General features: G+C 43.0%; 27 protein-coding genes and 1 long non-coding RNA gene across 55 annotated transcripts; 15 read left to right on the top strand and 13 right to left on the bottom strand.

The window, feature by feature from the left end:
- Positions 1-7,964: 7,964 nt before the first annotated feature.
- Positions 7,965-14,259, bottom strand: mesh (sushi domain containing 2 mesh). 2 transcript variants are annotated; one of them, XM_089598196.1, is made up of 13 exons: positions 13,781-14,259; positions 12,382-12,626; positions 11,806-12,309; positions 11,549-11,717; positions 11,230-11,487; positions 10,959-11,152; positions 10,744-10,889; positions 10,392-10,673; positions 9,557-10,301; positions 9,218-9,492; positions 8,981-9,132; positions 8,706-8,888; positions 7,965-8,405 (listed from the first exon to the last, which is right to left on the bottom strand). In XM_089598196.1, the coding sequence occupies exons 1-13, from the start codon at positions 14,064-14,066 to the stop codon at positions 7,972-7,974; spliced, it is 3,873 nt and encodes a 1,290-aa protein (XP_089454322.1). In that variant the 5' UTR covers positions 14,067-14,259; the 3' UTR covers positions 7,965-7,971. The 2 variants fall into 2 exon arrangements, with proteins under 2 accessions (XP_089454322.1, XP_089454323.1); XM_089598197.1 differs by having other exon boundaries at positions 12,382-12,639; positions 13,781-13,851.
- A 441-nt stretch (positions 14,260-14,700) lies between these two features.
- Pop2 (CCR4-NOT transcription complex subunit Pop2) lies at positions 14,701-17,427 on the bottom strand. Of its 4 annotated transcripts, none has more exons than XM_089598244.1 (7): positions 17,292-17,427; positions 16,852-16,956; positions 16,400-16,594; positions 16,151-16,307; positions 15,796-16,072; positions 15,576-15,716; positions 14,701-15,512 (listed from the first exon to the last, which is right to left on the bottom strand). In XM_089598244.1, exons 2-7 carry the CDS (start codon positions 16,865-16,867, stop codon positions 15,384-15,386), a joined length of 915 nt encoding a protein of 304 aa, XP_089454370.1. In that variant the 5' UTR covers positions 16,868-16,956; positions 17,292-17,427; the 3' UTR covers positions 14,701-15,383. The 4 variants fall into 4 exon arrangements, with proteins under 4 accessions (XP_089454370.1, XP_023246366.1, XP_014210528.1 ...); XM_023390598.2 differs by having other exon boundaries at positions 17,315-17,427; XM_014355042.2 differs by having other exon boundaries at positions 17,320-17,427.
- Positions 17,428-47,626: 30,199 nt separating this feature from the next.
- Positions 47,627-161,090, top strand: kug (FAT atypical cadherin kugelei). The gene is made up of 30 exons (XM_014355057.2): positions 47,627-48,220; positions 92,546-93,508; positions 93,810-94,584; positions 95,580-97,241; positions 97,332-97,611; positions 136,411-136,517; positions 136,868-137,072; positions 138,763-138,824; positions 144,222-144,377; positions 145,549-145,662; positions 146,786-146,938; positions 147,027-147,240; positions 147,325-148,463; positions 148,541-149,004; positions 149,075-149,636; positions 149,705-149,876; positions 149,964-150,188; positions 150,447-150,470; positions 151,394-151,971; positions 152,065-152,800; positions 152,891-153,009; positions 153,085-155,013; positions 155,099-156,043; positions 156,124-156,924; positions 157,006-157,362; positions 157,463-158,227; positions 158,402-158,747; positions 159,021-159,170; positions 159,347-159,493; positions 159,571-161,090. The coding sequence occupies exons 2-30, from the start codon at positions 92,664-92,666 to the stop codon at positions 160,197-160,199; spliced, it is 14,661 nt and encodes a 4,886-aa protein (XP_014210543.2). The 5' UTR covers positions 47,627-48,220; positions 92,546-92,663; the 3' UTR covers positions 160,200-161,090.
- Positions 161,091-161,773: 683 nt separating this feature from the next.
- Positions 161,774-164,864, bottom strand: Trap1 (TNF receptor associated protein 1). Its single transcript, XM_014355041.2, has 12 exons — positions 164,674-164,864; positions 164,445-164,546; positions 164,264-164,346; positions 163,976-164,203; positions 163,747-163,913; positions 163,559-163,668; positions 163,428-163,501; positions 162,863-163,357; positions 162,671-162,798; positions 162,410-162,591; positions 162,049-162,338; positions 161,774-161,981 (listed from the first exon to the last, which is right to left on the bottom strand). Exons 1-12 carry the CDS (start codon positions 164,801-164,803, stop codon positions 161,868-161,870), a joined length of 2,103 nt encoding a protein of 700 aa, XP_014210527.2. The 5' UTR covers positions 164,804-164,864; the 3' UTR covers positions 161,774-161,867.
- LOC106640861 (exosome complex component RRP43) lies at positions 164,691-166,319 on the top strand. The gene is made up of 6 exons (XM_014355039.2): positions 164,691-165,012; positions 165,093-165,129; positions 165,205-165,342; positions 165,411-165,705; positions 165,779-165,899; positions 165,981-166,319. Exons 1-6 carry the CDS (start codon positions 164,996-164,998, stop codon positions 166,204-166,206), a joined length of 834 nt encoding a protein of 277 aa, XP_014210525.2. The 5' UTR covers positions 164,691-164,995; the 3' UTR covers positions 166,207-166,319.
- Positions 166,226-167,053, bottom strand: LOC106640830 (uncharacterized). Its single transcript, XM_014354991.2, has 2 exons — positions 167,036-167,053; positions 166,226-166,872 (listed from the first exon to the last, which is right to left on the bottom strand). Exons 1-2 carry the CDS (start codon positions 167,051-167,053, stop codon positions 166,366-166,368), a joined length of 525 nt encoding a protein of 174 aa, XP_014210477.1. The 3' UTR covers positions 166,226-166,365.
- Positions 167,054-167,440: 387 nt separating this feature from the next.
- Positions 167,441-169,415, top strand: Elp4 (Elongator complex protein 4). The gene is made up of 5 exons (XM_014355056.2): positions 167,441-167,716; positions 167,815-167,850; positions 167,923-168,551; positions 168,627-168,839; positions 168,931-169,415. The coding sequence occupies exons 1-5, from the start codon at positions 167,596-167,598 to the stop codon at positions 169,036-169,038; spliced, it is 1,107 nt and encodes a 368-aa protein (XP_014210542.2). The 5' UTR covers positions 167,441-167,595; the 3' UTR covers positions 169,039-169,415.
- A 665-nt stretch (positions 169,416-170,080) lies between these two features.
- On the top strand, positions 170,081-171,976 carry LOC106640829 (tetraspanin-4). The gene is made up of 7 exons (XM_014354990.2): positions 170,081-170,281; positions 170,369-170,587; positions 170,700-170,882; positions 170,987-171,054; positions 171,296-171,440; positions 171,547-171,817; positions 171,903-171,976. Exons 1-7 carry the CDS (start codon positions 170,216-170,218, stop codon positions 171,974-171,976), a joined length of 1,026 nt encoding a protein of 341 aa, XP_014210476.2. The 5' UTR covers positions 170,081-170,215.
- Positions 171,977-173,743: 1,767 nt separating this feature from the next.
- Positions 173,744-175,320, top strand: Pex12 (peroxisomal biogenesis factor 12). The gene is made up of 6 exons (XM_014355033.2): positions 173,744-173,818; positions 173,895-174,028; positions 174,109-174,217; positions 174,292-174,458; positions 174,536-174,907; positions 174,984-175,320. Exons 2-6 carry the CDS (start codon positions 173,909-173,911, stop codon positions 175,179-175,181), a joined length of 966 nt encoding a protein of 321 aa, XP_014210519.2. The 5' UTR covers positions 173,744-173,818; positions 173,895-173,908; the 3' UTR covers positions 175,182-175,320.
- Positions 175,321-175,340: 20 nt separating this feature from the next.
- Positions 175,341-179,120, bottom strand: Mer (ezrin/radixin/moesin family protein merlin). Of its 2 annotated transcripts, XM_014355032.2 has the most exons (9): positions 178,617-179,120; positions 178,400-178,529; positions 178,115-178,320; positions 177,813-178,040; positions 177,507-177,716; positions 177,292-177,398; positions 176,745-176,874; positions 176,320-176,655; positions 175,342-176,231 (listed from the first exon to the last, which is right to left on the bottom strand). In XM_014355032.2, the coding sequence occupies exons 1-9, from the start codon at positions 178,725-178,727 to the stop codon at positions 175,854-175,856; spliced, it is 1,836 nt and encodes a 611-aa protein (XP_014210518.2). In that variant the 5' UTR covers positions 178,728-179,120; the 3' UTR covers positions 175,342-175,853. The 2 variants fall into 2 exon arrangements, with proteins under 2 accessions (XP_014210517.2, XP_014210518.2); XM_014355031.2 differs by having other exon boundaries at positions 175,341-176,231; positions 177,292-177,716.
- A 413-nt stretch (positions 179,121-179,533) lies between these two features.
- Positions 179,534-181,206, bottom strand: LOC106640828 (uncharacterized). Its single transcript, XM_014354988.2, has 5 exons — positions 181,031-181,206; positions 180,460-180,815; positions 180,188-180,379; positions 179,927-180,114; positions 179,534-179,854 (listed from the first exon to the last, which is right to left on the bottom strand). The coding sequence occupies exons 1-5, from the start codon at positions 181,032-181,034 to the stop codon at positions 179,680-179,682; spliced, it is 915 nt and encodes a 304-aa protein (XP_014210474.2). The 5' UTR covers positions 181,035-181,206; the 3' UTR covers positions 179,534-179,679.
- On the top strand, positions 181,201-183,446 carry Fuca (alpha-L-fucosidase). Its single transcript, XM_014355007.2, has 6 exons — positions 181,201-181,791; positions 181,873-182,118; positions 182,180-182,542; positions 182,672-182,890; positions 182,948-183,174; positions 183,230-183,446. The coding sequence occupies exons 1-6, from the start codon at positions 181,548-181,550 to the stop codon at positions 183,323-183,325; spliced, it is 1,395 nt and encodes a 464-aa protein (XP_014210493.2). The 5' UTR covers positions 181,201-181,547; the 3' UTR covers positions 183,326-183,446.
- On the bottom strand, positions 183,356-185,489 carry Cndp2 (Cytosolic non-specific dipeptidase 2). 2 transcript variants are annotated; one of them, XM_014355006.2, is made up of 6 exons: positions 185,346-185,489; positions 185,230-185,277; positions 184,691-185,141; positions 184,178-184,606; positions 183,632-184,105; positions 183,356-183,569 (listed from the first exon to the last, which is right to left on the bottom strand). In XM_014355006.2, exons 2-6 carry the CDS (start codon positions 185,262-185,264, stop codon positions 183,525-183,527), a joined length of 1,434 nt encoding a protein of 477 aa, XP_014210492.2. In that variant the 5' UTR covers positions 185,265-185,277; positions 185,346-185,489; the 3' UTR covers positions 183,356-183,524. The 2 variants fall into 2 exon arrangements, with proteins under 2 accessions (XP_014210492.2, XP_089454272.1); XM_089598146.1 differs by having other exon boundaries at positions 185,230-185,489.
- Positions 185,490-185,878: 389 nt separating this feature from the next.
- Positions 185,879-188,255, bottom strand: wkd (TBC1 domain family member whacked). Of its 2 annotated transcripts, none has more exons than XM_089598340.1 (6): positions 187,976-188,255; positions 187,615-187,861; positions 187,368-187,537; positions 186,725-187,292; positions 186,377-186,646; positions 185,879-186,305 (listed from the first exon to the last, which is right to left on the bottom strand). In XM_089598340.1, the coding sequence occupies exons 3-6, from the start codon at positions 187,526-187,528 to the stop codon at positions 186,189-186,191; spliced, it is 1,116 nt and encodes a 371-aa protein (XP_089454466.1). In that variant the 5' UTR covers positions 187,529-187,537; positions 187,615-187,861; positions 187,976-188,255; the 3' UTR covers positions 185,879-186,188. The 2 variants fall into 2 exon arrangements, with proteins under 2 accessions (XP_089454466.1, XP_014210494.1); XM_014355008.2 differs by having other exon boundaries at positions 188,015-188,255.
- Positions 188,256-190,659: 2,404 nt separating this feature from the next.
- LOC106640827 (uncharacterized) lies at positions 190,660-191,369 on the top strand. The gene is made up of 3 exons (XR_016293709.1): positions 190,660-190,758; positions 190,832-191,019; positions 191,092-191,369. It is a non-coding gene; the product is annotated as an uncharacterized LOC106640827 (long non-coding RNA).
- A 138-nt stretch (positions 191,370-191,507) lies between these two features.
- LOC106640867 (uncharacterized) lies at positions 191,508-194,885 on the bottom strand. 2 transcript variants are annotated; one of them, XM_089598300.1, is made up of 5 exons: positions 194,741-194,885; positions 194,429-194,649; positions 193,719-194,057; positions 193,520-193,646; positions 191,508-193,450 (listed from the first exon to the last, which is right to left on the bottom strand). In XM_089598300.1, the coding sequence occupies exons 3-5, from the start codon at positions 194,031-194,033 to the stop codon at positions 191,694-191,696; spliced, it is 2,199 nt and encodes a 732-aa protein (XP_089454426.1). In that variant the 5' UTR covers positions 194,034-194,057; positions 194,429-194,649; positions 194,741-194,885; the 3' UTR covers positions 191,508-191,693. The 2 variants fall into 2 exon arrangements, with proteins under 2 accessions (XP_089454426.1, XP_089454425.1); XM_089598299.1 differs by having other exon boundaries at positions 191,508-193,646.
- A 790-nt stretch (positions 194,886-195,675) lies between these two features.
- On the top strand, positions 195,676-197,365 carry LOC106640826 (tRNA:m(4)X modification enzyme TRM13 homolog). Of its 2 annotated transcripts, none has more exons than XM_014354986.2 (5): positions 195,676-195,929; positions 196,010-196,203; positions 196,286-196,471; positions 196,552-196,791; positions 196,870-197,365. In XM_014354986.2, exons 1-5 carry the CDS (start codon positions 195,769-195,771, stop codon positions 197,265-197,267), a joined length of 1,179 nt encoding a protein of 392 aa, XP_014210472.2. In that variant the 5' UTR covers positions 195,676-195,768; the 3' UTR covers positions 197,268-197,365. The 2 variants fall into 2 exon arrangements, with proteins under 2 accessions (XP_014210472.2, XP_089454634.1); XM_089598508.1 differs by having other exon boundaries at positions 195,899-195,929; positions 195,999-196,203.
- Positions 197,366-197,631: 266 nt separating this feature from the next.
- wrm1 (wurmchen 1 transmembrane protein) lies at positions 197,632-198,950 on the top strand. 2 transcript variants are annotated; one of them, XM_014355053.2, is made up of 3 exons: positions 197,632-197,784; positions 198,349-198,566; positions 198,719-198,950. In XM_014355053.2, exons 2-3 carry the CDS (start codon positions 198,371-198,373, stop codon positions 198,916-198,918), a joined length of 396 nt encoding a protein of 131 aa, XP_014210539.2. In that variant the 5' UTR covers positions 197,632-197,784; positions 198,349-198,370; the 3' UTR covers positions 198,919-198,950. The 2 variants fall into 2 exon arrangements, with proteins under 2 accessions (XP_014210539.2, XP_014210537.2); XM_014355051.2 differs by having other exon boundaries at positions 198,346-198,566.
- Positions 198,951-198,994: 44 nt separating this feature from the next.
- wrm2 (wurmchen 2 transmembrane micropeptide) lies at positions 198,995-199,940 on the top strand. The gene has a single exon (XM_014355054.2). It carries the CDS (start codon positions 198,996-198,998, stop codon positions 199,173-199,175), a length of 180 nt encoding a protein of 59 aa, XP_014210540.1. The 5' UTR covers position 198,995; the 3' UTR covers positions 199,176-199,940.
- A 1,284-nt stretch (positions 199,941-201,224) lies between these two features.
- Positions 201,225-222,893, bottom strand: LOC106640854 (uncharacterized). Of its 3 annotated transcripts, none has more exons than XM_014355027.3 (5): positions 222,563-222,893; positions 204,713-204,871; positions 204,066-204,245; positions 203,784-203,939; positions 201,225-203,701 (listed from the first exon to the last, which is right to left on the bottom strand). In XM_014355027.3, exons 2-5 carry the CDS (start codon positions 204,858-204,860, stop codon positions 203,667-203,669), a joined length of 519 nt encoding a protein of 172 aa, XP_014210513.2. In that variant the 5' UTR covers positions 204,861-204,871; positions 222,563-222,893; the 3' UTR covers positions 201,225-203,666. The 3 variants fall into 3 exon arrangements, with proteins under 3 accessions (XP_014210513.2, XP_014210516.2, XP_023246374.2); XM_014355030.3 differs by having other exon boundaries at positions 204,072-204,245; XM_023390606.2 differs by having other exon boundaries at positions 204,716-204,871.
- A 4,447-nt stretch (positions 222,894-227,340) lies between these two features.
- Positions 227,341-233,454, bottom strand: PAN3 (Poly(A) specific ribonuclease subunit PAN3). 6 transcript variants are annotated; one of them, XM_014355021.3, is made up of 9 exons: positions 232,555-233,454; positions 230,773-230,879; positions 230,315-230,599; positions 229,812-230,181; positions 229,627-229,743; positions 229,302-229,541; positions 228,934-229,216; positions 228,505-228,859; positions 227,341-228,416 (listed from the first exon to the last, which is right to left on the bottom strand). In XM_014355021.3, exons 2-9 carry the CDS (start codon positions 230,848-230,850, stop codon positions 228,288-228,290), a joined length of 1,857 nt encoding a protein of 618 aa, XP_014210507.2. In that variant the 5' UTR covers positions 230,851-230,879; positions 232,555-233,454; the 3' UTR covers positions 227,341-228,287. The 6 variants fall into 6 exon arrangements, with proteins under 6 accessions (XP_014210507.2, XP_014210511.2, XP_014210510.2 ...); XM_014355025.3 differs by lacking the exon at positions 232,555-233,454 and adding an exon at positions 232,437-232,458; XM_014355024.3 differs by lacking the exon at positions 232,555-233,454 and adding an exon at positions 231,744-232,078.
- Positions 233,455-234,810: 1,356 nt separating this feature from the next.
- On the top strand, positions 234,811-236,183 carry Rpb10 (DNA-directed RNA polymerases I, II, and III subunit Rpb10). Its single transcript, XM_014355055.2, has 3 exons — positions 234,811-235,107; positions 235,706-235,850; positions 235,917-236,183. The coding sequence occupies exons 1-2, from the start codon at positions 235,013-235,015 to the stop codon at positions 235,812-235,814; spliced, it is 204 nt and encodes a 67-aa protein (XP_014210541.1). The 5' UTR covers positions 234,811-235,012; the 3' UTR covers positions 235,815-235,850; positions 235,917-236,183.
- Positions 236,184-236,739: 556 nt separating this feature from the next.
- path (solute carrier family 36 member pathetic) lies at positions 236,740-251,746 on the bottom strand. Of its 3 annotated transcripts, none has more exons than XM_014355035.3 (10): positions 251,408-251,746; positions 241,827-241,869; positions 241,640-241,725; positions 239,329-239,427; positions 238,463-238,613; positions 238,227-238,348; positions 237,767-238,131; positions 237,480-237,663; positions 237,230-237,396; positions 236,740-237,145 (listed from the first exon to the last, which is right to left on the bottom strand). In XM_014355035.3, the coding sequence occupies exons 2-10, from the start codon at positions 241,827-241,829 to the stop codon at positions 236,853-236,855; spliced, it is 1,470 nt and encodes a 489-aa protein (XP_014210521.2). In that variant the 5' UTR covers positions 241,830-241,869; positions 251,408-251,746; the 3' UTR covers positions 236,740-236,852. The 3 variants fall into 3 exon arrangements, with proteins under 3 accessions (XP_014210521.2, XP_089454654.1, XP_014210520.2); XM_089598528.1 differs by lacking the exon at positions 251,408-251,746 and adding an exon at positions 249,997-250,114; XM_014355034.3 differs by lacking the exons at positions 241,640-241,725; positions 241,827-241,869; positions 251,408-251,746 and adding an exon at positions 239,608-239,852.
- A 4,755-nt stretch (positions 251,747-256,501) lies between these two features.
- On the bottom strand, positions 256,502-257,977 carry LOC106640823 (uncharacterized). The gene is made up of 4 exons (XM_089598826.1): positions 257,786-257,977; positions 257,412-257,705; positions 256,870-257,343; positions 256,502-256,813 (listed from the first exon to the last, which is right to left on the bottom strand). The coding sequence occupies exons 1-4, from the start codon at positions 257,975-257,977 to the stop codon at positions 256,502-256,504; spliced, it is 1,272 nt and encodes a 423-aa protein (XP_089454952.1).
- Positions 257,978-258,348: 371 nt separating this feature from the next.
- On the top strand, positions 258,349-259,442 carry LOC111643189 (uncharacterized). Its single transcript, XM_023390599.2, has 3 exons — positions 258,349-258,468; positions 258,558-259,266; positions 259,354-259,442. Exons 1-3 carry the CDS (start codon positions 258,349-258,351, stop codon positions 259,440-259,442), a joined length of 918 nt encoding a protein of 305 aa, XP_023246367.2.
- Positions 259,443-260,615: 1,173 nt separating this feature from the next.
- LOC106640822 (short spindle 6) lies at positions 260,616-264,992 on the top strand. The gene is made up of 8 exons (XM_089598825.1): positions 260,616-260,804; positions 261,972-262,082; positions 262,158-262,388; positions 262,458-262,721; positions 262,840-263,106; positions 263,230-263,499; positions 263,843-264,257; positions 264,556-264,992. The coding sequence occupies exons 1-8, from the start codon at positions 260,616-260,618 to the stop codon at positions 264,912-264,914; spliced, it is 2,106 nt and encodes a 701-aa protein (XP_089454951.1). The 3' UTR covers positions 264,915-264,992.
- Positions 264,993-265,516: 524 nt separating this feature from the next.
- Positions 265,517-266,281, top strand: LOC106640881 (uncharacterized protein KIAA1143 homolog). Of its 2 annotated transcripts, none has more exons than XM_023390604.2 (3): positions 265,517-265,707; positions 265,796-265,937; positions 266,006-266,281. In XM_023390604.2, the coding sequence occupies exons 1-3, from the start codon at positions 265,594-265,596 to the stop codon at positions 266,167-266,169; spliced, it is 420 nt and encodes a 139-aa protein (XP_023246372.2). In that variant the 5' UTR covers positions 265,517-265,593; the 3' UTR covers positions 266,170-266,281. The 2 variants fall into 2 exon arrangements, with proteins under 2 accessions (XP_023246372.2, XP_014210549.2); XM_014355063.2 differs by having other exon boundaries at positions 266,000-266,281.
- Positions 266,282-267,227: 946 nt separating this feature from the next.
- On the top strand, positions 267,228-279,646 carry MEP-1 (zinc finger protein MEP-1). 8 transcript variants are annotated; one of them, XM_089598620.1, is made up of 11 exons: positions 267,228-267,968; positions 273,831-273,921; positions 274,409-274,987; positions 275,421-276,155; positions 276,249-277,166; positions 277,417-277,508; positions 277,773-277,910; positions 278,559-278,744; positions 278,828-278,950; positions 279,030-279,134; positions 279,222-279,646. In XM_089598620.1, the coding sequence occupies exons 2-11, from the start codon at positions 273,855-273,857 to the stop codon at positions 279,534-279,536; spliced, it is 3,258 nt and encodes a 1,085-aa protein (XP_089454746.1). In that variant the 5' UTR covers positions 267,228-267,968; positions 273,831-273,854; the 3' UTR covers positions 279,537-279,646. The 8 variants fall into 8 exon arrangements, with proteins under 8 accessions (XP_089454746.1, XP_089454739.1, XP_089454745.1 ...); XM_089598613.1 differs by having other exon boundaries at positions 274,409-275,134; XM_089598617.1 differs by lacking the exon at positions 267,228-267,968 and adding an exon at positions 268,782-268,933 and having other exon boundaries at positions 274,409-275,134.
- The last annotated feature ends 2,089 nt before the right edge of the window (positions 279,647-281,735 follow it).

Raw genomic sequence — 281,735 nt, 5'->3', positions numbered from 1 at the left:
CCCCCTTTTTTTTTTTTTTACTACTACCGTTTGTAGGCAGTCGCGTTTCCCGGGAAATCTTTGAGTCGAAAAAAAAAAAAAAAAAAAAAAAAAATGATGCATAGGTCTCCGGGCGCGAAAGCGAATGCGGGTATACCCATACAATGTATATATACACACAGGGGCAGAGGCGAGGCAACCCGAGTGGAAACCGAACGAGCTTTCACCGACAAACTCTCCGGTAGGAAGGTGCCCTGTATATATACCTGTGGAGCTAAAGGAAAAAAAAAAAAAAAAAAACAACCCACCTCCTCCTCGGCGTCTCCTTCCATCGGTACGTGGCTGTTGGGGCGTCTCGGGTTTCGAAACTCTCATCCTTGCCCCCACCCACCCTACTGTTCTTTGGCCTGCACCTTTGAGGAGAGACGACGAGCGAAAGTACCGAGGCTGCTTACGGTCCTTGATTTCCGCAAGGGCGGAGCTGGGCTCGACGTATTTTCTTGCATGGGTACGCGATGGGTCCACCACCACCCCAGCGACGAAGCACAAAGGAATCAGTTGCTTCCGCTCGCACGTCTGGAAGATGGCAAACTCCCGACGGATAAAAAGAAATGGCACAGACTCGAGGAAGACACCCACACGTACGATCGGAGGGCCGCGTCAAAGCAATCGAAGAAATAAGAATAACGAATGAGGGGTGGGGGGGGGTTCGTTTCGCTACTTAAAAATCTGCGAGGAAAAGGTGAGAGCCAGCGGCGGGGGGGTGGAGGAAGCTTGATAGAGACCGGAGCGAGACAAAGGCCGAATCTAAATGCAATTTGGCCGGCAGAGGGAGGAAATAAGTCCACGGGGGGGGGAGGAGGGAGGGAGGGAGCCACGTGAGCCGCGTGCGAGCCAAGGCAACCACGTAGTGCCATTTCGGCGTCTCTGTCTGTCTGTCGGTCGGTTGGTTAGTAGCTGAAGATGCATGCACCGGCGACGGCGGTCTCTGTGGTCGGGTGGCTTGCTCGCCTACCACCACCGCTATACTCTATCTCTCCCACTCGCTTTGTGCTCGCATAATTGAATTTACGTTCGGGGTATATACATTGGGGATAGTGCAGGTGCCGCTGACGCGCGCGCTCCTCTCGTTTCTTCTGGTGCCGAGTACATAACCTACCCCATCCCTCTTTTCTCTCCTATCTAATCATCTATCCACCCCCCCCCCCCCCCCACTGTATACCTTGGCCGCACTTTTTGTCCCCGTTGTCGGTGGCTGCAACTTTCTTTGTGTGGCGCGATGCCGCTGATGCTTACTTTTTTCGATTCGTCGATGCACTTAATATATATATATGTATATACCCTCCCTGCAGTGTGTTATCTACTTTTGACTTTACAGTCAACGCCGTCTTTGTGAATCACCCGAACGATTACTTTGACCCAAAAGAAGAACTTTACATTGGAATTTGTCGCCCATCCCGGTTTAAAAGTTTTTTCTCTGATGCAGCGGGAAATTGCTTGCACAACAAGAAAACAAAAGTATACGGACAATTTGAATCTCATCTTTGTTTTTTCAACTTTCGTTCTCTTACTGTTACTCAACAAAATACGTGATTTCGAGAAATTTAATATTTTGTTGTTTGAAAACTTGAACCTTCGTTGTTTTCTTTGTTAGATCGTCTGTCGCTAGTCGAGTTTTTTTTTTTTTTGTGAAAACTGACTGCGTCCCCGTACAATTAATTTTAATGCTGGAAAAATATCAAAGGAACAATTTTTTTCCTACCTGAATACCCTCGTTAAATGCTGTAAAGTTAAAAGGCTCTCCACAGGATAGTGTGCTAAAGGGTTGGAAGAGTGGAACACACAAAGCTAAGTGACGTGATATTTAATTAATACCATAGAATAGAGATGGTAAAAAAAGGGTCTCTTGACAAACTTGGAGGGTAAGCAAAAAATTTTAAAGCTTTAGCGAGGTTTTTTTTTTAATTTTTAATAAATAACAACATTTTTAAATAAGCTTCATGACTTGATAAAAAAGCTAAATGGCGTGATATTTAATTAATACCATAATATAGAAATGGTAGAAAAAAAGATCTCTTGACAAACTTTGAGAGTAGGCAAAAAAATTTTAAGCTTCAGCAGGATTAAGTTTTTCAAATGTTTTTAGTTAATAACAACATTTTTAAATGTGTTTTTCTTCATCAAACTCCAAGGTAAAAATGAAATTTCCCAATGTCACCAGAGAAGGACTATTTATCAAAGCTTTTGGAGCTCATCAGGTTTAAAGTGTTTGCAAAATTGTCAAGAAAATTCTGCGAAAAGTCAAAAACGACTATGCAATCTTTGCTTGTCGTTACTTCACGGATAATTTCCTTTAAGATTTAAACTGATAAAGCTACTTGAAAACTTTGCTTCCATAATATTTATCAACATTAATTAAGCTTTCCATTTATAAATCATCAACACTCGAAAATACTTCTAAGAACGTGATCGACAACTTGCGTTACAGTGACGGTTACAAAAAATGCGAAAAAATTCCAGTTACGTAATTACAAAGCAACACTTTAATTAAAAAGACAAGCTCAAATAATTCAGGTATAAAACTAAAAAACATTGAAAACCAGAGCGCCCCAAGCTCTTCGATACACCCACGAATTGGGTGTACTCTAATTGATGTGCGAAAGCTGGTTTAAAATACTTTTTTTTTTTCCTTAAATTCTCAAAATTTTCCACGCTCGTTTATTTATAACATTAATGCAATCTGCTTCGACTCTCTTACAGAAATGAATCGAAAAGTGTCAAAAACGACCCGACTCGAAAATAAAGTCAGCGTAAACTCGATTCATCCACTTACTCGCGGTTGGGAGCAACTGTTGTTATTTTCGTTTTTGCACCAGGTTTAAAAATTAACCGAAAAGGAAAAAAAAAAAAGAGACACGGATCCACGGCAGGTGAGTTTATTTCGAGGCGTGCATGTGCAACCAGGAAAATCTTGAAGCTCCGGAAAAATAAAATTACACACCAGCAGCAACGCGAAGAAGCCGCGCTCTCTCTCTCTCGAGATGAAGCAGTGCAGGGGTAGTTAGACAGGTAGGTAGGTAGCCTCTCTGCCGCGCGAAAACTAATTATTTTGCAGCTGCGGCTCTCCCCCTCGACCCAACATTCGTTTTGCAAAGGGTGTATGTATATGTATACATATAGCGTGTGAGGAGTGTGTTTTTTTGCGGTCTGCTGCTCGGGCCTAATTAGCACGTGACTGGTTGTCGTTGTTGGCGCACACCTACCCACATTTTTACCCCGGAGCCCGACACGTAACGCACCCCGTGCACCTCGACGGCGAGGAGAGACAAAAATAAGGCGCGAAACTCACCCAGTTTTCCAAGCAGCTGTGTTCTTTCCCTCCTCGCTTTGACAGAAATATATATATATTACGACAAGCTCCCCCTCCCCCCTTCTTTCCTTCTCCACTCGGTCGAAGAGTCGTTAAATAAAAGCTTGGCCGAATTAACGAGATTTACAAGCACCTGTACTCCGCGTGCGAAGCCTCGTAGGAAACACTCGAGAGGATCCGTATGAAAATTAAAGACGGGCATTGCAGAGCGCAAAAGGATACGAAGGAGCTTGCACTGCAGTCAAAGAATAATCGCAGCAGCAGAGAGGCAGCCTCGGCTCGTGGGATCAAATGTACATAATGCCGGTGTGTAATTATCGTTAATTATGCGCCGCTCGGGTCTGCCGTGTAGTCGGTCGGTGTCAGCATCTTACTCGCGAGATCAAAGGCTGCAGCCTCTACCGGGCTGTTATTCAATCGTATTTACCGGCGAAATAACTTAATTCGCCTACCCCCGCGTTAATCGCATTGTGCATTAAATGTCACAATGGATGGATGGGGCACCGGAGGAGCTTCATTTTTTTTTCTCCCAGAGACAGCTTCTTTCTTCTGTTTCATTCGATTAGCAAGTGACATTTAAAATCCGAGACAAAACCAACGCTTCGTGCCCCAATTGTCCGATGAATCTCGCGACTTGTTACTCGTGTGATTCAATGCAGTTGGGGATTTATTTTTCCCAAACAGAATGGCAGTGGAATTGAAGGGGGGGAAAAAAAAAATAGGAATACTTTGGCCATCATCGGTGTATCCAATACCGAAATTCCATCGAACGTTCGATTGTTAAATTCCTTTCATCAGCAACCCTTTCGAGTTGTATCATTTCGTTACGAGCAATGGCATTATCCTTGTCGCACACTCGCGCGCATACCCGAAATTCATTACAATTTGACGTCCGTTTCGGAACGAAACGCGCTATCTATCTATGTCTGTCTCCCTGCTCGTATCGAACAATAATGTCACGGTCAAGTTTCGCGCGGGCTTTCAATTACATACAGCCTCTGTTATGAAAAGCTGCGAGTGTGTGTGGGTCGAGAGCCGTACGTGTATATATTATATACAAAGCCCGAGAGCCGAAATAATAAATCAATGAATCGAGTCAAATCCCCGGCGCACTTTCGTAATTGCCAATTAAGTGCGCGGACACGCGAATTCGATCGACTTTATATATGAAAACCAAGCCGCGCCCGCGGCATTGTGTGTGGGTTATATCACACGCAAATTTTCAGCTGCTGTGGCAAGAGCGATTCTACAATTTTTTTTTTTTTTTTTTGTTTCCCTCCCTCTCTTTTAATCAACGATTCAATTACTTTTTTTTTCCGAAGCAAAAACACGGATTGTTTTGATCCATAGCTTTGTCGTGCACCTGATGTTGTTTTTGAACGCTGGTATAGTTATCGTTTTTCCCTTTTTCTTCCAATTTCCATAGACCCGATACATGTTAATCCTCCAATGTATGACAATATATATTCCAGAGGTGCTCGACGCGCGATATCCAAGCGAGCCAATAATTGGTCGTTCCGAGACGTCAAGAGAATCTTGGAGGAGCGAGCGACAGGCCGTGCGGAATTTTTACCAAAATGCAACTAGAGTGTGCATGGCGCTGGAAGTATGAAAAAAAGAAATAGAGTCACCGACACTATGTACGCGTATACACAAATATACATGGACACGTGTGTCACGGGGAGTCGCGGGTACACAAGTCACGCGAGCAAAATTGCCTGTACATGTATAAGACGCGAAATGGAAAGGTTCCGACGGGCGTCCCCAGCGAGCCGTCCTCCTCCGGTTCTTGGCTCCGTTGAGTGGCAGTCGCCGATAGAAACTCCCTCTCTCTCTAGCCTCGGCGATCCCCCCCGAGGAGGAGCGAAAAGGAGTGTGCGGCTTGGCGCGGGAGTCCGGCGAGCTATGTGTGTGTTGGCAAGTCGGACCGGAGGAGCTGTCACCGCAAATCGACAGCCCCCGTATAGATGCCACGCGAAAGACAGGCCCCTGATGCTACTTTCCTCTATTTTCAGCCGCCCAGGAATATCGTATACCCAACGCGGTGTGTGTCCTATATCCATTTATTTATTTATTTACCAATAATCGGAACAAAACGGAACAATGGTTTTTTTCATCGATTTGTTACGAAGTGGCGATGGATCGGTAAGACGGAGGAAATACTGATGACGTGCCGGGGGTGGGCGGAGGAAGCCGTTTGGCTCACCAAATATCTTGGACCGGTTATTCTTCCCCGGCGGGGTAGGTCCGGAAGGAACAGCCACATAGGACTGCGGGGGCTGGGGGTTGTGCTGCTGGTTGCTGCCAAGCCTTTTTGCCGCGACAGCTCGGCGGGGATGCCTGCAACCGGACCGGATTGCCGGAGGGGGTCCCACCAGCTGCTGAAATAAGGAGAGCGCAATTATCGAATTCTTCGTGCTCGCTTTGCTTTTTCTCTCCGCGGTCGACTTTGGTGTATGCTTTTTTTTGTTCTGATTGTCGGGTTCCCTCTGTTATACCGATGCTCGCTCTTAAGCGCCCCCCGTGTCTTTTTTATCATCCGCCATTAAAAGCTACCATTCCCTCCATGGCCTCGTTATCGTTTTTTTTTTTTTTTTGTTTTTGTACAAGTATATACAGAGGAACATCGTTGCCCTTTTCCCATGTTGGTATGTATTTAATTAACAGCAGCACACTATACACGCTCTATGACGTACCTTCCTTGGTGATTTATTCATATACCTACGATGAAACTTCGCTTTAATTGATAAATGTCAAGTTTTCGGGGTATACAGTGCTGCTTTTGTGTATAATTATACGTACGGGAAACCTTCACTACAAGTGCGTAGTATATTATTATCAGGTGTGTTTTCAAGTACACGTTTATTGGTATTCTATACATATACATCTAACGTTCGTTTGAATCGTTTTACAACAACTACGTACATACAAAAGTGTAAAAATAATACCACTAAGGTATTCGCCCCTAAAATTGTTTTCTTTTCTTTTCTTATTTGTACACGGGATAAATAAATGTATTTTCCTTTTTTTTTGTTTTTATATATAAAATATCTTAATACAAATGTCTATACGTTTATAAATAACGGGACGTATCTCGTGTTGGCCCAATTACTTGTCCACTGATACCCGTATGACCTACTACTATTCGGGCCAACCAATTTATAGCCCTATAAAAACATGTCAACATGCATGGTGAAAATCAAACATCCTCGCCTGCCTTGGTTTCGTAGATCACGGATACCGGCTGGTCATCGTTGGACTTCTGAATTCGTCGCATCTCGTTTTGCCGGCTTCTACATTTTAATCGTTTGAATAACGCATATAATATATACGTACAGAGTAAGCAAACGACAGAGCCTCACCTGGCCATGGATTCTTCCTGTTCTCTTTGGACCTTTTGACTCTGCATGCCCCGGAAAACGACGCAAATCACGATCAAGAGGATGGGCACGAGGATGCCCAGTATCAGGGCGAAAGACTTTCCGGCTTGGCGTATACTGTACTCTTGTTGACCTGATGGATTTTTCAAATTGACCATTTTTAGCTCGCACTCGCGAGTATACATGTACTTGCAAATGACGTATATATTATACGTGTGAATACAATGGGGAGAGGTGGAGAATGAAAATTTCACAAAACAATTAACTGGGAAATTTCCATTCCACGCATTAAAAAACAAGTCAAGCGTCTCATCTTTATTCGTTTTATAGCTTAGGTGCTTGTGTATATTTTGGCTTTTGGCAATCATATTTTCATCGCAAAGCTTTATTTTTTTTAATATGTGGAATAGAAATTTCTCGTGTCTCGTTTAGGAAATTAAAAAAATTCTTTTATTTGAATGAAATACGTATACAACAAACAATACAGCGAGCACGTGGTATCATGCATATGTGTGTCGAACAACGGAGGTGCCTCTCGTGGCTCGTAAAAAGTCACCTTTACTTGCTTCACGGTTTTGATCAACGAAAGCGCTTCAAACGTGCGTGTTTTTTTGTACGAATATTCATACCATGATGTTGATTATAACTCGACTGTTCCACCAAGACGCTACTATATTTCTATTCCACACAATCTAGCTCGAGAGCGCTCACATGCAGTTGGAAAGTAAGTACATTGAGAGAAGAAAAATGGAAAACCTTCAATCGGACGAAAGCTCGAGGGGTACCCGCTGAAGAGGGGGGGGAGGGGGGAAACACGCATGCGTTGGAAATGTAAAAGGTGAACTCTAAAAAAAATGGTTATAACAAGCCGTACAAAGAGAAGATAAAAAAAAGAATAACGTTTGCTCCATAATACACGACCCGTGATGTATATATACACATTTGGATATGTGGCAAAGTCACGCACGCACGCGCGCCATTCTCTGCTCATCCGTATGTATGTATTATGTACTATAACGAAAAAAAAAAAAAAAAAAAAAAAACCCAGAGCACGATGAAACGTGACGAGATGTAGATGGACGGGTGATAAGTAAGTGAGTCACCAGAAGCGCTCGTTGAAATATGTAGGAAAGTAACGTGCTCGTAGACCGTATAGAAAAAAGCGCTAAGGAGTAAGTAGTTTTGAGTCGAAATATAAAAAAAAAAAAGGCGTGGTAGGAGGGGGGGGGGGTGTCGGAGGCCTCAGACGTCGCTCTGAGCGATGTATTGCAGGGGCTTGGGCATCTTTGCTCGCGGGTAGTCGGAGCTGCCGGTGGGACTGGCGGTCGGAGGCCGCTCGTCGAGGGTGAGGTCCCACTCCTTGTCCTCGAAGTCGATGTCCGGCTTGCCGGGCAGAGGCTCGTGGGTTCGGTAGACCGCGTCGTACTTGCGCTTCTTGTAGGCGTGCGGGCTCGAGGACGAGGGTAGGCTACTGGAGCCACTGGCCGGCGAAGCGGTGCGCGACCTCGGTGACCCCCCCGCGACGCGCTTCTCTCCAGATTCGTCCTTCCTCTCGTCCAACTGTTTCCCGTAGACGTAAGCGCAGACCACCCCAGCGAGGAACAGCCCTGGCACCAGTACCGCGGCCAAAGCCACTATCGCCTGCCAGATGGTCCGCCTAGAGTACTCGACTTGACCTACGCCCGGGCGATGCATCATGCTTTTTTTTTTGCTTTGCGATAATATAATGGCCTTTTTTTTTCATCGTCTCCACGCGCAACTGTTTTCGCACCCGCGAGCCTATTTTTATTGTCAGTCGGTTGCGAAAACAGTTGCGCGTGGAGACGATGAAAAAAAAAAAAAAAAAAAAACAACATCCAAACCAGCCAAAGCCATAAATCGAATTGGACGCTCGATCGTTTTGAACAAGCGTCGCAACGAAGTACATAAATACCTGTTGGTTGAATCAAGGGTAAAGGGGTCGAGGAAACACTTACGAAGGCACTCCGTGTAACCGTTCTCGGACAAATCCCAACGACCTTCTGGTAAACAAGTGCGCCTCTGATCGCCGATGAGCACAAAGTTTTGATTGCACTCGAAAGTTACCTTCGTTCCCGGGGTGAAGAGGAAGTTGCTCTTGCGCCCGAAGCGCGGCGTTTCAAGGATCCCGCAGCTCACGGCTGCACGGCATCACAACAACGAAAATCATTGTACAACTTACACCCACCCACCCACACACGCATACACAGGTGACTGCGTTAAATGTACTCACTCCTCTTGCTGTTTGTTTCCCGTATCGTGGTGTAAGAGACAAAGTAGTTGGTCGTGAAATGCGCGAGATCTCGGTTCAAACTCATCGCGTAGTCGTACTTGCACTGATAAACGTCGCCGCAGAGCTCCTCGGCGCGAATCACGTCGTAAGATCTAAAAAAAAAAAAAAAAAAAAAACATTATATTGAATAAAGGCACTGTATGGATGCACAGAGTATAATTATATGTAATGCCTTACCTGTTGGCGGGCAAAAAGTCTCTGGGATCGACGCGCCACTCGGGCTCGAAGGTCCTGTTGGCGTAGTAGCTCGACGTCCGGCTGAACTCGTGCTTGAACAGGGAGACGCCCTTCCTCGGGTCCTCCCCGCTCTCGAGCAGCCAATTGATGGCAAACTCCTCGTGGACGGATCTAAAGTCGTTGATGTTCGGTAGCCTGGCTATTGTACCGTCCGGGTTGGTGAGGTCGTCGAGGATGTCGTAGCTCCAGTTGCCCAGCAAACCCCTAGTTTTGTTCTTCCGAGGCATCCAATCGTTAGACAAAACCTCTGCTCGTTGATCGTACAATCAAACTTCTTACCATGTAGGTCCAGGGTAGGTAGACCCTGGTCGTCATGAAGCCCTGGTTCTCGATGACCTCGACCCCGGCGCCGGTGTCGAACATAATGATGACCTCGCTCTGATTGAGTATGTAGCTCGGCGTGTGGACCACCACCCCGGCAAAATGTTGCGATTTGAGGGAGGTCCGGTCAAAGTAGACCCGCTCCTTGTTGGCGAACACGTCGAGCCGGTAGCGCCACTGGGCGTGCTGGGGCCTCAGCCGGACCTCGATAACGGCCGAGTTGTTGCCCTGGACGGCGATGGCGGTGAGCTGGGTGGCGCGCACCTCGCCGTGCACGTTGTCGGGCAGTTGCTCGAACCTCGCCTGGACGTCGAGCTTGTCCTTGATGTCGTTGACGCGCACGAGGACAAATTCGCCCTTGCCGTTGAACGTGTACGCCAAATTGTCGAAGGTTATCACGTGCGGGTCGCCAAAGACGGTGCCCACCGCGGGCGCCTGGTAAGCTATGCAGTCCTGCGACGGCCGGCGCTCGAATCGGTACGTCTCGCAGCCGACCGCCTGCTCCTCCTGCCAGAGGCAACACGTGTACATTGGCACCACGTCGTGGTACCAGTGCGAGAGCGTCGGCACCTTGTTCGCCTCGTTCCAGGGCAGGTAGCCGAGATTGTGCGAGCGCCGCGGTCTCGAGCCCCACTGCTGATCATACGTCAGCATCAGCATGTTGTTCTTGTCGTAGCAGCACTGCTGCTCCGACCCGTCGAGGCTATAACGAATTAACCGTGTCGTATATGTTACTATTTTTCATATACATCATAATTGTTTGTGTCGTCATGTATATGATTTATGCACTCACTTGGGCGAGCCAGTGGTGACGCAGTGGACGGCTCCCTTGTTGTAGAAGCAGGAGGGATTGGAGTCGCGGTCGCAGTCGTAGTCGGGCTTGAAGCGGCCCTTGTCGTTGAGCGCGTGCTCGAGGGTGCAGGGGCACAGGGAGACCTCCGCGGCAAAATTTTTCAAGTACCTGTCGTTCATGATCCACTTGTCGCAAAAGTATTGGGGCCAACGGTGTCCGTACATGCGCTCCCACTGCGGCCCAAAGTACCAAGCCAGGGGAATCGGCTTGCTCCACAGGACGCTTAAATTTTACGTCAACAGTGTCGCTTCTTTTGGTCGTAGGATTTTTTAAACAAGTATTGGCTACTCACGGGCTTATGTCCAGTCCAAAGTACGTTTTGGGATCCGTGAGGTTGATCATCAGGAATCCAAACTGCATGTCGTTGGTGTAGGGATTTTTGTTGTCCTTGTAGTTGGCCGGGGTCAAAGTGGCGTATCCCGAGTTTACCAGATTGGGCTGCAAAACAATTTTATTAATTATTTGTGTCACGGAAAAATCTATCGAGTCAAAGGTACAAACACCGACCTCTAGGAGTTGTATGTACTCGAGCTCGGGCCTGATGGTGGTCTCCCGGTAGCCCCACAGGGATATCTGCACGGGGGCGTCGGTGTTGATCGTCAAGTTCTGGGCGTTCCACGTGATCCTCAGCTCGGCGGGGTCGCGCTCGTGCACCGCCATCGTCTGGAAGAATATCCTCTCGGTCGCGGTGGCCGGTGTTTCTACGCGAAACATTCAAAGTTAACGAAAATACGGCACGTAACAGCAATAATCCAACAGCTGTACTTGGTAGTATTACCAATGAAAAAGAATCCCTTCCAGTCGTATCTTCCATTGTTGACGGCCACGGCGAAGCGAACGTAGCCCTCGACATTGACGAATGGCTGAATGCAAATGGCCCGATTCGTGTCGATGATCGTCCCGGTGACCTCCTCCGTGTCGAAGCGGCACCTCACCTTGTCGTTCGGCAGGAAGCACGGCCCCGTTATGTTAACGACCGTACCACCGAGCATGTTGCCGCTCTCCGGCGCAAAGACCAATGGCAGGTTCGCCCCAGCTGCGCGTGTAATTTTCGTTATTTCTTTGTTACTACTTATTTATACCGATTTATATCTTACCTATGTCCTTGTTGCAGTTGCCGAGCATGATTTTCTCGTCAATGCGGAAGATGTGCCTGCCGGGGAAGTTGTTCACCCAGCCCCGACTGGTCAGATCGCGCAGCGTCGACATCTGCGAGTACGGCTTGTACTCGGTGCTGTGGGTGCCGTTGCCGGCATTGAAACCGATCTGAAGAACCGATTTTTTTTTTTTAATCAAGTATGCTTATCAACTACAGGTGCATCAATACGAGTGATGAGGATATATCTATACTGACAAAAGCTGGGGTGCCGCCCTCGCCGAGGGTGGTGTCACCACTGGCTTCGGTGTGGGTGGTCCATTGTAGCTCGAGGTAGTTGAATATGGCGTAGGTGTACACCTCGTCGGTGGCGAGTACCAGCTGGAAGGTATTGGTGCGGGTGAGGGTGATGTCGATACCACCGGCGAACGACATGTTCTTCCACGTGACGACGACCGCGTGCTTCGGGATAAAGTTGTCGGCTCCCACGATGCCCTCCCTTATGTCCCAGGTTAGTCGCTCGCGCATCTCGACGCCAAACTGGTCGGTCCTCTTTTGCAGGTCGCGCTCCATTCTGAAGTAGACGCCGGGCTTCCTCTGGTCGATGTCGGTCGGCCGGAGCGTGCCGATCCGACACTTGCTGAAGAAGATCCCGATGAACGAGGGGTCGTTCGTCTTGGGCCAGTCCTTGATCGGGAACACCAGTGGGTAGGTGTAGTGCCCGGGGGGATCGCTGAACTCGAGGTAGCCGTTCACCGACACCTGGAAATCGGCACTTTTTATTACAACATAATACATGTACGTTACATCATTGTGGACGCGATGTATACCGACCCTCGTGTAGTTGAATCGGAAGCCGTAAAATGGCAACTGGAAGTTGAAGTTTTTGTGGATCTGGGGCATGGAGTTGTGGATGTCGCTCTGGTAGTCACCGGTGCCGCTCTCGCCGCCCTTGTCAAAGTACCAGTACATCATTTTCGAGCGTATGTCTAGGAGCCGCTTCTGACTGAGGACGAAGATTGGGTTCGTCTGGTCGGATGGCCGTGGGGCATAACGGTCCGCCTCCGGCTCGTTGGAGTCTGTAACAGCGCCCTCGTCGTTTTATACATGTGAATAGCTTTCGTATCGACCGCACTGCTCCGGTTTTTGGTGGTTTAATGCGCCAATTCAATTAAATCCTTCCTTCGTCGTCGAAACTTTTGGTATTATTATACAACTTAAAATTTTCGCGTTTTCTGGCACAATTATTACGCGGCAACTTTCTTCATTTGCCATCGAATTTAATTTTCTGCAGTTGGCGCGCGCGTGTCTTTTAATTATCTCGGGCGTTTGGAAAACTGTCCGCAGAAAACTTAATGACCATAACGATCAAAAGTATCGTCATAATATCCTTAAGATTTTTTTTTTTCTTTTTTTTTTCAACTTACGAAGAAGTATTCGAACTTAAATGAATCATTTTACGTACAAATTGATGAAGAATAATGTTTAAAAGTAAATCAAATACCATTTGTATGATCTCATTTCCGGAAACTTTTTCACGATTGCACAGTACCGTTAAAAAAATATGCTTGGGAAGGGCAAATAAAAGTTCGAGAAATCGATGTACAGTATAAATAATCTTGACGAAATGCACAATCAACGGGATTCAGCACGAGTTTTAATAAAACAAAAAAGAAAAAAAACTCGTAGCGATTTTCAATTAATTTTCCCAAAGCTATGAATGAAGAAATATTACGATTCATCGTATTATTAGGAACGCCAGCGAGAGTACACGGGGCATAGAGGACGGAATCGATGATTCAGAAACGGATTCTCACGCGTCGATCGCGAGTGATAAAAACCCCGATGTGCCCAACCGCGAGAGATACCTATAACGTACTGCGAGGTGATAAAAAGACGGTGACGCACCGCAAACAACGCGCTGCCTCATATGTATTGTGATTGCGAGCGCAGGTGCATTTTACATTCCCCTGCGATGCACACGATGCATGAAATACACCCATTGACGTAATAATATAGCACGATGTACGAAATAACTGCTCGTGATACATTTTGTAGAGCGTCACTTCCTGGTACACCTGAGGTATAGGTAACTATCGAATGACACACGCTTTCCAAAAAAACAGACAAACTTGTACGAGGGAAGGCGCGGCCAACAAGACATCCAAGACGATAAGAGGAGGAGAGGATGTAGTTGCGCGACTCAACGCGCGTCCGTATGTATATACATTACCATATCTCACGTATTTGGCGTTGGCCGGGTCGTCAGCGAGGAACCTGGGCGAGACGGGACCTCGAGTGCCCTCGGGCTCCGGGGGCGCGTAACTGGGGATACCGCGGGTCTCGCTGGCCAAGCCCTCCTCGGCTTCACCCAGATCCTCGAGCTCGCCGGACTTGTTGGCTTCCCGGTCCAGCCCAAAGGTGCTCTCGAAGGTCTCCTGTGCGTAAGTGCCGAGCACCAGCAGTACCAGCAAGCCGAGCACCGACTCGCCGGCCGCTCCCCACGTCCGGAGCCGCATTGTGCCAACTTCCAATCGAGCTGCGGTTGCACCGAGTGCCCGAGTTTTGCGTACACGGGAGGACAAAATAACAATAAATGGCCCAGAAAAAGGTCAAGCTGGACTTTCCATCGACGACGCCTGAGCGCGATCGGTGGGCTCGAAGGTGCGATCGCTTGTCGCAGGAGTTCGAGGAACAACTGAGGAGACGTAGAACCGCTCGCCCAGGTGTACTGGGCTACAAGCCGCAGATAATGCCTGCACAGATAAGAGAAGTATGCGAGCGGAGGGCCGTGTACAAGTGATGATTCCCCCTCGGCTTATCTCCGTTGTTTCTCGCGAACGGCGGATATGTATATGCTTACATGGGTGTGCTCGACGAGCCAACAGCCGAGATACAATATGATGTGTATGATACAGAGGCGGAACCTGACCCAATTTACCGGAGCAACGGCTCTGTACGTGTGGCATACGCCGGTCGCACCTGTGTCTATTCTTGCTTGTTAATACTGATTTCTTCACTCGCTGCTGAGGCAGTTTGATATGGGTATCGGTAGCCCGCCAAAGATGTTCCACATGCGGTGGAGAGCTAATTTACGTGGATTGATGTTTTTGCATTAATTGTTGTTTATTATGTGACTAGGGTACAAACGCATCGATCGAATGAAAAGGCTTTTCTTTTTGTTTTTTTAATCGGAGTAAAAAATATTTGTCCATTTAATTTGAAAAAAACATGATAAATCACTGTTTGTCATTCGTTTTTTTATAAACGTTGATGACTGGTGATGTACAATTTTGTTTTTTGTTTTTTTTTTCAACATTTGATGAATAGTTTTGAGAGGAAAAAAAACCAATGTTTCCATCTGATTTAGCATCATATACATCTCATGTATATACGTATGTAGTGTATTCACAATATTTTTTCACAAAAAAAAATAATAATCGGTGTTCAAGTCCATACAGTTAAAGAGTATGATGTTTAGAAATTGGAGAAAAAAGAAAAGTAACAACAACAGTTGTATGAAAGAAAAATTACGTCTCTTTAAGCAGAGAAAAAGATAAAGGTATTAGTTTACAAAAGTTCATTTTTTTTTTTTTTTTTCAACTATGTGACATTTTTTTCACTAAAATTGCCGTTGGGATGTACACTTTTTAATTGAAGGCTCGTTATTGTAATAAAATTTTAAAAAAGTAAAATTAAACAGGATATTTTTTCAAAAAAGAAAAAAATTAATCCTATGGTGTGGATGATTGTGAGCCAGCATATTATTTTTTTTTTTTTTCTGTACGAATTATTCACAAAAATTATTCAGGTAAATATAACAAATAATGAGTCTATTACGAAGATGATGCATTGTCTCCATTAGACTCGAGATAAGTTCCAGAACCATTAACGACAAACGACGTTCCTAATCCATAAAGGTGACCACAGTACTTGGCATCGTCGATATTGTCCTCAAAAAACATCTGAAACAAAATTTTTTTAATTGAAAACTATAAAACGATTTACTTGATGACAAAATTACTCACCTCTCTCATTTTAAAGAACACCATTCCTGTCAAAAGTGAATCCGAACCAGCTTGATGCTGTGGCCCCACTCTTTGCAATTCAAGTTGTTCTGCGACTTCTTGTAATCCTCCTTTCAAGTTTTTGCAAGACTTCATGAGGTACTGAAAATATAATTTTTAATGGTACTGTAGCACTTGGATCTAAATTCCTTTTTTGATGAAAAACTTATGTTTTTTATACCTTGACATCATAAATTGTTGGAAAATATATCCTCAAAAGTTCAAAGAACTCGCTTTCTTCGTGTGGCAAATTTGAATCTGTCAAAAGTTTTAATAAGTAGCCAAAATCATAACCAGAGTGAAAAGATAACCACTTAATGTCATCAACTAGTACAATTCCTGAAGTCATTAGGAGCTCAGCAAAGTCTAATGGGTCGATTCCTTCTTCTTCGTGTTTTTTAAATTGGATTCCACTATTCTGCAACATGTCTATACTGTCTTGGGCATACATGTCCTCTCTAAAAATCATTTATAAATTACGCTCAACAGTAAAATTAATTGATACAATACTTTTGCGATCATAAAAAAATACTTACTGAAGATTGAACTTGAAATTAAACTGCCACGTCGTGTAACCTTGTGGTGTATTTCCACAGTCATCAAGAAATGTGAGACCAAGTTGTATGATTCTCAAAAGATCTACATTACAACGTAACAACTGATATTGGTAATCCGCACTTGTTCTGAACTCGCCTGGACATGAAAAAGGTATGTGTCAACAATTTGAATGCAACAATAGAATTGATAGAGAATAGAATTGATTGTATATACAACAAAATAAATACCTATTGGTCTTGCAACAACTCCTGGGAATTCTGTATCCATAGCAATGAACTGATACTGCTGAACAACTTGCCGAATGGTCCTGAATTCCTCTTCAAGGTTATGACACCATACATCTCTGATCCCACATTCTTCATTGCTCGGCATATTACTATTGTTAGGCCTACCCTTCTGTTGACCCGAAGGGTTGGCCGCACCTAAATGGTAGGTTTTCACTTTTAAAAATTTGTATTCTCACAGCATATGCAAATAACTTGTCACCTAGTCACCTACTACTATGCTTTTAAATATTGAAACATGCATGAATATTAAGAAAAATATCTATGGAAGCTACTGTATTCGGCAAACATAATAATTGATCAACTACAAAACAACATCGCTGAATGTCAGTATCAGCAGGTATTCTTATCAAACATTCGAGCCAACGCAATCGTGAGCAGCATATTGTTATCACCTGTGGCGGAAGGCATGGAAGTGTTTTTGTTTACAACGGCTTGACGAAAGACGGTCCAATCCAGTTGTCGTTACTTTCGCCACTGTATGCCAACACCTCACATCACTGGAATGAAAAGTTGAATTTAAAAATAAAAAACTGACCTCTTTAAACGACAGGTAGGTAACGTTAATGACGATGGGCTATGAAAATTTTGATTTCGGAGCACTTGTCGAAAGCAAGATAACGAATAAGGAAATGCCTGAAATGATTTAATTAATCAAAATGTTTTCTGAATTTCAAGGTTAAGTTTACATTGGGTGTATAGATATAATACGCGAATTCTCTTGCAAGCAGAGCTTGTAACAGGTACACTTGCTTATTCTTAAAACTAATTGTTTTTTCTCACAAAAAAAGTCTGTGAGCGATCGAATAAAGTGAAAAGGTGGCACAGGTATTACGTTATTTGCTTTATAAATCTTACTATACTTATAAGATCTCTTTAGTTGTTGCAAAAGTTTTGGAAAGCGCTCAGAATTACAGACACTAAACTACCACACACAACGTTATATGTATTGAGACTATTGAGCAGTTGAGCCAAATCAACACTGTTGACACTCTGCATATAAGTACAACATACAAGAAGTGATGGCGTTGATGCTGAATGCGCATGTATATATTAACAAGCGTTATTGTTGGTGATGTTTAATGATTGATGACTTTATGTGGTCATATAGGAAACGTATATGCACTAATTGAATATTAAATAAATTATAAAGATGCCGTCAAATATAATCTCTGATTTTGCTCTTATTATAATTAATTATATATTTATGTTGTCATTAAAATAAAACTACAATTTTAACTATTGTCGTGTAAAAGCTGCTTGATCAAAGCTTGATTAATTGTCAGTGTTGCCTATATTGCCATACAGTGGTAACACACACAACCGACCGTCGGTAAGTGTGTAAAATTCATTTATTGACTCACTGAAAGTAAAGAAGAAATCGTACTTACCAGAAGGTGTCAATAACATGTTCGCGGGAGATAAGTTATCGACAGAACAACTCAATAACAAACACACGTGCATGGTTATAGTCTATGCCCCAAAACTGCTATGCAAATAAAATTGCTCCAAAACTGGCTCAAATACTTACACAAACAATACGTAACACTATCCTACTTACTACGGTTTATTTATTTAATTCTACTTGTTACATTTCTGCACGTTTGTGGATAACGTAATTTTTGTGTACTCTTCGTGCGTAGCGATGTCAATATTGATAGGTAAGTAGATATTATTTTATCTTCAATTGAAAACAACTAAAAAGTAATAAAAACTTCTTAGTAGTCGTAAAATTTTGTTTGTGGAAATAATACCGATGGGACAAATTAATGGATCGATCTATATCCAGTCAACTCCTATCCGTCGATTTTGGCAAATATTATATTAATGCCTAAATCGATATAATGCACCCGTTCCTAGAGTATAGTTGTATACATTTGTGGGTGGGTACTTATAACGTATAAATACCGATGTTTACCTTCTGCATGCATCTCATGCATATACAAGTATAGGTAAATTTATATGGGTGAAGCAAGAGAGTAGTCGTATATAGCCGGCAAGCTTGGTTAAATAAGCTCGTATAATGTGAGGTTGATAAACGTAGGTATGTAGGGTATATAACTATTGTATACATGATGGGCCAGAGACACGTATCTTATGTACTCTGTGCTTCCTGAGATACCTGCACTGTCCACGCAACACGAGGAAATTCAGAGACCGCACCAAAGTACAAATACTATATCCTTTGCGGGGTTGTAAGGTACACGTTTACCTAAACGTGTATATAATATAATATAATATATATATACATGTACTGTGGTATTGTGCGCAGGTAAGAGTAACAGAGAGTGCAGTGTAAGCGCAGGCCATCTCGTTAAAGTGCAGTGTATCTTGTTAATTGAAATTCAATTATACACGTCGGCAAATGCATTCCTGGACGTTCCTATTTCCTATGGACCTGATCCTCCGGCCATATAGGTATATGTACACCTTTACGTATATCCGTATACACACGCATGTATCGGATATACCTGATGGTATAGGTATATATATATATATCCTTCCTTCTATTAACGGTATATAACGTATAGCACAAAGCTCGTGTCCGAATACCTAGTGCACATATACGTATACACATCAGCACTCTCAAGCGAAGCTGGGTTTGCACGCCCAAAGCTGGGTATATAATATATATATAATATCCTTAGTTTATGGGAGCTGCAGCGTAGCGGGAAATCAGGTCCTTGCGTTGCAGTACGGGCAGGTATACAGGCTCCCCCGAATATCACTGCAGGAGCACTGATTGGGCAAAGTGTCCCCTCATCACTCCTATATAAATATATACATGTACCTGCGTTGGTGTAATTATCGGTCGCCCAAAATCCCCGGCGGCTGTTTCATTCTGCCTCGCGCGCCGTGGGCCCATCCAAGGGTACAGGTATAGCCTCGAACAATATACGATAAGCTGTACAGAAGCGCGCGATCGGCTATCGAAATAAAAGGAAGCACCTCAGGCACATACATTTTTGACGTACAATAGGAGGCAATGTAATATATTATATCTGCGCAAATACTACATAGGGGGATGTTGTACCTACATCGTTGGGGTATAATGTATAGAACCGAGGCGCGGGAGGGAGAGAGAAAGCGCCAAGTTGTCCGAGCCGGACGCCACCAGTGCTCGGACGGAAGAGCTTTAGCGCCTCGCGGCCCTCCTGATTTACGGCATCTTCCGGTTATACGTGTGTGTACCTATATACGCCCAAGGGTGGAGCAGCGGTCAGCGCGTCTATTTGCACCTCGGCCCAAGCCGCTAATTGACGGCCTTCCTTTCTATTCTCTTATGTAGTATGTATATACATATGCGTATGTGTATTGTGTTCCTAAATTATTTATTGTAGATTGTGTACACGTGTGAGCATGGCCTTTTTCGTCTCGATTCCCGGGTAAGCCCAAAGTAACCCGACACGTTAATCATACAACACCCCCTAAAACTTCGGACGGATCGAGAAATAATGGCAATAATCTCGGTGCACGGTGTGTTATGCAGGGCAAGAGGGAAGAAAAACAAAAAAAAAAAGAGAGAAAGTGCTTCGCCCGGACCGGGCCGTCCGATCGTCTCTCGCCTGATTGAATTTCCACGGCGGACCCGTCAAAATATGCCAGGGGGTTGATACGAGTACACGAGCTGCCGTGGATGGAACAAAAACAAAACTCGGGCACGAGTCTCGAATTTCGTTGTACATTATCTACACATGTGTGTGTTATAAATATATGTAATACTATAGCAGATATGTGATGTTACCCAACACCGATTAGGTGATTTACACTCGGCCAGTCGCTGTGTTATACGGCTAAAAAAAAACCACCCCTTACAGAGCTGTTTCTGCGGAAAAATGACCACCAGGTATGATATTTTTCTTTTTTTTACAAGTTGAAGAAATTTGCGCGCGGCAATTGATGTGTCGATCCCACCGCGTATTATGTATATAATTATGTATACAGTCGTGCCCTTGGGTGTATTGTATGTGTGCACCGTGGCTCCTCGGCCCCCGTTTCGATTCGCTCGCTCCGGCGCAATCGACCCGATTGACTTATCGCCAACATTTACCCGACTCGGCTGCCTCGGGATAACGGGATCCTCATTTCCTTGCCGTTTCTCAACTGCTAACTCTTATTTATCCTCGGCTCCGTCGGCGAGCGGTGAGGGATCATTCCTTTCCGTTCTGCCAATATTGTACCTACACCCTCTTTGGAGTCGGCAGGGCGGTGCACGTATCCACCGCCCTCCATTTGAATCTGGCAAATTCATCGATACAAAAATAAATAAGGCAAACCCAACGTCAGGGAGAGGCAAATGGGAAAATACTGTGTATGGCTTATTTCGATCTTTCGTACGACCCGGGAACTACCCCTTTTTTTTTCTCGTCTCTTTCCGTGCCTAATTAATTTGTGACCTTTTAAGCATATTTTTAGTATATACCTCGAGCTCGGCTGGAAATAAGTGTGATTAAAAATTAAAAAAGCCGTTCCTGCAAAGCCTATGCCAAAGTGGAGTTTATGTAGCCAAGAGGAGGGCATTAGTATAATGTGTCAGGGTATAGGGTGAAAGAGAAAATAAATTATAAAGTATTGTACGTGCATGAATTTTGTATAAAACAGTATTATGCATTGTCCTATGTGTAGAGAAAATTGTGATAAAGTGACTTTACACGCCGTTTTCGACGCTTCGACGTTTAGTTGGTTATTCATCGGGCAACCCTTACATAAATTCACCATCCAGACCTCAAGTATATAATTATCCGTATGATATACTTTCCAATTATTTGCATGCGTGGAGTTACAGTATATCCCTGTGTCAATAGTGTAATGTCGCTCTTAATCCGCAAGCGCTTTACACGCGCGTATCGTATTAATTCGCGATTGCGCTTCAATTGAAATTCACACCACGAAACTCGTCAATTGCATGAAATAACACGGCACGTACACAAGATCAAAACGTGAATTTCCCTTTGAACCGTATTTATCGAAATTAATGTCGATTTCCTTTGAAGTAACGATTTAACATAAACTTACACGTGATACAATGTCGCCATAGCCACCTTCATCAATTTATCATAAAATCTATTACGCCACTTCACGTGATCGACAAATATTCGATCGGTATAATATCGCCATCCATAATTTGCTCGAGCGCACGTGCCTTTCATTTCCAAGCCACTTGATACGTTACTCTCGATGAATTGCTAATTAAAATATACTTTTTCCTCGTTGTTGCGAGTTATCACACCTCGCAGTCCATTGGATGGTCGTCCAAGCTGCTTCTTTCGCTCTATTGTACGAAACGAAGCGCCCGTCCTATAGATTTTCTAGGGAAAAAGAGCTCTCTGCAATTAAATTTCAACAAAGAGCCAACCTTGCCCCTGTTTTATTTAAGACCAAAAAGTGCCAAGCCCCCTCCCTGACAAAGAAGCGCCGCTGTATAGTTTTGACTTTCTCGGTATAGGGCTGACGGGCCGGAGGGATACACGCGCCCATTTTGCCCCGCGGAAGGCCTCACATTAACTAGACAAATCAAGATTGATACAAGCCGCGAGGAGAGCTATGTATATATGCCCGTCATTTACATACCTCCGTATAGGTATATATATGCGTGCCATCAGAAGCTGTAAGAGCCTAACTTGGGTCGAACAGTCGTTTAGCCCGCCCGATGACGCATAGACGCCGCGAGCGAAGCGTGGCGAGACAGTCGAAAAGCACGTTTACGTGTATGTGCGCGACTCCTTCCACCATACCTATATCGAGTCACACGCGGGGGGTGAGAGAGAGAGAGAGGAATCCAGGCGGTGAAGTTTCTCTCTCGAATACCCCCGTGCATATTCGTCTAGCCGCAAGTTGAGTCGGGGGGTACTGGGTGCAGGAAACTCTGTAAACTACCTAACAGAGGCTGCAGTAACAGCTCAAAGTTACGGCGGAAATTCGCCAAGACGAGCGCGCGCGCGCCTCTTTCTTACCCCTCGTTCGCCACCACCTACTCTCGGGACACTCTTCTTCCGTTGTGTAGGTACGCGTGCACACATACACGAGTATAAGGATCTATAAACCAGTCGATTAATCGCCGGCCGGCTGTTGGGATAAATCTGAGACTCGCCTGTCACTGGGATCCGATGCCTCGGTTTTCATATACATTCATCACCATCCCTTCCTCCTCCTTTTCATACAAATTCCAAACTTATGCTGCAGCTGTAACTTTGAGTTCATCGCTTTGTTTCAACTTTTGCTAATTGAATATTTGTCATTCCGGCGTACCTCCGCGCCTTCATTAATTGGGCCCTTGCGAATCTCGAATATATACAAGTTGGTGCACCCTCCATCGAGCGAGTGCCATTTTTGTTGGAAAATAATTTTTCCGCGTCTCGCAACGGACGAGGCATGTACAGGTATGTGGAGGGGAAAAAAAAGGGTTATTTGGATCTCGTTGGCGAAAACAATGGGAAACGGTATATATTAATATCAAAAGTGGGCAGTGCTGGGAGAGGATATATATAATCCGGTTGGAGGCGCGATCGCGAAACGGTATACGTGATATACACTGTACAGCCTACAGACGCGGGTGTGACTCTGACAGCGGGGCATTAGTATATGGCCGGGTGCCAAGTTCAACCGTACACCGGCCGCTGCCCTTCCACCACCGTACAATCCCGATCCATTCGGCTCCCCCCCCCCTCACGAATAACTTATTATATGGCCTATTCTGTTTTCGTATATACACACATCAGACCTGTCTGGATTGCGCATTTTTATGGGTACAGGAAAGACTGCCCCACCAGAAAGTGCAACTTTTCTTACAACACACCGTATGCGTCTGATTACTCGTTGGCGTGATACGGATCATAATCATCACATATTTAATACTTGATGCAGGATAACTTTTTGTTGTCATTTTACTCAAGGGTTTTGTTATTGTTATTTGATTTGTATGTTTGTTGGTATAATTTTTTTCTAAATTTTAATTGTAAATTTAAAAAAAAACATAAATAAACAGAATGGCTATACATACTGTTCTTTTTTTTTTTTTTATGCAAAATTTGGATGTACATTTAGTGGCAGACTTTTCTAGCCAGCTATGACTTCTAAATGATAACACTTATTCTTTTCAATCCCGGTGCTATACACCCCCATCAGCGGGATGATGGTTAGCAATCAAAAAGCAAAGGGGGAAAAAAAAATTCCGAGTTACGATGGAAAAAAAAGTGTTCATCTGGCTGATGCTTTGCACAAAGCGCGTTCCGAGAAAAATGTATGAATATCTTTTGAAACGCAACTTTTTGGTTTATACCTTTTCCCCGGGGGAGAAGTCAAATAAACCCTCCGAATGTATAAAAGATATAGTTAAAAAATGCGAAAAGTTCTTTCGAAGTGCAATTTTGGTTTTAAACTTTTTTTTGTTTTTTCTTCCGTAAAGTGACGAAAAATATAGGAAAAGATTTATTTTATCGTTATCAATAAACGCATTGTATTATTTTTCGCGTATTCAGGCCGCATTCAATCATCGACAAGCCGTAATATGTTTCCGGACAATCGGCCGCTGCAGCGACGACAATCGAAATGTATATATACAGTCGAACCATATACCTCGGACGGCTGGGCGAAACCGAAGGCACCAAACTCCGGGGTATCAATTGCCCTATATCCTCCTCCAAATAGGTATACGGTACAAGAAAGCTCGGAGAAATGTCTTGGCTTTCTGGAGGCAGATTCGAATTTACGACTCTACTCTCGTGTGCGCTCTTGTACGTGTTACATTCTATACACAGGCCACAGCTCGATTCCAAGGCTACTAAGTTTTTTTTTTTTATTTTTTTTCATGTGCATACATACATTGAACGTAGGCAAACTTCCTTTCCTTTTTTTTCTGTATACTTATCGATCTTTTGGTTTTGTTTGCCTTATGTTCACGTCCAACGTATCGCTTTTCTTTCCATAATTTTCCGTTTAAACTTTTAACCACCGTCAGTTGTATGCGCGTATAGACGACAGGTGAGCAACAATGGCGAAGTTGGTCAAGGAATTTATGGCCAACAGCGGCACGTATAGAGCACAGGTCAGCGTTTATCACGGCTCGTATAGACGAGGCGGGTGAAAGCCCCATTGTTGCTCTCCCTCTCGTGGAGAAAAGTCGCAGAAGACCAAGTCCGATCGGTACACGATATATAATAGCCATCGCGGGTATTATATACCTGCAGGACAAGCTCGAAGGCGCGTATATACATGTATACCGCACAGGCGTATCTGTGTATGATAAAAGTAGACACGTGCGTCGGAGTCACGTGAATGGCCCGATGCTCTATACCCCTCGCCCGCGTCCCTTTTGTTTGAATAAAACTCGAACGCGCATCAACATCGGCAACAACAGCGGTGGCAGGGAGCGTTACAATGGCCGGGTGCGATTGTGCGCGTCTTCGTCTATACCTACGCGTGTATAATATATATATGTGTGTGTGTGTCGCGCAACTCTTCTGAATCGTCCTCGAGAGGAGTGAAAACAATAAAGCCGTGTACCCCATGTATAGAGTTGCCGACGTAAATTCCTATACACGCACCTATATACAGGTCACACAAAGTCTTCTTTCCTTCCCTCCACCCACCCCCGAGCCACCTTGAGGGTACGTATACACGTATCGAATAGAGCCTCGACAGACAAAAGGGGTGACAAAGGGGTAGAGTTTACAATATCCGTGTCGATTTATTTCGCGTCGAAAAATCGGTGTGCTTGCGCGTGCCTTATTTTTACAGAACGCGGAAGGTAAACGGAGCTGCAAGTGTAGGTAATGTACACGTGTAGGGGCAAATCGATGTAGCCAATACCAATCGCAAGGAAACAGAGAGAGGACCGAGAAATAGCTCTTCGCTACTTCGGTGTATCTGTAGTGGGGGGGGGGGATAAGCGTAATTACGAGCCACAGAGTCGGTGTACATCGAAAGAGAGCGATAAAGGAGCACATACGTGTACACGACTGGTGTATCGTCGATAATCGCGAGAGGGGGGGGTGGAAGAGCATGGAAATAACGATCAAGGCGTCCATTGGTCCGAGAATTTAATTAAGCATCAGCGACGCGTGGCTATACAAAGCTCTCGCGGAAGCGTATGGACGATTAGAAGAAGAGAGGAGAAATCGGCTCCAGAGCAATGAGCGGACAGTGTACTCTCGTTTTTACACAATGGGACTCGAACGATACCTTTGGCTGATGGTGACAAGCAACACCAATGCACGCAGAACCAAGTCAATCACGGGGTCCAATAAAAGCTTATGCTGCAAAAGTGCAAAAATAGCTGTACAATCGAACAGTACTTTCAAAGAAAACTACAGCGATGATGTGTTAGGTGTGGGGAAAAAAAAAAAAAAAAAAAAATAAAAAAAAGAGGTGTTCAAGTTCCTAGTTGGCGCGACAAGGTGGGCTGCAAACGCGACTTTTGTGCAGACCGCAGCGCGAACCGTATAAAGTTTGTCCCCGCGTGCATACACACACACCTGCGACGCGGGAGAGAAAATTTCCTCTCTCGAGAGATCGCACTTTTGCACTCTCTCGCGAACTCGTACAAGACACATATATAACGTATATATACGTATAGTGCCGGTGCAGTTCCGCTGGATTGTGATTGGGTCGAAAATTGTGGGGCTCTCGCGCCGATGTATATACTCGCACCTATCTCATTCCCCCTTAGAGGTGAAAGTCTTAATCCTCAAACTTTGGGGACGTCGTCGGCGAACCCCCCCGTTACTCAAGCCACTCCGGTCTGCCTTCTCTTTCGCGTTACCCTCTTGATTTATAGCCACCTCTTCCAGACGAGCACAGAGCAACATCATACCCGTACATACAAGTGCATCTCTATGTAAACAAGAACGTGTGTAGAAGAAAAATGAGACATGGTTGGTGCGATATATATTGGTATAAATCCGAATATGTGTGTATTATAGAAGTGCAGGATTAGTTGTGTCGGATGGGAAAATGGGAGGATCGGCAGAAGCGGATGAGCTTCGGATTGTTCACCAAAACCACGTACGGTATAAAAATACACGTTGTTCGCAAGAATGATGCACTTATACTCCCTGTATATGCTTCAATGTACGTTCACGTAAATCTCAACTCCCTCGTTTTTACACGCGTTCGGTAACCCAACCGATGAACGATACACTCACTTGCAATCTTATTTCTTTCTCTACGTAAACATAATAAAATAATCGTGTATCATGTACATGAAATCCATTATAGCTTTTGCAGTAAACGAACGCGTAGAATTAATAACAATTAAAACGAGGAAAACCAAGAGATGAAAGGTAATGTCGTGTACACGCACGATACTGCACACCCATATACGTATATTTATACCGTATAGGCGCACCTTCCAGATACACAAGGCACGCGGAGGGAAAGTCGACAATAAGGGTATTAATGTATACGCTGCAATGTGAAAGCAAACGCACAGTGCATGCAAGGAGGGATGTGAATAACCGCAGTGCTCATCCACCCGCTCTGCACACGTATACGGGTGTTGCTCTGTCTCGTATCATATACACATGTACACACATTCGGCGATAAGATATATATATATATATTGCAAGCGCAGAAAGCACCTATAGGTCGGGCTTTCGTTTTGCCGGCTCGACGCTCCACACGGCTTAATATATACCTCGTTTCATTACACCTATATGGTACTCCTCTCGTTACATAAGGCCTCCTGCATCGCTGTACTTTACATAAGCCCCCCCGACCCGCCTTTGCGATGCTAAAGCGACGGCTATATATGTATATACCTACTTTACACCGTACCTGCTACCTGCGTGCAAGCCTTCCCTTTGACTGTAGGCATTATTAGAATACGATACGCTACTATTATACAGCGCATGAACTAGTTTACGCATCCACGGTGTACATTATGATGATACACCTACTCTATCGTATCTCTCTCTATTAATTATACAATGCGCAGCCGTATCCTTATTATATGCGTCTACCCCCTTTATCATGCTCTCACAGGGGGCACCGATGTTCTGCTGCTTCGCGCAATGCACCTATATCTATGTACGTTACGTTGTCACTCGCGGGTGATGTATATTCCACGGGTGCGTAAATCGTCCCCGCAAAACTGAAGAAGAAGATAAAAAAAAAAAAAAAAAAAAGAACGAAACGTCAAGTTGACGCAAGCTGTATCCCCCCCCCCCCAGAGGCCACAACAAGTTGAGCGCTTCTGTCGGGCGCGCTGTATCGGCCTTTCCCTGCTCTTTCGGCGAGAATATTTACGATAGAGCCTATTATACTCAAAGTCGAGAGCTTGCAAGCCCATACCCACCCGGTGTTCCATGCACGTGCGGGTTATATCAGCTCGCGGGGAGGGGGTTGATCCGAGGTAACGCGTTGTGCTGTACGCGAGCACATTATACATACCCCATCCCTACCGTGTATACGCATATAGATAGAGCTGTAGCGAGCACATCAGGGAAATGAGTTCCGGTAAAAGTTTTCCACCCTTGCAGCAAAACCCGAGCGCGTACACCAGCGCTGCAGCTGCGCCACTGTCGCGCGACGAAGATTGATTAATAGCCCAACCCCGCGAGCAGATATAACCCTCCCCCTCCCCCCTTCTCCTTCGTCCCGTATTTTTGCGCCTTTGCTCTGATTTACTTCCGCCGTCGCTGCGCTTCAAAGGCTTTTTTTTTCGATTGCTCCCCAAAGTGCAACGATTCGGTAATCAGTGGAAATTTGCCCCCGGCTCGTCCCTCTGATGCGCAAAAGGCCTTTGGAAAAGTTAAACAGGTATGCACTGCCCCGTTTTCGTCTCTTCCAGTGTCTCTTTGTTTTTTTATCCTTGTACTCTGATGCAAATATGTATATATATAGTATACTGCATAGCGCGCGGTGGACGATACGATAAGGGAAACGCGCCTCGTATATAAAGTACACCCAATACGAGGGACGCCGCTGGAAAAATAATGGAAGAAAACTGCGGCGCTACTGCATTGTAACCCCATATACTCGCCATCGTATGTATATGTATACATTTACACACGAAAGGCCAAAGAGAGAGAGAGCAAAAAACTGGGGGCAACTACGAGATTTGCAATAACTCGTTTCCACCCCCCACCCCCTTGTGTACGTGTATACCCTGGTATAGGTGCCTTTTTTGTTCGGCCCTGTACGTCTCCAACAGGGCGCGAAGAGAGGAAAAGAGGTCCTCTCCCTGCAACGGCAAGCTCTTGGCATTTTGTAAGTTCCGCTCGCGGCTGAGATTAAAACGCTGCCAGATAATGAGAACTGCCGCGCGAAACCGCACTTTTTCCTTACTTCCTCTTCCTTCGCGCAGCAACCAATTTCGCCCCCCCCCCCCCAAACCACCTTCTTCCGGCGATTTTCAGCCCGCTTGTGTCGCATCACACGGCACTTGTGTCTGGCGCCTTTTTTTTTTTTTTCCACCCCCGAAATGCAGTATCCACGGCGTCGCGAGCTGAAAACAAGCGGCCGGCCGAGATCACCGTCGTAAAACAATTCGAGCGGCCATCAACGCACCTAACACACCATCTCTCCGCCACTTCCACCCCGCGCTCGTAAAACTTATGAATAATAAAAATAACGCGCGGGGTGTGTCGAGGGAAGGGGCTTTACAGAGGGTGTAAAGAACAATTTCGAGTTTGTCGGGTGATGTGTGTCGTGCCCTGTATACAACTCTCGAGATGATAAATCCGCGCGTGTGTGCAAAAGAGTCTTGCACTTTTCACTTTAACGTCTTTTAACCCGCGGCTTTTTGCGAACAATCGCCCGCCCCATTTCGTGGGTACATAGAGAAAGAAAGAAAGAAAAAAAAAAAAAAATCTTTGATAAGAATTATACGAGGGAGAGAATAGTGGTGCACGTGTATATAGCTTTGGTGGCCGGAACTCAAAAGCCGAGCATAAAGGGTATCGGGCCATCGAGATCGGCCGCTCGAAAGCTGTTTCTCGTCGTTTCCGCGGCATGTATATATATTATATACGTACAAGGAGGCAAAGAGCTGCCCCTCGTAAGAGGCCAAATGCATATGCGCGCGGCACAGAGAGGAACTCGAGTGGAATGCCAAGTACGGGCGTTTAGCGCCGCGTTGCACGTACCTTACGTACGTTCATCTGTATACACAAGTACACGGTTGTACATATATGTACATATAGGTACTTGGTAAGTTGCCCGAAAACTATTAGTCTCAAGAGTTCGACGCTGGCGATCGATGCGTGCGTACCACGACGAATTATGCTAATGCACCTGTATGTGTTTTTTTTTTTTTTTTTCAACTTTCCACAGCTTCCGCCGAGAAACTCGGAAACTTAAACATATACAGATATACCAAGAGATGCCTGGCAGAGTCGTGGAGTTGAAGCGGAAGAGTCGTCGGAAAGGAGGAAACGAAGCTTCTGCCCGTGAAAGTATTTCACTTTGATGCTGCTTCAGGTGCTTCCGAAGACATTATATACGTATAGGTGCAGGCCGATCGTTCGCGTATAAGTATTGTATGATGAGAAAAAGGCAAATAAGAGAGAGGGAGATCGGTATGTTTGAAAGACCCACCGGGGGGATGGAAATAGTTTCGGTGCCGCTTCATCAGCTACAGTTCTTATATATTATACACTGAGAGAAAAAAAAAAAATAATAATAATAATAGAGAAATCCTAGCAAATATTAGGTACCATTCTGCATAGTAAATAGGTTGTTATTATTTTTAACGGTTGAAATTCGGATTCAAAAGGTAAAAATTGTATAAGAATTACTCTATGGTGGAAAGTAAAATTCATTAACCGATCCTTTCAAGCTTTACTGTTCCAGCATAATGAGTAATTTTTACCGTTTAAATAAAATAAAAATTTTTTTCTTTTTTCGCCAGCTTGCATACGATTTACCGTCCAGAATAATAATTTTCGCTAGGGTTTCTCTGTAATTTTTATTATTTTTCTCTCTCAGTGTACTACTACTCTTTCCCGCATCTTTCCAAAAGCTCCCCGTATCAAAGCTCGTCTCTTCATCATCGAGTACCGCTGTTGTATGTAGAGGTATATAAGTAACGACGATGGCGATAAGTTGTTTCTCTATATACTCGTCGCTCATCAGAGATGCATCATGTGCGTACACCAACGGTGCCAAGTTGCCATTTTTCCCCCAAAGTATAAGTAAGTGCAAAGAAACAGCGGCGCGACAAAGTCTGCGATAATTGAACGTCATATGCATGGATGTTACATAATTCGCGGGCACACCATGTACATGAGAGGGACGCATTATCTCGTGTCGTCGCTCGTCATTCGCTCGCTAAACAGCGTCGCGACTTCAATTACGCTCGGGGCAAACAGCCAGCGAATTCTCCTGCTAAACTTTCCTGCAACTTTGTACGTCTATGCCTACATGCATATGTGGATGTATCCGAGTGTATAGTTCTATACACTCCATCATGTTATACAGCGTATAGTTGCGCACTCGTCTCACTTATCTATCTCTCGCGCTCGGCGAGAATAACCAACTCGTTTGAATTAAATGTCCATATGCGCCGTATCGGCGAGTACCCCCCCTTTTACTGACAATGTTTTCCGTTCATTGTACGCATTTTTAAAAACTTTGCTGCAACCAAAGTCAGCAGCTACTGAGCGATATTAATCAATTAGTAATATTTTTGCGAACTCGTAAATATGTAAAACATTTAGACGGTTACGTATCGGCTGCGCAAAATAATCGATGCAGGAAAATTATTGCAACAATAAATTGTGAAACTTAATATTCACAAATTTTTAAACGCATCGCGTTGGAACCGTCGAGTTTTAATTGAAATGAAGCCAAAGAGATTCGCGGCAAATGATCGGCGCACCTGCCCGTACCTGAATATATGGTACTTATACATGTGGGGGGTGGGGGGGGGGCGCTTCGTTAGTGGAAATTCGGGACGCGAGCGGGCTTTCGGTTAATTAGCATGGAAATTAGTCGTGGGCCAGGAAGGGTCGGGAAGGGCAATGGAGGAGAAGGAAATTCGCCTTTTGGCAATTATCGCCATTAATGGAAATCCACGGGTTCGCGCTCGACTACCGCGCGAGCAAAGAAAGAGAGCCCCGAAACTTGTAATGGCTCATCCGTACCTTTTGAATATTCCGTATGTGTGTGGATGATGCGGGTGATAACGTGAAATTCAAATGGGAAACACGTGAAGTGCATATCTTGAGTCCCTGTACAGCATATAGGTAATAATATACTTACGTATCGCAGGAGCGCATAAATATAATTATATAGGTGGTATAATCGGCATAAATAAATATACGTCGAAGGGAGAAAAGAAAAGGATGTGTTGTACCAGTAAAAGGAACGATTCAGAGCGAAATTTGAAGATGTTTTTCTTGGGCCCGACATATATACTTACGATGGCAAATGCACATTTGAAATGAGACTCGCTTTGCCGACCGGCTCACCCACTTCGAGAGAGCCAGTCTCGTCTTTTTTTTTTTTTTCTCCCCAACATTCCACCGTTTCATTTATTATGCATACGTCACGTATAGACCTCACCATGTATACATATAGTGCAGGAGTTTGCCGACAATCGTGTCTCTCCCCCGAAGAAATAATTAATACCAGGGAAACGGTGATTCTACCTCCCCTATACGACTATTGCTCGCATGACAATTCATGTAAGTACACAATATATACAAATACTACGTATGAATTTCCACGGAGAGACGCGCCTGACCTTGTCCTCGCATTTTTATTAAATACCAGAGAGACGATTTTTCGTGGAGCCAGACACAATGAAAGGCCAAATAAAGATCTTTACCCATATACACATATGACACCCTCACCCTTCCACTTACCTAAACATTAAACCCTCAAAATCGAGCTTTCCAAAAAACCTCGCGTCCCTTGTTTCTGTCCGTTTAGTATCGAGTGAAATTTTATTTTTTTATCGTTTCCTCCGATTAATGATACCTCGATTAAAAGCTCCCATGTCGCTCTGTGTCGTCCGCGGACGCACGTTGTGCGGCGCGTGATATCACATTACGTAATTAGCGTCCGTTAGAAGCATCGGGCTGATAAGCACGCGGTGGACGGCCAACTCGCCCGTGACAATTAAGTTACCACCATGTAATGACATTATCATCACAGGAGTCGGGGAAAATCCAAAAAGTTGATTAATTAGGAGACGGGCGAGACGCGTGTCTTACATCAAACTCGGCTCGATCACCTTCCGCATCCTTTACCGAGATGCATGCAAGGTTATCTGCGCAACTACAAAGTCGACGACGCGACCAAGGACCTCCTAAGACGCTGTGCACCTATATGACCGTATAGCTTTGTTTCCATTGTTCGAAGCGCATCCGAGTTCTGATGCGACTCGACGATTTCCAGCAATCGTAGATACGTCTGTTATCCGATGCGCAGTTAACCAGTGTCCTCTACTATATACACTAACGCATCAGCTCCAATTATCGAATAAATTGTACTAATAGGTAAGTATACCACCGTCTACGTCAGCTGAACTATATACCCTTAGTGGAGGGTTGGCATAACTAGCCTGAACTTTCTCTCGTCGCTCACCGCATCGTCGACTATATAGCGTGTCACTTTGGGTATTACAAAGTAGCCCCCAGCAGCTAGTCCATGTAATAAGTACACCTGAAGCGTATATCATCTGCTATTCCGAAGAGGCTTAAATTAGCTCATCCAACGGCAAGTTGGTATGAGGCTCAAGCTTACGAAATAAAAATTTGTTTGCAACGCTATTATTCTATATTATGCAGCTTTGTGCCACTCGTTCGTCGCGGCAAACCTTTATGCTCCTCTCTCTTGGAAAGGTCTATCACGAAAAAGCCGCTCCCAGGTATTATAAACGATAAAGGAACTCGTAGCTGTTGAGTAAAAATTGTTGGGTATATATACACGCCCTTTGCCAGCCGGCCACTCGTATACAAAACGCAAAGACAAGCGACGGGGGATACTTTTTCACTCCAAAGCTTGGCATTGCAACTTTTTCTCCTCCCTCTCGCCTACCGCTTCCGTTACATCAGCTGCTACGCTGTACAGTCTTATAATTAGCCAGCGTTTCTCGAGATCGCTGCGATACTGGGCGCGTAGGTATGTTTGTTTTTTTGTTTTTTTTTCCCCTTAGCTATACGCTTCTCCGCGTGCAAACGGGTATACATTACGGTGAAACTGCGAGAGATCAAACGAAACGGCAAGAAGAAGCAAACAAACGGAGGACGAAAAAAAAATGCAGCGACAACGTCAGAGAACCGTGCACATTTTACGCAACACAGAAGGTACATTGTAAGCCGTCAAGAAAGACTGTACTTTTTTTTTTTTTGCAATTTGTGCCCCAAAACGATCACGCGTGCTTGGGGGTTGGGTGGAAAAGGGTATAAATGATAATCGGTGGTAAGTACACGTACATACACGTACCCAAAATGCACGAGGCTGGATGTCTTGTGGCACGCGAGCTGATGCACATATATACGTATGTATCGAATACATCCCTCGAGCCGCGCGAAGAAGGAACCCTACTATAGGCAGCGGCTCGCCCGAACCGAGGGGGCGAGTGAAATTTACTGCGGCGACGCCGGCGCTTGGCTCAGCCGTCCGTGCACCATCTCTCTCTCTCTTCCTCCCACCCTCCGCTGATTCTGACGTTTCAATCTGATTTAGGGGATGGTATGGGCGGGTATCGCGGATGAAGCTCATTGCAGCAGGCAGGCAGGTAGGTAGGTAGGTAGGTACACGTATATATATAGCAAGTATTATACGCGTTACGGGCCCTGGAAAACCATCTGCCTCGTGTACTGTGCACTGCAAAATTACCGGCCGGGTCCTCCCTCGTGAAATACCGGCTGCCTCTTGCTCCCGTGGGAATTTTGCACGCGGGCGTGTTACGTACATCCCACCTATATACACCGCCGCAACGTATACGTACAGGTACGGAAAACGTCGTTTGGACCCACGTCCCAAAACGAGTCGCGTATCGCTTTGGCTCTTCTCTTCCGTCTCGGCTCGTCAATTAAATGCCGCGCGTGCACGCAACTAATTGCTTCGGGGTTTAGCTGCCCATCCGATTGCCAACCCGTGTATACGTATATATATACACACGTATGCCGATGCCGATGCCATACCGATGGAAAACTTGGCCCCTATTTTTCCCTCACTCTCCGACTATACATACATATACCGAGACCAGTGTCTTATAAATACACAACTCCCTCAGGTATATGTATGATTATGGTACATCAAAACGTGTTTTGTAATACCGATCTCCTCTCGTTCAAGGTGCCAAGGATATTGCGCAAATCGTTGCGTCGTGGTTTCATTTTTCGTCCCCATTGATTTTTTTTTTTTTTTTTTTTTTTTTTTTTTTTTACATAAGAACTTTCGTCTCACCCCGTGCAAGAGGCAATAATCATCACATGAGCAAATGCTCAACTCAGCCGTTATGCTCGCGCGTACCGGGAGCTTGCATCCATAAAAGAGGGACAAAGAGTCGAAATAGAAGCGAATAAGAAAAAAAATAGCGGGAAAATCGTGGTAGTTCACAAACTCTCGGTACAATAGGTACCCCCATTACGTGTTGTGCACATCGACAGTGCCTCCAGCCATCAGCAAAGGTCTGCCGTCTGCGTCGTCGCCCGTATATGTATATACGTAATGTACTTAGAAATGGGTGCGTATGAGGGAAAACGGCTCACCAAGAGGCCGCTTGGCTTTGAGCTTTCACGTCCTCGAGTATATATTATACGTGTACGTGCATATCAGAAACGGCGCGAGCTCGCGCATATTTTTCGAACACGGTTGGAAATAACAGAAAGGTGGAGGGCTGCAAAAAGGTTTCGAAGTAAAAAAAAAAAAAAAAGGGGGGGGGAGCGAATATGCGGGCAAAAGACTCGCGCTCTCTGCAGAGCTATACCACTGCGCATATATCATTATGCCGGCCATACAATATGATGTACCAATGCACTTTATTTTATTTTCACCCTATACGACTCCACCCCTTGCGTCACCTGTACCCCAATGCAATATACCTTGCATATAATACATATAGGTAGATGTGTATAAGCAAATACATATGCGAACGACTTTGAATCGCGTCGTGCTTTTGTGCTTGGAAGCCGTCGAGCTTATGCAATGTGTATATATATATATAAATATATATAATGGATATGTGCATGCAACCGGTGCGTACATACACGTATACGCGTAACCGTGCCAAGACATGTGTCAGCGATATTGGCTTTTGTCGGGAGCCGCTGGCTGGCGTTTACGCGCTGGTATTGCTCATATAACTGCTACCTAGCTCTATATTGTATAGGTACCTGTACATACACTTGGGCACTTGCACCGCGACACATCAAACGATCAAACGGCAGTGCTGGTGTTCGACAGCAATATGGGTTATTGGGTGTACATGCGCGCGGCTTTTACCTTTAAACGTATACCCCTTACATCTCGCTATACGGGCGATTATGATATCGCAGCGTTGACAGGGCTACACGAGAGAGGAGGGAGAGTCTAAAATAAAAATATATCCATTGGAGGAAAAATTCCCATTGTCATCGACACTTGTGGTGATCGGGTTATTGGCAGTTGAATCAAACAACGACGAGTTTTCTCTCCTCGTCACCTTCGTTGCAATAAATTTCATACTCGTGCGTGGCAACATTAAGAAAATTGAAGAGCGAGTTTATTACTGCCCTATACAGCGCCAAACAATACCTATGCATATCGATCGAAACGTCCTTCGTCTTGGTATTCTTTATGCGCGCGACTCGCGTTATAATAATGTATATGATGTATTGTTTGCTCGTCAAGTGAATCCGTTGTTGTCGAAGGACGAGTGGATGCAGCATCTGGTGCAAAAAGAGGACAGAGAGAGAAATGGAGGGAGGGGCGAAAAAAACACAATTAAAATGCAATCTTGGAGCTCTGATGTATTTGCGCGGGAAAAGAAATCGAAGGGATGTGATCGATTTTCCCGCTTATGTACTTCTTGGGGAGGGGGGGGGGAAAGGAGGAAATTCCGAATGCGTATAAATATAAATGTATACGTATGGACGATTCGTAAAATTTCGAAGCCTCGGAGAAGCGCGAGCCCTTTCCCCGAGGAAGACGGAACCGTTATGGTATACACACACACACATATATATATATATATATATATATATAGTTACAGAGTGCACAACAACGGGCACCGACGGCCGTAATGTATGTTGAAAAATCGACGACTCGCATGTTCCATTGAAATCTACTTGCAGGTATACATGTATATAGATACGGGTAGGTACACACGCACACATGAAAGCATATAATATTATATAAAAGTTTCAATAGCACGTATATATAATACGTACATGTGCAGAGCTTGCAGCAGATCGTTGAGATTCTTGCGCCTTTTGCGAGCGATACATACCTACGTGTATAAAACACGTATATTTTATATTATATATATATATATACTGAACGTGAAAACAGCCGTTATTGCTCGGGAGGATCGGTAACGCGTGCACATATACATATACAACACAATAATAGCGATAAAAACGGAGTACAGGTATATGTACCGTACACCCAGTGGGCATATATATGAACCGGCTCTCGAAAGAAAGGGAGGATACGTATTATATACTGCACACTCGCACGCTCTTCCTCTCTCATATTTATACACGTACGACTTTGGCGGTCGAGAGGCTGTAAATTTATATTGTTTCGCAAACGCCCGCTGCTTGGTATATATGTTTGTATATGTTACCTATATAGGTATGGGCAAGCCCTCGGTATGAGATCGTTTCTGCCGATTGTATGAAAATCGAAGCTATGGTCTATCATCATCATTTCGACGCGCCGACTATCGGTTTGATACCACCTCCTCTTCGCGAGTGCGAAAGGCGAATCGTTATCATCATCGGGAATGTTTTGCTTTAGATAAAATTAGATGAAAGCGCACCGACGAAGAATCGTATGGGAATCTGTGGTTACAACCACATATAGATTACGAGTGAATATAATATATCGATGGAGTGAAGGGTGCTTTGCCTTTGGTGCATGTATAGATAGTTGCAAAAACCAAGAAGCACATAATGACGATTATACATCCAGTTTCCTTATTCCACCATTACCACTTGAATAACTCGATCGCGCGTAACTATTTCTCATCTTATATAATATTTGTGAAAGTTTAAACATGACAATTTCAGTTTCGCAGCTAAGGTGTACGTATCCTCTCTTTCTCGGCACGTATAACGTTCACACGTAAGCTACTGCAGAGTTTGCGAGTCGCGAGCCAAAACCCATATCGAACGAGAAGACACACACATATAGGTATATATTTATATGCCCGCACGCGTACAGAGCCAAGCTGTTGGGGCGCAATCGAGCGATGAATATTTATCGCCGAAGCGCGCCCGGAAAACTTGAAGGCCCCGCGCTTCGCACCCCCCAAGATCGCGACACCTTCGATCATGATGGAGTATAGGGGATATCTCTTACGTATAGGTGTATGTATATATGCTCTGCTCGTGGGGGCAAAAGTCGAGCTCGAAATGAATTTATGGACCCGCGTATATATGCACGGTCGGACCGGGGGGAGAGCACCGCGGAGAACTTTGCCTTCGCGCGTGCCCCGCAACAATGGAGAGAAAATTGGCGATAAAATGCAACAACAAAAAATTAGAAAAACCAATACTCGTGGCAAGAAATTGGCCAACGAACCGATAGATACACGCATAGCCACGGCTACAAATTTTTCAGAAATACATACGCAATGAGCCACCCGCTAGGGGTTGGTCAATCATACGCATTGTTTTCGGTACACACTATACGATGACTGCCGAACTATTGTATAGTTTATACAACAATGCCGAGCTTCGCTTCGACGGCTGATGAGATACCTTGTTCGGCAATCATTGGCGCGACGAATGGATGGGCGTGCATATACGTACCACAACCATATACCTATACAGCGGATTTCGCGCGGGGCATACATCCTTCCGTTTTAACAATTATAGATCGGCAATTGTTTCCATATACCGATCGGAGTGTGCGTTATTCATGACGGCAGTAGCCACGGGAGAAAAACAACACAGCGGAGCACGAGTTGTTGTATAATAGTGAAACAGCTCCGTAGCTCGCACATCCCGTGACCTCTTGGGCGCACGGGGCCAATTGAAATTACATACGACGAGCCGGAGGAAGCTCGACGATCGCAAGGAAGACGAGGACGATTCATTGCTCGCTGGATGAGAGCCAAGTGGCTCCTTTGCGATGATTCCCTCCCTCGAGTCCTCGATGCAGGAACACGTGCGAGGGTCGTCACTGCGGGAGGTATATAAGTAGTACACCCGTTAAAAGGAGGGGAGGCTGGGAAGGAGATAGAGAGAGACATACCTGCCTCTCGGCAAAATTGCGCCAACAAGTCAAGTATTCATCGCGCCCGAGTGAGTGTATACATAGGCATTTCGCCCGAGGCATCACAATCGAGAATGCAAGGGAGGGAGGAAGCAGCGGCCAAATGGTATTTTAAACTTGGCAACTTTACGGGAATTTCTCGCGTTAATGAAGTCAACCTAATACCTATGTGTACCACGCCAAGGAAGAGACACACACACGGAGCATCAAGGTGCACACCAGAAAAGGGAGGGGGGGGGGTGGTGGTGAGTTTAGGAGGTGGAGGAAAAGCAGCTCCGAGCAAATAGTTATAGCTTGGGCGGGCATAGAGGAAAATTAGGCGGGCGAGTAATAGAGAGTGAACGCGCGCGAAGAAGGAAGGAAGGGTGGGAAAATAAACTCGAAACGGGGTGCGGAGGAGAGCTCTGAATCCACAACGCGAGAGCTTCCTCCGTCCCAGGCTCTCTATTAACCGAGCCCGCGCAGCATAGTTCTAATCTGTTTATAATTGCCCCATCCCTCCCCCCCACGCCTCCCTCTCCGCGAATCCAATTAGCGGAAAATCGTTAACTCGAAGAAGAGAGACTCGGCCGGGATTGCAGCTACCTATCGATTGTGCGTGTGTAGTCTTGCCGTGAGTTTATTTGCTTCCTGAGTATCCCCATTTCCCCGTGTACCTTCTTGTCCGAGGATTAAGACGTCCGATGCTTACACCAAATATACATTGACTTCATGGAAAGGCTTGCGATGAAAAAAAAAAGCTTCGATCGTCGAGTGACTAAAGCTCGCTTTTCATTAATTGCGAGTGTGGCGGATCGTGTATGGTTTTTTTTTTTTTTTTTTTTTTTTTTTTTTTGACTAATTTGTTGAATGCATGAGCAAGTTTTTTTTTTTTTATCCTTATATGGCACACTTGTACATGCGAATTAAATGATTTTAAAAATGTGAACAAAAGTAGTGCCAAGGAATGAAAAAAGAACAAGAGGTAAAACCAAAAAATAACAAACTTCGAGTAAATAATAAGCTTTGTTGATCCGAGAGTAAACCACCCTTGCGGATCGAATTCTAACGAGAGCCATGCCGAGCGCTTCAGAAACGCGCCTAATCGAGCATCAGCGATTTCGACGGGTTGTTCCCCACCGACAGCCTCCAGCATCTGACCTATACGTACACCTACATGGATACCCAAACGAATAACTTGCACGGCTGAGGGCTGCTCGTACATATATATATATATATAGGCATTACACAGGCTTCGCGCTCGACTGCCCACGACGCATTGTCACGGCGTTATTTCCCTATATATATATATACAGTGCCTTTGCATTCTATACGTGCACTATATAGTACACGGTCTGTATATACCTATGCAGGCGGTTGCAAACTGTATATAATAGGTATACCAAGTTAGCAACGCTCGGACTTTAACGGGCCAACACCTGGACCTCCCCCTACCCATTTCCAATGCATGTACAATAAGTATACATATTGTCTCGACCCACGAGAAATATGATCATTACAAAGACTGTCCGTTACCGATCACGAGTGTTTTTCTTGTTTTACCTCGATATTTTCTCCATTTTTTTATGACATCGTCGAAACTACCGACCATACGTGGGTATACCATTTTAATTTTGCCGCGGATGAGTATAAGGAACAACAACTATAGTTATGACCTTTACCTGTGTGGATGAAAAGAAGAAATATAGGTGCTCCATTACTCACACGTGGGTATACATAGAGAGGAGGGCAAGTGAAAGAGTGACGAGAGGGGTTGGGGCTGAAATAAAACCTTGACAGAGGGGAGAATAATTGTTAAAAGGACGGGGTAGGAGAAAGGTACGAACGAAAAGAATAATGGAAAGAGGAAGGGGGGGGGGAAATCGCCGACAGGGTGTGCAGAGTTCAATCGGGAGAGCACTCCTGGGTGGGGGGTGGGGAAAAATAGAGCGAGGCGGCTCAATTCGTTCCGTGACAGATGGGGTGGCTGCGGGGGTGATGGAACATTGATTAAAACCGCGATTATTGCCGCGAAATCCGATAAAACTTTTTCTCAAGCGTTTGCTGCGACGGGAAGTGGAAAAGGGAGGATGAATGATTATATTGGGGGATAGCTGTATGGGTCCCCCTCTCCCCACACCCCCGCGGGTCCCGCATAGCTCCGATTTCCGATTTTGTTTTCCGACGCGCGGGCGGCGCTCTGTTGGACAAATCGAGGGCGGTGATGTGGCCTCGGAGCACATGGGGTATATATGGGTGCTTGCGCGTGGAAGAAAGACAAATTCTGCAGGGTGTGTGCACAAACGAGGCGACCAGTTCGACGTTTTGTCTATCTCTTCCCGCGCCTTTCCCGTTGAATCGACCCAGCAACTCTCTTGGTGAAGAATAGTTGTTGCATTCTACTGACGTTTTCAACGATAATAACTATTCATATAGTTCAGTTTATGAAAATTGGTACATTTTGAAGGCAATAAATTGCACGAAAGGGTGTGCGATTTTATAAAAAAAAAAAAAAAAAAAAAAAAAAAAAATTGTATTTTTTTAGTGATCAAAATAAAACATGACTTTTAGGACATCACTGAAGGAACATTTTATAATATTAACGTAACGAGCAGTGCTATTAAATCGTCGCGAAATCGTATTTGTGACACACCCCTTGTACTTGTTTTGGCAATTTCTTTAGCCAAAAATTTTATGTAATGCCATGGCTTTGTAATCATTCGTAGTGCTGTAGTAAAGTATCTACATAATTAAAAATTTTATGTAATTACCTGACTTACAAAAATGAAACTTTAAAGTTACGTTATTTTTCAATTACATGCAGCGCAAAAATGATTAAGAAGCCGTATTTTGTTGTGGCGTCGTCAAAGGTAAAGATTTTGGAATGGGGCACAAGCCCGTGATTTTTTTTTTTTAAATTAGCTCTTTGATAACTCAATTTATGTTGTTACTTAAGCGGAAAAATGCTTTAAATTATTTCAAAAAAGTTTTTAGACCCACGCCTCCATACAACTGACATTTAATTGACTAGGATGTACGAAAAATTCCATTTTGTGTGTAAAATGAACCACATATTCACGTAAGGTTTGAAAAATTGTTCGTTCCTCTCACCGTATAGTAGAGTCAATTCGACATGCATTCCATGGCGTTTCTGGTTTCTGCACTTCATATGCGCATTTAGTTGCCAATTTCCATGCGGAATTTCATCTGTTAAAACAAACATTGTAGATTCATATTAACTACTCTATACGTACCAGCAGTACCGGGAATCCCGCCCTTGTGTCAAAGCGAAGAGTTTTTTTTTTTCTGTTCGTCACACATTTTCCAGCCAACATCCCGCAATAGAAAAACGCGAAATATCCAGCAATAGTTTCAACACGGCATCGAAAAAATGTCGAAACAAAGCGTAAAATCATTTTTCCTGTGCTTTTTTGAAGCATCGCGCGTCCGCGTTCATTCCAAGAAATCACCTCGCGACTCCAAGAAAATTCCAGAAGCAAATTTGAATGACCGAACAATTCCACGAATCACCCACGGAATTGCTGCAAACACGTACTACGGGAAGATGACAGAAAGGGAAAAAAAAAAAAAAAGGTGAGGCGGAGAAAAGCTCATGGACCAGTACTGGCGTATAAGCCCCTCGTTTCCCGGGGGGGAGAGGCTCGGCATTTGCGAAAATCCAAGCCAGTTCTGAGAAAAATTCAAGGGCGGATTATACACCGTCAATGCCACTATGGGAGAAAATTAATTTCCAACCGCGCCGCACTCTGCGCCGTACCGATCTGATGGTGGCTTTGATGCGCGTGATGTACATATTGTGATAAACATAGGCACTTTTGGAATAACGCGCGCACACACAACAGGTACACACGAGAGTTAATTTCTCTGTTATGTACCTATATAGGTATGTCGTATCAGTGAAAATAGAGTTCGCGGTAACATGATATATTAAATGTACGATGCACCTAAATTTGGAAAATGTTCCCACGGTGAGGGTATAGGGTCGAGGAGGACGAGGAGCAGAGAGTATTAGAGTCATGCATATACGCGAGACCTCAACTGTATATATATATACACACGTCCCTTTCTATCTTTCCCTCTCGGGGATATTAGTAGGCAGGGGGTAAATGCGACATACTCTGCTGGGGCGCGCCAAAGGCATCACCAGAGAAATAAGAGAGAAACGTGTATCTCGGTGTACCTATACATATGTATGTGTAGGGGGAGGAGGAGGAGATTGGGAGGCTAATTTCGCAGTGCTGGGCCGCCGAGCGGAAACGCCATCTCGTTTGCACGGCTGATTATTGTCTTGGGCTGGCGCCCTCCGCCGGCTGTACGCTGCATATATATATATATGTATACGGGGTCTCGCGGCCGTGCAAACTCGCGTTACTTATTCTGTTTATCTGAAAATGAAGTCAAGCCCTCGAGAAATACGCCCCCCTGACTTATTTCGCTTTCTGCTGCTGCAAAATCCCCGAAACGACATTCCAAACGCTAGTCGAATTATCCCACGAGGCTCTTCTCCCGGAGAGACGGGCTGACTTTCATTATCTCCCCTTTGCCGCTGTGCTGCTCTCGTTGTTTTCGCTGTTATTATCCCGTCTTCTGTATACGTACACGTGTATTTATGTATATTTTTGCAAATTTGCCAGCGCCCTGATTTTCCCCCGCCACGTAAATTAGCTAATACATACTACTGTGTAATCGCGAAATTTCAAGCAATAAAGAGATCACAATATATTGGGTACGTATACGTGTTGTACACAGGGTAAAAAGAGCCTCCAAAGACTACCCTCTCGAATGATGAATTGCTCGGAAGTATAATGCATCAGAGTCAATAGGGTAGTCGAATATACATACATATATATGTATACCAACTTTCATCCCTCGTTATTTCGCGCTGCTTCTATATTATATGTGTGTACTTGTATACATGTGGTGGTTCTGCATCGATTCGAATACACTTACAGAAAGCGCACAGCATCTTCATAGATTGAAGTACCTTTACGAGCGCCCTTATCGAGTATGCGTATATACATGACATGCAAGGTATATTTATATATATCCATATACGCAATACCTCATGCATATAGAGTAATGGGGCTACGCGTATGCGTATATATGCAATATATATTTTGCGGAAATGAGAAGAAAACGAGTCCGCCTGGCGTTCATCAAGCCGTAATTGCACTCGCTTTTATTGTGCGTTATAGGTAAATACGTCTACCTGTATACTTTTTATCAAAATGCGCGTGTAAGGTGGGAAAAGTACCCGAGCAAATGGGCGTGTAATCATAAGTTATAGGAGGAGAGAGAGAAAAAACAGAGGGGATGACGAGCGTAGACGCGCGCGTATGTATATAAGGCTCGAGGCGAAAAAAAAAAAAAAAAAAAGACCCAATGGTAAGGAACATCAGTGATACATGTAAATTGGCATGCTCGTAAGTACCTATATTGTATAGGCGAGAATGGCTGTATACTTAATATATACTTTATGCACGGGAAAGGGAAAACCCACGCACCGAGGTTCGATTAATAAATTTCGAGGCACGCACGGGACAAATGCATACATGCATATATTTATCGATAAAGGCCGTGGTGAATACCCGACAATTCGAAAAGACCCGCGAGATTAAATACCGTTCATTGGCTAACGGCTCTATATATACTGCATCACTTTGTTTTTTGTGCACCGGGCCTGTACGTGTGTATACACCGCGGCTATAAATAACCCGGAGAAAAATAATTGTCCGCGAGCTGCGCGGATTTGTAATGGGGGGGTGGGGGTGGGCGAACAAAAGGGGCGGCCAAGCGTGGGGCAGGGAAAAAGGAGGAGGAGAAGGGTTGGAGGCACAAAGGGCGCAACCCCCCCCACCTCCCTAATATATGAGGCGCATTAGCCCACACAAGTGCATTTACAGAGTGTGGCCGGCAATAACGTAATCCGCGGCACGTAGTACCACCCCGTCTATCCTATACATATATATATATATACACACGCGTCCGCCCGCTGGGAATCCAAAGGGGAAGGGAGAGACGGCCCGAGTGATATTGCGCCACGGCGGATGTGGATTGCAGTCGATCAGTCATCCGAGCGCCGGACGAGATAAGATAGCGCCCGCGCCTGCCCCGCTCCTCTCGTCTCTATATAATACCTACCATGTGGGTGTGTATATAATATATATGCTACGTATATGGGACAGTTTTACCTATACCACCTTGCCGTCGCCCAAATTATTTTGCTCCCTGATGCTTTGCTTGTATAGGTATGATGTGCCCACCACCCTCTTCTTAGAGCACGCGTCTGTGTCTTTTGTAGTATATAATATTATGTGCGTGCTACAATTTCCCCTTGGCGATCTTCCCGCGCTTTTGCACGTCTTATCTCTTTGCAGTACAGCTTGCGCGACTGTATATTTATATAGGTGGATAACTCTCGGCTCTACCGATATGTATCTTGTAGGAAAATTAAAAATGGCCATTTTTCAAATGCGGTGTACGCGACGCGGATGGATTATAAATAATAACTTACGTGGGGCCAACGAGGCCCACATCCTCGGCGAGGCTTGAGAAAACATACGTATCTCGCGATCAGATAAACGCAACCATTCTATTTTCCATTTGACCAGACGTTCATACATTCGCCGGTTTACCTACTCGTAACGTTGTTGCAATCAATCATCTCTCCAATCGTTTTCACCGTAAATCGGCTTTTTAATTTTCAAAAGGCCGTTTATTAAATACCGAGTTTCCTCCATACAATTTATTATTAATTTACCCCCATGATATTGTAATGTATACGTATATCACTTTTCGAGATAATCTCGCCGTACAAACGTCGATCTATGATTTCATTGGTGAATGAATTTCGTGCACTATATGTAAACCGTGTGAAATATTCAATCGCGGACGAGTTTCGAATTTTCCGAAATATATGAAAATACGAATGCGTATATAACGTCATTCGCGGAGTGAATAAACCGGTCGAGCGTAAAATTGGGTGTTGCAAAATTTCAAAAATATAGAGATCGTCGCGCGTGCGAACGAAACGGAAGAAATATCCACGCTCCGTGCATACACCTTTTTTTTGTATATGCTTGTGCGCCATTACATTCTCGAAAGTTAATATTCAACTTTCCCGCGAAATCAGTCAATTAAATAAATGTGAAGCGTCACCCAATTTATACATGTATGTACACTTCATCCTTCATAGATGATTGTTATTATTGCAACAATTATCGTAATTGCAACATGTGGCCGATTCGCCCTCGAGCAACGACGTCAGCGAGGCTCTCTTGTAACGTACGAAAGCCGTCGAGGCTGCAGATATATACACACCCATACGACGCGTCGAGATTTATAGAATGCCTGGCGGAGCAGGAGGCATGAAATCGAGAGGAGAGGAGGAGGCAAATAAGTGAGCGGCGCAACGAGGCATGCCGGCCGGCGGATCGCTGCAGCCTCACCCCCCCCCCCTTTAAATGGTGTCTGCACCACTTGGTATACACGTATATATTATAAGCCTGTGTACCTATATATATGCATACGTGCATGCAAGGAAACCGGGAGAGAAAGAGAGCTACTCTGAGCAGTAATGGGAGCACGAGTCGGAGAAAGGCTCTGCCGCCGGCACCGGAGGAGGAGGCTGCACTCCTCTCTGGGCCTCACGCCTCTCTCCGTACTCTCCCGAACCCACATAATATATACATTTATATGGTGGAGGTATATGCGCTTGCTTTCTTCGCCGGGGCTGATTTTTCACCTCAATTGTATATACCTGCATAGCCACTTAGATGGGGGATTTTTATCAGTCCCGATGCCTGTCTCTGGATACCTACCTGTGTACCCTTTTACGATTCAAAGTCGAAAAGTTTTCTCTCCGGGGCGATGTGTTTATGGCTTGCACCTGCGCGTCGGGATGCCGAGAATGCCCGGATTCCGCTTTCTATATACGTATAAAGGGAGCCGAGATGTACAAAATAACACTATACGGTTTCCTCCAGGCATGTATGTACCTACAACGTACAAATGTGTGTACATATACCTATATATTCCAGGTGTACTTTATTGGACGTAGAAAACTGGAAAAGGATGAAACTCAACTTTGCTTATTTCACGTCCACGAGGGAAAATAAACATAATCTCCCCGTTGAACGGTTTCGAAATGCCGATTTGGGAATTGCGAGCGCGCGTGTAAATTACATGACACTTATGCCGGCGCATTCGTTGGGCGACGCGGGGACAATATTATATACTTTATATGCGGCGCGCGTCGTCATCGGGGTATTATGCAAATTTTCAAAAGTGGAGCATCGAACGCAATAGAAAACGTTGCCCCCCGCACCTGCAGTGCTTTTGTAAAACGTTACAACACTTGTTGCGGATCGAATCTCCTTCTATTCCAAATATCTGTAATGTAATGAACAGAGAGGTGCGAAAAAATTACGGTTATAAAAATGCACCAACCGATTTTTTGCCAAGAAAAAGGCCCTTGAACCGTTATTGGCCAAAAGTCACGAAAAATGAAAGCTGTCAAAGCCGAAGGTTAAGCATAATAGCCGGCCGGTCGAACACCGAACTCCGTAAAAGAGAGAGAGAGATGTAAAGGGGCCGTGTATAGGCCCAGCATGCATGCATCAGGGCACAGCTGCGGCGGCAACAACGCGCCGCTCTCCTCGATCGCAACCTACGCTCGGCTCGGCGGCTTGTGGCGGCGCTCGCTTTTCCTCCCCTCTTTCCTCTCTTCTGCCGTCTGCCGTGTTCGAAGCGCACCCGTCGCCCGCACGTCGCCAGTCGGCATTCGGCCATTGAACGGGTCGCGTTGCTATTACGGTGGATCACCTAGGTCCCGACGAACGTATACATCGGTATAGAAAACGCGATACATTAGCATAATATTACGTATATACTATACTAGGGCGTAATTGCACGGTCATTTAATTACACTTGACTTACTGCTAGGAAAAAGAAAAAAGAATTCGTACATGCAGCAGTGAAGCTGCGTGCCGCCGCGATCCGCGATCGAGAGTGTATTTAATGTGTAACTGCCGCCACCGCTCAGGCTCCTATTGCTGCTCCAAAACAAGTTTCCCCGTTGATATTGGAGTCGACTATTTGTATACATGTGCGCGCCACCAAGTGACTACAAAGTTAATAATTAATCGAATAGTGTGCAGTGACGTAGTTTGTTGTTAAATTACCCATACATATCGTTTTCCCTTTTACACGTTTAGTGTGCACAGTTTTAGAGTGATTTTGTGCCTGGCTGACCACTTTCTGGTGCCTGTATAACGCAGCTGTCTTGCAACTGCAACGCCGCACGACCAAACCGATATATAGTATATACCCAGCAGGGGCCCACTCGCGACCATGCACACACCGTTACTGTACCTGTAAAGTTCTGAGGTTCGTTTTTTACTTGAGTCTACCCTACTTGTATATATACAGCTTCTTTTCTCGTCATTTCGAGGTTATGCTCCATGTAAACACAAACTCTTGTGTAACTGCTCCCGCAGACGCGGAGCGCACGTGAGGAAGTACAGCCACACGACTAGATAAGAAAAATTAGAGCCTTGCTCCGATTCTCCAATGCTTGTTTATTTCCAAGTATACTCTTTCCGATGTACTTGATGCAAGGTAAATTCATGTTTTCCCTTAGCATGTAACCTTAGAGGTATGTAAAATGGTGCTGCTCGTCTTAGTGCCTTGTATTATACTTTCTCTTAGATGACTGTATAGCCTCATCTGCTCGTATACTTATGCTCCAATTCCGTAGCTTTGTAACGATAATGAGCAGTGCACGAGCTCAATCTGTACTTGCGATCGTTAAATTTTAGCGGTCGTAAAACTTGATATTTATGGACCTCGGAAAAGGAGCACAAGTGACCGGTCTCGAGAGCTTTAAGTATAAACATTCCCTGCAAATCGTTACCTTTTTCGGTTTTTTTTTTTTTTTTTTTTTTTTTTTTTTTTTTTTTTTTTCTTACGCTTGCTTGCATACCAGGGATTATGACTTGGTTTTTACAAGTCCCTCCCGCAATCAACTGCTCATGGGCTTTATGGCTACCACTCCCATTACTTCAATTAACGAAAGATTTGAAAATTTCAAGTATACGCGACTTTATCAGGACCAACCGTTGGAGCAATAGTTGCACGTCGAATGTACACCCGTTGTAAACTCTTGACACGCGAAAATTCACAGACAGCTTTCAACAACAACAAAAAAAAAAAGGTTTCCGGTCGGCGAGCGCTCCGGGGTGCCAAAATTTTCGTGCGCAGTCGAGTGTTTCAAAAGGCTATCACGTTCCATTTGAAATCACATACCTACGTATGCTTCATATATATAATAACGTATTCTATAACAACCTCGCAATATTATTGGATTAAGCGCTACCTACGTAGAAAAATCGAATAAATCCCAAACTCGATAATTAACCTCTCGTAATTTCCTTTGCCCAACAATTACCGCGAATTACCGTATCCGCAGAACGAGCGAGCAAATGGTGATTGGTGATAAACGTGATAAAAGACCAGGGCGTGAGATAGAGAGAGGTAAAAGCGATTGATTGTCAAAGCAGAGATAGCCGATGTATATACATATGGAGTTCAATTTTTTATCACCGGCTCGATTCGACGCGCGGGGCTCTTTGAGCGCACTGTACATAGAGAGAAAGTAGCAGGATTCGGGGGGAGAAAAGGGGGCGCGATTCATCGACTCACGGGATTGCCGCTCTGTTCACAACGCACACACACGCCCGGTGCATATGTATGCATTCTGGGAGACAGTGTACGTATATATATATATACATATAGGTACGAGCCGAGGGTAGAACACTAGACGAACTGCCGGGGCTATTGACGACGACGACTGCGGAGGCGGTAGCGACGCCCTTCTCATCCGAGCGCTCTCGAGCGAGCGTCGGATCGGCAGAGACACACTGCAGTGCAGAAAGAGAGAGAGTCGCGCAATTAAAGCCCCCTTCGAGTTCAACCAACTCCCCAGGGCGTTTGATTAATGAACGGGAGATAGAGAGCTCCGCAGCAACTTATTCTCGATAAACTCTAAATGCTCTAAATGCTCACTTTCCATTCTGTATACTTGCTCGTTGTTTTTGTTTTGGCCCCCGATGATCATCACTGCCGTACTGTGTTGTACATCGGTGCACGCGCAGGCTGTGCGGGTGAATTGACCCTGAAAATCTACGAGATTCCAGCAAGCACTTATATATTACTCCTCCCCTTGGCTGATATGTACGTGCATTTCGAGGTACATTTACAACAGCTCCGCAGACTTTGTTGTTCCGTTATATATATATATGTGTGTAAATGTAATGCCGGGTGAGCCGCGGCGGCGGCAAAACGAGTTTGCCTCCGCACACACCACCGGTTCGAGGAGCGAAAAACCAGTTCTGTTACTTACTTTTATCTCTTTTGCGAGCGCGCGCGTTTTTATAGCCTTTCACCCCTGCGCGGAAACTAATTTTAAAAAAAAGAAAAAATTATTTTTTTGATGGAAAAAAATTTATTTCACCTCGACGGAATTCAAAGTCGAGTAAAAAGACAGCGTTGGCGGGCAGGCTTCTTCCTCGCTTGCGTGTATGTGTGTATAGAAAATTGCTCCCAGTCACGTGAAAAAAACAGCAGTCAAGGGAAGAGGGATAATGCGAGGAAAAAGGAAGAGCGCAGAAGCAAGGTCTCTTTTTTTTTCTTTTTTTTTCATACTCTGCCATAATTTTCGTTGGCTGTGCGCCGTTGCCTCTATATATGTATGCACTGATGCACGGTTCTTTTTCTTTATGTGCTCCCTCGTTTTGCACACTCAACTTAGTTATAGGTACAAATAAAGCCTCTCTGCGGCAGCAGACGAGAGCTGTATAGAAAATTTCATCCTCCTCCTCCTCCTTTAGCTGCTTATATATGTATATATATCGTATATGCAAATAATGGCCAGGCTGCTCTGTTATACCGCACGCATTTAAACGCTGGCTCGACTCCAGCCGGATTTACTTTACCCGCGCTTCGAGGGCTCTCACACTTATGATAGGTATTTTAAGTTTTTATTTATTTTATTTTTTTCGAACCTGCGATGAATTGTCTTTGAAAAGTGACCGATCACGGCTTACTTGTGTGTGTATGGATATTATATATCCCCCGAAAAGCCGGGCCAATAACCCCGGTAATCCGCCAGCAACAGCGGGCGCAACTGGTCTAAATTTATTGGTCCGTTCGTGCGATTCGAGCAGAGAAAAATAAGAGAGAAAAACGCACGCATATTACATCCTCCCATTGACAAGTAAATAATGCCGTTACTCTCTGCTGTCGGGATGTTTTTTTTTTTTTTTTTTTTTTTTTTTTTCTCTGTTCAATTATAAGACCGAATTGGACAGGCATGTTGAAAAAAAAAAAAAAAAAAACTCGATACCCACTCAAATTCGTGCAGATTGCATTTCAGTATCAGAGTTATCGATTTTCCGTACCCGTTGGGGAAAAAAAAAAACGTACATTTTTCCACTGCTCATCAACGATCGCCTTCAAATAAGCAAACTATATTGTTGCTCGCTGCAGCGACGCAATCGCGCCCGATTTTTATTCCTCGATAATATCGCAAAGGAAGATTTGATAAATTTCACTCGCTATAATGTACACCCCCCCCCCCCGTTTACAGCGAGAAAAAGAGCTTTTTATTAACACAAAAGAAGGAAAAAAAGAGGGAGAAGAGGCAGCGGAGCAGAAAACGCGCGCGCGCGTCATTAATAGAGAGAGAGAGAGAGAGAAAAAGAAGCTCGTAACGAGAAAAAGAGGGAGGAAGGAGCGCGGGTAAGAATAAGTAGAGAAAAAGTCGTGAGTCGGGTCGGTGGAGGGGGGGGGCAGGAATGTATAAGCGCATCATCAGCGAGAAAGAATGCGCCAAGTGCTCTCGGGGGCGCTACACACAGACGGCGTACTGTTGGCTTGTACCCCTCTCGTAGACGCCGACGCGCGTCTTATCACTTTTTTTTTCTCTCTCTCTCTTCCTCTCGTCCCACCCCCCCCCTTTTTTTTTTTTTTGCCGCCTCTGTGTGGCGAGGAGAACGCGAAATAAAAGTGCGAGTGAGGCGTGCACCGCGCGCTCGAGGGGAATGGAATGGGCGCTTCTTCCGTAACTTGTTGCTTCTTCGCACGCCGGCGTCGCGAAGCTGAGCGCAGCTATCAGCAACAACGAGGTGCACCTACGTTACACACAAAATGCATCGACCCCTGAAATCGTCGTCGTTATACATGTGCAGCCAACGGTGAGCATTGCTATCTCGATACGTGTGTGGTGTGTATGTATATGTATATTTGCGTATATTTGCACCCACAGAGACAAAAAGGGTTGCATATAAGCTTATCGCGGTAGTGTCAAAGTACATTGCACGTGAATAGCTGATGCTGGCCGTCCCCCCTCTCGAGGTAGGTATATTTCTGGAAAAGCTGCACACACAAGCTGCACTCTCCATACGCTCGGGTGTAACGCCACGGAGAGCAGCTTCTTACATATTCTCTCTCTCCCTATAGTATGTGCATCTCCGATGGTGTTCTCTCTCTCTGGGCTCTGTACGTATATATATATATACATATGAGCTGACATTACCAACGGCCCGGAGAATTTCTCTCTCTCCTCTCCGGTTCTCGGCTGCCCTTCTTCTGCTTCTCACCGCCATCACCGATGTATATATTTACTGTACCCACCAACACCACACTCGAACCACATTTCCTTGCTGCCTTGTTCTCGCGTGGAAACCTCAGCCCTTGTCTACTTCTTCTCTCTCTCCTTCTCCTCTGCATTGTACATCTTGTATGCCGCTGCTTCACGAATAAAGCTGGGTGTGCTCATACGTACAGCGAAAACACTTTTGTGTACTTTCTCTCGGTGCTCTCATGCAATTAATCTATTAGTTTACATAAAATCATGGCTGTCTCATTCGACCTTTTACACTCGCGAATGAATGCAGTGCAGAGGCTGCGTTTCGTTAAACCGAGAGCCAGTAAACCTCTAACCGATACACCTTCATTTACTGAAGCATATTATGAATGTCAACTATAAAAGTTCGTTTTGCCTTTGACTCACAGTGACAAATAATTACCTGCTCTATCATTACACGAATTTATTGTTGAAAATGTATCAACTTCAACGTGCATTACAGTATAACAAAATATATATATATTTCCTTTGGAATACACATTTAACTGTCGTTTAATTGTTATCTCGTAAATCACGTATTGTTTATCAATTTTGAAATTTTTCAGTCATCATAATTAAAAAAAATTCTCCTTTGTTTATTTATTAACTACGTAAATTCCTTTGATAATACAAAAAGTTTTTGATATTGTTACAATTTGACGGTATAGCACATCTAATCGTAAACATCGTTTGTTTATTGTTTGTCATGATTTCTATTAAATGACGCAACCTTAACGATACGTTTTTTTAATAGGCAATTGTTTTTTGGATGCAATGATTTCTTTCTCTCCCTATTCGAGGAATCATTTGTTTGCACATTTATACCCGTGGGTCAAACATATTTTGTCATTTGCGTTGTGCTTCTGCATTATAAGTTTTCCCGATTTTCGAGGCAAAGTCTCGCGTTGTTTTCCACTTTCAGAGAAAAAAAAAAAAAAAAAAAAAAAAAAAAGCTAAGTACGGAAAACTAAAATGATAAGCAAGTCGAGCAGCCTGCCGCCCGCGACTTCTTCTTCTTATTCCGTTCACGCTCCAATTGCAATTTTGATTCCGAAAGCAGCAGACGGCGTGTTTACAGGGTCGTTTGACAAGCGCCCGTACTCCCATTCGGCTAGTATAGTTCATTAAATATTCATCGTGGAGCGTGTAGCTCGGACCGACCGGGACTGCACACTCAGACCTTACACTGGACGAGAGGGCAAGGAGATGGAAAAAGAGAAAAAGAAAAAAAAAAATTCCAACCGAACAGGAAAGTCTCGTGTCTGTCTATAAGTCGGTTCGTACACAACAAAACAGGAGAGGCAGCAGATAAGAGAGCTTGTACATTATAGTGTGTGGTAGTACATGGAGGGTGTATACATACACAATACACAATACAGAACTATTTGGAAAAACGAAAAACGAGCGGGTATAAATATATATATATAGAGCTCTTTTACGCCAAGGAGAGAGAAGTATGGGCCTGCTGAGTGTGCGTCAGCTGTTGGGCCGCTGCATTTCAGGGAAAAACGCCCATGCGGACCATCAGTTCCCCTTTGAGATTTTTTTCCTCTTCTTCTTTCACCAACCCATGACACATTTTCCTTCCTCATTCACCAATATCCTGCGTGTACCTGCACACACAACCTCCTCTTGCTCTTATGTAGGCCTCTCCTTGGCCCAACGACAACCCCCCACACGGAGACCGAGAGAGGAATCGACACAAAAGGTCTGGTTTACGATGTTCGCGTCAGCTGCCCTTTCTCTTTTACCACCACCAGCAGAGGAGGCAGTTTAAGCACCGCCGTGTTTTAAGTACGTGGAGAAGAAAAAAAAAAAAAAAAAGCACATAGCTCTGTTGTACGGCTAAGGGCAACGCTGTACTCCAAAATCACCTATAATATTATGCATGTTGGTGCAGAGGACAACATGGTGAAATTCGCACTTTCCTCTAGGACCTACGTGTGGCTTATCACAGCAGCCGATACAACAGTGGTGAGCTACTGTTGTTGAGATGCTGTGTTCGTTTCAAAGTAAGCACAAATACAAATTGTGACCGATTATTTGGATTCTTTCTTTATCGCCTTGAAAATGCACTCACCATTTTCCTTAACTTTGGTACGCTTTTGTGGGCATACTATAGACGTCAGAGTCATGATCCACATAAAATGTAGAAACTCCATAAGCACACCATAGTGTTCAATAATCTCCGCTACTAGTTATACACCAGAGATTACTTATCACTCAGAAGTAAAATCCAAACACCGGAGGGAGATCACACCACAACTGGTTGACTCATCGACGCTGCATAAACTTTCGCATCCTACCGTTGACTCATTTCAAGGGAAATCCAAAATCCCGCACCCCATACGTATTTAAAGAAAATCCTCATTACATGGACAGTTAGGAGGTCACTTGAGGATAAGTCGCAGCTTCTTTTATTCCTCCAAACTTCAAATACGAAAAAGGACTCCACGAGTATGTTTCTGCAAAAATCTCATTGACGGCCAACAGATGCGTACACTTAATTACATTGATGGAGCAGAAAGTGAGCTGCAGCTGCTACACGATAATCGTTCGCGTGTTTCTAATAAGTAGTGCCGATGATGGTGTTGCTGCCGTTGCAACAATCAAGACGAGGAAGAGAGAAATTTAATGGCCAGGCTAGGCCGTCGGCACTTATCTCTCCTCCGGCCGTGGCCATTTTACCCCCTGCTCTCTCCTCCACTCCATCGTCGGCATCCTCCTCCCATCCTTTGGCTGTGTACTGTATATATAGCCCTCGGGACAAGCTCTGGCTCGTCTTTGTGCTGCTTGGCTGCCCGAAGGCCAGAGAAAGAGAGATACAGGCAGTATATTATCGGTCCAAGAGAGGAGCACTTTTATGTCAGCACACACGTATATTACATATAGATAAACGCTCTGCTTGTCCGAACCTGCAGGGCTCGTCGGGGCTCGTCGTCCTCTGGGCTGGGCTGCGGATCCATTTGCTTTGACGTGTCTTTGCCTTTGCACACACGCGCGACCGTGACTCCCGTGCTGCTTTATATTTTAGCACAGCTTATATATATATATACACGTTCGTGTACTAGCGAAATCCAATTTCATGGTCTAATCAAATTTTGCGAGTCGAGGCTGACTCGAAAAAGATCTCTCTCTTTTTTTTGTGTGGTGAAACAAAAAATCAATTTTCCTCATAACTGGAGTTTAATGCGGACGCAATTTTCATTTTATTACTTCGCCTGAGAGAAAAACTCCCGGGCATTATTATTCGCGCAGCCGAGGGAGTATACAAGAGTATACGCGAGGCGGGCCGAAGGTTGCGCGAAGGAGCGATTTCTGCCATTTCTATTATTATATAGCACACAGTTGTTTTCGCATTTTCAACTAAAAAAAAAAAAAAATTAATAAGAAACAAAAATATCATTTAACGTTACAGCGATGCTTATTCACCATCCCGCTGTCGCTGATCTTATTGATTAAAAAAAAAAAAAAAAACAATTAAGTAATTGTGCACATTATTACCGCTCCAGTGTTCTCTCGGTACATTTTCTAATTATTGTAAATTTTTTTTTTTTTTTTTTTTTTTTTTTTTATGTTGTGCAGACGTTAATTTCTCCTCTCAAAATTTACCATGTTGCCAAAATAATAAAGTGCATCATTCAAGTTAAATGCATGCGGTGTGTGTATATAGCAGCAGCTCAGAGCACCAGTGCGTTAATTTATATTTTTGCATTAAAACAGTAATTAAAACAAACGACACGCTGGTTAAGCGAATAATATATACTCTGGTGTTGTAGTGCTCCGCACTATACTTATACTCCTCATATGTTTTCTTTTTTTTTTTTTTTTTTACATGTAGATTATTTTAAAAGATTAGCTTGACGTCTAGATTCGCTAAAATTTTTTTCACACGCATTTTCTTCGTGTCCTTAGCCGATATAATATGTACCCGGGATATACAGGCACAGTTACCCATGGTGTAACTGATGGCAAGGAGTAGAGCCAGTGTGCGTATCAGCTTTTCCGTTTTAATAACGCGTTTTCTCTCTTGAGCCAAGAAAAACAAAAAAAAAAAAAGGGAACGAGAAAAAGTAACAAACCAAGAGAGAAAAAGAGAGTCCAAGCGCCGGGGCTCAAACGAGTGCTTAACTTTTCCTGTTTAGACGTTTAATTTCCTGTTTTCTCGGGAGCATCTCTTTTCCGCAGAACCAGCAGAAGAAAACACCACCACCAGTGCCGCTGTTACCTGCACCGCACAGCGGAACCGAGACAAAAAAAAAATTTCAACTCTCGCAGCGAAGCAACCTCGTGCACTCCCCGAAAAAAAAAAAAAAAAAAAAAAAAAGAAGAAAGGAAGAAACAAACACCAACTAAAAGTTCGCAGCAAGTGGATAAATAGTAATGCTCATACATACACGCGCGCGCCCAAGTCTCGAGGAGAATAAAATTAAACTTTTACCGTAGGCTGCCCTGGACATTAGGGCTCTTCAAAGTGGAAGTAAAAAACAGTCGTATACAAAGTCTCTCTCCCGAGCCTTGCATCGCGTGGTGGAGACGTACATATTCTATACTTATTGCTGCACACGTCACACTCGAGCGAGTAATTAATTTACCGAGACAAAGAATTATATCATGGAGTGCCAAGTTCTTGTTTTCTTTACGATTATAATATACCTTCTTCTCCCGGAACTTGTCATCCGGTGCACGACAATCGTACAGCCTATGGGTGAATTCGAGGTGAATTTGCATTATAACGCACTCGCAGCTTTCAAGTCCATTAAGCCGCGGGGGTTTAACGAACGCAATGTGTATTTACGCGCACCCACATATTATTATTGTTATTGTTGTTTCGCACCTGGTTTGCTCCAAACGCGTATAAAATACCTGTTCGCTGGTGGGGTGGGGGGGGGGCTTTAACACGGCTATTATTTACGCTTTTGCCGAGAAGAAACTTTAAAGCTTTTGCCCGACTATACTCCACTTTCGCGTGGATAGATAACGTGCAAAGTTTCGATTAACGCGCTGAATCTCGGAGGACTCCCTTACCCCCATCCCTCCTCCCCCCCCCGGATATATCGTATTGCTGCTCACGTCGAGATTTATTTCGTGCCATTTCTTTGCGGTTACCTCGCTCTTCCCCCCTTTTTCTATACGTGTTTATATACACACATTGTACCCACTATACCTGCTGTTTGTGTATCGGTGTATATGCGTATATAAATATTTGAGAGGAATACATATATAGCATATATACACACAGATCAAACGGACGCCTGTGGTTTGCGTGTGTAATATTATGTACAATGTACGTACCATTGAGATTTTATTACGAGTTAACTTTGACAATGTATATATATGTACGGATGTACAATATATCCGCAGGAAGCCCCGGCGTGTGTTTGCTCAAATTACGGCGGGGTTGGCTGCTGTTGTTTGTATTTTGTTAAACACGCACCTCCTCGCACTGCATCATATACCACCTCCCCCTTCCCAACACCACGTATACCATATATGTATGTAGGAGCGGGTTGTCTCTATCTGCTGCAGCTTCGAGTGCAAATAACAATTCTCTTGGGTGTGGTGTGCTATGTGTAGGGGGCTCTAAGCGTCAAAATGAGGATTTGAACGGGGGCCAAGTTGTGCCGTCCCCGGACTTTCGTTATCTTGCCAAAAACTTTTCCTCGTCCTTTTTTCCCCCTCCCCTATCTTTCTGGCGTGTTGTACACCAGCGCTAACATTTGTTTGCTGCCGCTGCTACTACCCCCACCGGATAATTCGATCGTTTAGTACGTGTACCTGGAAGGAGGCGCAAAACATTTGTTTTGTCTCTTTTTCTTTCCCCCGGATCATCATTATCGTCCAAATTCCCGGCAACTATTGTTTTTGCTCCAGCATATTTTATCTATTATCATATATTACGTGCATTGTGTAAGTTGGTCTGTTTTGGTGATTTCACCGAGACTACCCGCACGAGCTTCTACTAAGGAAAATTATACGTATCTAGTTGATAAATAAATTGTTTTGAAAGGAGCAACGCCAAAAGTTGATGAAAATGATGCAGCTGATAAGACGAGAAATGGTGGAATTGGAAAGTTAAGAGGAAATTAAAAAGGAGTTCCGCCGCGTGGCATATATGGCGTGGGAAAAACCTGTGTGTGCTACCACTTCAGCCCCAATGTAGGTTCGCACATATACCTGTATACACATCCGACGTACACTTATTGACAGCGAGTGAAAATAATTTTTTTTTCTCGTATTTTCTCTTCCACTCTCCAATCGCGGGGGAAAAATCACCCTCCCTCCCTCCTCGTACCGCACACCCTCGTATCTCTCTCTCTCTCTTCGATAATGTAACTCTCCTCCGATGTGTTTTCTCCCCTGCTCCCTCCTCACCCACAGCTGAATGCTTTTCTTTCGCACCCCCCTCCCGTTTCTTTGCTTTAATCCGAGCTTTTTCTTTCTTCCTTCCTTGCTCTCTCGACAGCGGTGCACCGGTAGCAGCTACACAGCCCGAAAAACACCGGTAGGTTTTGTTATCATCATTATTTCTCGACTCGAGAGATTTTATTTTATTTTATTTATATTTTTTTTTTTTTTTTTCTTTCGCGCAAAATGCGAGAGCGAAACACGTGAAAAGGGCTGAAAGAGAGAGATACTGCAGCGATGTGCTCGTGTAGCGCGAGCGTCAACACGGCATTTTTTTACAGCGCCGTTTTATATATCAAGCAGCACCAGTTCAACAAGAAAAACACCGAAACTACGTGACGTCCGAGAGTGAGCGAGAGAGGGTGGGCGGAGGATGGGGGAGAGGGAAAAAACCTCCTAGCTCTTCAATTAAAGCTTATATATATACGTGTTCCCGGAGCTGCTACTGGGGAACTATGGAAAAAAAAAAAAATAGAAAAAATCAAACGCAGCTACGCGAATTTTGGTATTTTCTCAGTCGTGGGTATAGGCACCTCGACTAAAAAGCTGACTACAATTACGCACACGGGGAGAGAGAGAGAGAGAGAAAAAACAGAAACTGAAGAATGCCTAGCCTGGCGGCTTGTGTAACCATGTAGTTACCATACACATAGGCGGTGGGTATATAGGTCGAGGGTTTCAGGGATTTTACGCAGAAATCGGAGGGGACTGTAAGTCCCGGGGGGGGGGAGGGGCTCACCACGAGAGCACAGCTGCCGCTCGGTATAATAAGCTCCGCTAATTCGACGGTGTGTGCGGTGTTTCGGCTCCGTACAAATGTATATGGAAAAAGAGAGACCCGTCTCAGTGGTGTGTATAGTCCGAACTGAAAGAGAGAGATCTGCTAATCTCATATGGGCACATACACACATGTACCATCGTTTTCTCTAGCCGCAAAGGTCCATACATATAGGTACACACATGCACATGCGCGCTCTATATTTCCCATTTTCGGTCTATTTTTTTTTTTTTTTTTTTCCCCCCGTTCCCTTTCGAGTACGTACCTCGTTCAGCCCTCTATAATTTAATAGGGTTACCTTGGCTCGAGCCACAGCTCTAAAACACTCAGCAGCCGGAGCTGCCTTCCAATTTTCGATACATATATTACGTTTAACGCACCCATCCCTCACACTCGGACACCATTTTTCTCTCTCCACTTCGGCTTCTCTGTGTCTTTTTATATTTCTATTTTACAACGCTCGAATACGAGCACATGCACACGCGTATATACACATATCCACGAGAGCCATCTCAGATATTATATACCGATGTAGAACCGATCGATCTTCCGCACCATCTATATTTAGGTTTTATTTTATTTACCCTATACATTATATGTGACAACCGTACACACCGGGAGCATAATATATCACACCCACAAGTACATACAAGCAAATGAAACACAGTAGCTTGCACTACTTCATTCGTGTCCATAGATCTTAAATATTATTTTCGCGTACGATCTCTCTTTTCTTCATATCGAAACGTATATTTACGCTTGAGTGTACGGGGTATCAGTTTACGGGGGGGGTGACAAATCAAGAGAAACGAGGAAACGCAGCCACAAGTTCCGAATCCGTACCTTCTTTATCTCCATACATGTATGAATATATGTGCCATATCAGCCCCAGGTACGCGTATATATATAGGTATCCCAGACGCAAACACAGTTGGCGATAAGCGAATTTTCTCGTTAAAACCTTCAGCCGAGACGAACGAGCTGCCGCTGCTGCTATTAAAAAAAAAAGTGGCTCTCTTTTTTTTTTTTTTCCTGCTGTCGCGCCACAGATTGAGAAAGAAAGACGGAGAGGGTCTAGGCTGCACCGCTGGGCTTTAATTGATAAATCTCTCGTGCCCCAGTGCACACTCGCGGCACCGGACTCTAATCAATAGATGGAAGAGAGAGAGATAGCTCATATATATATATATACTACACTCACTCTCTGCACGTCTGGTGGAGTAAAAAGTTCAGGAAGGACTGTAAATAATGACGGCATCGATGAGGAATCCAAGAGAGAGAGACCGCAGCCAGCGGCCGACTTCTTCCCCGTCTACTGATGGTATAACTTGGTACCTATATATACGACGCACGTATAATACGGCAGCTGATTATGCCATGGTGCCTTATTTTCCGTCTCTCTCTCGGCTGGTCTACACACATCACGCTCGTTCGCAATCTAGCGTCATTACGAGCATTACCGTGCTCGTTAGCCTCGTTTAAAATTCACGAAGCCCACTCCCCCCGTACCCACACATACATCTCGTGTGTACGCGATGTAGAGAGAGAATCAGTCTGATATAGCCGACGCTATATAGCGCTCCCTATATGTACATGTATCGCATTAGTATAGGAGTAACAACACCGTATCATAGCTCCCGATAGTTGTTGCACGGTGAAAAAGTATAGCGGTTAGCTCAGCATCTCTGATCCCTCGTGACTGATGTCTACAATACTTACGTCCGCTTGTGCCCGCAATATATATACAATTATGTGTATATTATACAATACACTCGGCGCGCACAATCACGTGTCGTATTTTTCTCTCCATCTCTGTCCCCATAGTGATCCTATCCATCTCTCTCTCTCTCTCGTCTTGATCTACTACTGATAATACTGTTGCTGCTATATCGTTAACGCCTGTACGAAAAACAACACGCCATCACACGCCCAATCGCTGGCGATGACCCCTTTTTTATTGTTATTATTCATCTTATCTCTCTCTATATATACTACTGCAGAGTTGGCCTGATAAACAATCCTCCATTAGACAAACAGTGCACGCAATCCGTTTCTTTTTCTCGACGTAGCGTATGATGTTATCATCAACAATCACCTGGTCATGGACACGAAGAAATGAAATTCATCAAGCTTAACCACACGTATATTGTGTAACAGTAACTGGGTAATCCGCGGATACATTGGGATCAGAAGGAGGAGAGAGAGAGAGAGATAAGAGCCGTCAAAGTCAATTAACGCATAATTGAATCGGTCGAAAGTTCGGGGTTGGGGGGGCGTTGGGGTAGAAAATTCGAGTTTTTCCCGCTTCCGTCTTCTTCGGGAATAAGACGCCGACCTTCTTGTTTCTTTGCCTCCCGGAGGCTGAGAGTCGAAGCTAAAAGGGAGAAAACGTCGGAACACTTACAAATGACGACAGCGCGCGGGACGATGCTGGAACTTTCTCTCCTATAAAGGGAGGCACGTCCAAAACAGTAACGATATCCGTGGGGGCGGGGGGGGGGGCTTATCTCTCCTCCTCTTTCTTCTCGCGTGCGCAGTACAAGATCCGGAGAGTATACGGTTAAAGGCGCAAAAGTGAAATGGACGAGGAGGGAATGTGGGTTAGCTGCTGCTATTCCTTTCTTTCGGGGGGTTGAACTTCTTTTCGATCTGTGCCCCCCCCCTCCAGCCCCCCACGCCCACGCATCGGTCGAGTTTCATTATTCGGCTTGCAAACGACGGTTCGATTTGCTCCGGTGTTTCCCTGGCAATGACCAATAAGCGGATGGAAGAATGCAAGCGCATGCATGAGAGCTGTAAGTGCTGGGGGGTAGAGAGACAGAGAAAGCTCGCGCTGCGAGAGCGAGAATTACGAGCAGGGGTCGTAAAAACGAAGGGAACACGTGTAGAGGGAGAGAGAAGGCCCCTTCAGCCAGTCACCCTGGAACACACGCGTGCGGGGAATGAGAACACACGAGAGCGATTTCTGGCAGCAGGGAGCAGCTCTTTGCATGGACCAAAAAAATATATATATATATATTATGACTTTACAAGCCACGGACGGCGCGTTCTAACCACCCCCCGCCCCTCCGTCCTTTACATTCTCTCCCTCACTCTTCTTTTTTTTTTGCCTCCTTCTCGAGATTAACTTCCCCAATTTGCTTTTTTTCATACACGACACGCGTACTAATTAATAGCGAGGCACTGTTCTAGCTCGGGGGCAATTTATTCGTTGTACGCGATGGCGTAGGAAGAGGACGGGTCCCCACCCCCTTTTTTATACCACCGCGACTTTTAACAAATGCTGGCACAGGTGAAGAAAGAAAAAAATCCCCTCTCCCCCCCATTACAGTAGCGACGACGACAAGTACGAACAGTTGGGGGGGGGGGAGGGAGTGAGCGAGCATTGGCAGCTGTAAGCGAAAAGAAAGAGAGAGAAACGCGGAAAGCAAGTCAGCGAATTGTCAGGCGCGATCGATCACTTGTCCGACCCCCTATACTCTCGCGTGTACTATACTCTGCTGCTACAGCTTCAATAATGTCTTTTCCCCCGAGAGATTAGACAGGAGATTATATTGTACACGCAACCCACTCGAGAGATGCTAGTGCAATGCTTATACTTGTCAATGTTGGGACATGATTTTTTTTTTTTTTTTTTTTTTTTTCTCATACAGACAAGTTGTCGAGCGTGTCGGTGATAATGAATATTATAACAATAATTCATGGTTGCGTGACGACATTCATTGGAAATCAAATTGGATATTTTATATACCTGTTTAATCGGCTCAGCAACGAGGGAATGCAACGTGGAATTTCATTCGAAGGTAAATAAGCACATAGCCGCGCGGGGGAGGGTTTAACTCGGAGTTTAAATATACCATCGGTAAGCAACAGCAGTGGTAGTACGTAGTGCCAGCGATGACACAACGATGAAATATACACATAGCGGCAATTGGGGGAATGGCACAAAAGCAAGTAGCAGAGGATAAGAAATGGCTTGGCAGTGGTATAAGAGCTGGTCGTCGACGACGTTGTCGCGGTGGGTCATAAAAAATAGCGTCGTTGCGCCGTCGTCGTAAGTACTTGTAATAGGTGTATATAAATATATATATATGTGTATACATACAGACACCGAACGAGAGTCTGCTCGCGTGCGCGGCATTAAGCATCGGAGAAAAAGTAGGGAAGGGGGTGGGAGCACTCTGCTGTACTAATACACGCGTAGACGACGAGCACGCGCCGCTTGACAATAATTCGAGCCTCATCACCCCCCAATGTACCCTCCCTTCTGCTATATGCCTACCTTCACGTGCATGCGACGGTATACAGAGAGCGACGGCCCCATTCCGTGCTCTCTCTCTCTCTCTCTCAGCTATATGCTAGATGCTTTCGTGCATTCCCTCGCGTGACGACCCCATGTATATTTATACACCAAGTACCGTAAGTACGGTCGATCAGTATAGAGTATACGAGCCATGTGTGTATATGGTGCAGATGTGGGGCGATGTAGGCCGTGCATCGACGGCTGACCGATGGGTGCCGGCCGGCTTATACTCGCGATTGCGTACACAATGCATACGCACACACACACGGACACACTACTACACGCAGAAAAGAATTGCAGGAATTTTTACCGTAAAAGCAACGGTAATCTTGTGATAATTTGTCATTACGTAAATTTTTACCGTAGATGTTCATGAATTTTTACCGTAGTTTACAGTAATTTTTACGGCAACGGTAAAATTTCCCCTGAAAGTGCATATAGCTATAGGCTGCAGGGTCACGTGGGCTGGAGGGAAGGGCTGACAAGATGTCTACAGGGGTCTGATCGGGGCATTCGATATCTCGCTTAAATAAGCAGTTTTTTCGATAATCCCTATAAAATAACCAAAAATAACGATAATGCGCATGCGTAGTTTAGGGATTATCGAAAAAACTGCTTGAGCCAGATATCGAATGCCCCGATCAGACCCCCGTAGTGGGCTATATAACCTGTATGAGAGAACGAGATAGACGTAACATCTGTATTACCGAAATCAACCTACAGATGAAAGTACGGGTATCTTTTATAAATGGCTATAAGCAAAGGAGTACTGCATCATGTGTCCAACAATTCGTTAAGTACTAATTCTATTAATGCAAATATCCGCACAGGTCTACAATTTATAGGTTAGTCCGCGCTTTAGCAGACAACTGATTAGGTGCACCGGCCTTCTCCTCCAGCCCACGTGACCCTGCAGCCTATGGCTATATATACTCTTTCAGGGGAAATTTTACCGTTGCCGTACAGTAAAAATTATAGTGAATTTGGAATAAATTTTACAGTTACTATAAAAATTACTGTAAACTACGGTAAAAATTCATGAACATCTACGGTAAAAATTTACGTAATGACAAATTATCACAGGATGACCGTTGCTTTTACGGTAAAAATTCCTGTAATGCTTTTCTGCGTGTACGTAACATTACCTAATCACCTATGGGCGCGAGATGCGCGCTCGTAAAAGCCCGTGAAATATGTATACGTGGGGAAAGTGCTTCTCTGGTGTCGAGCTTCTATACATATACGTATCATTTTCTGCACGTGATTAAGTAAGCAAAGTACTCTCGTGTGCGTATTAAGTGGGTGCGTGGTGCACTGCAGAGAGCCGGCAAATCGAAACGCGGGCGTCCGGAGCCACCGTATATACCGAGGATTTTGTGTTATCATGATACGTATAAGCGAGTGCATTGTATAAGGGAGGAGGGCACCCGCCGAGTCAAAAGGGGATCGAGGGAGACGACGTACGTGCGTTCGGGGCTGTAGACACAATCATACTTTTTGAACGGGGAGTCTGAGTCTGAGTGGCCCTGCAACAGCCGACGCGTGCGCCACTCGTATACGTGAATAACAGCCAGTCTCTCTTTAGCGTGTGTGTGTGTGACCCTTTGCCCCCTCCCGGTGTGTGTGTGTGGGTATGGCTAAAGGAGCACGGAATAATAAGCAGCCGAGCGGAAAGAGAAAACGAAGGGTGAATTTCTCTGTTTCGCTACCTCTATTGCCATGTGTGTACCGCCCTTGCTTGCCTCCACCGCTGCTCTGCTTCTAATGATTCATCGGGAAAGGGGATACACAGCTTTCTCCCTGCTCCGCGCGCTCCATTGAATCCATCGTACATACGCGATAGTGTACGTGTATACGTATAGGACTTTTGTACTTACACGGCTCTCCCCTCCCCCTCTCCGCCTTTTTTTTTTTTCTTCGTCTTTCAATACATAATGTCTTTTTTTTACATTTTGCTGCTTTTAATTAGGTGCATTCTTCTTTCGTAGAACCGGTTGAGCGGAAATTTCAAATCCTGACATTGTCGTGTCATTTTCATAGGGGGAGGGAAAAAAAGAAAGAAAATTATAATACAGCCCCCTTTGTGTGGTTCAAAAAAATGTGCGGAATTAAAAATTTAATTCCACCGTGGAATATTGAATTTTTCTCATTTTTTGAAGCACGGTCTATTTAACAAGAAACGAAATTTTTTTTTTTTTTTCCTCATTGCTCTTTTACAATATTTGATCCTTTCAGTAATTTCCGCTTCCGTGAAAATCAAATAATAAGTGCGAAGAGCGGAATATGAAAATCCAAGGGTTTTGTATGACCTTTTGTACGCACGTCTTTTTAAGCAATGTTTTTAATTAAATAGTTGAAGCCTTTTCAAACTCTCTGAGTTCTGAAATTTTTAAAAACCGGCCAATTGAAACAAAACGTCCGCCCATATTAAATTCTTGCAAAATTACACGGAATTCTCGTTTAATTGTACCCCGTGTGCTTTGGATGTCTAATGACGAGGACACAGGGAGAAAGAAAGCACTCAAAACGTGATAAAGCTATCACCATTGCAGTACGTGTGTGCATAATAAAAATGTATACCCTCGCGCGCGCTCATGGTTCAACAGAAAAGCTTTTGTCAGCGGCAAGCTCAACAAAGACTTGCGAGGAAATTAAACGGCCAAGTGTGAGTTTCTGGGTAAGCAAAGGAGATTATGTACCCGTAAGCGACGTCTGTGTGCACTGCTCGCGTTTCAACGCACTTATGACACACACCATTGCACACACTTAATTTACTCTCGTACATACCATACCATACACGTACATGACGTATATAATAGCAATGAATCCCTCTCTTTTGTCATTGTTGTTGCTGTTGCACAACTCATTCAATATCGTATTATTGTAACATAAAGGGCTCTATGCACGCGTGCATGCTTTTGTATGGGTAATAATAATAATGATGATAATAGCGACAACAACAAGAGTCATCGGAATAATTGCTAATTTGTGTTTTGAATGCAGGAGCAAACTTTATCGGGTGTACACTTTAAGCGCTAAATTCTCTCCAATTACTTATTGTTCCACCCATTTCTCTCTTAACATGTTTTGCATAACCGAAATATTGTTACCATAGCCGTATGCTGCCTATACGGCATTATATTTATATTATGTACATCGTTTCGAGCCCAAGTGCGTTGTTGCGTCCGCAACTTTTTCATTTAACTATACCCATTGTGCAACCCCAGCTAGATCGCTCTGTTGAAGGGTACACGCGCATATATTATGTAGTGCTTCGAGGAAGTATTTTTAATCTCGTTTTTAAATATATCGGTGTAGGGCTGCTCCACTCTCCCTCTTTTACCACTTTGATCCGAAAACTCATTTTCATTCTTTGGTTTTTTTCCTTTTTTAACACGCGCCGCACGACTGAGGTATACAAATTTTAACAAGACTCATCATACAATACATATTCGGAGGAGCGCGCATCCTTCGACTTTGTAGTACAAGTAGGCGATCATCCATCGAAGAGGAGCAAAGGGCGATTTTTCTTTTCATTCGAGTTCCATGTCAAAATTATCCATGACGTGAGCACTGCGCAAAGAAAATTGGAGTAGCTCCAATATTAAATTTTAAAAGAGCTGATGGTAGAAATTTTTTTTTTTTTTGCGATTCTTTGCAATATAATTAAGAAGAAAAAATGAAAAAGTTATCTCGAAAGTAATTAATGATTTACAATTTCAATGAAAGGTCTCTGGTGGTACAGGGTATCCTCCTCCTAGTTACATTTTTAATTTGGTGTATTTCCGATCCATTTTACAAATTATCTCGACGTTTCCGTATTTATACAATTCGTCAAAATTGTTGGATCTTCCTGCAAATAACCCCACTTTCCAATTATTATTGGAAAAAACCTGAAATTTCTTTGAGCAGCGCTCTTGGATTAAGTGAAAAAAAAAAAAGAAAAAAGAAAAAAAGGGAAAAAGTAACAAATCGATAAAAAGAAAAGAAAAGGAATATAAGTGGAAACGACGTGAGTGTGGGGAAGGTGGGGGGGACCGCAATTGTGGAAGAGTAACTCCCGGGACGACGTCGGGGTTTATTGTATCTAACATCCGGATAAGGCTGGCCTCGAGCCAAACACCTCGACCGCCACGGGAAGGAAGGTCCAACAGATCAATTGACCGAAACACGAATGAGTCTTGTCCTGCTCGAGCTACACATTTGAGAGCTGTAAAGTAAAAAGAAAAAAAATGGAAAAAGCCGATCATGAACACGTAACGTAACTTTGTACAATTAAGCTCGTGTGTCACTCTCAAAATGTGCGAATTTCACATGATGGTGGTTGTACTCTCGAAAAAAAAAAAAAAAAAAAAAAAAAAAAGTACAAACCCATGGCAGAACTTGTGTGAATGGGAAATCATCGCCAACGGTGGACGTGCGAGGTGACACGATTCGAGCACAGCCGGTGGTGGTCGACGCGCTCATTAACCGGCAATTTCGTTTCGATTCCGTTTCAGCTGTAGCAATTTTTCGCCGTTTCGGGGCGCGCACCAACGGTAGCTAATTGAGCCAAGAGCAAAGTGAGGCCTGCAGAAGCTGACACAATATCATCATCTCGTCGCTGATGCTGTACGCATCGACCGACAGCTCAAATTGTTTTTTTTTCTTTTCTTTTTTTTAAGCTTCACAGCCATATTCCTTCTTGCAATTATGTTTGAGGTACGCGACTTTTATTTTTCTCCTATGGCGGGTTAAAATTAACAACAAAATTACATTATCAAAAAAGAAGGAGCCCTGTCATCCCGCCAGAGCATCATCTCTCAAAAAATTGTACACTATATCTCGATATCTGTGTATATACTACCATAAAGACGGTCGTGCATGTTTATAACGATGTACTGCAGCGGAAGTAGCAGCAGAGTGTAAATTATGTATAGGTAGCGCAAGACCCATGGGAACGGAGGGAGGTGGAGGGGTCTCGTTGAATTCTTGGGAGTAGAATTCGAGAAAAAGAGGGAGAGAAACGCCGAGGAAAAAAAGAAAAAAATCGCGAGAAGGAAGAATAAGTCGGCAGGCAGCGCGGAGTGGAGGGAATGCAAGCCGAGCGACACAAAGCTCGCCGCCCGTGCACTCGCGCCCGCGTGGCTTTAACTCCATACACAGTGATTTCGGCTTTGTTTCTCGTGCACATATATATATATATATATATATGTATATATAAGCGACGGCCCGTCAAGGTCAACACACACGCGCGCGACACGCCCTCCTTCTCTCCCGTTTCCTCCTTTGCTGTATATATAGTTTTGATGAGTCAACCGTGATGTATCGTCTCCGTCTAGCCAGTTCGTCTCGATGGACTCCCTCCGAGTTGGTTTTTGCGAATCACCACCCTCCGATGTACATAAACAGTTTAGTTCACCGGAGCGGCATGCGGCCCTGCCATTTTTATACCTTGTAATGTTCGTGTTACATATATATAATATATACCGATATATACATGTACAAAATCTCCTTTCCGCAGCATCAGCAGCTCGACTAGTCGAGCGCAAGTTAAATCGAGAATTGCCATCGCCGAGGAGAAGCCGAGCGTTTCATCGGGATCGCGTTACTCACAATATTTTACCTCGATCGTTCTTCTCTCTCTCTTCCTCTTCTTCGTGTAACATACGCTATACGCCACGATGGTCGCCTTACTTACTCGACTGATAAATAATTCGCTCTTTATTTCTCCGGTGTCATTTCGCAGGCGATCTCGGCTGTATCGAGTGACCTCCTCCTCCTCCGTCTCTCGCGTGTCACGTTTTCTGCAGCTGCATAAATTTGACGCGCGACTCACTCTCTTTCTCTCCTATCGCTGAATGCACAGAAATGGAAAAATATTAAACCTATATAGCTATTAAGAATATTAGTACGATGAATAGCTGTGAGCAATAAAAATATATACAACTCGATACATATTATACGGAGAGGGAAAAAAAAGAAGTATGATAAGTATTAAGTAAATAAACAATTAAGCGACTCGCAGTTTATCTTTATCATCATCGCAAGATCTGATAATATGTGTCGGGGAGCAGGGAGGGGGAGGTGTTTGCTGTTGTTGTTTGTTGCTACCGTTGTCAGCATCAGAGAAACAGAGCTATTATGCCCTTGTCTCGGCCAAGGGGGGGGGGGGGTCGGAGAAAAAAATAAGGGAAAAACGAGGAAGAAAGGGTTGGGAGGTGGGGAGAGAAAAGCCGTGGTTGCCGGTGCTGCGGGTCCCGATGGCGTGCCAAGAGTACATGCAGGCAGGCGCATCGTTAGCGAAGGTAGAGAGAGAGAAGCGCCGAGCCCGAGAACAGCAAGTCTAAGCACCATCTGCCCCGGCGAGTAAGCAAGCACTCGGAGGCGTCATTACTCGGGTCCGGCTTACGTATACATGTACAGCCGAGAGTGGCCGCGGCATCAGCAGCCAGCTTTGTTTCTTCTTACCCCCCCCCCCCACATTTACTCTCTCCTCTCCTACTTTAGGGCGAAGAAAGTTGCTCTCCCGCCGCCGAGACGGAAAGCTCGAAGATAAAAGCTCGAGAGCTACGCTAACTTGACTGCGTCGAAGGAGAAGCTCTCTCGCTGAAAGATAAAAAAATCACTCGATGGTTTTGATTTTTTTGTTTTTCATTAATTATCCGTGAATTTTTAACAGATCATGGGATCAAACTGCATTGAATTCGAACGAGAACAATCGCCAACTGTGAAAGGTGATGGGGGGAGGAAAAAGCTTGCGCGCGTACACCTACGAACTATTCAATATCTTCGGAGATTACTTACCCGCGATTGCGGCTGGGTTGGTACAATACTGCATGTACCGTATATATGCGCTCGCGGTGTGTCAGACGCAAAAAAGAGGGGAAGGTATTTCTCGAGCGCGCGAGCTAAATTTACCCTCGCACTCCGATCGACTCTCCGAAAAGCATAGGCGCTGCATCGAGTTCTTTTTTGGCCCCACGTGCTGCTGGTTTTCTATTCTCCGTTAAACAGGAGAGACCCGAGTCTAAAATTACGTTAGTGTAGGCACCGTCGGTGGAACTCTACTTTTTTTTTTTTTCTTTTCTTTTCGGGCCCGATGGGTTAGAGCGCGGATTAAAGTGCTTTTCTCTCTCGAGCGCGTCGTCGAATAAGTCACGTCGTCGAGAAATAGTCACAGTTCGGTTGCTCGCCCTCTTCAGCCGGTGCGCGTCGGAGTTTTTTTTTCTGGACTCGCAGTCCTTTGCTTATACCCCTTTTGTTTTTCTTCATCCGTGATAAAAAGCTCCAGACCGGATGAGTCGAGTGTATCTTTTAAAATTTCTTTTTTTTTCCTCCATGCGAGTCGGATAATAGAGGGACAAGGGGCTTGAGTCTGGATCCATTTATCTTAGTCGGGGCTTCAACCCTGTGTGTACTAGACGAAATGAATAAATAATACTACAAACAAAGATATGTAACTTTAAGTAAAAAATGCTAAATGGAAAATTAAGTTTTTTTTTTCATCAACACCTTATCCGATTACCTGTTCCAAATAAGATGTACATTTCATCAATGTGAAACGACTCGCGTATCTATACAGATCTCGACAGATCTGTCAATATACGGTAACATAGTAGTGTGGGTATATACCCGAAACGAAGTATTTGCAAAAGATCGCGGCTGCGCGATTGTGACAAGCGTTTTAGGGAAAAAAGTGCGCATAGGTTCGACTTTACGTTGAAAAAATATATATATATACCCGAGAGAGAGATTCCCTCTATATATAGTTGCATTTGTACCAAGAGGGGCTGCTGCAGCTGATGCGCTTACACTGCACACGCGCGCGTACACAATAGACGCCTCTCTCCCCCCCTTCCCCCGTGCCATTCACTCCCAAGCTTTTGAGAAAATCGTCAGAACAAATCTGCCAAAAGCAGCTCCCGACGATCTTACCCCCCTCGCTTCGTGCGCACTTTTTCCTTGCATTGTACACCATGTCCCCACGAAATAAAAATAAAACTTTTTTTTTTTTTTTTTTACCCCCGTTGTTTCTCGTCTTTCCATTGTGTGCATCGCACAGATTTGTCGAGAGTATCAGATATACTTCACATTAAATTTTTTTTTTTTTTTTTTTCTTTCAACTTTCCGTAAAATTACACCGTCGTTGTTATGTACACCCCGTTTGGGGACCTTGTCACGCATATACCATATCACGTCAAGCTATTTATTCGGATATCCAATATATTGCCAAAATTAAAAGTTTCCTCGAGGAAAATTGTTTACTTAAAAGGATGAGCGAGTTATTAAGCGTCCCTGTGTATATTATGCAGCAGCAGGAGGTACCATGGATTACATATTTATATAAAGGCACGTCTTTGGATTAGGGCGACCAAAAGAGCGGCGTGTCACGAATGCAATTTTACTTTGAGCGACGTATCGACGGGGGAGGCAAAAGACCGTATAAAATGTAATATGCAGGTAGAAGCGATGCCTTCCTCGTCTACGTGTCATATCACGCGCCTTGTACAATATAATATACACAAGAACCACGTATGGATGTCATCTGCGCCTTGTGATCGATACACACGCGCTCCTTACGTAATATTATTTTTCAAAGAGCACGCAGCTTATACATCCACGTGTATCGGAGCTCACTGATAACAATTGCAATTTCTTTTTTTTTTTTTTTTTTTTTTTATAAAAACGACAACGCACAATAACAAGATGTTTATAACACCGATGGTCTTTTTGTTTTTGTTACAGGTGAGTTAAAGACGACGAGGAGTAGGAGGAGGAGGAGGAGGAGGGAGAAACTTGTCAGTATTAGAGTAAGTCCGAGATCAAAAAGACATCACATATAACATAGATACATGCATGTAAAAAATAATAAATATGAAAAGATGACAAGATGATGTGACGTGTAAAAGGTATACACATACATATACAGGCGTGAGAGGGCGATCGTGTTTGTCGTCGAGTGATCGAGTTCGGATAGCCGCGCCGGGAGCGAGAAGCTTGTAGCCGGCGAGCATCGGGAGAGTAGGTGTCGAGTTACTTATCGATACGAAAGCTGATGAGAGAGAGTCGGGAGTTACACTGCACGTGTTCACACATACGTGCGAGTATAAATAAATGTGTGTGTGTATACGCATGCAAACACGTACGTGGACACACCTGGTGTGCGGTGGCGTTGGGCGCCGGTGCCGCAGCTCGTTAGAATCAACAACCACGCGCCAGACGACTAACCAACTCGAGCCGGCGATTAATTAGCGTCAGAGCTAGGCTCCGTGTCGAGGACGACAACGACTAGAGGCGAAATAAACGCTCTTCTCCCCTACCCCACGTGTACACGCGTACCGCTTAAAAATATGTACAGTTTCGAGTGGTCAACTCTGCACGCGAGGATACACCGCTATACTATACGTGTAGGGGGTGGTGCTTTTTTCTTTGCGCCTAGCGCACTTTTGACCGCAAATCCACCATTGCAGCGTGTACACGAGTTTAGCCCCGTGCATGTAGCAGTAGTGTGTATAGGCGCTCGAAACGGAATCTCCAACGTTTTGGCCTACCAGAGACGAGGGTGGCCGTAAATTATGCCAACGCCAGAGAGCCGCTGCAGGAATTATATAAGGTCCGAGTAATGTCGCTGCTGGTACTTCAACGTGGCGCAGCTATACTTACATTATACTATACCACCCACCACCTCACACACAAGCGCGCGCGTTCGAGCTAACTCGCGATGATTTGCATTTCGCGCGCCTCGGTCTATGCCTTCGGGTCGTCGACTATGTGCTGCTGACCACCACCAGCTTGGGCCCTCGGTTGTATATACGTATACGCGCGATTTGCGATTGTAATTCCACGGCTTTTGGCCGCTGGCCACACGTACAGCGTCTCGTAGTATGTGTAATACCCCCTTGAGCGCGCGCCCCACGCCTCATTACCCGATTTCATAATTTATCACCTGCCTTCTCTTTTTTCTTGGGTTTTTTTTTTTTTTTTTTTTTTTTTTCGAGTGTTTTCAACCTTAACCCGTTCTCGGTGAGAATTGTTTTTTTTTTATAAACTCCCTACCCGCTCGATTTTAAGTTTGTATTTACTCGCGGTCTCTCGTATAAGGTGTGACTGATACCTGCAGTTGAAGACAATCGGTCATTTTTAATGAAAAAGTGCGTCTTTCTCCAAACAAACCCTACCGCGCGTCCTTTTTCTCCCGTTATTTTCGTGTTTTTGAACTCTCTACCGAGTTGTCCGCTCGCAGAAAAAAAAATAAAAAACAAAAAAACAAAACTCCACTACCGCTGTTTCTTACTCTCGTTTCTGTCAACACCGCTAGAAAACCTGCATCTGCCGCGTAGGGAGGGAGAGGGAAAAAGGCTCTCCAATGTTTTTTCCCTAAATTCCGTCGCACTAAAACAACAACTAACCTCCGCGAGGCTATACATAGCGTGAAAATATCCGCGACCACACCACCGCGTCCTTGATCAAATGTGTATACCCGATGTTGAAATCGTCCTTGCGGATAATGATGTACTCGTTGTATCGTCTATACAGCGCAGTGATTCAGACACAATACCGAAATGGGATGAGTGAGAAAAATTCAGAGAAACAGCATCGGATCAAGAGCTATTTCGACATTGAGAAAGAGAGATACATGATGGGCATACATTTTCCAAAGTATAGCGCGTACAGAGAAACTGTATATGATACCTATGTTGTACGTGCGAGAGTTATTTTGCCTCGTAACGTATAGCACAAACACACCGAGGCTTTCGTAACTGGAATTGTACGAGATGGGTACTTACGTGTATACGTTACAACGATGAGTATACATATATACACCACTTGGCGAAAACCTCAAATGACTCCCTCACCTCGACACGTACGCGTATAGATATTTATTTATAATGCCGGTGCGGTGATAGCCTTGTTCGGATGAATCGCTTCGCGTCTCTCATTGCTCGTGTTATTTACTTTTCTGTATTTTCCGCGCTTCCCGTATTCTTTTTTTTTTTTTTTTTTTTCCTTTCACCGCATCAGGAATATATTTACGCGGTTTGTGCCACGACGGCAGCAAACCGTGCGTCATCAAACCGAGATGGCACGGATTTTTTTTTTTCCTACCGTCATCTCATCGCTGGTTAGGTAAGCCGATCTCGGCGAAAGTTAGTCCGAGAGACGACAACCTACCGTAAGTATAAAAAAAAAAAAAAAAAAAAAAAAAAAATATCCCAGCCAGTTGGATACATAGAAAGTTCACCCGAGTGCATCAACAACAATGGGGGGTCTCTGTTTTTACATTTCGAGTGTGCCGAGTCGAGCGTGTATACATAGAAGGCGCACATGCGAAACACCACGCGAGGGGAGGGGTATCGCGGACAACAATGCGGGCGTTTACACTTTTCTCACGTCTACTCCTCGACACGCGCGTGCGTTGCACTCCTCCTGTTTCTGACTGCAGCTTTCATTTGTACCTACATTATATATGACGAACCTTACGTTGGACTCTGCGTGGGTGTGCACACGAATATATATATATATAGGTTCTTCAGCACCGACCGATGGCCAACTCTTGTTTCGCAGCCTTGATTTTTTTTTCTCGTCTCATTTCCCCTCTTCTCGTTTCAACCGACACCCAATGCACGCGTATATGATTCGTCGAGTGCATATCACCGCCGTGGATGCTCGAATAATCATCGGATGTACCTATACATACCAGTCGTACGCACGAGTGAAACAGAGGTCGAGCGGAGGATACGGGGATGCTCTGCCCCCGTAACAGCTTGCTAATACAATGCCGCTTACAACACCGCGACGAGGAGGAGGAGGAGGTGAAGCAATTGTGTGTGTGTGTGTGATATTGGTGGCGCAGAGCTTTTGGAAGATCCGGTTGTTGTGCGGATAGCGTTGTCCTCCCCCCGACAAATTAGCATTTCCGTCTCACCCCCAATAACCCAGCCCCTGGTATAATTAATCCTAGGAGCCAGGAGAGCAAATGGAAGTCGCATCAGCATCATCATTATCATCATCATCATCATCATCGTTGTCGAGCAAACACACGGGTGCGCGCAGTTGTTGTACCTGTACTCCTCCTCCGCCCATAGGGAACATTTATATACACGTATGCCCACGGTGCCCCGGTGCAATATGCGCGTGTGTAGGAGTACGTCCTCGGCCCCGGCTGCTCCTATTATATACACGGCCAAGAGGGGCTTATATATCGCAGAGCCCGATGATGATGGCTCTTCTCCCTCCCTCCCCTCCGCCCTACGGCTGATATTGGCTGCGATAAACTGTCCCGGCGCCTCCGGGCCGTACCATGTGTGCACACCTCCTAAATATCGCTTGTGCTCAACTCGTCTAGGTGCTCGTAGGGAGTTTTCATCATTTGTCTCGTCGGTTTGAATATTATTTCAAGCGTATCGAGTGTGCATTATCTAGAAGAAAAAAAAAGACGCGTGGAAGCAACAAAGCTGAACTATGGGGAATTTTTGTACTCCGAGGTGCAAAAATCTGGATGAAAAAATACACAAGTGCCAGAAGGATATTAGTGCCGGTGAGAGAGAGAGAGAGTTTTAGGGGGAGTGAATGGAGTTATAAGCGTAGCAGCATTCGAGAGAAGCGAATACACGAATTATGCGCTATGAATAAGAAGTAGGGGGAGGAAGAGGGAAATATTTGTAAAGGGAGCGGTGATGTAGAGAGAGAGAGAGAGAGATCCGCGGGAGATGAGAGAAGAAGAAGAAAGGGCAACTTTTGAACAATATTTAAGAAAAGACGGCCTACTGCTGCTATTGCCGCAGCTCATATATATACATATAGAAGCCGGGGAGGCCGAGTTCTTAGGCTCGGGGAAAACTTTTGGTTTTCCGAGGGATGGAGTTGGGGGTGGCGCGAAAGAAAGCAGCGTCAGCTCCTCTCGCCGGGTCCTCCTATTCGCTCGTAATAATATACGTCCAAGAGAGTTTTCCGTTTGAATGGAACTTTTGCATTCCCCCCGAGCCCCACCCCCCCCCCTTCCCCGGAGTCCGTCCATACATAATACGTATACGCTGCTGCGTCCCCTTCGTCCTGCCCACTGCAACTTTTCCCATCGCGAATGCTAAGAAAAGGTAATCTTCCGCGGGTCCACCTCCTGGCGCTATATATATATACATACTTTTGATTCAACCTGCTGCAGTGAGCTTCCCCCCACCCCGTGCATGTAATAATGTATCCTCCTCCCACTCGCGGACCTTTTGCAACTTTGGGTCTCCTCGCGTTATTTGTTCTTGCGGATTAATCCGCCAACTTTCGGAACGCGTGGCGCGGCGTCCCACTTTATTCACTACCTCGTGTGACCTATACACATTTGTGTACCTACACCTACATACATTATGCGTCGCGCGAGTGTATTGTTGTACACCCTCCGAAAGTAACATGACGTTCGTACATTATAATCTATGCAAAGCGTCCGTCAATCGTCCTCGTCGTCTTTTGTGTATATATGTATATATCATGTGTCCGTGCATTAATAGATGCATAATATATATTTGCACGGGAGCAGGCGGTGTCACGTATAATATACGTGTATTGAAAAGGAGGGTGCAATGTATATAATGTATACTATATATTATTATAATGTACCAGCGGTACCAGTAGTGGTGGTATCACAACAGTTGTACGGGATGCGGGTGTATACAAAGTATAAATATGCGGTTGATGGAAAGAGGGTAAACGGAATACGATATATTGATAGTGTCGTATACATGGAGGAGTGGGTCGCAAGTATAGACAGGCAAGCGAGCAACTATCGCGACGTGTATACATATATGTATAATATAATACACCCACCGAGCCACACTATCCGCCCGGCATGAAGCGGTGCAATGCCGCGGGGAAATGGAACGAAGCGAGAGGCGGCGAAGAAGAAGAACCCAGGGAGGGACCCTCCGTGTCACGCCCGAGGCTGAAATTTCAATGAGCAAATCGATGCCTGCCTGCCAGAGTCCCGTGCCTCCTCTCTCTCTCTTATCGTCACGTTGACGCGCTTATTCCCTCATCTCGTCTCATTGACGACGCCTATATGTGTGTGTACTTGTCTGTATATACCTAAACCTCGAAATCCCCAAGATGATCCCGTCAACTGCGCAATTACGGAACGCTCGACGACAATATTGCCGACACTCGCTCTTTCTCGGCATATATTTATCACATTGTACTGCCGTCGCGTTCGACGACCCGGAAACGGGGGGGGGGGAAATCAGACGTGTTTTCTTTGGTCGATTCGTCCGTCGAGGTTTGTCTTCCGAACCCATCGGCTCACTCCTCTGGTAGTCTCGAGGTATCTTCTTGCTTGACTTTTCTTCCCCCTTCGAATGGCTTTTTCATTAGACTCTCTTTTGCCACCGCCGCAAACCAAGTTTGACTTTGCTCAAGAGAGAGAGAGAGAGCTCATGCAGTTGGAGTTCAAACTTTGCTTTAATTTTTTCTTCCTTTTCGATGATTCTTCCCCGTCGAAGCCAAGTTAACTTTTTTTTTTCTTCTCCAAACATGTTTTTTTTTTTTTTTCAGTTAAAGCGAAAAAGATATGCACAATCTTCATTTCACGGGAACGATCTTATCCGCGATCGAGCTATTCGCATTTACGTGCGTACCGGTTCGAAAAAGCTCGATGGTGTATGGAAAGAAAAAAAAAATTGCCTGGATATGTACCATTTGAGTTGCCGGAAGTAGGGGGGGAAAAAATCGGCAGGCCTACGTGGATGCGCCCGTTGCTATTCTCCGGGCATTCGACTGACCCAGATAGTAGGTATATATATATATACCCCGCGCGCTCCTTCAAACGGTCCACTCGTGTATACGCCATACTAGCGTTATTTCCCGTCTCTTTGCTCCATACACTTCGGCGTCCTATTTTTCCCCTCATCCGCGCGCCCATTTGCATTCGACTGTGTGCATGCCTGCCTGCTTTCCATGCTCATTCTCCTTCCCTTTTTATGCGCCACCCCCTGCGAGCACCCAAGCGCGACCCGACTTTCTGCAGCATTCAACGACACGAACCGCTGTTGCTGCTTAGCCAACCCCACCACCGCCAATCCACTTCTCGCTCCCTCTTTTTTTTCGCCTTTTTCATTCATCCGTTTCCTATACACGCGAGCACGTGTGTATCCAATATATACAAATAACCATTCGTTCACTTGCTCTTTGCATATTTTTCACGTGCTCCAATTTGCTGCCATTCACGCTGTCGGTGGTGGTGAAGGGTAGGGAAAAATGAAAAAAAAAAAAAAAAAAAAAAAAAAAAAAAAAAAAAAAAAAAACTTTGGGACGAAAGTTACGGTGGTGCTTTTGAAAATATTCGCGAAAATTACAATTTTTTTTTCTTCTTCTTTTTTCCCAACGCATGAACCTAAAAATCACACACTGATCGACGGCTTCGTTATACCTTTTGAATGGCAGCGCAATCAATGAACGAAAAGGGGTGCATTCGTCACTTCACAACTCATGAGACAAGATTCTTTTTCTTTTTTTTTTTTTTTCCAACGCTCGGAATAAAAAATGTTTGGAGCGAAAAACAAAAAATGATGTTCGTAGGTAGGTTGTGGAAATTTTTCGTTTGTCCAACAACCGCGGGCTTTCACGTAAATCGGCGTATCAAAATTAAGAGCCACCAAAGTTGAGAGATCAAATGAAAAAAAAAAAAAAAAAAAAAATATGTAGAATTAATTACGACATGGGGAGAAAAGGAGTTTATCCTATTAGGAATTACGCGCGTGTGTCTATGATCGTGTATGATCCGACAGCAACTAAACAAGAAGGCAATTTATATGTATAATATAAAGGATACATAAATACCGCGCTCTCACGCGTCAGCGCAGGCTCTTAACCTGGCATTAGGATCATAATGTATATAAGCAATATGCCATGGGAGTCATTCGAGCGTGTAACAGGAAATAAGCTCCGTGTTGGGCTACAAGTATACGCTGTGTGCCATGTAATATATATATCATGTACCACCCGTGTATAATATATATATAGAGTAACAGGCTCTATCCGTGGATGCAATGCGCGGTGTGGGTCGCTCGCGAGGTGTGCCGGCTTGGCTCGCGTGTCGCTTTCTCTCGCGGCTGCAGTGCCGATCATACACATCGGTATTAAACTATGAGGTAAGCAAAAGGAGAAGAAGAAGAAGAAGTAAGAAACTCGAGTAGGTACCTACCAGATCTAGCGTGAAAAACGTCTAGCCGTGGCTGCTCTCCTCCTCCTCCTCAACAGACATTGTCCGTGGTCGTCGACTTACACACACAGGTATGTACCCGTGTCTCGGTTTGCAGACATCGCGAGAGCCTTGAACCGTGGCGGCTCTCGTCTTTTTGCCTCGTCTGGTTGGTCTGCCCTTACTTGAGCCAAGAGAGCTATTTTTCGCCCTCAACCGCGGCCGGGACGCGTGTAAACGCAAATAGAAACTGGAACTTGGAATCTAAATGTTGGCTCATATGGGCCGCCGTGTACAGATCTCGGATAATGTTAAAGGCATCTTAAAGGCCAACTCGCTCCGTTACCCAGATACATATATATACATATACCCGCATATACCTACCTGTGTCTGAGATAAGACAACTCTGCCGATTAATTTTTCTTCTTCTTCTTCTTTTCTTTTGTGTATACCTATGTATAAGGTGTACGTGTGATGCTCGAGTGCTCGTGTCCTCACGCACCCACACGTGTATATAGACATACCATACTCTGTGAATCTCCGAGCGACATTCCGTTCTGTATACGCGTCTTTGTTCTTTTACAACAACTCCCACTGACACGTTTTTTCTTTTTCTTTTCTCGAGGTGCATACCTACAACAGCCAACGCACGTCCTCCTGTCCGCACTTCAATTTATTTCGAGTGATTTATTGTTAACTCCGGGGAATAATTTTTTTTTTTTTTTTCTTCTTTTATTTCCTACTTTCGTTACTTTTTCCTTTCACTAAGAAACAATGGGAAAAATCTGCTCAACACCTTCGAGGCTAGCGTCAACGAAACACAGGAAAATTTTCTAATCTCCCGAAAGAGTTTCGATACGAGATATCCAAGTCATTTTTCCACTTTACAAAATAAAGAAGAAAAAAAGAGAGGGGGAGGGGTACCACTGGTGCATCCCGCAACTTTGGCTAAAATATATGCAAGCGCGTAATGGAGCGATGCGCGTAGAGCTGATTATACGGAGAGGAGAGAGAATAACGTATGCGATCGCGAGAGAGGCGCGAGCATGAAAGGGGCTGTATGTACATGTATATGAGCTTGGTATAACGGCAAGAGGTGAACGAGCGGCCAGAGAAAGAGAGACGAAGGGAATATATATAGTTGTATACCTATACACGCACATATATATACAGTATACAAGAGGTAGGTGTACCGGACCTCGGAGAGTGTTGTAGGTATACCTTGTTGCACAGCTTTCCCTCTCTTCCTCGCTCTCGCGTCAACTGCTGCATGGCATCATACATATATATATATGCGCCTGCCTGCGGGTGCAACAGAACTAACTTGCAGAAAATAGGGTGTATACACACGACGAAATATCCGAAAAATCACGAGTCGAAAGAAGAAAAAAAAAAAAGGGGAGACCATAAGATGACGAGCCAAGGATTTTTGGAAAATCCCCCTTCCCGAGATTGAAATTCCCACGTCCTCGTGCGTGGGTGCCGTCATTGTCCTTGTCCTCGGTTTAGTCCGACTACACGAGTATTTTCAAAAAGTGGAAAAACCCCCAATGTCTCTTGTCCACCTCGCGTGTAATTATCGGTAATTATATACCTATTCGATTGTGACCCTATACATACTACAATATTTTGACAGTATGTACGAAGGGCACGCGAAAACCTCGCGAAAACCTGTGTTTTCCTCGTTTTGGTGGGTATATATATATATACATTTCCCCCCTTGGTTTCATAATTTTTCAGGGATTTTTCCACGCGTAGGTGTGTATATATGTAGTACACGTGTGTACCGCTGCATTATATACGATAGTGTACACGGCACACACAGCGAGAGAGGCCAGGGCTCTTTGCCCGTTCTCCTCCTCCTCCCCCTCGACACTCGTCAAACCAGTTTTGTATACCACTTCCTTCGAGGAGAGCCGCTCGTGCATTCTGCCGAGCTTGTGATGAACCAACCAACGCGAGAGTATACCTACATTATAACAAGCCAAGGAAGATAGAAAGCGCGGTGGACGACAGGTACAAGTTGCTGCTCCTCTCTCTCTCTCTCTCTCTCTCTTATACCTCAGGTCTCTGGTTTCACCTTACCCATGTATACATATATACATGTTCTTACCTCTGCAAGCTCAACGCTCAAATCTTCTGTATGTGAGTCTACTGCACCTATATACATGTATACATCATGTTTACCCTGCACTCAACAGGTCGCGATTTACCTGCATCGAACGTATATAACGCTACTCTCTTGGGACTCAAAATTCATGTGTATACCCAAAGAGGAAGGGAACAACAAGAGCTTCTCTTGATTTATGTATATATAAATCTCGTAAATCACGGCAGTGCGAAATCATCATTCCTCGATTGATTTAATCCAAAGCTCGAGCCCTTATTTTAATTAAAATGCGAGCCACCGCTGAAAAGAAGGAGAGGTCGGTATTCAAGGTGACGGGTCCGAATAGCCGGTGCGCCCGGCCCGCGGTCCGGAAGAGCCCAGGAAAAAATAAAAAGGCGCGAGGAGGAGGAGGAAGCAGCACCGGAGAGGCTAGCCGATGGAAAGAGAAAGGCAAGCAGACGCCGTTAAAACTCGAGCTGCTCCCGAGGCTGGTGCTTCTTGGCTCTCGGGCTTCCGTCCTTTGTTCGAGAAAAAAAAAAAAATAGAATACGCTCCTCAGCGAAAGAAGAAGTAGGGGCAGTATAGGCGTCTCGAATAAAAGAGCAAATTACGGGGCAAAGAAGAAAGAGAAGTAGAAGGCTATGCTGAAGACGCTCTTCCCTCTCCGGACACTCGAGAGAGAGAGAGAGCATAGACGAATAATTGTCATGACTGCTGCCCCTTTCGTCGGCGCTGGAATCAAGGACTCGCGAGGGGAGAGGGGTCATCCGTATACGTTATATTTATACTCGGGTGGACAGTAGCGCTCTCGTGGAAAGGGGCTGGCAAGTGGCGAGTGCGAAAATAAAAAATGAAGGAGATAAAGGAAGGAGGCTGCTGTTTCTCCCCCATCTCGGCTGACTAATTGGGCTAGCTGGAAAGGAGGTACCGAGCAACGACTGTCGGTCGGCTTTCTCATCTTTGGAGCGGCGGTTCTCGCTTTTTACCGGCGAACGCAGCTTCCGCTTCCTCCTCTCTCTTTCTCATTCTCTTCCATATATATATACGACAGATCACTTTGAGAGGACGCGCTAATTGCTGTCATGCGCAGCCCACGCTGTCTATGGTGGTTTTTTTTTTTTTTACTCTTTTCTCGGCAAGTCGGCATAGGTAGTTTTTGTCCATCATCAATACAGCAGGTGACATAATATACTATTAACCCGAAGGGGGTCAGCGCGGTAAATTAAATGAATTTATATATTTTCTTTAGTATTTTTCACAGTCAAGCTTATATACTCACCTAATTGCAGGGATTCGCATGTGTATATATTATATCTTTTGTGCAACCCTGGCGCACCTGCACCTGTGGACGTAGATAACGCGTAGTCGTTTTTTTTGTTCTCTCCTTCCATTCTTGCCTTTCTCTCTCTCACGCTTGCCTCTTTCTTTTTCTCGATGCTCCTTTTTTCTTCGCCGTCGCCCACATGCTTGCGTAGACCTTAGCCTCGCGATCCAAAAGAGAGAACGAGAGGTCTGATAGACTCGGGCGCCTAACATACACTTGGCGCCTGGCTGGTTTGATCATTTTTTTTTTTTTTTTTTTCGGTATTTCCGTCCGATCAGTGTTTGTACAACCGTGTACCCAAATTGCCGCAAATTGCTGTCTTAGTATATTTCGTAAAACGTGATATTGGTACGACCAATAGGGGATTAGCTTGCCTTTGCTCTCACAAATGTACTAATCGTATAAGACGAGATCTGGACCGCAGGACCGGATTTTCTCGAAGAAACAACACCAAACAAAGCACATTTGAGGATGCAAAACCATAAATTGGAAATATGAAAAATTTAGCCAGGTGCAGGTATGTGTACCCGTAGTCGGCGGTGCAACGCGCGCCAACAAACTTTTCATTCTCGTGCAGGGCAACTGGGGGAAAATATTTTTTTTCCCGCCACCACCACCACCAAGCGTCCCTTTTTTTTTCTCCACCATATAACCGGGGCACCTACAAATGAAAGTTACTTAGCGCTGCCGGCGTATTACGAGATTTAATATCATCCAACTTCAGCAGCAGTACGGCAATTTCTTGCAATTTTAGCCTCCTCTTTTTTCTCTCTCGCGCGTCGTCCCTTCATCCTCAAGGCAATGCACTTCTGAAGAAGAACATTGACCTCGCGCCTCTCTCCCTCTCTCGCGCAGTCATTTCGCTTCGAGAGTGTGTATACAGCGGTGGTGCAGCAGCCTCGTCTTTTTGGCCTCCATTTTTCCTGCATCTTCCCTAATTTTACTTCCCTCTCTCTGTTGCTCGACCCTTTCCTTTTGACCCTTTTTTTTTTTTTTTTTAACTTTGGCCCCTATCGGTACCCCCCTCCCCCCCACGAAAAGCATACGTCCTCCCTCGTACAAGGGGCACAAAAACCAGGTGGCAGCTATTTACGTATACATGAGCGTCACTCCTCGCCCCAAGTGTTGATGTATCCTCGTTTTTGCTGCCAACTTTTCAAATCGAATATTAAACAGCAACAGGATCACCACCACAAAAAATACATACCCGATAGGTAGGTACACCCGTTCTTGTATGTATATATAATACACGTGTGATGTTGTTGTCGTGTATTATCAGTTTTCGTCCTCCTGTTTTGTCCTATACAGAGTAAGAAGAGCAGAACCGAGCAAAACGTACCCAAGTAGGATCGGGGCAGGCAGGTACACACACACACACACACACAAGCAAAAGTGGGTCAAGTAGCGATTAACCTCAGCTGCCAGTAGGTACAGAGAGAGAAAGAGAGTTTCTTCTTCTCCTCGGTATTGTACACTTGCAGGGAGTTTATCATCATGATGATTACACATCCAACGCGATAGAGAACCAAAAAGAGAATGGCGAAAGGGGGGGGGGCGTAGAAGAGGGGCAAAAGTACTCTTCCGCAGTTGCGCCGTGTAATTGTGATGGAGCATTTTTTCACGCGCCCCAGCCCTCGAACAATGCGACTCTGATTGAATGCACCGAGACGAGATGACGGGGAGGCGTGTGCAGCGTGCTTTTGTACACGCACCTATACACATACATGTATATACAGTACGTATAGGAAATAGCTCTCCCGTCCCTGCCCCTCTGTTTCGTAAAATTGAAGCGGCACTTCATTATAGGGTAAGCGACGATCGAATAACATTATCGAATTCCCCGTGAAAAAGTAATAGGCGAGCGAGTGCAGTGCGCGCGATAATTACGTCCATTGGACGCGTGGCATGGAAAACGCGACAGAGGGGCCGCTTTGCAATTCAAACGACCAAAGTTTATAACGCGTGCCTGTGTGTGGATAACACACAAATACATGTATAGTGCATATAATAATATACTTGTATGTATTTGATCACTGGGTGCGTGCTAAGCGAGATTAAAATTATGTGTGTATGTATCACGTTGTATGGAAAATGATTCTTTTTTTTTAACGTGTTTTTAACACCACGATTTTTTATTTTTACACTCATTGCAATAATAATAATAAATTATGTTGCTTTCTGTGATTCAAACCGAGTACGCCTTGATTTCTCAGTCTTCCCCGTGCGCGTGTGAAAGGTATACATATACGAATACGTGGAGGTGCGCGGTCAGGAAGATACGCCGAGGAAAAGAGTATACGTTATATACATATATACACGTAGAGGACAATGAAGCAGTCCGCGTGCGGATAGATGATCTTTCACGGTTTCGCGGTATATAGTATACATATACCACGTGGTGTACAATGGCAGAGCGTCCGTTCCGCGCGAGTGTGTATCACATCCCCTCTCGTTGGCTCCTCCAAGCCCCCACGTACATTTTTCATTTTCCACGTCTTTTGTTTTTTATTTTTATTTATTTTTTTTTTTCCCCTCCTTTTTTCGCTACCCTGCCCTGCTTTGCGCATCAACCGAGGTTTCTCCCCCCATCCCTTCCGTTAGTTCTGCTCCTATATATACTGCTCCGATCCTCTCGTCTCCGCCTATGCACTCTCTACTGTATACGACTGTACTGGACCGCGAGCACTTTATCACGCCGTTTTATATATATATTTTTTCCTACCCCTATACACCGCGCGTATTTTTATGACTTGTCCTCGTCTATAGTTTCCCTCTCTGTCCTCGTTGTCGAGGGAGATAGAGAGAATATACAGAGGCCGGGGCGCGCGTGATATTTTTCTTCTCCCGGCTTTTGTTTGACCCATCATTCCACGGTAAATAGGATCAAGGAAAGAGGCGTCGGATGCCTATATATATAATATACGCATATATATATTGAGCGCGCGGTGGCTCATGTCGGCTAGATCGTGGATTGGCACGCGGGAGACCGTGGTTCGATTCCCGGCCAGTGCGACTTTCGGGCAAGTACCTCTGTGATTTTTCACATGTGCTTTTTCACCACGCAATGCTCCTCGAGGAGGGTTTAGGCGACCTTCTTGCAGCATAATTGCCTAATTTCCCCCTACCCCCCTCCCAGTAATGGAAGGCCTCCTATATCCCTCTTCCCTTCCTTCTCCCAAGTGCTAAGTGCCCATAGTAGTGCCCTTATCAAAGGAGCCGGACGTAGAGCACTCTAATATATATATACCTATTGGATTGCACCAGCAAAGCACGTACATGGTGGTAGTATAGTCAGGAATGCAGGTGTATGTATGTACGAATGGGTATATGTTGTATATACATGTATAGGCGGTATAATCGGCTAATGTTATTTTTCCAAGCCATGTAGGTGTATACATTCGCACAATCTGCCACCAGCCGCTCGCTCGAATGAGAAAAAACACACACACACACCCACGCGCGTACGGTATAAATATATGTATATACGGTGGCGTGCAGTGTCCAAGGTATACATATATGTATGTGGGGTCTGAATAAAAAGGATTAGCCCGCAGTGGTGCACGGAGGGGGAGAGTCCAAAGCCACGTATGCGCGTACACACGAGCGGAATACATATATAGGGCGGCTGGCTCGATAACGTGATTAACGGCGAGTGAATTTTCTCCCCCTCCTGCTTCTTCTTCTTCTTCGATAAGCGCGCGCGACGATTGACCACGCGCGGCCTTATTACTGCACCAACCGCCACTGACTTTTCGCTGAATCAGACAATAACTCACGGTTATATCGTCGCCGTTCTCTCACCCCTCGCTCCTCCACCCTCTTTCTTGCGATCATTTCGTTATTTATATACGGGGCGCGTGACACCCCTCCCCCCCCCACACACCTATCGGTCGATGGGCTGTACAAACTGTGTATTCATATGCCGGTCGGTCCGACTAGATCCCCTCTGTGATTTACTATGCTCGTGGGTGGATGACGATGACGCCCCGTGTGTGTATATACATATACCATTTATATGCACGTGGAGTTTATACGTTTCACGCACTACCCATGTACGTGTACTCACGCATCGACGGCCGGTGGTGGCTGACAAAAATCGGAAAAACTCGCCCGTCACAGGGAAAATGGGAAAAAGTGCGTATATGTATAGAGATTTTTTCGGATGAAATTTCAAAGAGATCGTTTTTTGTAATCTTCTACAGCTCTCTCTCTCTCTCTTTCACCGTGAGCGGGTCCCTCTTTTTTTTTTTTTTTACCTGCCAAACTTGTCGAACTCGTCGATTAGATCGGTACAGATGCGATGACAATTTTCTCGCTGGTCATTTTTTTTTGTCTCTCCTTGTTTTTCACCGACTAAACGCAGGAATCGGAAGAATATTGGCGCCGCGATTTCGTACACGTGCCAGTGGGTATACCGACAGGTTTGGCGGATGGAAACGAGCTCCCGTCGCGCGTTAAATTCGCCCGTAACGATGTACAGGAGTGATTGGAGGGAGTAGCAACAAATAAAAAAAACAAAAAAAAAAAAAACATCTGCAACCAACAGCAGTCGCTCGCGCAACCCCCGGTATATATTAACGGGCTCCAGGGTACACAAATGCAATGGCATGCGTACGCGTAGGAGTGGGAGGAAAAAAAAAAAAAAGACTCGAAAAGCCCTTATATTGCTTTTCGCTCGAAGCTTCACGCGGGACGTGTCGAAAACTTTGTCAATCTGCGTAACGGAGAATGTAATATGTGTATGGTCGACTTTTGGGTTGGATGTACAGCTCGAGCAAAGTGCACCCTCTATATTATATACGTGTATCTGTATACAGAATGGATGGAATACAAACATGCATCAATCCACGGGCGTGTGTACATGGGGCAGAAGTAAAGAAGTGACGGACCATCGTCGCACTAGGTGATGTGTACCTGTATCGTATATATACACGGCAGTTAATACTTTGTGCGCGCGAGCTCGTGAAAGCCCCTCTGTCTCTCCCTAAAGCTGATTAGTGCACGCGCGGAGCCGACGCCTGGGAAAGGGGTGGCGGTAAAACTGTCGATCGCCTCCACCCCCTTCCTCCGCAACTAGCTCGGACGCTCGAGGTGGTTGGTCTTTGAGTTGCTCGGAAACTTGTGTATCGGAAAGCAGGGCAGCGTGTCCGGAAATTGATGGCATACTCGTGTGTGCAATATATATATATATATAAGTATCCCGGTTATTTGGTCGTGGGGGGTGGAAAAGGAGCTGCTCACCGTTGCTGATTCGGGCACCCCCCCCCAATCAGTGCCCCTGGACACCCTGAGCACAAACAAACAAACAAACGACGGCGCGTGCGCGTCTCTCGAGAGGGATTATGTGCTCAGTCGAGGCTATACACAGGAGCTCGTTATGTCGCCCCTTTGCTCCCCATATATACACATACACGCGTATGCACGCGAGCAGACGTAAACTGAGCTACGTGGAATTTCGCACCTGTGACCCACTCGATGACTATGTATACGTACCCACAAACAATTACTCTTTGGGGTCGATAATTGCTTCTTTTTTTTTTTTTTTTTTTTTTTTCCTCTCTCTCTTTCTCTCCATGGACTCGTGAAATAGTTTCTGCGTCAGTTGTTCGGGAAATTACGTTGAATATGCCCCGATGACGAAATACTGTATATATCAATTGAGCCCCAGATTATTGTCAATTACCGTCCTCTGTCCGCGCGCACACGAGCGTCGAATATATATTATATTCCCACTCCAGCAACCAGTTGGCAATTAATCACGCAAAGATTGAAAAACGTGGCTAATGAATGTGAATAATTTTCCAACGTGCAGTTTCATCCGAGCTTTGCAGTCCTCCTCCCTTTTCTGCGACTCCCATGGTATAAACTCGAATGTCGATTAAACGAGCTGTGACTCCATGAGAAAAGACACGCAAACCTGGGCCCCCGAGAGCTTTGCTCTTCGCTTATTATTCTTCTGCTTACTTTACCTCGATTTCACCCCCGATTGGGAAAGGTTATTATTAAAGGCAATCCGTCTTGAATATGACAATGGCCCTTGCGGAAATCTCTTTGTATTTCATTATACTTTTTCGCGTTTCCCAATTCCTCGAGTGGGTTATTTAATATTTACCGACTCCTTTTTTTTCTTTTTTTTCATCCAATAACCCAAAAGGTATTATACCTCCTCCCCCGCGTATATTTGAGCTTGATATTTTGATTCGGACCAAAAAGCTCGGCGCACAATGAGATGTATAGTGTCGCTGTACAAATAAGAGTAGGTATTCGAGAGGCGAAGGGTCCGAAGGAACAAATTGAAGTTTTTGAAATAGCAAACAGGAAAGATAGTATACCCATGGACTAAATGAAAATTGCATGCATATTCAGTGCCGGCACTATGGCTATCGCGCCGATAGCGCGAATTTTACGGGATTCGGAGAAGAATAAGAAGAAGAAGCCATTGGAATGAAAATGAAAGCAAATTCTCTCAATTGAATTAATAACGAGGATCCCTTGAGGAGTCGGCCAATCGGCAATGTAGATGTATGCATGCAGCGCGTAAGTGGGGCCCTCCCCCCGAGGTATACACATGCATACATACAGTAAAAGAAAAAAAAAGAGAGAGAGAGAGACACGGAGTAGGTAGTGGAAGCAAAGAGGAGACGAAGTTTGTTGGGTGGGTATGTTTATTCATTGCGCGACGCGCGGAATGGGTCGTGACGTGCGGGGGGAGGGGGGAGGGGTAGTTGAGGGAGTAGCTGCTGACGGGCGGCAAGAGAACTCTGACGCTTTGAGCGTCACTACTTAGTCTCGGGCAGGGGGAGAGAGAGGAATAGATGGTGACGAGTTTTCGAGTTTAAAATGAGGAATGCGACGCGGGAAAGGTAAAGGCAGTCTCTGGGCTTAGCAGTCGTCTCGGACACCGCTAGTCGATTTACGGCTGCAGCACCGGTGGCCGCAGCAAATTACCAAGTTTCTCATTAATCCGATGCTGGTCGCGCAAATCTGATGCGACTCGTATGGGAGTAGTCGTAGTAGGTATAGTCTGTTGGTACAGCAACGAGCGGGTTGAGGAATTTCGTACTGAAATTGGCGGCTCGAGGTGAGCTGCTAGCTGCTCCACACCGGCATTATTATATATAAGCCTTTGATAAAAAAGATTCGACGATTACTGCTGCAGTCGTTGATTTGCCAAGTGCGAGTCTTCAGGGCGTGGGAAAGGCACGGGGCTCAGATTTCTTTGACCACCACCACCGAGGAGCCGCTTCATCGACAAAAGTCTCGAAAAAAGATTTTCAAGTCATGTTAAAAGTCACCCAAGACTCTTTTGATGACCTTAAAGTCTCACAAAGTCTTTCGAAAGCAGTAAAAGTACCCTATACACTGCTCGACATAATATGGAGGAATTCGCATGGTCCAGCATCAGTTGCGAGTGGCTCGATTTAATTGTAGCCGTGTTTTCACGTACCTCCGCACTTCCGCGACAAAGGGTCAAAGGAGGATTTAATCCCCGCGACCAGGTGGAATCGGGAAATGCGAAAGGTACTTTTTGATGTGATTTTTTATTTGTCCCCCCACCGCTCGAACCAATGACGACGACGCTCCGTGCAAAGCCAAAAGAGCGGGACATACATGGTGCGTGTGGAAGAAAAATAAAAGGGGAGTACAAAACTGGTCCGCTCGAAGAATCGGAGCAATAAACCGAAATAAAGATCTGTGCTTCCAGCTCGTATAACGTATATAATATAGCAATCGCGTCGCGAGGGTTTTCCTGTAGATTTGGCGCCGGTTCATCTGACCTGTACATTTTTTCCTCTTCCTCGGGCGATAACCCATATACTTGTCGATCCATCTCATTAAACGGCGCTAATGATCCCGTTGGGTAACCGCTCGGGACCTTTAAATTGCTTTTTGATGTATAATATATATTTTACTTAGTCAACGTCTCTCTCTTCTCTCGTTGCGCTTTATTGAGGAAGTTGACGTAAAAGAAAAAAAAAAAAAAGAAAAGGATTTTAATACCCGTTAGCCGCCTCATTGCCCCTGTCCGTCCGTTTGACTCTTGTATTCGATGTACAAATGAAAAATGTGCAGTGGTTGGCATCATCGTCGTAACGGTGGCAAAAACCAATTGGACGAAGAAGCCCGTCCCTCCACGGTTATGGATGGCACTTTTTTCTTCCGATGCATATATTATTAAACGCTCTCCCTATTATTTCTCTCTCTCTCTCTCCTCTTTGCACTACATCCAATTCTTTTTTTTTCATTTCCAATGAACGAACGAATAAAATTACGTACATATACACTCGGTCTGAAACAAATTAGTACCCCGACGTGTGTGCAACGATGAACTCTGGTACACGGGAGCTAACACAGCTGGGTATGATACGTGCGTATGTAGATATAGGTATATCTCAAGAGACCATGGGCAGTAAGAGATACACCTTCTATGTGTACATATGAGCGTCTGCTGCCGGTACTTTGTAGTCGCGAGGCGTGAACGGCATCTGGAGATCGGATTCGGCCGGTGTTGCATCGACCGCGATGTACCTATGACACAAGGCAAAGGAACCAGCGTGACTTGGAAACCATCCGCGGGCCGCCCTATTGATGTTATATACACGTCGATACAGCATACACAAGAGAGAGAGGACATCCGATAACATTACATAGACTCTCTCACGGTTGCGCTATCTCAGCCACCACCGGGGCCTCTAATCTCTCGCTCGCGTGTCGCCTTCGGCGCCGGCTACACGTATAGAACCGCTGCACGTATCGTTTTTCGATGCCTCGCCGAGCGCCTCCATACCACCCACACGATATATATTATACACGTCATTCCCACCGATTTTCAGCTCCAATTCCGATACTCTTGCTTTACCGCCTACATATTATACACATCAAATCTAACACAACAATACCCCACGTCTTAAGTAAAATCATGTTTCCTTTGTGGTGTTGCAGATGCATCCGGGTGGGGTGCCCGTCGGACCAAGAGGACCAAGGGCGCAATTGTGAGTAGAGGAGGCGTTGAGGATACAAGGCGGGGTGTCAAAGGGCGAAAATGAGCTAGCGTCCAACCATGAGCCGGCTAAAGCAGCAGCGGGGCCAGCAGCCGTGGCTACTCGGCGGCTGGCTCCTGCTCTGGCTGCTGCTCGGCACCTGCCGTGCCTCCGACCTGCCCGACTGGCTCGACGACGAGTCATCCGCCGATCCACGGAACAACCTCGCCCTGCCGAGCCGTGACCCCGAGACCACCACCAGTACGATCGGCACGTCGACGGTGCCAGCGAGCCCACAAAGGACAGAGGATGACGACGATGATGAGGCTCGTGGGCACAAGGAGCTCGAGTTCCGGTTCACCGCGGGGGTGTACAACGTGAGCATCCCCGAGAACTCGATGGGCAAGACGTACGCGGTGCCCGAGGAGAAGATGGGCATGGAGTTGGGCAGGGCGGGGCTGCGTAGCCTCGAGGAGATCAGGTTCAGGATAGTGTCGGGGGACAAGGACAAGTTCTTCAAGGCGGAGGAGCGCGTGGTGGGGGACTTTTGTTTCCTGCTGCTGCGCACGCGGACGGGGAACGTCGACGTGCTCAACCGGGAGCGGAAGGACCGGTACGTGCTCGAGGTGAGGGCGAGCGCCCGGAGGCGGGGCACGACTGGCGCAAAGGCCACCCTCCTCGAGGCCCAGGCCAGCGTGGTGGTGAGCGTGCTCGACACCAACGATCTCAGTCCCTTGTTCTACCCGACCGAGTACGAGGCCAGCGTGCCCGAGGACACGCCCACGCACAGGAGTGTACTCAAGGTCGCGGCCGAGGACGCGGACCTCGGGAGGAACGGCGAGATATACTACAGCTTCGCCGAGAGGACCGAGCAGTTTGCCGTGCACCCGGTCAGCGGCGTCGTCAGTCTCACGAGGCCGCTCAGGTATACGCTCGCGTCTTACTTTTACGCTCATAAGATTTTTTTTTTTGAGATGTATTGAAAATTATCGAGAAGTTCCAGCAATAAGTAACATTATGAACTGCAAATCGAATGCAAGGCGAAAAAAAAGGATCGATTTTAATATATGCATCCGATTCGCAATGCAGATTGGTAAATTTTGCTGAAATTTCTCGATAATTTTTATTATTCTCTACAAGTGTTACGAAAAGGGGGTTACTAGGGTTATTAAAGGGGAGAAAAAAAAGGAAAAAAAAAAATAAACCCAAAGGTCCGTTGGTTGCAGGTACGTGGAGCGGCCGATGTACGAGCTGACCGTGCTGGCTCGGGACCGGGGAGGCGAGCGTAAGGGCCAGCTATCGCGCCCGGCGAGCAGCGCCCGCGTCACCATCCACGTCCGCCAGGTGAACCTCCACGCGCCCGAGATCTCGGTGCGCCAGCTGCCCGAGATCCTGGAGGAGTCGAGTGGCGCCGAGACCTACGCCCTGGTGCGCGTCCGCGACCGGGACGCCGGCCCCCACGGCCAAATCGCCAGCCTCGAGATCGTCTCGGGCGATCCCGACGGCCACTTTCGGGTGCGCCGCTCGCCCCGGGGCAACAGCACCAACTCCGAGGGCGTCGAGTTCAGCGTTCAAGTGCTGAAGCTGCTCGACCGCGAGGCCGCGCCTCAGGGCTACAATTTGACCTTGCGCGCCCTCGACCGGGGCACGCCCCCGCGGTTCAGCTACCGATCGCTCCAGGTGCGCCTGGCCGATCTGAACGACAACGCGCCGGTCTTTGGCCGGGAGCTTTACGAGGTGAGGGTGCCCGAAACCGCCCCGCCGCACAGTCCCTTGGTGAGGTTGCGGGTCACCGATGCGGACAACGGTCGCAACGGGCTGGTGTTCCTCGAGATCGCCGCGGGCAACGACGGCTCCGAGTTTTACCTGAACGCGGACTCGGGCATGCTGTACAGCGCGCGCTCCCTCGACGCCGAGAGCAAGGCCTTCTACACCCTGGCCGTCTCGGCTGTGGATCAGGGTAACGCCGGGAGCCGCAAGCAGAGCTCCGCCAAGGTCAAGGTAGGTTGCTCGGGGCACGTCCTTTGTTGTTTTGTGTATAGTATAAGTATATGCACGTGAATCAACGTCACGGAGCAAAAAGTATGTATATACAAGGTGGTACGCGGGAGGTTGTTGAATAATTACTCGAGTTGACGCGTCGGTGCATAGTTCAAAGTACTCGGACCACCCTTCAACTTTTGAACTACAGGTTCGATATTTCAGCTTCCCATACCTTTTGGTAATACCTGTATGGCAAAACTTTCTCACTTTTTGCTCTGGTTACTATATTACGCGCTAATATAGATCGGTACAGTGCATGAAAATAGTTGACAACTCGAGAGATCCTCTGCATTCTGAACGGCTTTGATACGTGATAATAATCATTTAGATAGTTGAATATAACTCGGTATTTCGAGGATACGAAATCATATTATTGGTTTTTAAACTATGAGTATTTTTTGCAATTTAAATAATTTGGATTAAACTTATTTAACATATTTGAAAATTATTTCAAAAAATTTGTTTAAAATTTAATTGATGGATTGTTGAAAAGCATGTAATCGCCCTGGAAAGTGGTACACTTTTTGTTTCTTACCTGGACGTTGTGAGTACGAAGTTGTATTTTTCTCTCGAGATGAATTTTATTTTGAAAACCACCAATACGAAACATACTAAAACAGGTCGAAAAGTTATTACCCATATTTAATATTTCATGAAATTATGGACTAGCAAATGAGTGCATGATTTCACTCGTGTTCATTCGTACGCGGTTGAAAATAATTCTACCATTATCGACTAAAAGTTACAACGCGCTGTTTGAAACTTTCAACCTGGTGAGTCTGTTCAAGTGGTTCCACCTGTTCGTAACGCTTTAGATTGTTTCTTATTAAAAAAAAAAACTATATTTCCAAAGGTGCCCTTCTTTAAAATGATGAAGTATTGATCTATGCGTCGCGCGCAAGTATTGAATGAAATTCGTTTCAACGTTGCTTTGCTTTCCCTTGCACAAACAGGTCCACGTGCTCGACGCCAACGACAACGATCCAGAATTCGAGCACTCGGAGCTCGAGGTGTGGCTGGACGAGAACGAGCCCGCCGGCGCCTCGGTGGCCCGACTCCAGGCCCGCGACCGCGACTCGGGCGAAAACGCCTACGTCAGCTACAGCATCGACAACCTCGCCCGCGTCCCCTTCGACATCGAGCCCTTCTCCGGCCTAGTCCGCACCCGCCAGCTACTCGACTACGAAGCCGGCCGACGCGAGTACCTCCTCCGCGTGCGGGCCAGCGACTGGGGACTGCCCTACCGCCGCCAGAGCGAAGCCCGCCTCCGCGTCCACCTCCGCAACGTCAACGACAACAGGCCCCAATTCGAGCGCGTCGACTGCACCGGCCGCGTCTCCCGCCGGCTCCCCGTCGGCGCCGAGCTCCTCGCCCTCTCCGCCCTCGACCTCGACCCCGGCAGCGCCATCAGCTACCGACTCGTCTCCGGCAACGCCGACGCCTGCTTCGCCCTCGACCCCGCCACCGGCGTCCTCTCCCTCGCCTGCAGCCTCGCCGACCTCGGGGCCCGCGAGCGCGAGCTCGGCGTCACCGCCACCGACGGCACCCACTTTGCCGACGTCAACCGCCTCCGCATCAAACTCGACGACAACGAGCCCGCCGACGCCCCCAAGGAGACCACCCCACCGGCACCCCGGTTCGACTGCCGCGAGACCGGCGTCGCCCGCCGCCTCACCGAGGCCATCGCCGCCGCCGAGCGCAACAACACCCCCGAGCCAGAGGACGAGGCCCTGCCCAGCCGGTACGGCGACAACCTCCACGCCCCCGAGTTCCTCGACTTCCCCGGGGAGATCCGCGTCAACGAGTCTGCCCCCGTGGGCCAGCTGCTCGCCCGGCTCCAGGCCCGCGACCGCGACCTCGGCTACAACGGGAAACTCGTCTACGGGATCTCGGCGGGCGACGGCGACTCGGCCTTTGGCCTCGAGCCCGACACGGGCGAGCTACGGCTCATCGGCCGGCTCGACCGGGAGCGCGAGGCCGAGTACTACCTCAACGTGAGCGTCTACGACCTGGGCAGGCCCCAAAAATCCGCGTCCCGCATGCTCGCCGTCACCGTGCTCGACGTCAACGACAACGCCCCGCGCTTCGACCGGCCCCTGGCGAGCGTCCGTCTGTCGGAGGACGCGGCCCCGGGGAGTCTGGTGTTCCGGGCCAGTGCCACCGATGCCGATCTTGGCCTGAACGCGCGCATCTCTTACGCTCTGCTGTCCGACGCGGCCGATTTTACGGTGGACGCGGAGACGGGGGAGGTGCGGACGGCCGGGCCCCTGGACAGAGAGCGCCGGGCCAGTTACGAGCTGCGCGTGCGGGCGAGCGACAGGGCCGGGGCGTCGGGGGAGGAGGCGCGGTTGCACGCCGAGGCCCTGGTGCGGGTGGGGGTGGACGACGTGAACGACAACGCGCCGAGCTTCGCCCTGCCGAGTTACACGGTGAGGGTGCGGGAGGACGTGCCGCTGTGGAGCGTCGTGGCGTTCGTGGAGGCGCTGGACCCGGACGAGGGCCCGGCCGGGGAGGTCGAGTACCGCTTCGCCGAGGAGGCCGAGGGCTTCTTCAGCCTCGACGGGCTGAGCGGGACCGTGCGCACGGCCCGACCGCTGGACTTTGAGGAGCGCCAGGTACACGTGGACTCTGTATATTTATACACAGTTCAGCTTGGAAATACCTAGGTGTATGTATTTATGTGTATTTTTTATGCTTTTTCCAAGGTGCACACGCTGACGCTGGTGGCTAGTGACAGGGGCGAGCCGCGTGCTTTGAGCTCCGAGGCGGTGCTCATCGTGGAAGTGGTGGACGTCAACGAGAACCTGCACGCGCCGCAGTTCGAGGATTTCGTGGTGTCGGCCAGCGTCCCGGAGAACCGGCCGCCCGGTACTTTCGTGACGCAGGTCCGGGCGAGGGACGCGGACCCCCCGGGCCCGGACTCCAGGGTGGAGTACAGCATCCGCGCGGGTGACGGCGTCGGGCTCTTTGGCATCGACGACGAAGGTGAGTCCCCTGTTGTTGTTTTTATCTCTCTTTGTTTGGTCATATTTCGTGGGTCAGTGGGTGGTGTTGGGTCGGAGCGTCGACCCGAGCGGCCGGATATCGATTTTCCGAGGCTCGAGCAAAAATAATAAACCCGAATTGTCAGGCTTCCATGTATGAATATTCAGCTGTCCCCCCCCCCCCGTAACTATTCATAAGTCAGCGACGGTGGCATGGGTGCTTTTTTTTTTTTTTTTTTTTTTTTTTTTTTTTTTTTTTTTTTTTTTTTTTTTTTTTTTTTTTTGATAAGTACTTCCACGAGTAGAATTTCGTCTCGTGCGTGCATACCCCCTTTTCTTCCGAGGTGTATTTAATGCATCTGTTGGTGTTGCGCTCGGGATCACGAGGCGTCAACATCGGCGCACACGCATACGTGGACAGGAAGGAGCCGTCGGTGTCCCTCGGGTGGTTGAACTGCTGCGCGGAATTTGCGTGTATAATTAAAGCCTTGGAGGATGTGTACGTGTATCCACCCCAGGAGGAGGAAGAAAAGTCGGCGCGCATTTAAAAGCTCCGAAGCACAAGTGTATATGTACGGTCGAGAGCTGATAATCTCCGAGATAATCTTTCGCGTATACATACTCGGCTATAACGCGGCTTTCGCTTGAAATAACAGCTTTTCTCAACCCCTCCCCTTCCCTCCCCCTTTTATGTACACTTATCCTCGGGGATTTTTCGTTTGAGCGGCGTTTTCGCATAAATTCGTTATTAGCGGCTTGTTTGCCCGTTCGCTGGAGAAAAAGAAAGGGGAAAAAAAAAATCTACTCTACGGGTATAATACGTGTCATTTCCTTGGATGCACTTGATAGATAATAATAATAATGATGATGATGCCTAATAATCGGCGGATCGATAAACTTTGGCAGCAACAACAACAATAATGGCTATTCCTTTTTTTTTTTGCTTTTTTTTCCTTCCAATATACTTACGTACAAGCCCGACGTTGGAAGCTTTCATCGGTCGTATAATAAGTAATAATCGTAAACGTAGGGGGCATCAGCAGCGCTCGCGGCGCGTGTATATATATACGTGTATACACTCAGGCTTTCGTAGCGAGTTCGTGGAAGCCAGTTTATGTTTGCGAGAGAGAGAGAGACGGTGGACTGGTGGAGGCGGTCAAGGAGCAACGCGCCGCCGCGTGCATTAGCGAGTGTAGGTCGACGACTGCAGGCTATACATTATTATATATACATACAGCATGCATAGGCAGACTTGGTGGTCATGATTAGTATTTTTTTTTTATGGATTTTTAAACGTCACTTTGAAAGAAAAAACAAAAAAAAAAAACAAAAAAAAAAACGTTTTTTCCCCTTCATACTTGTAAAGTGATTTTATTTTTATTCATCACTTTTCACACTACAACATTGTGAAACGCGTTTTTTCCCCTGACATATCAAAGTGCGCAATTCATTTTAGATATTAAAATTTATATTTTTTTCTTTCAAATTATTACGCATCGTTTTTGCTGGAAGTGTAGGTAGTTGACAAAAACATTTTATGAGTACAAAGAATCACCTTGAAATTTTTAGCAAAAATTGTATTCCAAAAAAATTTTAAATGTATGTACGTAGGTACAGTTGCTCTCTGTGTATACATTACATGATCGAGTGCATTTGCAAGTTTCCTCGACTTTACTTATACTCGACAAGTCACACAGTAAAAGCGTATAGGCATACTTATTACGTACTGCACATATACATATGTACAAGTTCTAGTGGTTTCGGGGTCGTTGACCTCTACACATAATATATATATATATATATTTACTATCGCCCACACCGGGTATTTATTGCCTCTCATATTTACGGATTGGGGAGCTTATACAATGCACGTTCGCGCTAATTAATTGCGGAAAATTGTTATGCGCAAAAGTCCCTATTTCCCCCCTCGGATCGCGCCTTCGATGTGATTAACCCAATGCTGCAAGGACTTGCCAATTACTTCCCTCCCTACATATACCCGCTCTGTTGTTGACTCGCCCGCGCTCGCGCGTGTTGTTGCAGCGTGTTTTTACACAGGCGTCGGATCGATTGGCTTCGTTCGCCTGCTGTACCACCCTTCCTCTCTCTCTCGTTTTTTTTTTTTTTTTTTATTTGTTTGTTTGTTTTTTTTTTGGTTTTTTCACGCTTTTTGCAGCCCAATTGAGCAGCCGAGCGCGCCTTGTACAGGATTACATCGAACAATGAACGAACGAGCGAAATTAACCAATCAATCCCCTCGGCCGAAATGTACATAAATATACACTTTTCCGCAAACGAAACGACGCACGATCGTCACTCTATACGATTATATTGGCCAAATTGATCAAAGCGAGTGCACTCAACACGGACTGTGCGAAACTTTCCTCCTCTCGGCGGACCCGAGCACGGGAGGAGGAGGAAATTCTCCAGCCGTTCAGTGTCCAATTACAAGTCACGTAACGCAATGGTGTGTACAAGTATACGCCAGCTGCTGAGAAATAAGAAGCAAAGAGAGAGCCCCGCGTCGCTGCCTGCGTTGCGCGTATGTATATATAGGTACATGCAAGGAGTTACATGAGGTATACCCAACACGCCCCGGCGCTTATGTGCCTCCCGTTCATGAATGTTTAATGCAGACAACATTAAGCGGCATATGGTTGCTTGCCGGGTGAGTGAGAAATAAGCCTCGTCCTCCTCCGTAGGCGGGAAGGGGGTGGGATGAACAGAGCGCACCCCTCGCTGCGTAATGTTCTAATTTCCCGTTGGACCTCCCTGTCTCTTTGGCAAACTTTTTCTCTCCTCACACACCCGTGCGTGCGTAACATCAAGTGTATATAGGTATGTGGATAAGGTATATAAGTATAGGTCGAGTCCGCACTTGTTGCCCAGGTACTTTTCTTTTCGCGTGTACCTATACATATTTGGTCCTTGAGACTCGGAAGTTCCTTCGCCCGGACTTTTTTCCCCGTTCCTCTCTCCGATTTCGATTCATTTGCATCGAGTCGACGAGCCCCGAAGAGGATTAAACGGGGCACGAATGGCAGGGACGACAACCTCCGGGTTTGAATATTCATGTCAGAGGGACGCGCGCCTCGCTGATTTTTTTTTTTTTTTTTTCGTCCCTCCAGCCACCGTTCCTCGGACTGTAATACCCACTTGTACGCCTTTTGACTTTTTCCCCGGCCAAGTAAGCTGGCGAATCAGCTTTTGCCCGGCCGGGTATTGGCGCACCGAAAGAAGATGACTATGAACGTATACTTGATAATAAAATACATGCACAGCTTGATGAATCAAATTCACGCCCACGCAAGTGCGGGGGTTCACCTCTCAAAGGCTTGATCGTAAATAGGGGGTAATATGAGCCGAGCGTACCACGTGTTTGCCCGACTGATGCTCCTCGCAAACAGCTCCGCTCAAAGCCAATGTATGTTCAAAGGATACGGAGATGAGTTTGTTGTGTACTTTTTGTTTGTTTTCGACCGATTGTGGGTGGAAGAAAAAAAAAAAAAAAAAAAAAAAATGCTTGAAAGATATCGGCTCGGCTGATTGAGTGAAAAGCGGAAAATACCCAATGTACTTCTGTCCGATATAAAAAAGGGGATTTGATCGCGGCGATTGATACACGATGAGCGAAAACTTTTGCACGCGCATCACGTACGTATCACTGGGGCGATTAACGATGACGAGCGGCGGAAGGGGGGGCGTATAATCGGCAATTTATAATTCTTCGAGCGAATAATAGGTACACACGCAACACCGGCGATTTCGGGCATTTAGCGCATTTGCATCGTCGGTGCAGCACGGGGCAAGAGATAATACGATAATATCGATAACAATGAGGTAACGCCGGCAAAACAACACAGGCCTGCGCCTTGATTCAGGGGCGGAAGCCCGTATAATGTATACGTATTCGTATAATCTGCGGCTCATCTACGTTATATATATATATACCATATTATATACAACGTGCGTGCGAGTGCGTGCAGCTAATGGGGGGTGAGACTCGCGCGTACATGATGTGCACTCGCGTGAACTATGGCCGCGAGGCTGTTCATGAATCACGTAATAACGATACGCGTCGCGATTACGCCCCGCCACGGCAATAATAATTATTGTTTAACGAGATTCATAATAACAAAAGTTATCTTGGACTCGCGTATAACGGGCAATTGATCGCGCTATCGCCGGCACGAGCTGTATAATGTATACACTTGGATTTTTTTTTTTTTTCGCGCTTTTGATCGCAGCGAAGAAACCAAATGCTCTTTCATAGCTCGAGCGAATAGGCGGATATAACGCGCCACTCCAATTATAATACAACATTTCGAGCAAGTATATGCAAAAGAATCTCCTTCTCCGACGAATCAACCGTATATAGTATAGCGATGGAGTGGCTGTTGGTATAGTTGGTATAGTTGGTAGTGGTAGCGCGGGATATTTAATAAAATCCAAATGAGAGACGAGAAAACAGCTCAACGAAAAAGAGAGAGAGAGAGGTCGGGGGGATGGAAAAAAAATCGGGAAGCTCATCGGAGTAAAGCGTATTCGCTCTTTGACGGGAATTCAATTAAGCTAAAATCTCGGCGCAACTGTATACATTTGTGCAGACCCACTGAACGGTCATTTTTGTATTCATTTTCCCATTGGTCCAAAGTCCTCTTTAACAAAGTACAGTATTTGTCCCTCGTTGGTGAAATATCGTATCGTAAACGCACATTCATTATCGCTACATTTTTCACACCGCACAAATGATGAAAGGAAAAAATCGAGTCCTGCTAGAAAAAATTATCCCTCGCGCTCCTACGGCAGAAGCACATACTATAACGCGCAAGCGTTTGTAAAGCGGCGAGAAAGTTTGCCAGAGAAAAAAGGAAGGAAAAAATGGCAAGTTTCTAGTTGACGGAGCAGCGTAGGTGTTCATGGGGGCTTTGAAGTTGGTTTGACGCCCCGAGGGTACGCACAGGCAAGAAGCATGTCAAAAGGCAAAACCCGGACTGAACTAGCGTCACCAGTGCAGGGGTTTCCTCGAAAAACGTTGTCCTCGCGGCAGTCGGCTATTGTCATCCGTGTGCACAGGCATCTCCGTGAAAGGGAACGAGGAGGAAAATTTTTTCTTTCCTCGTCGTGAAATTCATAAACGCGCCCTTGCGCATCGCTTACGTCATGGCAAAAACACAGTTGGATAATAAAGTCCCTCGTTTCGAGTTGATGAAAAAAAAAAAAAAAAAAAAAAAAAAAAAAATCCATCGCATCACTCGGTAAGTTTGCAAAAATTTATCCATACACCTTCCCCAACTTTTTTCATTTATAATTTCCACGCTGCTCTCTCGGTGGCAAAAGGAAGCGGAGGTCAAAGGGCGCGCCAATGGGTCCGCTAATGAAAATAAACACAAAATTAAACGCGCCCGCGAGAGCCATAAAGTATACGGCGGGGCAACGGAGAGTTTTACTTTATACCGGCCGCTACTCTTACTTTGGATCCTTTGCCGCGGGGATTTTCAAGTTTGCCCCCCAGCCCCTCGCGGCGTCATCCCGGCTTTTCAATCAAATTTCCGTCTCCTCTCCACCGTAATGCACCGCAAACACAGACGTCGACTCTGACCAACTTTCGCAGGCGAGCAGTCCAGTGCGAGAGTAAGTAGTTTGGTAATTAGTGTACGGTCGATGCGATATTCCCAAAGCAACAGAGCCACATTAGCAAGTATTGCACTTGGGATGGAGCGGCCAAAGGACCGAGATGTATGGAAACAAGCATAGGTACAACAACAAGGGCGTGGTGGGGGGGGGGGAATAAACGTAAATTATTCATAAGAGCGCCCCGCGTGGCTCGACGGAAAACGCAGACTCGTTGTTTACATTGATTTTCCAGTCGTCGTGCATTCGACTCGAGCGTTTTCTTGCGTCGCGCCGCGCTTGCACGTATATATACCTGTAGGTATACACACTTGTGCCGCGTGTGGCCCCACATTTGGAGATAGGAGTCGGACACACGTACGTCGCGGCTGTAGGTCACATTGGGAAAAAGAGGCGCCGTAGATAGGGAGAAAAGCACTCGGCTTCCTAATATCTTTTTTCTTTTTTTTCTTTTTTCATCCACAGGCACGCAGGGAGAGGACCCATATAAATAATTCTCATTCAGATTTATGACGGGAGCAGCTTTCTCTCTCTCTCTCTCTTGCTTTTTTCCGATTCGCACTGGCGACGCGCGCCGTTACTCTTTCAATTTTCAACTCGGGAACATCGACTCTCCTATACATGCGTCGCGGTGGTGGCCTACTTGGAGAGAGAGAGAGACTTTTCTCGTGATGAGATGCCCCCCGGGACCCCCTTTTCCCGCACGCCAACATTTTATCGGCCCGACGCTAAGAGACGTACACTCCCGACTATTACTTTTCCCGTGTACGGCGCTAATAAAAAGTGCTCGATCGTATACTTGTCTCAGCGGTGCACTGGCAATGCTCGTCCTTTAATCGTGGCTCTCGCGCGCCACCTCCAATTGAATATCTCGTTTTATTTGCTTTTTTCTTCCTCTTTCGATCGATATTTGATTTTTTATGTACATATATTTTTTTTTGTCCCTCCCAGTTTTTCAATTTACGAGAAACCACACGATAAAACAAACACCGAAGCTGCGGTTACGCTGTTTTCGTTTGTTCGAGTCTGACGAGACAAAAAAGAAAGGGTGGAGAAAAAGGGAAAAATTCAATTCGCCACGTAACGAAATACCTTTCGAACCACAAAAATTTCAATACCAGCGGGTATAAATATGCATGGCAGCCGAAAGAGATAATTAAAACGATGACGATCCCACCCGAGCCACCTTTTTTCCATACATATGTATATATACGATACATCGCAACCTTTATAGGTACAGCGGAGGGTCGGCGTAACGGGGATTCAGCCCCTTAAAATCGATTTTCCCATTTGGCGGGCCGCACTCGAGAACCGCGTCTCGTGACTCCAAAGTTATTTGCAGTTAAAGGGAAACGACTCGAGTCAAAAGTGGCCCGTATCCCTTAACATTTTTCGCACGATTTGGCCCCGCGCACGAAGCGCGTGTACTCTAATGCCCCTCGATCGGTTCCCGTTTATCGGCGTGCCATTCTTTTTTTTTTTTTTTTTACGTCTCCATTAGTGCCACCCCCTGCGTTCAATTTATTCCTGCAGAACAATATTTTGCTTCCCCTTACTCTTGTCGCTGCTCAATGCGAGCTGACAAAATGAGTCGTGTCGCTAATGACGAAAGGGAATTGAAACCAGGGAGTGAAGGAAGAAAAAAAGCACCCGCCCGGTGTTACCCCGGTTAGCCAAGTGTTTCGTCGAGATTTCGATTTCACTCGTCCCGACGGGGGCAGCTCGGCGAAATCCCTCATCTTTCTCTGTCCAGCGGCAGCTGCGCGTGCAAGGGGCTCTCAGCAGGAGCGCCATTTTTCCTGCAGGCCCGCGTGTACCGACCGATCGGGGGAGAAGGAGGAGGAGCGCCCCGAGTGGCCGCAAAGCCATCGCCGACCACCGCGATTTATCACCGAGCGAGAGACAGCCAAACGAATCGTTCCCTCGGACGTGTGAGTACGGCCGAAGGAGCCGGGGATTACACGGTTGCGCACTGGTACACGGGTGTTTCGTCCAGGGAGAGGCCGCCCTCTTTTTCCCAGCATCCATGTACGGTAGCCGCGACGCGTCCTTTTTTTCCTTATTCCCGCTTTACAGCTCGATCCCCCCGCGTGTTGTCCACCTATGTGCACAGGTAAAAACCTCCCCTCGGCAACTTTGCTTCTTCTTCCCGGTGTGGAGGCGAGGAGAAGAGATTCGCGAAAAAGCCGGACCGGGGGAAAAGTTAGGGATCGGCGGTAACAATCGCAATAAAAGCCGGGAATCGCCCGCCGCAGGTGAAAAGAAAAATAGAACCAATGGCCGTCTCTATCGGCTGCAAATAGAGAGAGAGAGAGAGGAGTATAGCTCCCGAAATGTGTGTATATCTATCAGGGGCGCTTCCACCGACAAACGGCTCCTGTCGGCGTCTTTGAGAGTGGAAATTTAGCGCCCGTGGCTTCCTCCTGCACGTAGTACTTTTCCGGACGGTACAAATGGAAACCAATAAGTTTCAAGCATCTCCCGTTCGTTCGTTAGTGATGCCCTTCGCGGATACTCCCCTCTCGGTCGATACATTGTATTGCTCCGTTCGAGGGGTCTTTAATGAATTTACGCGTCAAGTACACGTATACACCCGTGCATGTCCAAAGGGTTGCAATACGTGTACGTAACAAAAATCATAAAAGCGGTGCCGAGTGGGAAAACGGTGCGGGTGTTGTTATTGCTTTTCCAGAATCTCGAATTCCCCCTTGAATCGACTGAATTTAACGAGCAGAACCGCGAGGAGAACGGAAGGGTGTTACACGAGATCCTCGCCTGTACAGAGGATACTTTGGTGTGAATAAAAGATACGTGTTTGTCTCTACGTTTTCTGAATTTCAATTTTTTTTTTTTTTCCCTCCTCGCGTCCTCTTGTTTCCATCGACGCGAGGGATCATTATATCCGTACCCTTTAGGTACGCGTGAAAATCGCATTGTGTTACAATGTTGGCATAGATATTGTATACCCTCCTGTATATCATCAGTTGAACCGTAAATTAATACGACTCGGGAGGGAAGCAAAAAAAAAATTACGCGTCTACATGGTAATAATCTGTACGGATGAGAGCTACCGTGGATTCCACGGATCGAGGAAAATATTTGCACTAATAATAATAATAAAATCTGAAATTCTTCCCCAAGGGCTAATCAAGCCGGTCCATTCGCTCGCCTCCGAGATTATTACTTCAGTGCTCATTATACTCGTGTTTTTCCTCTCTACCCTGTATGCTTTTACTTTGCGTTCATTTAATTTTTTTTTTTTTTTTTTTTTTTTTTTCATTTTCAATGTATCTTAACGAGATTGAAACTTTCGTTACTCTCCCCCTCCCTCTGGTAATGGGGAGGAATTAAAAAATCATCCCTTCATTCATATGCAGGGAAGAGGAGAGGGTACATACAGATTTGTATAATTTCTCGCGGAATTTCGTTACCCATGCAGACGCGGGCATAAATATTAATACGATACTTAATTAGGCTATAGGGGGCGTGTACAATATATATGTACGTATATGGAACGAGAAATACGTTTTGTACGTGTTTGGGCATTAAGCGGCTTTTCAATTAGTATCCTCTACTACTTATAACGTGAAATGAAGATAAAAAGGTTGTAGAAAGTGAATAGCAATTAAGCCATCGGTCGGCGTTTGGTGGAGACGCGCTCGTTAATAATGAAGCCGTATAAATGCCGCACCGGATATGAGGTGAAAGAAAACACGCGGACACGGGGAATCGGAGGAGGCGGAGACACCATCGCCGTAATAAAGTAGGTAACAACAAGCCACGCGCTTTGTGTATATGTATAGAGCGCTGGCGATGCATCGGATTACGGGGAGCGCGGCTTTTGTTCATTAGCCGGGCACTTTGCTTTAATTGACACCTTTGATCCGACGCGTGGGGAGTACCTCCCGCGTAATACGGATAATCCAGCCGCCCTAGCTTATTCCCCGAAAAACCACCGGTGGCACATATACCTTTTTTGTTTTTTGTTTTTTTTTTTTTTTTCTTACTCGCAGCTGGTGTGATTGTTGATTAAAAAAAGCTAGTCCTCGTCGTTGTCGTTGGATATTAAAACCTTATGTAAGCCATTGTGGAATTTTCCTTTTCTTTTTTTTAGACTGTATACGCCCGAGCTGCTTGTAACGTGGATTTTTTGTTTTTTATTTCCAAGAATGTTATTGTTGCTCGGTACCGAGACATATTTACATAAGTACAGCTTGAGCAAATAAAAAAAAGGAATAACGAGGAAGAAGAAGCGAAGGAGAGAAAAAAACAACAACGTGCAAGCTCTCGAAACAATGTGCACGTCTTTTTCTTCTTTTTCTTTTTCTTTTTCGTCAGCTATACATATATAAGAACAAGACGTAATTGCATTCATAAAACTGCAGACACGCAACAAGCAGCTGTAAACTTTTTCCGGGGAAATAATAATCTGATGTATAGGTAACGTCGCCAGCCCTCCTCCTTCCCGCCCCTCGAGCTTTTCCAAAGAGGCGCGAATACATAAACACAACCCCTCCCCCCCTTGACTCTTTGGTTGGTTGCTCCCGCTCTCGGTTCATTGTATATATCCGAAAGTTCATTATGCATTCGAGCGTATTTACATAACGGCTATCATAGGACGCCGCGCCACGCCGTGCCGCTATACATATATACGTACGAATAATTGGCGCGCGCGACACTAACAAATGACCGAAACTTCATCTAATTACCGCACGAGAGAGTGAGTTGAGTGTTTATTGTTGACAAGGGACTCATGTGAGGGGGTGGGGGAGGGACACTCGGATACGTACATTGGCCCATTCGCTTCGAAAGGCCAATTTCCCGCGAAGCTGCTTCATATATGCCGCAGCCCCGAAAAATCAAGCTCAAAGCGCTTGCGTATCATCCCCTCGAGCGGGCGCGGGCGTTGCGTCACTTTGTTTGTTTGTTTCCCCATTTGTGCGAGTACACACACACACACACAAATCGATCCGGGATTCGAGCGAATAGCACAATCTGCGCCATAAGGCGATTGCGTAATAACTCGCTTTTATGTTTCTTTCTTTCTTTACGAAACCCTGCGTATCTAATAATGGAAAATGGGGCCGTGCAACGCGACACGATTTCGGGGTAGGTCGTCCCATCACGCGGCGGCGTGTCGTTGGAAGAGCGCGGGGGCAAAGTGGATATGAGGGAGGGGTGGAGAATCTACCCCCGGGCAATAACTGTAATCGCGTAGCTGCACCGGAGAGGGAAAAGGGAGGCGCGCGAAGGGCACCTCGTTCGGGCTTAGCGTCTTCCAAGTGTGTCGCAAAGCTCGCGCCAGCCGTATAATCTCCGAGGCTTTTCTCTCCCCGGCACCACACTCCCAAATGTATCTGCTACGTATATCTCCCTTTCATTTCCCTTCCTTCTCCGTGTGTTGTGCGTATATATATTTATACAACTATCGCCCAATAGCAGCAAGCAACTATTGATCTTTTGGCTGCCGATATAGGTGTATGTGTATACCATCGCACGAAAGCTATGCTGCTCTCCGTGTGGGTTGTACTTCCGTGCGATTTAATCGCTCTACACGCGGGCCCATTCGAACCAAATGATGTTTCTCCAGCTCTCCTCCCGCGTGCGCTATCCAACAACTCCCTCCCGAAATTCATTTCGCGGGTAACTAATACCACACTCCTGCCCTACAACTAATTGCGATGATTGTCAATCAAGGGCTTTATTTAATTTGTCCACACAATATACGTGTATACCTGAACGCGTAGGTTGTACATCGAGCATTAAACGATGGTTAGGTAAAAACCAAATCAAGCAGTTGGAAAACAACCAAGTGCTGTGTACACAATATATATATAAATTCAGTAAATTCATCGTCATGGTAAAAGATGGAAGAGGTGGAACTGGGTTTTTTCGGTCAGTATAAGTACTCGGGTGTTATTTCACGGGACTCCGAAAGAGCAACGATCATTGCTCTTAATTTTTATTTCCTCCATCGTGAAGCGCTTATACAGGTAGGTACACAACACTTTTGTCTCAAGAGCCGAAGAAAAGAAAACAAGAATCTTTCCGGTACATGTATTTTTAGACCCCGTATAAGAGTATCGGTCGTATATATATACGTAATATGTATATTCAAGTGTTGGTCCACGTAGAAGAAATATGTATATATATAGAGAGGTGGAGGGAAGAAAAAATACAGAGGGGAAAAACACGTGAAGCCTTTTAGCGGCATGTGTATATCCATAATGTTTTTCATCTTGTTCTGCACACCTTTATCACTGTACCCCTCATTGTATGCGTGGTGTTCCGTTCGAGTATTGCCTATTCTCGTCTCCGTGTAAAAAAACTCGCGTTGCTGTAAACGTCGCCCGAAGCTGTACACGCGCGCGCCTCTTGATCGTATCTATATAATATACCCTATATACGCGTTACATCCCGATGTATGTGCGCGTTAAACGCATCAAACGAAAATATAACAACAACCCGTGTATAGGTGAAAACGCGCGGATCGATGATGATAAAGGGAGGGAACAACGCAACAACGCGCCCCCGCACATCAGATACAATATATTTATATAATAATGGTAAAGCCCCGGCATATTCCCTCTGCGCGATGCTGATCGTGGTAATACGGTATATATAAGTATAGGCGCGCGAAATTCCAGAGCAGAGAAGGGAAGGGAGATATGAATCCAGCTCTGTAACCATTATATAAAAGGGCTCGGGTGCTTTTTGTAATTGAATTTCCCAGGGATTAGACGTGGCGCATCAGCAAGACGTGCCGGTAAGCCCCGTGCCTTTCTTTCTCTTTCTCCATCATCATTATCATCATCATCATAATCATCTCTCTCACGCATAAAAGGGGGGGGGGGTCTGCGGGCAAAACTTTGCGGTTGCATTCATGGCACGCGTGTGTACGTATATAAAATATAATCTATGGCGCATTCTCTCTCTCTCTCTCGTGCTCCACTAAAACACATGGGCCAAAAGTAGAGATGGGCGCCTATTCGTATACATGTACCTACCTATCTCCCTTGGGCTGTAAAGCGCAAAGTCGCGTAGACGCGCCGCTGACAGCGGATATGCAAATCACTGCCTCCTCCTCCTCCTCGTCCTCCTTTGCAACCCGTCTCTTTCGCACACACTATCATCTCCACGATGAAAAGCCCAAGCTCATCCGTTCCCATGTGTATATATATACCCATACATGCACCCATACGCTGCAGCTCTCCGGCCACCGTTATTGCCTTTGCTGGTATATATTTACTTACTTGCTCGCGAAATGCTAACGAATTTCAAACCGTTAACTGTATTACCACCTGCGTGGAGGTACATAAAAAATATACCTATACCTATATAATCTCTCTCTCTCTCTCTCACTGGTGCATCACTCAAATGGTCTTTTTTTTAAATTCTTTGCTGTAGCTTGTTTCAACCCTTTTAAAGCGATATTCTCCATTGTGGTATGATACATGTTTGTCGTAAATATTTCTTCTTGTACCTATATACCTACACCCAAGTATATCATTATATCGTTTCGCGGGAACTTGACACGCGCGGGTCATCAATTTCATTCCCACCGTGTTGACTTTGAATTTCAATTCACAAAGTCTACAGACCGAAAGCTCGACGTCCCCGGGTATACACTTATATACATATACAGTTGCTTAACCATCGGTGTGGCTTGTACCCTCGACCTTATACGGGAGTTTCAATTCGAGCCCCCGCGTCGACGAAGGAAGGGAGGTGCAGTCGAAAAGTTTCGAGTCTCTCTTCCTCCCCCGGCGCGATCGGTTTGCCGAAATCGTTGGAAAATCAACTGGAAGAACAGTGCAAAACAAACGTGGGAGAGCAAGTTAAGCGAGCGCGTGCTCAGCTAGTTGATGATGCCCCGACCAACTCTCCCCATTGTACCTTATGCACATATAACACACACACACACCCACCCTATACGTATACTTATACCTACACGCGTGAGCTCATGCGGCAGCGAGCAAACGTTGGAATAAGCGAGGATCGCGTTTGAAGTCGTCGAATGGTTTTTCGAGTTTGACGCTGATGGAGCGTTGGCGTTGGTGGTGGTTATCGAGGAGAGCGAAGGAGGCGGAAAAACCTGTTGAAAAGCCAGCCACTGGAAATTACCAACTAGTTTGGCTCTCCCTCTCCGTATGTATACATATACCTATAATATACTCTCTTGTCGTTGTGCAGTAGGTACCCATGCACGTCATAAATATATACATATATGTACCTGTACACGCTGCCACGTAGCTATCAAGTGGGCAGCTTACCCATACACATGTATATGTATGTAGTTGTCCGAGAGGGGCAGTGAAAGCTTCGGTTCTGTAACACCCACCTGTATATATATATTACCTCTTGGGTAGGTGCACCCGTGTCCAAATTAGGCGCGACTGGCGAGTATATACCCCTCTGTAAAGGTACTATACGGGCACCATTGATACAACGGAGCACGCTTTTCTCGATTGCTCATGAATGGACTTTGGCCGCGTGCTACCGTGCCCACCTATACCTATACATATATGTATATACAGCGTGGGCGTTTAGTTCCTGTTGCTCCTATACTATCTGACTCCACGTGACATTTACTTGTATACATACCCTACATGTGACGCGTATACCGTGTGCCGTGTGTGTGTGTGGCAATCGAGACGATCTAATGTGTACATAAATGTTACGTAGTCCCTCGACCCATTCCTTTTCTTCCTTCCTGTCTTTTTTCTTCTTTTCTTTTTCTTTTTTATTTATTTTTTTTTTTTCTCTCTCTAGGTGACCGTGCACACTGTATTATGCGGTAGATTGGCTGCAGTCAATGAATTGCGCCACATTCGTACCGTACACTCGCACAAGAGTGCCCCTCTCTCATCTTGGGATACTCGTTTTTTTTCTTTCTTTGTTTGCGCAACGACCCACCCAACTTTGCACTCCCGTGTCTCTCGGCACACACAACGCTCCCTACGCGCTGTACTTTTATGAAATTTTTTTTTTTTTTTTCCCTCCTCTTGTCTCTTCTTCGAAAGAACATTTTTGAAAAGTAACAATGACATGTCCGAAACTACCCAAATGTTGGTACAGGCAATGCCGATGGAGTCTCTGTTCGAATATTGTGTGTTTTAACCAGATTTTCATTAAAAATCTTCATATAATCTTCATATATCTTCACAAAAAATTTAATTCAATTAGTACAAACTACACGACGAAAATTAGACAGTTCCATCAAGTGTACGTCACGTGCGGCGTTTAATGACAGCAAGTACCGGTAGTGTGGAATCAATTAAAGAAACAAATTAAAGTTGACCCTAATACTCACCACGTCAAGAATACATTAAGTATGTACAATTGCGCACAGTTACCGGTTAGGTTTGACAATCTTACGTCATCGCCGTCGTCTTTCATTTTTTTTTCCTCCCTGCATCCCGAAGCTCGTCTCCTGCGTCTCCGTCGCTACACTTTTTTTTTTTTTTTTTCCACGTCCGTGCGCTGCTCGGGAATCTCTCTATCGACTCTCTCTTTGCGATGGCGCAATCCTTCCGAGGCCAAGATATCCCTTTGACATAGTCAGTCGAGGGAGTTCAAAGACGCAAGAAATCCAAGTCGAGTGCAAAGCCGGCTTGTGCCATCCATATACACCCAATACCTACATCTGTTTGTGCAAGTTGTCTTGTTTGGCCAGGCGCTGGCTGCGAGCGCGCATTACCTCCGGCTAATCTGCCCAACTTCCTCCCACCCACCGGCCCTCTAACTATTGGCACTTACGCCCGCGAGCCTTAGATAGCACCCATTATCCCGGTCACCTACCCTCCGAAACTCAAATTATATCCCCGAGCTGTGCCATTGCTGCTCCCGTCTACGTATACCACCGACCGAGCTGTCGCCGCGTAAAAGCCCGTTTCTCATTTCGCGCCCTCCCCGCTTTGATGATGGTCCTTAACCGTCGCTGCTTGAATAATCCTCCAGTGGATTCTCTCATGATGATGACGTTGCTTCCCGAAAGCCTTGATTGATGCGGGACGATCAAACGATTATTTTGCCATTGCCTTCCTTTGCACTCCTCTGTACAGCCGTTTTCTTTCTTTTTTTTTTCTATTATTATTAATCAATTCGAGAAAAAACGGAAGCTTAACTGCTAAAGTGGATAACGAGGAGGAAAACAAAACGGCCAGTCAATTAGCTCGTCATATCGAAAGGAAAAGCCGAGTGTTTTCATCCGTACGACCACGGGACTGCTGCACAAGTCTCTGGAAAACTTTCGCCGTCGCTTTTGTACGTTATATTGCTCGCCAAAGTATCGTTGGCTCGGGGCGTGAGAAGCAGCCAAGTATACACGACTCGGGCGCTTCAATAAAGTTGTGTTCGTCGATGCCCCCCGCAAAGTCCCGTACGCGCGATACGCCCACTTATTAACGCTATTGTTCTCCCGAAATGAGGCCAATAAATTCCAATGATGTTTCCCCACCCTCTGCAAAGTATAGGGTGTTGTTACGGGTTGTAGGTGGTAATCGAGATTTTGAAATTCATCAAATCCCAACTTTGCTTAATTTGATTACCATTAGCCGAGCGCCTATCTTTTATGGATATATATATATACGTATAATATAGTGTATGGTAGAGATGGCGAGAGTTGTGAATTTAATTAAACTAACAGTCACACGGAGTCCCGGGTTTATCGCCGATGGAAGCTCCATTGTCGCGATTTTGCTAATTGTCAGCGATACCCCGCGTTTGATTTGCCGTGCCCATTAGCTAGTGCACAATTATTATTTATGCACACCGACATGGTTTAATTAGTCGATCAAAGCGCGATAGTCGCGGGGAAAATTTATCAAAGTATATATACGGCCCCCGCTCGCGCGTAACATGATCCGCGTTAATTTCAGTCGCGCAATATTAACCCGCGCCTCATCTCGATAGAAGGATTCGTTCAAATGAGAAGTATCGGGGGGGTATATTTAAATTCAAGTTTGATAATTGCATCAATCGTAATTGGCGCCCCGTACAAAGCTGGTACGACTACTTGACAACTCGTCGATTGACTGACGCTCGTACCGTTTTTTTTTTTTTGTTTTCCTCGAATGGCACTCGTTTCCCTCTAATCGACCGCGTCGAGTGTCGTTGGGAAACTTTATCATCCCCGCGAAAGTTTCGAAAATAAATAAATAAAAACCTTGTCGGCCCCCGAGCCATCCGAGCTGCAGAAAACAATGGACGCGGCGATTAAATTACATTCGTTCCGAGTTGACGCGTTGCAACCTCCGGCGAATATATACACGTACAATAAGCACTTACGCCTGTAACGTACGGTACACGCGAAGGAAAAAAAAAAAAAAAAAAAAAAAGTATCGTATAGGCGTGGCTCTGCCGTTGTATAACGTAAACTCGCGTGCGGTAGCCTGACGCGGCAACTTGACGCGCGATAGCGACTTTACGTCAAAGGCAGCACGCGAGCCTTACGTCGTAAATCTACCAGCGGTGGGGGGTGTGGGACGCCTCGGTTGGCCGAATTTGCAAATTGCATCCTCCAGCCCCCCGAAGGCCCAGGGCCCCAATTATTCCCCCGTACATATACCCCGTGAGAAGCGGCATAATTCGCTCGCTGCGGGCATACACGTATAGTTGGGGAATCAGATTAGCTCCCGCGCTCCGACGACGGCCCGGCAACAAAAAAAAAGAAGAGAAAAAAAAAAAAAAAAAAAAAAAGTTTAAAAGCAACGGGCATAAGTACTTACGCGCCGAGAGGAGGAAGGCTAATCGAGCGAATTATTTTACGGAGGGTGCGCGTGTAAAATTATGAAAATCGATGTCGGACACGAGCATGCAGCTATATATGTATGTATGTATGTATGTATATGACGTACTCAAACGTTTAGAATATATATATACATATATGAGCGGGGGGACTACCGTTGCTCCGAGATTCGAGTCACGACTCTTCTTGTTCAGCGCGCGGTTAAAGAGATACCCATCCCAGAAGCAGCGGGGAGGCCCCCCCTGGTAAGTACAACCCGGCAGTAGTATGACTGTACGTGGACGCGCGCGAGCGTGGCCGGGCTAAAAGATATGTGTAAGATCGAAAATGCATTTGTAAAGAGGAGATGGAAGGGAGGGGGTGGGGTTGCACCACCGGGGTAGACGCCTCGTTCAAATTTATCGCGGCAATTTCTTTGCTGCTCCGGAGGTAGAGAGGCTCTCTCCCGGCCCTCGAGAACACGCTAGTTTTAGTCGCGGCGGTAGTAGTCGTAATAGTACAAGCGCGAGGAGGGTACGTATAATATATATGGGGGAGTAGGTCTGTCTGTAGAGGTACACGTGTGTGTGTGTGTGTGTGTATGTCGCAGCAAAAAAGACAAAAAGGGGTAATGGCCTGTACACGTGCAAAAGTGTATGTATACGTAGCGGAGCTGTAGGACAGAATCATCTGCTCGTTTGGAGCCACTTTGCCGCGTCAGCGTCGTCAGCAATTTTTCCTCCTTCTTGTTCCTCCTTTGCTATACGTTATACTATACTCTCTTGTACTACCACCTATACTCTTTGCAGATTGATCGACTCCTCGTCGTCTCGCTCCGGCTCTGTATAAAATACGTTATACGTACTCGGTCAACCTCCTCTTGCGCAAAAAAAAGGCCCCTTTCTTTCCCGGACGCGAGATCCAAATGCAAAAGAAACCGTATGCAGCTCGGGAATTTTTGCCTCATCCGCGTGAGAAAGAGAGAGGCGGAAACAGCTATGTATAGGGGCTAATAGATGCTCGGCCACACGTGGGTTACGTGGCTGCATGTACGGCCAAGGAGGAGGAGGAAAGGTATGCGTGGGGGGGGGGGGGGCTCTATCTCCTCTTGCTGGTGATGGTGCTGATGGCCCGACGCCGCGGAGCAGCTCAGCGATGCGAGCCGCAACCCTGGCCCGTCTTGAGATAGCTATACACCGGTGTAGAGGGTACTTGTGCGGCCGCAGAAGGGCGAGACAAGAGGGAAGCTGATGCTGGTGAGGAGAGAGACTCTCGGCTGCTCACCGGCAGGGAATGAAATTGCGTGCGTGCCTCTGCTTCGCGAGCTGAGGTATGGACCGTGAATCTCGCTTTTTTTTTTTCTTTTTCTTTTTCTTTTTTTTTTTTTTTTTTTTTTTTTTTTTTTTTATTTTTCTGTATCGTTGTTATTGTAAAAATAATTTTGCGTTTCGTCAGATTTTCGTTTAATATCCCAATCATGAGACAAAATTGTTGACTTGGTAAAAAAAAAAAGAGGCCAAATATGTTTCGGTTGAAAATATATTAGCAAAGTTGAAAAAAAAATAGAAAATTCTATTTGAGGATTTTTTAACTTGCATGGGTGCACTGTTGACTTGGGGGAAAAATTACTCTGGAAATTTTTTATTCCTTTCGACATGGTTTAAATGAGCTTAAGAACTTGGAAAAAAACGTTATTCACCATGAAATTCGAGGGAAAAAACGAAAATTTCTTCTAGATACGCTGAAATACTTGAAAAGCCTCTCACGAAGTAAGTCACGGCCCGTTTATTTCATGTTTACGAACTTTACCACACTCGTGGAGGCACGTATGTACACGATGAGATAAAAATCACCGTCCCAAAGGTGTATCTTATGAAAAGGACTTTTTTTTTTTTCTTCTCAGTTTCCAATCTTTTTAAAGTACAATTGTTTGTTAAAAGGGCAATCATTGCCAACGTAGTGCACATAAAATATTTACAATACGTTGCAGTTCAAAATAATTTATGAAAGGAAAAGAGTGGAAAAAAAAAGTTCTTTCAAACCTTGTAAAAATCCATCAAATAATTGTGCCCATGAAAAAAAACAAAAAAAAAAAAAATACTAGCTTTGGCGAATGAATTTATCAATTAAAACGTATAGATAAAACAATCATTCCAAATGCACGAGGGTTCATGGAAAACGTAAACTCCACTCACTTTGTGTAATTGCCTTGCGTGTCACATCAGCTAATAGATTAGAAGACGGAGAGAGGATGACGTGCAATACCGCCGGTATCAGCGCAGAATATGAAATGGACCGAAAGAGAGAGAGAGAGAAAAGGGTTTGGGGGGTGGGGGGGGGCGCACGATTTTCCAAGTACACCGCGAGTATGACGCGGTGGGGCTGTCGGTAGTCGTCGGCAGGATGGTCTAGGAAGTTTTAAAGTTTGTCATCCGGGAAGAGACGACAAGTAGAAGAAAGGGGGGAGTTGGATCGAAGGCGCAGTAAAGAGAGAGGAGGAAGAAAAGGGGTCGGTCGCTAGAGTAGTTGGAACAATGCTCCCTTTCTTTCCGGGGCGACGGCGAATTCCCCGAACGGGAAGAGAGAGTGCCACCGTTCACGTGTGTGGGCTCCGGCGCGTCCATCAGCGGGGGATTTGGCGCGCTCCACTCGTGGGAACACGCTAGATGAGGGGGGGGTGGGAGTGCAGGAAGAAGGGAGCAGGGCAAAAAGAGCAGCCCCACCGTATCGGCAAGTATATATAGGCACAGGAGCTTTCTATTCTCGAGGATCGGTATACCTATATACGTATGTATGATAGCGGGTCAAGCGGGGCTCGGGCGCTATATGTGCACGTGTATACCTACCACTACAGCCCTTTTGACGAGTAGGTGCGTATACAGTACAGGCCGGCTTGCATCGAGCCCAAAATGGTCCTCCACGTATGGAGACGATCGATTATTCGCGCGGTGCACCCAGCCTACAGCCTCCGATTGGATTTCCAATTTATCGCTCGGCGCGCGCTTTGCTCCTCCCCGGGGGACCCTATACGTGGTCCATCTATCGGTATTAGCAGTCCTCGCTCCCAACTTCTTTTATCAAACCAAGCACTCGAGAGCCCTAAAAAAATCAGGCGCGCAAATTGAGCTCCAAATCTTATTACATTCCACGAGGATTCGGCAGGTGGGTGGGGGGAGGGGGGTGCTCGAAAATTTCCTTTAGTCCGCCGATGGGGTAGATGATACGAAAAATTGTTATTTAACGGAGCCTCGTGGAAGAGCTCGCTCACGTATATATGTATAGTAATTCGCTCGCCAGCGAGAGAGAGAGAGAGGACTCGATGGTAGGGAAGGGTAATTCAATGAGTCTCGAGCACCAAAGGGGAGAGAGCGACGAAGTAAAAGAGCAAAGACGCCGAAGGGGTGCAGGGGGAGAATCGCGGATTAGCCGTCGTGTGCATATACTTGGTATGAGGTATATATACGTCTGGGAGCATATCGGCGGGTGGGGAACGGGGGGCGAAAAGTGGAGAGGGTAGTCTCGGGTGTATTATAACGCTGGCTCGCGAAACTTATTCAACGCAGACGCGGCCCTTACGTAATAATATACAGGAGAGTAGGAAAGAGAGAAAGAAAGACCATCAGCTCTGTCTCGTTTAATTGAAATTTAAAGCGCACGACTCTACCTCCCTGTACCCCCCCACGGTGCAGCGACGGGGTGTGTATGTATGTATGTGTATATAAGGTATTCACCACCACCACCAGCAGCGTCTCGAAGCTTTGGATGGCGAAGAATTAAGCAAGCCCGACTCGAGCTCAACTCTCGGCTGAAGCCTCGCTAGTGGATTGGGGTTTTCTCGTCCCTACCCCCCCCCCCTCCCATTCGCGAGCAAAGGAGCTTTCCGCGTAATATTTCTCATGTCGGCGGGCCACCGAGCAATTAGCGGGAGTGGAGAATAGCTGCTCTGCTGCCGGCACGCCATCCGTTCCCTTCTTATTCGCACCAGCCCGCTTCTTCTTCTTCTTCCCTCCCTCCCCCCTTGCCGCCATACGTACCTACCTCCGGAGCTTGGCAGTCTGTTCCTTCTTCCGTCATTGCCTTTGGGCCTCCTCTTGTGCTCCCCTCTATAATTTCATTTACTCGTAGTCGTCGGCGACGCGAAAGCAAACGCAATCGTCCCATTTTGTACCAGTTTGTACCTACATATATATAGGTAATATATATATGCTCTTGTTACCTTGGAGAGGTATACCTATATTATAATACGCTGAAATGTTGTTTTCTATTATTCTTGCAACATAATTATACAACCCAGGGAGAAAAGTTACATTTTTAGCCCAACGGATAACCTGCAGGTATATACACATAGCTCCCCCTGAATATCGAAGTATACGGAGGCCGAGGAAGGGTTTCGCGAAGTTGCACGCAAATCTAATACAGGTATAATATATACTCAAACGGTTGTACATGTATATATATATATATATATATGTACCTCTTGCGAGTGTTTGCATAACGGAAGTTGGAGAAATTACGGCTGGTCGACGGCTGCGATGGTATACGGGCGGAGGAGGTGTGTGGGCGGGCTGTAGCGTGTTATACCGAGCGTTTTGTACCCCCCCCCAGCTATATATACGCTATGAATTTCCTCGGAGAATCATTAGAGTACACGCTGATGGGCCGTATATACATATGGATGCCGCGGGCTCACCCCCTCCCCCCCCCCGCCCGTGTTTTGAGTTGGCAGTCACGCGAGGAGAGGCGCTACACGGTCACGGGAGGAAGAATCCGCGGTATATATAGTGTATATATACGAAAATAAGGGTTGAGTAGTAAAGGAGGGGGAGGGGTGGGTGGCGAGAACAATTGCGTACACTCGAGAAGCACTTGTTTAGTCGTTCATCACGTGTACTGTAATGATGCCGTGGGCTATAAAAATTGAACCTGTCTCTCTTTTTTTTTTTTTTTTTTTTTCGAGCCCTTTTTCCTCCCCCAAAGTACCTATATGTGCAGGAAAAGGAGGAAGCACACATACGTACCGTGTCCGATATTATCGCCAAGTTTTTAGCCACGCGAGGCTCATCGGGTCCTAGGATGTGCCTGCATCATCCCCCGCGGATGGGGGCACGTAACGCTCGGCCCTTGGGGAGCGTATACACTCAAGCAGTGCTAGCTGGCTCTCACCTGCGCCCCTTCCCAATATCCCCCCCCCCTTCCCCTACGTTTCAATTGAATTTCAATTGCTGCACATTGCAAACGGTAATGCACGACGCGTGTAGGTGATGGATGTTACAAACACGTATAGATAGGTATATATTTGAGCAATATACACGTCGAAATCTGGAATAGAAACAGAAGATGATGGGATTTAGCATATTATATCAAAACAGATCGCGAGGATCGACTATTGTTGTACGGAGCAGGTTGACTCTCGGGTGCATATTTATAGAAGGCCGAGCAGGGGGTGCGAGGGAACCGATACACCGATGACATCGTTAGAGCTAGTTTTGTATTTTAAGTGTACGTGTACCAACAACATCATGGATATACTGCCACGGCAAGTACACAGGGACTATACCTATTCGTGTATAAGCACGCGTATACATAATATACATATATATATACCTGTATAGCAGCTTAAAGTCCATTGAACCGAGAAAACGCAATGTCGTATAGGTATACACATGCGCAACGCTCGGACTCCCTTCCTTTCTCTTCGTATGGGGCTCTCCCTTTGCTCACGTGCAGGGTAAGTGTACGCCATGGGTTAAACGTGCATGATATGGTGGTCGGCCGTGGAGAGAGAGAGAGCGTGCACGGGCATACCTGTAGTGCCCGCGATACGTGGCCGCGAACCAGCTACGTCGAAGAGAACAGAGATTTAGAATAGTCGCGTGCTAGAAACGCCCCGCGCGAAAGCCAAGTTCCCGGAGCTGCCCCTACCTATACCATTCCCGCGTGTTGGCGTGGTAGCTGACGTACCTGATGCGCGGTGCACCCAACCCCTTCCCCCATCCACCCTATACGTCCTTTCCTCCTGCAAGCTCTTTTACTTTCTTTTACCTACACCCGCGATCCCCATCAGCATATAGCTGCTGTTCTATATTATGTAGTGACGGTAGCGATATTATGGTGCAGGTGGTCTTCCCGCAGGACGCGAGAAAGTCGATACGCGATGCGGGTACATTATATATTTTACACCAACTTCCGCGTCAAGAGTCTCTCCTCGTCTTTTTTTTTTTTTTTTTCCTCTTGTTCTTATCTCTCCCGGAGCAGCAGCTCTGACACAACAAAGCCGACCGGCTTGCTTCCGCCCCGTGCTTTCAAGACGCGCTAATAGAGGCGCTGACCGCCACCCAACACGTATGAGCCCATTCTTCTTCTTCTGCTTCACTCGACAACCAGTCGCGCGATGAATGACTCGACTCCTCCCCCTCCTTCTGCTTACGTATACGTACCTATAGAAGCATACACGTTCATTTGTATCGCCGGTTCTTCGTCCAGAGCCAGATGTCATCGGGTTGTAACTCTTCTTTTTTCTTTTTTTTTTTTTTCCAAACAAAAAAAGAGAGAGAGATCGATCTCACGCGTCAAAAATTTTGGCGGCAGTGTTGATTCGGATGGAAAATGATAAACAAATAAATAAATAAACGAACGAGGGAAAAGTTTGCCAATAAATATTTTTTTTTCCCCCGGTGGTTGGCCTTTTAGAGGCGACGGGAGGGAGCGCGCGATACGAGAAACTAATCAAAACTCGCAAATGAACTCTGCGGTGACGTGGTATGTATATATATATATATATATATATATATATATATATAAATGTGCCATATATACCGTGATAACTTTTGTTGCTTTACTCCCGTGAGTTAAACAAAAATCCTACCCCCCTCGCGACTGACGATGCAAATGACGCTTCCACTCCCTCTCGATTCGTTCGTTTATCTCCCTTGCGTTGGAATATAAATATATGTACATAATATGTTGAAAGGGACGATAAAATCATCGTCGACAGCTGCAGGGAAAACCTTTTTCACCGTACGCGCACGTAAAACCCATCGTGTCTCCAACGCGATTCACACCTCACCTCATTAATCGCACGTGGTATATAGGTGTACATATAATTTCACTCGCACGCAGATTTTCGCAGACTCTCGTTCGCACCATCGTATTTTCCAAACTTATAATCCGTTCCGTTTATTTATATTGGCTTTATCATACCAAACGCCCTCGTCACCTCGGTAAATTATGTGTACATGCTCGCAAAGAGCACTCCCGTTGCTTCACACTTGATTTTCATCGAAAATGAAATTTTTTTCCTTCCTCTCGAGGAATTTCCAACTCGATACTATTCACGGCAGGTATTGGATCCTCCACAGAGGGAAAAAAGAAAAGTAGAAGCTAAATAGGTGGTGCTACGCGTGAAAATTCCTCCCCTTGAAATACAATGGGGGGGGGGAAATGAGGGATGCAAAGTGGTTCGTAATTAAAAAAGAAATGTCCTTCCGTAAATTTGACAGAGAGTGAAAACAACCGATTTGTCGTACGCGTAATTTCACCGCGAGGTAAATTTACTTCCTTTCCCGGCAATGATCGATGAAGTGAACGGATACCACACGTCACAGGTGGTGGGTAGATGGGGTAAAAAAAAAAAAGAACCACCGATCACCGACGCCCGCATTATCTTTTTGCCGATTGCTCCTCTTTTATATACGTGTACGTATAGGTAATAATATACCTTCCCCGGTCCCGGGGGTCGAAAACTCATCACGAGCTGCTGCAACCCCGACCGGATCTTTTTGTTCGGACGAGAGCCCCGCGCTCGCGCTTATAATTCAGCGCCTCGTCTCTTCTTCTTTCTCCTTCGTCTCGTTGGATTATTTTCGCCTTCAACCGCCGTAGCCGCGAAAACTCGCGTATGAATAATTTCGAGCCGATTCCGGCGCACCCCTCCTGCGGATACATATATACGTAGTGGGGAAGCATGATTTTTTAGCCCCTTGGGGTAGAGGTGTTGGATAATATACTATTACACCCGTACGGTGGAACAATCGCGTCAACGGTTCACTTCCATCACAGTGTATACCATGAGTAGGTTCTTTATTCGGTAAAAAGTATATTCCAGAAAACAAATGGTTGAAAGGATCCCATCGCAGTGGATAGAGCTGCGCTTCGTTAACTGATCAGCCGATACATGTATACGTGTTTGCCGCACCATGTATATGGGTGTATACGCGCGCAGAGAGGTCAACGCAATAAATCAATTATTTTACGACAACGATTCTCCATTTGCCGGCGGATGATGGGTGTACGCACGGAGGGTGTGCTCTGGCGAGCTCTGATATTCGCACTCGCGCTCCCGATATATAATATGTGGTGAAATTTTACAGCTCCGAGCCTACATATATATAATTTTTCCGAGCACCAATGTAGGGGAATAAATAAAGAAGAAGAAAAAATCGAGAGCTTCTGGCCGAAAAATGTATGTAAAGGGAGGAGGATGATATTCAATGGCCCGCAAAAAGGTACGCGCAATCGTTTAACATCCATCCACCGATGCGAGGCCTAAAAGCCAAAAATATACTCCACGCAGAGACGGCCGACGGTTCGCCTTATCTCTCCCCTCCTATACATCCATATACAGCTCGGAGTTCAAATAAAACCCGGAGATGGCCGATAAGGCGACCATGCACGTGGTATAGCCAGGCGCTGGTCTATATGTGACATATAACGTGCACGTGTAGGGAGCCCAGCACGCGAGCGCGTGTATCAGCTATACAGGGCGTCGAAAATAGATATAAATTTATGAGAAGAGAGAGAGGGAGGGGAGCTGTATATATACCGTCTGCACGAGCACACAACACGCGTCCCGGTCCAGAACGAGCGAGGGGGTACAGTCTCGGCCTGTTGGTACACACATATAGAGCGAAGAGGGGGGGGGGGTGCAACAGCGGGGGCGCTTTTATTAAATCCCCGGCAGGGACGGAATCGACGGTTATAGTGGAAAGAGAGACCGGCCGTGTTACGCGGCAGATTACAGGCGCCTACGCATATATATATACCTATGGGCCTGGGTTGCACAAGTCGAACGACGAAGACAAGGGGGAGGAACAACCGACCGAAACTTTGCGCCCCTCCTGCAAGTACACGCGGCGAAAACGCTGTTCCGAAATGCATCTCCCCAAGTTCCCGGCTTACGTATACGTATGGGTATTTTACTCGTCAGCTGTGGCGTGGAGGTCATCGCGAATATCGTCTCGTTTCGTCAATTTTCAGGACTCACGGGAAAATGAACGCGAAACGGGGGATGGCGCGCTTACAGTTCGATGTACATTGCGTCAGTGCACGAGGGCGCGTAAAAACTTTTTGCCCCCTTTTCCGAGCCAGCAGTCGCGCGGAGTTTCATTTTCCATCGGGACAAAGGGGGACATCGAGGGCGCCTGTATGAATTTAATAAAGCTGAAATTAGCAGAGTTATACTGCTGCTTCTGTCAAAAAGAAAAAAGAAGGAAAAGAACGAAGTAAGAAGGAGAAAAACTCTCGTACACCAGAGAGGCCGAGAGAGGCTGTATCGAGGAGAGAGAGAGAGTCGCGAAGAAACGGCAAAGTTATGCGAGTCCCGGCCGAGAGATCAATAAGCTAAAAGTTGCCAAACTTTTTTTTTTTTCCCCTCACACCCCGCATATTTAATATAAATGTTGATGTTGTTACACGGCGGAGCCAGTCCCTTGCCGGTATCAGTCTCCCGGCAGCGTCTTCTCGATTAGCTCGGCCCAACTGCGACACGGCACGCGTGTTCTCTGCTGCACGCGATTCAATAACAAACATCTTCCGCTTTTAATACTTGCGCCCAGTGGCTGTAAATCTTTGACGATACTCCTTTTTTCTTTTTTTTTTACGTGCCGCTTCCCATCTATATAGCTCCGATTCTGAGGTACCGATAAAGAAACAGAGACTCTTGGCGTCCCGGGAAGACATAAAAAACAATACATATATTACAACGGAGGGTGGCGATAAAAGCAACGCACGTGCCTACGGAGTCGAATAGATGGAAAGCAGTGATTATACGCGGTAGGTATAACCCTGGCTTTGCTCGTATATATATATACGCTCTCATCGGTAGCGATATCTATCTATATCCCCCCGGACCCGCGTGTAAAAGTTATTACGCGCTTTTGCCCCGCGACGGGGTCACGATAACGTATATATACATCACACGTATAATTTCTTACCGGGGAGAAAAGTTTGTTTCGTCGTCGTCGATCGCAAGTATATATATACGTATACATGAGGGAAAAGGAATAATGTGCGGAGAGAAGCAGCTATAGGGTACTACATTTTTTCACGCATCACCCTCGACGACGTCTCGAGCTCAATTTATGCGCCCCAACACCCACGCCTACACACACGTACACAGATGTATCTATGGAAAGCAAAATATGTAGTCATGATGCGTATACCTATTATGTGTATATACCAGAGCACGTGTGGTTGTTGGTGCGTAAGTGCGCGTACGTGACTGCACGGAAAAGTGAAAGGGTATATAATAATATAGATATGCACACTGAGCTTATTCCGAATGCAGCGCGTGGATAATTGCAGTGGTAAAAATTTTTCCCCTCTGCTCTCTCGCGGTAGTAACGGGGTTGTGCGCTATGTGTGTTATATCGCGGATATCATCCGGATGGACTTTTCGGGCCCGCAAATTCCCACGCGAATGAAAATCGGGACTCGCCGCTCTCTCTCTACGAGGCTAATCTTTTTTAAGTCGAAATAAAATTGACGATTTGCATTCGGCGCTCGAGTGGATGATAATAATCCTCTCTCTCGCTATCGGGTGTATTATATATATATATATACGGAATTTCGCCTCCGCGCGACATGTATATTATATATATATACGCGATGCGCCTGATTTGCCGGATTTTTCCGCGATTTCGCCGGATTAAATTAAAATTATGCCCAAGAGGATTCGGCTCGCGGATGAAAGCGGATTTCACGTACAATATACATATATACGTAGTTGCACCGGAGGGGGAAGGGGAAAGGATCGACGAGAAAAACGCCGATCGCACCATGAATCGGTCATTACATTCAATTCCCCGCGAGGAGATTACTATTTTATTATCATCGCCATAAATATATTATATATACGTATAGGCCCAGTGTCTTGGCAGAGGAGTGCTACATATATATATATACGTGTCCTCGAACACCGGCGATTGGAAGGTCTGCTGAATACCGGGGCAGGGTAATATCTCTCTGGCGGAAGGAACGGTATGGATGAGGAAGCCGGGGGTAATAAAAGTGAAAATAGAAAAAAGAGGAGGAAAGGCCCCGCGCAGCATACGCTTCGAGCAATTGAAGTCGTCTCTCTCTGGTCGCGGCTTTCTCCTCGAATCAATCGGTATTATTACTTTTCGAGGGGGGGGGAATGAAGATTCCTCGCGGAAGAAAGTCTTTGTGATGCGCGTTGGGGAAAGTGTGGGCACAATATGTATATGATATAATTTGCGAGTGTGACTGCGGGACGAATTCTATGCGTATCGGTACGTGTGGATGTTGTATATACATACAGTTTAATTACGCCGAGCGTCGATTGAGAGCGAAATTTACTTAGGTATGTAATTTAGCTAATTCGGGCGGGCTGTCGATGGGAATAATTTACAGGCGCTGCGAGGGGCCTTCGGATCGATAAACTTGGAATTATTCATTAGGCTGTTTACTTGGTTACATTATACCGACGAGCGCGTCATTGGGTTTTTGTGTATCCGATTGTTTTCGATAAAATTGAAACTCGAGTGTATAATATAGGTGGATGCAATCGATCGTTGAAACGTCGAGTTTTGTTATTTGAGCTAATTTTTTTACATATCGTATTATCATCGATTAAAAAATGCATTACTCGCGGTGTAGTAGTCCCTACACGTATCGATGTTTCATGAAATTAATTATCTCGAATGGATTCTTCATCAATTCGCAAATTAAATTAAATGAGCATTACGATGTAAAATCGACATGTTGGATGATTTTTTTATAATAATTTTTTTTTTTAACCAATTTTTTTTTTCAATTTGCACTTTGGCCAAACCTTATGCATTGATTGAAAAATTGATGAATTTCGTTCCGCAGCTGCATGGATGTTATAAATATTCACTTATAAATACACAAACCGGGAAAAGTTGAAAAGTAATCGGAAAAACTTGAATCGGTCTTTAGATTTTTCATTTCAATTGCAAAAAATCCAAAATAATTTTTTTTTTTTTTTTTTAATTTTCCATCCTAGAGACCAATTTGAGGGGGAAAAATATAACGTACAACCGAGTAAAAGAAAAAAGTAAAATACGAGTAGGAGGAACTGCAGTGAAATGAAAAATAAAGGACAGCCCGCGAGCAAAGGAACGGGTGCGCAGGGAAGTGGGGGATGCAAATGGCATATTAATGGTGAAAAGATGTCGCATTGTGCGACTTTCACGAGAGAGGGAGAGTCTATAGTGGCAAATGGGATGGAAATAAGCGAGTATGACGAAAAGCTGGGCGGCGAAGAGAAACGCACCCATATCAGAACAGAGGCTGCAGAGTATAGCGGGTTGACGGTGTGGTACGCACACAAGAGAGCTTGCATGACGCGCCGTGGGAACGTTGTACAATATTATATATATATATATATATATATATATATATATATATATATACGTGCATATTCGAGGTATACATGTATGTATGTATTATTATATACCGAGACCGGCGCGTGTAGCGTAATAATGTACTCGAACGGAGCTGGCATGGTTAGAGGGAGGAAAGCCTGCAAGTGGAGCATTTCTCTGTGTTATGCCTCTGGCAACCGCGAAACTCAAAACCACGTGGCGGAGAATCCAGACCCCGATGCTCCTGCTTCCTCCTCCTTGAGGTATATACATATATAGGTACCTGCATGTATATTATATTATCCTCCGCATCCTGTGTGACTGTGTTACTGCAGCCATATGTATATACATGGGTATACCTACTACCGATCTGTCGAGCATCGGCTAATACTGTTACCACTATACTCGTGTATACACCAGCTATACTCGGATGGGATGGACAGACGAGCAGTAGTCAACGCAATATCCTCGCACGGCTGGGCGCCAGGTATTTCTCTCCACCAATAGTCTCCTCTTTCTTTTTTTTTCTTCTCGACCAAGAAAATCAGCGGCGATTAATTTTTTTGTTTTTTGTTTTTTTTTTTTTTTTTGTTCTTCCCCTCAATTATCGCACAGGGAAACATTTACCAGGGCGCTGTTTTACACGCACGAGACTCGGGAGGGCTTTTTTGCCGTCAATTATTCAGATCGGGAAAAAGAGTGGGCGTGCCCTAGGCCGTACAACGTGCGAGCCGCTTCTTCTCCCGCGTGCATTGTTTAAGCGCCGTTTGCACTCAAAAGACCGGCCACCCCCCTACGCTTAATAGGCAGATGCACTCCGTCCGACACTCCCCCCTCCCACTTTTATTATCATCGTTATTGTACTGCACTTGTGCTTACATACGCAGTGGGTATATAGTAGGTATATATACAGGGAAACCGTACGGTAAAGTGTTGTACAAAAGGACGCAAACAATTTTAATAACGATCGTAACAATGATAAGTTTGTCTTAATCTACGCTCATCTCCTGCAGCCTACATAGGTCTAATAATCTCCATCTCGGAGCTTTGCAAATCTCCCCTCGCCATGCATATAATTTATTCCTATCATTGTATCGTTGTAAGACAAAATTCAGCTATATATATTACATTCGCTTTCATATGCCAAAGGGTTGGATTTTTCATCAATGTAACACAGTAACCACCACCACTGGCGCCTACTTATTTATTATTTGACTCGCGCCACCGTTCCAACCCAAAGTCGCGAGGATAAATAAAGCTCCTCTAACGCGCGCGTCACGCGCAAGTGGGGATGAAAAAAAAAAAATAAATAAATAAATAAAGTCGAAAGCGTACTGTAATCTTGAATGGCGTTATTTTGCCACCTTTCAGGCGCAAAAAGCGGCCTTCTCCTCCTCTATCTGAATCTAATGTTATTCTCTCCACGCTCCGCTGGAGCTTTCACCCTGCCTCAAAGGAAAATCCGAACCGGGTGCGGGAAATGCTTTTTTTCCCCTCCTCACCATCATCGTACAAACGCGGAAATTGATTCGTATACCCCAAGCACTACACATTTTTACTCCAAAGAGATGGATTGGGCTCTTTACAATTGCGGAAGGTACAACACCAAAAGTGATTTCATATAGAACCAATATTAAAGCGTATTATTGTAACGATACCTCAATCAGTGTACCCTGGGAATCAATGGGGGATATAAGATAAGCGAACACACGCCCGTTATAAGCCAACCGTGCGCGCAATAATATCAGCAAGACACTTTGGGCTGGGGTGGGATGAGAATAAGAAAAAAAAAAGGGGGAGGGGAGGGTTGGAGTATATATACAGAGTAGCCAAGTGAAATTAATGATCAAAGTTTCGAAAGGCAAAGCTGCCGGTGCTACTGCTCTCTCTCTCTCTCTGATGAAGTTTCGGCCAAGGTGTGCGGCAGCGGGGCTGATGAGTAACGAGTCCCGGGAGCTTGCAACCTCACCCCGTGACCGTGGGCGCCTACGCAGCTTTTAAAAATGCCCAAAGTTTATAAATAATTTGTTCAGTTTCGCTGCACGAGGCGATAGGGGGATGGAAAATCCGCCAATAAGGGCCTTCCATATAAATAATTCAGGGACGCACTCGAGGACCAGAGAGACCGCTCGGCAGCCAATCTTTCCCCATCTCCTTGTATACTGCAACTATTTATCATTTGTTGTAGATCGATGCTCGATGCATCGTAGGTGTATCCGGAATCGAAGACTTTCCGGGAAAGCCCCATTCGACTCTATAATCTTTTACGCTTACCTATGTACACGACGTACATAATATGTATAGATATAATGTGTCGATAGTTGCGCATGTATATAAACACAAACATCACGGCCTCGAGCGAACAGCAGCAGTGGTTGTGTAATGTACCGAGTTTCCCCCCCATCGATTATCGATCCTGTGACGAGGAGGAGCCGGACTCCCTCGCGCATTATTCGGTACACCAAATTGAATTGGCCCTCCAAGTAACCGTGTGTATACGGTGCCCCGACGCGTTGTCGCGTTACGGGTATTAATCGAGCCTCAAAGGATTTATCATGTAAAATTAATGGACGCGCGCGTTGTGTTGAAAATTATCTGAAGAAGTAGGCGACGAATCGATCGAGAGTTTATCGGTAAAGTGCAAACCCAACGTGATGGAACGGGGCGACTCTGGCGCGGGAGCTTTGCGTCGATTTCGTTTCAGGTTGGGCCAACGATGGTGCACGGGCGAGCAAGCCCTGCAAGCGTTCGTACAATATTATATTATACGTGTACCACCGCGGCATACACTTCTCTATTACGTGCACGAAAGGCGCGGTAAGTGCATATATAGTAGCGCTCCTCCGCTGCATCGATATACATTTACAAGCGCTGCTCGGGAGGGGGGAGGGGGTCGAAGTATGAAACTCGCGGTCATCGATCCTCCGCTACTATATCCTGTGTACCATAATTATATATGTATATGTATATAAAAGGTGGAGGCAAGCCCCACTCGGGACGAAGAATCCGTACACGCTTGGGGCTCCTTTTCGCTGAATGTACCAAAGGTGATGCGGCCCCTCTTTTCTAACGGTGATCAGGTGACGCTGATTTCTTTTTTTTTTTCCCCCTCTCGATCTCTTCTTCCTCCGACCCGAGCTAGGATTACCTCACTCGCCGTATATATACGCATCCATAACTTGTGCGTCGCAAATATATACATCGAGCATTTTTATTTCTCGCGCAATTATATATTACGTGCACAAGTACAATATGTATACTGAACGAAAAACGACCATTTCCCACTATGGTGGCAAACCCAGGACAATTCAATCCTCGGCGCTCCATTTGGCTCGTCGAAACACGGTAGGTAGTCGTGTAGCTAGCCATGTCCATACCAATCGTTTTATCGCCCAATCCAATTTGTAGCTCTTTTTCTCTCTCCTCCTCCCCGTGTATTATATCGCCCTATCGGACTTTACCCCCACTCCCTACCCTTCCAGTTCTTCTCCGTCATCAAACTCTGTTTGCCCCGAGACTCCGTTTGAAGTATTTTCGGGGGAGAGGCCGATGAAATAAGATCGAGGCGCACGAAGCCGCTTTGTTCTCCGCAACGGGAAAAACGACCTGCCCCCCCCCTCCCCCCCCCCGGTAAACAAATTTTCTCGCTTCGGTGGATCAAAAGCTGCATCATCGCGCAATCTCGCGTCCTATGTATATACATTGTGCACCTAATATTTGTCAACCAAGTATATACAGTTGCGTTGACGACTATATACGCGTAGAAGAAAGCCGTAGGGGGTGGGTGGGTGGGAAAAATTGAGCGTCGAGCTTTTTCCCAAAAGGAAGGATATATTTGTCGCAAGTTCCCTACTCGGTGAAACCCCCGACCGAGGTGTGTATATACCCTTTCTGCGGTGTAGCCCAGAGTCATCGATAATATGCGAGGTGCGCTCGCCGCGGTTATTGAAAAACACCGGATCGGAGGAAAGTGTCGGAGATATACTTACCACGAGACCGATTACCGCTGTACGCCATCACGTATCTGCCGGACCGATGAAATTAGAGCCAAGAGGGATGTCCCTCTGTCCGTATACATATATATACATTGGGGCGAGCGTTTTTCTATCGCTTCGATCGCTGCCCCGTATATATACACACGGGCTCGCTTTTTCTCAGCACCCTTAAAGCCTTCCCTCGCCTCCTCCGTGAGAGCCCATAATTTCATTGTCTTTCCTCGGAGCTGGGCCCGGTTTCTCCGCTCCTCTATTCATTACGTGCCACCCCCTCGCCCCAAGTATATGTGGCTAGAACTATATATATACATACCCTTTTCTTTTCTACACTTTTTCCAACTTTTTTCCTGTTTTTTTTTTTTTTTCCTTCCCTCTTCTTTCGTTTCTTGAGTAATTATTTTCGCGCCACCTCAACTTCTCCAATTTCCCGTGATGGTTATTGTTGTAACACTGCTCTTTCGAGCGCAATCATTGTCGGTGGTTTCCATACTTTTTTTTTCTCCCTTCCCCCCCTGCACTCTCTCCGTTTCTCATTGTGCCACCGCTAAGGACATACGTGATAGGAAATAAAAGCATGTACATGTTGTACATATATTTATGTGTGTATGGGCTACAGTATGCGAGAGGAGGAGAGTAGCCCCTGTAGCCACCTGTTCGGCCGCAGCATAGTATATAATATATCGTATAGCTCTCGGCTCGAAATTCTTCTGATAATTGACGTGCTTTCTCACGCACTCTCTTGACGTATACACGTGATATGCGCATACCTGTGAATTATTGGCACGATATAAGCATATGTATACATACAATGCACATAAGTGAAGCTGTACACGCTGCAGCTGGTATATACGTATATAGTATACGTAAATGAGGAGCTCACATTCTGGGCTACATAATACGTGCGCATGCCGGTGATGAGTAAAGGAATATAGCGACCAATAAGGGGACAGATGTCGAGCGGTGATCGAGGACGCGTCGGAGCGTCCAGTCGGCGATGCTCGGATTTTGCGTCGCTCCCCTTCGCTGTATACATGTCGCCCGTGTGCGGTGCTCTCGTTTCGACGACGACCTTGATTCTCGCGGGAATATATTATTAGGTCTTTGACGAGTGGTTTTCCGTCTCCGTGGATCGAGACAAAGATACATTTTTCTTTTTTTTTTTTCCCCCATCATTGGCTGATTAAAGCAATGCCGCAGTTTGGCGTGTGTGCATACGACGCGTGCCTCTGCAGCCGTACACCAGAATGCAATAAGGCTAATGGCTCATCTGGTCAAGAGAGACGAGATTCGAATTGCATCCTTGGCTTTGCCTACTTTCTCCTGCTGCGTCCGATGTATGTGCGTGCACTAATATACACACACACACACACACCACATCTGTACATTATATTTTTATATATACGCGCTCAAAAATAACGATGATAATGATAATAATAACAATATAACGACGTGAAAGTTCTTCGTTTCGTGGTTATAACGAGAGGCGGCGCGATACATCTCTCTCTATGTATGTGTATATGTTTATCTGATGTATCTCTGATTCAGCTGTATTGATTTATTTCGTTGTATCCACATAAATATACATACATGTACGTATAGGTATACCTATATATACCGGTAATACAGATGAAAGTTACACTTTTTCATTTTCTCCCCCGACCATTTTTTCTTTTTTTTTTTTCTAATCACCATAAAATATATATCCGCAACAGCTGCAGCAGCTAAATCCTATTCTCACGCATGCACATACTCGTGAAACGATTCGAAAAAATTAAAAATTGAGCTCGCGCGTGGCGCCTTTTACTAAATATATATAATCTACACATCACATCTGCACTCGTGTCTGAGTGGCTTACGTGATGTGCTTTATCTCTCTGCATGTCTTTCGAGGCCTCGGAAAATTCATCCACGTTCCGAACAGAAAATCACCCAGTTTTTCCACCTTTTTATCTCGCGTGAAACGTCAAAAGATCGAGATTACACATCAGGAAAGCTCTGCCTCCATCTCCCACGTATATACCTTTTAATTTTCTACTCTTTCCTTTTTTTGGGGGGGAAAAAAAAAAAAGTAGAAAATAACGCACGCGTGACATTCCAGAGAAAAGAGGGCCGACGGGCATGGTAAAACGATCGGCTAAATAATCGTCGAGTCCGTCCCAAAGGAGCACGGCTCGGTATAGGCACGCGGGATTGCATCGCACGCGCGTACACGGGCACTGACGGTTAATTTCGAAATCTCGACGTCAACGACTATACATATACATACATAGCTTTAGCTCACAGGTAGGTACGTATAGGGTGTATATATATATAGAGGGTGGGAGGGTGGCCAGCGTCGCGCTCAATAAATGATGCCGTCTGTGCGGTGGCGCGAGCTATTACGGCCTCCATTAATAATTCCCCGAACGAATTTCGCCGTCGATAAATAATTGGGCCCGGGTCCGGCTCCAAAGCCACGCTCTCGTCCGCACGGCCAACCAACCTGCACGTCCGTATGTACACACACCCAACTCGCACCCGATAAATAATTCCCTCTCGTCCCGTTGTGTCGTGCACACGTACAGGTATGTACAGTATGCAGTATACAGGTGCTATACCTATACATATAAATGTATATATATATATATACGCACTATCTACTGGTGGTACTCCCACGCGGTGCGCCCTTTCCTCGACAAATTTTAATACCGCAGCTGCCACCGCTGCTTCTGCACACGCGTGTATCATATAATATATATACATACATACATGTGTAGTCGGTACGACTGGTGAGAGGTACACGAAATTGCCAACAAATCCGATTGATATTGGCCCGCCTATGTGGGTACACCACCTCCACCCGCTCACTCGATGATTACAGTCAACCACGGTCGGATACGTTCTTTCATGGCCCTTCTAGAGGTGATTCCGCCTCACTGGATTAACGAGCTTTTTATGTCTGTGACTTTTTTTTTTTTTTTTTAATTATTCCCATCCGTTTGGCACCTGTACGGAACCGTTTGACACGGTGACGGAGAAAAAAAAAAAAAAAAAAAAAAAAAAAAAAAAAAAAAAAAAAAAAAAAAAAAGAAACGAAAATCAAAGCTACTATACGTAGTATACTTGTGTAAATCGTTGTAATAAATCAACAATTGATTTAAATCGCTTTCACATTCATGCCAATATATAATATTACATGTATTGTGCCCAATCGATCCTCGTCGTCCAATCAGCTGGTCATTGATTATACGTACCCAACAAGCGATATTCCAGCATAATATTATCCACCTTCGAATCGTTCATCATCGGATAACACGTCCCGCTAACTGCCCACCGACCGATATATATATATTTCACGTATCCCGATGCGTATACGTATATATATGCACAACCCAACCGCACTCTACTTTGGCCATTGTGATGCGGTGCACTGCAACGAGGAAATGCACATATACATTATAATATATACTATACGCGTCCCAAAGTCTTTCGGATTACACGTACCTCGTTATCGATGCTTATTCGACCTGATTAATCCACGTATCATCTCGCAACGCGTCTATACAATATACGCGGCACAACGGTATAAAAGCCTTTTTTTCACGCGTGTCTCGTCCACGCTGAAACGGGAGATACGGAGCCAATGTAGGATATTATACATATTATTATAAATATTTAAGTACTCGGTGAAGTCACGTAGGTATCGAGTACGAACACCCACTCGGAAGTACACGTTGTGTACGACGGCGCTTAAGATAATGGCGATACAGGGGTAGCAAAGTGCACATCATCTAGCGAGAGAGGGTGTATACAACACGTATATAGCACTAGAGGCACACGAGCCGTACCAGCAGTATGTATGTATATATAAGAGATGAGTTTAAGAGAGCAGAGACTAGGTCGCGCCTTAATTATTCGCCGGGGAGAAAAGGCTTCGCGCGCGTCTTTGCCGTCGGGCCCAATAATTTGATGTAGAAAAGGGGGAGCAGCAGCAGTTAACCCGGGACTTGCCCAACTCCCCCTGGTAAGTATATATATATACGTATAGGGTACGTCCTCGTCAACGGTAAGTTTCTTAGCGGATCCGCCTCGGTCGTGTTACTCTTCCAGCCCGGTGCCTCCCAACCCCGCGTACATACTCTCGTTGTGTTCGCCCGTGAAGATGCTTTTATCCGGACGCCCCACCCCCCGAACAACCGACGAAATTTCGATCCCCCGTCCCTGTCATAACTAGGTGTACCACAGTGTGTCCTTCCCCCCCTCTTTCGTGTATACGTATAGGTTGCACTTTTTCTTTGTTATCCACCCCGGCAACTGTCCGTCTTTATTCTCTGTTCTCGCGCAACCACGTCGTAAAGCTCGTTCTCGTCGAGAGAGATAAAGAAGAAGAAAAAAAAAAAAATCACCTGTGCGACTTGGTCTCTGGGGTTGTCGTCTACACGATGAGACGACAAATATTTCACTTGCCTGCTTGCGTCCTTTCTTTTTTTTTTTTCCCCCTCAACCTTGGCTCACCAGTAAGTATATATGGAAAAAACAAAATTCATTTGTACCTTTCAAACGAGGGGGTTGGCGGGGAGTGTAAATTTTTGTTTTTCCATCACATGCGTGTACATATACCAGGGAGAGAAAAGCTCCGAGGCTTTTGGAATCTATGGTAACGGCGAGGGATGAAAATCTTTCCATGATTGTTGTGTTACTTTGAAAAGATTTTTCCTCTCCGAGCCTTTCAGTTGAATTAATTAGCGTACGGTTGGGAGGGAAAAAAAAAAAAGAATCAAATGCTCGCAAATACTATACTATTTTATATTTATGATTATTCTTTTGTTTGTTTTCAGGAAAGATAAAGACCAAAGCGGCTCTCGACGTGGAAGCCAAGAGCGGCTACTGGCTCACGGTTTACGCTCAGGATCACGGCGTCGTGCCGCTGAGCTCGAAATTACAGGTACGTACACGCCCACGCAAATTCAATTAATTCCCTTATAATTTGCACCAAAATTTATTTGAAACAAAAACAATTGAGTGCATTGTTTGGAAGGCAAACGTGACGTGTGCGCTTGGAAAGGGAAAAAGAAAACACGCGCACTGTTTTTTTTAATTTGATAAACCATCAAAAAAACTGTGAAAATTGGAGCGCGTAGTTTGTTATCGAATTCAAAACGGAGGCGCGTGTGGACGAGAGACGAAAAAGGTTGCAAATAAATTGGATTGGGTGGAGAAATACAAAAAAAAAAAAAGAGTATAGAGAAGGTGGGGGGAGGAAAAAAGAAATGATTTGCCGGTCCCTCGTTGCAGGTGTACGTCGAGGTATTGGACGAGAACGACAACACGCCACTCACCGAGCTGCCGGTCTATTATCCGTCGGTATCGGAAAATTCGCCGGCCGGCGTGAGCGTGCTCCAGATGCGGGCCTTCGACCGCGACGTCTCGCCGCAACGGTTCACCTTTTCCATCACGAGCGGCAACGCGGAAGGCTACTTTCTCATCAACTCGACCACTGGTGAGTACACACACCCACACGCATCCCTCTTTGCCCATATATAGTGTACATATACACATATGACGCGCAAATAGCCCGGTTCTGCTCTACATTCCGCACAATACTTATGCGTCTCTTTTCATCGATCCATTACCTGTTATATATATATGCGCAGAGCTGCAGAGGCACCGATGTATGTGTGTACACGAAACCCTTGGCAGTCCACTTTCAATTTTCAATCAAACGCGTCTGGGCCGCCGCTGTTTGCCATTACCGCACTCGCCCGCTCGTTCGCTTATTTTCCGCTCCGTTGGATTTTATTTCGCGAGACAAACAACTCCAAAGTCGGCAGTCTCGAGAGTTAACCGGCCCTCACTTTTATAATCGCCCTCGTTTCCATTTCTTTTTTTTTTCTTTTTTTTTGCCTCATTTGGCTGGATTTTTGCTAGAAATGTAGGTACACCTGATACACCGCGATTGCAACAGCAACGTATGCGGGGAAAAGTCTGACAAGTGTAAGACCCGGGCTCTTTGATTCCCCGTTAGCCAATTAAAAAATTAATGAAAGAAAATGAAGGGAAAAAAGGGGGGGGGGGTACCGAAAAAGCCCACTTTGAAAAGTCCAGCTTCAGGTCCAAATGGAGCTTTCATGCGGAAAGGAAAATAGATGAATGAACCGACAGCAGTTTTTTAGAAGTACGCGCGCTTGTATGATGTATACATATAGTTATGTGATTTCCGAGTGACATAAACATCGCGCGTACAGCTGCACTTGAGCGTTTGAGTTGATACAGCCGCGAGGGGGGGGGGGGGAGAAAACCAGCTGCAGGGTCGGGAAAAATTATAAAATTCATCGTCGAGTGGTCTGATTAGCGCTTTGATGTGTGTCGAGTGCACTTTTCCGGTTCAATGACAAGCAGAACCACCGCGGTAATTCTCGGGGCACATTGGGCACTGAAAGTTTTAAATATAACTCGGCGCTTTGCTGGTGGAAACTGTATCTTATTTTGTAGCAAAGCAATGGAGTAAAAAATTTCCTCCCGCCCCCCACATTCAGGGAGAATCTCGGTGATTCCGGGGGCTCGCGCGGACGTGAAAATAAACACGACGACAAATACGCCGGTGAAAATGAAGCAGTAGGTGTACGGTCCGGTGGCTCCAGCTCGGCTTATTTCCCTTGCACGTGTTTCGCGTTTTGCTTTTACGACCGAGAAAGAGAGTTTCGTTTGCGCGCACTCCGAACTCTGCAGTGCTCGCAATGGTGGTGTATGGGTGCACGCCGCTGTAGCATTGCTCGGGCACAAAAGAAGCCGGCGTCCGACGCATTGGCTTCATTTTCAACTAACGTGATTAACCACGCGTGACGTTTGACCATAAGGCACCACCACCACCACTGTAGCTACGACTTTGCCTCTCTGACACCGAAGCCCAACAAGAGCATCGCTTTGAAAAAAAATCCCCTGCCACTCACCCCCTCGACCGTAATGGCACGGTATATGTGTACACGTGTGATATACACATAATGGCCCCTTTAACAATTTTAGCTGCCTCTTGTAAATCGTATAATAATAATAGCAAATGTCCACAAGTATAATCTATTATATATCCCCCTCCCTTTGCCCCTCTCGGGGTGGAGTTACAGAGGCTGTGCTTGCACAGGGCTCAGCTCTTGAGACGACCGAGAACGAATAAAGATTTTGTTTGCTTTCAGGGTTGATAACGACGAGCGCCCGGATGCTGGACCGGGAAAACCAAGCGGAGCACATACTCGAGGTAAGCTTGTTTGAGGTAAAAATTACCGCCCGACCGTTACAGGGTAATATTGCATCGGTGGTTATTCCTTCGTGCTTCCCCAGTGGCCATTTTCGAAAGCCCCGCTGTGCTTTATTAATTTCCTTAAACCTATTTTCCGCACTTGCTCCCACCCCTTCCGTGTGCGCCACCGCCAAAAACATCCTTCTTTTCTCCTTCTACCTATATACCGCTCTTAAAAGCCATCCACTTGCCCGTGGGCGGCCCACCCGCTAAAAGTAAATACACACTGCCTTTTAAAGGACACTCTTTTCTATTTACTCTCTCTCCCCCCCCCGCCCTCGGGCGCTTCTACGAGCCCTTTTTATCCATACATCGCGCAACATTTTTCATCTTTCAGTTACTCCCCTTCCACCGTTTCTTTTTTATCTCTCTCTCTCTCTCTCGCTTTACACCGAAAACCCGGTAAAAATGAGGTAAAAAATTTGACAAAGCGACCTTTTAGTTTTCAATTACGTACCCTCGCCCTTTGCCCTCGTTTTATTTATTTTCGTGCATGGATATTGTACGCCAATGCGCGTGCACACCAAATCACGGCCAATTAATTCGTTTCGTTTTTTAATTGTTTTCGGACATTTAATACTCGATCCTCTCCATTTTCCTTTCATCGTTCGACCAATTTTTGTACGTGTGTATGCGCGGAGGCTATTCAATTAAACAAAATAACGCAATGTTGATTTTTTTTTGTTTTCCTCTTCGTTGCTCCGCGTCCTTGTATATATGTATACAAGTGTAATGTGCTGTGAAAAATTGTTTCCCCCGCCCCTCAATTATTTCGCGAGCTCGAGTTATCGCGGAAATTTAATCGATCCATCTTTAATGGCGCCCCAAATTTTCGAGCACTTCCATCCCGACTTTGCGCCAAAGAGAGGGAGTATAATATATACTTAACCCGTCGTAGTGGCGATTAAAATTTTAATCTAAACAGTTTCGCGACAGTTGGCGCGGAAATAACACTTAATCCGTTGCATGAGCATCGGGTTATTACATGTTTCATAAAAAATACTGGGCCTAAAGGGATTTTTTAAATTTATTTTACTTACTTTTGAAGCTTCAAGTCATAAAAAATTAGTATTTAATCATATAACATCAAATCTGATTATACCAATATGTTATTTACACAAAAACTCCAAAAAATGTAAATATTCAACATTTAATTGTTGAGCTCGTGTCGTTGTTTTACTTTATACATTACAATGAAAAAAGCAAAATTTTTTGCCAAAATAATTTGTAAAATTAGCACAATTTAAAAATCCTTGGACAAGCACAGGTCAAACAATCTGCGCTTTCGTTTGACCATTACTCATGAAAACGAAAAATAATTGGATCGGCTTTTACCACCCATTTACATGTAAAACCTACGCAGACCCTATACACAAAACGTATCCCATTTTTTGCTTCTGTTGAAAAATGTGTAAAAATCGTGCCTGAAAATGATGAGAGTACATCAAGCATACGCACCCAAGTACATCGACATATGCAACATCAATTTGATTTCTAATCGAAGGCCGCTCCATATGTAATATAGGCAAAGAAGACTGCGCGCATGTATATATATATGTATACATTTTCCCCCATTCGCAAAAGCTCATACGTATGCATAGACTTTTCCAAGAGAGAAAGATAGGGGCTTCCCCCCCTCTCTCGGGGAGTATAAGATTGGGAAAAGCCTGTTTGCTGTCCGCGATCCCGACCTCAAAGCAAAGCCTCGAGCCTCGGTTGAGACAACCCCCGTCGAGCGATAACCATCCGAATATACATTCATTGCCCTCATCGTCGCGTGTGTAGCTCGTCCTCGTTTCCCCCCCCCCCCCCCCGTTTTCCACAAAGATCGCTCGCAAAGAATAGGAGAGACGCCAAGTTTTACAGCTCGTAATACATTTTCTCCTCCCCCACGCATCACCGAAGTTGGGCGCGCTTCGGTGGCCTTGAAATTAAATTTTTACGAAGAGGAGCTTGAAATATAAATCACGGCTAACAAGCCCATGTGAAAAGTGCAGTGGCTCCACGTGAGGACAAAGAAAAGGATGGTCGAGCGTCAAAAGTGTGCGATTGAGACGTCGCCGAGTGGAGGGAGAGGAGGTTCTACGTGTGTGTAGCGCCGTTGCGTCGACGAAATCTCGTTAGTTCCGCTTTGAGTCACCGAAACGGGTGGTTAAGGCTTGTTTGTCTTTCTAACCGAGTTAAACGGAGTCGGTCCTCCCTCCTCCGCGGACCCCGGGCTCTCGTTCCTCCGACTCCCCGGCCTTTCATCTCTTCCGTTACAACTATGCTGGTGGTGTACGCCTATACTTCTCTTCACCTCCCCCTTTCTTTTTCATTTCCCTGCCCCCCCCCCTCCTCGTATAATAAACGCAAGAGCCTTTTCCTGTACCCCGCGAGTTCTTCCTTTTCCTCGTATCGTCACTGTTTGTACGGACACCGGGTACACAAGGTCGGGGCTCGTTTATCTTGGCAATTAAATAACACCCGTCTGGAAGCGAGTAAGAAATTTTCGGGCCGGCGCTAAAACTTTGGAAAATTCGTCCCGACAAGTGCATCCTCCTGTAGTTGGCCCGACTCGATTAATCCCCCCCCGGGGGGGAGGGCGTGTATGTATACCTTGGGAAACGTGATCAAAAGAACGGACGCGACTCCCTAAAGAGCATCCACGTGCGTATGGTATTTACGTACATTTGTTAAAAGTGTCGAGGAGGTTTTTCCTATAATGTACCTCCAGCTATGACCAATAACTCATCGAGGCCTCGGACTATAAACATCGGGAGGAAGCGTGTCTTTTTTTTTTTGGACGTGCTGCATGGTAGAGTTTTCGGGAGGAAGAGCTTCGCGGTGGGATATCGTACACGTATTTGTCCAAAGCCACACAGCGATGGTATAATACAGTTTGGGAGTTGGTGAGAAAGAGCAGTGGGTCTCGGTAGTGGTCAGTCGCCACTAACGTTTAACTGAATTTGCAGTATAGGTCGCGAAAGCTCTTTACCACTGGCTCTCCCGGGACTCTCGGTGACGTACGAGAGCTACCAAAGTCGTATACACGCACCGCGAAGCCCTTTGATGTTTTTTTTTTTTTTTTCTTCTTTTCCTTATCTCACCCTTTGGCAGTCCTCCTCCATCAGTCGGCATCGCGTTGGGTTTTCATACATATTTCACGTGCATAAAGGAGGCTCATTTTTTTTTTTTTTTTTTTTTTTTTCTCGCGGCTGTTCCTCCTCTACGTGCAGCACACGGTCTTTGGATTCCAAGGGGATTTTACTTTGGATCGATAAACGAGTTTGCGAGCTATTGCGGCGCTTGAAATATTGCAAGCCCATCATTATCTCTCCCACCCCTTGATGTATTATACCCTCGGACTCGCGGGCCGAGGAAAATTTTATCCTGCAATTTACTCTACCGCGTGTACGTATGAATTCCCGTGGCGTGTGCTCGCCTCTCGTGTGCATATATATATATATATTCGCTGGCTCATTTTCCGTCTGTATACGTACAAGGCAACCGCGCCCAAAAATCTCGGATCAATCGAGCCGCTCTTTCGACGCTTCGTGTGTTCACCAGCGTTTTGGCTTTTACACTCTACTTCCCGTACGTATACTTATAGGGGGTGTGGTTTATTCACGAGTTTTTCCATTTTTTTTTACAAATCGTGAAAATAGTTGAAAAAAAAAAAAAAAAAAAAAAGCCGCATGTATATATACCTGGGATGAAAATTTCGAGGATTAATCGGCCACGTTATACGTAGCGGTTTAATACCGTGACTGATGGGGTCGTGCTTTGTTTTTTACCTCCACCCACGTAAAGTACGGCTGAAGCACGTCGTTCTTACCTCGACTCGGATTCGTCTTGCTGATGAAAAGCTTTTTCACACCCTCTCGAGAGGTGCAGAGTTGGGGGCTGCTAAAAATGAAGCCCCATTAATAACCTCGTCCTCCTCCTTTCTTCTCCTCCGCAGGACGCTGTCCGAGTTCCTGTATCTGCTCCTACTTGTATACCCACAGTACGCAGGGGAGGAAAAACGAAGGAAAAACGAAATTCCTCGATGATGGAGATTTCGCGTAATATTGAAAATTTCTTCGAAATCCAAAGTTAACGATAGTTTAATATATTGTTTGCTCGATGGGTATATATGTGTTGTATAAGAGTGGGGGAAGTACGAGATCAAGTTTTGCATCAACAATCTCGTTGCGCAAACTTTCCGGGGAGTTTCTCCCCTCGGGCTCTAATCCAAAGTGCAACGGTGCCCCGGATCAAGCTGTGCATGCTGGAACGGAATATTGGCGCGTGGTACGGCGGAGCACTGAAAAATCGCGGGCAGTGTCGTTCGTCAAAAATCTTACGAAACGAGTAATAACAACCGCGAGGGCCATTTTTTCTCGTTTGTTTTTTTTTTTTCAGCCGCCACGCGTCGGCGCGATCCATCTTTATTTAACGCAAAAACCACTCGGTGGCGTGGAAATTAAAAAAAAAAAAAAAAAGACATTTATTAATTTCGCGTAAAAACTCTGGGGGTGTGCAAACGAAAAAGAGGTGCCTCGTCGGAAAAATGGGCACCGGTGTTTTGCAAGTAGTGCCACGGAGAGAGACGCGCTCGTTTAATACGTCGACTTTGGGGGGCGATCGGTTTGATCGGTGGCACCTGCGCGCCCATAAACTAAATTTCGACGTGGAAAGCCGACCCTTTCCGCGCCCCTGTAAACTTCCTTACCCCCTTTCCGCTGCATGTTATTAATTCAGCTCCTGCAGCCTCGACGTCCCGGAAATTCGTTATTAACATTTTGGTTGAACCAATTAGTCATTGAGATTTATCGCGCCGGTGCAGTCCATACATGTTTATCATTTTTGCCGAAACAATTGTCCCGAGAGCCGAGCTTTTAATAACAACGGAGAAACAGACTTTTTAATATTCATCGGGGCTCGCATCGATTTATCGATCGGAGAGCCGCACGCGAATATAAATCGAGGGTGGGGGGGGGGGAAAGAAAGCAGAGGATCGCGCAAAAAAAGGGAAAAGTTGGATAATTCAATTGGCCATTTTTTTTTTCCGCTAAAAAACGGAGCCACCTGTGCGGAATTATTCAAAATTAAAAGTGTTCCACCCGCGCGCATCCTCCTTTGTTCCTTTTCATCGCACCGCGTGTACGTGTAAATCAATTGAAAAAGTCGCGAAAGATAAAATCGCGGTCACGTAGGGCGACTCGCCGAGAGAGTCTAGGAGGTATGGTATATACAATGAATACATGTGGGAGAGCTCGGAACTAAAGGGTAAAACATTAAAAGGGAGAGCATGATGATGAGTTAAATATATATAGATGTTGCCTATACGCGTGTGGTGTAACTTTGGGTCGTGCTTTGTGTAACTTGCAGGTGACGGTGAAGGACGACGGGAGGCCAGCCCTGTCCTCGATGACGCGCGTCGTCGTCCAAGTTGAGGACGTCAACGACCACAGCCCCGTGTTCGAGGAGAAGTTCTACATCGTCCAAATTCCAGCTTTGCCGAGTCCCGACAAGCCGCTTTTCCAGGTACGTTTTCACCCCCCGAGCTACGTACAATTTACTCTACCGATGTACATACACCCATACCGATGCCCCGTGTCGTATAAAAGCGTACAATATGTATATATGTACCACCAACCTACGACGAATCTCGATGTACCTACATTCATACGTGTGTATGTAATATAAAGTTACGTCTGCAAACGAAGGTGTATTTTCACGTACACACATATATATACATATATACCTGCAGCGGCTCGACTGACTATCTGGTATCTACCTCAACTACTCGGACCGTTCCCTCCTCCTCCTCCTCCCTTTGATTGTCCGGTCTGATAGCAAACTTTTAACTTTTATACGTGCACACGCGCGCGCTCCTTTATATTTCATGCCAACCAGCCACAGGTCAATCTTTCCTACGTACCACGTACAGTGAATACTATGTATCCTTGACATTCTGTATACACATTCATGTGTGTGCATCGAGATAGACAGCGTGTGTACTACGTGTATTTGTAGTATATCCCGCCGTGGTAAAGAATCCTTTTTTTTTTTTTTTTTTTTTTTATTTCCTCTTTTTTTTTCGCTGCAACAAAAAACTACTGGTGTGTGCTTACACACGTATTGTTGTTTGTTCGACTCTTAACTGTACATTCATTCGCTGCCGGTGGAATACATTTTTCAGGTGTTGGATTTAACAGTAAATTTTGTTCACTTTTCACGCGAGCCGTGCTTCCATAATGGTCCTCGAAACAAAAAAATTTTGCGTCATCCGTTGATAATTGCAAACTGCTTTCGAGGACTGTTGTCTGTAAAAAGCTTCCCCTATGCGTTTTTTTTTTTTTTTTTTCCTTGAGTGTACAATATACATTGCATAATACTGTGTAGTGTATGAATTGCCGAGTGTTACACTTGAGAGCTTTTTTTTTTTTTTTTGCAGGACGCGATAAGAAATAAAAAATGAAACATTACGAGGCACGAGCAATAAAAATCAGGCATCACCAAATGAAAATAGTGATTTAATTCGTTTGGTGACTGATGTCTGCAGTTGGTCGTGCCTAAAAGAAAGCAAAGCATAATAAAGTAACCCCATGATGTACATAAATATATACATACATATATCTAAAACAGAGCGTGTGCTTGTGTTTGTTTTGGTTGTCGTTGATTGTTACTGTCCCCGTCCAATGGTCGTGAGCAGAAGTCGGGACGAGAAAAATCGCGCGAGTCCGACGTATTTACGGACGCGTTGCTTGAGAACGGGACTTGGGAGACCTTTAGCCCCGACGACCTGTCGGGGGAGCGCATCTTCAGGGTAAGGTCCCACTCTTGCCTCTACCCGCATGCCTTCCTACTACTTATTTGTAATATTGTGACCTACCGATTTTTATAGTTTGCACGCACGTATAATACATATATAGCCCACGCACGAGCTTGACGACACCACACACAATGTGCACGTACATGTAGATATTAACGCCGCGTGTAACAAAAAGCTTCAATGACCCACGCACGATGGATGGGACTTTAGCTCCGTTGTATCTTTCGAGCGAATCCCACGGAGATTATTTCCATACGTATTGTACACTTGAAAAAATTTCAACCCAATGCGGTCGGAGCAGGCCGCCACAATTGCCGATGCGCTCGGGTGCCTCGGAGCCCCGGCTGCCGTCAGCCGCAGAAGCAGCCTCCCCCTTCGCTCGATTAGACCCGCGGAGCCTTTGATCGGGGCTGCAGCTTTTTCGGTGCGCGCCGAGCAAACGGACTCGCTTCCAACAGACAATCCACCTTCCTTCCTTCCTCCCCCCTCTCTCTTTTCCTCGCGAATCCATACAACCGTCCTCTCCCTTCCCTTTGCGCGCCCGTGCATGCGGCGCTCAAATCGACCATGCACATTATAACGTTTGCTCGCCTATACGTTTTCCAAGAGTCCCTTTGGCCCTTCGATTTTCGTGAGTTTGTTTCGGGGAGCATTTAATCGAGGTGGGGTGCACCACGAGCTTCGGAATCGCATGCGCTTCGATCCAGCACTCGTTTTTTTTTAATTTATTTGCTCGGCATGACCCGCAACGCTGTAATGTTTTATTCTTTACCCGCGGAGTTTCCTCGTGCACGGAAAAACCGCGATAGCTGTACACATTGTAATATATTACACTTAACATTAGTGTATGCCTATACACACCTCTGTCGAGAGTCGATACTTATGCTCGTCATCGATTAACCAATTAACCCTGTACTCATTAATCAGTGGACGAGTAAAGTTTTACTCTTACGTATAAACTTGATTTCACGCAATACTTATATACATGCACGGTTATCTTGATTAATAATGTAATTAAAATAATACGTACATACGGTGGGTCACACCCCCCCCACCCCTTAGTGTGTGCGTTGTTTGTTGGGTACACGAAAAATGTATCGTCGCTGTTGTGTGGTAGGTATTGGCCCACGACGCTGATACGGGAAATAACGGGAAAATCCAGTACAGCATAAAAAGCGGCAAGGGCAAGGGCAAGTTCAAAATCCACCCGGACACGGGAATGGTTTACTCGCAGCGGGAATTCGAGGCCGGCCAGGAATTCGACATGATCGTAAGTTGTAATGATTGTTCCTCGCGTCAAAATCACGCGGCTATATACATATACCGATTGACGCAACGATGAAACGTCAACTCGACAGATCCGGGCCGCGGACGGGGGTGAGCCGGTGCGCAGCCACCAGGCGCGAATATCGGTACAGGTGGTCGAGACGCCCAAGGAATCGGCCCACGCGCCCGTCTTCAAGAGCCCCACCCAGAGCGTCGTGGTCACCGAGAGCGACAGCGTCGGCTTCCTCGTCGCCCTCGTGCAGGCCACCGACAAGGACAACGACAGCCTCTGGTACGACATCATAGGTAAGTCCATCGATACCCCAGCCCCCTCTACGATAATTACATGGAGAGAAGAAAAGTACCGGTGTAATGGTTGCTGGCGTATAGACGGGGATCCGCGGGACGAGTTCATCGTCGGCAGGGACAGCGGCAACGTGCTGCTGGCCCGGCAGCTCGACTGGGAGGCCCAGAGCTCGTACAACCTGACGATCGCGGCGAGCGACGGGGTCAACGAGGCGCGCGCCACCCTCCTCGTCCGGGTGATCGACGTAAACGACCAGCGGCCCGAGTTCAGCAAACCCGTCTACCGGCTCGAGGTCTCGGAGAACCTCGTCGGCCGGGGCGAGCCCATCCTCCAGCTGGAGGCGCGCGACCGCGACGAGGACGAGCGCCTCTTCTTCTCCCTCCACAACGCTCAGAGTCCCGCGAGTTTGCGCGTCTTCCACGTGGACGGGCTGACCGGCAGCCTCGGTCTCAACGAGCCCCTGGACCGCGAGACCATCGAGACGCACGTTCTCACGGTCATGGTGCGCGACCAGGGCACCCCACCCAAACGGAACTACGCCCGGGTCATCGTCCGCGTCCACGACCACAACGACCACGCGCCGAGTTTCGCGAGCGAGCTCGTCCAGGCCAAGGTGTACGAAAGCTCGCCCGTGGGCGCGGCGGTGGTCCAGCTGGTCGCGGTGGACCGGGACCGCGGGGAGAACGCCCGGGTCAGTTACTCCCTGAGCTCGGGCAACGTCGGCAGCGTTTTCTCGATCGAGCCCGAGCTCGGCATTGTGCGGGTGGCCCGCGAGCTGGACCTCGCCACGGCCTCGGAGTACATACTGATCGTGCGGGCCCAGGACCACGGCAAACCGGCTCTGGGGAGTAGCGTGCCGGTGCACGTGATGGTGACGATGGCGGACAACGCGCCGCCGCGCTTCCTCCGCTCGGAACTGTCGGCGGAGATCTTTGAGAACGAGGATCCGGGCAGCTCGGTAAGACACGTCGAGGCGCGCTCGACGTCCTCCCTCCACTTTGAGATCGTCGCGGGCAACAACGACGACGCCTTCTTCGTCAATCCGAGCAGTGGCCTGGTCAGCACCCAAGAGCGGCTGGATTACGAGCAGCAGCGCATGTACAATCTCACGATTTCGGCGACAAGCATGGCCGGGGCGGTCGCCACCTCGAGCCTCGTCGTCCACGTGCTCGACCGCAACGACAACGCGCCGACCTTCCTCCAGGCCGTCTACGCTGGCCAGGTGAGTCGAGAACCATCAATTTGTACTTGTGGTATGTTGGTTTGGACTCACTTCTTTTTTCCCTCTCGATTATACAGGTGAGCGAGGCCGCTGGAGTAGGTTCCTTGGTCTTTGGTGCCAACAGTTCGAGCGCGCCTCTGGTGATCAAAGCGGAGGACGCGGACTCGGGACTGAACGCTCTGCTGGACTACGAGATCGTGGAGGAGCTTCCGCGCAAGTTCTTCCACATAGACTCGAGCACGGGGGCCATTCGCACCGTGATGCTGCTCGATCACGAGGTCACGCCCGAGTTTGAGTTCCACGTGAGGGTTTCGGACCTGGGCAAGCCGAGCCTCTCCTCGGAGAGCACCGCGAGGGTCGTGATCAGCGTGGGCGACGTCAATGATTGTCCGCCAAAGTTCGTCCAGTCGAGCTACAACGTGACGGTGCTGCTGCCCACCTGGAAAAACGTGGCTGTTGTTAAGCTTGAGGCCGTGGATCCCGACACCACCAGTGCCACGGCCGCCGCTACGGCTACCCTCTCCGGCCAACCGATCTTGAGGTATCGAGTAGCTCTTGTCATCGATGACTGGTGAGGGACTCCTTTGTTCGACCCTCCGTTGATTTTTCAGGTACGACATCATTGACGGGAACCAGAACCACGCCTTCAGCATCGATTCTCGGACCGGGGCAGTGACGATCAACAATCCCAGCGACATGAGGAGCGAGTACGTGCTTCACGTGAGGGCGTCCGATGGCGAGTACTCGAGTATCGCCCAGGTCAACGTCGTGGTCGAAAAGTCGGAGAGTTCGGGCCTTGCCTTCCAAAAAGACGTGTACGAAGGTACCGTCGTCGAAAATTCCACGAAAATCACGACTGTCGCGGTTCTCAACGTGCTGGGGACCAGTCTGAACGAGCACGTCGTCTTCACGATACTCAATCCCACCGACATGTTTGTCATCGGACCGACTTCCGGAGCCGTCAGTACAACGGGGAATCGATTCGATCGCGAAACTAGCGACAAGTACGAGCTGATCGTCGAGGCCAAGAGCCAAGTGCCTAAGCAAAGAGTTGCTCACGTCATAGTCAACGTCACGGTTTTGGATATTAATGATAATTGTCCCATATTTGTTAACTTGCCCTACTACGCGGTCGCTTCCGTTGACGCGCAAAAAAGCGACGTTATCATCAAGGTAAGCATTGCACTTTACTATAAAAATTGGTTGGGAAAATTTGTAAGTACACGCGTCATTTGCGACAGGTGCATGCAGTTGATTTGGATAGCGGGGATAACGGGGAAGTCAGGTACGAGCTGAAAAAGGGTAACGGCGAGCTTTTCAAGGTGTCCCGGAAATCGGGAGAAATATCGCTGAAGCAAAATCTCGAGGGTCACAATCGGGAATATCAATTGACCATAGCCGCGTACGACGGAGGTACGTTTCCATCATTTTTGATTGCGTTCGTTGAGTGTAAGGATAAAAGACTATTTTTTTATTTTTTTTTTATTTTTTTTTGAAAAGGAATAAGTCCATGTTCGGTGGAAGTGCCCGTCAACATCAAGGTCATTGACCGTTCCATGCCAATTTTTGATAAGCAATTTTATACGGATAGTGTTCCTGAAAACATTGAGATTCATTCGCCACTAGCTCTCTCGATACAAGCTCAATCGCCTTTGAATCGAAAACTCATCTACAGCATCCCCAAGGGCAACGACTTTGAAGAATTTGCTCTAGACTTCAACACAGGTGAGATAAGCCTTTACGTTTTTACTTGAAAAAGAAAAAAAAAAAAAAAAAGAATAAGCAGCACATACGTAACTTTAAATACACGATTATTGAGAAAAAACAAACAAACAATTTAGTTATGTTAGATTCATCGGTTGGGCGTTTACGTTCGTTCGCAACAAGTAACGGATAGCTAAGCGCTCTTTCGATAAAAAAAAAAAAAAAAAAAAGGCAAATTTAAATTTCATCTCTGATTTTTTGTATTTTCTCGTTCGGCAGCCCTCGACAGTAACAATGGTCCCTGTGAGTATAAAAGAAGAAAACACCTTTATCGGTCTATTGTGTTGCTGTATACACACACTCTCATGCTATAGCGTTGCTACATTTTTCTATTTTGCGCATGACACTTGTTGTTTATTATTTATCAAACGTTTCTGTAATTTTTTTTCTTTTTATAAACGTATTTATTAGATTGAAAATAAGAATTGCATAGAAATTTTGTGTAAGTAAAACACGAGCTTTCTATGATTGAAAAACTCTGACAATTAGCGAGAGATTTATATTACATACTGCATGAATGTCTTTCGACGTTGGAAGAAAAAATCCTCTACGTGTAGGGGAAATAGTTTTTTTTTTTTGCACACTTATTTTCACAACCATTATGCTAAAGCATCGGCTGTATTTGCACAAAAAAAAAAAAAAAAACCACTCACATAATGCCATAGTTATAAAACTCTGTGCTTGTTACAGTCACGCTATTATTTTTTTTTTTGTTCACCCTCATAAGAGCAATGCCGAATCGCAATTTCACCTCATTATTTTCGACTTGCTCGCATTTCATTTCCGCACGTTTTTGGGACGATAAAAAAATTCTTGACATTTGAGATTTTGCATATAAACAAATAGAAAGTGTATGCAATCGATTCGTGTCTTGCGAGACAAAGAGTACTATCGTTCGTTTTAGTTTGCGAAACGCGAGGCTTACATGTATCTCAGAAAAATGTGTTTGTGTTTGCTCTTTGTTCTATACTGCTTTGTGTGTACTAAATTTTTTCTTCGATCACACGTCAACGGAAAATATTATTGAAAAAATGGACAATCTGCTTTTCGAATAACATTTTCCGAATCACGCCAAAGTGCTCACTTGAAGACATAAAATACACGTAACCAGAAGACGCGCGTTAAAAGTAGACAACCAAAAATATATGCGTTCTCCCTGTGCGCAGGTGTGATCTACGTGGTGGACGAGCTGGACTACGAGCGCAAGAAACAATACGAGCTGACGGTACGCGCGACGGACAGCGTCTCGGGCGTCTACGCGGAGGTCCTCGTCTCGATCCTCGTGCAGGACGTGAACGATTGCCCGCCCGAATTCGGCCAGGACTCGTACAACATATCCGTCTCGGAGGCAGCGCTCTTCGGCACGGAGCTGCTGCGGCTGAACGTCCGCGACAACGACACAGGCCTGAACGCCCGGGTGCGCTACTCCATCGCCAACAGCACTGGGGAAAACGACTCTGGAGAGGAGGATGCCCACGAGATCTTTCACCTCGAGCCGGACGAGGGAGTCCTGTATCTCAAACGCTCCCTGGACCACGAGGCTGCGCCATCCCACCACTTTACCCTCGTAGCCACGGATCGAGGCGTGCCGGCTCTGTCGAGCACGGCCCACGTTTGGCTGAGCGTCCTCGACGTCAACGACAACGCGCCCATCTTCGAGCAGCCATCCTACGCCTGCCGGCTCTCCGAGGAGGCCGTTCGGGGCCAGTTTGTCGCGGCCCTGGCAGCTTCCGACCCCGACGAGGTGGGCTTACAATTTAGCCTACAACTCGTGCACTCAACTGGTTATTAAATATTTTCCAACGTGTTTTTTTTTTTTTTTTTTTTTTGTTTACAGCTTGACGCCGGTAGGTTGATGTACAGCATCGTCGCCGGTAACGACCAGCAGACCTACGCCGTCGAGCCACGCACGGGCAAGCTCAGCCTCGTCAACATGCAGAGCTTCGCGGTGGGCCACTCGGCCTCGCTCAACGTGTCGGTCAGCGACGGCGTTTACACGAGCTACGCGCGTCTCAAGATAGATATCTTGCCGGCGAACCGGCACGCGCCCGCATTCCAGCTGCCGCTGCTCGAGGCGTCGGTGCCGGAGAACCAGTTGGCTGGGCGTCTAGTGACCACAGTGCGAGCCGAAGATCGGGACTTTGGCGAGTACGGGACGATCCACTACTCCATTGCTTCGGAACTCATGGCCGAGCTCTTTCACGTGGATCCAGAGAGCGGCCAGGTCGTGACGCGTCGACCGCTGGATCGCGAGCGCCAGAGGCTGTACGAGCTGCCGATTATGGCTAGCGACGCCGGGGGCAAGTCTGGCTTCCAGATGCTGCGCGTCAGAGTTGCCGACGAAAACGACAATGTACCTCAGTTTCTACTCAGCGAGTACAAGGCCTGCATTCACGCGAACCTGAGCGTCGATGCCGTCATTATGAGGCTGAAGGCTCAGGACATTGACGAGGGTGACAATGCGAGAATCGAGTACTCCATATTCGAGTCCCCGGCCTCCAAGAACAAGAGCATCTTTGGCATCAATCCCAGTACCGGAGCACTCGTTCTCAAGGAGAGCGCCCAACAATTTGGTGAGCAAAAATTAAAATACAATCCCAACGATTTATCATGATTTTTTTTTATAAAACTTCTCAACGTAAACCATGACGTTTTTTGCGCAGAGAACCAGATGTTTCAGCTGTTTGTGCGAGCACAGGACAAGGGCTCGATGCCACATCACGTTGACGTGCCTGTAAATGTATTCGTGATGGGCTCCGAGGACGTGCCGCCGCTTTTTGAGGTACGTTGAATCTATTACCGTTGAGATAACTCATCGTCAGTTCTTCAGTCAATGTAGTTTAATCAAATCTTTCAGCGCAACGAGGACAAATTTTTCGTGTCGGAGGCATCCGCGGTCGGAACAACTGTCACACTCTTGAAGACGATAACGAGCGCCAATAGTACGGTCACGTGTCGTCTGATTTCAACGGGCGACAATTTCCCATTCGCCGTCGATCCCAAAACCTGTCGTGTTTACCTTTCGGCGGGTTTGGATCGAGAGACGAAGCAGAGTTATCTGGTAGGTGTGTTGGCCGAGACGGACTCGAGCCCGCCTCTGACTGCACTGGCTGAAATAAGCCTCCAAGTGTCGGACGAAAACGATCACGCGCCCAAGTTCGAGAGCAACCCCTACAGCATCGCCGTGGCCGAGAACATCGACGATAGCACGTCAATTCTGAAGGTCATTGCCCACGACAACGACTTGGGCAGCAACGGGGAAGTTCGTTACTCGCTCGGCTCGGACGTCGGAGAACTGGCCAATGTGTTCACGGTCGATCCTTACACGGGCTGGATCTCGAATTTGGTGCAACTGGACAAGGAAAAACAGTCAGAGTACAAACTCCAGGTCGTAGCGACGGACAACGGAAATCCGCGCCACTTTGCCCGTACCACCGTGCTGATCAAGTTGAAGGACTACAACGATCATCCGTCCGCGTTCCTGAGCGCAAATTACCACACGAGCGTCAAAGAAGACGCCCTACCCGGGACAGTCGTACTCGAACTCACGACCGTTGACAAGGACGTCGACCTCGAAACGCCGCTTGACTTTTACATAACAGCTGGTAATCCGCGCTCACAGTTTGCGATTCGCTCCACCGGGCAGATATACGTAGCCAAGGCTTTGGATCGCGAGACCATCGATCAATACGATCTGACGGTTGTCGGGACCGACGGGAAATTTGTCTTTCAGACTCTCGTCACGATCCAAGTGATGGACGTCAATGACAATCCACCCTACTGTCTGCGATACCGATACAGGGAAGTGCTGTCCGAAGGCGCCCATCCAGGTAGCTACGTTCTTACCGTTCTCGCGACCGACTACGACAGCGAGCCGAACGCGAAACTGCGCTTCTACCTCACCGGCGAGAACAACGACAAATTTTCGCTGGACAAGGAAACCGGGGTGCTCAAGACCGCTGGCCAACTCGACCGCGAGAGCCAAGCAAAGTACGTGCTCACGGCTCACGTGCAAGATCGCAACAAGCCTGCCTGGGAGTGCTCCTCGCAGCTCGAAATTCTGGTCTCGGATCTCAACGACAACGCGCCACGGTTCAGCATGTCGTTTTACAGCGCGATGCTGCCCGAGGACGTCGAGATCGGTACTCTCGTAACCAAGGTTCACGCGACGGACGACGACGTGGGCATCAATCGCAAGATACGGTACGAGTTCCTCGATTCGGCCAACGATCACTTCGTCATAGCCTCCGACAGCGGTATAGTGACGCTGGCCAAACCTCTTGATCGCGAAACCAAAGCAATGTACAACGTCAGCATCCAGGCATTGGATCAGGGCACGCCTCAGCTGCAAAACACGACCTACTTGATAATCAACGTTCAGGACATCAATGACAATCCACCAGAGTTCACCTCCAAGTACTACTTTGCTCGAGTGCCCGAGGTCGATCCCGTGGGCACCCAAGTCATTCGAGTTCTGGCTACTTCCAAGGACACGGGAGTCAACGCGGACGTGTACTACTCTATCGTCGGTGGGAACGAGCACAAGAAATTCCAGATCGACAAAAACACTGGGATCGTTTCGATTGCCGATCAACTTGATTACGAGAGAGCAAAGGATTACTTTCTGACCATACAAGCCATAGACGGCGGAACTCCACCCCTGACGAATCACGCCAACGTTAATGTTACCATTTTAGACAGCAACGACAATCCACCCATGTTCAGCCAGTCGTCGTACCGAGCTACTGTAAGAGAAGACGCTGGCGTCGGAGAGAAGGTTGTGCAGGTCGGTTTACTTGTTGTATTTCAATATCGATGACGCGTAATACTTTTCAGTGGTTCGGGTGACAACATTTTTTCGTTGTTCGTAGGTATTGGCAAACGATCTGGACAGCAACGAAAACGGCCAAGTCAACTACTCGATCGAGCGGGGTGACCGCCAGAAGCAGTTTGCGATAAACTCTGCCACCGGTGAGATCACAGTGCTCGGGGAACTGGACCGCGAGAAAATGGCTAGCTACGCCCTGGAGGTGCACGCCCGTGACAATGGCATTCCCACCTTGTCGAACTACGTGATCGTCAACGTCGAAATTCTAGACGCCAACGACAACCCGCCTCTCTTCTCGAAGAGCAACTACACGGCCGTGGTTCAGGAGGACAAGCCCCAGGGCTTTGTCGTGCTCCGCCTCAACGTTACGGACGCGGACGTGGATCCGAACGCTGGGCCTTACGCCTTTGACTTTCGCTCGGGCAACGAGGGCAATGCCTTTCGACTTGAACAGGACGGCACCCTGCGCACCGCTACCAAATTCAGCAACCGTTTCAAAGACAAGTACCTACTGAGCATCCGCGTTTTCGACAACGGCAGCCCGCCTCTCTTCTCCGATACTTGGGTGCTCGTTCAGATAATCGAAGAGTCCCAATACCCGCCCGTCATCAGCCTTTCGGAGATCAACATTAATTCGTACATGGATGAGTACCCGGGAGGCCCGATTGGCAAAGTACACGCCTCTGACAAGGACCACTACGACACGCTTACATACGGCCTGGTGCCAACGTCTCCGACCCGCCCCAACAACGAGCTCTTCAAGATAGACAAGAGAAACGGCACGTTGTTCGCGATGCCGGGTCTCGACGTGGGCGAGTACCGCGTCAATGTCAGCGTCACCGACTGCAAGTTTACCTCGTACTCGATCGTCAAGGTGAGCGTGGAACTAATCACAGACGTCATGCTAGAGAACTCGGTGATTGTGCGCTTTCGCGAGGTCTCCGCGGAAGATTTCATCATGAAGCATCGAAAAGGATTCGTACGCACGGTAAACAATGAAACCTTGTGGTAAAATTGATTAATTAATTTATTCGACATTTTTTCATTAACTTGTTTTTTGTTATGAAGGTACGCAACGCCATGAACTGCCGAATTAAGGACGTGGCCGTGCTCAGTGTGCAACCGTCGACGGATTCCGAGATGAACAACGTCATCAAGACTCGTCCCGTCAGACAGGCGACGACCGTAGTACACAGCGATCTCGACGTGCTCTTTGCGGTGAGGAAGTCAACCAGCCCGAGCGAGTTTTACGGCTCCGAGAGCATTCGGGAGGCGCTCAATCAGCGCATCGATGAGCTCGAGGCCTCGACAAAGCTCGTTGTCGAGGAAATCGTGAGAAAAAAGTGCAGCAAGAGCTACTGCGTCTACGGCGAGTGTCACGACAGGATTGTCCTCGAGCCACGACAGATCCAGCCCATCGTGGCCGACGCGGTGAGCTTCGTGACACCCAAGCATCGACACCGCACCGACTGCAGCTGCAAGGAAGGCTACGCCGGCTCGCATTGCGAAATAGTCGTGAACGAGTGCGCTCGCAGTCCCTGTCCCGTGTTCAAGGTCTGCGTACCTGATTCATCGCTACAGGGCTACTCGTGCCAGTGCCCTGGAGGCTTTGGCGGTCAGGCCTGCGACATTGATATCTCACGCTGCCACGACGAGTCCTGTTACATTCCGCTCTACCCGGTTTCCTTTAGCGGCAAGAGTTACGCGCGCTACCGCATCGACAAGACCCTCGTGCGCCAGACCATCGAGGACCGGCTGAGTCTGTCGCTACGCATCCGCAGCCTCCAGCCCAGTGGCAGCCTCATGTACGCCGCGGGTAAGGTCGACTACAACGTCCTCGAGATCGTCAACGGGGCGGTGCAATATCGGGTAAGTCGTTTCGTTGCACGCGCATAAAGTTTTGTGAACCTCATTAAAATGCCTCCATGTATTTTATATGTCGTTTTACAGTTTGACTTGGGCAGTGGTGAGGGTATCGTGCGCGTCAACACCTTTTACGTGAGCGACGGACAGTGGCACGAGATCAAGCTCGAGCGCGAGGGGAACAGTGCCAGCCTGAAGATCGACGGCAGGCACGTGGCCCATGGCTCCGCGCCTGGCACCAGCGGCATCCTCAGCCTCCAGTCGGACGAACTGTATCTGGGTGCTGAGGTACGCCAGCACCCCTCGATCATCGGCTTTGAGGACGTGCAGCGCGGCTTCATTGGATGTATGGACGACGTTCTCATCGGTCGGGTATCCGTACCTCTACACATGAGTGGCTCTGCCAGCGGCCTAGTAGTCTTGAAGCGCTTTGCAAACGTGGAGGTACATATCTAATGATTACATTCATTTCCATTTCTATTCATGTATAATTAAAAAAAAAAAAAAAAAAAAATTATTCTTCATGAATCTGTGTACCAAACAGTTCAGTTGCGAGGCCAGTGCGGTGCTGGCTACCCCTGGGGCCTGCGGCTCTCAGCCTTGCCAGAACGGTGGCACCTGCTCCGAGAGCAAGACCGAAGACGCCGGTTACGAGTGCCAGTGCCACACACGGTTCCGGGGTCCGAGCTGCGAGATAGATACCGATCCCTGCGCTTCCTCGCCTTGCCTCTACGGTGGCCGGTGTCGGGTGCTCCGCGAACCCGGAGAGTTTGCTTGCGAGTGCGTGACCGGTCTCTCGGGCAAGCGCTGCGAGTTCGGCAGGTACTGCAACCCGAATCCCTGTCTCCACGCAGGCGTCTGCGAGGAAGGCGACAGTGGTCCTCTTTGCAAGTGCCAGGGCTTCGCGGGTGAGCACTGCGAACTCGACGTGGACGAGTGCGAAAAGAGCCCCTGCTCGAACGGCGGCACTTGCGTGAACGAGCCCGGCTCCTACCACTGCGTCTGTCCACCCGCAATGACCGGATTGGACTGCGCCAATCCCGCTGGCTACAGCACGGCCCTCATAACCAGTCATCTGCGCGTCACCTGGGAGCAGCTCATGTGGATCGGGCTCGCCGTCCTGGCCAACCTCTTCCTCATCGTGCTGTTTGTCGCGTTCCGGAGCATTCGCGGCAAGAGGTCGCGCACGAGAGAAGCCAACAACATCAACAACGAGACCAGGAAGCAGATCGTCCTGAATTCGGCCAGACCCGCGAACGAGCACGAGTACAAGCGCAGCTCCAAACTCAGCAATCTCGAGGTCGTGCAGGTACGTCTTTACACATAATATGTCCATAAGTAATGTCCCTCCTCTTACCGTTTTATTTTTGCTCGATTGCGTTTGCTCGTTACGATTATATACTTATCAATTAGTCCAAACCGCTCCGCTTGTTCTGGCTGGCTGTATGGTTGACATAGCGAGTTGATTTTTGTTTCTTTGCAGAGAGAATGTCCTCCCCAGTGTCCTCCCCGTCCCGTATCCTACACCCCGTTGACCAACAACGAGCAGGTACTGCTGGGCTGCAGTAGTAGCGCGGCCGTGGCCCTGAACAACCTCGACACCTTGCGCAGCTACGGCAGCGCCGGAGACGAGCTCGAGAATTTCCCACCGGATTACTTGCGCAACTTGAACCGCAGCACGCCCGTCCCGCCACCGGGTTGCACGATGCCGACGAGCGCCAACGCCGGCAATCCCCTCAACGTGGACCTCGTGCCCATCGAAAAGCCCAGCTGGCAGGAGCAGATGCATCTCGCCTCGTTCATCAGCGACTCCAACAAAATCAAAAATGGTAAGTCAGCGACCCGTCCCTCTATATCCGTCCTACCGTCTATAAACGTACATAATAACCACTCCTCATCGATTTTGCGCTATTTTTTGCGTATACTTTGCACATCACAAGTTTTCTTTTTCTTTTGCACCGTATACCGTATTTGTAGCTATTTTGTTGTATTTATTAGTGTAATTTTGTTGAGAATAAACTGCAATTTCGTTTGATCTTTATTCACATTTGTCTACGACAAGTTGACAATATGACATATAATTAATTAACCATTTGAAACAGACCTGAAACGAGCTAGCCCAGTGGTACCGGAACCGACCACTGGAGGACTTTTACTGAATCCGATACGCCGAGCGACCTCGGCTACACACGGGGGTGGCACCTCGATAGCCTCGCTTTCCTCGATCGAGGACGATCCTCGTATCGTCGGTGGTAAGTTTTTCGTTCGGCCTAACTCATTTGATTTCACACTTGATTGTACACATACACAGCCCGACAGCTTCGATTTCCAACATATGTATTCTCCAGTCGCGTTGTTTGGAATTAGACGAGCTGTCGCGCGGTCGCGAAGCGTTTTTCAGTACATTTGTTGTCTGCAACGTTTTCAGGTTACCACTGGGATTGCTCAGATTGGGTCCGACCGAGTCAAAATCCCCTGCCCAACATTACGGAAGTACCGGGGAGCGAAGTGCCCGATTCTTCCAGTTTTCACAGTAACGAGAGTAACGAGTCCAACTCTCATCAGATGCCTCTGCGTGAGTACAAATTTTATCACTCCTAGAAGAAATATATTTCCGATGGATGAATTTATTTTTTTTTTTTTCGTCAAAAGTGCAAGGTCCCGTAGACCCGACGCGTGACATCGAGACCCTCAACGAGGATCAGGAGTCAGAGTACGTCGGCGACTCGGAGTGCGGCACTGATCTGTCCGACCACTTCCTATCGCACAAACAGCAGCAACAGCACTGCCTCTCCGAGAGCCAGCCACTTAACCCGCTGGACAGCGGTGGCGAGGCCGAGTACAAGTACAAGAGCTCCGAGAGCTACCTTCGACACCCCAACTCCTACCTACCTCACTACAACATTCACACAGATACGGAGAACGAGGGCCTGGCGACGATACCGTTGAACGGCAATTGTCATGGGAACCTCATCTCCGACGATGACGAGCTGGATAACGAGGAGGAGGACGACGACGATGACAATGTAGTGCCTTATGGTTTTCCGAGCGTGCGGCGCAACCGTTGCCATCGCAAGCGCCTCGGTGACAACTCGGAACTCGACTCGGTGCTCACGAGCTTCGAAGAGAGAAATTCGCTTCTTGGGCCTGCGAACAACAGTAATAGCGATCTCTCTACGAACCTCTGCGAGATCGATGACTCCGAGTTCGAGATCGCCCAGCAAAAGAGCAACGGCCGGGCTTGGCTCGCGACCGGCGGGGTCACGCAAACCTCCGTCTGACCAACTGCCCTTTCGTTCGTTCCGAGCTGCACGTTGGCCATTCACTGTAAATATCGCGTAGTCTATAATATACTACTTTAGACGCATGCAGCTATTGCTGCGCTAGAAAATTCGAAACTCTGTACAGTCCGCGCTTCTAGTGATTTAAAATTTATACACACATAAGTCTATTTTTTGCTTTCTCTCGTGTTTCTTGTATTTCTCGACGCCGTGTTTTTAAGAACAACTCTTCGTTTTCAGTACTTAATTAAGAGAAAACACTTAACTTGGCTGAGCTTTTACTGCAAGCGACGCTGTGTAAAAAGACTAAGTTTGATAATTTTTTTTATGACGTGCTTTCATGATTTACATAATTTTATACATAATGATGAAACTTGCGACGTAAAAATGTGATGATAATAATGCTGATTAGTCTATGATTAAAATGCCATGGCGATAGTGTACAAATGCACATGGAATTTAAACATGGTTGTTTCCACCTGTTTATCTGGATGAATGATACGTGTACTATATTTAAATATCGTAAAGCACCTACTGCCTTACTCGAAATATCTCAAACTATTCCAATGTACATAAAAATACAAGGTGCTGTACTAAGAATTTTTCAAAAATCCATCATTTCTCTCTTCAAAAGACTGGCTACAAATTCCTATTATTGCACTTGAATACTGCCAATTTTGTTATACAACAAATTGTAAGTACATTACTTCCGTAATATTAATTTTAAAAATTAAAAAGAGTTATAAAATATTTCGATTCATTCCGAAGTATTAATTTGTTGCATTACAATTTTATTTATTAAAATAAGCGTCATCAAAAGCAGCTTCGTTAGAATTTAGATATAATTTATACGTATTTTTACGTATGTGACATACAATGTTGTGACCTGTAAATGATAAAAATGATCAAAAATAAACAATTGTTTTTAATTTTCAAACCTCCTTTATTCATGCAATCTCCCTCACTCCACCTTAATTCATCCCTATAGCGTCACTATATAAAAGATTGACACCATTTTGCACTGATGAAAAGAAAGAAAAACCTGTTCTTTGGAGCAAAAGGAGAAGAAATTAAAAAAGAATGAAGTTGTAGAACTTTCGTTTTTTTGCCGAAAAAAAAGAAAACCTAGGGAAATGCCGAAAAATTTCGTGAAAAACTGAATCTAGTCGAATGTTATCGGATTGAAATTCCTTACATGCAATTTTTATAGTCCAGGCAATCAAGGACTTGGGTGGCAGCAGTAAACCATATTAGCTACCAAGCGTTGATTGTTCTATTCATTATAACAAGTCGAGCGCGCCTTTTAAACCAACCGAGATTCTTTATTATATAACCGATGTAGTTTAGTTTATACCGCTTCTATAATACACATCATTTAGTAAAAAGCTAAGCGGATTTTTAAAACAACTCAAGTCAGCAAGAACTAACAATTGTTTTCTGTTGTCTAAAACACGACAAAAACAAAAAGAAACTCTCTCTCCCATAGCTTTCACGTATTTACTAGTTCAGCCTTTACTTATGTACCCATGCGCTTTTACCCTGACATGCATGATTTGTGAGATAATTACAAAATGTTCAAAAAATCACCATTTATTCTGTATAAAAATTTTTTTTTCAAATTAAACATTAAAATATTTACAACATAAAGTTTTCATTACTTAATCTACATTACTTTTCATTGAACTTCTTGTCAAGGATCATCGTTAACAGCTGATTCATAGAAATAAGTAACCCTTTGGAATCATCGACAAGACCAGCTGAGACCATGGCGTTCATGAAGAGCTAAAAATACAAAATTTTTTATTTTACTTAAATTTGTGATACAATCATTTATAAAGTTCAGTAGTACCTGCTCAGTTAAACGATCAGCAATCGGTTTATCCGTCTCAGTTAGTTTTTTGAGATTTTTTATCAAAGGATGGTTAGGATTTATCTCCAAACGTGGCTGAAGAAGACTATAGCGCATTTCATCACTCAACTGGTAACCTTGCGATCGAATAAAGTGTCTAGCATTTGCCATGTCCTGAACCGTGACCACGCAAGGGTGATTCTCTAAACGGTCCGTAATTTTGACATCAAAAGCCTTATTCTTTAAAATACTTTTCATGTAGGAAAGAAGTTCTTCATCTTTGAATAGTTCTATTGAAAACACGATTTATGGAATCAGTCTTGATTGGTAAATACCATTTATAACTACCACTCATTTTTACCTGTTTTATCTGCTGGCTCCGTATTTTGCCGCATCTCTTTTTCGACAGATATTACATCAAATGATTTGAATTTTTTCATATGCATGAAGATTAGTTCATCATAAGGTTCATAACAGAACAATACTTCTACGTTGCGTTTTTTGAACGACTCAAAGTATGGCGAATTCTCAGCTAAAGTTCGGCTGTGGATTAAAAAATTTTTGATTATACATTACTCATAATGATTAAAAATAATCAGTCAAATATGTATTAAAAATTTACTTTGGAGCTGCTAAATAATAAATATATTTTTGACCCTCTGCAAGTCTTTCACAGTACTCCGGAAGGCTTAGCACTTCACCAGGTGGTTTATTAGAAGATTCAAATCGTAAAAGCTTGCTTATTTCCTCCTTTCATAAAAAAACGAATCAATTAAAAAATGGCATTAAAAAAAAAAGAATAAAAAAAAATTACCCTTCCAGTATCATCCGTGCTGGTTACGATGCCTTCTTTAAAAAAAGTATTGTAGTCTCTATAAAACTCGAGGTACTCTTCAGGATGTTTTTTCGCCTGTTCTTGCAAAAATCTAACGACTCGAGTAGTTATGACATTCCGTATTTTTGAAATCAATGCGCTATTCTGCAATAACTCTCTACTTAAATTTAGTGGAATATCTTCTGAATCTACAACTCCCTTTAAAAATCGAAGGAATTTTGGAAGTATATTTTCTGCTTTATGTTGAATCAACACTTTTCTACTGTACAATGATACACCAATTGAAGCATCCCTCGTCATTTCAAAAAGACCTGGTTTGGTTTCAGGAAAGTATAGCAGAGCACGTATACTGATGGGAACGTCAGTGGAATAATGTAAAGTAAACCGAGGGTTATCGTAACAATTGCTGATAAAACGATAAAATTCAGTATGTTGTTCTGGTGTTACATCTTTAGGGTCAAGAGTCCACAACGCCTGAAAGAAATAAATAAATAAGCCATATTATTTAAAATTGATTGTATTCAATTTTCTGATTTAATCGTACCTCTATCGTATTGGCTCGTTTTCCATTCACAAAAATAGGGCTTCCAACAAAATTACTGTACTTTTTGATGACAGCTAAAAAAAATAATTTAAAAATTGTAACAGTGATAAAATCAAATACTTTTTACCTACCATTTACAGCTATATCATCGCTGAATTCCCGAGCGTCAGGGCGCAAATGTAAAACAATTTTTGTTCCTGGTTGGACACCTTCTGCATTTGAAATCTCGTACGATCCTGACCTACAAAGTATAATTTTATTATGAGCAAAATTACTGAAAAATTCATGACCATTAATGGTCCGTAGTTAAATTACCTACCCGTCAGAAACCCAATAGAGGCTTTCTGAATCCTTTTTGTACGATTTTGTGAAAACCTCGACTTTATCGGCTACCATAAAGGAACTGTAAAAACCAACTCCAAATTGACCAATAATTTTCGACGCTTCATCCGCGCCTTTTTTTTCGCTCAATTGTTCCAAAAATGCCTATTGCAAATTATTGTTGAAATGAAATCATTAAAAATAGTGATCCTAATAATAATTAGTACCTTTGATCCTGAACGAGCGATCGTTCCTAGATTTGATATTAATTCTTCTCTAGTCATCCCTACCCCTGTATCTTGAATAATCAATAGACGATTTTGTTTATCAGTAGCTATATGGATTTCAAAGTTCCTGTCTCCTCCTTCATCAGCAGATAAATTTTCAACTAGGCTTATATGTCTTAACTTTTCCAAGGCATCACTTGCATTGGAAATTAATTCTCTGATAAAGACCTTTAAAACATACATATATGTACACAATGAAACATTTTATAAATAATAAATTGTGTTTACCTCCTTATCAGAGTACAACGATTTAGCAACAATATTCAGTAACTCTCGAGTTTCTGACTGGAATTCATGCTTAGCTGTTCCACCTATTGGAAAATAATTGCAGTTTAAGTACAATCTTTATCATTTTAATGTAATCATTGAGTGAATGTTACAATAATTGGGTATTTGAATGACGAAATACCTATAGCCTTTTCGGTATCCTTAATAATATTGTGCTCGTCTGGTTCTGAACTTTGTGGTTCCGCTTGAGAAGAGAGAAATCTAGATTGCTTAAATGGTGTTGCTGCAATAAAAACAAAAATTTTAGTGTAACTGAAAGAATATTTTTGTAAAAAACAAAAAAAAAAAAATCAATACTATAACCTCATCTACAATGGAACTTTCGAAAAGACAAAAATATGTTTACTCACGCAATGCATTTTGCCGGTACTTTGTTAAGGATCGTTGACCATTAGTTTTGTTAACTAATGCTGACGATGGAAAGGAAATCGAGCATTTTCCTAACCGGAGTACACGGTGGAACCTCAGCACGGCTGCCATTTTTCAATTATCACGAATCACGGAATCACGATCGATCGATCATCTGACTGATGGCGGTGGTGCGGTGTCCACCGCACACGTGCGCGCTAGCAGAAGTTATTTAACCATAACAAAGGTTATAACTGCATTGCTTTGGTCTTTCAACTTGTCATAATATAAAAATATAAATGATATAGTTGTATAAAATCAACAATGGAGTCACAATACAAGTATGTATATATTTTATTCTGATTCTCTAAAAAAATATTTACGTGTTACATTATTGCATACAAATTGTTTTTTTTTACAGGACAATTCATCCAGCAAAGTATCTCCGCGATCACTTTGTTAGTATAAAAAGTATCAAAGAAATGTACCTTTACTTTGCTTGTACAACAAAATTTTTACAACTTTTCTTTTAGGCCTCAAACATAAGACCCGACGGTAGGGACTTTACAACGTTCCGTCCAGTGAGCCTAAACATTGGTTCCATCACACAAGCTGACAGTTCAGCTGTTATCAAAATTGGCAACACGGCCGTTGTTTGTGGGATCAAAGCCGTAAGTGTTTTGAACATTTGATGATTAAAAGTTGTTAAAGATTTCAAATGAGTCGTATTGTACCGCAGGAATTGGCTACCCCCAAAGCTGAAGCACCTGATTGCGGCTTTGTTATTCCAAACGTGGAGTTGACACCCCTGTCATCGCCGAAATTTCGTCCTGGGCCTCCGGGTGAAGAAGCCCAACACACAACAAAGCTTGTAGAGAGGATCCTATTGAATTCTGAAGCTATAGATTTGAAAGATCTATGCATATGTAAGGATAAACTTGTCTGGGTGCTTTATTGTGATCTTATTTGCGTAGATTACGATGGCTCCGTGGTGGATGCATGCATCGGAGTTTTGATGGCAGCTCTGAAAACTTGTAAGTACTCAGTCGTGGCAAAAACATACAATAGTATTTCTCTTATTTATTGTGCTGATTCTCTTTGTTGCAGTAACTCTGCCAGTTGTGGAGTACACACCAGAAACTGGTGCCACCAAAGTGGATCCTAATAACAGAATCAGTATACCTCTAAGGCAATTAGCTGTTAGTAGTACATACGCTATTTTTGAAGAGTAAGTAATTTCTTTAGTAGTCTAGAAATTTGTAGGCAAACAGAATAGGACATACTTTATGTATGATATGATTTTTTTTAGCCAACTACTCGTGGTTGATCCTACGGAAGATGAGGAAAGTCTCTCTTTAAGTACCTTAACTATAGTGTGTACTGAAATGGATATGTGTTTTATTCACAAGTCAGGTGGAGTTCCAATTTCCGTTAACTTGCTAAACAAGTGCATATCGAAAGCAAGGAGTCATGGAAAAAAAGTGAGAAAATTAATACTGGCCGCAGTTTCGACGATAACGGACGACGTAGGTTAAAAATGAGTAAAGACGTAAATAACTTTTATTTAAATTTTAATTAACTATACGTTTTATAAAAAATGTTGTACAATCAATGGTAACATGGGAGACAATAATCGAATAAAAAATACGAGCAGATTTCTTAAATTTATGGACTTAATTGTAATTACCACTATCTTAGTATAAACATGTTTTTTTCATAATTCTCAGAAATTCCTCTTGAGAAATTTCTCCATCGCCATCCCTGTCAGCTTCATCAATCATTTCTTGTAATTCCTCATCCGTTAAATTTTCTCCAAGTTCCTTGGCAACTCTCTTCAAGTTTTTAAACGTTATTTTACCTGTGTTGTCATCGTCAAACAAGCGAAAAGCTTTTAAAACTTCATCCTTGGAATCCTTTTCTGCCATCTTAGTGGACATGAGATCCAAGAATTCTTCAAATGACAGTTTCCCAATACCGTCGGGATCAACGTTGGCAATGAGTTTTCTGATTTCGTCCCTTGTTGGTTCGAAGCCAAGCGCTCGAATCGCCACTTTTAACTCTCTAGTTGCAATTTTTCCAGTTCCATCGGGATCAAAAAGATCAAACGCCTCTTTGATATCAGCTTTTTGTTCTTCGGAAAGTTCAAATTTCGCAAAAGGCTTTTTCCTGGATAGCACTGCAATAGTTGTTTTTTTTGACAGCTAAAAAAATATATATTAAATTTACCAAGTATCAACAATAGTTAATATGCGACGCACAAATACATGACAAAAGTTAACTTAAACTTGCCATTTTTTGCGTAATTATTGAATTATGAAAATTATATTGTACGTATGTTTTGTACTATCACGGTCAGTTCCTAACATCGATTTTTGTTGTCATGCATCTATTTTCGTTGCTATAGCATGTTGCTAATGAATCATATTCATATGCGATGTTATGATTGTTCAATAACACCCCCGCAACTTACCTTATGATTATATTGTTGTCAATATTCGTGATTGACTTCACTAATAAAGAGATGATTCTTCTTTTCTGTCAAACTGATACTTCAAACATTCACTACTCAATAATTTAATGATACGCAATATTTGAAATGATGTATTGTTTGAATACACGCATTTGTGTTTATGTTTATGATGATAATGGCGGCAAGGTTGTCTCTCTGTCGTCTGCTTGGCATATATTGTGCCATATATATATCGTACACGTGCGTGTATTTGTGTTCTCGTTTCTCTCTCCGTTTCGATCACGCCTTTATATTTTTTTTTTTATCAAATAAATAATAAATAATTAGCCATGTATATTCGTTGATGTGTTTGAATTTAAGAAAGAATTAACGACGCATGGTAGTAATATTTGGAATCGAATCACAAAAATTATTATTTTATTTCACTTTGGCATACATTAAATAATAATATAAAATGTCATCCAACGCAAAAATCAAAAGATCCAATTTGCCAGGCATACCTGGAACCAAACCTGCAACTAGCAATGCACAACTTTTAGTTTCTACAGGTATTCCATCACTCGACCAGTTCATAGGTATGTTAATGATTGCAATGTTTATCTTGATAAAGTACATTAATAATAAATTGATAGCATATTTTGTATTTTTTTTTTTTTACACTTTTACCAATTAGGTGGTGGTCTGCCCATTGGATCAATTCTTTTGCTTGGTAATAAATTGATAAATAATAAATATGCTAGTCTAGAAATCGTGACGTCATTATTTTTTTCGTTTATTTTAGAGGAAGATGCCTACAACACGTATTCAAAAATAATGTTCAAATATTTCATTGCTGAGGGAATAGTCAATAATCATTCAATATTCTTAGCTTCTCAGGATACAAAACCATCAAATATACTATCCGATTTACCAGCCCCTGTGAGTACAGAGGTACCTCAGGCAAAAAGTATTAGTACAGATAAAAATGATGAAATGAAAATTGCGTGGCGCTATCAAAATATGAAGGTCTGCGATTCATCTTCAAAGGATGTTTCAGTGTTTGGGCACTATTACGATCTTACAAAAACAATGGAAAGTGCAACTTTGGATGGTGCAAATGTTACACAGTGGGATGGTGAAAACATTGAATTGAAATCTGTTGTTTTTGAAAATCAAGTTTATATGGATTTACTGTTAAGCATTGAAAAGACTATAAAAGAAGGAAACTTTTTTGTTTCCCAAGAAGTGAAAAAAAGAAATATTTTACGGATTTGCATCAGTTCTTTGGGCTCCAGACTGTGGCTGTGTGATTCGGAAGAACAAACCAACAAAGATCTTTTAAAATTTTTATACATGTTTAGAACCCTATTGAGAGAATCTTTCACAGTTGCCATCCTAACAGTCCCTGTTCATAATTACAATGATCATTCGGTAAGTTGAAAAAAAAAACCTATTCTGTACATAAAATTCTGTGAACTAAAAAAAAAAGTAAACCATCTATTTCAGACCGGAGTCATACAGAGAATAGAGCATCTGTCAGATGTAGTGATTGGCATAGAATCCTTTGTTGGCTCGACAAAAGAAACCAATCCTGTTTTCAAGGACTACCATGGCCTGTTACATATAAAGAAACTTCCTGCCTTCAACACACTAGTGTGCCACGAATTGCTATTCTCCGATTTGGCGTTCAAACTGCGTCGAAAAAAGTTCCTCGTCGAGGTGATTATATCTATGCTAAGGAAAAATTAAAAATTAAATTCCTGTACAAGGCAAGCGTATAATAGTAATATACGTGCAAAATTTATTGCAGGTCTTGCACTTGCCACCCGAACTCGGAGATACGACTCAGAGAGAGCAGGACGAGGTTCCAACAGTCGGCTGTGGAAAGTCATCGAGCGGGCATAAGTTGGACTTTTGAATAAATAACAATATTAAATAACGTGAGTACAACGCACGCTCTATCTGCGCAGAGGCGTGCACCACGAAACACGAAACGCAGCGGCGGCGGCGAAAATTAACGCAGATACACGCCCCATTTATGGAGTGACCGAAGAAAGAACCAGAGCAAAAGAGTTGAATAAATGCAAAGGCAGGAGATAGGCTTGTTGAGCATTTACAATGCAATCCGCACCGGAGCGCGAGCCTGTTGTACGCGTGAAAAGTGCACCGCGTGGCTGAACTGATTTCAGAGAGAGTCCGTCGATTTTCCACGCTTTTCATCTCCAGTGCCTATACATTTTTACACTCACTCCTGTTTCGACATCTCTACCTGTTTGGGCCATGTATATTTTTCTACAAAGCTAATTTTGAAATAAATATCAAATTGATGTTGAAATTTAAAAAAAAATGGCCAATCATTGATTAAAAATCCTTAGAAAAAAAAAAAAATCGATAAAAGCCCTACGCTGATACCGGCAGTTTTTCATCATTGCACATTGTTTCGCTGAGCTGAGCTATTTCAAACAATGTCATCAAAGTTCGAATTGGAAAGAAAAAAAGTACAAGCATCAGTGTGTAATGTATACGCAAACGCGTGTTTTTTTTTTTTTTTTTTTTTTTTTATCCTGATAAAGAGCAGGTGTGCGTGGCTGGGGAAGGAGGGCACCGCACTCCCGTGTATAAACGCGTTCATATGTGCCTTGGAAAAAAAAAAAAAAAAAAAAAAAAAAAAAATGTTATGCAGAGCACACGGGACGTACAAGCAAAGGGGGGGAGAGTACCATTGCGAGCGAGACGCACTTCCTTCCGTTTTCGTTGTATTCCCGCCCCCGACGGCCCGTCGCGCTTCGCGTAACACAGGTATAGAGAGAGGAAACTCGGCCGCGCGCGCCTTCCGAATAAGCCCGACAAAAATCGTTATACGCCGGACAGACATGAAACGCTCATCACCATCGCCATGTCATTCAAAGTCCTTTTGTTTATCATCATGTTTTTAATTGTTAATTAAAGCACGACCGGGATACTCTCGTGTACACTTATCTCGCGTGTGAGCGCGTGCAGTCATGTTTTGGTAGAAAAGTTCGATCGAGCGCTGAAGGTGCGCGATGAGCGATCGGTTTACACTTTGAGGACCCAGAGATTCGGCTTCTTCGAAAATGCGGCCGGAAAGACAACTGGGTCTCCCGAAGGCCTTCATGTGTTGTTCCAACATAGTTTTTTTGGTAAGTGGGGCGCGACAAACCTATACATTGTATGATGGGGGTGATTGATAATCACACAAGCGGCTAACAAGAAAATCGTTATTTCAGATGTCGGGTTTCGCGCTCATGTCGCTCGGCGCGATTTTGTTGATAGACAGCGACAGGATACTGTTGTCGCGGCTCATCGGGACGAACGACGTTTACCCGGAACAGCCGCCCTTTTACTACGCGGCCCTCGCGGTCGTGGCCATCGGCTTTCTCATTGCAATAGCCGGACTCCTCGGGTGTTGGGCCTCTTGCCTCCACAACTGCTGTATCACGGCATCGGTAAGTTACACATTTATACACCCAACCCTTTTATCCTTTATTCACTTTTTAAATTGTGAGATTGTAAAACGAACTCTAACGTAAATTGTACGTGTACACCCATGGATTTCAGTACGTGGGGTTGTTGATGTTGCTCGTGATGGGCAAGTGCGGGCTGGTGGTGCTGGTAGTGTTCTGCCCGGATCGACTGGGCGTGGATTTGCAGCCAGGACGGCTGTTGCGCGCTCTGCAGCGTACGTACGCCCTACCCAGCCACGAGCAATTCACCGCCGCCCTGGACCTCGCCCAGACCGCGGTGAGTTTTTTTACTCGTTTTCCTTTGAATCAATTTCATCCGCCATAACGCACGTATACCTGATTCTATTGGATTTCTCGTACGATACATGGGTTGGCCGACAGTTTTCGTGCTGCGGCATCAACGGGAGCAACAACTACGGCTCGTCCTGGTGGCGGCTTCAGGAGTCCAGGTACGTAAAACCCGTGTTGCATGTGTAATGGCAAACAATACAATCAAGTATACCATTGTTAAACACCAAACTTTGTTTTTTCACCAACAAGCGGTTTTTGTATTAATAATCATGAAAAGTATTTTATGTTTCTCGTTGTATGTTTGCGCATTGAAAAGAAAAAAAAAAAAAAAAAAAAAAAAAAAAAAAAAAAAAAGTACTTGGTCGGGTTTGATTAATGGCTTTGCGTATAATTACACAGTAGACGCGATTTTGTCGTCCCGTTGAGCTGCTGTATCCTGAACAACGCCCACGAGCAGGATGGATTTCTCAACCCGGAGCCGAGAAACCTTAGCCTTTGCCAGGCTCTCAACCCCGCGGAACACCAGCAGGCGCGCCACAGTCCCGTACGTATACACACACGTATATAAATATAATTACCTACAACCCACCGTGTTTCCTGATAATCATCGTACCGTGTGTAATTAACGCATGTAAAACAAAACCTTTCAGGGCTGCATGCCAACGATCGAAGCCTGGCTGCAGGAGCAAGTGCTCATCCTCCTCGCGGTGGTCCTGTGCGTGATCCTGGTCGAGCTCTGCGCTCTCCTGAGCACAGTGTTGGCCTGTTCGCAACTCAAGAGGGGCAACGGACCGAGCCAACGCCCCTGCCCGGGTATGAGCAAGCCCCGCGGTCCGTCTTCCTCGGCCAGCTGCTTCACCTCCACCCAGACGCTCAGCCCATTTTGCAATTCAACCGCCGAGCACGAGCAACAGGATTACGGTATCGTCATTTCCACATCCCTATATCACTGATATGACGACTCCGTTACCCGTTGCCGATCGTTGATTGGGTGTATACATTGTAGCAGCGCTGAGCTGCGAGGGCGCGGCGAACCGGCTGGCCATCATACCCGGCGGCACCTTCGCCGGCAAGTCCTGAAGGTGGCTCGAGGACAGCGAGAACAATTTCACGAGGCGTGTAAACGAGGCTCGCGATCATGACGGAGCAGAGACGGTGATTGTAGCCGACGACCAGAGCAGCGACTCCCACCGGGTGACGGAGCGAGATCGACTATTTTGGGCCCCCCACATGCCCGACAAGCCCAACAATAATTGTACCCCGCCCTCGTCTTCCGAGAGGGAGGAGAGAGCTCTGCTGACGGTCAAGTCGTTCCGTGGGAAATGTGCCCTCGACGGCGGGGATTTCCCTCGGACGGGTCGATCGAAGAAAACCGCCAGCATATCCCCAGCTTTGAGACCGGACCAACAGCGGAGGCGTCGCCGTCGCACGCGTCGACAGCAGCAGCAGCAGGTCGATTGTAGCTTGGAGGGCATTAATCATCACCAGTTTGGTTCCGTTTGCAACAACACGATCAGGCGAAGGAGGCGGAGGATCGTCGCGAGCCAGAGGATGAAGTCGGCAATCATGGAGGACGAGCAGCAGAGGAACAGTCTCCAGTCGTTGAAGAACCACGGGCTCGTCAACGCGAAAATCAACATGTACGAGAAGAATCTGGGCGGCGCGCACGAGCAGCAACTGGACGACAAGCGAAAAATCCTCGGCGTGCCTCTCATTGGGATGCATCGGGGCGATGATCATCCACGCTCGTTAAAAAAGACAAGAACCGTAACCAAAAGACGAGCACCGCCCGTTCCGGATAAAAAAGACCCCACCTCCGAGTCACCCCTGCAGCTCATGGATATTCAAAATGACGACAACAACAACAACAACAACAACAGCAGTAACGATCAGAATTACTATCACCATTTGAGAAAGTCATCATCCCCTGGTTGCAGTGGAGCTACGAGTAAGTTTGCGAAAAATTCGTACTCGACTTCGAGGAGTGCGGGGAACCGGAAACGCGAAAAGGATTTTCATCAGGTGCGAGAACGCAGCAGCAGGGTGTTGGTGAGCTTGCGAAGTAGCGACAGGAAGAGGAAAACCCTTTACGCCAAGGATGCGAATGGGGAAGAAGCTGTTCGCGTTTTGAGCAACTTGTGCTTGAATCCGCTCGCTCGAAACAGTAAAAGAGCCTCTTTTATGATGTGGTGATTTGTTTTACGCGCTCATATTTTTTTTGTTTTCTTGCTTTTTGAAGATTTTTTAACAATGTAACGCAACACATATATACACTCAATGTATTATATATCAGATTGTTTCAATATTTTTTTCCTTACTCGTGTTGTACATTACTTGTAGTCGAATGAAATGTATTACATTGCTTCCGTTATAAGTACATTTGTTAAACTAAATATAAATGAATGATGTATTCTCGCTGTCCTGTTTAAGAATATGTGAAATTCCGAGGAAAAAGACTATACTTTAATTTTAAAAACTCGGAACTATAAGTGTGTACATACAATCAATTACACTCGTTTTGGTTGGGTTTAATTGTTTTTTAGTAATTAAATAGTACAAAAATAATTTTGTATGGCGAACAAATATTTTTAACTCATTTTGTAAGTGTACTTCCATAATAATAAAAATCACAAATAATTTCGTAAAAATATGTATAGTAATTCGGTGTCAAACGCTTAAAAATGATTAATTATTATCACAAAAGACTTTATTAGTTACAACAAAGTGCAAACAATTATTCAACACTTTTAACTTTCATTTGAAATTCTGAATCTATAAGTGTATATTATATACGTGTGGAAATATATACAGTACGTACAACCCTAGAGGTTATGTTGACGACAGTTGTTACGCGAGTTACTAAATTTACGTAAAATATACACTTCAAATAAAAAGATTTAGTCGCTTTGAATACTTACTTAGGTATGTTAAAGTATCTTGATTACTAAAATAAATTTTTTATTGTCCTTGTAGTTAGTAAATCAAGTTTTTGATGTAGAATTATTCCTAAGGATGGCAGAGCGAGGAGCGCATCTGACAGGAACTGCGTTTGCTAAACCTTCAATTTTTGAAATAGCTGCTCATAAAACACTTGCAGCGACACTAGAACCTGCTGCTAAAAAAATTATTACGGTGGCGATCGTTTATTTTTATGTCGATGTTATTATTGTGTCTAAAGAAAACGTAAGCTCATGGTTTACTTTTTTTTGAAGGTTTTAGTATCTGCCAATCCTGAAAAATATGCTTGGCTGCACAAGTGGTCGGATGAAGTATATCTCGTATTCGTTGCTGCTCTTCAAAACTATTACCTTCGAAATTATTGTATCACTATTTTTATTTGTCAATTTTGTTTAAAATTTTTACTTCTGATCGTTTCATTGAAAAATATTTTTCAGCTGCCTCGTTTTCAGAAACATTTTACGGCTTAAAACGTGTTGTTTTAAGAAACTCTGATATCCCATCAAAGCTTGATAAAAAAAGACTAAATGTTTCTCTCATAATATTAGTAATTTTTCCATATTTACAAAGAAAACTTGAAAATTGGGATATTCATAGTAGAGATGTATGTTGTGATTATCATCATGTAACATTTGATATGAAAAATTCGTTAACCCATTCCATCTGATTTAACGTTTACAGTGCCAACAAAAAAAATGGAAAGCATATATCATCAAAACATACAGATTTTTAAATTTCACAAAAGAAGTATTAACCTTTTATCAGTATTTACTTTATCTATCAAATCGTTCAGAGTATCCAACTCTCTCTCTTCGTTTTCTGTCAATATCATTAACATATGCAAGTAATAGTGAAGAGATTGGATTGATTGAATTTTTAAAGAAATTGGGACAAGGAAATTTCAGTGCTAGTGATGGATTAGATTTACTTAGGCTTTCAATTGTTCGTTCCATTGAATTCAGTGCTTTCTTTTTACAATTTCTCCAATGGTGGAACCAAGAACACTACTATGATTTAAACTTCACATCACTTCCAGTCCCACCTCCACCACAAGTAATTAAAAGTTTTTATTAAGAAAGAAAGGATGGAGCTAATGTATTGGCACTAATTTAAAATCCCTCAATTGCAGATTCCAAATGTTGCAAAACGATATAAAGGAATATGTCCGATTTGTCAAAAACCTCCTTGGATACATACGGCTGTAATAACATCTGGGTTTGTTTATTGTTATCAATGCATTTTACCAGAAGTTAGAAAAACCCAAAAATGCCCAGTAACTGGTTACCCAGCCAAAGAAGATCATCTTATAAGACTTTATGTACAGTAATATTTGTTAATAAGTTGTGATATACTTAGAGCCTGTATATTTTTTATAAACTATGGTACGAGATGTGTTTGTTACCTATCAACAGAAGTGACAAAATTTTGTTTGATATTAAAATTTAAGGAACATTCCTAAAAATGAATACATGAAAAATTTTTTTTAATAATCTTTATTTTAACATGAATATAATTATAATATATAAGGCACTTTATCTTATTTTCATCTTTCCAATGTATAAAACGTTTACATTTAAAATGTATAAAAATTATTTTGTGGAATATCGAATTTTTCAGAATTTCGTTTGCACAATCAAATATTGATTAAAATTCACCGGCGTACTTTTGCACCATTAAGCAATAACTTGGGTTGTTGAAAGTATAGGTTTCTAGTTAAAATTAAATAAAACCGTAAAATTAATTAATACATCGGCACGACAATTTTTAGTAGCAGTTTTCATGTGCGTATTTAATTATATGCGTAGTGACGTCAGCACAGCCTAAATCACTGCTTTTTTGTCATTGTCGTGATATTTCGAAGTCATGCATAACTATAATTCTACATCTATAATACAGAGTTAAATAATCACTTAAATAGCACATTGTTCATGTTATTAAAAAATAGATACTGCTATGAAACACGAAAATTTCGCTATTTGCAAAAGTTATTGTATTAAGACTACAATTCCTCAAAAAAGGCAACTCGTGCTTTCGTCGAGCCTGACTTAACTTTTTTCAAAGTACTATATTTATTTTCGCCAAGTCTCACTTGTTCTTCATGCAGCTGATCTAATTCGCACTGTTTCTCATCTACTTTCAGTACTTCTATTTCGGTTCGAAGATCCCGCAATTGTTCCTGTAAATTTTTACTTTTCTCCCAGTAATCAACTCTTTCTTTTTCAATTTCAATAGAAAGCTGATCAACGTCACTATCCGCAATCAAATCGTAACAATTAACCCCGGGTGATAATGGTTCCGATTCTAATTGAAGGTTGTGTAAATCACTTTGAAGATCTGTATGAAGAACTTGCGTGGATGGAAAGAGATTTGGCACGGGCTGAAAATTTTTTTTTTTTATGCACTGATTTTTTTATATTCCCGTACTTAAATCGTATATAAAAAAAAAAAAAGTGTAAAATACTTACTGTTATAGGCGACGTATAAGAATTTCTGCTCAAAAATTCGAGCAGTTTTTCTTTAGCTTCTTTTTCAGCTATACGCGCTCGTAAAAGCTCGTCTTTAAGTTTTTTTTCTTCGAGAGCGCGTTTCTCGGATTCTTGGACCAACATTTCCGTGAGGCGAACAGCATCCCTAGTTTTTTGTTCTAAATGAACTTTTTCTTCTTCAGTTTTCATATTATTCAACCGAATACGCGTTATTTCTTGCTCGGCCTCTGAAGCTTTTTGACTCAACAGCATGGCTTCCTCTTCTGCGACACGACTTTTTTCCGCTAGTAAATCAGCAGTTTCCTCTGATCGTCTCTTTAAATTTTTAATGATAAAAAAAAGATGTCAAATCAATCAGCTGTAGTCAATTGCCTACTGCAAAACTGTTATCTTTTGACACTTACTAGAGCTTCATTTGCAAGCCTTATTTCTTCTTGGTATTGCATAAGCCTTTGCTCCATAGCAGCTTTTTCTCTTTCGGCAGCTTCTCTAAGCTGTTTTTCTCTTTGCAGTTTTGTTCTTTCAATAAGTCTCCTGTTAAAACAAATAACTTCAATTTACAAACTACTATTTTCAGAAATATCTATTTTAAATACTGAGAGTCTTTTAGAATACTTAAAAAAAAAAAAAAAAAATTGCGGTATTATCAAGACGTTTTAAAACTGTAAAATTTCAAGTATTAAAAAATAACACTAATGCAATAACCCATTGTGAGAAAAAAAAAAGAAAAAACTATTAATACGTGCGTAGAAATTTCACAAATTGAAAATTATTCACATGAAATATTTTTTAAGCTGTGATGTTAAAAGCCAGTAAAAATAATGGCCTCACTTTAATACTCACAGACACATACAGAGGCAAAACATGATTGGTGATAAAAAAAGCAATTATTTAGTACTCACGCAATGCAGGAACAACAAGCTCTGATTAAAGAAAAACACGAAACATTACCGAGATTTTTCTTCCTTGGCTTGAGCCTTCATTTGCTGGACCTCCATGGAGTCGGGCTTCCGGCGTCTCATAAACAGATCATGGTTGCCGATGCACAAGTCTAGGATCTTAACAAATGAGGCGCGAATGGCCTTTTCACTATTACATTCGTCCAAACCTAAAGCTACCTGTAAGCCACCCTTCACCCAGCGCCCAACATTAGACTTTTTTTTTACCAGTTTGTTCATGCGAACTTTCTGCGAGAAGAAGACGAAATTCGGCGACGACTTGTCCACGGGCTTAATGATGAACTTTTTGTCGTCAAAGCTTATGTGCCGTATCTCCGACCACGCAAACGTTGTCTTTGGTGTCAGTTTGTTTTCCTTTTCGTAAATATTCAATCCCAGAGCAGTCACTCCAAGCCACAAGTTGGTTTCTTTTTTATTCTAATTTATTTTGTTTGAAATAGATTATTTACTTATTTTTTCAACTATTGAACTATTTTTTTATGGGTACTGTAATAATTTTTCAAAAATACTCACACTTATAGGAAAATAGTTTACGCCATACATGTCCAAATCTTGTGCCACTTTAAGATATTCTATTTCCGCTTCGTCCCTAGACATATTTTTATGATCAGCATACCAAATTTTAATTCTGTCTTCCCACATTTCAGGCGTCATTTGATATTGATCGATAACTCTTTGTGGCAGCAAGTCTTCACTAGCCAGCATTCCTGGTTGATATGATGCCTCATCATAGTCTCCATACTGAAAAAAATGTATGAATTTTCGAGAACTAAAAACTTGTTTTACGTCTAGTGACGTGCTTGTTTTTCAAGTACCTTTGCTTGAACAGCATACGAAGCCAACAAAACAGAAGCTTCCGGGGGACAGTAAATATCCATCGAAAGTATAGCTTGTTTAACCTGGAGATAAAAAAGGTGTTGTGTCACTTCTTGTACAAGCTCTTCTGCAACATCTTCTGGATAAAATTTGGCAAGGAACATAAACGGAGTTGTCGATTGTTGTGAAATACCTTGATCTTGCACTATAATAAATGTCCAAGTATCAAATTACACGAAAAATCATAATCTGGATGTATGTTAATGAAATTATGACATAAAAACCTTTTTTGTCCAATTTTAGCCATGATATGAAGCCTTTCGAATCTTCGTACTGGAGACCAAAATACCATGTTTCTCGTAGTCCAATGGTACGACACACCAGGTCAAATAAATCCCTTCCAGTAGCCCGCCACTTGAAATTAAGTTGATGTATTTACGTTGTAAAGAATAATAAATTGGCTCTGCGTTAGACAGCCTCTAACAATTAGGTCCTACTAACCTCTAAATTGAATTCAAGCTCAGCATCCAAGGTGCAAACTTTAACAGGAAACGACTTTGTTGATTTCTTACGACGAAACTGTGGCATTTTATTCCTCATTGTGCAAAACATTGATCATCTTGATCAACGGCTTGATAGAGAGCACCAAAATTAAACAGCTTGGACACTTGCTAATTACTTTAATTTGCTCATGTACATGGGTATACATGTGTGATAATCAAAACTTTATTTACGTTTTCTTGATGAGCAAGTAAGTAAACGTAGATATATTTACAAAAACACACAAATACCCACTGTACTGCTAATACAGGCCAAAATTCTTGAAGTGCCAAAATTAAATACTCGGTTATAATGCTACTTATTGTAAATCTAAATCATAAATGCAAACTGTACTGCTACAGTGTCACATTATAAACATTTGTTTCGCCAAAAACAATTTTAAGGTGTACCTATTTTCACTGATTCATCTTAGAAAGTGCAAATAAAAAAAGGGGCCCTCCCCCCCTACATATAGCTGTCTGAGCTCGTCCGTTGGCTCAGTTCCTCAGTTGGTTAGTTAGTCAGCGTGCATTGCAGCTGCAGCTAACACGGAAGCCCGGTCACGACATCTAGGTCCGCACTTCCGCACATTCTCTAGCCTGCATGTAGATGTCGTGATCGGGCTTCTGCAAGTGCAATCTACAATGCAAGTCTTCATTTCTTACAACGGAAATTTTGATACAGAAGCCATTATTGTATACATTTATAGATTAATTCAAGTGAAATATTTGTTATTTCTTATTTAGTTTAGTTTATACCGTAGTTTTTTAAAAAATAACTCAAGTTGGCAAATACTAACAAATTTCGTCTACATATTCATATAAAAATATTTAATGCAATAAAGAATATTTTTACAATATTTGACTGTTTTATCTCATTTAACAGCTTTAAATAACAGTTTTTTTTCTCAATACTATGGGAAATAAAAATTCAAAAGTCATTTTTGATGTTACTTTTCTTAGTAAGTAATGTAAGTAAGAAATAACGTATTATGTACAAAATGTCATCCAAGTGTAACTTGACATTACTGCTCAGTTGCGATTTTATACTTTTTCTTCAGCACTCGATAGCGGCGCCACACTGATGCTCTAGTTCTCTTCAACATTATTGCTAAATCTGCAAATTTGCGATCTGATGACTCATTAGTATCATGATTTTTAATGAAATTTAATATAACGTTATCTTCTTCTTGAGCGTATCTATAAAATAAATTTTTTTTAAATCAGTGAAAAAAAAGATCCTGAAAAATGTACACCGAAAGTTTTACAGACCTGCTCGTTTTATGTGGTTCATATAATATTCGAAACCTGTGGTACACACTATACAAAGATCTATCATGAAGTCCATCAGCCAAAAACTGCACAAACCGCAACCTATTTTTTCGGCAACGCAAGAGAAATTTATTGTGCGGTCTCATGTATAAAAAAGGCTTTGGATTTTTTTTATCCCAATTGTGTAGCTAAAACGATATAATAATCAGATTAGTCGTACTTTGGTTGAAACAAAATTCATACTAGGGAAATGCAAACAACCTTGCAAAAGGCTTTCCAGTTTTTTTTTAAAATACGATCTTCTTCGCTTGAAAACGCTCCAATCTTCAATGGTACGTGCGTTTCAAATAATTCTTTGACAGCTTTTGATAGTACACGAGTACCAGCAGTTTTTTCTATCATATGCTGTGGTGGTGGCTCATGCCTTAGTTGAATTTCCAATTTCCATAATAACTAAAACAAAATGAAATTAAAAAATATTACAATATAATAAGATTTCAACAATCACACACATCTAGTTATTGTTTAGTCACCTGTTTCTCTTCATCAGTTGGTGTATAAGTATCTAATGCATAACTTAGGCTAGAATTTTCCTCTTCATCATCAAAATGTTCATTCTCACTCTGATCTTCATCCTCATCTTCATCTACATCCTTTAATTTTTTTTTTTTCAATTTTTTTCTTTTGACTTTTAATGTATCCTTTTCATCATTTTCTCTCTCCTGCTCATGTTCATTACCATTGATTGTTTCTTCACCTTGATTCTCATTCCTTCGTTTTTTTCTTTTCTTTTCTTTTGATTTCTTTTTTCGTTTCTTATCACTTAAATTATTGAAATCACTCTTTTCAACATTAACCTCATCACTACTCGAGGTATCTTTTAGAAGATCTACAAAAAAAAATACGTACTTTTTATTACTTGATTACATTTTGAGAACAATTTATCATTTATCAATTAGTAAGAGTTAGATAAGATATCGTGAATTTTAAGGCATCTTTATCGTGTCTCTCAAAGGAATAAATGTGTATGCTTTAATTAAGGTTAACTGTAATGAAATTATTGCGAGACGTCAAAAGAAAAACAAAAACAAATTTTTTTCTTACCCATGTTTATGAGGAAATAGATTTAATTTCCAACTGTTTAACGCGTATACTTAAAACAATGTATACATTTCAAGAATAATAATTAAAATCGTAAGTAAAACCGGTGCCTTGCACTAGTACAAACTATTTCACGCGGTCTATCTAATGTTATTTTGATTCAATATTATATAGATATACGAGTGTAGAGGGTACTTGGCACTCATGGAAGAGAGATATGTAAAGTGCCGGCAAAAGGAACGTACTTACTGAATATATTTGTTTGGAATTTTTTTAGTTATCCAATTAATTGTTAATGATCAATTGCACTGAAGAAAAGGGCTTGTGACTAATTAAAATAATTGTAATATCAATACAGTGATGATAAATATCTTTAACGAGCGATAATTTGCTTTCTTTGTGCTGAATGGCAAAAGATAAGAAAGAATAACAGTCGAAAAAAAGACTTAAATATTTGCAAAGATTAAACGGTGCACAGTGTCTTGTATCTCTTTGTTGAAATACTTTCCGGCTCTTCCTCATGTTGTACATGAAATCCAGAGAAGACGATATGAGAACTTTAAAATTTTCATTTACGTTACTGTGCTTTTTTTTAAGTTATTCTGTGGCTCAGGAATCTCACAAATTTGAGCCCAATTGGAAAAGTTTGGACAGTCGAACCATCCCATCGTGGTTCGATGAGTACAAATTTGGAATTTTTATTCATTGGGGTGTGTACAGTGTTCCAAGCTTTGGCTCTGAGTGGTTTTGGACAAATTGGAAATGTAAAAGGCATTTTTATATTTTATACATCTAACTACATTATAGAAAAAAAAAAAAATTCAATAATTGCATATATTTTGTAGCTGGGAGTAAATCAATCGATGATTTCATGAAAAAAAATTACAAACCAGGTTTTACCTATCAGGAATTTGCCAAAGACTTTACAGCTGAATTTTTCAATGCCACTCAATGGAGTGAACTATTTGAGGCGTCAGGCGCGAGGTATGTTGTCCTCACGAGCAAGCACCACGAAGGTTACACACTGTGGCCTTCTAAATATTCATACAGCTGGAATTCCGTAGAAGTAGGACCTCACAGAGATTTGATAGGTAATCTAATTTAGTAATTTTTTATCAAAGAACTTTTATATTGAAAAAAGTTTATTTGTAGGAGAGTTATCATCAGCCATTAGGAGGAACACAAACTTAAAATTTGGAGTCTATCATTCTTTGTATGAATGGTTCAATCCCATGTACTTACATGATAAAATGAATAATTTTAATACAGATCTTTTTGTTACTCATAAAGTTATACCAGAAATGAAAGAATTAATCACAGCATATAAACCAGAAGTGTTATGGAGTGACGGCGACTGGGAAGCCCCAGAAAAATATTGGAAGTCCACCGAATTTTTAGCTTGGCTCTATAATGAAAGCCCTGTCAAAAGTACCGTCGTCACTAACGATCGGTGGGGCATCAATGTGTCCTGCCATCATGGAGACTTTTACAACTGCCAAGATCGATATAATCCAGGTAAAACATCTATGTATGTTGTGATATCAGATAATGATTATTTATGAAGAACTTTATCTTATCTTTGATGAAATTTCATACGATGTATACTTATTAAAATTTAATAAAAATCTTTTTGTATTTACTTAGGTGTCTTACAAAAACACAAGTGGGAAAATGCAATGACTATTGATAAAAAGTCTTGGGGTTTCCGCAGAAATGCTCCATTAGAAGATTACTTTACTTTAGAGGAAATTATAAAAGAGCTTGTTATCACAGTAAGCACAGGCGGAAATTTATTAATGAACGTCGGACCAACCAAAGACGGAATAATATCACCCATTTTTCAAGAAAGATTGCGCGGAATAGGTAAATTTTTCATCATTACGTTCACTATAGTTTACTTGAAATGACTATTTTTTTTAGGTCGTTGGTTAAAAGTTAATGGAGAAGCAATTTACGGAACTAAACCATGGCTGATACAAAATGATACTATAACAAAGGATGTTTGGTATACTCAAGGCCGAAACGATGATGTTTACGCTGCATTACTTTCTTGGCCTAAAAACAATATACTATATTTGAGTGAGCTAGTCAAGACTACTGATGATACAAAAATAACAGTCCTTGGAAGTGAAGAAAAAAAATTAAAAGTAAGTAGACAAATTATACCAGTACAAGCTTTTGCTAATATGTAATATTTTTCAGTGGAAGAAGGCACCAAATACTGAAATTTCTTTACCACTTGCACTTCAAAGAGGAGAGCCAGCATGGGTCCTTAAAATTACAAACTTGCAAAAGTAAATTTAAATATAGTAGGGACACGAACAAAACTTGTTATGTTGATTAACTTGTGTATTTTTAACAAAACGTTACAAAAATTGTACATGATAAAAAGTACAAAATAGTTAATTATCATCTCTTAAACAACATAATAAAATTTCTTTATATATATAAAAAAAAATCTTGGAATTTACCGTAACTTCTTCGTAGAGCAGAACTCTTAAATTTGGGAAACTTCAAAAAGATAGGCACCCAGTAGTTTAGTCTAAAAAAAAAGCAAAGTTTAGAATTTTTCCAAAATTTTACAAAATTGCATATAGTACTTACCCCTTCAATATAATTATGAACATTCAGTTTTTCGTTTTGTGAATGAGCTCCGTCATCACCACATCCAACTGGGAGCAACAAAACGTTTTTACCAGTGACTTCTTGAAAAGTTAGTGTCACAGGAATGGAGCCACCCTCGCGCGTACAATCAGGGTCTACTTTGTAGACATGTTTCGTGGCTGTTCTGGCAGCAACGTAATGAGGATGATCAGGATTTGATGACCAACAGCGGCCACCGTGGCTTAAAGAAATTTTCATTTTGTTTGGACTACCACGAAGTTTCCACTGCTTTTCAACGTATGCTATGACCTTTTTTTCTACTTCCTCAGGAGTCATATTAGGAACGATTCTTATTGAAAACTTGCCTATTACTGTGCCTGGAATAACAGTTTTGTCATTTGGTTCATAAAATGCTCCCTCAATGCCGTGAAGAGACAAAGTCGGGTTACGCCAGCGGTGCATCAGAAGTTGTTTCTGAAATAAACTTTCTCTATTTAAAATCGCATTGTTAATATGATATTGCCAACGAAATGAGTTTTCTATTACCTTATCTTCATTGTGAGGGAGTTTGAAAGCTCCACAGGAATTTCTATACTCATCAACGTCAAACTTAATTGTATCGTACATTTTTAACTCTTCAGGAGTAGCCTTCTCGACATTCTCATAGATTCCCTCGACCAAAACTTTGCCATTAACATCTACCAGAGTATTCATCAAGTAAATCAAATCGGACATTGCTTCATGAACAGTCCCTCCAAATACCCCGCTATGAAGATCTTTATTAGCACAACTTACTTCCAAATGGAAGTAGCAGAGACCTCTTAAACCATAAGTTATGCATGGTTTTGTAGTGCCAAGCCAATAATTGTCAGATATACAAACGAAATCGACTCCTTTTAAGAAGTTATCTTTGCGAGACCACAGGAATTCATCAAGACCCTCGCTACCACTCTCCTCCATACCTTCAAACACAAACTAAAAAACAATACAGATTAGTAAACTTTACTTAAAATAAGAATTTAAAAAAAAAAAAAAAACTTTCATAAGACATGTACCTACCTTAAGATTAACGGGAATCTCTTCACCAACGGCTTGGTATGCCTGAAGAGCATGCAACCAGCATAGAACCGGCCCTTTGTCGTCGGTACTTCCTCTTCCATATAGCTTGCCATCTTTTTCAACAAGTTCAAATGGATCTGTGTCCCAGCCATCTTCCTTCAAGGCTGGCTGAACGTCCAAGTGTCCATAGATAAGAACAGTCTTCTTTTTAGGATCTGTCCCGAGGGTTCCCAGAAGAGCTGGTGGAAGTGGAATTTCTTCTCCATTGGAGAGCTTCTGAGTGCCCAATTCGGCCAATTCTGTGACAGCACCAAGTTTCTTGAATTCAGTCTCTGTCCATTTCATCATTTTAATAATTTCATTTCTACTCTCTGGCCAGGCAGATACAGATTTAATAGCAACTGCTTCCTTCAAGTTTTCAATATATCTGACCTTATTATTATCAATATGCCTGAATGAAAACAATTCAACAATAAAATTGTACAGCCATCTACCATATCATTTATTATAATCATTACAAAGTTAAGAAAACTACTTACTTAAACAGCTTCGATAAAGTCGATGGGAGTGACATGATTTACAAATGTCTGAAAAATATGTACGAGTATAAAAGCCCTACTTTGTAATTGAGTTTTAGCCACACGTAATCACACACAAAGAACCGGTACTTATTGTTACAGTTACACCCACTGAAGCTGAAATTCTTATCTGGTCGACACTGACGATTAAAAGGTTTTTCGTTTATGTTCCAAACAATAATAATAACTCAAGTGACCGCAAGAGTGCAAAAGTTTACTGATTAGCTCCACCATTTATGGGACGTACCTACTTTACCTATGTGCAGAGATGGCAGTCTATGTGGCCCCAAAAATGGCGTTGTTAGTCATACTCCTCTCCTAAAGAATGAGATTAAGTAGACAAGCGCTGGATAATCGAGGTAGTTTTATTCGTTTGAACAAATTTATTTTTAAAATTTAATCATTCGATTTAGATTAAAAAATTATTAGAAATTCGTATAATTAAAAACGTTTGGGGGGATGGCGCGCGAAGCGCCCTAGTAGTATAAAACTATAAAATTTATACCCTCTCTACGTTTTTAATGACCCCATCCGGAAACACCAGAACTAGAAATAATAGAAGAGGAATATTTGACAAGAGCATATTTATAATAACAACACTGTACGATCTATAAATTTTTCAAAAATACATACAACAAATTTTTGTACATAAAGATTTGTATAAACAAATTATTAATAATTATGTGTACATACTTTGGTAAGAAATAAGTTAATTTTATTATGATAAACGTTTGGTAAGAAAAATTTTCTAAGATAATTGGAAATTGCTCCGTTCACTCTTTGTAAAAATATGGAATTTAAGAGTATGGAAAATTAATCATTGAGCTTGAGAGGCGATTGCACAACCCACTTCGTATTATAATATGGTTTGATTGATGAGAAAAAGGCACAAAGAGCCAACTCATACAATTAAAATATTTTTATAAAGTTGTCCAGTTGTCAGCTTGCTTTTGGGACTGGCCTTTTGCTTTTCGTTTCAACACTTGGCGCTGATGCTCATATACAAAGTCTTCCTCACTTAATTTTAATTTTCGAATCTAGAATTAATAAAAAAAAAGTAAGTAAGTATATGTACAATACAATATATCAAATAGAAAAAACATCTTACATGATGCACCAAGTATTCCTCTTCCATTATTTCTGGAGGTGGATTTTTCAAGACTTGGAGAGTTTCGTACATAGTTGGACATTTTTTCAGTTGCCAAGAACGACCTAAACTGCCTTTAAGTAGGACAAGAGCAACTTTGAAGATAATTTTGACTCCTTCACACAGAAACATATCCCAAATACGTAAAATACTTTCCCACGGCAGCGTTCTTGTATACACACATAAGAACCATTCCATCATGTACATAATTGGTTTAATATCTTGATTTTTCTGAAACCAATAAAATATTTTTTGGTTAAAATTATGCTGTAGAAATTGGTGTATGAAAAAAAAAGTTAATAATTTTACCAAGTGCTTGTATGTTATTGGGGAAACTTTTTTTAGTAAAGCAAAAAGTATATCCCCATCTCTCTGAATAGTTTGCATATCTTGACTATAATATCCCATTAGATATTTATCACATATGGCTACAAGACACCAAAAAGCTTGAACAGCTGGCATGTGCATTAGAAGAAAGGCAGCAATGGGTGCTTGAGCTTGACAGTAGCCTACTTTACTATTTAGAATAGAATAAGCTTTAAGAATCTGAAAAAGTTCTTGCTGACCAAGAGCATTTTCAACAAACATTTCATGGTGCGGAAATTGACGGTGGAGATCTTTTTTTATATCATCGATATATTTTGAATCTCCTGGACGTTTTATCAATTCTTGGTAAAGAGTTGGATTTTCTTTCAAGAGGAGAGCACCTCCACAAAAGTTTAACCATGCTCTGGGACGAATAGAAGGGGGGATACCTTTTCGACATCTTTCTCTGATAGTTTGATACTTTGTGCTCATGAACGTGTTCCACTTTTCCAACATTACCAACCATTTTTTTTCTCTTCTGAGCATAATTTCTGGTGATACAACTTGTTTCCTAATAGTGTAAGTTTGTTTTGAGTCTATAATGTAATGGAAATAAATATTGAGACTAGTTTTAGACTAGCATTACCTGTCAGGGCTGTATTGTGAGCCACCCATAAATCCATGCCGATCGACAGTGCCATATCTATTTGAAATGACAGAGCTGCACTGATATGTACTGCTGACATCAGACTCTGATTCTACGTTACTAACGTCGTCCTCGGCGTTCCGTGGCGCCGAGGAAGCCATAGCATCATTCTAAAACAAAGCATCTTTATACTACTTTTTCAAACGAAAATTGTGACATATCAATATTACAATAGTAATGTACTTACACCAGATAAAAGCGAAATATTTTTGACTCTTTGACAGCAGCGAGTTTGTGCGACTGTAAAGGTACTCTACAGAGTGATATTTCTCAACGCCTTGAGAACGTAGATAACAAGCAACTATTCCTCTAATTAGAAAAACGTGTTGCAGTTCACCTAAATAAACTGAGAGTACTGCACCTTATATGGATATGTTGTGATGTTCGAACTTGTATGTAAACAAACACAGCTAAGATGCGTCAGCAACGTCTACCTGTTTATATATATGTTTATGTTTAATGAATTGACCATATAATCTGTTTGATAATACGATCAAATTTTCGTTCTTTTTCTTTAAAATAATCTTGATTAGTGAATTAGTTAATACTTAGTGAGTCAGGAACTAGTAGGCACAACTGAAACTTACGTGTGTATGCAAATTGTGTGGTAAATACGTATACATCAACTCTCAAAACTCCAGTGCCCCCCTTCTTTTTTTCGATCCTGCTTGTGCGTATCTACTTATTGTGTACTTATTCCCACTTTTTCATGAACTCTAGTTTTTGTACATTTGTCATATAACTAATTTATTGATAAGCACCAGACACACCACGAAGTGCACATTTATAGTCGTGACAACAGATTGAACAGGACAGGAATAATCAGCAGAAATGTGTGTATTTTATGTGTAGACGACATAGTCGATGACACGCCCTGACCATATATCCGTCGTCCGTCCCGTCACTACCGTCACTGAATGACTAAAGTCGTCACAGCGGTCACACTCGTCAGTTCATTGTCCAATGTCCATGCCGGGCCCCCTATGCTTACCCATCATTTTTTCGTTTTGTATAAAAGTTTGATACTCTCTAGAGTAAATATTTTTTTATTGGTTTTTAACATGCAGGGAAAATGTTTAACTTGTACTAATAAAATTAAAGTAACGAATTCATCATAATCGCACTTGAAATGAGTACTGAAAAAATAGTAAAATATGTATATTAGCAACTTACATTATTTAATGTTAAAGATTACATAAAAAGTATTTAACGTATCTAACACAAGAAATGATTTTCTAATTTATCAGTAAATTATAAGTTAATTTATTGGAAAGACTCCAAGTACAACAGCACTGAACAAGTATTGTAGATTAAGGTATTATAATTCAATCAAATAAAAATTGCAAAAATCAGGTTCTTTTATGTGATTTTAGAAAATTATGAGTGGAAGTCATATAATATACTAACACTCAAATTAATAAAACAAATAATTTGTATCTAATGCTATGAATTTTTTTAAAGCTTCTTTTTTAAATAAGATTTTTCTTGGCCTCTTGATTGGGAGCTGCGCTACCTGCTCCGTAGTCTTTTTTGGTTTGTTTTAGGCAGTAACTTAAAACGACTTCCTGGAGCCGCACCACTCCCTGTTAAGCGAAGAATCCATCCTTCTTTTTCGCCATCAACCACTGCCTTGGTTATATTTTTCAATCGCAATTTCGTTGGCTCCATATTTGCCTTTATGTATCTTTTGATGGCAAAAATAGTTGAACCCTTACGATTGTGCAGAGCGCCAAGTGCACTGACTACCATTTCTTTCGCGGAGAAATCCTTCCAGCTTGGCTAAAAAAATTTTGTTTACATGTTCATAAATCACAACAATACGTTCACGAGTTACAAGTATGTCATCTCTCTCAACAAAAAACAAACATTTTGGAACTTCTGCACACACAAAAATTGCTTATACTAGAGTGTTTTCAAATTAAATAAATAAACCCTTTTTTCTAAGAAAATGCAAGCAACACGCCCAAAACCATATTATAGTTTATCATAATATGTGATGAAATGAAAGTATATGTAGACAAAAATTCCAATTGCGTGTAAAAAATGAAATAAATATACACGCAGTAAGTACGCACAGTATACATTTTCAGTCGCAATAAACTAACCTTCTCTTGAGAGCTGGGGGCGGGGCCGGCAGCAGCGGCAGTCCGGCCGGCTGTGAGGTTAGCTGTCGCAGCTGCTAATGCCGCCATTGCAGCTGCCAATGCTGCTAAAATAGTGTCATTGCTTTTATTTTTGATAACTTCGTCCTTATCCTCCCTCACAGTGGAGGCGTTGTTCTTCGGATGCTCCAACTTTTTTATCGATGACCGCGTTACTTTTTTTATACGGGCCATGGGTTTCGTAACTTTCACCTTTTTTTGTTTTTGAGTTTTGTTATTCATTGTTGCCCCTACCTTTTCTTCCTTCTTTTCGATACTTTTATTTAATTGTACAGCGTAACGATCATCGTCATCATCGCTGTCGGAAAACGTAGACAAATCTATAAATCGTGTTGGCCATGTATGCATTTGTTTATTTTTGATTTTTTTGTTACGATAGAATATACTTTTATATTGGTATATACCATATACACAAATAACTCACAATTTCACAAAAAAAGTTCCAAAGACTCTATACCTACTTACAATTTACAACATATTATGAACTAATCTGACTTCTCAAAGTCTGCTCGAGCTCGAGAGCCAACCCGACAATAATGTAAAAATTATACAAGGCCAAGGCTTGGCGTTGCGCATCCATTTTGACTGACCAATCAGGAATGCTTCCATCGCGCCGCCATGTCTGTCTGCAAATTTCAAAAGCTTTTAAAATATAAAGCGTATTAGCATCAAGAAACTCCTGAAACAATATATATTTTTTACTTCAATATTTTCATTCAAGTTATTTTAGTGACCAAACGCCCAATTCGGCAATATTTACCCAGAAAAAACTGACTAAATAGGTAAACAATGATCAGTTGACACGTACACGTGTGTCTATATCTATGTATGTCTCACTTCACGGTGGATAGGTTTTAGTTTCAACTTTGGCCACTTCGTTTCTTTGTACACGCTCTTCGGCGCTGTAGTAGTCACATCTCCCTCAAATATGGCGTCGCGATAGAAGGCGCAAAACGGCGCAAAACGGCACGAAAATGAGACGTCGGAACGCCGCACACCTTGTAAATATATTTTTACACATCATGAACCTCACGGCAAAAAAGCAAATAATCTAGTTTGGGGCACAATGGCGTCGACCCTTATTTGAAACGCACGTACCATTGAAGATTGGAGCGTTTTCAAGCGAAGAAGATCGTATTTTAAAAAAAAACTGGAAAGCCTTTTGCAAGGTTGTTTGCATTTCCCTAGTATGAATTTTGTTTCAACCAAAGTACGACTAATCTGATTATTATATCGTTTTAGCTACACAATTGGGATAAAAAAAATCCAAAGCCTTTTTTATACATGAGACCGCACAATAAATTTCTCTTGCGTTGCCGAAAAAATAGGTTGCGGTTTGTGCAGTTTTTGGCTGATGGACTTCATGATAGATCTTTGTATAGTGTGTACCACAGGTTTCGAATATTATATGAACCACATAAAACGAGCAGGTCTGTAAAACTTTCGGTGTACATTTTTCAGGATCTTTTTTTTCACTGATTTAAAAAAAATTTATTTTATAGATACGCTCAAGAAGAAGATAACGTTATATTAAATTTCATTAAAAATCATGATACTAATGAGTCATCAGATCGCAAATTTGCAGATTTAGCAATAATGTTGAAGAGAACGAGAGCATCAGTGTGGCGCCGCTATCGAGTGCTGAAGAAAAAGTATAAAATCGCAACTGAGCAGTAATGTCAAGTTACACTTGGATGACATTTTGTACATAATACGTTATTTCTTACTTACATTACTTACTAAGAAAAGTAACATTAATAGTGACTTTTGAATTTTTATTTCCCATAGTATTAAGAAAGAAAACTGTTATTTAAAGCTGTTAAATGAGATAAAACAGTCAAATATTGTAAAAACATTCTTTATTGCATTAAATATTTTCATATGAATATATAGATGAAAATTGTTAGTAGTTGCCAACTTAGGTTATTTTTAAAAAAACTACGGTATAACCTAAACTAAATAAGAAATAACAAATATTTCACTTGAATTAATCTATAAATGTATACAATAGTGGCTTCTGTATCAAAATTTCAGTCGTAGGAAACGAATAATTAAAATTCGTTAGCGCGTCATCTGTCGAGACACAAATTGATTTGAGATTCCCTCAGAATATCTCGTTTATCACAGGAAGCGACCGCACAGCGGATTGCACATTGTTAACATGAACATCATCAGAGTTCTGGTTACTTTCAGCAACCATTTCTGTGGCTCTGCAACGCTTCTGGTGAGCAAAGAGACTGCCACTGTGGCTATACGCCGCGTTGCAGGTCTTACAGACGTAGGGCTTCTCTCCAGAATGCGTGTACGTATGCTCTTTCAGCGTACTCAATCGTTTAAAAGCCTTGCCGCACGTCTTGCAATGGTAATTGGCTTCACCGGTGTGACGAGTCAGGTGGCGCCTGAACGCCGAGCTCACGGCAAATGCCGCACTACATACATGGCAAACAAAAGGCTTGTCCCCGGTATGGATGCGGATATGGTTGGCCAAGCTCGTGGTAGTGGTAAAACCACTGTTGCAGGTTTTGCAGACGTGAGGCTTGACTCCGGTATGAGTTCGCATGTGGTAGGTGAGCGACGAGTTACTGGGATATACTTTGCTGCAAATGTGGCAGAGATACTCTCTTGGCACTTTCTCCTTGGGCTTGCTGTGAATTTTTTGATGCAGAGCCAGTCGCGCTCGACTGGCACAAACTTTCTTGCAGACTTCACAAACTGCTGGCTCTGGCTTTGGCTTGTGCATAGCGACATGCCTTCGTAAGCCCTTCTTGGTTGTCATTACTTTGTCGCAATGCTGGCATTTGTACTCTCCACTGTTCTCGTCCTCGCTTTCTGCTTTCTTGCAATTGTTACCACTATCCGATTTAATGCTATCTACACTCGGAAATACATCATCATCGGATTCGTACAATTTATTGCTGTCGGACATATTGTCGAGCAGTCCATGCCCGTGTTTTTCGGCATGCTTCTTCAACGTGTCGGGTCGGAAAAACCATTTCTTACAAACTGTACAAGAGTATTTTTTTTCCCCGTGTATGAGAGTGTGACGTTTTAAATTTTTCAACGACGAACAATATTGGCCACATTCTTCACATTTAAAGTTTTTTGCAGCACTTTCCAAACCAATAGATTGATTTCCATTTTCATCATCTGAATCTTCACTTTTGCAATTAATTTTTTCATTAGACTCACTTATTGGATTATCAGAATTCAATTGTTTAAAATAGTTATCTTTTTCGATGTGCGACTTGATATGTGCATCAAGACTTTCAGGTTTTGAAAAACAGGTACGGCACATATGGCAGGCATAAGGCTTCGTGTTATGAATAGGCTTATGTTTTTCAAAATTTTCAAGCTTACAAAATGTTTTGAAACAAGTTTCGCACTTATACTGTTTATCATGTGTCAACTGATGTTTCCTACAGCCAAGCTGAGTGGTGTAAGTTTTTGGACACGACTTGCACTTATACTTTTTCTCTTCTTGGGTTTGATTTTCCGTATCTTCAACAAAATAATCATCTTCAATTTCTTCACTAGTAAATTGGTCATTTTGCATGCTCTTTGACTTATCATCCAATCCTTGTTTTTGCAAGTTGGTATCTTCTGTAAGAGTTTGATCTTTCTCCATGTAATAATAATTAACATTGTTTTTCACGTCATCTCCAACACTAATACCTGTATCTATACCGCAAACGCCATTGATTAAATTTACGTTAACAGGAATTAATTCCTGACCACAGTTTACTGACTGTGTATTGCAGGGAATCGTTTCTGAATTTTTAGAAATATCTTTGGATTGTTCATCAAAAGTCAGATGGCAATCGAAAAGTTTTTGTTCCGGAACCGAAATATTATTTACATTAACTGTGGATATGCTTGCTGCAATTGAAGTAACAACCGCATTAGTTTGCGCTTCTGAATGATACTCTCCACTTGCGATTGAATTATGGAACTGCTGACCATTCATTGTTTCTTCTTTTACATAATAACTTTCCTGCAATCCTTCATCAGACTTTGTCAAAAGAACCTGTGTTTGCAAGTCAGTCTGTGTACCAGAATCCTGAGTAAAAATGATAAATTAAGTAAAATAATACAAATGTATTTTTAGAGTTAATTTCATAGTGTGACTTACAGTGGCACTATTGAATTTAGCTGGTTTATTATAATACATCCTTAGTCTAGCATCAGAGTGTTGGCACAATTGTCTGAATTCAAAGGCAATATTTGCTTTATACATACAGACGCCACAAATAAGAGTAGGTAAGCCATCCTGTTCCTGGCAATCAACACCCCCACAAAGTTGAATCTTTTGTGGCAAATCTATGTTGCCATCTATGGTTTGTCTACTACAAAAAATGGGTTGTAAGTTTGTATTTTCCATCAAGCAAATTCTACAAGCTCTGTCCATATTTAATGGCATGACAAAATAGCTATTATTTAACGTCATGGCTATTGGTTGTCTCTGTACGATCTGCAACAAAAAATTTGTCAAGTATCAAAGGAATTGAAGAATATTTCACTTATACAAAGTTGTACTGTTTTCTTATAAACCACTTAAATTTGCACCCAGCACTTCAATAATAAATTACGCGACAAAAAAATGGGAGGAAAAAGTTACTACATTTTTTCTAAGGACATGGTAATAATTATGAATAAAACATTTACAACTATGTTAAAAGGGTTTCAAACAATCGAGTCTCGGAGAGCACCGAACCTTTTGCACTTATTTATTATAGTAACTATACGTGTATACACATTCTACAAAAAAAAAATATACCAAGACTGTCAAGTAAAAGAGTAACAACGTAACAAGTAAGTAACAAGTAAATACAAAAAACACACCAACACCAGTCGGCAAGATATATTCACGACAACCTCCGGGATTGAGTGCCACTGCACATTTGTATTTGACACGAAGGAGCTTTTGAAATATGCCAAGAGAAGATTAAGGTTCTCAACTTGAATAGTTTCTCCGACAAAAATCCTGTTCCAAGGGCCAAGCTGAGCCTGAGCCGCCTGAGCGCTACACTGCGCAGGTTGGAAGTGAAGATCGGGTGCAAACTCTGCAAATGGTGAGAGCGTGCGAGAGAGAATTCTCAAAAAAAAGGAAGTCGCTCGCACTACTTAAGTAATCACATTTTGCAATATACGTACCACGTACCACCTACCATCTAAGTACATAAACATAGATGTTCAGTTCATATAGACTGTGCGAAGAGCGACGACCGACGACCCTTTGTACTTGAGTAATACTTAAGCCGACTTATGCTCGGCTCGCATGTCTACATCGTGTCTTCCTTTACTCATTCTTGTATACTCGTATACTTGTTAATGCTGCATTTACTTGCTTACAATGGCTTCCCTCGCGCAAACACTGCGAAGCGCCACAACCACTATGCACGCACTCTTCTTGTTCTTTGTAACTTTTGGCTGAAATGTGTGCAGCGCTGGTTCCAAATGGGTGTACCTAATACTTATTGCTGAATATTGCTCCGATTTGTTGTTTTGAAATTTGCTCAAGAAAACGTCTGCTAGTAGTGAGCTCCAAAAGTCTACTTATTTTCTCGCCTGTAACAAATTTTTAAAAATATACTGCATTTTTTTTTTCCTCTTTTTCTTTACAGTGCACAAAATTACGATTTCCCTTAATTCACATATGAACTTTACATTACATTTTTACGTTATTATGATATTCCCATCTGTGTCCTAATTTTATTTGATTTTATTTAACACGTATCGTAGGATTTGCTTTTATCAACTACTTATTTAGTTTGAAAATCTGAAACAATACGATTTTTAAAGGGTTGTGGGTTCGATCCGGGCAGAGATGAGTAGACTGTCTATTATCTACTCCTTATACCCCGGGCTTTATTCAAGTAAACGATACATAAAAAAAAAATTAAAATGTAGCGTTTTTATGCAGATGTCGTGACCGGGCTTCAGTAGATCTCGGTTCCACTGACTGTCATTTCATAGCAAGTATCAAGTGACGTCTTTTGCAGCCTTGTGTATATATCTATACATATGGAGCCATAAATAGTGACAGTTGATAAGTACACGTGCGCGCATTGTTGATGATAATCGAACTCTTTAATACGTATACCTTTAACCTGCGATAAGGTCTTTTAGTGAATGAGCAATAATTTTTTAAATGATCTAAAAAAATTTATTGAAATTAAAAAATGCCTGGACAAGATCAATGTGAATTTTTTGTTGAAAGAAAAAAACGCTTTTGTCGAATGACAGTGAAGAAGGGCAAGAGATTTTGTGGTGAACATGAATCTATTCAAGATGGAATTGTATGTACTGATGAAAGGGTGGCCTGTCCACTTGATCCAACCCAGTGAGTAATTCTGATACACAACTATTCACTTGATCATTTATATAGGTTGGGACACCACATAATTTTTAGACTATTTGCAGTTCTTGTTACAAATCCAAATTGCCTAAGCATTTAAAAGTATGCAATGCGAAAATTAAACAAGACATGCAGCCACCATATGTTATCAGAGGATTTAACTTAACGGATAAAACAACACAGGCTAACCATGTTCCTCTGTCAGAAATTGACCAGGATGCAGTTAATATCGTTTTAGCAAAGATTAAAAATTCGTATGGTAAATTAAAAATGTATGACTCTTGCATGAATGGCTTGACATGGAAGTTTTGATTTTACTGATATTTGAAATGTTTTTGTAGATAAACTACCAGAGATACCTGAGGAAATATTACAACACAAAGTATTAGAAGAAGAATTAAGTGATCCAATTTACGGTAATGAAGCCAAAAGACACCTACTTCAAACAGCATCATTACTTGGACACTTGGCTCAAGCCAACCTTATTTGTGAGAATACATGTTTTATTGAATTTGGTGCTGGTAGAGGTAAAAACAAAAAAAAATTGTATATTCTACCAATGTAACTCAACTAAAAAGTACTTATTTCCGTGTATGTATTTGTACAGGAAAGTTGACTTACTGGTTGGGTCAAGCCGTGAAAAACCAACCAAATACGTCAATTCTGTTGATTGACCGTTCTAATCACAGACACAAAAAGGATAACAAATTGAGAAACGAGGAATCGGACTTCAAAGTGATTCGAGTTCACGCGGATATCGCGGACTTGAAATTAAGCGACGTTCCAGAAGTTAGAAACACCAAAGCCCAAGTTGCGGTTGCAAAACATTTATGCGGCGTCGCTACAGGTATGTACTAAAGTTATTCAAATTATCGTTATCTCTTTCGTAAAATAATTTTTGGGCACAAAATACGGATTTTTTCAGATTTAACTCTGCGCTGCTTGACGAATTCACTGAAAGACAATCCAAGCTCAAAAGTTGGAATAGTAATCGCGTTTTGCTGCCACCACCAATGCGAGTATTCGCAATTCGTTGGCCATAAGTACTTGGAAAGCGAAACTTTCACAAAAGATGAATTCCCGATTCTCTGTAAAATAGCCAGCTGGGCAACCTGCGGCATCAAACAAAACACCCAAAACGACGACTCGGCTCGGGAAATCATGGGCAGAAAAGTGAAAACGCTATTAAATTGGGCTAGACTGGAATATTTGAAATCTCGCGGATTTACCGGGCGACTGGTAAACTACGTAACCACCGACGTTACACTTGAAAATGCTTGCATAGTCGCCACTTACGCGAAGGTACAAAAAGAAGATCGTTAAGTCTTCGAAATGCATTTACATGGTACAATTAATTTTTTGTGTAAAAAACGAAAATGTATCTTTAATAATTGTACATAAAAATGAAGCGAAATCGGCAACAGGACAACTTTTGAATTGCGTACACGCATACCCATAAAAAAAACTGACCTTTCTCCTGTGGGCTCTCCTTAGCTCGCCGTCTGTATGGTTGCCTATGGTTTATGCTCGAGATCCACCTCCACCATTCGCGTTCCGTCGACTCTCCCTCCTCCTCACCTACAGGTATACACTCACATATAACACATAAAACGGGAAGGGAATAAAAAAAAAAAAAAAAAAAAAAAAGAAAAAAGGAGTGAGAGCCGCGGCGCACCCAGCCCATCGTGTATACGCACTGCATCAGTACAACTTGAGAGTTTGTATTTCGGAGGCGCATTCCTCGGTACGAGTGAAGCCGTCGTTGTCGCTGCAGAGCTGCCGATTTTCAATGTTGACGACCAGAGTATCGCGTAGTAGCGCCAACAGGAGAACAAACGAGGTGGGTCCGGGAAATAGCGATAACTCAATATTTTATTGACGATACCTAGGAAGAAAAAAAAAAAAAAAGAAAAGGGTCGACGCCTTACTGCATCAGTAGAGTAGTCCGGCTCGGGAGCGTGTGTACATACCGCTTTGGTAGCGTAGTAACGTATATAATATCGGTATACAAACTCGCTCGACACGTATAAAGTAACAAGTGCATGTGGGCGGCGGTTGCCGTACGTCTGCGTTATACCTTTGGGCAGGGCTCGGCCGTTCAGACGTTTCGTCTCGGAAATTAAATTACTTAAATCGAATAAGCTCGTATCTTATTGTAAAACGTATCGGTACACGCACGCATGCATGTGTGCGCATTGCGCCTTTTTCTCTTTAAATCACGCAATTAGCCTACTTTGGAGCGCATCGTCGCTATGTTTTCTGTGTACACCAACCCATCGTACTTATATTATTGTAATAATGCCCACCGATGCTTGTTACAATTATGTATCTATATGTTATGTAGTTTTTTTTTTTTTTTTTTTTTTTTTTTTTAACAAATTATTGCAACTTAAATTTTCAGTAGATCGAGCCAGTAGATCAATGAAATGTCTGCGCTACTGAATCGAGACGAATACAAGAAGAATCCGTACTTTGATCCTGAGGACGTCATATACAGCAACTACACGTATTTTTACGTAGCGATCAGCATCTGCTCGATCATCGCTGGCTTTTTGCTCGTCCTAAACGTGGTGTTCTGCTATTGCTCGCAGTACCGCGGCTACTGGAGGGATCGGCACACTGGTAATTCAATTGTCTTATGCGTCACGCTTTATATTCGAATGAATATACTTTTGTGATTTTAAAAGGAGTCAGGTGGGGCGGGGTTAAAGTGTACAAAGTGTTGTCATTCAAGTACAAGGTACTTAAGTATATGACGATTTTCCCGTGTTCAGGTAATCGTTGGATCAACACTATCTGGACGGCAACGCCCCAGAATAATCCGCCTCTCGATTTGTCCGAGCTAGAGGGCGGCCTTCGGCCACAGTACTCCGGCACTCACGCGGTCGCGCCTTACCACGACGAGGAAACCGAGCGTGGATCCCGGCAGGCGCAACAGTACATAGAACTGCAGAAGCGCGAAAGTGACTTTTGAATTGTTTTTACTACTACTTTTTCGATTTAAAAAAAAAAAAAAAAAAAAAAAAAAAAAAAAAAGAAATACCATTGAAGATGAGTCTGCACGTGTTTTGGCCGGCATCAACGGCCCTGACGATGTTCGTCGTCGGTGTCATTGTCGTGATGATCAAGTACGGGCCGCGCTTGTGCAAACTCAGACACGAAGTACTGCCATCGGAACAAGATTGGGAAAGTAAGACCTACTCCCGCGACGTTTCGGTTTCAATCGCTTGATCGTCACCGATACAATATATACATATACATACCTATTATTATGTAGGCCTAATATTGCCCCTATCTATACAGTAGTGGTAAGTTTCAACAGTACCAAAATGCACGAGAGAAAGAGGAAAAGTTTTGCCTACGTTGTACTCTATACTACTGCCATTGCAAATGTAATTTTTACGTAGAATCTCTATTTTCGTGAGTAGGCATTTGGATTTTTTTTTTTTACATCGCTTTACGCACATTCCGTCCATTAAGTATACATTTTTAGTGCCTATATTACGTGATTTAGCAAATACTTTATTTTGTATACATAATATTCACGGGGCAATCTTTGTTCTGTATATTTTTTCATGATTGCGTTACGAAGAATTTTCTCTTTTCAGACATATTTTACGTGTACCTACTGATACGTACAAGCTTTTTTTGCTTCCTCTATTTTTTGCAGTCAAAGTAAAACTTGCGGCTAGAATACTATTTTTATCACCAATGAAATTATATTACAGTAGTCATTTCAAACGATACAAATGAAGAAAATTTACATACGTCTTATTATTCGAACTAAAAGTGCCTAAAATTGCCTTCAATTTATCATTAGTAATAATATTAATCGTTAAACAATTACGTACGTAACAATAAGATAAATCGTAAAAAATTTTACAATGTTATTAAATTATATTTATATACATGAATCAAAGTATTTTTCACTTTTCTAAAGATTTTTTTTTATGCAACGTGCATTTTGTATCATTTATTAAAATTGAAATGTTTGTACCGCATCTATTGATGATTAGAATAAAATAAAGTGTCTTATATATTTTAATAATTTTTTTTTATTTCACCAGTGATTGAAATAACACGAAAATAATTCTTATTTAATTTTTATTGACAACATTGATGTGTAATGGATACACTTTCATTTGTTACATGCTTAGATATACATAATACAGTAAGTTTATTTAAATTTATTATTGTAAAACAATAAAAATTACTAGATAAACATTCTATTTCATTTTTTTTTTTTTTTTTTTTTTTTTTTTTTAAGTTGTGATGAAAAATTAACATTAAAAATTAATAATGAATATTATGTTTATATAAAAACGTAAATAAACTCTATCGTGGTAGATTAAAATTTGCAATATACGTAATAATATTGTAGTTGTTGAAACATTTTATAAAAACTTATCATTTCTCGCAAATCAATCGATTTGGCAGGATAATCGTTATCGTCTTAAAAGATTTTCTTTGAGATTCATCATTTTCTCCAGTGCTTATTTATGTCTGCAGAGCAACATATGGTTGTTACAAATAATGGAACAAATTTAAAAATAAATTTTCAATATTTTTTTTCCATAAAAAGAACTCTTGCTGACAAATTTCGTTCAATGTACAACGTTAATTTTCACAATACTGTTATTTACGTATACTCAATACATCATCAAAAATTTTCCTGACAAGTGTCAGTATCAACTTTTCACTAATTTTTTGTTATTCTGTTACAATCAAAAGTAAAGTACAGCATTAAAATTATAATCAGTTGTTACGACGTTTTTTATCAATTTTTACGACCATATGTATATAAGGTCCAACAAAGTCAATCGTAAAAGTTCACTTTCTGATTTTAACATCATAAGCGCTATTTTACAATATTATTTGCAATCAAACTGCGAAACAATTCTACATCGAGAGAAAAATGCTATCGTGGAAGAGTCTTGTCGGAGAATATTAGACGAGTAAAATCGCATTCGAGGGAATCAGTTCATATACATAACGCAAGTCAATGCTATACCTCACGTGGATCTATTCGATAAATTTCAACTTTGTTTACGCATGTACGTTTATTTCTGGGTGATATGGCATTTTTTTTTTTTTTTTTTTTATCTACTTGCTAGAAACTGGAAGATTAATCGCACTGACTTATTTCTCATTGTTCCTGAAACATATACATTGATTTTTGTTTTTTTACTCTCATTTTAATTTGTACGATCGAAACGAAATACGTCAATGACACAGATTTGATTTTACTTGTTCATTTTGATCATTTTTTTTTTCATTTGATTTGATTTTTTTTTTTTTTTTTTCGGGTGTAAACAACAAAATTATCACACTTTTGCAGCTATTTTACTACACTTAAGTAATTTATCGTAACGTCAAATCGTATACAATTAATTATCGTGTACATATGGTTGTACAAATCAAAGTCAGCCACCAAACTATTATTTATCGCAATATTATCATAATTTTATTAATGTCCATTCTATAATTGTGCTCATATACGTGTAGTGTGATACATAATTAATTCGAATTTTACAAGAGATAAACGTTCAAGGAAACTTTTTGATATATCTGCACTTACATACGTGTATATATTATAGTTTCTCGTTGAATGATTATGATTTTATTTATTTGCTATTTATTACTATTATTATTTCTCCATTTTGATTTGATTTTTGTGCTCAACCGGTACGCGACGCGAATGCAAAATCAAAACATCGGTTAATGCAGTCTTTTATTTTATATTATATAATATATATGTATTTATATACTTTGGAAGAAAAACTTGATAAAATTTTTTGCACCGCGTCATAAGCGTTCACCGTTTTTTTTTTTTTTTTAATTTATCATTTAAAGTTGAGTAAAGTTTTTTTTTTTTTTTTATTTTGGGAAATACGTACTGGCATCTTTGAGGTATCTGTAGTCGCGATTCGACCGATACGAAAGGAAGTAAAACTATTACTTAAAAAAAAGAGACACAAGTACAGTGCTCGATTTCATAAGTACTCGCTATAGAAGGGTGCACATTATATTATTATGTGTTGTTATTAAAAGTGCTGGAACAACTAAATGAAGATAAAACTCACGATTTATCTGCTTATTCCTGTTTCGTGATACTAACAATGAGGAGTTTGCAATTGTTTCGTTTATCAGAAAGTTGATACACTGAATAGAAAAATTCGTCTGGTTTTTACGCTTTCCAGTTTGATTATTCATTATGATTTGATTATTTATTTATATACATTACAGAACACGAGAGTATTTCTTTTTTTGCAGTGCATTTTAAGTGGAAGAAAAATACTATACCTAATATAAAATAATAAATTTTCATAAAGAGATTTTTTTTTCTTCAAAATACAGTATATTTTCATTTATTGTCTGTAAAAAATACATAAATTAATAATGTAGAGTAACTTAATATACTTTGTTTTCGTGGATAAATTTTTTATTGTCAAAACTTAAATAAAAAAAAAGCAACTAAACATAAAACAAAAAAGGCGTTTCATATTTTCCTATTTATATCATTGAACAAAAGTCATAATTATACGTGTGTGTCTGTATAAGATTTTAAAATACATATTATTATTATTATTATTATTATTTTTATTGTTATTGTTATTATTATTGTTTGCACCTTTGAAACAGACTCGTTATACATCGCGACGTTTCTTCAAAAAACATTACACACGTTTTATATATTTATTAGGGATGTCGTAACTACTTATCTAAGATAAGATACAAAAAATAAAGCTGTCCAGTCCGCATTTTTTTTTGTTTTTTGTTTTTTAATTATTGAAGGAACGGCATGGCAGCTTCGTGTCGGGAAATCTGATGGAAGTACACGATTCGAAAAATCGACAGCGCGGTTGGGTCAACGATTTGCGTATGTTTTACAGTAATCTTGTCGTTTTTTTTCTTTTCTTCTTTTTTTTGTGTGTCTCTTGATCAAAAAACTATATGAACCTAGTCAATTCACCGCGCGCCGCTTTTTTAAATTTATTATCATTATTATTATTTTACGATGATACACATTATTTGTATACATAAAGTATGCACGTGTCGCGTACACCGCTGTAACAGATAACACATACAACATTACACGGAGCATCTTCAATAATTCTTGAGTACATACATATCTTTATTGTGCGAATTTTGAATTACTCGATTCATGGGATTGCAGGTCCTCGTATCTCGTAAACATCATTTTTTGTAGAGAAAAAGAAGAAAAAAAGAAGAAAAAAAATATCAGCGTCTGCCCCTACATATTTGACATCACACGCGCACGTTTTACTCTCCGCTGAAACTTGTATTTTCATCGACAAATTACACTTACGACAACATTATCCTTCTCGATAAATTCATAGACGAGGGAGAAACCGATTTCTTTAATCTCTCTACGTTGTATCGTTAACATTTTTGTTCGTGAATGACTGGTTGGTCTACAGGTGGCCGTGACTCGCACTCCATTCACGATAAATTGTAATCGGTAAATTTTGATTGAACATTGCGTCGTCTTTTGGTCTCGATGTACACACATGACATTACACGATGATGATTATGATGACGATGAAGATGATTATCATTAACATCCCTCCAGGCGGTGAGGCTCTCTCTCTCTTATTTTTTTATAACATCCCTCAACTCTCATCGGCTTGCGTATAGCTTCGTGCGACGTCGGCGCCTCTGATTTTCGCCGGGCGCCCATGGACGAGAGCTACTCGATCTTTACTGTTGCTTGCTAGCCTTCTTGTTCGATCGATCTGCCAATTGGAAAGAAATATGGGTACATGAGTTTACAATATAGCTCGTTCGTACACCTTATCGATGAGATTCATAAAGTACCTTTCGTGGCTTTCTTGGAGTTGGCATCGGCTTTGCACTCCTTGGTGATTTTGTGCGTTTTTTCGCACGACGGGTCGCTACTTGCCTTCAAGTTGTCGATCCGCGTCATGTTCTGGTTGATGCAGCTGGTCCACGCGCCCTTCTCGTATCGGCAGGCTGTCGAGAGACGGTTATGACTTATTACTTGTACAAAAATACAATAGCGCATGCATATATATATGATACGAGAAAGGAGGCGATGTGAGAAAAATAAACACAAGTGCACACGGCGATGTCGTTTACCTTTACCTTTCTTGCACTTTTTGGTGATGACCTTGGTGGGCTCGCAAGACTTTGGATCGCCCTTTTTGAGGGACAGAGTGCGCGTTCGCATGTTGTTCTTGTGGTCGCACTCGGACCACTGACCCTTGGTGTATCGGCAGGATGGAGAGCCGCCCCTGCCTCCGCTGCCGCTTCCGGATGCTGTGCCGACGCGATCACGCGCGTAAAAAACAAACAACAAAACGTCAATGATATCACGTGCCACGTGGTGGACGTTTTTGTGCCATTTTAGTTTTCATCGATACAGGGTTTAGGCGTGGGGTAAACGAAGCGACCAAAGGATTAACTCGGATGGTTTCTTTTTTTGCCAAAGTGAAATATGAGCTTACAGGGTGCACAAGTTCGTTGTTACGAGTCATCGTGTGGCTACAAAAATAAGCTGCACTACAAGATTATTTGTGCAGAGTATCAATTATTTGTTGTGTGGTACCTCGTGGAAGGGTGGAGGTTCGCGTGAAAAAAAAAAAAAAAAAATCCATCGGAAAGAAAAACAAGGAGAGCTCGTCGAGCCATTTATGGGCAAAAGTAAGGGGGATGAAGGGGGGTGGTGGCGTTAAAAGTTAATCACTGCATTTTCCGAGTTACAGTTACATAAAACGTGTACGTACCACCGCGCTCTTTGATGCCGCGTACGGTTCTCACGAGCACCTCCTTGTCGTCCTCCTCCCAGAGCTCGGACTCCGCTGCCGGGCCCGTCGCCCCGATCACCATCGGCAGGGCCACGCCAATTATCGCCAAACTCCACCACAGCTTCATCTTCGGACTATCTGCAACAAAACAAGGTGGGATTCTTCAGTTGAAAGTGCCTTTTTTTTTTTTCTTTCTTATCATCATCGCGTCGAGCTATTGATTAATGGAGCTATTTTTAAGTTGGCTGTGCAAACCATAGTATAGGTACACCGATATAATATTATGCAGTACACAGTGAGATATTATGTTGGAGCTTGTTGTTGTTGGTTATATTTATATCGAAAAGAAATATAAAATGAAAAGTACAGAGCGGGCCATTGTGCGTTATACGTATATCGCGCTTTGGGTGTATACGTATATTTTGATGTGTACAAATCGTTACAAGTGGCTCGCTCTCTCGCTCGGACAGCTATAGATTAGATTAGGTGCAGCGAGGAAAACGAGTCGTATACGTACTCCTTTGTGCGACGGTTTTTTACACGAAGAGCCGCGGTTTGTCGAAATCATATATCGGAGATGACAAACCACAAAATTTGGAGGATAATTTTTTTTTTTCTTTTCTTTTTTCCTCGCTTCATTCCTCGGACGGAGGATGAAAGTATTTTTCTTCTCGGGCATCGTCCGTCAAAGCGATAATTGGGCTCGTTATTTGGACCCTCAACTCGCCACCTAATCGAATTACCGAACTGACCGAGTTGCGCGAGACAAATATAATAACAAGTCACAGATGGGAAACGTCATTCATAGCTGGGGAGAAAAAAAAAGTTGCGGGCAAAAGTTTCATATCTCGGCGCACTGGTGCAGTGTTTATTTGACGCGAGACACAATTTCCAAGACCGAAACGGAAGAGGAAAAGCTATACGTGTGTGTATACATGTGGTATATGGAGAAAGATACGTATCTCCCTCAACTCGCGCAAGTATACGTAATATATAAGTGTTGTATAGATAGAGGGAAAACAGACGCTCGGCACAATAACAACAGCATACATATATATATATCCACTTCTCTTGTTATCAACCTAAAAGCTCTTGGCTCGTTCGCGTGTCTCATTGTACACGTACCGCGCCAATTTACGCTTAAAACCAATGTATTTTGCATATGGTTGAGATTTTTTTTTGTTTTTTCAAACTCGTAAAAGTATTTGCTTCCCTCGATTATGGTTTGGATTATTATACAACCAGAGCACTTTTCAAATTCGCTCAACCCTCTTTACCGCGTATACCCTTTCAACAACAAATTCAAGCGTATATATTATATGTGTGTATGTTCCATTCATCACTGCACACACTGAGGATTAATATATAAATTTACAGTAGCTCGTCTTAATTTTTTTGTGGGCCATAAATGTTGATTAAAATGATTAGAGAGAGGAAAAAATAGCAGCTCGGATGGTTTGATTGGCCGGACCTTGGCACACTATACGCAGAGGGAACAAAAAACAAAGTACACCGTCCGCCCCAGCAGCGAACTTTAATTAACGGAGGCAAGCACGGCACATTTTTTATCTTGTACTCTTTTTTTTTTTTTTTTTTTTTTTTTTTTTTTTTCATCCTCCATGAAATTTACCAGCTAATGATGTTGCCGATGCTTATGCTTATATATATATACGCTATACGCGAGCGCGCGCGCCCCTGGAATTTAACGCACGCAGCATCGGCACGCCGTTGCAGCATATCGTAGTATGTACTTATACAAAACACTGTTTAGCCTTAATAAACTGCGAGTGTATACATATACGGATTCCCGATGTGATTTTTTACCTTCTTATTCTTCCAAACTTTTGCGATAATTTTTTTTAACCTACATAATTTCCCGGTATGTGCAGTCGAAATATCGCCAAAGTAGTTGTTGCGTCAAATAGCGCCTGATCGAACATATTGTACATGATATGTGTATATATATATGTATTATTATCATAGAGTATCCTACATTGTATAATTACGTACTCGGTTGTATATAATTACATACACGGATGAAATTTGCAAGACGCGCGATGTTTGTGCACAAACCTGACTTTTCAAGAGCCAATTATAGTATGTGCGCATATTTGTACGTAAATACACTTAGTTATCAAGAGTATACATGTATATAGGTACATAAGGTACACACACACACACATACACAATAGAGCTCTTTGTTTCCTCGGTAATCGGAGCAATCAATATTGAGTACACGCGAGAGAGGGAATAATGCACGGTGTGGGCGAAGGCGAAATTAATATTCTCGACGAATCATATCGAGAGAGACCCCCTTTTTTTTTTTTTATCCGACATCACACGAGAGCTCCGTTATACACCAATGCTATATCAAATGAAAGAAGCGTGCCCTGAATAATAGGGAGGGCCGATGAGGGAGCGACGGGGCTTGGGGTGGTGCTCCCTATGAAATTCAAATTTCCAATTTTCTTCGTATATTTGGCAGTGTACCTGTAACAGGAGGAAGTTGGAAATATTTCGCAAAACTATGCAGCTGGTACATGGGGAGATTTTCAGCGGATAATTACCCGGAACTTTCTCCCCCCACCCCCCACCCCCTTCCGAGCTTTTAAACGAGGTTACAATATACCGTAGCGCAGCGCGCTGGAGCTTTTTTCAAAAGTCACGATGAGATAAATATATACATAATGTATAGGCATGTGTTTGAGAAAAGACGAGGAATGCGAGAATATTGCCGCATGAGCAGAGCTCAAAGAAGAAGAAGATGATGAAGAAATGCCCATATGTATGTCCCTACTTTTCTTCATTTACTCGAGGAAAGAGAAAAAAGTTGTCCAAGTTGACTCTGCTCGCGTACTAGATGACAAAAGGTTGACGATGACGATGGTTACGAGGGTTTGGAATTTGATACCCTACGCAGCCCTCTTGGTGGAAAAAGTGACGTAACCCGCGCGTCGCTGGAAGTTGAAAGGACTTGGCGCGGAGATAAATCTTTTTACTGCAGCTAACGAAATTTATAGTTGTCTCATCTTCCATATGCAAGTATATGGGAAATTCACACGAGAAGGTTTTCCTCCTCGCGATCTTTTTTCTTTTTTTTTTTTTTTTTATCTCCTCTGTCGTTCCCGGATTTTTCCGTCATTTTTCTTCCAACCGTTTCGACGCGGAGGGCCATTATAATGTCGTTTAAATTGGACGATTTTTCTCCCGTGCACGCGAGTCGTTTCACGAGTGGAAATGGGTATGTGACGTCCGAGTCTCTACTTTTTTTTACATCCATATCAAATATTTAAAAAATATTCTCCAACCATTGACCCCTTTATACGGCCTTCATCGGTTCAAGTAGGCTCAGGGGGTTCCGTTGGGGCCGCGTTATTATAACGAGAACTTCAAAACGCGTATCGCGTGAAACGATGATTATGATGATTCATCCGATTTTAATGATCGCGTTGGAAATTCAAATTTCCATGCAACGATGTTTGGAAAGTTTGTTCGTTCGTACCGTGCACCCCCGCACAACTGCATGTATGGGTGTGTGTGTGTGTATCATCAGCGATAGGGGCGCACACGAGACGCGTTTTGCAGTCGAGAGTTATAATGTACGGCGCTTACGTGAGATTGACTCGTTGTAACGTTTCGAATTGGATTGCCGGGCGTAAACTTTCTCCATTACATTACACGTAGCTATATACGTATGTATACACTCCATCCGTTGTGGGGGGCGAGTTTGATATTACAGTGCGTTAATTTCTCTCGTGCAATATTAATACACAAGTGTCTCATTTCTCATATTATATACATATATATAATACCCGAGCATGTACGCCGATACGGCATACCTATACGTCCATGTGAGCATATAATGTTGGCAGCCACGAAGCTAAAACATAAAATGAAACTCGGGAAATTCGACTTTAAGCGCTTTTCCGAAATTTCAGGGGTATAAAAGAGCCATCAACGAAACGGGGTGGTGCAGAAAAAAAAAAAAAAAAGAACGAATCTACGTAAAAGCCATCGGATTTATAAATCTTGCACCCCCGGTCAAACCCATGCACACATATATATATATATGCGTTATATACCGCGCATAAATATACATATTATGCTCCGTGAGGTGTTCCGCAGCGAAAGTTTAGCGAATCTCGCTAAAAGCAAGCCCGATGAATAAATTGATCGCTCGCACGCGCTCCCTGGTTTATCCTCACTATTATTATAACGTAATGCAGCTAAACTATACACATATAAGCTAAAGGTATATATACACAACAACCCTTGCAGGGTTGCGGCCTTTGCATAAATCGCAGGAGTTGGCTAAATTACGATAAAAGAGGACGACCCCGGCATGGGGGGCGATAGAGCAGAGCCGGATTATACCTTTATATGTATATGCAATAGGTGTATTATCGAGCTCCCCCTCGTTACATGTACGGATCGGGCGTACCGTGATGAATTTTCGAGAGGCATGAAAGACCCGCCGAAATAAATCACCCCCTGCCCCTTTGTCCTGATACCTTTACGTATACGTACATATACCTATCTGCGCGCGCTTAATCGAGATTAAGAATCTTTTGTTGGGCGCGGGGAGCTTTGGGGGGTCTGTTCTGGATCACAAGGTATAGGGGGGGGGCTCTGTTTTTCAGATTCACGAGACGACGGGGAAAAATTGCCCTCCGTTGCCCGCACGCGACGATAAACTTCCTCGTCTACGTTAAATATAAATGAGCTTCACTCCGCGAAGCTCCCCCGGTAATTTTAATCGAAAAGTTCGACAACGTCGCGTACACGGACTACATGAGTTATATACATACTGTTCCACGGCTTGGTTATTCATCCGCCTATGAGAAATCGTTCGTTTAGTAACTTGCTTCAAAAGAGAGGAGTCAAAGGGAAGAGAGATCGGTATACATATTACAAGCAGTTGGCTGTATCGATAAAACATCGGTCGCGTATTATATGAACAGAGAATCTCGATACATAAACTGAATGTATAACACGGTGAGAAGGGGAGCTTTATCGAGTTATTTTTCGATTCCGATAAAAAAAAAAAAAGTGGGGGAAAAATAGTGCATTTAGTGGCGGCCTAATCGGTAAAAGTCCAACAAGAATATACGAGGAAAAACTCGAGAGGGAAAAAAGAGACAAAAAAAGGAAAGAAAAAAAAAAAAAATTCAATCTCTGCCTTGTACCTAATAAGCTCTTATTTCGGGGCACAAAACGCAACACGAAGTCTTATATAGAGTATAGGGTATATACAAAGGGAGTCACGTATATATACGTACGGGAGAAACGGTAATGTCGTGTGAGCTGTATATATATATAGGTTGTACAGAGGCCTGCATGCAGTGTCGATACATTGGAAAAGACAAGAGGGTGTGCGTGTGTGTATGCACTGTACGCGTGAATTGCAAATTCGTGGGTACACATACTAGCGAGCGGGGGAGGGTCGCTGCTGCTACCGTTGGTGATGCCCATCATGGTAACTCTCGCGTCTGTAACGAGATGGACAAGCTTGAATATTCATGGGATGAGGTATAATTCTCCCTGTGACGACGAAGCTACGTTGTGTGTGCCCTGTTGGCCTTCCCTTTTCTTTTATGCATGGGCTCACTGTGCTCATTGTATACAAATGTATGATACCCTGCACAAATGCAAAAGAAAAAAATAAATGGATCAACAAAATAAAAAACAAGTAAGTATAATGCGTATAAGCACGTGAGCTTGCAACGCGCCAACACATCGCAAAAGTATAGTTGAACGCTGTTCGCTGAATATTACGTGATATATTTTATACACCAAGACCGTCTTCGTTTCAACTATGGTGTATACGTACATACTTGTTGTATGGGAAAAAAAACACTCGAGACGAGGTACACCCACTCACTTTAACGGTGATTTCGCGTGTTAAGTGCAGCCGAGGCTGGGTTGCTCTTCTTGACACAGCACAGGGAGGAGGGAAACACTTTTGTTGAGATGAAAGCATTAAATTCGTCCTTTTTATCATCACCGTATGCTACACACACACTCCGTAGGTATTTTCGCTCAAGTGTAAAAGCTCGTGAAAAAGAAAGAAAGAAAAAAAAAAAAGAAAGATTTTTCATTCTCTCCCGCGAGAAAAAGCTCCTCGACCTTTAACCGGCAATAACGTTTAGAAAAAGTAATATGTGATTGCGTAAAAATAAAAACAGAGACGGGGGATGAAGTAAAAAATAAAAAAAATACATCATAAATATACCTATATACTCACAGAGAATATTATTTATCGTATACCTATACATGAAAAACTCTCGCGCCTTTTTCGAGCTTTCGACCAGTTAGTCAGACCTAGCCGTGACTTTTTACTTGTGTTGCAGGCATACAGATACATATACATATATACGTGAAATATACACGTACACGTACCCAACAACATACACTCGAGTTTGTATGTATAACACCTAATTATGGGTATATATACCGTCCATACAAAGGTAATTAACGATGATACGCGAAAAGAGCAACACGCATCGCTCCGCCGACGCGACCTAGAAGTTCGCCTCCTCCGTTCAATGGTATAAATACTCCTATACGTGCGTACGGTACAGTCCGACCCTCTTTTTTTGTACTCCTCCTTCTACTCGAGACTGTAACTATATACACCGTACCGGATGATATGTATTCTGTTATGAGCGTCCGTGCTTGCGGTTGTACAAAAAAGTCGATCGTCGAGCATCGGCTCGTTCGCCTCCTTTTCTTTTTACATCGGTTGAACTATTTTGTACAGCTGGCCGCACTTACAAGAGCTTTCGATGGTACGTACTTGCATCACGAGCGCAAGAGAGCGATTATTTTCTTACTATATATATATATACAGTTGTACAGTGTACAACCGGTATAGTTACCGATCTTTTTTTTTTTTCCTCTGCACGCGTATACATACAATATTACATGTATACATGGCAGGGTTCATTGGTCTTTGAGGCAAGAGAGAGTGATAATTGTAACGCATACACACTATACTATACGTGTATGTAAACGCGTCTCTCTGCCAACTGTTACCCGCAGCATCGGGTCAGCTGTACAGAAGATAAATCTGCACGGGCGTTCGGATGAAAAACCGCAGCTGATGCACCGTTTTTCCTTCACCAGCCCGTTATATATGTGGGTATACACCCCGTACTCAACACACACTTTTTTGCAGTTTATCACGGGGGAGAGGGGGGAGAAAAAAAAATCGCTGATGGTTTCGCCCACCAACGGGGATGATCTGCATGCACGTACATGGGCAATCGAAAATACTTAACCCGATGGCCGGACAGGTGGATTTTTTTTTTTTTTCCCCCTAACATCGTAGTACATATAGCCTTGAACAATGACGAGTCTATGTAGGTGTGTGTTGTGGTGGTGCATCATCGGCTACTGGAATATCGTGGATTGGCGAGCAGCCAGCTTGCGTGTATACACACGCCATGTATATATATACATAAGCTATACGTATACGGCCATCTACCAGCGCTGTGTGTGCAATCCCTCTATCGCGAAGCCGAGCCAGATTTTTCCGAGCGCGCCAACTTTCGTCGACGATTTTTTTTTTTTTTTTTTTTTTTGTTACGGGAGGAGCGTTGGTTGGTGTGCCTTTGCACGTATAGGAAATAACGGAGATAAAGAAAAATGAGAGATGCGGCGCGGTAGAGGAAGAAAAAAAAAGAGCGAGTACAATGGAGAAAAAAAAAAAAGAGAGCGCGGGCCCTACGAAGAAACTTGCAATAAGCCTGACGGTGACGCGAAGAGGGGGGGGGTCCTGTGCATATATCCTATATGTAGCTCTGCACGTTGATGTACTACTTAAGTATAGAGAGAGGGCGAGCCAGGTATTTGCAAAGAGCGTGTTTTCTTGTGCATACCCGTATAATAGGTGTGGATGTATTATCTATCCACCCAACGATTGCCCCACCCATCATATCGGTATCAGTCGAGTTCGTCGCTCTACTCCTCCTCATCGGTTCGGCTGATATGATACGAGCTTCCTCCTCTCTTTTCCTTAAACCTTTTATCGGTTTCTTCGTTTCTTATGTTCACATATTATGCGCATGTACTCGTAAATCATAAGTACGAGTAATTTTTATAATAATCGTTTATTGGGTTTTCTTTACAATTACTATATAATAAATACATAAAAACAAGGCTGGAATCTCTGATGCAGATGATAACGGTAAATCATTCATTGGAAGCTTTTTTTTTTTATTTGATTATTTTCGTTAATTTTTATACTTGCAAATTTATTAGTTGGATGAAAAACACTCGGATAAAAGGAATATACCACCGCCCCAATGTGTAAAGAAACGTTTTTTCGCGATAAAACAAATATTCCCAAAGTGTTGTAGGTATACACACACACACACACACACACACAATTTAATTTAAGTTTTCTCGTGGAATCGCTCGTGTATACACACTCGGCCGCGTGCACGCATAAACAACCGATAAGACTCCATTCGCCGCATCTCGTTTCGTTCGCCCGTTTTATCATTGCACGGTCGTACGTATATATTATATTTTTGCTTCGATTCAACAAGTTGATGAATTTCCTTCGAGACGCACGCAAATCAATACATCTGCCGATGATAACGAATTGGGGGTCATACGAGAGGAAAAAAAAACAAAAAACGTCACTTATTTATAGTCACGCTCTAATACTATTTTCTCCTTCGGATAAGCCTGTCAACGTAAAAGTCTTTATATATATATGTACTTGCGTTCAGCGGCAGTAAATTCAATCCATCTCCAGTTGTCTGTTGCACGACACGCACTCATATAAAATACATCCTTTTATTAATACATTCGAGACAGACGTGTAAGTGCATTATATTACGTACACACTCGGCTGGATTATTTTTCCGACGCGAGTTTGATTGACCGTGCGGTCGCAATGGAGGCACCCGCATGACTCAAGTACATAATTGTCAAATAGTTCACGAAAACCTACATATACGTAGGTCCGACGTCGTCTCTGGCCAAGAGCTATTTTTAAAAATCATCTATAGCATCGACCGCCTCCCCTTTGTCCCTTCCCTATATATATGTATACACACGCTTTGGGTTCGCCGCATCCGTTTAATTCTTTTGATATAAGCAGTAAGTACAGTACGGTGCAAGTGTACATACATCGAGGGAAAGGGATCGAGGAAAACGTCGAGAGATTTATCAGACACGAGTTGAGCATTGTTTTACGCCCCCCCCCCACCTCCCCTTGCACGTACACACACATATAGTAGTTATGCCTTCCTCGCTCGGGAGGATATCTCTCTTTTATTTTCATTTCGGCGAGCCAAGAATTTCCCGGGACAATTGAAATGTATAGCAGTCCCGTACTCCTCCATGATTGTCTCTCTCTCTCTTTTTTTTTTTTTTTTTTTTTCTTCAATCTCGAGAGTTTTTTTGGCAACAGTCTGGAAATAATGAAAAAACCGTCGCGACGCTAATTACAATGTCAATTCGTCGCTGCTTTCAACTCATTAGCTAGATGATATTAATGAATCCGATGTAACGTCATACTTTAGTTGGCAAAATAATAATAATAATAGTAATAATAGTAATAATACAAAGGAAAAAGAAAGAAATTTCATTTGAAATGGTACGAGACGCGAACAATCCAAGATGTGTATAAACTCGCCCCAACGTTGGTATGGCCAGTTTTTTAATAATACCGAGAAATCCCCGAGGACAAAAAAAAATCTCCGACCTTATACGTACAAACTCTCTTCCTCTCGGAAGTCCCAACCAAACGAGGCACACGCTCGCACGACAACCTTTTTTTTTTTTTTTTTTGCTCCTACTCCTCCTGCAGCTTGTAGTTTTTGTACTGTGTGTTGCAGATGAGATCCTTTAATGGGAGAGGAGACACGATGACTTTTCAAACAAACTCTTCTCTCGAGGACATTTGCCCGCTAAACCAATGCCACGTCCCCTCGACCGAAGGACATCGACTGTACAGGTATTATATTGAAAACGACGTGCTAACGCGTATTTATTGATGCCTTTTATCTTACGCAGCCCAAATGGGTTATGTATACATCACGCGTTTTCTCCAACGAGATCGAGGACTCTCAGCGAGTCCTTGAACAGCCTCGAAATTGTCCGTGCATTAGACGCGTTTGGTCGATGATAAAAAAAACAAAAAAAAAAAAAAAAAAAAAAATCCGGCGAGCAGATGATGTAGCGTCGTACAACTGTATATTCGTTTGGGTCGCCCCGGGGGGTGTTGGACATAAATATGGGATCTGTAATGGTCCCAACGCTGGCCTGGATATAATATCCCGGGGAGAGCGGAACGAGGTACCGTAACTGATCCAGATTTAGCTGACAAAGCTTATTGCGATAGGGATTATACCGGACCGTGTACGCGCGGATTTTGCTTTCATGTATTGGCAGGTGGACGTGAAATGGTTCTTACATGGCTTTGTTGAAGGTACACGTATATTACTTCATTGAAATTAATGCATCAAATGTCATACAAAAGTATTTAACTTAGGTATATTTGTTTATGTATGACACAGCCAGGTATATAGGTTTATAAATATACCTACATAGTGAACACTTGACGCGTGCACGTGATTGTGAAAACAACAAGCCCGATCCCCCCCTCGTCTATATATATGTGCGTATCGATACAGTATATATTATATTATACCCACAACACCCACCCACTCGCAATATAAATTTAATCAAAACAAGAACAGTAACAAAAGCTGTCTCGTCGCATCGGCAAGGTAATATACATGTGAAATATAAAGGGCGCCACGAAGTGAAAAATAAAAGTAAAGCTTTCGGTGTATTTACCTTTTTGGTGTACATATATATATATAAAATACGAAATTCAGAATATTATAGTAGTAATGACAATAATCCTTCTTCTACCGACGGTACGTAATTTATGCGCCCAGCTGTACCCCGAGGATAAGGGATCGCATAAATTAAATGATGTGTACATATATATATATACGTACATCTACGTGGGTCTGGGTGTTTTTTATTTTATACCCGAATACGACGTTTCGCGCGCGTATACATCTATAGTATACACGCGCAGGTATATTATCCATCACGAGCGCGTTATCAGACGACGACGGCAAATTCAATTATAATATTCAAGGCATGATCGATCCATAATTTATGCGACGAGAAACATAATATATATATATACCTATATTATAATGCATACGTATCTCTCGGAAAGCCAGAACATAAATATATATAATAGTTACCTATACAATATATTATACTTGTGGTACTATATCTGAAGTTAATGAAATGTACATACCTATACGTATAAAAACGCACATTAACGAGAAATGTTGCCACTTAGAGTTCCATCGTCGCAAGAGCATACTGTTCAAGGCTAAACACACACGGTGTGGGGGGGGGGCGAAAAGGGGGGCAAAGGGGGGCTCACGCTCTCTTGGTCTATTTTAACGCACTCCAGGGACTCCCCCCGTACAGTTTCGCATCATCTATTGCTTTTTTCTTCCTCTTCTCCTATATGGCTACAGTAACAGATTTTTTCCCCTCCCCGTCGGTGCCTCGGTCACAGCTGAAGACACACACTCGTGTAGGGGGTGATGCATACACGTACAATATCGGAAATCACAGCGTCGCAGATGTATAGGGACAAAAGGTACAGATCGCACATGACTCGCTTTGAGAGCGTGAACATCGATCAGACCTCTTTTTTTTCATCATCCGTCTGCGTACTTGCTCTTTTTTCATTTACCGTGTGTGTATAGGGTATATAAGTAAGCGAGTGCACGTTTCCCACAACTACTAGGGTACCCAATGCTCAACCAGAGGTATATACCCATATGCACCACAAAACCATCAGATTCATATATACCTACACACCGTGATTTGCGGTACAATACACTCATATACCTATAACCGAAAGAAACACATAGATCGCTACTATGTGTGTACAGGCCAGGGTTTTTCATTTTTCACGGCGAGAAAAAGAAAGAGAGGAGGGTGGGGGAGTTTGCGAGCGAGAAGCGCATGATTGCGTGGCTCGTACGCCCATCCTCGCGGAAAGTTGAACCTTAAAATGAGTCCTGTATGTATATATACTCTTTGCTGCAATGTGAAACTTTTTTTCTCCCCCTCCCCCCCCTTTCGCTTGACTGTTCGGAGTAAGCGATTCCCTCGTGTACATATGTTGGAAGGATGTATCCGAGGGTACTTTTAATTCGGTGCATAGGAATCCCATTGTTTGTCCCGAAAGGAAGAAAGCGGAGGAGAGAAAGTACAAGTGCACTGCACTCGGCAAAGTGAATTGGGCATAAAGATTTTACATTTATAACTCGGTGTATTCAGCCACATGAACTTTATTTTTATTTTATTTTATTTTCCCTACAGTTTTGCGAAAGCTTTTAATTAAACGCGCGGGAGTTATGTGGATACGAAAATGTTCAATAGATGTATGTATTGCTGTGTACGTATAATATACTTGAGTTAACGCATTTTTTTTTTTTTTTTTTTTTTTCACGATACTTTCCCGAAAATTTCTCGGGTATAATATGCGTACACCTGATTGCGACAACAGAGCGAGAGGAGGAAGGGAGGAAAAGAAAAAACGTGGCGTTTTAAGGAAGCGCAGTCGCGCGCCGATTATGAAAGTTCTTATAACCCCGTCCGAGCTGACCGACTCGTTTCGCGAGCTTTTTCCCTTCTTCCCTCCTATTTTCCATTTCTTTTTCCACTCGGCAGCTTTCCAGCTTACATAATCCTCGGTATCGCGATTCCTTGTGCATTAATTGAAATATAATTTTAAATTCCTCCCAGTTGAAATTCAATCCGTAGAAATATGGGGACGGGGGTGGCAAAAAAAAGCTGTCTCGAGTTACAAGACGAAACGTCCGATGGCACGGTTGATCAATACGGAACAAACTTCTTTTTTTTTTTTTTTTTTTTTTTTTTTTTTTTCAGCACCAGAGCGCAAATTAATTCAAAGTTGGCTCCGAGCTTTTTGCTCCTCCGTTGCATGGAACGACACGGCAAAGTTGTACGCCGCTATGAATTTTCAATTGTGCCGCGCAATTTAGGGATGTAAAAAAAAATGTAATAAAAAATTTTTTCAGATATTTGTTCGAAAGATGAGGTATTTTTTTCCCCCAAGTACGAGTGTGGGACATTTTTGTTTCGGCGCTGCAACGAGAAGGGATTGCAAAATCCACGAGAGAGAGAGAGCGTCGTTCACCCCCCCTTACGGAGTAGCAGAAATAAATTTCGTCGCCGGTCGAATTGGATGGCTTCCGGTCCTGGAGCGCACACATATACGTATACACTTATTTTGAAAACGAGTTATTTTAGAGCTCGAGTAAGATGTACGTATACACGAACCCTCGGCGCATATAGGCGTGGTAGGTCGTCGTAAATCGTCGCCCTTTTTGCCCCGAAGCGATTCCGCGTAAATTACGGAGATAATGTGCCCTTTCAAGTCCCGATTATACGGGACTTTTTCTCGAGGACCGCTACACACTATACGTATGGACACTTTAACGATTTCTAATCCTCACGACACGTGACTATTGGAAGAATTGCACCAAGGCACACCCGTATACATGGGGGGGGAGGGTTGCAAAAATCAACAAAGACCATACTTAACTCGCACATCTTCGGAGGGGGGCATGTATGGCACCTGAAAAACTTTTGCCGACAAACAAAACTCAACCGTCATCTCGTTCGCAAAAGACTTTGGACACCTGCATCACACGTATACGTATATATATGTATTACCGGCTGGAATAAGTATGCGTCAGCCTGCACACGGAGAAAAAGATCCCTATAGTGCTTGTACACAAGAGTCAAAGAAGAAGAAGAAGAACGGGGTATGTGGGGTGTAGAGGGGCTTATTGAAAAAGTCGAAGAAACGGCTGGAGATGCAAGTGCGCGAAATCCGGCCCCCGTGGAGCATTATCCGTGTGTGCCCTGTACTCCTCCTTTCTCCTTTCTCCGGCGTCGTTGTCGATGCTCGTTGACCTGTCCTTTGCAATCCATCTATATACATGTAGAGCGCGCGGTGGCTCGGTCGGCTAGGTCGGGGATTGGCACGCGGGAGACCGTGGTTCAATTCCCGGCCAGTGCGACTTTTTCGGGCAAGTACCTCTGTGTCTTTCACATGTGCTTTTTCACCACGCAATGCTCCTCGAGGAGGGTTTAGGCGACCTTCTCGCAGCATCATTGCCTAATTCCCCCTACCCCCCTCCTGTAATGGGAGGCCTCCCATCCCTCTTCCCTTCCTTCTCCAAAGTGCTAAGTGCCCATAGTAGTGCCCTTATTAAAAAGGAGCCGGACGTAGAGCACTATAATATAAAAAAAAAAAAAAAAAAAAAAAAATCTATATACATGTACTTCCAGAGTACATAATATGTGTATATAGGGGGTGCAACGCTTTTTCTCTCTTCCCTTTTGCCGTTGCTGCTGTGCACAAAGCTCTCGCGCGCGGAGGAAAAAACTCGAGAGAGAGGGGGGGGAGCTTTTTGGCTCGATTCCTCTTTTTTTTTTTTTTTGTTCCCCCCTCGAGCTCGCGTCGAGAGCTTCGATTTTCCGGGGCGCAGTTGGTGCGCTTGGCACGCGAAGGGGCCCCGGCGACGAATCATCGACCCGAGAGGCAGTGGAAAGAGACCGAGACTCGGGAAACAAATTGTTTTGGGCAGAGAATGGGGGAGGGGGGGGGGGCAGGGGGTCGTAGAGAGGAGAGGTCAAGAGACGGAGGAACAATTATTCGCAAGTATACATTAGGCTCGAGGTGCCCGGGGGACCATTACTTTCGATTATAATGAGGAGGTATACGCGAGGACCGGCGCGACAGGGTGTCGAGAGAAGTACAATTATTATATACACACTGTTTTTATAGTCATTAATTTTGTCATTGTTAAAAATACACTATATGCTATTTTTGCGAAGAAGAAGAAAAAGAAGAACGATATGGTGACGGATGATTGAAAAAATCGCTCCTCGTGCATGACCTGATCCACCCATTTTATCGAAATTTCTCGGATCCGTGATGCAGGTATATACGAATTTGCTGCTCGAATATTCCCGTGGATATACACACACATACAATTTTATTCCAACAGATATCGAGATAAAATTTTATTTTACCTTTAACGATTAATACATCCTACAGTTATCGTACACGGATCCGTACAAAGGAATTTGGGGGCTTGGGGCAGGTCAGAGAACATATTATATAGTTGAGATAAAATTAAATTCACCGCAATGTGCCGGTGCTCGCGCAATTACAGTTATTATTATTATTATTATTATTTTTTTTCATATCTCGAGAGAACAATCGCATTTTAGCGGGTGTACGCGTGCACGTGTGGACGAGCCGAGAGCGCTGAAACGTCCAGTGGGCGGAAATTAATTTTTCAGACCGCAATAATTGCAAAATCGGCCCGGGCCCCTCCCGCCCCCCTTCACTCGTGCAAGCTCGGCTTATCTCTCTCCCGCAGCGCGGAGGATGCAATTCAGCGGTACAATCTCGACCGGAAGCTCTTTACGGAGTGCCCTTTTTCCTCGCGAGCCCACAGCAGCCGTCCGGCCTGGAAATTTACTCGCGCGCTCCAGCGTCGAAATAATTCCAAAAAGAAAAAAAAAATAACAAATGGGGTATTTTTACATACAGAAGGCGAGGTAATACGTATATAGAGTGCAAGCCAACTCGAGTGAGAGATTGTCCCTGATGCTGCAGAGAGTATAAACAAAAGGGGAGTTGAGAGAGAGTGTGTGCACCGCACGCGCGCGGCTGTTGCACCTACAGAGAAAATATTTACCCCTCCGACAATGTAAGTATACGCATATATACATCACGAGAATCTCGTTGGTAAAATTTACTTAGGAAATTTTGTAGTTGTTGCACGCGCAGGTTCTATTGTTTCGCGTGAATTTATTTAGCGTATTTTTTAATCAAAGCATCCGTATCCGTAATAACTATATACGTTGGCCGTCTTTATGAACGAAAGCGTTTTGTTGTTCGAATTCTATACAGCGGCACAGGTTGGTTTGAAAAATCCACGACAATGCCAACTTGCACACCTCTAAAATGTACGCGCGTATACATATAGATCCAAGCTGCTTTATCACCCCCCCCCTCCCCCCCAAAAAAGGTAGAGGTATCGTACGCGTGACATGGATACAATAAATTTCAATTAACTCGTTTTTAATTGGCCGTTCCTGGGAATACGAGGGGTATACGTGTATGATGGCCACTTTGTTGCGTCCCGCGTCGGCCATTGTGTGATTATTTGACTTTTTCCATTATTCCCCCATATTTTGCGAGTCATCGTCAGCATCACTCGTCATTCCACACACCACTGTCGCATTGTTACGCTTAATTCGTTTATTTTCAATGTTTGAGAAAAAAAAAAAAAAACCTTTCCAAAGGTAGAGAGTAGTGATAATTCTCGAGAGATAATAAACGCGCGCTCTTTTAAGTATTAAGCAGCTTTTATCGTTTATTGATTGAAATATGCATCGACTGCTCCCCGTTTGAAATTAAAAATCCCACGTTCATCGCCATGGAAACATTGAATCGTAGAGTAAATGTACGCGTATTGTTATATCTATACGTATAATTATACCAATCAATGATCGATTTTCTCAAATTATCCATACATATAGATACGGAATCGCGTAGTATAACAAATAAACATATAAAATAATACACCCACGTGCGTTGCAAAAATATTGTCCTCAACCGTCGAATGACGAGGGAGCCGTAAAATTCATCACTAACTTGCATTACATATACTTTTCTTTGGTATACGTGGAGCTTTTGACGCAGCGTGGATTACAAAAACACGGCAACAATGCACGCTGCTTGCTACGTTTTTCGAATCGAGCTTCTCTCGAGTTTGATTGACGAGGCGACGCGTTTCGGCCAAGGGCCAAAGAAAATGCCACATTATCGTAATCTCCCGTGATTTATTGGATATTTCGACCCTACACAGGTTGCACCCCCAAAAGTTATACCTATACCTACTTTTTAACCAAGCGCGGAAAGTCCGCATCTAAAGAGCATCCAAGGGAGGATGAAAGTGTACCTATATCCGCATCTTTGGGGGGAAAAAATGAGTGACGACGCTCTCAAAGTATATAGGGCCTTTCGAGTCGCGGAAGCTTCGAAATCGCGCGTAGCCCTGCCACGCGTGAAAAATATACCAAAATTTATCGGTGACGCGGCAGCATTTGTTTGATAAAGAAGGAAAAAAAAAAAAAAAGAAAAAAAACCACAGGGCAATGCATCATTGCAGAGGTGAGAAATGCGCTGATCTCGGATTTTTTTTTTTTTTGCGGACTCGATGCGATACAATTACACATTTGTACACCCTCCGTGGATATACTCTACGTGTAATACATGTACACACCAGCGCACGGGTTGGCCCTCGCGGAAAATCGATGAAAAGCCCGCGTGTCTTGGGTAGTGTGTTGCATCGCCTGCATATCACGACTGTATACCCCGTTACCATAATATTATACGCAACATTTTTTGGAGCACTCGGTGTGTATAATCATGTACATTTACTTTGCAATTGTAACAGTAACTCCCCATGAATTTATACGATGTACCCTGATTGGGTATACCTATACAATTGGCGATCAAAGCGCGTCTCGTATCATCCATATGTATAAGGTATTATAGGTGCAAGACATTAGTGGAGGGTAAAAAAAAAAAAAAAAAAAATACACCGAGCGGTGCGCAATAATAACGCAATGGTACGCTTCATCGCAACTATTGTCATGGGAAAAATTATGATAAAACAAAATACAGTATAATATTATTATAACAATTTCACCTACCTGGTGTATAGGTTTTTTTTTTTTTTTGTTTTTTTTTATTTGTATCAAAATTATGTGCGTATATCCCGCGATGTACAGAGGAAGAGTCGCCGAGTGATGGATGTGCACCCAATGTTTAAAGCGAGTAGCGGTCGGCGGTGCAGTTGATCCCTCGACTTTGTTGAGCGAACGAAGGGGAGGAGGAGGAGGGGAAAAAAAAAAAAACAATGTTCGACGAGATAATAAGTAAGTATATATGAGGGGGGAGCACTGCAGAGAAGAAAGATAAAGCAGCAGGTCCGTTCGGCGCACACGATATCCCCGTCGCAGGTAAACCACACGAGAGCAGAGAGACGACTGATGCGATGGGGGCTCGATCCAGGGGCACTTGCTACTTTTGCTACCCGTTCTCTCTCTCTCCCTCTTGTTTTATACAATACATATGTATTATACGGGGGGAGGCGCGAGAGAGAAGAAAGAACCCTATGGCTACTGGTGGTGGTCGGTGGAGGAGAGACGCGCGCGCGGCGCATTAAGTATAACGTATACGTATACCCCCGCGTGTATATAATACATCTGCGACTCTTCCTCTCCTCTCCTCTGTACCTATATACTGCATAAATGGTACAGCATCACAGAGACAACTGCTGCAGCTATAAGTACAGCTCTCTTGTATATATTATACGGGTGTTGCACCGCGGGTCTCTCCGGACGTCATATTATCTCTTTTTCTATCCTGTTCGTGTGTGCACAAAAACGCCAGCCACCACCAGAGAGTCGGAGAGGGATGCGTGCGTGTGTATATATATCGGACGCGCGAGAGATAATATATATAAGAGAAAGATAAAAATGGTCCGAGAGAGCAAGAGGCGGCTTTACTTATATATATATATGTACCTATACCTCTTTCGTGTCATCTCTCTGTTTCGGAGCGCGATGGGACGGTGGCTGTTTTTTCTCTCCGCGTCTTTTTCTACGCCTTTTTTTTTGCGCCCTCCCTTTCGTCAAAGACGACGGCCCCGTCCCTTACCTTAACAGGCATATATAAGTATATCCATACTTTATGTAAAAAAAAAAAAAAAAAAAAAAAAAAAAAAAAAAAAAAAAACAGAGAAAGGGGAAGGTCGAGCGTATATTCTTACCATAGAAAATGGACCTTTTTGCCGGCCTATCGGTATACGTTCATCTTTGCCTACAGCGTTGATCTTTTTTTTTTTTTTTTTTTTTTTTTTGCTCCTATTATAACGCCCCTCGACCTGCAGCTGATGATGATGACGATAACGGCCGACGTTAGCGAAGGTGATTTGTTCATGGGCCTCTATAATATGATACACCTGTATAATTATATACACAATCTAGAGTTGTAATATGGTATATGTAAATATACTTATACTTACCATTCTCGTCCCCTCGAACATAAGAAGCGTGCTTTTTGTACCTCGAAAAAAATGATTTATTCGCTTACAACCTCTTACAAATACTCTGTATGTACTAATGATTGAACAAAAAAAAAAAGTCGAGCTGGTGATGTTGGCTCCAATAATTATAAACGTATACGTAATAATACAAATATTATGATCCTGTCTTTGTATAATCATGATGAATGAATACGCTTAGATTATAGCTTCTACAATATAAATATACACATGGACATTAGAATAAAAGAGGATGTGCACTTTGGTCCACCCACCTTTTCCTCGATTGTTCCAGCTATACTTATCTTCGTACATATACCGCACGTGCATGTGCCGATACTTCCCATTGTAACACGTATCTACTAAGTAAGTACACTCTTTGACTTAAAAAAAATGATTGACTATTTGAATGTACTTATACATTACATAAATACGCGTGGACGGGATGAAAAATAAATGTCCCTTGCCGTCAACCGAACGATCAAACGCGTGGGCATGAACGTCCTCACGTGTGAGTTTTATGGGTATACCTATTACATACCGGCCAATTGGATTTTCTTCACGTATACATGATGTATGCATACGCGCGTATTAAAAGTTATTGCTCGATTCCCGGTGTATATCCTGCGGGCTGTTGATCTGTACACGCGGGTACACAACGTTGTTACTCGCGCAAATTATATAATTGCCGTCTGTCCGCGACAATTACGCGGCCATCTTCCAATTTTCACGAGTAAGAGAACAAAAGACATATGACTGAGAGGAGTAAAAAAAAAAAAAAACTTTAAAACAGAGTTGCAACCGTGTACAAGTCGAACGGACGGAAGGAGGCGTATCGGTAAGGTGCATTCCATGACTGTGTGATACTTGATTTGCAATCTTACTTGCAATGTAGACAGGCTGGAGTCGTTCTTTAGAATATGTGACGTGTGACTTTACAGGATCGGTCGTAATTTGTAAGTGTTTTTTTTTTTCGTTCTCGCTAATTCATTCATCGGTTCATTTACGATCAAACGAGCGAGTTGGAGCAACAGAGCTTAACATTAGTTTACATTATAGCTCCGTTACTTCAAAGTATCAAAGGGATTATTATGATAATTTTTAAAGCTGCTCGGCACGTATGTGAGGAGGGGGCAGGTATTCGAAGCTTCATTTCCTCATCTTCGTCAAGTGTAAAGCGATGATGGCACGACGCGCAGTTATGTAGCAAGTACATACTTCACATACATGTGGAAAAGTTGCGTTCACGGCTGCTGGCACTATTTCTTCCAGATTTCTCGGAAATCCAAGTCCAAGTCAGATATATACGTATGCTTTTTTACCCTCCATGTGTACATACATCGACTCGCGGTTGCAGCTGTTGCAGCAACGCATTCCAGCTCAAAGTGCGCCGTGACGCTTTTTGCTCGACCGCGAGCGGTTGCGCGTTCCTCCGCTCTTCTCGTCCATCCATTTGCCATACCAACTGCTGCAGCTGTGATTAAAAAAAAAAAAAAAAAAAAAAAAAAAAAAAAAAAAAAAAAAAAAAAAAAAACGCGGTCGCGGGGTTCCGAGAGTTGATGCGTCCTTTTGATATAGTTCGCTTCAGTGTCGACGCAATGTTTGATTGCTCGCTTCGAGGGGACCCTTTTTTGATCGTTTGTTTGTTTTAACAGCAGATCATGTGGTAAGATGACTGTACAAAAGAATCGACTCGAAAGGTTTCGAGAGACAGGAGCTTGCGGAAGTACTACAGTAGTATAACTTGATGTTTTATGCGTACAACATAATAATATATAAGGTCGAGGGTAATAACCGCGAGTCGCGCATCGACGATACCCTTTTTGCCCGTTTACGTGTACTTGATTTGTTGTTGTATTTATAATATTATTTTTGTATCTATAATAAGTGATTTATCTTTAGTTTATTATAACAGTATAAATATCTACGAAAAACAAATTTTTTTTTTTTTTATTTACTATACATATACAAATGTATTTTCAACTGTAAAAAAAAAATCCGTTAATAAAGCTATAGGCTTGTTTTAGTCCTCGAACGATTTATTTGAGGAGTACAATTTTTTGTTTTCAAAATAATCAAAGTACCACAAGTTACGCGAATCGTAATAAAAATCGTTATCGTTTAAAACTGCACGTAATTTATAAAAAATTAATTAAAAAAATTTTCATTGACCTTATTTCTAGCTGTTAAAGGAATAAAACGGGGGGTCAACTAAATTTAATTCCAATACAATACGAAAAATGTTTCTCTGCTGTGTGTTTATAGCTCACTGTCTTACTGATATTTCATGTTTTATGAATAGATGTACACATACGCAAAATACTTTATTTTCTTTTTAAATTTGTTTAATCAAACGGTGTTCGAGTGAAAAATAAATATACTCACTCTGGACCCAATAGACGAATCGAATTTGTTGATGGGAAGAAAAAGGTAAAATCACCGGAAGGCAAGAAAAAAAAAGATCACGCCCTCGTATCGTTATACAATGCAATAAAGAGGAGAAAAAAAGTCCAGCGTTTGCTTCGGTCCCATGGCGTGCACGTGCGAGGTCAGCGGGCCCCGTCTCCATCGTCTACTGCGCCTTGATTGCAAAGGAAATGAGATCAAGTTTAAGTGGTTGTATATGTGTACTGGTCGCACGGGGAGAAAAAGAGAGGGACCTGCCGCTGGGACTACGCTCTCCTATAACCGACGCTCTGGACGTGTTGTCTCGCATTATATGGCCAGCAGCCGAGACAGAGAAGGTCAAGAATTTTCAGGGGAAACTAAATGAACTTAGGATAGCTGGTGCTGATGGACAAAAATTTCAGCTCTCGATGATTCTCGGCTTGTTTTTCCCTCGGAAAAATTTTTGTTTTTTCAAGAATACGGTACGGAATGCAAGGAGTAAAAAAAAAAAAAAACTGATTAATTTTTCAACAATCGGGAATTAAAAAAAAAAAAACTATTTTATTCATCATTTCAGTATTTCGTTACGTATGTAATTATATGTATATATATTTTTTTTGTCAGATCATTTGGGTATTTTTGGTCGAAGCACAAAATTAAAAACTTTTTTTGTTTTCATGTACAACTTACTAAATTAATTTAATTACAAATACAATGTGTAAATCAATTTTCATAGTTAAACTAAAAAACTAAGGAAAATAATTCCGTTTCGTCATCAGACTTTTATATTTTAATACTTTACGAATTATAGCTATCAATTTTAATCGACTGAATTAAATAATAATTGCGACTACATTTTAAATTAAAATGCATAATCCGTTTGTTACCTGTTATAAAAGTCATGTTTCATAAATATACGACAGTCATATAAGGTATCATAGACATACGGGCGAAAGTAGTTGATAATTTAATAAAAAAAAAAAATAATAAAAAAAAAAATAAAAAGTAAAACCAAATAATGACGGAAAAATCACAAGTGTTCACAAGTTGTACTATTTTAGTCACGTATTATACAATGATATTTATTTTATAAATTTTGCTAACGATTGCTTAGATATATATTTTTTCACTCTTTCAGATAATTTTAACTTTTTTAATTTATTTATTTTTTAAAATTCCTGTTTATTTATGTACAAATTTCATTTTTATTTTTTTATTATTGTTTTGTAGAAGGGCTCACAGCCTATCAAATTTAATAAATAAATAAATAAATTAATCGATAAAATTTATTTAAGATTGCTTTCAAAAATAAACATTTATTTCAAAATTAATGCTAAAACCTAATGATTTCTATCCTATACACCAATTATAACCAGGTGTTTAGTGTTTTCTCAGCGCTTCAAGTTTTTTGTATAGTTCTATCATAATAGTACCGTAACGGATTTTGCTTTTCACGTAGCAAGTTCACAAGATGTCACACAATTTACATTATCATTACATGATTTCATGTTTTTGTTTCTCCTCTTGTACAACGTATATTACAATTATTTAATTATCATAAATATTAATATGTTCTTAAAAACGTTAATAACACGGCGATCCATCGCTCAAACGAATCAGTCGTCTATTTTATTATTCACTTTAAATAATATCTTTCGCGTGTGTATATATATATATATATATCTGTTTGTGTTTGTTTTGTTGTTTTCTCTCGCGGAAAACATACTTTTATTTACTAATATGAAAAAAACTTTTTTACAATACACGCTCTTTATCACGCAAATTCATTTGCATTTTAAACTTCATACTTTGCATTACTCTTAAAGCTATTTCTTTCACTGAAGAGCTTTTTTGTTAAAATTGTTTTTAAGACAGTACCTTAGATGTCCATATCACATTAACGGTAAGTGTCGAGAGGCTCGCTTATCTTTATCAACGATAGTTTAAACAGCCTCTGTGAGGGTGCCTTTTGTAGCTTGCACTAATTCGTTGAAAGAAGTCTCCATGCAATGTCGTAGTTCTGCGTAACTAACGATAAGCACACTTTGCTCGTCTCTAGATATTAAACAAATCTGTAGGAGAAGTATAATTTATGAGTAATGCGCTATATATATATATAAAAAAAAAAAAAAAAAAAAAAAAAAAAAAGTGTTAGCAAACCTTATCGGGTGCACCGACGTCAAGTTTATTCAAACATGATACAACATGGGCTAAATCTAACCATGGCCTTCCGTCAGCTGAGACCTGATGAAAAACGTAATCTCTAAACAATTTGAGCATGTAACGATCACCAGTCTCAGACCACTGAGGGTCCATGTTGAGCTCAGGTCGCTCATTAATAGTGGCCAATTTAACAATCAGTCTAAAGAGCCTTCCATTCTCAAGCTCTTTCGTGAGCTCGTTCTCAAGCACATCTGAGCAGAGTTGTGCTGCATCCAATTGGGTGTAGAAACGCGCCCCAATCATCGGCATGAGATCTGTTACGCTCTTTCGTGCTTGAGTGGATAATAAATACCTGGAAACAATAAATACATCAAAAACAAAATTTTTTATATTGGGATCCAAGCAAAAAATATTTGGTGAACAAACAGTATAAGATTTCGGAGATCAGTGGAGTAGGAGCGTGAAACGAGCTCGAGAGATGCAGACACATTGTCACGGTGCACGGCAATTAGGCTGCGGCAAGCTAATGCCAACACGAGTTTTCCAAGAGCTATGAGATCCTCTTGCTGATAGATCGACATTGCGCTCAAAGGATGGGATACGTTGACATCCAAGGTTACGATGTCCGGCACAGCAGCACCGCTCAAGCGTAATCGCGTGCGAGAAGTCAATAATACTTTGGTTGGATCCAAGCATCTGTACGCAAGGCCTGAGGAGAACAAATTTTATAATTCATTTTAAACTGTACCAAGTGTGCCTGAATCTATCTATTTTTAATAAAGGTGGATACATACCAGCAGCATGAATTACGCGAAGAGCTGCAGTAAGCTGAATAATGTAGCTCCAAATGATACTTTCTGGTAGCATACTGTTGTGCTGTTGTCTGAGTATTGTGTTTTTTGTATGACTGTAAGGCCGTGGAGCGTTGGGATCTGACGAAAATGGATCTGTGTAACCATTAAGTTCCGTTGGAGAAAAATGTCTATTTAACAGTGTTTCTGAACCAGGATGGTAATCGTATACAAATACCATAGCTATAATTATAATAATGTATTAATTTCAAGTTTTGAGCCTACTTTTATGATGTAGTTAATGAAAATTACATTCAAGTATACTAACAATTATCACCAAATGCTTTTGTAGTAAATACTTCTCTTAACTGAACTATATTTGTATGTGCCAATTTCTTCCACATATCAACAATAACCATACATTTTGTGTTTGTTAACCTAAATTCTGTAAATGAGTTACAATTATACGATTGTGATATCCAAACATAAACCCAAACAGCAATTTCTACAAACCATGAATTCTTCTTAAACAATATTTTGATCCATTTTTAACATTAGTAGCTTTGTATGTTGATGATTGATAACCCAGTACGGCTGAAACAGGTTTGTTTAAAATTTCAATCGGAACGATATCCTGGTAATTTTCAACCTCTGCAGGTATATCTGGAAACTGTGCAAGATCTGGCTGTGCTAGTGATAGTGCATTTTTTTGAAGAATTTCCATTCGCAGAGTTTCGGGAATAAAAAAACTTGGAGCTTGTGGTATTTGAGGAGTAGTGACCTCTGTGCTATTGGATGTTGATTTTATCGGCTTTAACGGTTGTAAATACGATGGTGTACCAGGATAGATGTAGGCTAATGGCTGAGGTTCAACATTACCAACCTACACAAATAATTTAAAATCAATAAATTCATCAAATTATATTGAAGCACTGTAATTGCGAGGAAAAAGATGCTCTTGCACGAAAAAGATAGATTAATTATGGTTCAACCAAAATGAGAAATTTTTTACTTACAATTTCACCTCCATCTTCTACAACATTGAGGGAAGGATCAACAGGATTTTGAACATAATAGTATGTTGTACCTCCTACATTTTCTTGGGAATGATACGAATTGTTAAATACATTTGGTGATGAGTTATTGGTATGCGCAGGACCTCTGCTTGGTACGAATTCTTGACCAGTCGTGGCTTTTTTAGACCCATCCAAACTCAAGTTGGATAGATGCTTTGTCACGTTGGCTGTGTTTATTGTATTTATAGTAGCCGTTATCATAGGACCTGATGAATTTTGACGATTCTGAAATAAAAGTAAACAAACGTTCATGATTGCTCTAAAAATATAAATGAAATTCTACAAAACAATTGGCTTTTAATACATGAATGAAAGTTGTATATCTGAAAATTGTTTACTTAATAAAACGAATATGCATAAAAGAAAATAAATGATAGCAAAGTAAACTATTATAATACCATGTAAGTGGCAAGTTTTGACTCCAGTGGAACTCCATTTGCCTGAGGTGTATAAGTAACGTACATCGAAGGATCCATGATTCCTTCGAAAGCTGCATCTACAATGGCTGCAATGATAATTGAAAAATTATCAATAAAATCACAATGTTATCACTTAATGTTAAAAATAAAATTTCTATGAGTTTGGTAATAGTTATCAAAATACACATGCATACAAAGATCCTATTTGGACATGCTCTATAAAAGCAGTTGAAAACCAGACATCCTTTGTCCCTTCCCTTATTCAATCGGGAAGAAAAAAAAAAAAAAAAAAAAAAAAAAAAAAAAAAAAAAAAAAAGACACCTGATCGCATAGACAGAACGAATACAAAGTACCGTGAGGTCGAGAATGAGAGAAAGAGAAAGAGATGGGAAAGTCTTTATTTTGGAAGCTATACCTTGATCGTAAGACCAAACCATGAGATAAGTTGAACAAAAGAAAAGCTCCGCAGGAACAGCCGCAGACTAAGAGGTATTTACACAGCCCTTTTTGCGCGTACCTACACTTACGTCTTCAAACGCGATCGAACGGTGGCGGCGATGCATCTACGCAGTAGATTTATGTCCACATAATGGATAAGTATATACTTATATACCTGCCCATAAACGATAAGAAACCGGAAAATCTGTGTATAGCCCCGACAACGACGCGGATGGTTTTCTATGGGTCCTTCGACCAATATTACATTTATCAATTAAAGGCAGGCAGGGAGAAACGCCGTCACCACTGTTACTTCACTATTTCACTCTCTTCTGCGTCTCTGTGTATAAATACATTGCACTAATGCACTGATACTTATGCATACCCACACTCTCATGTAGGAACACAAATTTAAACTATTTAAAGTCGTAGGTTTTCTGGTTCTTCTCCTCTGTTTGGCTCTCTCAACACTCATAGGTAGGGTATAACGTTCGTATGGGTGAGTACAAACCTAGGTATACTTACCTAGCGGCTAGTGCTTCTACGTAGAGGAGAACAAGGGTTGGAGTTAAAAGTTTGGGAACCGGGGGGAGGCACGGAGCAGAGAGGCAATAGCTGGAGCACCAATGCAGAATGCACTAGTATATCCCCCCATACTTAGACGTTCGCGTTGTTATTTATTATTACGGCAGCAGAGAAAGAGAGAGAGAGAGAGAGCGCGGTGGTGTGGAGGTGATGGCTACTGGCGAGAGTGGCGAGTGTGTTGCGAGGACGAAAAAGGAGTCGGATAGCCATATATAGGTGTAGCATGCAAGCTGATGTATAAATTGATACCTATATGATGGGAAAAGAAAACAGCTGCAGAGCAGCACACTAGCACACATGAACACGCACGTTATATACAGTACACCAATAGCTCGGCGCCCCCAACCCCCGAACCCAATCCATCCCCCTGTCCATCACCAATCGTAGGATTATAAAAATACATAAGAACTGACTAGGTATGTATATTCTGTTGGGTACGTAGATATTTTTATATTGTTGTTTGCACGGGGGAGATAATTTCACAAGGATACGACTAATCTGTATGAAAGTATACAAGGTTTAGAAAAAATATTTTGGTAATATAAAAAAAATATATATATATATATATATATATATATAATATTATTGTAAGTAGAGGTACTTCATACTTATAATATACTTGAGAGTTCGAATGGCAGCTGATTGTGACTTATGTGTATAAACGTGGTACTATCTACATTGCTCTGATTTTCCTTCGAGAAATCGAGGATGCAAAAACAAAAATAAAATTGAGTTACCTGTTATGCAAAGTCGAGCTTGAACAGCTGTTGATTATATTCCAAAATCGATGAGAGGCGGTATCGGTTCACCCAATCATACAACTTTCGTATCAAAGCCAACAACAGAGAGCAGCAACAATACAAAACAGCGTATAGATATAACTAGGTTGTAAGAAAAACTAACTAAAGCGAGTATGTAACTTGCACACACAGGCCGCTGTTACATGGCTGAGGAGTTGCGTCATGCGGAACTCCGAAGATATCATGGGATTGAGAGAGAGAGGTATGCGTAAAAGCCTTAAACTGCAGACCTTATTTTCTCCGCATAAGCTGCAGCTTCTTGTGAGTTTTACGCATAACGCAGTGACGCAATGACGCTCTATGTAACCGTGGCCTTTGTTATATTATGGCACGCAGTCACGCACAGAATATATAATACATATGATGCTCTCTCGCTCGCTTCTCGTCTTATATCTGCGCGGAGCGTGTTAGCTAATGTACTCAATTATGTTACATTTTCACTGAATAGTACGTGCCTCCGGCAGGTGCAGCCGATGGTGATGAGTCTCAAGCTCGAAGAAGTCTTTGTTGTCCATACAAGCTTCTTAGGTGTACTTAATTTCTTTGAGCCGGTTGACAATGTTTTAAGTATACTCTATGTCAAACTGCGATGCCCTCAACTCTCCACATCTCCACTGATCTCCACTCTGTGGACTGATGCAGACTTCACTATACTGTGTATAGAGTGCAGACCAGACTCTCCTGAGCTCGACCTGACCTTGACTATACACAACAACGACGACGAGAGGAAAGGTTCGCGCACTTGAATTAAATTACGTGTACTCTTGAAATCAGTCAATTAATCAAGTAATTACTTGGCGCACACTCTCGCACAGGGCACACAAACAGGACTAAAGTTGGTTCCTGTTCCTTATTCTCGAACTGGAGATGCGCGCGTCAGCTGCTGTTCTAAATAAGGTGTGTATAGTAATACATAGTACGCAGTACCTTATTAGGTACCTACTCCATTCCACTTTTTTTGCCAATAGGGGGAGTAAAATATATACTTTTTACATTATAAAATTTATCAATTATTTATACTTCAATATTTGCCACTTTTATGAGGATTACTTAGGTTCGTAAAGCTTTTCTTCCCTGCTGCAGGTAATGATAAAAAAACTGCATGTTTGTGTAATATATACATCGAGTATATACCTAGGTATCTATCTGAGAAGTTGAGAACATTTATGCTCGTAAAAAAAAAAACGGAGAAGAGTTAATGCAAACGAGGATAAAGCCATTTGCTACATTACTCGAATTATATTTTATGTGATTCTTTGGGCTTAGTTTACGTTGTTATATAGGTACTTACAAGGTTATTGAATTTTTATTTTTTAGATTTAGTTTATTCAATTTTTGCATTTTTGAAATTCGCGCCACGATGGGCGATTGCGTCGTTTTCGACGCGTATCATGCATTTTCTACGTGAACACAAGTAGAAAACCTCTGACACTGTCGTAAATTCATTCCTACGGGCGCGTTTAGATGAAAAGGAGATACAAGTGATTGTGACGCTCGTGACTCCCGGACTCCATGAAAACATTGAAACACACTCTATAGTATTAGTATAGGATTTGTTATTGGGTTACTTTATTCTCATCAGCGACTGACTCATTGGAGCTGTTCACATAGACATTTTTTGCTTAATTCAATGTGAACGTTCATATTGAAAAGGGGGCTCCACTATTCCGCCAAACTCAAATTGAGTGAACAGACTGAACAGACCTATACCTCTTTTTCCATCAGGCAACAAAGCCTATGGTCGCAACTACGTTGACTGACAGAGAACACAGCATAGGTCTGTTCAGTCTGTTCACTCAATTTGAGTTTAGCGGAGCAGTGGAACCCCCTTTTCAATATGAACGTTCACATTGAATTAAGCAAAAAATGTCTATGTGAACAGCTCCAGCAGTCGAGGAATGATTATTGCGAGTACTCCAAATAAAACTTACGCTGTGTCTATTCGCACCAAATCCACGTAATTACGTGGATATAAGGTTAGGAATTTTAAAGAAATTTAAGAATTTAAGAATTTAATTTTAAATTTAATTTTATTTAATTTTAAATTTTTTTGCTTAGACCATCTCGATCGCGCTTATATATGAATCGTGCAGGATTTCGCAGCATGACGGGAGCGAACTATTAGGAGCTTGGCCACCTAGCGAGTAGAGCCTGAAGCGCGAGAGATGTGAGACGCCACAGATATATACGTATTTATTTATGTATCAGACAAGTAAAAATAAAAATTGTGCTTTCATACACACACATGTTCTCTTCTAGGCACGCAATCTGCGAACTTCACTTTACGTGGACATACTTCGTTTGAAAAAGTAGCGTTTTTCTTTAAAATTCCTAATCTTATATCCACGTAATTACGTGGATTTGGTGCGAATAGACACAGCGTAAAACTTAAAAAATGATCATTCCAGTACGTTGCTTTACTTGCGGAAAAGTTATTGGTAATAAATGGGAGGCTTACTTGGGCTTATTGCAAGCCGAATACACTGAAGGGTAAGTTAACCTACAATTTTTCAATATTTTTATATAAAATTGTATTGGTAACTTACATTTCCACTAAAAATTCATCGTCTACAAGTAGAAAAAAATCTCAAGTGAGATACAGATAAAATTGACATTTTTATTTATGAGTGAATACGCCATATAACGTATTTTAGGCTAGTGCATACTCAATAAGTACACAGTCTCTTACTCAAAAACACTGAAAAAAAATGAGTCGGCTGTTGGGGATTTATCGCACTAATTTTGTAAACACCACTTTTTAATATATTAATCGGTAAAATAATAGGCAGTGTTAAGTTAAAATATGGCATCAAGTATATACTACAGTCTAACCTCGACAATAACATCATTAGCGGCCTTACTTTTGTTTTGTTTGTTGTTGCTTTTATAAGGCAGTTTTGTTTTTTTTTTTCTAGACGAAGTATTGTCAGTGACAGTATTTCCATGTTAAGTAGATCTACACAAGTAGAAATTATAAAAATGCAATTTGCTGAAATTATTTCTTGCCCTTCTTAATTTAAAATATTCCATTAAATTTGATTATTTCCACACCATACTTGAAGTTAAAGTATATATTTTGTTTACTAAGTGATGCTTTGGATTCACTTGGTCTCAAAAGATATTGCTGTAGAAGGATGCTCCTTGGTCACGTGGACTTGATTGAAAAACTTCTAAATTATGCACCTTTAGAAAAATAGTCGGACAAATCGATTGCTGATCGTTTAATTGAGCAGGTACTATTGAACTTTATAAATGATTGTATCACAAATTTAAGTAAAATAAAAATTTTGTATTTTTAGCTCTTCATGAATGTCGATGATTCCAAAGGAATAAATCAGCTGTCAACGATGATCTTTGACCAGAAGTTTAGAAAACTTTATGTTGTAAATATTTTAACGTTTAATGTGAAAAAAAAAACCATTGTATAAAATGGATAACTCATCAAATAAATATATTGCATATAGATCAGTAACTCAAGTCAAGACAGAAAGCAAAAATGTATAAATGTATTACGCATATTGACATGATTTTGTTCAATAAATAAAATTATTAAATTTGAAAAATTACATAATCTTTAAAAATGTTATTCTTAGATACTACAAATTTTTATGACACTTACATGTACATTTTTTTTTACTTTGGAAACTATAAATCGGTTATATATAATATGTATGTTTTTTCTTCTGTGCTCTTAGTTTTTTAATATTTTGAAATCAAATACAAATCGAGAAATTAATATCAGTAACAGAAACTAACAGCCTCAATGGTAAGAGTAAGATACTGCTTTTATATATTAATAAATAATACTAGAAGTGTGAATATCATATAAAAATCAACAACCTCAATGCAACACCACGGCTATGATCAAAGAGTTTATATTTCTCGCGTCCTTGACATTAAATTTTTCGTTTTCTTACCTTACTAATCGATGTGGCATAGATAAGGCTTACATAATTATTTGTGTGATATCCTTGTTTCGAGCCATGGGTGTAATAATAAAATACAAAAATTATAACTGCTTTATTGTTATGCCTGCAGTTACAGTTATGTTTTTATTTATTTAAAAACGGAAGGAATACGGAAAAAAATTCAGAAGTGCAATCACATAAGAATAAAAAATAATTTTGTATAAAAAAATTTTTATTTTTTAAAACTAGACAATTTCAAAAAATATTTACAAAAAATAGCATTTTCATTTACTTGCTTGTAAAAAATCCATTAAAACTTATATCTATTTAAATACTAGTGGAGTTAGTGGTATAGTTTGCGTTGTGGTTTACTTCTAGACTGCCGAATACTTGAACAATTTCCTCAATGGAACTTTTTGAGCCGAAAAACAAGGCCAATAAACCAATAACACAAATGACAACATTTTTAATTGCCACCCAATTGAATTTACCAAAACCAATGTCCCAGTACGTGACAGTTTCAATGAATACAGGAATAATAAGACCCAAAATTGAAAAACAAAATGCTCCAATCAGTCCAATAAACGGAGCGATTGTTGGTACAGCAATGGCAAGGAACACTGAAAAGATAAAATATCATATAGTTGATTAAAACAGAACTTGAGCTGTATGTATATTAACGAATAAATATTTAAAATGTATACCTGCACCAATGACGAGGACAGTTCTTAAAACATAATTGGCAAAAATAGGCTTCTTTTGGAAGCGCTCCTTGATTCCACTCCAGGCAATATCAAGGCACACATAAAACTGCAGACCAAACGTGCAGTAGACGGCAAGACCAATTAAAATTTGTACGCTTTGGGCAGGACTAGAAAAAAGAAAAAAAAGAAAAAAATAAATAAATAAAAATAATATCCTTGATCTGAAACAAATATAAATTTAATAACGTACTATTCGTTTGATGGTAAATTAAGCGTAATACTGCCTTGGCTTTCGTCTCCATATGCAAGATATCCCAAAAAGCCAAGGAAAATGTATATGAGCGTTACACCGGACATTCCTTTGTTGAGCACTCCGCAGAGACCAACAAAATTCTGCGGTGTTTTCATGTTGTTTTCCAATGGCATGACCACTCCTGAAAACCAGTGACACATTCATAAACCCAATCACGAGGAAACGTGTCATTTTTACAAACACCTTAAGCTAGAAAAAAAAAAAAAAAAATACACTCGTCATACCAATGGCCTCCATAGCGAAGATCGTTATGCTGAAGAATGCAGGAAACTTGGCGATCGGCGCGAAATTGTCCAATTCCGCGATTTTTTCGGGGTGCTCCGTTATCTTTCTGACAAGGTAGTAAAAAGTGATCCCGAGCCCCGTGGCCATGAAGAAATTGGCAATCATCGAGACCGGGGCTAGATACTTGAGATCGGGCACCCAACTCAGCAGGATCATCGGCACGAGCAGCATCAGTATCACGACCCGTGAATTTGTGCTGTCGAAATAATTTTCGTACACCGCTTGGAAGTTCTTTCCCACGATTACGGCGTACACGCTGCAGGTGCCGAAGTACGTTATGAACAAGCTTATCTGGATCAAATACCTGCGAGAGACAATATGTTTGAAATGTCATGCGTTTTTTTTTTTTTTTTTTTTTTTTTTTTTTTCATCGGTGCCAGATGCGTTGTGTGCCATTACCTCGATGGCATCGCAAACGGCCGAGCCCACTTGGGTCCATTTGCGAACGCGGCTTCCGAGACGTCAGCAAAACTCATTTCCGTCCTTCGCGTTTTGTAGTAAAGAACGTGCGCGCATTTGACCTGGGAGCAAAACATTTAATAGAAAATTGACCACTTATGTGTATACCGCCTACACCCACACTTTGGCGTAATCGTTGCGTTGAAAGATAAGAGCAAACGTAACGTTTTACTCACGAGGATGTACGAGCAGTGGGTGCAAACAAAGGCCACGAGTATCGTCGACAAAATACCTCCGATGAGACCGGCGCTGATGAAGGCGTTGGGCATCGCCAAAATTCCGGTTCCCAGCGACGCTTTCAGCAGATGGGTCAGCGTATCACAGTCCCTGCAAAGAAAGTAACGAAATGGTCGGTAATAATTACAACTCTCGACGAACTTTCCGTTTGTTTTCCAACGAATTCCCGATACCACCTTCGTAACTGTTCGTTTTTGACAATACTTTGATTTACACGTGTTATCAAACCTGCCTGGGCACGGATGCTTTTGCAATTTTTACTGTAGTGTTTCTTTGACATAAACAATTTTGTTGTAACTACCGGTTTCATTGCTTGACACAATTTTATGCAGCAATATCAATGAAAATACAATTTAGAAGATAATAGAGGAAAAATTATTGCAAGTGTACTTAAAATATTTTACTTTACGGTAACTGTATTACACTTATCTGCCAAAAGAGTATTATTTCTTAATGTTGCGTTGTGAATAGTGACGCATGAAACACATTTTCAACAAAAATGATGCACTTTAATCGTGAAAAAGAAAATTGTTATTTTAAGGGTTTGAAAATTCATGAAAATCCGTTATGCCCAAGTCCATCTAGTCCATCATATGGATACCGATGTTGTAACTTGCTCATCTAATTTTTCACGAAAAATCGTACACGCGACCCACAAAAAGAAGCAAAGAATCCCTCAGATCGCATATGCTTAAATATGTATCGCCCATACTTTATTTTTCCCCTCTAGGTGAGTGTACATACTATATATACCATAAGTACTTGGTGGAAAAAGTTTTGACACGCAAATAAAAGAAGTGCTTACGTGGTCGGATTTGGGACCTGACGTTCTGTAAACGGGTCGAAAGCTTTGTCATCTTTCGTGGCGCCTTCGACATCCATCGGCGTCACTTTGACTTTGTACCTGTAAAATAACAAATCAAAACGATTACCACCTGCCTATATGTATATTGCCCATGTGAAATCGAATTAACAGAAAAAAAATGCAATCCATTTCCCTTTATTCTTAGGGGGAAAAGGTTCGATAAAAGTTTCAACCGTTCGACCAAAGTTAAAAAAAAAAAAAGCGTGTTTTTTTTTTCACCTCGGAGTATCCTCACGATCCGCTTCCATCGTCACTACTGTCGAGTTGGCGTGTATTGTCTTTTCGATTACGTTTGAATAACGTTAATGCGCAGCGAAAATCTGTAGATATCCGAACCCTGATACGCGTACTTTGGTACTCGATTCGATTTCACTATATGTATATAGTACGTGTAAGATTATTATCCGTTCGCGCGCGCAGGAGGGAATATTACCAACAGCGAAAACTTGCACTGACGTAAATATGCGGGAGGATTAGCTTCCGTCCCGATGCAAAGACCCGAAGTGCTCGGCACGAAGGCTGTGCTCCACCTTATGTGGATACCGCCGACTCTCGGGTTTCGTGAGTGCGTTCCTGGTGGGGATCGAGGCGTATAACGCCGGAGGGAGTGTGAGCTTCAATCGCTCCCAAAGCGCAGCTAATCCTGCTAAGTACGTCGAACACGCGTATTATCAAGTTAGTCGTTTTCATTAGTACAATTCCCACAGATAAGATAAGACCGTACAATTTTGGATAGCCGTAGTTTGTCATAAACGTGAGATTATTTCAATGTCGGTTTAACGATTTGACCAAAAACTCCGCTTGAAGTCATATTTTTGTAAGCGCTATGAAAACGAAAAGAAGATGGTTGTATTTGGCAAAAATTCGAGTGTCCTTTTCCGTTTCGAAAATACCTATTGGCCAAGGACTTGATATATTCACAAAAAGATCACTAGTAACATTAAAAATTAAGACGATAGTGGTAATTACTATCTTTTTTTTTTTTTTTTTTTTTTTTGTTATCTAAAATCGTTTAGAGTACAAAATACTTAATAGTTTCTACGAATATTTAAAATTTCAACAACAAAAAATTTACGCTCGTTTTGTCGTACTTTTTCCTGTGTATCATTAGTTGAATTTTATCAATTTTTAATTAATAAGGATCATTGTGATTTTCACAAGGACAACTACATGTGGCTCAAATAAATCAAAAAAAATTTTGATTGTTTCAAAACAATGCATTGTAATGTCTGTACGGGGGATGGCACCAATCGTTCGCCGTCCCAGTTTAAAACAGCGCATCCCTCGGTAAACGCGATTTTATAGAATAATTGTACGGGGCTCGAGGTGGTCTTTACGTTTAAGAGCCGCGGTATTTCTTTCCCCGCATCATCGTTTAATCAACTCGACTGTGCTGAAAAAAAATCTCTAAACTACATTTTAACAACCACATGACGCGATTATTTTCGTCGAAATGACACTGAAGTTCGGAACGTTCCGGGAACGAAATTTGATAACTAAATTAATCAGTTTAAAACAGAGCGAAAATGTAACAGAACAACTAAAAGTAGCATAAGACACTGTATATAAGTCGTGAAAATGATAATTTTCCATAATTATACCCGAACCAAAAAATATCATATATGTGCCTATGCTAACTTCCAACTCATTCCAACTTCTGAATTTCATAACTCGAAATCTAGAACGAAGGCCCCGCCAAAAATGATACACATTGTTTATTATTACATGGGAGACGTTTTTCGATAAGCATACCTCGGTCGAAATACAATCAAACTCAAGATTTGTTTCCTGTTTTTGTAGGTGATACGCGCGCGTGTTTTAAATAATCATTTTCATCGAGCGAGCGACCATCAAATTTCCTGTTGAATTACCGATTCAAATACCAAAACGCGCTCGAACGACAAATATATGTGTACGTGTGCATACTTTGGAATTTAATGAACCGACGGGCAGTTTACCTCCTTTGTTTTTGTAGCAAAACACGTGTTTTGCGATCCGCTTCGGTAAACGATGCATCTTTCGCTGATCATTGTCCAGTGCCACGAGTGCAGCTACGCGGGTAAGGTCGATGTCGAGGAAAGCTCGATCTTGAATTGTAAAATTCGCTGCGGTGACAACACACCGTGATGAATAATTATATTTGTTCGTCGGGAGTAACTGCATCGGGATTTTTTCGCGCGATACGACAAAACGTGAAATAGATTGAATTTTTTTATCGCTTGATTTAATTTTGTATCTATATTGTACTAACTTGGCTGTGAGGCCGTCCTTAAAGTTGGATCCGTCTTGCGGAAGAAAAGTGTCCAACTCCGTTGGCGCCTTGTGGTTTTGTGAAACCTAATGATATCATGAAATAATTATTATTGACTGATGTAAAAAAAATAAAAAAAACTCGGGTGCACGTGAACATTCGAAAGTAACGTAATTGTTAACATTACCATTTTGCAGTTTATTGTCCTTCCCTTCGGACTTTTTGGCTATCTGTAACAAAAAGAGAACAAGTGTGATTAGCATGTTGTTATCGCTACGTTTTCAGGTGAAAGTTTTCAACATTCACTGTATCGCAGGAAATTTAATTTCTATTCAATTGATATTCATGCGCGATAACAGCAGTTACATCAATAATTAGTATCGATAATTTTAATCCCTTACGGCTAGAAAATCCATTAGTCACAATCAGATACTGTCCTAATTGTTTAAACGTAGAAATGAATCAAATGAAGTTGTAATTAAGTGATATAGTTACCACGTATCGGAGATAATGGTAATGCCCGTTTATACATCGAAAAATTTGTGATAGAGTTATATTGAAAATGTACGTGTTACTGAAAGCATATGCATTAGAGTTCAAATGGTACGTGGACAAATTAATGCTTTACCTTCGTTTCAAAGAAAAACATTATAAATCCTTTCCAGTAAAGAATAGTGCGATACTGAGGACATTTTCATAGAACAATAAACCCATTATGTTACGATATCAGTTACGCAGTAAAAACGTTTTTCATAATAAACACTTGTGCCAGTGATGAATTTGACAAAAGCCGATTGGGAGTGGCATTCATACAAAAAAAAAATTACATTGATCTCTTATCGCCATTTCACGGACTATAGAGTAACATTGTTAAATGTTATAACTAAATAATAAATTGTACACGTGGTATGGAAAGCAATTTAATTTTTATTTTTTTATTTTTCAGTCAAAGGATAGTTTTGTTTTTCCAATTGATCAACATTCAAGAATTTATTACGGATACACAATTTTATTTTGATCACAAGAAGGTACAAAATTGCCGACGTTTTTCAAGTTGTCCGTCATTCGAGTTTACATAGTACACCTATCGTTACGCTTCAAAATTCTAAACCAACAGTAAGACCGATAGAATAGAAGGAGTGTGATACAATTTTTTGTGCTGTCCCTATTATTTTTTTAATTTTATGTACCCAGCAAATAACGAGCTTATCCGCGGCTTTTCCTTTGTCACAACACGTTTCAAGGTTACTGTGTTACTATTTACTGTAAAGATTACAATACATTTATTCATTCGTGAGATGATTATGAGATTATTGCCGTGAAAGAGCAAAAGTGTGTGTTCTTGGGTTGATTGTGAAACTACGTCTCAAAAAGTGGACTTTGGAAAACATAAAAAAATGAAATCTTGGTTGAGCTTACAAGGTAATTTCCATTGTTAGCGTCATCAACGGAGATCGCTTATCACTGCCCAATAATTTTTTGGCCCAAAAAAACTGTTATGAAGCTTAAATAGGGCATTTCTTCAAAAATTTGCTTTGTACTATAATATATTCATTCGCATATAGTATTTTAATTGATTGATAAAAGTAGTATTTATATTAATTTCAGAAGCGATAGATGTAGTCATTTCGATATGTTCGAAATTAATGAAGTATCAAAACGTGTGCATTTCGCGTATGTTGATTGTATTTTTCCTTGTATGATTTTTAAAATCAAAATGTTATTTATAAGTGGTTTCATTAGTAATAACAAAAAAAAAAAAAATTAAATTTTTTTTGCTTTGTTTCACAATTAATTAAGGATTTGTAAAAGTTCGATACGGTGAAGCATTTCGAGGTGACGAACGTCGTAGTTACTTCGCTAAATTTTATCAGTTGATGTATTTAACCGCGTGATCTAACAAAAAGCCACTCGTCATTTTCAATTGTCTTGAAACTTTTTTGAATCGTGACCAATAAAATTTAGATGTCGAGTATGGCTACGGTATGTGTATGGGCACTGTCGTCGAATGATAAGATTCATGTATTGAGTATTTTACCGGAGTAAACACTGAAAAAACGATTAAAAAAAAAAAACTTTCTGACACATTTTCTTTATCTTTTTATTTTACATGGTACATTTTTAGTTTGAGATAAGAAAAAAAAAAAAAAAATAGATAAAAAATAAAATAACCCAAAATGTTTTACAACGAATCAAAATTTTATTTCAAGTAAAAGAGATAATCTTCTAATGTGCAGCAATTCCATGAGTATAATTAATGAATGTGTCATATGAGACGCACGCAGACAATGCGTATTAATTATATTACAAATTAATGATCATTTGAAGACAAACGATTTTAGTCGTAGACTTTTTCAAGGCTCAAACAATGTTTGCTCGTTTATACTTCTATCATTAAGATTAGGTATTTCCAATAAAAATCAGAATATTAAACTACATCTATCTTTGAACTTCTACCAATTGTTCCAAATTTTTTTTGTTAAGTAGCAACTGCTACTATTTAATTGTAGATGTAATTACGACTTGGATCAGTGAGTGAACGAGTTCAGCATAAAATTAGCTAGTGCATAAAAAAACAAAAAAAATTGCGAGTCGTGAACAGTGAACTTTCTCGGCATCTATGTGCACACAGTGATAGACTCTCGAGAGTTGGTAGGCCATCCAGACTTTGTTCGAGTGAATAGACCTTACCAACTTAATTATACACTTATCCGATTGGAGTTCAAAGATCCAGCGGAGCAATTTGCAGTTTGTGGCTGACTTTTTGCATCATTCTAAGATCAGCACCTCCGAGGAAAAACACACGCGGTCTTTTCTCTTACCCGATCTATTATTAAATGTACGCCGATGCACATCGTATGCAGGAAAAAGATCGAGTGATCTAACCAAGGGGTGAATACCTACTTCTCATTGACTCTCGCATTGACTTCCGTCTCTTAAAACCACCAGATCTATTTTTGCAAATTCGGTTTTTTTTTTTTTTTTTTTAACCTTTATTTATTTCAATAATTAAAAAAAAAAAAAAAAAAAAAAAAACGAAAATATTGAGATTAATAAAATAAACAAAAAAAATTAACCCAAAATACGTAGTAGAGGACATTATAAAAAAGTGAATTACATACGTTATTGTCTGGGAAATACCCGCAGTTTTTTCCTCGGCTCTTCTTTTGAGATTCTTTTGATATTAAATTTCGCATTCTCGATTTTCTTTTGACTACTACGAGCACGAAATCAGAGTACAGAGCTACGTAAGCTTGGTATAAAAAAAATATACATATATATTAATGATGTTTCACGAGTTGAGCATTAATATCTTGTTTACGGCAGCGTAAATTTGTTTTGAGAAAAAAAAACAAAAAAAATAACAGAAATCTGATAAAAACAATGACTGCGAACTGCAAATGTGTCAAGTTCGAGCAGAAAAAAAATATGGGGCGTGGATGTGCGCGTAACAGTGGTATATATTTTTACCGTTTCGACGACCACCGCATTTGCAAGCTATTAGAGTAGGAAGCAGCGAAACTTGGTACAAAAATACCACTGAAAATAGTCCGCTGCTCGCCTCAAGATGATGCCAGCGATCTGGTACATTTAATTATCTAATTCGGCCAAAGTTTGTGCGTTTTTCTACCAATGTTTACTATGAAATGACTGGTGGGCTTTAAAATAAATTAATTTTGAGATTTTTTTAAGGAAATACAAGGCGCTGAGATTGTACAGCGCCTCATGCGATAAGCGGTGATAAATATTTTGACGTCGGAAATACGTCAAAACTATAGTGATACCAGTGTTTACCGTTTTACGGCACATGAAATTTCAATATTTACGAAGCTGTTGTTCAACATTTCATCATTCACTATATTTTTTTTTCCCCTATGTACGCGAGGATAACGAAAAATCATTATTAGACATATATATAATACGTACACTTGTACTGTTAATGATTTGGGAAATTTTAGTGACACGGATATTACGGTTAAATGAAGTTAGTCTCGCGACAGAACATAATGTTTTTTTTTTTTTAACAATGAATTTAAATGCCCAAAGATATAGATAAAAAGTGATTAAAGAATGTTATCAATGTTCACAATCGAGATAAAAATATTGTTTTTTTTTTTCCAAGTCCCCAAAAATGCGTCCTCAAATCTAATTGTACGCTATAAAATGTGTCGTAACCATTAAAATACTATTAAGCCCACGATTGGTTTTTAATTAGTTGAAACATTTATCATTTTTCAGTAAAACCCAAAGTTAAACGAAAAAAAAAAAAAAAAAAAAGTTTGTACATTACGCGTTAAATTTATATAGATATAGATTGAAGACGCTAACGTGATGTTGTGTCTAATATGCACACACGTATGGATGTGTGTCTACATAACGGTGCTCTCCTAAAGCGGAGTGAATCACGCTGTGGCAAACTTTCAATTGAGCCTCAATTACATTTTACTTAACTGCGTTTGCGTTACAATGAGGCTTCGCGGCACGAGCGCGCTGGCTCCTTCAAGCGCCGGCGCTAATTTTTCTAAGCGACAATTGCGAAAATTTCTTGATCAATGGTTAGATTTTTTTTTTAATTCAATAAAAATTGCAATCATCAGATAAACTCAGTAGAAATCATACGATTTGCGATCAACAATTTTACACATCGTCAAAAAGAGTGAATTAAACGTTGGGTGCTTTTCCCGTGAAAAAACAACGCTAACAAAATTTAACAAATTTTTATCTGCAAATTAATTTTCATGCGAGCTTGAAAAGAAAATGTAGTAATATGATTGTGCTTTTCGCCTTGCAAAGAGTTGAAAACAATTTTAAACGCTCATCGTCAAAAACAACGATTCAGGAAGTCTCTGCTATTTATAGATGGTTAAATTTGTGATAATTATTATTATTTATTATAGTTCCTTATATATTCACAAACCTAATTTTATTGAGTTTTCTACGTAAGATAATTAAATGGCTAATAATCCTGTATTTTATTTCACGGCAATCGAGATTAAATATCGTCACTAAGTAGTTTTTTTCAGTCAAAAAGAAAAAAAGTGACTAAAAAAAATTAATTTTATTTATTTATTTATTTTTTTTTTTTTGAAGAAGCAAAAATTGTTCAACTATTTAACCAAGTATACTTACAATAAATGGAAACATACTAGAGTGACGTTTAATGGAAATTTATAAATATATACACAACACGATAAAAGATGCATAATAGTGCATGAAGAATACGATAACTTGCGTGTAATGCAATCGTTACGCAAATTTGAGGTCACCTAGTATTTGATCTTGTAATGAAAAATATTGTTTTTCAAGAAATATTTTCCGATCACAAACTCAATCGCTGTAGTGTGCCGTGTTTTACTACGCATACTGTGTATTGACTCTCCATGTATTGGGGGTACAAAAAATTAAGGAGTGACAAAACTCGCGATTATTCAATGATTGATCGATGACAGCAACCTATCCACGATCCAATTACTTCGATATTTCAAAATCTTCATTAATATTCCAAGTTACAATTTTTACGCATTTATTGATTAACCCTTCTGCAGTAAATTTCTGCATTTTAATTAATATGAAAAAAAAAAAATTGAATTTATTATTAGATGAAACAATATACGAAATGGATCACGTAAACTTATTAGATAATGCAAACATGGATAATCGTATAATTCAAGATCACTGATCGTCAAACAAAAGTAATCCATTCCACAAACTTTTGAGCCAATATTGGTTTTAATCAATGTTATCGAAATCTTCAAGAGTCTAGTCTTGGGTAGGGTATAAATAGCAATATACAGAAAAGTTGATTGCGACTCAAGGACTCGTTACCACCTGTTCGAAATTTAATCAGCTGTCATCTGGGGTAAACAAAGGCCGGTGTGTGCGCGCGCGCGCGGGTATTTCTGATAAAAATAGCATTCGTAGGAGTCTGAAAACGTTATGTAGAATACACGTGTACTGTACAATGTGTTTGACAAATAAGATATTCTTAGGTAAAAAAAAAGGATTCTTAAAACTTGTAAATCGACAGATTTTGCATCGTTACTTTGACGTAAGCTTGCACGGATGAAGAAATTTCAAAGTTAATGTACACACATGCGTATCTCATCTTGTGAGATTATGTGTATCTATCAATGTTGCGAATGATCATCAACAACTGCAAGGTAAAATTCTTTAAGCTAAAATTTTTCCCGCTTTTTGGAGAGAAAACCCAAACTGTCAAGTATAGGTATTATCGATTGCAAGTCCATACGTAGCTATGCCAGGAAAAGTGTTACGAGGATATCGCATTGAAAAATTTGTTTTCCTTTTTATTTTATCAGCGCGTATTTTAATTGATGCTCGTCATCAATTTGAATGAAAAAAAAAAAAAAAAATTGTAATTCTTGTACCGACACAGTTTGACTAGGCAGAAATTCATCCGTCGTAAACATCAATCACGAACAATTAGCATAAAAATACTTATCTAAAACGAGTATACGGAATAACAAAGCACTCGCGAGATTTTCCACGTACACATCCGCATAATGTAACACCGAATCGAGTATACGTGGCAGTAGCGGGATGGAGATAAATAATTGTTGTTATCGCGCGCAGCAAAAAAGCGGGTCTTGTGCAAACGAAACGAGCACTCATTCATTCGCGCGCCGATAACCAAAGGCGTTGATATATATATATGGAACTTGTGCATCGTCGTGGTGGTAAGTACTCTTTTATGCACACTTGCCGATCGTTCAAATTGACCAATTTGCAACGTTACACGATAGCTCCCAACACGTGATATTGAAAGGGGTACAAAAATAAGTGCAGCGAGAAAGGAAGGAAGAAAAAAAATTATCTGATGAAACTTTCGACGGGCGAGCGCGACGCAGGCAGAAAAAGAAAGAGGTAACCGATACCTGGAACATCTAAAACCGGCTCAAAGCGCCCGACGGGGAATCGGGATGAGCATGTACGTATATACACACACTTTCAACAAATGCCCGTGTCCGTTTACAAGCTTATCGATTCAGACTCCCAAGAGCCGAAACACCAAGATCGGATTACATCATTCCACGTACCGCGATTCACTGAGCAGCTTATATACATGCACGTACTATCGCGACAAATGCTGTTCCGGACTACATCAAACTGTTACATTTTCGCGCATAATGTAGCCACGTGGATATGCGAATTGCGACGACCATACACGTGCGCGCCAGTCTTTTTTCGTGCCCAAGTGGTAAACGCGACGATTTCATGTCTCGTATTCATAAGGTAATTATTTTCACTATTCCAGCGCATGTCCGAGCTCTTTGAAATTCCTTGTCTCATCGCATACGTACGCGATAGTATAAATCGGCCGTGGGAGATTTATTTTGCGAATCAACTTTCCAGCTTTATTTCATGAAAAAAGTGCTACAAGTTGGGAAAAAAAAGGTAGATGCATCGAAAGTTCAATGAACGAAGGGTCTGTAAAGTTGGTGATGTAACGAGTGTCCTTGAAAAACAGTTCCCCCTGGCTCGGCGTCCGAAAATGGCGTTGCGCCTCGCGGGAGCAAAGAGAAAATCCCTTCCACGTTTTCCGACTTGGCTCGACGTGGCAGCCATAAACCAAACGTAAGAATATGGCGACTTGAAGCACGAAAATGCGGACTTGGTTCCTCGTTGATCCCTCGAGGATCGGTATACTACAACTGCAGAGTATCGGCTAAGACTCAATAAAGTGGTAAATCTCGAAGAAACGGTCAACCGCTGAAATCTTTTTAAAAAACCTTTTTTTTCCAATGCCCGCTATTTTTAACTTGGTTGGTTATTTTTCACAAAAGTTAAATCAGCAGTTGTTCCGACGCGTCGCATATCAGCGTCTCAAAGCAAAGCTTCGCTATCTCTTAGTCCCAGGCATTTGCTAGATAAACATTGTAGTACATTTGATTGCCAGACAGCGTCACGTTTTCTTTATCGAAACTATTTATCCAAACGATTGTTGAATACTTGAAATGTTTAATTTACCACTTATCGAGTAGATAAGAACTTAGAATAAGTGTTATATATAATTTATCTATCTCGGAGTACGAGACAATGAGTTTTACTAATCGTTGTGGAGAGATAAATTTGAAAAATGTTATCGAACAATTCCGCCGAGACCCAGTGAACCCAGTTATTGACACGTGATTCTGTCCGATGAAACGATGTTCTCGAATTTCCCAGCTTATAGTTAACGTTTTGCATTCACTCGTAAATTTCGACATTCTGGTGATCGATCGATAACGTCCCGGAAGTATTTACGAAAATTAATTAAAAATTTTAATGCGTCCCGTAATAGCCTTCCGTAAAAATTTAATTGTACTGGTGATTGAATTGTACGATAAATCAGTTACCTCGAGTGTCGATCTCGTTAGAGAGTAGAAGACGGGCGAGCTGCGGTATACAGAGAAATATTTCCGACTTCCACTGCGCCTACACCTGACGCGTATACTGACTCATAAGTTTCTATATGGTACGCGTTTTGTGCCCCATGTGCTCGTTTTCTATACCGAGTGTATTTGGTGTATAGGTGCGTGTATGGGAGTCCGGAGGGGCGAAACGATCGAGGCGCCCATGGCGAGAAAAATGTCAAAAGGAACCTCACGAGTGGAGTTTAACGTGCTGAACTATAACTCCGCAGGAGTGAAATTACACTGACAGTTGTTAAAACAGAAAAAAAATATTATATTGTGCGACCAGATCGGTTTGCGTAATAACTTTTGTTACAAAAAATACCTACAGTACAGGTAAGGCGCTAAAGACAAAAGGGACGAGACACATATATGTAAACGATATATATATATGGACCATGCAGTGGTATTATAACGGAACGCATGATAATGACACATGTTGTGTGACCGCGAGGAGGAAGAGGCGCATACGGTGGAAGCGTGTGTATATACGGCCAACGCCAGCGGCCGATAAAAATATACGCGACCGAAATTCAAATTTAGAGACGGGCCGACGAGGAAACCGAGACTGTAGCTGCACTTTCCCGAGGCTCACACAGGGACGTATTTTCAACGGGGGGTAAGCCGAAAATTGTCTTGGTCGACTTGACTTTGAAAATGTCCGGCGCCTCATGCACATAGTCCCCGAACGGCCGAGGCGACGGGTTTCTCGGAAAATCCAAGGGGGATGGCGTGTTGGATCGGCTATTTTTAGTGGATTTCCGAGCGACGCCGACTGTTACGTGATGTATCGGCGCACGGGGCGCACCGGCGGACCTTTTCGTCGGTCAATGGATCAATGGATTTTCTCCGAACCGTGATTTATTGGCAAAGACGGGGACAACGTGTTCTTGTAAATTTCACTACTCTACGAAGAAAATCGGCGGTGTACTCCGCGTCGTTCGGGCCTACACCACACCTTTCACGATAAAGCGATGGTAGAGGGGAAAAAAAGAAAAAAGACTGCGAGCAATCGGGCAAACAGCGGCGGACACGATTGTTCCCGATCGATCGCGAGAGAGGGCTTAAATTAGGCACGAGCCCACGCGAGAAGGAAAAATCGATCGCTCCGGTCGCGCGCGCGCTCAATCGGGTTCTTGTACTCGACGTAAAAAAAAAAAAAAAAAATAAAAAATAAAGCTACGAGCTGCAAGACAACTTTTTTCTTTTTTTTCTTTCACAATTATCATCAAACTGCTGTTCGCGCGCTTGCAAAATTTAACGATTTATGCCACAAGTATAGCTGGCGAGTGTAATTTAAATATCCGATTACCAACGGAGGTACAAAAATAATTAATAACGTTGTTGTACTCGCCTCGTCGATGATGCTCGTTTACCACTGCAGCTGATAACAATAATGAACACCGTAGCACATGCAAGGCCCAATTGTTGTAACAATAATACAAATGTACACCCGATGGTTGGGGGATGAAAAAAATTTCCTCGTGGGTGCCCGCAGTACTATCTCATAATTTCACGGTCCGGGTCTTCTTTTCGCTACGTCAGCTGGTTTTCCTATGTAAGTACGGCTGCAGGTGCAAGCTTATCGAGTGATAGCCACGCGGTTTTCGTGCGCGTCAGATAAGAGAGCCAATCGTGAACTGAGGAGCCGCGCGAGTCGGATCGGACTGGCGTGTGTGTATACGCGCCGGCTTGGTAACTCCAACCGAGAGTCTCTCCCCCGCCACAGAAGCCAGAGTAACGGAGGCCAGGGTATAGGATATATACTTGCCAACTTATATATACCTATACGAGCGTATAGGCCAGCGAATGGTGGAGTGCATATGAATGTACATTGTACCCATACCCACGCAGAAAAGAGCGAATCGGCTCGTCTCGTTCTTACTTGTACTTCTTATCCCTTGGCTTCTTGCCTCTTTTTCCCGACCATTGGGTATACTATATTCGGCTCATCGTTCCTCCATTTTTCACCACCGCACGTTGTTTCGTCGCGTGTACTATAATTATTTAGTCCGAGGCGCCGGCGACCGGCATACGCCGATTACGTCGGTTCGGTCAGTTTTTTGGTGGAGGCCTCGCTCTCTCTCTCTCTATACTTATATGTATACGTACTCCCACGAGGGATTCACACATGTCTGCCTTTACTGTATAGCTTGAAACGTTCGTCCGATGTTGCATCATGACTATGGGTGCGAAATTCAAGTTCGCGCTTCTTCTCCGTATACCAATGCGATCGGGCGAATTGAGTCGGTCCAAGACGAATATCGGTAACTACACGGTTCGTCTTACATTACTTTCGATATGACGACTCTGTCGGGGACACTTGCGATTCCGTCTCTCCCGACTGAGTTTGCGATTACATTTTAATTATTCGGAATACACGCGATATCGCGCCAAACATGCACACACGCAGCGATTTTGTATCATCGAAGCAAAGGAAAAAAAAAAAAAGAGTATCTTAGCATACCGAAGGAACGTTAACGAGGTATAAGGGGAAAGAGAGAAATTAGCGTGTACACGGATTGATACGAGGTTTTTCCTCTTCGATATAAGATCGGTAGATGCGCGAGAGTACTTTTTACCCGAAAATCATCGGCTTGTGTGTTGCGTATGACAACCTTGCCGAGTGTGTTTTTCGCATCGATGCCAGAACGGAACTTTGGTATAATAATTTAATACCTGTACTCGTGCTCTCGCGTTATTTGCTACTCCAAATGTATTGAAGGTTCACCGATGACGCAATTGAACGTATAGACGGGGCAAGTATACTTATTTTCACAATTATTGCACATTTTTATTCATTTACTATACGGCAAACTGTTGTTGAAAAAAATTTGATGATAGCGTTAAAAGTGATCGTTTGATTGACCGTAAAAACTAAAGTTAAAAAAATTGAAAAAAAAGAGACACACAATAGCTTGTTGTTATTGTCATTGACAGGGGGAACAATGTGTTTATAAATATGTATGCCTGCAACGCCAGACACAATGATTTTATTTGTCTTACCGGTATTTAGTCAATATTTGATGTTTATACGATTACATAACGAACGCTGATTAGTAAATTTTAATGCGACGGATAACATTTATCGTACCTTTAAATGATAAACCTGATGTAACAAAGAGTGCCGATCGTAAAGTTTATCTACGACTTGGTGATACCCATCGATCGATTTATAAGTATGGGCGATTTCATCAGTGCTTTAGTCGAAAGGCTTTAATCATTTAAAGACAAATTTTATTTTCCACATTTTTTCAGTGATTCGCAAAAACTTATCGTAACTTTTCCGATGCCCCTATTCTGAAAAAAATATTTTTCTCTTTAAAATTTCGTTATCACAATTTTCACTGCGATTTAGATGATAAGCACCATGTAAAACGAACATTCTTGGGTTCAAAGATTCATGACGCAACAAGCTCGAGCGCTAAAACCACTCCGACGTCACAGTCGGCATTTGAAAGCTCGAGCATCGGATGGATTACCTGGAAAGACATACATCTCGCACGTTTGCGTTATATTACAGAAAGAAAAAAAAAAAAAAAAAATGCAGACGAAGCCACATTGCTGACGCAAAAACAACTGCCTAATCAGCGCAGCAAACTCCATTTTCGCCTAGTCCGCAGCAAACGTAACACAGTGTTCGTGACCTTCCCTGGCGATGTACGAAGAGAATCGGCCAACAGCTCGAAGAGATCGGTAATGTATATGTATGCCCGGGCACGTGTGGATACACGCGTGGGTCATCGGCCCCTTTTTTTTTATACATATTGAAAGACGCGCAGGACATTAATACGCAGATCGGTATGTATAGAATACACGTGTTGCAGGAATGTTTGTAATGTCTGCTATTGGTGCCACTGTTGCTCATAAGCTCTATATTTATATACGTACATGGTGCACTTTTTGGCTCGAGCTCTTGGGTCTCTTTGATTTAAGACTCGATACCGGTCGCATGATGCAAGAGTACAAAATGCACGCCGAGACGGAGGCACAAACCCTTTCGGCGCAGCTTTCAAGAGGCTGATTTATTACAAAAAAAAAAAAAAATAATGTGTGTTACTTGTATACACTACCACGAGTTGAGTATCTTACACGATAAATTGTCAGATCAAGAGTCATTCAGCTGTTGGAGTTTTACCGAATTTTTTCAAAAAAAACTTTTACTTTCCATTGGTAAAATAAGTATATCGTTGTCTTTCTCAGCTCGTGTCATTATTGAGCCTCTTTTGAGTCTTTCGTTATGTATTTATTGTTTTGACTGATTTCGCCGAGGATTGCCGATAAGTGAGCCGATTTTTGCAGATCGAAAAGTCAAGTGCTGTTTTCACGACTACAGATGATAAGTGCGCATACAAATAAGACGTAATCCGAAGATTGAAAATACACTTTGTTTTGGGATGGCATTTTGTTTTTCCTCCTCTCGTTCGTTTCCGTTGTAATACCATTGGTGCCTCGTTTTTTCGTTCGAAATTGTTTTACTATGCAATCATTTTTTTATTGCAAATTTTTGTAGCTCGAACAAACGATCGACTCTGCAAAATCGTTTTGATCAGAGTATCGAAGCACTTTTCTGTTACGACAAACTGCCAAGAATATTTCGTCAATGTTCAAAATGAAAGTGTGATTTGAGTAATATATAAAAAAAGGCAACGATGGATAAAAGCTTCATCTTTATTAATGACCTATATTCTTTCTGTCGATTTGAAAAAAAAAAAAAAAAAAAAAAAAAAACACTGACTTGCTCCTTACAGTATCAATTCGACTAATATTAATTACTCACACATTGGATTCGATACGATGCGGGTAGTATTAAGAAACGGCCAATCGTTTTTTCGATAACAGATCGTTTCAGACAAAAGGCAAGGACGGCAGTACGATCAAGTACGTTATTTTTCCTTAAACGTATTATTTTATACAGAAAGATAATTGGTTTTTAAATTATCGTAGACTTTTATCGAACACGTGAAATTTTTTCCTCAGATAAAATGACTTTGTCGATTTGAGTTACTGATAAATATTCAATGCTTTTTATACACTTATAGGTATGCATTTGTCGTGCTTAGTTTGAATTGTATCGAATTGATCATTCCCAATAAGATGGCGTACGTATAAAACTTTTTTTTTCAATCCTCATAGCTGTTAAGCTCGAAGTGAAAACTCGTTTGCGTTGATTATTCCAAAAAAACGTGATTCGAATGTAAAATAAGAAAAAAAAAGTCTAACGTACTCGTGATTGGATATTTTTCTTCCTTTCGAAAACAAATCATTTTAACGTTAACCGATGTTGCTTTATGCTCGTGCTTTAAAAATAAGCAATAAACTAACGAAAAAAAAAAAAAAAAAAAAAAAAAAAATTTAATCACGCATTAAATTTTACAGCTGTGCGTACCATACTATTCATGAAAAAAAAAAACTGCGTCGCAACAATTTCGTTGAATCATTTATTCAGAAAGACACTTCTCGAGTGACTTCATTCGCTTCAATTGCCGTTGGCCGATACCCCAAATTGACGTTCAAGTGGTTAATAATTAATAATTCAGAGTATACACAACACGCATTCCTCGACGGTGTTTTCGACAACGCGTGGGAAAGACGAAAAATTTCGTCAGCTCGCAGCCGAATCGTATTAATAGCCCCGCGAGATGTGTATTTTCAAAAGTTAAAGAAAAAAAGTTGCGTCATAACAAATAAAAATTCTCTTTCTGTTTCGTGTACAATAGTTATTTGCGGAGTATGAACTAGATTCGAGGTCTGTCGGATGAAGTTTTTCCGGTAAAATACGACGCTTCAAGGGTAACAGTGGCTTCATTCATACATATAATTAAACGCATACAAATGCGCTCGCGGAAATGGCGATCGGTTACAATTAGACCGGCGCAGATGTATTATTTCACCGATGGAGAAAAAAAAAAAAATTATTATACGTGCCTGCTTTTGTTCGTTCGATGCTGCACGTGTTTCATATGGACACAGTTGCAGGGAAAAACAGGTTTTTTGGTGCCGCACGTGTGCATACTGACGATAAAATATACAATGGGCACCTAAGCCAACAACACTCGGCACTTATCTCTTCTCCGAGAGGTCCTATTATATACACTCTACGTATACATATACCAAACCCACAATAGTCTCAGAATGTTGAAGATGCAAATTTATCTTTCGATGAAATCCACCCAAACTCCATTCTACGATCCATCGTTTGAAAATCCTCATTTATATTTCTCAAGAATTGTCATGGATAACAGATCGTATACATTTTAAATTTATAATATACAGCTTCTGCCCAATCTGTGTCTTTGACATTTATCATCTCGTATGCTAACGACATAGGGAACTTCACGTGAAAAGGATTTATTTGAATTTCATCGAATCAGCGTATAAATCCACCAAGCCATACTCTTGAACGATTCAAACGGTGCACGTGTTATTAGGGATAAAAACGGGGACTTTATTTCTTCTTCTTGCCCTTGGGGGCCTTGCCACCTTTGCCCCCCGAGCCTTCCTCGGTCTGCATCTCCCGCGTCTCGAGTCTCACGGGAGGGCGTTTGTCCGGTCCCTTTGGCGTGCGCATCTCCAGCTGAATGTCCGACTTCTCGGCAGCCCCGACCAATCCCTTTTTACCGATCCTCAAGACAAACACGTCGTGGTCCGGGTCGCTCAGGTCCGCCGGCGTCGCAGCCTCGTCCTCCCCGGCCACGGTCACCCGCGCCGGCTGCTTCTTACCCGTCGGATCCTCGCAGAAATCTATCAGCCCCGACACCTGCGCCAACCAATCCCACGTCATCATCAGAATAGACAAACCAAAGTACCTCTCACCTTGAGCACGACGGCTTTCCCACAGGGCTCCCTGGGGCCCCTGCTCGTCTGGATGGGCCGGCAGGCGGTCTTCGGCTGGCACTCGGGGGCCGGGCGCGGCTGGCTCGGGGCGCTGCAGCCCTCGGACTTGACTCTGGCGCCGGAGCCGACGCGGCAGGGAGCGCAGGGGAGCTTGGGTGGCTGGCAGACGGCGCACTCGTCCTTGGAGCCGTCCTCCGAGAGGAGGCTCGACAGGTCGCACTTTTCGGGGTCGAGGACGCGGCACTTGTACCCCAGGGGCTTGCCCTCGCAGTCGCGGTCGTCGGCTCGGAAGAGGAAGGCCGAGGCGGTGGACGGGTCGTCGCTCGGTGACTCGAACTCGGTGACGATCGTCTGCCCGTGGACGGAGACGCGGGCAAAGACGCTCAGGCTACCCACGAGGCAACCACCAAACACCAGGGCCACGTTCTCGTCGTCCAGGCACTTGGATGGGGTCTGCGCGTCCGGCACGTTGCATACACTTTACCATACAATATACGCTTGGATCCGTGGTTGTGGTTTACCGGTATCGCCGAATCGCCGTATTTCGCCATGTCGATGGTTTCCTTGCGCAGGGCGGCAAAGTGCGGGGTCATGTCGATCTGGGCTTTGCCGACCAGGACGTCCGGCTTTATGTCGTCGGGCATCTTTTTCACGACGCTCATGTTGATCTTGAACTCGGAGTGCATGTTGGTCAGGCCCTCGCGGGACAGGGCGAACAGTACCGATCTGCCGTTGTGGAAGCTCTCGACGTCGTCGGCTATGCCGGCCTGGGGCTCGAACAACGGGTCCACCGGCGTCAGCTGCAGCCCGTCGTCCTGATGTACACACACCAAATTGGATTTTGTGGATTTGCATGAAAATAAAATAAAATAATAATAATAATAATCGCAAGGACCATGTTGAAGTCGAGGAAGCAAAAGGCCACGGTCGTGGGCACGAAGAACATCTCGTTGAGCTTGGCCAGTCGCGAGCTCTGGATCTCGCGCACGTAAAACTCGAGCAGAAAGAGGTACTCTTCTTGACAGCTGTTTCGGGGTGGTATGTTCGCGTCCACCGTCGACGTCGCCTTACATGTCGATTTACTCATTTTCACTGTTTTGCCGGACAATTTGGATGCTGAACTTTTTTCTTTCCTTTTTTTTTATCTCCTAGCGTCGGGAAAACTAGAATTTTGACGTCGTTTGCGAAAATGTTTTCAGGTATAACCTAGAGACTTTGACGGCCAGAAACCAAAGTAAATAGAAGGAAAAAAAAAAAAAAAACAAAACAAAACAAAGACGTCTGCTGCAGCTGTTGTCTCGTTTTTTTGAAGAAAGAAAAAATTCACAGTTTCGGCGTACAACAAAATTTCAAGTGGTTATGATCGATTGACGTAAAAGTAATTACAAAATACAAAAAAAAAAGGAAAAAAAAAAAAAAATCGTTAAGTAGCGTAGAGAGAGAGAGATAGAGTAAAAAATGGGCGACGCCACGCAAGAGCTCTTCCTGGTGGAGTTCCTAATCGACCGGGTGAACATCCCGTCGGTGCAGGCGATCCACGACGACATACTACCCGTGACCACTTGCATCGAGTTCAGAGTGCGTCGAGTTTGCCCCGCAATCGAAGAGTACCGATGAGAAACGAGAAAAAAAAAAAAAAAAAAAAAAAAAAAAACCTAAAATTTCAGATCTTAAACCTGGCGCCGATCTACGTGAGCCAAGACATGGCCAACGAAAAGTGCACCTGCATGGGCGAGGAGCCCCAAGTGTTCCGCAAGGGCAAGTCCTGCCTGTTCGCGCTGCCCCGCCGACTCCTCGACAGCCCCATCTGCTCGTTCCCCATCACCATGTCCGTGTACAAGAAGCTACCCCCGACCGTCCTCCCGGACGTCATGAGCATCGGCTGCTGCCAGATCGAGGCGCGCGACATGCTCAACTGCCTGCTCCAGGAGTGCCCCAAGGCTGACCCCAATGACGACGGCAAGCCCTACCGGACCCTCAAGAACAAGTACCGCATAAGCACGCCGACCGGCCAGTGCGTCGGCGACGTCGGGCTCTTTCTACGGCTATCGCGCCTCGGCCGCAAAGTCGTCACCCAATTCCAGAACCCGCACAACCGGAAGCCGTACTTGTTCAAGGGCTCGGCCAACAGCCCGGTGTTCCAGTGCCGGCGCATACCCTCGAAGTTGGCCGATATGCCCCGGCTGCAGGGCTGCTCGTGCGAGAAGCCCCTGCAGAGCAAGTCCGAGGAGAAGCCGGCCAAGAGCTGCTGCGACCCGGGCCCGGCCAAGACCTCGGGGTGCGGGCCACTGCGTCGGAACAGCTCCTCCAGAAAGAGAAAGTCTCGGGCAGGGCCGAGGCCGTGCTGTCCAAGCGGCGAGAGCTCGGGGAACACAAGTAAGGGTTTTTTTTTTTTTTTTTTTTCGTTTCTTCGTTTTTTCGTTTTTTGAGGTGCGGGGCACTAACTTTCGTGGGTGCATCTAGAATCGAAGGAGTGCCCGGACACCCCGAAGACCAGGCAGTGCGGCTGCGAAGCCAAGGGGGCACAGTCGTTTTCGTGCTCCCACAAATAGATGCCCACGTGCAGCGTTGTAAAGTAAGACGCGGTCCAAGCGAGTTTTTCCTTTGTTTTTGTTTTGTTTTTTGGCGTCTCTAACCTCCGTTGGGACCGTTACGAGGTATACGTGACGTTGGAAGAAAATTTTCAGTGAAAAAAGAATGCCGGGCAAGAAGAAGAAGGGCACGAGCGCCGAGGATGACGGGGAAGCCGAGCAGGAGGACAAGCAGTCGAGGCTGAGGCAGGTGGAGGAGGAGCGCCAGGAAAAGTGGGCCGAGACGTGGGAGAGGAGACTCGTGGAGGACGATTTGGCGGAGGAGTGCAAGTCTTGCTGCGCGCCCGACCGGTTCTCCCGGAAGCCGCGCACGCAGACCAACGTTTGGGTCCAGGCGGCCCACGACAAGAACACCCAACGCGTCCAACTGACCATTCGGTCAGTAGATCGGGATTTTTCGGTTTAAAGGTCTCGTTGTTCCTTTGGATTCTCTAGGTTTTTTTTTTTTTTTTTTTTGTTTGTTTTTTTTCAGGGATGTCCCCGTGCCCAAGCCGAGGGCCCCGGTACTCCCAAAGCTCACGATGAGCGAGTTCGAGCGGCAAAACGCCCCATCAGCGTGCGACGAGCCGATGGACAAAGATGGCTCGGATGGCAAGCCCAAGAAGAAAAAAAAGAACAAGAAATGAGCGAAAACAACATATTTGTGGAACATTGAGTCGCGCGGAATAAAAATAGAAAAAATACGATTTTTTCGTGCATCGAGTAATAAAAACAACCCCCTTTGACCCACTGTAATTTTCGTCCCTTAATTGATGCAGAACGAGAATACATAATATTTATATAAGGTACTCATGTGTATATATACATGTAAAGAAAGCGAAAGGCCGAGAACAACAACAACAACAACAACAACAGTACAAGCTGCAAGCGAGGTCGTTCACCATCGCGTATATATATATATATACCCTAGTAATCGTGATGCGCCGTCGCCGATATTCCAGCGCCTGCGTGTGCATCTCTTTGGCAGCCTTCCACCCCTAAACACGGGGCGGGGGTGGGCAGGGGATACAGTGTTCTCTCTGCGGCTGTTGTTGTCGCACGTCTCGTTGGCGGGCGCGGGGAGGGGGGGTTCAAAAGGGGGTCTCGTTGTGGCGATGTAGCCGAGCGGGAGGCCGTGCTCTCGACGACGACGCCATGAACGGCTCGCCCCAGCAGCACCACCTGGAGGTACAGCAATCGGAGGAGGCGACGGTACCGGGTGGTAGCCACCAACAGCAGTCGACCTCGGCTAGTGTAGCCGGCGCTTCTGGCAGCGGTAATCCAAGGAACAGCGCCGGTATCGAGCTCAGCGACGACGAGGAATGGAGCAGCCTCGTCGAGCGTGTAATTACTTATAGTTCCTTGGGTTTTTTTTTTTTTTTTTTTTTTTTTTTTTTCCTTCAGGGGGTGTGGGTGAGGAGAAAATATACAACAGAAGGGTACAGGTTGAATGGACGAAGGGAGGCGCGTGCGCGTGTGTGCATGGTCAGTGTTGTTTATCTGGCAGAGGGCCGGGATAAAAATGCTTTGTATACATGTACGCTGCTGTCAGGCGAGCTTTCGAATCATATGATTGGGATCAATAAACAGTGTATAAGTATCGCGGCCTGCTCGGGTGAGAAAAAAAAACGTAGGTACTCGATGGAAATTTCAGGGGTGCCAAAATTGATTTGACGAAAACTAAATATTTTTTGGGTTTATTGTTCGATTGTGCCAGGCGCTATGGTGTATACACTAGCGACGATTAAATGCCATTTGGATGACAAGAGTTTCTTTGTTTTTTCTTTTCTTTTCTCTTTCAGATTCTGCATGCTTTTTAATTCGAAAAAAATGTATACGGACAGGCATTACTCCAAGATACGGGTGAGCTTTGTTTAAACAATTTTCATTTCACGAAAGATCCCTCGCACCAGTATACTCGTTCGTTGTTTATTAGCGCCACGTTTGTACGTGTGCTTTTTTTTTTTTTGGGTATTATACCTCAGGCGTCGCTTCGTTGTGAGGTGTCATCACGCAACACGTAGTTTATTATCACGAGAGTAACGATTTCTAAATTAATTGTACTTTTATACATCACGAGTAAAAAAAGGCTATTGTATACAATCATTCGATTCGCTTACATCACGTGGTCTGCACGTGCACTTTCGCTTATGCTTTATTCAAATACACCCTTACCTCTTGTACCTTTGTATCTATTATAATTTTTTCCCAATGATGCCCAATGATGCAAAATGTCTAAACAAGAAAAAACAAAGTTTAAGTATCACAAACAGATATTTGCTGCACAAATCTATATATATATAAATAATCAACGTAGGTAATTGGACACTCTGTGTAGGCTGCAATGATTCACGCCACAAAAAATGCATACAAGCAATTTTCAGTAAAAAGCATAAAAAAGTACTGATGCAACGTAAAAATCTAAATCTCAAAGCAACGTAATAATAATAATAATAATAATAATAATAATAATGACGTGCATGCGTGCGTGTGGGTGTTTGTCGACTATAGGCTGTTCTCGAGAGGACAAAGTCGGACCGGTCGACGCGAAGCGACGAAAATCGGCGAAGGCGCACCATTATCGTCGAAAAGAAGAATGGCACGTACGGCTTCACGTTACAGGTAATAATGTACGAAAGAAAGGTAAAAAAAAAAAACAACAACAAAAAAATGCCTAATTCTCGCAACTGTACCCAGAGCTACGGCATTCACTACAAGAGGGAACAGGAGATCGAGATGGTGACGTACGTGGACTACGTCGAGTACGACGGGCCGGCCTTCAAGGCGGGAATGCGCGAGGGCGACGTCATCATCTCGATAAACGGCCAGGAGATGGACCGCGCGGATCACAAGACCCTCGTCAACTTCATCAAGAACTGCGACTCCCGCATGCGAATGGTCGTCTCGTTTGAGGATTGCGTCAGAAAGGTATTGTGTACCTATATACTTTTTTTTGTTTTTTTGGTAATTGTACGGAAAACCATTGCGCGGTCGCAGGTTGAGCTCCACATGCGCTACATCGAGCTACAGCGCATGCTACAGGGCCGACTGAGCGAGCTCGAGCGCCTGTGCGAGCGGGAGCGCTCGATCCTGATGGGCCGCTGGAAGACCCACTCGTTGCCGGCCCGCAAGCGCACCCCGAGCACCCTACAATCGGACGCCGGTCCCTCGTCCAGCGCAACCCTCGGCTCTTCGGTTACGGCCTCCTCGGGCTGCTGCAGGCCTGCCTCCTCGACCGAGCACCTTTTGCTCTACAGCGTGGTTGGTACATATACGTTATTTCACCCAACCCACCCACCCCCATCCCCCTTGCTCGCGAGCCCGGTCTCTAACCGCGGGTGTGTAAAACCATTCAAGGAGCAATTTTTCTCGTGCACAGTACGCGGACGGTCGGTCCTTCCTCATCCCGCGGAACTCGGCGTGCCTCGTGGCCGTTGGACCCCCCCGTTCTCGCAGTGACAACCACCACTTTCTCTCCAACGTCTCGGTGCACGAGTCCGCCACGGCGACCCCGACCACGTCGTCCCGGCACAGCTACCACCAGGCCTCGTCCTCGTCTAACGGCCTCCTTAGCAACAACACACCCTCCAAGGGCAAAAGCAAGGCTTCTTCGTCCCACGGCAGCAACGGCAAACTCAATCAGCAGGTATACACGCGATCGATTGCTAACTCATCATTTGGAACAATTTTTTTTTTTTTTTTTTTTTTTTTTTTCCCTCTTCTTCTTTCTTTTAATATTAATCGTAAGTATTTTTTATTTAAACGACAGCAGCAGCAGCAACAGAGCACGGACAATCATCAACACAGTCTGTACCCGAGTGCGCGGAATCTGTGCGTGGCGTGTATATCGAGCGCAGGTCGGCGGAGTGGTCGCAATTGCGATCGGGCCCAGGGAACCGGGGACGGGGGTAGCCTCGACGCTTACGACCTAGCGAGCCCGTGCTGTGATCCAAACTGCGTGCCGAGCAGACGACGAAGGGAGAAACAGCGCAGGTCGCGCCACGAGCAGGGCTCCCAAACGCACCAGCATCAAGTATGGGTACGGAGTTTCTTTTTTTCTTTTTCTTCAATTTTTCTTTTTATTTACGCGAAATCGTTGTCTCGGGTTTATGATGTTGTAGTAGTTTTTGGCCAAACAATGCGTTATTGTTTGTCTTGAATGGCTTTAATGGCTTTTTTTTCCGCGTCACGTCACAATTGTGAAAATCGGCAAACTTTCTGTCAAGAGGCATTGCAATTTACTTGTAGGTACTTGTATCGTTATTTTCTTTCGTCATTCTTTGCGTCTTCTTCGTGTAATTTTCACAATATACCGAGCATTGCTAAAAATGAATATCGTTATACTTACTTATACGAAACGGCTCGACCATGCCGGTGTTCAGCACCACCATTTACAGCAGCAACAGCAGCAGCAACAGCAACAACAACATGCCCAAGCGACGCATCAAACGCAGACGCAGCGAGAGCAGCGGGACGCGCAGCAGCAGACCCAGTCCCGGGATCACCAGCACAACTGTTCGCGTGCCTCGGGTCACAGTTTGCACTCGATAGCGAGCAGTGACATGTCGGCTGCCGACACGGTTTCGTGCACGACGAGCCTCAGCACGGACACCCTCTATTGGGACCCGAACGTTCAGCACAGGCCGCCACCCTGTTTACAGTACGCCAAGCCCAAGTCGTGGGACAACTTGGCGACCAAGGCCTTTGGCGGCTATGGCTTTGGATACGGCTACCTCGACACCGCCAAGGCGACCCACAGTGCCGAGCGGCCATCCAAAGCTGGTAATAATATATCTCGTGTGTCCATCGTTGTATATTACCTCAAAGTACACACACACCTTTTAATTTATTAGCTTTCGAATTTTGGAAAATAACAAAAATGTACGTAAATGGAAGAAAAAACAACTCTTGGTGTGTACATGGGGGATATGGGCTCTTCTGGAAAAAAATGGCCATTTTTCAAAACTTGATTTTTCTTAGACCAACAAGCACGTTGAAAGGAAATTTTCATGACTGTAGTTTTGTCTTGTTGAATTGCTCATATTGTACTTGAATAAAAAATAGTTGGATGCAAAAATCGTATGGCTTTTTACAGCGTCGCACCACGGCCGCGCAAAAACCCCAACTTCCAGTAGCTGCTCGTCGCAGCAACCATCACAACGAAGAACCTCAAGCACACAAGTGTACTCGGGCAGTAGTCGGCACTTTCAGCCAACAAAGTCGACGGAGAGCCTTTTAATCGCAACGCCTTACCCGAGCGAGCTTGACGCGACGCTGAGCTGCGAGTGCTTGGACGGGCCGAATCCACGATTCATCGCCGTCCAGCTGGAGAAGCACAAGCGCCAGAACGACTCGTTTCGCTCCGAGGGACATGCCCATTCCAGGCACCGAAGGTCCAGCCACTCGGACGCCAAACAGCGGTCTTCCAATAGCCTGGAAATCACGAGATTGTAATATGTTGGGGATCTACTCTTTCTCATACTGTATTTATATGCCAGAGAACCAAGGTTTTTCATGTATTGTGTATTTACGGATGCGTTGTGCGGATATTTAATAAACTGCTTTGTAAAGATTCTGATTCATGGTTTTTTTCTTGACTTTTTTTTTTTTTTTTTTTTTTTTTTTTTTTTTTTTTTTTTTTTTTTTTTTTATGAATATTTAAAATTCCCTTACGCTGTCTACTAACTTGACACTTGACTTACTTACTCTCACCGTAGCTTGATCCACAAATTAAATTTCATATTTTTCGTCCCCGATTATTTTATTCGAATTTTATTGGAATCACATCAGCAATTACTTTTATAAATTAACAATTAGCTTTTGTTGGTATTATCAGGATCCAAGTGATTTCTGTTGTATCGACTAATCAATCGGTAAGCATGAAACTTAACTTAGCTTCCCATGAAGACGTCAAGATGTCAGCACTCACTATTTATTTCGGGCCATCATGCAGGCAGCAGACGAGTTATTTGTTTAGGTTGCTCTTGCATACCGCCAAAGTTGCTTGTATATATATATATATATATATATATTTATATATACTCAGTTGGATTCAGTGTTTATATTTCATAAGTCAGCAACGAAAAATATTTTTAATGCTTGCTGGATTACAAAAGATACACTCGAAGAAACAATGAACTCCAAGAAAAAACACAATATTCAATTTACAAAACCAGCTGAGCCACCATTTTTAACCAGACTGAAGCAGCAAGCTGGTTATGTGGAAGGACCAAACGTTGATACAAAGGTTGACAAATAATGGAGCGTTAAAATAATTCTGTCTCTCAATGTATATTATGTATTAATATAGTTTATCATGTTTGTCTTTTATTCAGAAAGAAAAACTACCAGAAATTGATGACGATGATTTTCAAGACAGAGATGATGAGAGACCTGTTGTTGTTGTCATGAATGAAGGAGATTTGACAGAACAAGAAGCTTATGTACATGTTAAAATTCAAGAAGCACAAAAAGAAGGTAAATTGATAAATCATATTCGTTTTGCACTGAAATTGCACTAATGTTGACATTTTGCTTAGTTGAAGTTGCCAAGGCAGAGTTATCTCAAAAGATAATTTTTAAAAGAAAAAAAAATCCTGAAGATTTGGGTTCTGCGGAATGTTCCAACCCTAAAGAAGTTAAAAAGAAAAAATCTTCAAAACCACCAATGAGACATGTTTTGTCATTCAACAATGAAGAGGATGAGTGACATTAGTGTGAACAGAATGATATTAAATGAGTACTGTAAATAAGAATGTTAATTAAAATATGTTTTATAAGGGAATTTTAATCGTATTGAACACTCCACATTAGCCACCTACCATAACCACTGTCTTGGTGTACATGTCATCATTGTGCAATCTTTTTTTTTAGTTTAGTATAACACACATGTAGCAACATGCGTGTCTACGGTGTTTATTTCAAGCTTCTACATTATTTGATCCTGTAAATCTCGCTTTGCCAAAATATTTCAAATAAATGTAAGCAAGAACACTAAGGGTGCCTGTACATGGGCGTCTTAATGTCTTAAGACTGTAAGCCACACCTATGGCGGGTGATTCATTCAAACTGATATTAACTGAATACCGATATAAGTTGTTTTAAACAAGGAAATAGACACTTTATTCATCATAAAACTATGCAACCTGATTACATTATAACGTTAGAACGTTTTTTAAGGCATCAATTGAAAAGTTTCTACAATTCATGTTAATACAATAATTTTGTCATCATAACCTCTCTTTTGAACGACTCAGCGTTAACAAAATTTTTTTTAGTTTTGGTGGCTAAATATCTTTCCAATATCATAATGCAATCACGTAACATAGTTTTGTTATGAACAGGATGCCTATTATCTTGTTTAAAACAAATTATATCAATATTCAGTTAACGTCAGTTTGAATTGAATCACCCGCCATAGGTTTGGCTTACAGTCTTAAGACGCCCATGTACAGGCACCCTTACTTTGTTATTTTTCTATCCCCAGAGCGTTTAAACTTAATTTTTGTATACAAAATAAAAAGTGCCTGCAGGCACTTTCGTAAGAGGACATGTCCTATTCTACCCCAAGTTGTTTATTTTCGATTCTGCCAGTAAAATAAGTACAACATACTGTATACAGCTCCAGCAACCTAAAGAATTTGAAAACCGGTAAGCACTGGGGGTTGACAAAATTTAAAAAACCCCGCTCTCGCGACTTGCGCCATCCTTCATCTTTCTCGCCAGCATCGTTCGCATTATTTCCCTTATTCTCATCAAAAGTCGTCGAGCATATTCCCGCGTGCTCGGTGCTCTCAAAACGTGCGCATTGTTGCAGGTTGCAGGGTGTCCGAGATTCGTAAAAGCAGTAGCCGATCTCAATATTTTTCCTTGTATAATTTGTACCGTTATACACATACCTGTGTTGTGTACAACACCGGACTCATACAGAATCGTAATACAGTTAGTGGTCCATTAGTCTGCCGGGACAAAACATCGTTATACACACGTGTCCCGGTCGATCCTGAGCGTGCAGCAGCGTCAGGGGTTTGGTTTACGCAGAGGAAGAGCACGCAGCTGCAGCAGCCAGACACGGTGCGTCTCGCGAAAACGATTATGTGTTAAGTTGTACGTGCATGTGAGTGTGTGTGCGTGTGGTGTCGTCGACGGTGGCCGTGTGGTGTGTGGCGGTGCTGCTGTTGCTGGACTCCACACCGTGTGGAGGTGGAGTGTGAGAGAGCCCTGCTGCTGTGCGGTAAGTACTGCGGTACAGCGGCAGTGTATGTGAGTGTGTGGCAATAGATGTATAGACAAGTAGTCTCTGGGCCACACCACACAATCGCTCCCCAGTGCGGCTAGACATTGTGTGTGGCAGTCGCAGCATCAGCCGTTGTTTTTCCCCGGAGGATTCGAGAGAGTACTGCTGGGTAGTACTCTGAACACCAGCAGCTGTAGTCATCTTTTTAAAACAACACCGCTGAAATCGCAGGACCATCATCACGGACTTCTCGACTCTCTGGCAAATTAAACGTAAGTCAAAGCTCACATGGGTTTTTTTTTTTTTTTTTTTTTTTTTTCATTCTATTACCGATAACGATAGTTGTAAACGAACATTTTCTTTCGAAAAGCTATGAGTACTCCCTGCCAAGCTCGGCTAAACCCGTAGATTAACCAAAACGAGAGATCCGAACTCAACGCGTCGCTTACCGGGTACTTTTCGGCATCGTCACAAACCCCGTGGAAGTCGAGCTACCCGTAGAAGCTCCGCCTGGTTGACGAGGAAGAGAAAAAGAGAGAGAGAGAGAGAGAGGGGCAGCGCTCCCACTGGCGGGGGCAGGGCCGTACGGCAAGCTCCTGCTCCCCGTGTAGCGCCCCGTATACACTCGTGCTCTCTCTCTCTCTCCTCGGTCTCTCTTCTTTGCGCTCTTTTTCCACCATTTTCTTCTAAGGCCCCCCGAAGACGACGTCGACGGCGTCGTTATATATATAGTCAAGTAAAGCCGTTCGTTCGACCGCCCGGAACACACAAGGCCAAAACTGCACGCTCCTCGGACACTTTAGGGGCGAGAGCACGTGTGCGAGTCGCGTGTTTTCGCGCGCTTTAATTCGAAGCTGCTATACTTACGGTTCTCCGTACGTGTCTCTCATCCGTATTCCGTAAGTAGGTAATGGCATGCTAAAACACACATATACACTATACGTATCGAGAGAGAAAGAGTAGTGTAGTGAACGAGGTTAGCTCTCATGGGCTAGGGGGTGGAAGGAGGGAGGGTACAACGCCTACAAGCTGGCTTGATAACTCATTGTTTTGTTCCTTTTTTTTTTTTTCTTTTTTAGAGCTTTCGACCGATTGACACGACTGGCCGGCTTATCCGTGTCGCCGATCGTGTTTACCCTGTTTGCGCTTTTCTTGCAGCGGGAAATTCGAATCGCACGCTGTTCTTGCCATGCCGAAAACCACGCCGGCACGATTCTCATTTGAGCTTGCGACTAGTGTCAGTATATTTAAAACGCTCGCAACTTTTTTTCTACCTGTTGGGGTTTGATTTGATGATAAGCTTGCAACGAGGGGGTTTGTTGTTGTTTTACAGTTAAACAGGTGTAAGTATATCAGCGTTACGTTATGCATACAGTTATACGCGGATACTTTAATGTAAAGATTGCAAGTACTATCCATGTTTTCATATAAAATGTACCCGGACGCGGGCACATAGATGTGTATCCAGACGTTCAGGCGCGGACACACAGACGCGCACACACACACACACTCACACAGACACCCCGGGATCACGAGGCTCAAAGAGTAAAATGGCCGACGTGACGTCAGGTCAGTGCAATAAAAATTTATATTAATAAAGAGTACCGTCGACGATTCCATCGTTGTTACCATTGCTTTGCCGTTTTTGTGTGCAATGCATTTATGAATCGTACCCCCCCAACATCCGCACGTTTTAAAGGGACCTTCGTTTCAGGCAGACTGCCCCTGCAACGACAATTTGTCGGATCGACTTCTACGTCCTCCAAAATATATATCGCGTTCGACAAATTCTTATCAGCTGTACGCATGTAATCGCCGTTACCCTCGAATAAAAAGAAAAAGCTCGAGAACGCGGAGCAGCGATTGTCAAAAAAGCTCGAATCCTTTTGATATAAATCGGAGCGAAGCTTGAAAATATCGTGAAAAGCATCACCTCGACACGCGACGTCGATGTTTTCTTCTTCCTCTCCTTCTACTCTTTCCCGCTGATGGTGTGCATCAGCATCAGAGGGATATCAGACTCGGGGGGGAAAAATCGGAGCGCACTACGGGCGCTTCACACGGCCCTGGCTTCTCTTTTTTCTTTGTCGTCTCTCCTCTTTTTCCGGTCTCTCTCTCTTTCTTCATGCTATCTTAGATGGTTACATGTACTTACTCACACACTCGCGCTCTTTTTCCTTTAATTCGGTAAATGGTGTCTCCGTGTGTGTATACGTGACGCGAGAGAGCTCACCAACGCACACACGTGTGTGTATGTTTGTGCGTGCGTAAGCACATTTCCAAAAACTGGGCTGCCCTCTGCCGTGAGGTAAAAAGTTGGGCTTTCCTCCTCGTCTCGTTGCAAAATAGAAAGTATTACATTATACGGTGAGATATAAACAGTCATTTCTCTGATGCCATACACGCGGCTTTTTAAATCATCGCGGGCTTTAACGGCGGGAGAATTCGAAAGACATCGCGGCGACGGCAACCCTCAAAGAAAAATGAACAAAAAAAATTTCGCGCAAAGAACTTACGTTTCCGTTACAAGTCTTTCTGCCTATACGTGCCTTATATACGTATACGTACATACACCCTTTAGATCCTGCCCCAAGGGATATCGATCTTTTCGCAATGGGGAGGCGCGCGCTTACGTGTCGCAGACTATGTGGCGCATGACCGGCTCGCGCTAAACTCTCCGTTTTTCACCGCAACGAACAAAAATGCACTTTTTTTTTTCTTTTTTTTTTACGTCGCCGATAAACTGCGAGAGATGGAATTGTTTTTTCGTTAAAAGCTCACGGGTGTTGCGCGCGGTTTTGCGGGAATTCGACGTGATCCGTTTTTCGTACGTTATAAACGATATACACGAATTTATAACGAAAGATTGCGTCGCGTGTGCGTGTATTTTTGTATACGGGTAACAATTTTTAAATTGAAACAGATAAACGCGACGGATTTGTTTCATACAATTAGTTCATCTCTATATTTCTCTTACTACCGGGTAACGGGTATAAGATCCGCCTGCGGTTTTTCGAAAGAAAAAAAATTATGTACGCCAGAAGCTTTTCTCTCCAAGTGGTACCTCTTCGATGTATTGTAAGCTCCATCAGAAGCTTGTTAAATGCGTCGTGTGCGAATCGAGCTGTTTATTTTTTTTCTCCCTCCCAACTGAAACTTTGAACTTTTTTTCCCCTGCATTAGAAAATTTTCAAGGTTTGCGATCGGGCCTGAAAGCTCCGCGTTGATGATCGGTTGGGCATTCCATTACAACGAAAGAATTTCCAGAGAGAAAGGCAGAGCGAAAGGAAGCGAGAGTAGGTACAACGTATCCGATTCTAAGCAGATCTTGGTATTCTCTCTCCTCTGTATTATCGGGGTACTCGGATAGATAACCGTCGTCGTTGCCGATCCAAAGCAACCCCTTTTGTCCTTTCGCTACCCAAGCTTCTTTCTTCTATATCGGGCTTTGAAATAAATTCAATGTATGTACCTTCATTAAAATACAAGGCACTGTGGGTGGTGTTCGTTGTCAGGGCATGATGATAGCAATAGGTGCATCTGTGTAAGGGGGAGGAAGAGAGCAACGCAATGGCACAAAGTGTGTTGTTCATATAATGGAGTTGATGGTAGAACAGTAGGAGGGAGAAAAGGTGGGGTGAGTTGTTACCAGCATTATACGTGAATGTTTATGCGAGGAGATGCGCGTGGGTTGACAATGAGTTAAACAACTCAGAGTCCATTTGCGTGAATGTTGTGCCATATTATCAGAGGGAATTTCAAAGTCACATGAAAGAGAAAAGAGAGAAAGTAAGTAACGTAGAAGAGGCGCAGCAACAACAAATAATAGATATGTTAGCAAGGTGGACAAAAGTTCATGTCCCTCGACAAACTGACCGACTGTTCCTGTTGTCGAGGTCTAATGAAAAAACAAAACTTGTATGCAGATAGATACTTACACTTGTACAAAAGAAATACAACCACCAACAACTTGAGATCTAATGCTCGTGTATTGGTGCGTCCGTCTTTCATGAACATGATGTTGATTATTATATATTATAGAGCCTCAGAGCCTGAGAGAGCAGCGGGGGGCGGGAGAGAACTCTACTATGGGACGACAGAGACGGCGGGGCAAGAGAGAGGAGAACCAGAGAGAGAATCACCAGTATCACCACGACTACCAGTACTACCACTGGCACAATCTCGCATGAAAATATACACATACGCATAAATACATACACGGTGCTCAGGCCAGGCGTCCTTATACGTGTATATACTAAACTTAGTGGATCATCTGTGTTTGTGTGCGCGCGTTAGCTGGCACTTGGCAGCAGCAGTCGTGCATCGTGCACAGCAGTTGCCAGTCGCCCGGAGTGCGTGTACTTACAATAACATAAGTATATACTTATTTTCTCTCTACTTATCTCTCCTCGCGCTGTGCCGTGTTGCGTACACCTATACGTCGAGGTGCACCGGGTGTACATGTGTACCGCGGGAGCGCATTGCTTCGAGAAAGTTGTCAAGGAGGAGGTCGACGACGCTACCAGGTGATTACCTACTCTACTTTGCACAGAGCGTCCCTGATGCTCGCACTCCACGAGGACGCTTTACTGCTGCCGCCACCGCGACCTCGTCCGCGCGGCAGCAGCAGTAGGTATAGGTATAGCCCGGTGGAGGGGGGAGCGCGCTTCGTCTGCAACAATCCGAAAGAGAGAGAGCTAGAGCCATCAAGCAAGCGTCTCTCTCGCTCTTTTGGAGCACACATTATATATACATACACACACATACATATTATAGATGCAAAGAGGGAGATGCAGATCATGATGGAGCTTTGGTGCGGTTATGGTGTCAGTCGAGAGATCGTCCGCTGCCACTCGCTCTCGGATGCAGTTGCCTAGTGTTGTACTTGCAGTTGCGAGTGTGGTGCGGGGAATTTGGCGGAGCGCCATTTTGAAAAATTCTAGTCAGTCCTCACCGAGGCAGCACTCGGGGCTGCTCTCGGGGTCTATACCTACCGACCTACCTAAGTACCTAGTAGTTGGTGCATCCGTCTTTCTCTCTCGTCCGCGCGTTCTCTTTTAATCCTCTTCTCTATATAGTTTTCTCTCGTCGACGGTGTGCCCGATGCGTGCTTGCTGTCCGTGCCATTATGCCACATTATCTGGTGACAGTAGGTAGTGTGTATATTATTCCCATCTTGTATTTACGTAAAATTTGTTTGGACCACAGAGATTTCGGAGTCGAAATTCGAATCCTCGCGTTCTGCTTGTTTATTTGCTGTTGTTGTTTTGTTGTGATGATTTTGCGCTAGTATATTTTCTACGACTGAAAGTTCTTGTTACTCATAAAATATTTATACTTGTGCAGTGGAGGGTTAGTTGTGGTACTTTTAAGCATACATACCTTGAGACGCGCGAGAGTCTGTTTGCCTATTTATGCACTGTACCGTTACATACGTTCGATTCGCGCGCTTACTTATTTCATTTATGTTTTATACCTGTTGTATACTTATACTAGCCGAGCTCGTTAGTTTTTTGCGGAAAAGATGCTAGACAAAATAGTTATTTACGTAACAAGTGCGGAAAAGACGATTTCCCGCACGAGTAGTGATTGACTCACACGAGTGCCGGAGTTGACGGGAACGAGTACCAGTTGAGCACACGAGTGCGTAGCACGAGTGTGATCGCAAGGTACGAGTTACCGTGACCGGCCACGAGTGCGAGTCTATCACACGAGTGCGGGAAATCGTCCCGCACGAGTTGCGTACAAGTTTTTTCGCAATGTGTGAGGAAAATAGGTACAAAATAGGTTTGAATTTTGATTTCCAGTGTGTAGCAAAATTTTTTCCCGTGTGTGGCAAAACCTTTTCCACACACCTTTTCCGCACACTGTGCGGCAAAGGTTTTTGCCGCACACTTTTTCCACACACTGTGCGACAAAAACCTTTGCCACACACCTTTTCCGCACACTGTGCGGAAAAACCTTTGCCGCACACCTTTGTCGCACACTATGTGGGAAAATCGATTTTCCACACTAATACCAGTGCGGAAAACACCCATTTTCCGCACACTATTGCGAAAAAAAATTTAATGTCACTATTTACGATAGTTTACTGATTTTTTTTCTTTTCTTCTTTTTTTTTTTATTTATTACAGAGCGGCTAGACGTTGCTGAGCCACATGGAAACCAATACAGAGCTTTTGGTCAAGGACCCTGCGCTTAGTGATAAAAATTCTGCTCACAAAGGTAATCCTCCTTTTTACAGTCAATCGTTCCATTTTTACGAAATTTATTTATTCGTTCATCGCAAAAACTCGTTTTGTCAAATTTCAAAAATCAATTTCTAAATATGGTGCATTGTACGTCTAAATTGGTGTATATATAGGTTTCGTGCAAAGATCTTTTTATTAAAAAGTTGTCTCATTTCAATTAAAGAAAAAAAAAAAAACTTTTAATCAAACAAAAAAATACGGCTTGTTTCAATAAAAATGTATGAGATAAATTAAATACACTTATAACGAAAGATATAATTGTTGTCCTTGATAAGTTATAAATGTATAAAATAATTACCATAAAAGATCAATTAATTTTAAATGAGAATAAACTTCGATGTAACACTGTGCTTATGACAAATTGGAATTGCATTAAAATTTGTTCTTACCAAAATCAATGTACGTCGTGGAGGACTTTGTTTAAACATTTATAGTCTAAACGTTAAAACATTTTATTGCAGATTCGGCGGTTCCAAATGGAATAAATAATGGCTACGATGACAACGAGGATGACATCCCGTTTGCAAGTGACAAACATCGCAATTCGCGCCTAAGGAATCGTGGTGTGAGCGAGAATAGTGTGGACGATAAGGAGGAGGCGATGGAAGTCGATTCTGCGGAACCGGAGACCAGTGGCCACGAGGAGAACGGTGACGGACCCGTCCCTTTGAGTTCGGACAAAACAAGTGATGCCGTCGTCCTTGACGACGAAAGTGAGGATTTAGTGAAAAAGCAGAACGCGCGCGGAAAAAACAGTTCCGTCAGCGAGTCGATGGACGTTGACGTGCGCAGCAGTACCTCGGACGTTGAGTGCCTTGGTGACGAGGACGCTGAGGATGAGGTGCACGACGTTGACGAGGAAGACGTAGTGAACGATGAGGAAAATGACGATGACGACGACGACGACGACGACGTTGTTGAAGATGAGAAGGACCGTGCTATCGAACTTGTCGATAGCAGCCTCGAGAACTCGGACCTTAAGATTTGTGAGGAAAATGGCAGTCTTGGCAGCCCGGACATTGAGGAAATCACAGATGGGGGTAAGAGTAACGGTCACGATGACGAGCGCGCGTCCAATGAGACCACTCCGAAAAAGACTGCTAAAAAACCAGTGGATCTCAGTAACGTTACGCCTCGTAGGAGCTCTCGAAACGCCAATCGAAAGACCTACCTGGAACGAGATTTAGGTAATACGCTGCTGATTCGAGCGATTTTTGTCTGATTCGTGACTATCGCTGCTGCTGCTATTACCTACTGATTGATGCATGCACCTCAGTATTTCATGTTACGCGCGGCACATTCGTTATTCTTTTCTTTAAAAAAAAAACACATTTCCATATATTGTTTTCTTATTTTTTTTTTTTCAATGAAAAGCCTGATAAAGTCTAAATTTCTGCACGATATGTTTTTGTTCTGAAATTCCAAATTTTATTAAATAATCTTATTTTTTTATGCTTTTTCTCTCAACTGTAGAAGACGACAACAGTATGACTATCGACAACAGTTCGGACATTGAGGAGATCAAACTAGAAGATCCCCTGGCCGAGGTTGACAGCAAAGACAAAGAAAATTCCAAGCTCAAAAGCTCGTTGTCGTCGCCATCGTTGGCTTCGTCATCACTGAAGAACCTTTCTTCAAACAAAAACACAATCGTCGTAAACGATACGAAGCGGCTAGTAGAAATAGCAGCTGGTAGTAAAAATATGAAAGGTGGCAAGAAGGAGCCCACTTTGGTCATAATAGACACAAACTCAATTCTGTCAGGCAAGGGCGGCGTGCCCGTCTCAAACAGTTCAAAGTCACACCATCATCACCACCACCACCATCAGCAGCATCAACACCAATCGTCCTCGTCAAATTTGCACGGGATGTCAAGTTCTAGCTCGAGTTCCTTCTCAATGATGCCGATCGGTGTTGGCCCTCAACAAATGTACGGCAATACCCGAACGACCATAATGCCCGTGCCAATGAAGGCGCCTCACATCAGTAACAAATCTACGACGATCACACCTGTCATGAATCCGCTCCATCAGCAGTCACTTCAGCAGCATCATCACCATCAACAGCAACAGCAGCAACAACCTTTGCCGCAAATATTGCCGACTTTGACGGATGATATGTTTGTTGTTGAGGCGCCGTCGTTTATTGTACCTTATGTATACGAAAAGCCACCGCTTAAGCCCATGAAGGAGTTTGTTGACAGATTAGGTAACAGCGAAATAGCTTTATGTATTCTCTTGAGCATACTATTGGTAATTTAAACTTATAGTTAATTTTTTTATATTTCAATTTTATTTTTAGATCACAGCATTAAAGAATTCGAAAAGGAGGAAAAGATTCAAAAGCAGAAAGAAAAGGAAAAAAATAAAGCTGAGGGCAAAGATGATGAAGACGATAGCGACGATGAAGAGAAGATAGAAGATAGATTTGTAGAAAAAGAAAAGAGTGAGGAAGAGAAAAACAAAAGTTCTTCTTACTTTGATTTACCCCTTGGCAAATTTTTCATCTCCATTGGTGTTGGTCTCGTGCAAGAATATGTACAGACTGATCTTTTGCGCACTCAGAAACGCAAACACAGCAAAGGTGGCACGACAGCCGAAACTCAAATGGCAATTAACTCCCTTATAAAGAATCTTGAATTCAGCAAAGAAAATAACGAGCCGTTCCGATTCGAGCTCAAAAAGTGCGAGTTCTGCAATTTCAAAACTGAGTCGGCATTGGTCATGCAGCACCATCTTGAGACGCCTCATATGCGTAACTATGTGTACAAATGTAACTTTTGTACAGTGGAGGTTCGCAGTCCACATGACATTCTGTTTCACATGGAAGCAGAACACAACACGCGGGGAAGATTGGAGCGCAGTCCAGCTTTCCACCAATGCCCAAATTGTCCATTCGAGGACAATCAGAAGGGTAAACTTACGCGGCACATTCTTGCTTGCCAGAAAAAGTTTCGACCCGAGAGGAATCTAGAGCCGTCGATGGATTGGGAACCACCTGCGAAAATTCCCAGGCTCAATCGACCACGGAATATGGGTCCTCAACCATCTCCAAGTGCCTTGGCAATGGCGATGAACGTCAAAGGACAGCAGTCTGTGCTGCCTAAGTTGTTGCCCGCGCCGGTCACTGGTAGAGGTAGAGGAAGGCCACCTGTGCATCCGAGGTACCCAGACTTGAAAAATCTCAGACCGACTGGAGTGCCACCCAATATGCGACAAGGTAACATAAACAGACGTATTTTTATACAAACACTTAGTATTTTCCATAAATTATCAATATAATTGTGTTGTTTCTTTACTGCTCTACCAAAATATGACCATGTTACGTCAAATGATAATTTGTTTAAAACTTGTTTTACACAGTAAAAACTTTTCATTTAGTACTTTCAAAACCTAAGAATCTTTACATGATTATGCTACAATAGTGTAATGATACAACACTAACATTTTTGTTATTACCACTTGCCTAGATAATATGTCAAGCATGATGTATCGGCCAACTTCGTCAGGACTAATGGTGCCTAATCCAAATCAATATTACAGTAATAACCAAATATTCCAGGTAAATATTTCAATAATAATGGAAATCAAAGTATTTGTATATAATTTTGTTATTGTTTCCGTTAAGATTATACTCCCTGTAACTCCTTTTCATAAGTAGTTTTCGTTAATGTTTCTAATATTTATTATTTCAAATACCATTTTTATAAAGTCTGAAAAAAAATTTGTTTAATTTCTTGTAATGAAGAAGAAAAAAAATATCACCTGCAATTCAAAGTAAATAAATTTTGCTTAAAATTAAAAAAATAATGTGGGTGGTGAACAGGTGGTGGGTGGCTCTGGGACTGTCGTTTCGGCTGTATCAGGGTTGAGCAGCAGTAGTGGCAACAGTTCCGGACGACCCATGCCCATTGCCCTATTACCCAACGTTAGTGAATCCCAGTCTAGGTTACTCTCGGCACAGGTAAATAAATGTTGCCCGGGTTTAGTGGAATTTACTTAAAAAGCTAACGTTTGCCAAAACGCGAACAAATAACTGGGTTGCGGATTTCACGACCTTATTTCTATGTACATACACATGTATTGCATGGTTAGTGAAAAAAAGGATGTGCTACCTACCTAAAACATAGCCAATCGATGCAACTCCTTACCTATTATCTTCGAAAAATTCATATTTTTCTAAATGAGCACCAAAATCTCAAATTTTGTTATTTATATAGCCATTTACTAAGTGTAAATATCACATTCTAATTTTCTGAAAGACTACTTCATGATGCATGTAAGCTCACATTAAAAAAAGATTTTAAAAAATTCTGTGATTTTTTTAATGATTAAAATATTTATTCTTGTAATGTGTACCACATGTTTTAACAATGTTAAATTTTTAAATTCATTATTTTATGTTTTACAAAGCTTTGCATCATGCAGAACACTAAAACGTTAATAAAAACATCAAGTAACTAGGCTCATATTGACACTACAGCTTCACTTTAACATTACCGTAATATTTTCTAACATCAGACATTGTGGGACAAGACAACTAATTGTGTAATACGTGATGAGTGAAATTATTTGTGCATTATTAATTTTTCCACATATGTATTTATTGCAGAATACTTCGGTTACCACTTCTGCTGGCAAAAACCCAACAGCTAAATTAATGAGTCAACCAAGTATATCGATAACTCCTCTACCTCGCACAGCACCGCAGCCCTCAGCTCCTGGTTCAGGCAGTCCAGCAAGGACCGGAGGGAAGAGCACGTTCGTTATATGTGAAATTTGCGACGGCTATATTAAAGTATAATTTTAATTTTTAACTTTATGTTCTTGTAGTACAAAATATCCAACATAAATATATTAACGTACAATAATCTCCGGTAGGATTTAGAGCAGCTGAGAAACCATATGCAGTGGATTCATAAAGTCAAGATACACCCAAAGATGATTTATAATAGACCGCCATTGAACTGCCAAAAGTGTCAATTTCGGTTTTTCACAGATCAGGTAAATATTTATTTAAATTTTTTAGTTTAAACATTATTTCAACGAAATTACCACCAAAATCATTTTAATTGTGCCACAGGGTTTAGAAAGACATTTACTTGGATCTCACGGCTTGGTTACCTCCAGTATGCAAGAAGCTGCCAATAGAGGCAAAGATGCAGGTCGTTGTCCGGCTTGTGGACGTGTTAGTATCATTATTAAGTTTAATATCACAACTGTTACCTTAGTTTCAAATAAAATTGTAACAAAATTTTCACCATGTATGTTTTAGGTTTATCAATGGAAATTATTAAATCACGTGGCCCGAGATCATAACATGACCCTCAAGCCGGCACATTTATCTTACAAATGTACCGTCTGCACTGCCACATTCGGAATGTATAAACAATTTGAAAATCATGTTTACAGCGCGCATAGTGTCGTAGCCAAGCGCGTTGTAGACAAGAAGAGCAGTGCTCCTTCGCCGCCGTCCTCGAGATCCAGCGATTCGCTCCTGAAACCTTTAAAGATCAACGACGAGATCACCATTATTCCGCAACCAGCGAAATCAACATCCAGGTCTGTGCCCCAGGGTCGTGGCAAATAGCAATGATAAGCCATTGCAGACAGAAATAATGAAACTTTCTCAGCCACTCACTAAAAAGCATCACGCAAGTGTAAGCACTCGTGGTATTCAAGTATACCTTAGTTAAGAAATGAAGGAGAAAAAAAAAATATCGATCTCTGTATAGTATTGAAAGCAGCGATCGTGTATATGTGTACGTATGTTCAATGCAAACACTGCTTTTAATGACGAGAGTAGTTATATGAAAGGAATGCAACTCTAAACGAACGTTTTAAATATCGCGATACGTGTATTGATACAATAATTATTAGAGGTTGGAGATATGCAAAGCTTTATGAATGAGATACTATTTGAAAAAAGGCACTGGCTGAGGTATAAATACATAAATAGTTGACAGCGTAATATTCCATTGATAATCACACTGATATATTTATTTAAGAATTTTTATTATTGTTATCGAAATACATTAAAGAAAATAGACTGTGAAAAAAAAGAACACTTAACAAAAGGGTGGCCTTCTGTACGATTCCTTGGTTGATCAATCGATCGATCGCCGTATCGTATTTTCCAAAATCTGTACACGCCTACGACGATAATCTTTCAAAGAAAAAGTAACAAAACATAACTTGAAAAATGAAAGATGAAGAAAAATTTAATCACGCGCATAAGGTATATTAGCGTCTTGTCATACTCTGACTGTATCTCCAAAATAATAGGGGAACTTATTTAATGTAAATTCCTTTCATAAGAGCATTGTATTGTCGAGTGTCTTTCTATTTTCTGGGAGAAATCTGACGTATGCATGAGGCACTGTTGAAACTGCGTTTCATGTTGCGAGATATGATTGGTGTGTGTAAGTTAGAAAATGATGTATAATGGCAATGTCTGACGGTAATTGCACCCCCAAACCCGAACTCTGTTTATGAGGTCACATACCACGTAATACATATTCTTTGTAAGAATAATGTAGCGTTTTACGAAGATTCAGGTTAAACGTAGTCGTCTGAAGATATTTTTCAAAATTGTTTTTTTTTTTTACAATTAATATTGGTAAAATACGATTGGCGATTATTTCACTCTAAAACAATTGTTGAATTTGTACATCCATGGCTTGGGTAAAAAAAGCACTGTTTTAAAATCGTCGGGAACAGTCGTGTTATATACCCCAACAATTTTGGAATGGTGTCTCCCCAATCCGTCTATGTATATGATATATACATACGTATATATATTTTTTTAACTAGTGATTTTTCATTTATATAAACGTATTAATAAGATTATCCTAAATAAAATCTAAATATAAAGTAATTTGTGTTGTTTTTTTATCTGGTTTTTATGGATTTTTAAAAAATATTTGTGACAAACCAGTTTTTATTTTATTTTTTAATGAGAGTATAAGTAAATGAAAAAAAATGTACCTTGGACTACTCTTACTAGATGACTTCGTTTACTTTAACCGAATCGCTTTACCTATAGCTATGAGACGAGTTACGATACAATTAATGCCGTGATTATATAAGCAGCGCGTAAATTATTTATCATTTTTACTTGAATAGGTTCAACGTGTATTATATTTACTTCAATCGCGCCGTATTTTTCTAAATGATGGTAATTAGTAAAGATACTGTCATCCTGTGCTAAAAACTTAATTTACGGTGAACGAGATTATCCATATTCTGAGGCGTATACAAATTAATTTATGACAGAATCGTTAATAAAACAAAAGTGAAAAAGTATACATTTAAGCTGTAAAGTGTACCTATTACTATAAGTTGGAACTAAAAATATCCAATATTATTTTTTTGCGCTCTTGAAAGAAAAAAAATGTACATTAATTTAGGGTATAATATAAAACGGATGTATCAATAAAAGTAGGATGACACATGCATTCACACGTCTAACCATTTTTTTCTATTAATGCTGATAATATAAATTACTCATTTTATTAGTTAAAAGTTTTTACATATATGTACATACATATACATTGATGAACATGTATGTATACATAAATGGTATACTTGAAAAAAATGTAGCTATTTAGAAAAATGACATTGTTTTGTGACAACAGAAATCGAACCTTCTGAATTTCCCTTAAATTAATAGTACACTTGAGAGGACATATAAATTTAAGTGTAGATAGTATCCTTAATAGACAAACAAAGGGTTTCATTTAAATAATTCAACGTTATAATTTTTTGCACGTTACGTTAAGCAACGACC

Source organism: Copidosoma floridanum, unplaced genomic scaffold (assembly GCF_036245765.1).
Source record: "Copidosoma floridanum isolate Cflo_tuat_1 unplaced genomic scaffold, Cflo_Japanese_pri ptg000006l, whole genome shotgun sequence".
Classification (NCBI taxonomy): domain Eukaryota; kingdom Metazoa; phylum Arthropoda; class Insecta; order Hymenoptera; family Encyrtidae; genus Copidosoma; species Copidosoma floridanum.
This window is presented reverse-complemented; position numbering and strand designations above follow the sequence as displayed.

Coding starts and splice junctions, on each gene's coding strand:
- mesh (XM_089598196.1), bottom strand. CDS start 14,066: ATGCGGCTCCGGACGTGGGGAGCGGCCGGCGAGTCGGTGCTCGGCTTG. Junction 10,674..10,743: donor TTTGGACTGGACATAAGCCC/GTGAGTAGCCAA, acceptor GTAAAATTTAAG/CGTCCTGTGGAGCAAGCCGA. Junction 10,302..10,391: donor GTCACCACTGGCTCGCCCAA/GTGAGTGCATAA, acceptor AATTCGTTATAG/CCTCGACGGGTCGGAGCAGC.
- Pop2 (XM_089598244.1), bottom strand. Junction 16,073..16,150: donor AATTTCAAGTTCAATCTTCA/GTAAGTATTTTT, acceptor AATGATTTTTAG/AGAGGACATGTATGCCCAAG. Junction 15,717..15,795: donor CAACAATTTATGATGTCAAG/GTATAAAAAACA, acceptor TTATATTTTCAG/TACCTCATGAAGTCTTGCAA.
- kug (XM_014355057.2), top strand. CDS start 92,664: ATGAGCCGGCTAAAGCAGCAGCGGGGCCAGCAGCCGTGGCTACTCGGC. Junction 144,378..145,548: donor CCGACAAGCCGCTTTTCCAG/GTACGTTTTCAC, acceptor GGTCGTGAGCAG/AAGTCGGGACGAGAAAAATC. Junction 151,972..152,064: donor CAGCTTCCGACCCCGACGAG/GTGGGCTTACAA, acceptor TTTTGTTTACAG/CTTGACGCCGGTAGGTTGAT.
- Trap1 (XM_014355041.2), bottom strand. CDS start 164,803: ATGGCAGCCGTGCTGAGGTTCCACCGTGTACTCCGGTTAGGAAAATGC. Junction 163,669..163,746: donor CTCTATTGGGTTTCTGACGG/GTAGGTAATTTA, acceptor TATACTTTGTAG/GTCAGGATCGTACGAGATTT. Junction 162,799..162,862: donor GCACGGATGATACTGGAAGG/GTAATTTTTTTT, acceptor TTTTTATGAAAG/GAGGAAATAAGCAAGCTTTT.
- LOC106640861 (XM_014355039.2), top strand. Junction 165,343..165,410: donor TTGTTTGTGGGATCAAAGCC/GTAAGTGTTTTG, acceptor ATTGTACCGCAG/GAATTGGCTACCCCCAAAGC. Junction 165,900..165,980: donor ACATACGCTATTTTTGAAGA/GTAAGTAATTTC, acceptor GATTTTTTTTAG/CCAACTACTCGTGGTTGATC.
- Elp4 (XM_014355056.2), top strand. CDS start 167,596: ATGTCATCCAACGCAAAAATCAAAAGATCCAATTTGCCAGGCATACCT. Junction 167,851..167,922: donor TGGATCAATTCTTTTGCTTG/GTAATAAATTGA, acceptor CGTTTATTTTAG/AGGAAGATGCCTACAACACG. Junction 168,552..168,626: donor ATAATTACAATGATCATTCG/GTAAGTTGAAAA, acceptor CATCTATTTCAG/ACCGGAGTCATACAGAGAAT.
- LOC106640829 (XM_014354990.2), top strand. CDS start 170,216: ATGCGGCCGGAAAGACAACTGGGTCTCCCGAAGGCCTTCATGTGTTGT. Junction 171,055..171,295: donor TGGCGGCTTCAGGAGTCCAG/GTACGTAAAACC, acceptor ATAATTACACAG/TAGACGCGATTTTGTCGTCC. Junction 171,441..171,546: donor AGCAGGCGCGCCACAGTCCC/GTACGTATACAC, acceptor AAAACCTTTCAG/GGCTGCATGCCAACGATCGA.
- Pex12 (XM_014355033.2), top strand. CDS start 173,909: ATGGCAGAGCGAGGAGCGCATCTGACAGGAACTGCGTTTGCTAAACCT. Junction 174,029..174,108: donor CTGCTAAAAAAATTATTACG/GTGGCGATCGTT, acceptor TTTTTTTTGAAG/GTTTTAGTATCTGCCAATCC. Junction 174,218..174,291: donor CTATTACCTTCGAAATTATT/GTATCACTATTT, acceptor AATATTTTTCAG/CTGCCTCGTTTTCAGAAACA.
- Mer (XM_014355031.2), bottom strand. CDS start 178,727: ATGTTTTGCACAATGAGGAATAAAATGCCACAGTTTCGTCGTAAGAAA. Junction 178,321..178,399: donor GCTAAAATTGGACAAAAAAG/GTTTTTATGTCA, acceptor CATTTATTATAG/TGCAAGATCAAGGTATTTCA. Junction 177,717..177,812: donor TAAACTATTTTCCTATAAGT/GTGAGTATTTTT, acceptor AAAATAAATTAG/AATAAAAAAGAAACCAACTT.
- LOC106640828 (XM_014354988.2), bottom strand. Junction 180,380..180,459: donor CAACTGATGAAGAGAAACAG/GTGACTAAACAA, acceptor ATTTTGTTTTAG/TTATTATGGAAATTGGAAAT. Junction 179,855..179,926: donor GAACCACATAAAACGAGCAG/GTCTGTAAAACT, acceptor TTTATTTTATAG/ATACGCTCAAGAAGAAGATA.
- Fuca (XM_014355007.2), top strand. CDS start 181,548: ATGTTGTACATGAAATCCAGAGAAGACGATATGAGAACTTTAAAATTT. Junction 181,792..181,872: donor GTTTTGGACAAATTGGAAAT/GTAAAAGGCATT, acceptor TATATTTTGTAG/CTGGGAGTAAATCAATCGAT. Junction 182,891..182,947: donor AGAAAGATTGCGCGGAATAG/GTAAATTTTTCA, acceptor TATTTTTTTTAG/GTCGTTGGTTAAAAGTTAAT.
- Cndp2 (XM_089598146.1), bottom strand. CDS start 185,264: ATGTCACTCCCATCGACTTTATCGAAGCTGTTTAA. Junction 185,142..185,229: donor ACTTTATCGAAGCTGTTTAA/GTAAGTAGTTTT, acceptor GTTTTCATTCAG/GCATATTGATAATAATAAGG. Junction 183,570..183,631: donor TTCATAATTATATTGAAGGG/GTAAGTACTATA, acceptor CTTTTTTTTTAG/ACTAAACTACTGGGTGCCTA.
- wkd (XM_089598340.1), bottom strand. CDS start 187,528: ATGGCTTCCTCGGCGCCACGGAACGCCGAGGACGACGTTAGTAACGTA. Junction 187,293..187,367: donor TCACAATACAGCCCTGACAG/GTAATGCTAGTC, acceptor TTACACTATTAG/GAAACAAGTTGTATCACCAG. Junction 186,647..186,724: donor CAATAACATACAAGCACTTG/GTAAAATTATTA, acceptor TATTGGTTTCAG/AAAAATCAAGATATTAAACC.
- LOC106640867 (XM_089598299.1), bottom strand. CDS start 194,033: ATGACGTTAAATAATAGCTATTTTGTCATGCCATTAAATATGGACAGA. Junction 193,647..193,718: donor CTAAATTCAATAGTGCCACT/GTAAGTCACACT, acceptor ATTTTTACTCAG/GATTCTGGTACACAGACTGA.
- LOC106640826 (XM_014354986.2), top strand. CDS start 195,769: ATGCCTGGACAAGATCAATGTGAATTTTTTGTTGAAAGAAAAAAACGC. Junction 195,930..196,009: donor TGTCCACTTGATCCAACCCA/GTGAGTAATTCT, acceptor GACTATTTGCAG/TTCTTGTTACAAATCCAAAT. Junction 196,472..196,551: donor TGAATTTGGTGCTGGTAGAG/GTAAAAACAAAA, acceptor GTATTTGTACAG/GAAAGTTGACTTACTGGTTG.
- wrm1 (XM_014355053.2), top strand. CDS start 198,371: ATGTCTGCGCTACTGAATCGAGACGAATACAAGAAGAATCCGTACTTT. Junction 198,567..198,718: donor CTGGAGGGATCGGCACACTG/GTAATTCAATTG, acceptor TCCCGTGTTCAG/GTAATCGTTGGATCAACACT.
- wrm2 (XM_014355054.2), top strand. CDS start 198,996: ATGAGTCTGCACGTGTTTTGGCCGGCATCAACGGCCCTGACGATGTTC.
- LOC106640854 (XM_014355027.3), bottom strand. CDS start 204,860: ATGAAGCTGTGGTGGAGTTTGGCGATAATTGGCGTGGCCCTGCCGATG. Junction 204,246..204,712: donor CGGCATCAAAGAGCGCGGTG/GTACGTACACGT, acceptor GCGTCGGCACAG/CATCCGGAAGCGGCAGCGGA. Junction 203,702..203,783: donor CTCCAAGAAAGCCACGAAAG/GTACTTTATGAA, acceptor TCCAATTGGCAG/ATCGATCGAACAAGAAGGCT.
- PAN3 (XM_089598297.1), bottom strand. CDS start 231,231: ATGGTTTGGTCTTACGATCAAG. Junction 230,182..230,314: donor TAGAAGATGGAGGTGAAATT/GTAAGTAAAAAA, acceptor TTATTTGTGTAG/GTTGGTAATGTTGAACCTCA. Junction 229,744..229,811: donor TTGTTTAAGAAGAATTCATG/GTTTGTAGAAAT, acceptor ACTCATTTACAG/AATTTAGGTTAACAAACACA.
- Rpb10 (XM_014355055.2), top strand. CDS start 235,013: ATGATCATTCCAGTACGTTGCTTTACTTGCGGAAAAGTTATTGGTAAT. Junction 235,108..235,705: donor CAAGCCGAATACACTGAAGG/GTAAGTTAACCT, acceptor TTGTTTACTAAG/TGATGCTTTGGATTCACTTG.
- path (XM_014355035.3), bottom strand. Junction 239,428..241,639: donor AAGGACGGCCTCACAGCCAA/GTTAGTACAATA, acceptor GTTATTTTACAG/GTACAAAGTCAAAGTGACGC. Junction 238,614..239,328: donor CAGGTCCCAAATCCGACCAC/GTAAGCACTTCT, acceptor CTTTCTTTGCAG/GGACTGTGATACGCTGACCC.
- LOC106640823 (XM_089598826.1), bottom strand. CDS start 257,977: ATGAGTAAATCGACATGTAAGGCGACGTCGACGGTGGACGCGAACATA. Junction 257,706..257,785: donor GCTTCCTCGACTTCAACATG/GTCCTTGCGATT, acceptor TGTGTACATCAG/GACGACGGGCTGCAGCTGAC. Junction 256,814..256,869: donor GGAAAGCCGTCGTGCTCAAG/GTGAGAGGTACT, acceptor TGGTTGGCGCAG/GTGTCGGGGCTGATAGATTT.
- LOC111643189 (XM_023390599.2), top strand. CDS start 258,349: ATGGGCGACGCCACGCAAGAGCTCTTCCTGGTGGAGTTCCTAATCGAC. Junction 258,469..258,557: donor CCACTTGCATCGAGTTCAGA/GTGCGTCGAGTT, acceptor CTAAAATTTCAG/ATCTTAAACCTGGCGCCGAT. Junction 259,267..259,353: donor CGAGAGCTCGGGGAACACAA/GTAAGGGTTTTT, acceptor GGGTGCATCTAG/AATCGAAGGAGTGCCCGGAC.
- LOC106640822 (XM_089598825.1), top strand. CDS start 260,616: ATGAACGGCTCGCCCCAGCAGCACCACCTGGAGGTACAGCAATCGGAG. Junction 260,805..261,971: donor GGAGCAGCCTCGTCGAGCGT/GTAATTACTTAT, acceptor TGTCGACTATAG/GCTGTTCTCGAGAGGACAAA. Junction 264,258..264,555: donor AGCTGGTAATAATATATCTC/GTGTGTCCATCG, acceptor GGCTTTTTACAG/CGTCGCACCACGGCCGCGCA.
- LOC106640881 (XM_014355063.2), top strand. CDS start 265,594: ATGAACTCCAAGAAAAAACACAATATTCAATTTACAAAACCAGCTGAG. Junction 265,708..265,795: donor GACCAAACGTTGATACAAAG/GTTGACAAATAA, acceptor TCTTTTATTCAG/AAAGAAAAACTACCAGAAAT. Junction 265,938..265,999: donor TCAAGAAGCACAAAAAGAAG/GTAAATTGATAA, acceptor CATTTTGCTTAG/TTGAAGTTGCCAAGGCAGAG.
- MEP-1 (XM_089598613.1), top strand. CDS start 273,855: ATGGAAACCAATACAGAGCTTTTGGTCAAGGACCCTGCGCTTAGTGAT. Junction 278,745..278,827: donor TTTGCGACGGCTATATTAAA/GTATAATTTTAA, acceptor AATCTCCGGTAG/GATTTAGAGCAGCTGAGAAA. Junction 279,135..279,221: donor GTTGTCCGGCTTGTGGACGT/GTTAGTATCATT, acceptor TGTATGTTTTAG/GTTTATCAATGGAAATTATT.